Source organism: Pseudoliparis swirei, chromosome 20 (genome assembly GCF_029220125.1).
Source record: "Pseudoliparis swirei isolate HS2019 ecotype Mariana Trench chromosome 20, NWPU_hadal_v1, whole genome shotgun sequence".
Taxonomy (NCBI): Eukaryota; Metazoa; Chordata; class Actinopteri; order Perciformes; family Liparidae; genus Pseudoliparis; species Pseudoliparis swirei.
The window spans coordinates 6,317,467-6,605,824 of NC_079407.1; the positions used below are offsets into that span (position 1 = coordinate 6,317,467).

A 288,358-nucleotide genomic window follows, 5' to 3' on the forward strand; every position below is an offset into this window, starting at 1 on the left:
TGTGTTAATAAATTATTTAAAGATATTCATGTAATTTGCATGCAAAATAGGTCTACCCGAACCAGCGGACAAAAAATGTAACCCCCAGCCAATATTTCCTGAACATCAGATCTCTTTTCCTAATCTCGTGACTGCAGGTAGGTCTTAACCCAAGAAAACCATGGGATCACCGCAGTTGGAGAGTGAGCTAACCTCTTGCCTCACACTTTAAAATGGCCCCTAGGCCTATATTGTGGACGAGTTAATGGAGTGCGCCTTCATGAATTATTAACGGTGCTTTCAATCCCTTTATCCTTGCTATCCTATCGATATTTAACCCGTAGCATACCCAGGGGTATGTGGGTGAATTTTTACACAACAACATAAATTACCCTTTTCTAACATGCTAGTCCCGCTCAGGTAATGTAAGATGAGTAGACTATGTTAAATAAAACTACTGACTTGCAGAAAATAAAAATGGAATATATGTATCCTCCCCACAGTCAGTCAACAGATCCTAATTTAAGTGCTGATGATAACAGTGAATTATGACAATGCACTGCTCTCAGTCTTCTAGTTCTTTGGGTTTACACTGCAGGGACACCTTGAGGTGTACGTTATTAAAGCATACTTGGATTTATAACATCATGTTCCACGGGGAGTAATCCAAGAGGTAAAATCAATAGCCGAAAAAACAGCATCCTCAAACTATAAAACAGCTCTTCTCTTGCAAAGTGCTTGTAAACCTTTTTGGGTTATCATTGCATGACTCGCATCAGGATTGCTCAGGGGAGATTCACATTAGGCAAAGAAAAAAAGGGCAAAGCAACCTTCTTGAATTCCTTTAAGCGACATTGGGGAGCTATTATCTCCGTCTCTCGCCTGGTGTGGTGGGAACTACGACGAGATTGTTCCCAGCGCATTATATTGCATTGGCATCTAGAACCAAAGTCTAGTTATTTTCCCAAGGGTCAGTCCACTTGGTGGCTCAACTATCGATCGTATTAATATCTGTGTGGAAGAACGGGTTGTTTGTGTATTTCAAAGCTATAGAGTCTCCGAAGCAGATGGCGACTCATTTGCTCCGAGCAAAACGAGAAAGAGAGTCTTTAGGCTATTTCAAGTAAACAGTCAGCCTGTAAACCATCACGATTTGAGGCATTTCTGGAGGAGCCAAAGACACCACAGAATTGATTATGTAATTGACGGAAGAGCAATGCAAGGGGTTTTCCATCATTTGTGTCCGGGTTTTGTTTTGTCCAGTCTGAATTTAGATTTCCCCAGCTTTGCAGGGACATCCACTTTGACACAAACTGTGTAGCGAAATTAAAAAATGAAATGAATCACTACAATGTTAAGAAAATTTATTCACTGCACACTTCAAGGAACCAAAAGTAATGAGCCAAAATGGTATTCCCATATGTAATCATGAAAATGTGGTGATCATTTCAAAGGATGTCTTTTCCCCCTTAACATTGTGATTGTGGTTGCTTGTGTACAGGGTAGATAGCGTGTAATAAAACATACTAACTATCCCAACTTTAATAGCTGCTCCCAAATTATGAAAATGTATGTTTAAATTAGATGAAGCAGTTTTTCCCCCTCCTTCCTCGCAGCACTCTCATTCTCTGCTCTACCTTATTTTCTTCCTCCATTTGTTTTATTTATCTCTCCATATATTCCTCTCATCCACCCCACTTTTGCTCTTTGCTGCCAGCCAATGTTGAGACTCAGGCCCCGTTTACGATGGGAAAACGCATATATTTTCATGTGTTTTGGCCTTTCATTTACACAAAACGGAGGTTTTATCACGGAAAACGATCATTTCTAAAAACTCCGGCCAAAGTGGAGATTTCTGAAAACTCAGTTTTTGTGTTTGCGTGTGAACTAGGTCAAACGGAGTTTTAGGTTGTCAAACGTCACAGTATGCGACTAAAAATGCTTCACGTCATGTGAGCGTCCTATGTTTACAGTTAGTTTAGCCGCTCCTACCAGGGTTGCCAGGTCTGTGACAAAACCAGCCCAATATCAGAACTCAAAATATGCCCGTGCCAAACCATATACACTGCTTTTAAAGTGTGTGTATGTGGACGTGTCCAATGTCCATGTGTGTACGTGCTGATCTGGAGTCAGTTTGGTAGGATTTGTGTGTTAATAAATTATTTAAAGATATTCATGTAATTTGCATGCAAAATAGGTCTACCCGAACCAGCGGACAAAAAATTTAACCCGCGGCAACACTTCAAAAGTAGCCCAATTCCGCGGGAAAACCGCGGACCTGGCAACACTGGCTCCTACGTCCAGTGTCGACTGCCTTCATTTTCATTGTCAGGTGCGCCCGAGTTATTTCCTCCTTGACATGAGGATACTCCTCGGAGGTCTCGAGTCTTGAGAATTCTGATTGGTTTGCATGTGTTTATCCTTCTCGTTACACTGCCGACTACAGGTTTGGCATAGTTATGACGCCGGGGCGATTATGCGGGTTCATATAAACAGAAACTTTTTTGAAAACGACCTTGTGTGTACGACGTTATTTTTGAAAACGGAGGGGCAGAAATCTTCGTTTCTGTAAATACCCGGCTATGTGTAAACGTGGCCTCAATCGGCGCGAACCCCCCCCCCCGAGGGCTCGAAGCATGCAGGTCCTCAGTCTCCTTAGCCTGTGTGGTTCCCCGTCTGACTGTATGAAAATGAATTTCTATGGGTTGATAATAGACTGCCCACTCCTATACATCTCATCCCTCTCTGCCATTGAGAGGTTGATTGACCACGCTGAAAGCATTGGTCTTTGCAGTAACCTCGTTAGCGAGAGATCACCTTCTCTTCCTCTTCATATCTAACAAACCCTGACTCAAGGCACACAGGTTATTGGGAAGCCTATTGTTTCTCCAGGCTCTCGTATACACATCTCTCAACGGTTCCATCTACAGTTGGCCTTATTTACACTTCCAGGCAGCTCTTTCGATAAGGGATTCTTGTTATTATTATTATAACCGTACAATATTACTTTGCTGTAGAAGGATAGCTCGCTCCATTGGTGTAAAGTCAAAAGTCAAAAAGCCTAGAGTATTTGCACAACAATAACAGTTTGTCTGTTTTCTGTTGACGACATTTGTTATGTGTCGTCTATTTAAGCTTGGCAGTAGTCTTGAGGTATCTTGCTGTGGATTTGACCTCTAGCGTGGTTAGAGGACAGTGTTAATAAAGTGATGACAGGTCAGGAGGCTCTGGACATATGGTCTGCAGTGCTTAATCACAGGGATCTAACATTACGTCATCATGCTTTTATATATGTAATGCACACTTCATGAGCCCCTCTTTAATAACAAAAGCACAATGTTGTGTATTTTGTCCTTAAAAACAGCACCAATTTCATTCGTTACATGTTACACCGCTTTTTCCATATTTCTTCTTGGTAATCTGTAGAATATAAAGTTATATTTTGATAAATGGTAAGTGGATGACGGTCCAGTTTAACTCTTTAAAATTCATAACAGTGCAGTGGGAACAGAAAATACTCATTAAAAGTAAATGTGTGTCTTTCCCTTTCCAAAGAGAATAAGCTGAATTTCTGGGCCAAAACTATTCTTAACTCGACTCCCAACCGGGCACATTTAAGCTATTTCTGTTCTTATGCAAATTTTCCAGAAATTGTTGAAGCCACACACCAACAGAGTAATTCAAGTGTCCATATTAATATGCCCTTACATTAACGCGTTTCTATTTCCTGCGTGTCAGGACCCCTTGGCAGAGATTGTATCTTTGAAAAGAGACGCGCTCACTCATTACAGCACACAGACACAGAAATAGAACAACACATTTTCGTGCAGCCAAGAGCGAATGGCATACTGACAGTTACTTCACGGATGAAATATTGACACTCAGTGGAAAAGTGTACTGCAATGTAAACTGCTTTTGTCCAAAATACACTAAATGAAACCTGACATTCAGCATATTAATTGTTGGGCAGAGATTACATTGACTGATTATGTCAGGTTCCTGTGACGGGGTGAGGCTCATGCGCAGATAGACAGGCTGGACGCAATATGAATAAGAGAAAAAAAGCACTCTTTAATGAGGCAAAACAGTTAACAAAAAAACAAGGTCCAAAAGGGGCAGGCAGAGAATCCAGGTTCAGGGCAGACAGGGTCAACAGGCAGAACCAGGAACACAGACAGGACGACGGGAAAAGGACACGGAACTAGAGACGACAATATGACAGGAGACAAGGGAAGGACTGACACAATATATAGGGGGGGAAACACAGGTGTACGACATCAGACAGTAACGAGACAAGAGTGGCTGAGGGCAGGTGCAGGGAATTAAACAATTAAGACAGAGAAGACACAGAGGAGACACAGGAGACACGGAACACAGGAGAAACAGAACAGGGTGTTACAGATTATTACAAAAGACCCCAATTCAAACTTTTGAATTAAGAGTTGTAAATCCAAGGTCAAGCAAATTATACTTCATACAGATACCTTTGTACTAAGTGCAATTAGAAACGTTATGAGATTATAAGTCCCTTAGAGGTAATACAAACTGTTACAAAATGAGCTCTTCCTGAACCATAGCACACGTACAAGCTCAGGCACATGTTGGTATGCCGAGAGAGAAAAGGTTTTAAAAGTAACAACTTATTATAATTACTATAAGTACAGAATTTGATTAAATTTGCTTGGATCCTCTTTTTTTGTTTAAACCCTCACTGAACTTCATCAAGGTGACTTGAGCTGTCAGCTGCTCATGCCTTAGATAGCCTCTCACCAGCAATGGCCATGTGGTCATTTTCAAAGTGATATACACTCACAATGATGTATGACTCATTACTTTGATGAATGATGGGGGCAATTTGTGTGACCCAAACACCTGCACTGGCACAATATTAATGATGTCTTTGGGATGTGGAGTTACTCAGTCCTCCGCTGGGAACAAGCAAAGTCCACAAGATCGTTTTTACATTATACTCCTGACAAATTGATATGTACAAAACCATGCAGCCTGGATGTCAGTCTTTGTCGCGCCAGATAGCTGGCGGAGAGTTAACGTCACGGGCCGTGAGCATATAAACAATTAATAACCTGTCAACAGAACTCAAAAAAGTATTTGAGATAGATAGATACTCATGTAAGACAAACTCTGCCTGAACTGCCAAAAAGACCCTCTAATGTGATGAATTATTTGTATTTGACATTACATGTTTAGTAATTACATGCCTGCATAATCCGAGTAGCACCCATACATATTTTTCTCATAGGACACCTGAACAACAATCTGCATCAAGTTGTCTGATAATATTGTCTTCGGGGATGTCATGCATTGCATTTCATAGCATGTTATGATATGCACTGGAGGGATCAATGAGGAATATTTGTAGAGCTTTATGATTATTAGCTAAACATAATATTGCAAACCTGTTTTCAGAAAGCACACTCACATTTTTTTCATTTCATACCATGTTTTATCTTCAATGCTGCCTTGAATCTTTACTAAGTTTCCTAATTTTTAAATATTTAATTATGTTATGGTAAGGTAGTATTTGACTTGGAATTTAGATAAGAAATGCCAGGGTTTGCAATTTCATTTGATGATTGTGTTGCCAATATTTATGTCAATGATTTCATTCTAAAATATAGAACTTGGTTTATAATATGTACCTATACGTAACTGCACATGTAGCCCCTCAGGAACTTATGTTTAAACAGTCATGCTTTTCAATGCTCTAATTCTTTAATTGTTAATTCAAATTTCCATTGACTGAGTTAATGATAGCAAAGAGGTATTATAGAGGCATAGTTTTGAATGCAGTTTTGAAATTCTGTCCGGGATAAGTCATTTCCTGACAAAACATAAGCGATCTTTTTGCTCCCACTACACAGTGAAGGACGGTGGGTGTCTCCTGCTCACTGCTGGACATTGTAAGTCCTTGAACACGGATAAGACATAGGCACCATGACTGAAAAAACCTACACAGCGGAGAGATATTGCCCTTCAGAGTGTTTCTAAGCATCTTTTAGCTGATAGCGCCTGAGGTGAACAGTGTTAGCAATGCCCCTTCAGAAACGGTCTCAATCTGCAAAGGGCACCCGGTGTAAAAGGAACGACCTCTATCCCAACCTCACCAAATACAATAATAACTCATAAAGGATCAACTCATAAAAGGGAATGAGTTATTAATCCGTATCCCCCCCCACCGGACTAGTACCGGCAGACATTTTATTAACTTTATTTTGAGCACATTACTCTTGCATCACTACTTTGGCATACACCATATTTAGAGGTGTAACTTTATTGCCTCCATATATCTACTTTGCCACTGTAATATTGATGAGCGGGTTTTAGTGGGTCTCTTAATAGAATTTATCTCTGTGCACTGTCACTTCCGGAGATTAACAGATGTGTGTTAATACATTCATTACTTTACTGGCTAGGAACCCGTTTTGCATGAAGACAAGTCTTCGGACACCATTGACAACGTTTAACTGGGGGAAATGGATGCTGTAAGCAGAGCCACTGGTGCCAGATGGCAATACTGGAATGAAAAGCAGGTAGTTGAAGACTCAGGTTATGATTAATCAGACTGCTGAATACAGCACATTGCCGCAAATGCATGTTTCATAGTGATCAACAAATGCTAGGCAGCTCAGGAACCATCCTTTCCTTCCCAACAGGTTTCAGGATTTGGATTAATACTGAGGATTTGTAAGACTTAATGTGTATTTGATGACTGCTGTAACCCAACAGAAACTCCCGAGTACATTCTGTAAGTAAACATGCCAGTAATCTTTACCTTTTGACCAATGTGTTGATGGTGGGTAGATGCACTGCAGTTTCATCTCGCTTGGTAAAACAACACAAACGGAGCTTGCCCTGAAGCAAACTAGTCATCCACTGGGAAGATACATTTCTATCATCTTCTGAGAGAGAAAACCTATTTCAGGTCGATGATTGACTGAGCACGAATGAAAGGAGACATATTTTGAAACAAATAAAGAGATTTATTCAGCAAATATATCACGCGGGTCAACACCTCACATTCCAATTGTTGCCAAGGGAAGAGAAAATACTTAACCCTCCTGTTACCTTAGGGTCAATTTGACCCTATTCAATGTTTAATGTCGGTGTTCTTTCGGGTCAATTTGACCTCAGGCTGTTTTTCACTGTGTCAAACATATAAGAAATATCAACTTTTTTATATATTTAAAGGGCTATTTAGGTAGTCAACAGACAAACATAAAGTACCTCACACTTAAACTTGGAAAACAATATTAATTCTAATAATTTTCTGGAGGTTTTAATTGCTGGGGTCAAATTGACCCCAAGGGTAAAATATGTCAGTAAATATAAAGGTAACATGAGGGTTAAAATGAGCATGGGATGTATCCTATGACTACCAGCAACGCTGCTCTGAGTGATATGACTAGGTATGTTAATTGATACGTAAATCATAAATGATCACGATTCCTTCGACTGGGGAACAGGAGCTTCAGAATGAGTGTCGGTACCAATTTGTGTCTGTGCGTTCATATGTGTTTGCGCGTATGCGCTCAGATTCTTGGATGACTCTGGAATAGAAGGAGGAGGGGAAATCCTGCTGGTCCCCTCCCGTTCCTCAACCTCCCTGCCCACAGCAGCCCCCCGAGGAGGTGATCGGACGCGTCTGTTTCCCGGAGATAAAGGGCTGCTCACCACATCCCGAGAGCTGGGAGAATTTGGCACCGAGCGCGCTGGCAGCCTGCTCGTGTAACAGACCCCGTCACTGACACTGGGAGAAAGACAGAGAGAGGTTGAGGGGGAGGTGAAAAGGGTTGAGTTGGAGGGAAAAGGGCTGGTGATATGTTAAAAGGGTCTGCACCTAAAGCTAAACACAAAACACGTGCATTGAAATTCCATGGATTTCCCTGAAAATAATAAGTAAATATTTGACTTGAAGCAGATATGCGTCTGCATGCTCCGTACTGCAAACACATCTATTCACGTGGAGCACTGACAGCTGGTGAAAAATCAATGTGCCTTCAACATTGAAACGTCTCTAAAAGAGAGGGTTGAAGAATTGATTGCAACTTTTACAATGTGCATTTACTGTCTTTTTAGATAGTTCACAACAATGTGACAATACAGGGTGAGCTCAACAGCCAAAGGGTAAGATAATAACATATCATCTTACCTTGATGACACAGTAGATGGCTTTCTGTCACACCCAAAATAATCCATAGAAACAATTTTAAAATGGTGCATGGGGGGCATTATTTTGAACTTCCAAGAGAAGTTTGACTTTTTGAAAAATACTCGACTTTCTTGCTGAAAGTCCGATGAGGAAAGTGATACCACTCCTATGTCTGTTCGGTAAATATTCAGCGAGCGCCAACACAACGGAGCCAACTTGGCGACTTTTGTCAGGATCTGGAGTTTTTTTGTCTTGTGTCCTGTTTTATTTTGAAGTCCCCGTCTTTCGTGTCGTCTGTTTACCTGCACTTCCTGACGCTGGAATTGTCTGCCCTGTGGCTGATTGTTTCCACCTGTGTCCAATCACCTGTGCCTACCTTTGTGTGTTTAAACCCCGTTTGTCTCATTCCCCATGTTGGTTTGTACTAGTGATGGTGAGATGAAGCCTCATGAGGCATCGAACCACTTCAGCCAATTGGTTCGAGAAAGGGTTCATTTCTCGAAGCTTCATGTGCTCACGAAACCACCTACTGGCCAAGTGTATAATCACAGGCAGCTGTATCTGAACCACATCATGTGATGCATTGCATTGTTGTGTCTGTTATGGCTGTTGGGAATGCCGAATTACAAAAATGTTTTACCAAATCATTTATGTACATAAATTATCACATGTGCATAATAAAATATTTTTTGAATGTATTCTGTGTGTGTAAATGTTCCCAAAATGGTAGTATCATATGATATGGCAGGTTGTGTAATAATGTAATTATGTCACTTTAGGAAAATGGCATGGGCTTAAGTAGGCAGAGGACAGTGAAAGTGTGTGTGTGTAACTAGGAAGAGGGGACTGAATATGCTTGTGGAACTTGGACTGTGATGTACAGGACAAGGGACATTTTATTCATTTTTATTCAGAAATAAGTTTCTCAACAGTTCCATCTTATCACCTCTCCTTCTCTCCTAACTCTCCAAACTATCTCTCTCTCTAAACTCTCCAAACTCTCAATCAACAACCCACATTTTGAATGGAGCCTGAGGGGTTTATCTTGCTGTCAAACCTCCCGGCAATATCTGAACCACTTCCCGAAGCAGTCACGTGGTACAGCCGGGCAGCGAGGCTTCGGCGTCATCATTTTTGGCTCCTCCCCTAAATGAAGCAAGCCTCGATACACGGTTCGAGGAAACGCCCCCTCCATTATTCGCCACACGCTTCGAAGCGTCGGCACATCTCGTAACAACACTAGTTTGTACTGTTTAATTTGTGCGTGTTTGACCTGTTATTTTGAGTTCAGGAGATTAAAGTTTCTGCGTAACGTTGTTGGCGTTTGAGTCCTCTCTTTGGCTACAACCGCTGTGACAACTTTCTTGTAAGATTTGGAAACCTTTTCGATCCTCTTAAGCAACTTTATTTACAAAAAGGGACCCATGTAGTGCGTTTGAATGGACATCGAGTGACTTCAAGCTACTTTTTAGAGCTAGTGCTAGCTACTTTAATTGTAAAAGAGTTGGCGCCAACATCCGGTTAGCTAGCTTAGCCAAAGTCCAGAAAGATGGGGGAAAAAAACTGACTTGCTCCATTAAAAAACCAGCAGGGCAAGTATGGTTTGCTCAAACACAAACTGAAATGTAAAGACCACTAGCTGTGATCCTACTGGTGTGGGGCCGGACTATTTCTCTATTCAGCCTTTGTACAAAGTTAGGCTAAATCACTGCTAGCTCTGCTTCACATTTATACACATGAAAAAAGTATACTATTTATTTTCTTATCCATCTCTTTGCAAGAAGGTGAACAAGTGTATTTAAAAGCTAGTCCTTTTGGCAACTAGAATAAATATTTGTGGTCGAGGTCAGGGAACCGTCTATTTAATAGCATGAAAATAAACTGTTGATAGAGAAAAAGCACATTAAGCTCCTGTCTTTATGCACTTGTTTCTGATTAGTAGCCTAAAATGATCTGATAGGCAATGCAAGAAAGAAAAAAATATATGAATTAGTAAAATAAAACATATATGGCATGCAATGCAGTCTATTAGCTTGATTTCATAACATTAAATTGTAATGGCATTCATATTTCCCTATTTGAATGCTTCTAAAAACCTTTGAATCTTCTTTTTTTTTTCTTTACCTTGCAGCTATCCTTAATATATATTTTTTCTTTTAAATTAGTTAGGTTAGCAATACACATAATACAAGTGCATGCTGGGGGCACATGAATCAACATACAAATGGACACAGACATGCCCTTGTGGCATATATGCACACCCAAACCCACAGAGACCAAGCTCAATATCAGTCTGTGTACAAGCTTTCCACTGCAGCATCTCGGCTTTCATTTTCCCAAATGTAGGCTGTCCTATATGATACACCACAGGGAATATCAATAGACCAACTATAGTATTCAAAGAGATCAATACAGTACAATACTGTGTCTCTCTCCCTCTCACCACCTTTGTCTTTCTCCTCAGATTATTGAACCATTTCATAAAGTCACTGTGAAAAATTCTACATGCTGCCATTCACCAAAACACTAAAGTACAAGTTTGGTGAGGAATGGTCTGTGTGACCCAAATAATATGAATGTCCTTCTATTTGGGTTGAGACGTTTAGACTTTCAAGATGTATGATGAATGAAACCTCATGACAATTATATATTTGAGGTTTATGACTTTCAAAACCGTAATAATTCATTCCTAGCTGTTTTACTGCCATTTTTAAACATTATGGTTCTCAGTAATCGGGTCTTATTATTCTGTTCTTTGGAAAAAGACAGAGACAAAGGGTCAGTTAGTCGATACATTAATCAAAGTTAATACAAATACAATTATAGTAAGATTAATAATGTGCTTAGCGGTTATATTCTCTCGTTTTGCAGTGTTTTATAGATGGAGTGCCGTCACTATTCCAATGTGTATCGCAGTGATATGTTCATGCCACACAGGTTTTGGCCACAGACGGGTCTTTGGCCAACATCTTGTGAAGTGGTTCTTGCAGGGGGTCAGGAGACAGGGACCAGTAATGCATGCCTGCCACCTGCAATGGGAACATTGGTGCTTGAGGACTTGGTGAAGGATCCCTTTGAGCCTCATCCTCCACACTCATCTCATCCAATACAGCGTTACTGCTTGCACTGACCTCGACTAAGAGAGTGTGTTAACTAACCACTATGTCGCTGCAGCCCCGTATCTTGATGCTTCGGGTTGACAGTTTATGGGCTCATTGAGCAAATTGCTTCTTTGTTTACAAAGCATATTAAAGAACTTGTGTATTTCCATTCAAGGTTTAATGAAAGTTTGTTTGTCATACAATTGTTTTCAAAAAAGCTAATTCAGTATAAAACCATCACTGCAAAATCATTACATGCATAATTGCTGACAGGGAAGTTCACCTTAGTTGTTTACATGTGTTATTTCTTTATTTTACTATTTCAAATAAACTTATCAGTTTCTCTTTTTTACTACCACTTTAATTTGTTTTGTTTTTTAATTTGTCTGGAACTGTATGACTTGATACTACAAGTAGCCTACATTTAACCACTCTCTAGCAGTCTTTGAGACATATTAGAATCCAGTGTCCACTTTGTTCTGTAATCATCAAATCTCATTTGTGGAGTCACATGAACCAGTATGCGTCAGAATCCATATGTTCACATAATGTGCACCAGATGGAATTAGTGTATCGGATCTGGTAAATTAGATTAGGAATCATTGGACGTGATTACAATGTTATTTTAAATGAAACCATCACTGCCAGAAAACAATAACTAAATGAAAAATAAAGAAATAAAAAAACAAACCTCTAATTGGATTAGAGATTAGACCAAATATTCATGTACATGTGTTGTCTCTGGTCTTTTGTATTTAACTATATCTATATGACTAATTTGAGCGTGATCATTCAATACACAGCCAATCAATTAATCTATGTCCGGTCTCGGATGCAAGGGATTCACATCTCCGAGCTAATTATTGTTGCTGTTAATGGTTGCTTATGATAGAACACTTATGACAGGCAAAATGTTTTAATCCAATTTGTTATGGTATTTTACGAGTTTGTTTGCTCCTCTTTGTTTCCCTTGTTAAATGTGTGTTGTAATTATAGAGATAGTCTTGCTACAATTTCTATTTGAACTTGCTGCACTGGTTTGAATCAATACCCCATTAATTGAAACTCATTTTAGAAATTATTATTGTTTGATAGTATACTCATTAAAATGGTGACCTGGGTTGGAAATGTAATTGTGTGTCTTTTAAAGTAGAAGCATATCATATAATATAATACTATATAATATATACTTTTTTTGTGTCATTATTTTGTAATGCACTTAACCACTTGTCAACGATTATTTGTGTGCATTGTTGCTTCTTCTTTTCAGTACTTTGTTTAACATGACTGCACACACCTTTGGGTAACAGGTCCTACTTTATCATATTTTTTTAACATTTCCACAAATTGGAGAAAAACCAATGGTGTTTGTTTCATTTCTCAGTTTTTATTTTTGTATTTTGTTGTGTGCCCTTGTCTTTAATTAAGTGATACAAATTGGTTTCCTGACACGACAAATGCTTGCAATAAATTGGTAAAGGCATTCATGCACAATACATATCTGTTCACATGCAGTGATAATATCAGCTTTCTGTGCATGACATAAGACATATCCCCCGCCACATCCTCCAGCTCCTCTTGATCTGAGGTTCAAGGGTATTCTGGGTAGGAGCAGGGGAATGCATCTCTCTTTCAATCTGGAAAAGCAAAAGCTTTTCACTCTTAATTTGCCAGTTAAATCTACAATATCTTTTCGCCAGACTGTACCGGGACCTCAGCTATTTTCGGTTGACTACACCGATGGTGATTTAGTTTTAGTATTTTTCATTTATTTATTTATTTGTACACATCAATCAACCCAGGGGTAAATGTGTCACTATTAGCTAAGGCTAAATTTCAATCGTAGTCCCTGTGGCCAGATATTACAAGCCTTCTTTAACGGAGAAAATGGTTATCACAAAAACATCATAAAAAGCATATGTGCAATATCATAATTTAGCTACAAATGTGTGACCCATTCAGTCATCTGTATTTAGCTACAGTCACACTTGAATGGAAGCAAATAAATAGGATTTCTATCAGACCTCACCTGGATCAACTGGGGTTTATTGTTCTGCAGTGTCCGGCACGTTCACACCTCACAAGAGCAAGCTCAAAGTTCAGTTCACACAGATTAAAATTCACTTTCATGAACGTGTGGCATACTGACACATTAAATTCACCTTTCATCAAAAGTATGAGTGCATTCAAAGCTCTTTAAGAGCATTCATGAACAACATTACATGTTGGTACTGACGTCTATGAATGTATTGCTCATCTATGAAAAGTGATAATACTAATAAAGTGATTACATTGTTGACTTTAACTATTGTTCGATGTTCCAATGTGTCTGACTTGACTGTAAAGTAAAAGTATCATTGGTCCTGTCCAAACATTTTCTGACTTGCTCCATCTCCAACAAAAGCACGGTTCAAAAGAGCAACACAGGAACTATTTTGATCACTCGACACATATATTGCTATATTGGGGCGATCCAGAGAAACTGTTGCTAGCTTTATATGGAAAATATGGAAGCATGAAAGATGGGAAACATGGAAAATCATCTCTTTGATTTGGCTGGGTATATGTGCGTGCTGCCCAACTTATTGTACACATAAAGTATGTTTGATGCCAGCAGATGCTTCCTCGGAAATCTTCCTTGAACTAATCAGTTAAAATCGCACTGATTGCTCTGAACGAGAATGAATTACAGTTTCTGTCAAAGCAGCTGCCAGTTACTTAAGATCTGATCTCTTTCATTCTTTCAGTCTCATTTCTTCTCTCCCTCACATTCCGGCTCTCTTTAAGCCGTGGTTAATTAAAATGGAAAGGAAAGGATTTGCAGTCAGTAATTCAACTTATAGCGAAAGTTAATTATGGAGCCCAATGAATCATAGGAGGACCATTTTCAAGTAATGGTGAAATAAAAATAAAAAACCTTGTTAGATGGGCTTAAAATAAAGGTACAGTAGACACATGTTCAAACAACATCAAATGTGGCATTTTACACATTATCTCAATCGTTGTTGTTGATTATATGAACATATAAGTGAATTGTTTGTACCGTCAAAGATGCCCAATACAAATATCGGTATGCATCCCCAATGAAAATATTGGAATTGATTATGTTATGAAATAAATATTAATTCATATTTGTTTGGAACATTGTTGTGGCTAGCTATAGTGAGGTATTTGCATCGCTAATGTCTGGACTTTAGAAAGGTCTTTACATTTAAAGGGAAAAGGACAAAAACATCAAACATAAATATATATTTTTTATGGGAATACAAATTTGTGGAAGCATTTTTTTAAATTTAGAAACAATAATGACGAATACTAATGAATCAGAAACACAATAGCAGAAAAGCAAGCCAATATTATAAATTAAATGGTAAATATTTTCAAATTTAAGGTCATCGTGTCAACATCTGACAATCAGAGACAGTGAATGGGACAATAATAATAGAACATGTATGGAATGATAATTCAATTCAGTTTCAATTCAGTTTATTTATATAGCCCAATTTCACAAATTACAAATTTGTCTCGGAGTGCTTTACAATCTGTACACATAGACATCCCTGCCCCAAAACCTCACATCGGACCAGGAAAAACTCCCAAATAACCCTTCAGGGGGAAAAAAAGGGAAGAAACCTGGAGGAGAGCAACAGAGGAGGATCCCTCTCCAGGATGGACAGATGCAATAGATGTAATGTGTACAGAAGGACAGATTTAGAGTTAAAATACATTCAATGAATATGACAGAGTGTATGAATAGTTCATAGTAGGCATATTCCACGATGGAGACCTCCACCATCCATCAGGCAGATGGCGGTGGGGAGGAGGAGTGGGTGGAGTCTCAACAGTGGGCGGAGTCTCAACAGGACAGTGGCGTAGTCATGAGCAGGAATTCCACGACCCAGACGATCCATCAGGCAGATAGGATCTATGCCGTCTCATAGGGTCCGATGACCCCATGAGACGTGAAGTCAAAAGGACTCCGGGGAGAAAGCAGAGTTAGTAACGTGTGATTGAGAGATGAAAATTCATCCTTAAGGAGAGAAAAAAGAGGAGATAGGTACTCAGTGCATCCTAAAACGTCCTTCAACTCGAGTACCAAGGACATTCAACTTGCCCTAAGCCCAGACTTGAGTCCGATTGAATATTTTATTGAGTGATTGTACAGCCTCACAATGCTACTTGACTAAGCTTAAATAAAAAAGGTCATAAAATCTCTAACTCCTCCATAGAGAAAATATTTGACTCATGTTAAAGTGCAAATAGTGAATTATGTATTATACTATGGCACGACATAATCAGAATTACACAATCTTTACACACAAAATAATACCTCTTCATTGTGTATAAAGCGTGAGTAAGACCTTGACTCACTCAGCCAACAGCTTCCACACTCCTTGGAGGACAGTGTCCAATTCGTTAAAAATCAGGTGCCATTCGTATTACTATTCTCCAAAAACATTTTCCCTCATTTTGCGTTATGAAAAAAGTGCTGTTTAACATGTCGCTCCCTAATCTCCCACAAATTAGGTTGAGATCTGGTAGCTTTGAGGCTCTCGGCGTATGAATGATTTATTTTCCTACTCATCAAACCATTCAGTAACCCCTCATGCCCTATTTACACGGTGTACGCATCTGCAATTGTTGCGTTTCCCCTTGCAATCATCCAATAATTTTTCAATTGAGTTGTCACTTGTCTCCTTATATGTAGGACGATCTGTTCATCTAATTCACTGTGTTATTGTACTCGGGGATTTTAACAAAGGAAACCTCAGCCACGAACTTCCTAAATATAGACAGTTAATTAAATGCCCTACTAGAGAGAAGAGCATTCTGGACCACTGCTACACAACAATCAGCAGGGCCTATCACGCCGTCCCTCGAGCTGCACTGGGAAACTCTGACCACGTCATGGTTCATCGGATTCCCTCATACAGGCAGAGACTAAAGCTCTGCAAACCTGTGGTGAGGAAGTTCAAGAAGTGGACCAGTGAGGCTCTGGAGGATCTACGGGCGTGCTTGGACTGTACTGACTGGGATGTCTTCAGGACTGCTACCAACAGCCTGGATGAGTACACAGAGGCTGTAACTTCCTACATCAGCTTCTGTGAGGACAGCTGTATTCCATCCAGCTCCAGGGTGAGTTATAACAATGACAAACCCTGGTTCACAGCGGAGCTCAGGAAGCTAAGACTGCAGAAGGACCAGGCATTCAGGAGTGGGGACAAGGACCTGTACACAGAGTCAAAAACAGGTTTAGCAAGGCGGTGAGAGATGCTAAACGACTGTACTCTGAGAAACTGCAACAGCAGCTCTCAGCAAACGACTCTGCTTCTGTCTGGAGAGGCTCAGGCAGATCACCAACTACAAGCCCAAATCACCCCACTCCATGAACAATGTGCTTCTGGCAGACGAGCTCAATGAGTTCTACTGCCGCTTTGAAAGACAATGGAGCAGTCCTGAGACAATCCCCACAGCCCCATCAACAAGCCACAGACCATCAGCCCACCCTCCCCCAGCCCATCAGGGGCTCACACCTCTGGAGCACCCTCCATCAACTCAGCGACGACCCTCGCCATCCTGGAGAGAGACGTCAACAGGCTGTTTAAAAAGCAGAACCCCCGCAAAGCAGCGGGCCCGGACTCCGTCTCCCCTCCACTCTGCAGCACCCTGCTCACCAGCTGTCTCCGGTGTTCACCGACATCTTCAACACCTCCCTGGAAACATGCCACGTTCCAGCCTGCTTCAAGGCCTCCACCATCATCCCCGTCCCCAGAAAACCCAAGATCACAGGACTCAATGACTACAGGCCCGTCGCCCTGACCTCTGTGGTCATGAAGTCCTTTGAACGCTTGGTCCTGTCACACCTCAAGACCATCACCGACCCACTCCTGGACCCCCTGCAGTTCGCCTACAGAGCCAACAGGTCTGCAGACGACGCAGTTAACATGGCCCTTCACTACATCCTCCAGCATCTGGACTCCCCAGGAACCTACGCCAGGATCCTGTTTGTGGACTTCAGCTCTGCTTTCAACACCATCATCCCGTCCCTGCTGCAGGACAAGCTCTCCCAGCTGCACGTGCCCGACTCCACCTGCAGGTGGATCACAGACTTCCTGACCGACAGGAAGCAGCACGTGAGGCTGGGGAAACACGTCTCAGGCTCCCGGACCACCAGCACAGGTTCCCCCCAAGGCTGTGTTCTCCCTGTACACCAACAGCTGCACCTCCAGTCACCAGTCCGTCAAGCTCCTAAAGTTCGCGGATGACACCACCCTCATTGGGCTCATCTCTGGTGGGGACGAGACCGCCTACAGGTGGGAGACTGACCACCTGGTGACCTGGTGCAGCCAGAACAACCTGGAGCTCAACGCTCTAAAGACAGTGGAGATGGTTGTGGATTTCAGGAGGAATGCAGCCCCACCCGCCCTCTCATCCTGTGTGACTCCCCCGTCGACGCTGTGGAGTCCGTCCGCTTCCTGGGCTCCATCATCACCCAGGACCTCAAGTGGGAGCTGAACATCGGCTCCATCACCAAGAAGGCCCAGCAGAGGATGTTCTTCCTGAGGCAGCTGAGGAAATTCAACCTGCCAGGGAAAATGATGGTACAATTCTACACGGCCATCGTTGAGTCCATCATCTGCTCCTCCATCACCGTCTGGCACCCTGCAGCCACGGCCAAAGACAAGTGCAGGCTGCAGAGCATCATCCGCTCGGCCGAGAGGGTTATTGGCTGCAATCTGCCTTCCCTCCAGGTCCTGTTCACCTCCAGGTCACTGAAGCGGGCCAGCAAGATTGTCGCTGACCCCTCCCACCCTGGTCACACCCTGTTTGAGTCCCTCCCCTCTGGAAGGAGGCTGCGGTCCATCAGGACAAAGACCTCCCGCCACACCAAAATCTTTTTCCCGTCGGCAGTCGGGCTCATCAATGGAGCCCGGGTCCCCCACTGACTGACTGTCACCCCCAGGACTACCTCCTCTTCTTCCTCCTTCCTCTCTCCTCCTTCTTCCCGCTCCTTCCTCTTCCTCCTCCTCCTTCTTCTTCTTCCTCCTACTCCTCCTCCTTCTTCTTCCCTCCTGGAGGCCTCCTCCACACTCGTCACTTTAACATACACTTTAACTTGAGGCCTCCTCCACACACATGTCACTTTAACATGCACTTTAACTTAAACACACGTCACATGTAACATACACTTTTAACTAAAACACACATCACTTGAAGCACACACCTAAACACTTTAATATTTTTTGTTGTCTGAGCACTTTATCTTTATCTTACCTTTCTGATACTTAAGTTCACTGTTGCTGTCGTGTTGATTGTTGTTTGTCATGTTTGTCATGTCTAAATATTGCACCCTCCGCCAGAAAAACTTCCTCATTTGTGTAAACATTCCTGGCAATAAAACTGTTTCTGATTCTGATTAATAAGATATGTCACAAGATATGGTCACAAGAATAAGTAGGCCTACTGTAAGATCCGTTTACTTAGAAATCCACAATTGTATGATTCCTGTAGCCAAATGTCCCCATGTACCCTAACTTTCCAAAAAAGCTAGGACTTTTTCCTGTTCTATTTCATCCTTCCTGACCGCCAGAGGCGGTGCTTAGCACTGGATATCTTCCGTCTTGCGCATAGCAGGTCGAGTATTAATAACGACAAAGTCACCCGTGACCTCGGATGACCCGCCCACCGGGTATAAGTTCCGGTGTCATCCCGAGATCAGTTCTTTTTCATCTTCTCGCATACGCAGGCTAACGGAATTACTACGTTAGCATCAGCTAAAGCTGAAGTTTAACTGAAGCTCGTCGCGGGGAGCCTTGTGACCAAATGGTCGGAGTTGCGATCCGTCGGCCTCCAGAGGCTGTGACGAGCTCTCCTCCGAGGAGGAGGACGTTGCGTTCTCTACGGCGGACCGGAGAACGCACGGGTTTTTCTCGGTCTTCACCAGAGCACCTTCACCGCGAAGCTTCAATCGGGTGAAATCGAATACAATTGCTGTCTATGACGGCATATCCCACAGGAGCAGAGCTCTCGTTCCTGCTAACTGTGTGCTAACGAGAGCGCGTCCGCTCGGTGTCGCCAGGCTGCTACACCGGCGCGACCGGCTCTCTGTAGCGATTGGGATAGCGTGTGTGTTGACTTTGGTAGCATTGCCGCCGTGCATAGCTAGCAGAGTGTGTCCACTCAGGCTAACGGAGCCTACGCTAAATCCGACAGCTACTTCCTGTTGCACAGGACCTCGGCCCAAGTAGTGGAGCGCTCTCGCTCAGGCTACTGTTGGGCGATTACAGCGCTAACGAGAGCGCGTCCGCTCGTTGCGGCTGGATGCCACACTGCTACACTGCTACCGGCTTCCAGTGAGCAGAGCGTCCCGCTCAGGCTCACCGGGGGGACGCTAAGGAGGCTATAAGTCGATACTGATGCATACGTGCACATGTACCTCCATGACATCGCTGCTGTTGCAGCTAGCAGAGCGTCTCCACTCAGGCCAACTAATGCCACGCTAATGCTGACAGACCAGAGGAGTGAAGTGTGTCCTCACTCTCTCACTAGACATGCTGTTTTCTGACCCGTGTTCACGGGATCAGCGTCTACAGTAGCGCAGAGCTCTCGCTCAGGCTTACTGGGAGGCACCAGTAAGTACAGTGGTCATACTAGTGGAGAGGGTCCTCGAAGAGACCTGCCCTCTCACTACGACTGTTTTCACAGGACCTGCTCCCCCGTAGCACAGTGCTTTCGCCCAGGCTACTCGTGGGATGCTTGTAATTACAGCTACTGTACTAGTCAAGCGTGTCCTCACTTCCTCTCTCTAGAGAGGCTGTTCTCTAGACCGCTTTCTAAACTGTCTCCACGGAACCCGTTTCCACAGTAACAGAGTGCTCTCGCTTAAGTTTACTGATAGGACACCAGTAATCACAGCTACTGTATTGAAGAGGTGTCCTCGCTCTAGACGGACTGTCTCTGTCCTGCTCCACAGGACCTGGGCCACAGTAGCGGAGTGCTACTGCTGCGACCCTAGCTGCTACAGCTACCGTACTAGTGAGGCCAGTGGTGGCTGATACCCTCACTAGACGGGCTGTCTCCGTCCTGCTCCACAGGACCTGGGCCACAGTAGCGGAGTCCTACTGCTGCGACCCCCAGCAGCTACAGCTACTGTACGAGTGAGGGCAGCGTTACGCTCTCCCCTCACTAGACGGGCTGTCTCTGTCCTGCTCCACAGGACCTGCGCTGCAGTAGCGGAGTGCGCTCGCTCTAGCTCCTGCTAGGACCCCAACAGACAGGTCAGGTCAGCTCCAGGCCAGCCGACCAGTTGCAAGCGCCGGCTAGGAGCCGCAGGGGCTCCCCTAGCAGTTCAATCGGGCATGCTAGCTTATAGAGTAGGTCTGCTGACCGCAGAACTAGCTCAGATAAGTCACCACCCTAGTCTTCAGGGGCATTCCCGGCCCTGCCGCCTTTTCAGTCTCCCCTCCAGAGACTATCTGAGGGGTTACCATCTTACGACAGATCACCGAACCCCGGCGTCCATGCAGGACATGGCCAGATATGGCCTTCGTCCCATGCCATCCATTGAGCTGACTATCGCATCCATCGGTTTTTCCCCAAGGGGACTCCGAGGCCGGATGACCGGTGCCCTCGAGCCCAGTCGGTTCTCAGGTGACCATTTTACCGTGCTTACTACACGGTAACTCCCCCTCATATGTCATACCTGACTACAGCCTCAGTGATGCTTCGCTGCAGGCATTTGCACTTACATCAAGAGAACCTGGGCGCCTAATGCTCTCCAGGGTTCAGACCAGCTGTTTGGCCGGCGCAGGCACCCCTGTCGGAGGCATGTAGGAACAACCTCCCTACTGTCCCAGTGAAATCAGGGGACCTGCTCTACAGGCGCAGCAGCGCACGGTGCAAGCCGGTTAGACCAGGCAGCAGTTATCTGGTCTTCGCAGGACCGTGTCCACACCCCGCAGACTCGGGGGCGCCACGTCTTGACTTTCTCATGCTGAGCCCAGCAGACAGCCTTCGTGTGGTCTCCAGAGGAGATCGGCTCATGTCTGTCGACTTAAAGGAGGCCTTTTGTCAGGTTCCTAGAATGCTTCACAGACGGTTGCTCTGTTATGCTTTCCAAAGCCGTTATTCCCAGGCTTCTTCCATGTGGACTTCCCCAGGAGTTTCTACAAAAGGCGTTACTGCCGCCCTGCAATCACCAGGGCGTGAGGAAACTGCCATCCTGGACGATCTGGCTGATATGTGCGCCATACCCATTTAGGGCCACACAGTGCATTACTTGCACTCTCTCTCACGCCGCCCGGTTGGGCCTTCGTGAACAAACAACTATCTGAGCCATTCTCAGAGCATAACCTTTATTGGTGTAGCTCTAGATGCAGCCACTAAGCGGGCCTGGCCATCACTCAGACAGGTGGACAGCATCCTCTGCAGCCTTCCCCTCTCTGAGGGGGCAGATGGCTGTCTTTTATCCTCTCTTCTTGCCTATCGGGTAAATTGACAGCAGCATCAGCTGTCTTACACTCTTTTCTCACGCTGCCCGGTTGGGCCTTCGTGAACATAGAGTTTTCTGAGCCATTCTCGGAGCATAACCTTCATTGGTATAGCTCTAGATGCAGCCACTAAGTGGGCCTGCCCGTCACTCAAGCAGGTAGGTACTCTGAGGGGGCAGGCAGTGGTCTTTATCCTTTTTCCTTGCCTATCGGGCAAATGCTTGGGCTGCTGTCGCGCGCCCCGCATGGAGGGCCTAACAGCCTTCGCCAGGGGCCACAGGCACAAGATGGGGTCACAGTGGTGCCTCGGCTCTATCCCGTGAGGGTGAGAGCATACCCGTCAGAGGGTATCCCCAGGAAGGGTCCGCCCCACCGGCAGGTCGCCACAGCAGACTCCCGCCTCTCAAGGTGGGGCGCAGTCTGGCGGTACAGGACTTCCAGAGGACAGTCTATTCGCGACACTTGGGTCTGGAGCCACAGGCCATGCAACTAGCGCTCAAACAGTTCCTGCCATACTTGGGAGGGAATATGTACTTGTTGGGCGAGACATTCAAGATTCAAGATTCAAGATGTTTTATTTGTCACATACACACACAGGGTGTGCAGTGAAATGAAAGTGGCAGGAGCAGCAGGGGGCAACAAAGTACAACAGTACACACAATAAAACACAAAACAAACACAATATTGTGTGTGTGTGTGTGTGTGTGTGTGTGTGGTGTGTGGTGCAGGGGGGGGGGGGTGTGGGTGGGGGGGTGGTGAGGTTTGGCCTGAGGAAAGAAACCTGAGGAAAGAACTCTCTTCCTGCAGCGTGACTCTCTCTGCGCCTGCCTGCCTGCGCCTGCCTGAAAGCAACTGCAGCTTGTCTGTGGTGGTGTTGGTGGTGAGGGATCCTTCTGGGTGCTCTGCACTGCACCTCTGCACCTGGTGGTGTACAAGTCAGAAAGGGGGAGGAAGAAGCTCAGCCCTGCGCACTACTCTCTGCAGAGCCTGCCCTGCCTTGAGCGGAGCAGCTTGCCAGAGCTGCCATGTTGATGCTTCCTGTCAGGACGCCCTCCAGCAAGGAAGTAGAAAGTGATGGGGAACTTTGGATTCTTCAGCTGCCTGAGGTGTAGTGGTGGTCCTGAGGCTCCTGCTTCCCTTTGTTCCAGTTGGTGTCTGTTGTCAGATCCCATGTGGTGTCAGATCCTCGATGAGGACCCCCCTCCACTATAGTCCTGCACCCCCCCCTCCTGCAGTGGTAATCCTGTTGTTCAGTGTTTGTGGTTGTTGTGTTGCACCTCCAGTCTGTTGTCCTCTTGTTTTTCCTTGTTGTAGATGAGGAGGTTGTCCTGATCAGCAACTTCCTCCTCAGCCCTTTTCTCCCAGTGGAGTCGGAGATCATGTGTCAGGCGGCCCCACCACACACAGTCATCCGCAAACTTTGATGATGGTGTTGAGCTGGACCAGTGGCACACAAGTACAGGAGGGGGGGCTGAGGGGGCAACCCTGGGGGGGGGGGTGGGTGTGAGGATTTGAGGGATTCAGATCTGTCTGACCACCTGTGGCCACCTGTGTCTGGAAGTCCAGGATCCAAGTCCACAGGGGGTGTTCAGTTCAGTCCCCAGTCAAGCCGGCCAGTCCAAGGGGACTATGGTGTTGACTATGGTGCTGGCTGCAATGAATAGCAGTCTCATAGCCCCCTCCCCTATGCCATGAGAGAGTGTGTGGTGTGGTGTGGTAGACAGAGTGCAGATGATCTGAGGAGATTTATTCGATGGGCAAACTGCATAAGTCCATGGAGGAAGGGAGGATGGTCACCGGAGGGAGGGCGGAGATGAGTATCCTTTTTCAGCCTCTCTGAGGTTTCATGACCACCGGTGAGCATGCTGGAGAAGCATTCACGCCACAGGGGGACAGGATCTCTTGAGGACTGGACGGACTGGATGATCACTTGGTGGGTTGAATATTGTGTGAACACCAGAGCCAGGCTGGGCAGCACAGGTTCAGTATCTGGAACCAGTGGCCTCAGCCCTGCCCTTTCCTGCTGTTCACCCTCATGCACTCCCTCAGCACAGATGTGTCCACCACAGAGAGCGTCCTCAGAGTGTGTGTCTATCAGTTCACAGCTCAACAAGTGTGATGGTCGTGTTTGTTCATAGCAAGCTTCTAGCTAGTTGTTGCTAGTTGCAAACCTCAAACAGGTCGTTGTTCACCTTAGCGCCGGCTACCAAAGCTTACCATAATAGACCCCGCTCGCTGCTGTAGTAGTCTTGGTGTCTAGCCATAGGCCTCTGCGCGCCTCTCTGGTCCCTCTCTTGTCCTCCACCTGTCTCGGTCTTCATAGACCGCTCTCTCACTCCTTCCCCGCCTCGACCGGACACGCCGCTTTGTTCCGCACAACATGGGATGCCGCATTCAATACGGTAGGCAGCAGCCTCGCTTTCTTTGAGTTGATCATGTCACGGTCGGATGGCTCAACCCGCGGCTTTTACTTAAAGACCCATGAACTTACCGTGGGGACAGCTTGTTATGTCTACCGTTGCAGCGGAGTCTGCGCTTTGTCCCCCAAACCTGATGATCATATCATCCAGTCACGTCAGCCAGAGCGTCACGTACTTGCTGGCCTTGTCATTCCCAGTCTGATCCGCTTTCGCCACACCTCGTTCTCGAAACTACCGGGTCGGGTTGCGATTCTTTGGAGGGAGACGGCGGCAGCCCGTAAAGTCTTGAATGAGATGGAGCAGTCCCTGGATGGCTGGCGATCTGATTTTGCTGAATGGCCTGGTAGCACACTTTTGCTTTTTTGGTATCCGGTTGACTTTTTGGCCACCACCACAGTGCTGGGCATGACGCACCACATCCTTCGGAATGAACACATCTAACATTCCATGTTAGGGTCGCCGATAAGGTGGCCCGTAAGTGGTATGGGGGTGTGTAGATGACTGGGCCGAGACGAATGCCGGACTGGGAGGTAGAAAAATGACTGTGGGTTCCTCAGATGTTCCAGGTTCGCCGAACATGAACACCAGAGTTTGTAGAGTTGGCCAGAGGTAGATGTTTTAAACATTAGGCTCAAAGCAAACCCTCCACCCTTAGATTTACCCTTTTCTTCCGCTCCTCCGGCCACTCACTTGTAGAAGATTCAGAGGCTGACCAGCTCAACGCAGAACTGGGCAGCACTCGTTTCAGTCCCAGTGAGATGTCAGGTGTTGCGTTAGCACCGTCATCCTCAGCCCATCACATTCCCTTAATTCCAGTTGCTGGACGTTAGCAAGGCTTGGGGCCAGATCATGTGGGCCAGGAACCCTGGGCTCAATCCGACTCGGATCCTTCCCCCGTAGTTGGTTCATGTTGCGTTAGTGTCAGCCTGTGGCCCGCCGGGTTAGCCTTCCACGTGCCGCGCTTCCACGCTGGATTGTGGATGTTGTGGCAAAGGTTGTGTATCTCTGAAAAAGTTGTCTCGGCGGAGTTATTATGCGAAAAAAAAAAGCAAAAAAATGGATTGTTGGAAAAAACTATAAAAAAAAAATGTTTTTAAAAAAGTTTATGTCAAAAGTCTGCGACACAGTCTGGACGCATAAGCCTCAACCACGTGTTGGCTTGAACCTCCAGGGGTCTCTAGGGCTGCAGAGCTGCTACGAAGCTCCCGTGCCCTTCTGACTTTTCTTACTCCGGTAACCCTTCACCTGACCAATTGTCGGGCGAGGTATCGACCAGGAGAACGGAACCAGGGCGTTCCCCACATTTCCGCTGATCTTGCCAACTACTCGGGGTCTTCAACAGGGCCACCGAATTTTGCTGGTGGCCCCCTTGCGTCCAGCCAGGACTTGGTTCCCCTGGCTGCACAGACTTCGCTGTGAGATGCCACGGTGCCTCGCTGACATGCGGGACCCCGAGCACAGCTAGATGGTGGGACCTGCCATCCCGATCCCGGCCGTGCCCAACAAAGGGCTTGGCCGCAGGAGAGCAGAAGCAGCTGAACAGGATCAGTCCAAAGGACTATTCTAAACGCCAGAGTGCTATCCGTCTACAAGACATGTGCAGACCGAAGCCGCTTCCCGACCAGCGGACGGAGGGACCCAGTACGGTGCCTCGTCCTGAGGGCCTACATAGCTGCCATTTCATGCCAGCATGCTAAAGCCGACAATGATGCGGAACAGCCACAAGCTGGTGTCCCTCTTCATAAGGAGGGCCTCAGTGACTATCCCCTGAGCCCCGAGGGCTCCTCCAGGGACTCCCGTGGTACTGGACACCCTATGCTCGCCTCCCTTCGAACCCTTGGCAGAGGCAGAGCTGTGGTTGCTGTCGGCAAAGACCTTTCATCCTTGCCATAACTGCCGCAGAGCAAGTAGGCAAGCTACACGCCTTGTCGGTCAATGAGCCTTGTCTGAGGGGAACTCAGATGGCTCGGGTGTCACACTGCGGCCTAAAGCAGTGGCTTCCCCCAAAGGTGCTGGCACACTCGGGTCTCAACCAGCCTGTCCAGCCTGCACAGCTTGACCACCATAACTAGTCAGTTAGGGTGGATCTAAGAAGGGCTATGCCACTGCAGAACAGTGCCTGTTCCACTAGATAGTGGAGGCCATTGCCTGTGCATAGGTGGTGAACGTCCGTGCTCTGCCATCCAGAGCAGGGTGTTCTACCAACAGCGTTCCCACATCACGGGCGACCCTGAGAGGTATGCCCGTAGGGAATATAGGTGCATATGTATGCAACAGCCTCAGGGGCATCGTTGCGCACATTCACCAGAGACTACAGAGTGAACGGGAACACGCTCCATGCATTGCAGGTGGTTCTCCGTCCAAATCCTCTGCTTGAGTCATATGAGGTAGTTTCCTTGGGATTCCTCGTGACTCTGTTGATATAAGTCATCCAGTGCTAAGCACCACCTCTGGCGGTCAGGAAGGATGAAATAGAACGCAAGTTACGTATGTAACTATGGTTCTATGAATCCTGGATGACCGCCAGAGTTCTTAGTCACTCGGAATCTCGTGAGTTCGCGAGAAGATTCCGTAGAACTGATCTCGGGATGACACCGGAACTTATACCCGGTGGGCGGGTCATCCGAGGTCACGGGTGACTTTGTCGTTATTAATACTCGACCTGCTATGCGCAAGACGGAAGATATCCAGTGCTAAGCATCGCCTCTGGCGGTCATCCAGGATTCATAGAACCATAGTTACATACGTAACTTGCGTTTTATATTGTTCATGTTGTGTTGTTTACTTAGGTTTTGTTCTTTAAAACTATTTACTGCAATCCCTTTCGACTGTTTCTAAGTGGTTTATTTTTTTATTAAATCAGGCAAAGGCAAACAGATGGTTATCCTGACCAGCATTGGTAATTTAACTATTGTTTAGCATATCTGTGTAAATCTAAGCTATTGCATGCTTTTTTTTTACTAGACCCAGCCCATAATCCTATTGTTCGTCTCCACAAAATCCAATTTCATACATTACTGCAGTGAATTTACACCATTCTACAGAATCTACCTTGAGCGTTTTAATCAATTTAACTCTTACTGTATGCCCTTTACTTGAAGTGCTGCCGGCAGGTGTGTTTTCTTTATTTTTGGGAATGTTTAACAAACATACTGTGACATCATTACTGCTATACCATGTATTTCAGATTATAGATGACAACTGACACTAAACGTTAATATTTCCTTCGTCCACTCAACATTCACATTAATTGGTTGACTCACCAGGTTGTGACTAGGTGACAATTAACTTCTTTTACCAATTAGCAGTTCATCAGTGCATTCAATGAGAAAGCACGGAAAGAGAGAAGGAAAATATGAACACAGAAATATAATTAAGTGCCAGTCACACAGACAAAAAAATAAATAGTGTTACCACGTAATTGTCACTGCAGTGCATACAGTGGAGGAGTTGATTTTAAATAGCAGCAGCACTGACAAAAGACGACGTGTACCCCCAAAACCATTAAAAGAAGGCAAATGAGTTTCCCTATTATTCTTGCATGCCACTGTTTCAATTTGTGTGTGTTTGCATTATTGATGCTACCGAAGTTATTCACACGATTGTGTCTATGTGTAATTTCATTATTTGATTACCAAAGGAGCATTTCTGTATTATTTGTGTCAACATTCAGATAAGCAGGGCAACCAACAAGCTGTATCGCCTTTCTCTATGAACTGTTGATACTGACTCCAAATAACAACATGGAAGTCAATGCAACAAAACCAGATGTGTGCTTCTCAAAATATTGGAAATACATGTAAATTCATTCAGTCATTTGTGGATGGAGGTGACTGCATCTTTCAAAGTGATGACGCACACTTTCAGCTTTCATTGATTCATTGAAGATACTCCTCGTGGATGCAGTCAGGGTCCATTAACTGGGGTACTTTTCTCGGATGCTTGTTGTGTGGCCCATTGTTAAACCCGGTTAACAGCTGCCAAACAGCCAAACTGATTGTCTTTGTCCATGACACACTCCCACATCTCAGCACAGCAAGAGCACTAAGAGACGTTCTGCCATTGGAAGACATCTGCTTTCAAACATTTACGATGCTTCGTAGCCTCTAATGGAGTCTCCAGGCTAAAAACGTCCATTTCTGAGAAGTGTTACACACTAACTTCTCCCCATCTTGTTCGTTCTTCATTTTTTTTTCATTTCCAAGAATTGTAATACTTAAATTGCATATCAGACACACTCTTGTGCTGTTGATGGAGTTTTATGAACTTTGTCAGCAAGTCAATTTATCGAATAATCCCACACTTATTGGCTAAAGTCGCAGTCTCACTCAATTGAGAACAACAGGCCGATTATCGATCGGGCTCGGGGTGCATTGTGATGCAACAACTTTATTTTAAGCGTGATTGCTGCTTTTCTCATGTGTTGAAAAAAATCTATATCTCGACTTGTCCTACCAGCAGGAATCAAAAGGATGTGAAGATGAATAATATCATGGCGGTATTGTGTTATTAGAGCGCATGTATGGTGTTACCTTCCACATCATGACTGTCTTTATTGCAGTTCTGGCACATGCTGAATCTCACCTCAAAAACTAATAATATGGGATTTTACTCATCTTTGTGGTCACGGATCTGTAAGTAGAAAATAAAGAAAAACAGGAGCAATACAGTTATATAAGGTGGTGTTGATCAATAGTATCAAAGTATAATACGACTGACCCCCTTGAAAAATTGCATTGATTTGAAAACAAGAAGAAGAATACACAATGCGGCAAAGGTTAACCTTTAGCATTACTGTTCCTATTTATGTATCTGTTGTAGACACTTGGTGCTTGTCAGATATTATATGGCACTATAAATGCATTCAAGATTAGTTTAACAAGCCAAAGACATTGTAACAGGGTGATTATATTGCGCATAATACAATATGTGCATTCTTTGTTTCATGGCAAGTCATCTTCCCACAACACCCCTGCAAAGCCATTCCTCAGCCTCAGTAATTTCTTGATCTAACATTAATAAATTAGCTTCTTAACAAATCAAATGATGCATGTTGCAGATAGATCCACCTTGATTGATTCAGAATCCGGCCATCGTATTTATAGTGAAGACTTAAACCGTAACCGATGTGGAGTCATAGTTGTGCACTCATAAGAAGACAGATGGTGGTTTTATGATGTCTTTGACTTTTCCCTTTCAATATAACAGGAACAACTGGAAGCACATTCTACAGTAGATGGGGGAGTTCCATACCAATCAAAATCTGTGGATTTATTTTGAGACTAACCTTTAAAGTCACCCTGTTCTGCACAGTTAATTACAGAGCTGGCAAACTCCAGTAGGACCAATAATTTTCAAGATCAGGACACAGGTCATTGGCTTCATACAGTTGAGCTTGTCCACTTCATCATCACTTTATGACTGGCCTCTTCAGCTGTAGATGAATATGTTACTTCGATGAGACAGGCGTGGCAATGGGATGCTAATAATAATAATAATAATAATAATCATTTATTTTATATAGCGCTTCTCAAGGCACCCGAAGTCGCTTTACAGAGTCCAGTAGTCATACACACACACACACAGTCATCCCGGTGGTGGTAAGCTACATCAGTAGCCACAGCTGCCCTGGGGCAGACTGACGGAAGCGTGGCTGCCAATCAGCGCCTACGGCCCCTCCGACCACCACCAACATTCATTCACATCCATACAAAATAAAGACTGCTCTCTCAACAATCAAATGAACACAAACATTCGCGGTCTCCGAACGCCTCCTATATTGTACAGCTTTAATTTATTTGTCTGGAAGGATCCTCGGATGAAATGCCAGACCGGCTTGTTTACCGAGTGTAGATGCGAAACAATGCGGTGTGACTCTTTCTCTACAAATCTGGCAGTCGGTTCTAAATATCATTTCTTACATAGCTTTAATATTCCTCTCTTAATGCAAAATGACCCAGTGAGACACATCCACTGCTGGAAGATGAGCTCCACATCAACTCGGTCTCCTCTTCCTTCTTTAGCCGATGCCAGTTATGAACCTATATTATAAAGCCTTTACTTAAAACTGCGAGTTTAAATAAGAATATTATTTTGAATATCGGTGTTATTTATCTGCCTCCTATATTCTTTCGAGAACGTCAATACTCTAAGCCTATCGTAATGCTTTGTTCAACATTACTGTATCATAGTCTGTCAGTCAAACAAAATACAACCTTATCTTTTGGTTACGTGCCACATGTAATCTTTTCTAAATAGTTATAAAAAAACTAAAATAATCAAAGGTGTAAAATCCCCTGCTCCTGACAAGACCAGATACAACATTTAGACAACACATAAAACTCAGAAGGACACTGGCTCACTTTATAGTCTTCCCCTGAAAGCACCTTTGAGTGCAGTGGTGTCATAAACAATGGCCATTATTCGAACGATAAGAAAGGATGGTATGGAAAAAGCAAAGTCTCTCAGTGGCTGGTTGCACTCGGCCCATTTATAAATTTATTTCAGTATGGAAGAAAGCCCCCGTGAGAGAATGTTAAAAAAAATCCATGATCAATGAAACATTCATCTTGAATTTTATAGAGGAACAGGAAGAGTTGTCACTCTCTATTTGGGCCCATTAGGACATGAATGGAAGGAGGAGACAGGCAAAGGGAATACGGGTGGCAGATCGTGTGGCGGAAGGAGTTGATTTGAGGGTAGATGTCAAGGAATCAGAGGAGAGAGAGGGAACAGCAAATGAAAATGATGGGTGAAAGCTCTTTGGTATTCAAAAGATGTTGTGATCGCAAGAAGCCTTACAGAAGGACAGTGTAGGCTTTTATTCAATGGCCCAAGTGGGCAGTACTAGCAAAGAGAGGAGGCACTCATGATGATACTTTAACAGTAGATGATATTGGTTTAATAAAACAAAGAAGATCATGAATATCTGAAAATGCCCCGTCTTATTCTGATACCCACACAGGTGTAACAAAATTAAACACAAGGTATTACTCACAATTGTAAAACATCTCTTTTTCCTTACCCTCTTGACTCTTAACACGACCCTTTAAATCACTTGTCACCCACGCCCTGTTATTAATTCATCGTGGCATCCATGCCTTTGTGCTCCGTGTGTAATATATCCTCCCATGCGCATACAAATCACGAGGCTTATAGAACTACAATAGCACTTGTCAATATGTGTGCCATGTACGACAATCCCCTCTTGCCTATAACCTTCTGCTGAATGCTAAGTGCCAAAATCAAAGCGTAAGACAACAAAAACAGGAGACTTTTCAACAGTGATGCCTTTGAGGCCAACATTTCTATGTTGAATAGATGGGTAGGGATGGGTGGAAGGGAAGGGATACAATGAAATACACATGGCAGCTGCTTCTGTTAAGAACTTCCAGTGATTTCACAGCTCTCTGAATTTGACAGTAAGACACCATTGAGGGACTGCTGATAACAGTGGTGGTGCTTTAAGGGAACAACTCAGCAGTGTTAAAGCAGTGCATACTAATTCAGCCTGCAGACATTGTATTAGATCAGACTTACTGAGATCTGGATGTAAATTATGAACTCTTTATGACACATTTAGACTGAACTGACCTTCACTCACAAAGGTCTGGTCAATGTAAAAAGTGCATATCAATATAATGTAAACACCATGGAACATTGCTTTTCTCTTATGTTGTATTCATCCACAATAATGGAGGTTGACACTTTGGCAGGTGAGTCAGCTGACAGAATAAAGACCAACAGCATACAGTCATGAGTTGACATTTTTCCAACCAAAATACTGCAAAGAAACACAGTGCAAAGGCTAAAATGGCCAAGACATAATATGGCTTTAATGTTATGTAATTTAGTTTTACCCACTTTTGTAGCATGGTACTCCAAATAAGTCCTTTTCTGAATGTTTTCAACAGAGAAATACACATACAATGTAAATCTGAAAAATGCAAGAATTAACAAGAGAAGGACATTAGTGATTAATATATACCAAAGCACATAATTGGACTTGTTTTATATAATAGTGACGTATTTTAAAAATGTTTAGAGCAATCGTTGCACATGCACTGCTTTCACACATCTAACAACACAGGATCGCTTTGAATTGTAAATGTATGCACAACGTCACCTTGGAATAGTGTTGTTCGATATAATATTGTAATATGTAAAAGTAGATATTGCAAATGAAAATGAAATGGGGTTCTGGTTCATTCACAGCAGTGGCATCAGGTGAAGGAGAGGAAGCGCCTGGAAAGAGCGCAGATGGAACTAAAGGTGATCTAATGGTCTCGGGTTGCAATCAAGAGGTCCAGAGAGCCGAAATGGATGCAAGGGGTACATGTGCGAGAGTAGAGACTTCCCTTCTGTAATCCGGCCATCCCTTGCCCTGAGGGCCAGGGTACAGAGACATACTGAGGCCAGGAGAGTCAAGTAATTTCCTCCCTCTGCAACAATCCAGCCCTTTGGCATTGCTCACATCTGACAATGATCCCACATCTGTCAGAGGCTAAAAACCTGCCTGGTGTTTGAGGGAAAACCTTTCACACTTTGTGACCTACTCCTGACTGGAGCTCCGGCCATCTGGGCCACGCAAAGCCGAGCAACATTTAAGACATCACCGGATCAGTCTCCCTATATCGAACCACAAAAAAGAGGCAAATTATGAACTAGCGTGATTGCGAGTGCGCTCTGTAAATAGTTAATGCCATTTAGGAATACTGCAGTCTTGAAGTTAATGTAACAGAATAACAAAAAAAAATTTGGACAGGGAGACGTCAGTGTTTGATCCACGATGCATAGCAACTGAATTGTGTCAGTGTATCAAAGGCCTTCCTCATGTTTTATTAGAGGTGTTCACAGTCAGATGTATGCCCCCTGCTCATCCCACTGGCAGCCCCACCCACCCACACACACACTCTCATGTTGCTCCATTTATCAAAAGCTGAAATAATGTGGCAGGGATTTATTATCTTATTCAGGAGCCAGGCTTCATTTGCTCAACAGAGGCCACAATCCTCATCTGGCATTGATTTCTTGTGATTAATGTAGAACAAGCAGTGTTAGGAGTGCAGGTTCATTGAGCCTGGTGCCCCTCCAGTCTCCTTTGTTTACAGTGATGGTGATATGGACTATGATGGAACAAGGATGCAAATCAACTATATCTCCTCATCTTGGAATTATGTCGTTCAATATTAATTAACGGGGCAGCCTAAATAGATTTTCATGAATGAATCACAATAAAATCGAGCAAATTAGACTTTAGTTTTTCTTTCTCAAAAGTATGCTTGATGAAAGGCCGGCCGATCAAGTATGTAGGATTCATCATCATAAATGCCTAAACCCAATTTGATGAAAATCCATCAAACAATTAATAATTGAAGAGTTACATTTAAATGGTTTTAAGCTTTGGTTAGATTTTGTGAGCAGAAATAATGAGGTTACACCTACGATTATATAACATCAGTGAACTATCCAGAACACCGCGCACCATAACAGGCAATTCTGTTGCCTTTCAGGTTTGCTTTTAGGCTGTTTACATCCACAATCAATGAACCTTACAGAAAAAATGCTGCCCTCTATATACACATACTCCCCAAGGGTAAAAAAGGGCTGTGACTCTGACTCTGTTTCCCCAGAATTGATGTGAACACATGCTGAAAGTCAGCACTTTGCCCTCGTAGGCATTCTTTCACTTAAAGTCCAGGGTGGTGGAAGATAGCCAAAACAATGAAAAACACATTACTGTCCTCAAACTGCATTGCATACTTCTGAAACCCAGTAATGTCTATTGCCTAATGGCGCTCATTGGATTCAGAATATCCCATAAAATCTCTTTATCTGCCATTCAAAAGATATAAACTATGTTATGAATTATATTTTACAAACATGCTTCTGTCTAGCCAAGTGTATTACAGTATTAGCGGAAAGATTCTACGAAGCTGTCGGCATCTCTCTCTCTCTGTGTGTGTGTGTGTGTAGCAGCTTGAAAGGTTAACATGCAAAGTCAATAGTTAGAATAACTAAAGACACAATTCTGGATGTTGACCAATAGGCTTTGCTCGTTGAAGTCTGTGTCTATTTGGATGGGAATCCTCTTGGTGCGTGAGTGAGAAGTTGTTGCACATCATGTGACATGCTGGCTAATCAAAGTTTAGACTTACTCCATGTTCTCGTGGAAGGTCAAGAAGGTTCTTCTAAAGGTGCGTTCACACCAAAAGCAAAACTATTTTTCCGCGCGACCAAATCCCATGAAAAGTCAACGTACAGACGCTTGTGGCTGCGATAGACGCGATATTTTCCAGGGCGGCGCGTTTGGGGCGACGCGATGTGGCCGACGCGTTTCCAGCGGCGCAATTTTCGCCCCTAGTTGAAATATTTCAACTTTGAGGCGGTCATCTCGCAACTCGGGCCAATCGGCTCTTGTGTTCCGACGAGACACGGAGATAAGCCCCGCCCCTCGCGGAGCGTCTCGACGCTCATGGCTTGAACACGGTGAATGGTCGAGCGAGTAAACTCACGCGTTTTGGGCGACGCGGAAAATAGTTTCGCTTTTGGTATGAACGCACCTTTAGCCTATTGTCTTCCTCCCACTCTCCACCACTGGAACAGTTCTTTATACATGAGCAATGAGCTGATCATGCTTAACCTGACTTGTCAGTTGGCTTTTGACAATATGATTCAGAGTTAGAGGCTATATGCAGGTTTTGAAAGCATAGTCTATGAATAACACCGTAAGAGAGATGCGGGTATGGAGTCACACGGGATGGAGGAAGCAGAAGCAAACGGATCTTGGATCAATACTATTGAACCGTGTATTGATTTGAGCAAATACCGTTGGAGGCAAACTGTGGCCTGTGTTTTCAAAAGCGCTCTGTGTTTTTAGCCCCTGATTACAATGCTAGTAAGTGTAGGTGGTGTGGATGTATTTTAGTAAATGGTAAGATTAACGAGGTACAGCTCCTGTACAGCTTTAATGTTTTATAATTTTCATGATGAGAAAAAAATTGCCAACCTGATATTTATTAAAACTATATTTAGCATGCAATATGTAACGCTTGTTCACCACAAATGTATTTACCTTTAGGTAGTGTGTATGTGTGTGTGTGTGTGTGTGTGTGTGTGTTTGTGGTCAAGGCTTTCCCTCAAGCTGTGTCATTTCATTGTTTTAAAGAACTCAATGACAAATAAAAAACACCACAGTTCCTCTTATGGTAAGTAGTCAAAAACAGTTATGTAGTATGTAAAACCATCAATACAATCTAAATATTTAAAATCAACATCAACAATCAGTATCAGATTATTCTCATCATAGTCTTGTTTTTCATTTCACTTTACGAGAGGGGACTGGAATCTGTACCAGCATGATGTTGGCAAGAGGCAGGGAAACACTCTGGTGCACGGTTACTGTCATGTTATTGTCAAGCTAAGTGACAACCGAGAGTCTGGGACCAGGGAACAGGGTTATATTCCAGAGATCAAGTGGAGCATCTGGCCATATCTGTCATAACAATGCATCTTTCTCAACCACATATCTTTACCAGGTAATGCAGCAATGTGCAGTTATTATAAAACCAAAATATATTACCATGTTCCTTGATATGTTTAGATTTACAGTGAGCATGGTTTTAGTAAATAATCATTTTCAAATTTAAAATGCATTCATAAGTGTGTGGCTACAACATCATCACCATTTGTATTTGTTTTGAAATATTATTGCAATGTGTAGCTTTTCAGGACTCCATCTTTACACTGCCACCATCTCTAAGTCACCTGACCTATTTATTTTCACTTTTAGTGCAAGCCTGAGTTACTTTTGCTCAACAGTGGCCACTGTGGTCACCAGTGGTAATTACACCATGATGGCACATTGGGTTTCTCTGTGGTGAATTGGTGCACTACCGAAAGCATGTGCAAAGAGAATTCTCAAGACAGGCTTGTTCACGTCTTCCATCACTTTAAAACCTGTGAAATGTTAACGAGTGATGTGTGCTAAAAGGTAACTCCAACATCAGCAAACACTGGCAACTGGTTGTCAACATGTGCGACTGCTTCTTTTGCTTATTTTAACAATGTCTATTTTTACAATGAATGTCACAATCTATTGCTTAAGTTGTCATCACTAATATACATCTTAATGTGGACAGTCTTTCCCTTGCTCAATAAATAAATACTGAATGCATTTTACGATGTTAATATTAAATACGTAAGACACACTGTCAAACCCTTTTCATGTTATATGTTGATGCTATAAATGAAATTCACCAACGAGCAGGAGTCATGGTAACATAAATGTGCTAATCAATCCAAATTGAAAAAGACCTCCCTGTAATTAGCATCCACATCCATTCGCTTGTATTTAAATCACCCAGGCGCCTAAAGGCACCACGGTGAATACTACCTGAGTTTAAAGACTTGACGTTTGAACTCCTCCCCTTCACTTCTGCACACAGAACAGATAAAAGAAGGTATTCCATTCACTGTGTCTTGCAACGTGAAGGCGAGGCTAAAGGAGATTGTGAGAACTCTGTGCCACACCTCCAAATTATATTACCCCTCTCCCCTATCTTCAAAGAGGGAAGGAAGCCTTCAAGTACAGGGTTTAGGTCCCAGGAGACAGTCCAAGAATGGGATCGTCTGACTATTGCATGTACATTTTCACAATGTAACCTCTTCTGATGATTGTTAAAGGTGGATTAGGGTACATCATTATTAGAAAGATAGTGATTTTTCGATTTAAATGTAAATCAGTCTTTTTTTTCTTCTTTTTTATTATTGTGCTACATAACGTCAGGTGTTGGAGCAATAATGAATGCGTCTCAAACTTAGAAACAACCCCGACATAAATCTCTAAGATTTATTGACATTTTACTGGTTCTAGTACAATGAGATGTACTGTACTGGAATTTCATCCGACTTCTGGATACCTGAGAAAAAAGCCTTTGAAAATTGGACACCCTTGTGATATTTTTTTCGAACAAAGGTTTGATAGAACAAAAAGCTCTCATAAAATCGGAATAATGTACTGATTAATCATTACTAACTATGTATAGGTTTTTCAGAACTTGATATGTAAGACTTTTTAAAGATAAAAATGTAGTTCACTGTTCAGCAGTATATCTTTTGAGAATATTCAGATGTCTTAAAACTAACGTCATAAGTGTGTTCAATCACGATGCACCCCCCCCCCCCCCTCACCCCTGCTAAACTATCATTTTGCTCTTCAGCAAATGGCAATTTGCCCACTGATTGCCTTCCTCCATAAATGTAGTCACCGCTTCAAGAACACCATAACTGCCCATTAGGTCCCGCCCTGATTGCCAGGAAGGATCCATCTTCTTTCATAGTCTTGGCATGGACAATGTAGAGAGCTGTGTTTAGCAGCCAGCAGCTTGCCCGACCTGCAAACCGCTACCCAAGATTTGAAGGCAGCAGAAGTGGAATTACTTCTGGGGCTTCGAATGGATCCATTGCTGCGATCAAAGCGAGCCGAGTCGAGATGGTCAAAGCCCCTTCTCTGGCCGCAGAGTTCCTTTGCTGCTTACCGTCATATACAGGTCTGGTGGCTCTGACGTCCAAGACAGGATATTACCTCTTTGTTGCTGTCACAGCTGTTCGCTTGTCCACCAACGTGGTTTAGCAAGGAGTGACAACGCATGTGTATTAATGAAATAATGTGTCAAGGAGGTGAATCTATCTTCCCAGAAGATGGATAATCTCTCAGCAGTGATGCAATCTGTTAAAGAAACAGGTTTTTTTCTCTCCTCTCTGGGTTTTACTCTGTGTAATTCCTGGTTCACAAAAACGACAGGGAATTTCAAACTTGTGTTAAATCTTTGCATCCTAAACAAGTACTTTGCCTGCAAGCTCATCTGAGCATACCGAGAGTATGTAAACCATTACGGGAACTGGTTCAGTTGGGTGATTGGTTCACCAGCATCTACTTAAAGGTGCATACTTTCAGGTTGAGGTGGCTTCGTAACACAGGATATATATTTTGCATTTCAGGGGATGTGGGGCCTGCAGAGGTGATTTGCCAGCCTTTCTATGGATAGTAGGTGTCCTGAATGGCGGGGAAGGGAGTGGCCTGGGTAAAGAGGTCAGTGATGTGTTGCCCTCAAGGAGAACCAACACATCAACTGGACCAAGCTACAGGCAGTGGTTTTGTCCACCATCATTTCAGACCACTAATACAGAGGAGGCACATAATGGTAAGAACTGTATTATTGTGGCTTCTATCAAGAGTCAAGGGGGAGTTTGGTCGACTGCCCTCTGAAAGACGTTTGGATAGCTTGTGGTTGTGGCCTTCACAGCGCATTCCAGAACTGGAGAACAGGGGTATCGAGGTGGTAAAGCAGATTTGGGAAAGTGATGGTGAATCTGTTCACCGACTAACGCAACGCCCTGCTATCATTCTCAATTGCACAGAAGGATCCTCCAACCCTCGAGACGGAAAGATTTGAAACACGTGCAAGTAAGCTGGGTTATGCCTATCCAGCGCTCCGCCTCATCCTTGTCCTGCTACAAAAGGTTAGGCATGAACAATTGTCAGTCATTATGGTTCACCAGGTTTTCATTCAGCGCAGCGCATTCAGAAGTGACTCGGATAATTGCGGCCCAGCTCTGGATCATTCCCTAGATCTAGGGGGTAATCGTAACACTTTAGGAGGTATTCTCCAGTGTTCGGTGGATAGAGAGCTGTTTCATGTCACTGTAGAAGTGTATGCAGCAGAAATCTCTTGCTGCCAATTAGTTATTGTGACAGACCAGTGCTCGGCCCACCCCTCGTGAAACACTCTTTGAAGGGGTGCATCCCTTCTCCTTATGATGTAAACTGTAAATTGTTCAAGGCCTTGGGGAACCGAAAAGGAAGTATTGGCCTGTATATCTGCTGGTTATGTATCGGAACCATAGAAATGTAGCACCATATTTCTCCCCCAAGAGACATCCGTCAACACTTTTTTCTGAGAATGTGAAAGAGGCCAAAAGTAGTTTAAAAGAGTTTTGGGATTTCACAAATTTTAAAAAACGGTTTCAATATAGGATTCACCTACAAATTGAATCAGCCCTGTATGAATACGGAGCTCCCCTCTGTGAGTCAAAGAAACAAGCATGCCCCAGTTTACTCAATTGAGTTTGCACTAAAGGATTCCCTACTGTTAATTGATGGACCAGTCATTGCAGAGATGAAGCTTGAAAGGTAGGGAAGGACTATTTCCATATACATCCACATTACCCAGTGTTTTCACACACACATTTCACAGGCAGGATGCATCCTGTGAGTTCACTGTTCGCACAAAACATGCCAGCAATATTACATATTCGGTAAGGATGTAGCAAACAGTTTTCCTCTAGATGATTTAACCTGTCACTTCATCAAATCTGTCTGAGGTAAAGCATCGTCACTCACAAAGGCTGATCCCTTTATCTTCTGGTAGATATAATTTCGGTTTGAAAATAAACATTTTGAAATTTTTCTTTGATGGTTGTACCTGACAGTTATTTATCCTTGGCATCCACAGGGATCCCAGGTGATAGTCTTATATATTAATATTGCGAGAATACGGGTTGCTCCTACAATGGTGCTGCATCATGTAGACCACAAGCTCATTGTGGAGTATTTTCTTCTTCTGGTGTTGACATAAATTGTCGGGTAGTTTGCACACATCTCTGGTTCTCTGATTACACTGTTATAATGCTGTGCCTCTGTAATTTGGTCATCTGGGTCCGCAGCAGCATCACACTGAAGAGCACTGAATGGAATAGATGAGGGCCCCTGCGAGGGGGGTCTGGAAATTGAAGAACGAGCTGAACAAAATTAGAAGGCACATAAAGTGTTGCAGACACTGGTGTATCCATTTTCCTTACCAATTACAGCAAGATATATGTGCTTTCATCTGTGCCAAGAGGGGTACAGCACTATACATCTGTTGGCAAATGCAAGCAGAATCTACAGCCTACAGTACATCTTATGGGTTTTTGAGGATATCTTAACGGCTTGCCTTATATTTTACATGGCTCAAGATCTGATTATTAGTCGTGAAGGACAAGGGGCTAATTCAAGTGTCACTCAGTGCTTCAGTGTCTTTAATTTTCCCCTTTTGTGCTGAGAATGGAGCATCATCTATTTGAATAGGTCAGCAGCACTTGAAATATAGAAATGGCCATTGATTATTAGGCACACTTAAAAAATATAGAATATACCGTAAAGTGGAACAGAGGGTGAAACCATTATGCATAATAAGAGAGCAAGCAAGATGCTTGAAAAAAAATCCATTTTTATCAAACAAGTGTAGGGGACTCTGTTGGGAGCACATAATTCACAATACTAGTAGGTTGGTGTGCAGGATACGTGACTGGGTCCCTTTAAGAGCTGGGAGCGTAACCAGGGCAACGGGGTGGCGTCGAGGGGTTTAAAGGTCACGAGGTGTCAGTGTCACGGGTAAAATGTTTGGTGTGAGGAAATAAACGGCCACAGTGTGTGCAGCCAAAGAAAGTGACTTTGTCCATATCGTTCATTCCCGCGCTCCTACACAAGTATATATTTTTGGTGTATGTTATTGCGGCTTAAGATGCAGTTCAAACGTTCAACAACATCTAACATCAATAGCTGTTGCCTTTTTGAAAAGTAGAGCAACACAAATGTAATGGCTAACCTCAGGACAAGGGTATAACGAGTCACTGGTACAGTCTTTTTTTTCTTTCACAAAGGTAACATATAATTCTTGTGCAACCATCGTGTACTCCAAAGGTTTCTGCTGCTTTGTTCAGTCTGACAACATAAACACCTTCCATCTCAGGTCAGTGTGCCTCTCTGGACCATCTCTTCTCTGGCTCTCTCCGAAGGCGGTCGCATTTTTTCTCTCCCTCCCCCTTCCCATGATCTTCCCTTCCCTGCTTGGCTTCTCTCGTCATGTCTTGTTTGTCTCTATACTGGAGAGACTCTCCTTGTCGCTCTTGAACTAAAACCATGGACGTAATCAACTGGTCATTAATCTTAAGCAAATTGACACCATCTTCTCGACGAGAAGCTCGGGTTCGGGGAACCTGCCTGTCCTGCTGGGACGAATGTTGCTGGATACACGATGGACCAGGCGTGGCGGGTCTTGTGCCTAGCACCACTCTCCGTGGAGGACGTGAAGACATCTACCTATTCGAACTATGATTACAGGATTTCTGCTGTTTGGATTTGGCGCTGCCCTGGCTTATCGGAAAATTAAGGAAGCGGTGACAGCTGTAAAAGCCCCTAAGGCTGCCCGACATGATTGAGCGTTGGGTAGAGTTGTTGGCACTCAGACTGTGGCATTAAACCGCCAGAATGATAACATCGTGGAGAAGCTGACGGCTCTGCAAATGAAAGTGGATCGATTTGAAATTTTATTGGCAAACGGGAGGAAGATGGAGGAATAGTGGTTGCGCAAAAAATGCAGCTACTGGAAGACCAAACAATCCCAATCTTATCTGCTTTCGGCTCCCTCAACCAGAACGGGCCTTGGCCAAGGCCGTTACTGGAACAACAACTCCCGAAGATCACTGAAACGAGAATCTCTCATTCCTTCCCCTATCCACAGACACCTGTGGTTGTTTTCTCCCAGGACCTTTCAAGGCTATCTCCATGGCAACGACCATCTTGCGGACTGAGAACTCTGTCTGTTGTGGCCTGGGGGAGGACGACATACCAGAACACGCACACGAACTTTCAATAATACTGATTGCATTCACTACCCCTCCCCATCCCACGCCTTCGCCTGCTTTTAACCCCAGTGTGACGGACGGGCTGTGCTGGCGCTGCTGTGTTGGCGCCGGACCGGCTGGCTGCTTGTCGGTGCTGGTTACCTTCTGCCCCAATGGATGGGCTTAGATCACCCAGTTGTTGGATTACCTCCTCCCCTTCCTACTCGTTGCAAGTCATGTCTAAAATGTATGTGCTTATGTGCTAAGGTGTTTTTTTCCTGCTCCCACATAGTCGGGGGGTTGGTGTTTTTTCTCGCCTTCTTCCCTCATGTTATGCTGTAATCTTTCATCCACCCTTTCTTGTAATTTCGATGCTTTTGTACCTGTACTCTGGCAAACGACAAATAAATATATCAATCAATCAATCAATCAATCAAGACCGCAGCCAAACAGTGTTCAGAGGTTGTCAAAGAAAAACACAGTCTGACCCACATAAAGCTCCCATTCAATAAAAATAGACCCATTAACACCCCGAGGATTATGCATGAAGAAAAGTTGATAAAGACGTAATGCTGAATATATTGTAAATTTAACAGATAACAGGTAAATTAATAAACACTATGTACAACAACAACAAATTATTGTACAGACGATAATGTTAAGTGTAAATCCTAATGCCCATGTGTTTACATTAGGGCTGCAACAAACCATTTTTAAAATAATCGATAAACTTGATTATTTTTTCAATTAATCTATGAATCTGATTTTTTTAAAACATTAATTTCCCACCCTTTTTTCAAAAGCAGATTTCACTGCTTTACTCGCCTGACTATTTGTGAATAAAGCGTAGTCAGTTCTGTTTTTGAATAAAGCGTTGGAAATTAATGTTTTTTTTGCCTGAGAAGGGGGGTGGCTTTGCGCCGTGCAAACAATTTGAATTTCCTTCATCCACCACGGAATGCCAGAAAATCTGCAATGAATATCATGTTTTTTTCCCGTGATATGACTATCAAACATCAGAGCCATTAGCCAATACCTCCTTCTCCTCTGCGCTAACTTCCTCCCTTCAGTGCCGCTTAGTACATGACTAAAGACCAGCAATTTCAGAATCGCCTTTTCTCAGCTCTTGCATATTTTATAACAACGTTCAAAGCATTATATTAGTGTTTTAGCATGCTTTATTGCGACTGGTTATAAAAGTCCGCTGCAGGCTGCTCTCTGTTTTGCTTTTGTGCACTTAAGCACCCGGTTATGTTCATTCTGCGTATGAGTGCTGCTACTGCACATACTTCACTTATTCTCTGCAATTGACAATTTTCCTGTGAGAATAATTGATTTTATTAATTTCTCTTTATGTGTGTCCGCTCACATACCTTTCCATTTATGACTGTCTGCTGAGTTAAACTGGGGAATTCTGCTCTTTCTAATACTTATACAGGGGAAGCTATTCTAAAGTAAAAGGCAAGGGAAATGAATATACTCCGTAACATTGCCATTAATTCAATTTCTTCAAACAAAGTAAAAGGTTTATGGTAAGATGTAGCAGCAGATTGCCCTTTTCTCATACCTCTATTTAAATATCCTTTGCAGAAAAGCCTAATACTGGGAAGCTTGCAAACAAAAGATAAATCGACTGGAAAAAAGAGGTTACGGTGTGACATGAACAGCTTCGGTAACAGGATTGTCAACACCTGCCAAGGAAACCTTGTGCATCCTTCAAACTGGAGAGAATGCGTTGACTCTGGAAATATGATTATCACAGTCACAGCTTCAACAAAGATTAAATCCAAACAATAAGAGCATTGAAGTTTTTTTAACTGCACACTGAGTGTACGACTAGCATGAATAGATATGGGAAAAATAATAAAGCTATCTTTACATAATCAGTAAAGTTGCAAAAAGCAGGGGAGGGCGGCATTTTTTTGTTAAGAAATACTGTGAGCAGCGAAAGACTTTCAGATGGTTTTTGATAACATTTTGCATAATTTGTCTGCAGACTGATTGATCTCCTATGGCAGAAAGGAATCTTGCATTAGGGTCATAATGTAACATCCTCCCACATCATAATAAATTCATGCCTGATTCTGACCAACAGCATATGAAATATATGGAAAAAATATAAATATCAGGGACATTTTTATTATTTCCCTTTTATCGTTTATATGAGTGCTTAAAAAAAGCCCACCAGACGCCTCTTTCCTCTTGGATTGATCTCCATGGAGAACGATCTCCAGGACATCAAAGCTTCCATGAAGCCTCATTTGCACATTGTAACGTATTATTTAATATATAAAGAAATCATGACCTTGTAGTTTGAAGAGCATTTTCTTCAACGTTGAAGTCATTGTATTCTAGACCATCAACAGCTGGGCCTGGTGACTGCATTATATGGGGTCCTGTCTTCTCAATGAGGTCATCCCCTTAGCAACTCCTTCACTCTTGCACACTTATTCTTGATCAGCTAGATTAGTTGTTTCTAGGTTATATAGATTTTGCAGAACCATAATGAGTACAGGTGCAGTATTTGGAATGTGGAGTGAGTGTGTGGCCCGCTGAAACACACATTGAGAAAGAAACAAGCTGATATTGATGGTTGTTGCAGCAATGTAGCAAACTTTATCTTAGAATGGCTTTTTCAAACATCTCAGCTATTCTCTCAAACTTCTTTTCTTCAGTTTGAACATTTATTAAACTAATACAACTTGAAATGATTCAATAAATCTAACTTTAGCATTAGCGTTAGCTGCCATGTTTGGCAACACCTCAGGAAAACTCGTGGAAAACCGGTGTTGCATTTAGAAATCTTTGGATTGAAACATAGAAACCCTTCGCCCACAGATTATTTTAGATATGTTGGTGCAGTTTAATATCATGTAGCCTACTAGTTTCTGAAACCTGGATAAGGCCTATATTAGCTTTGAAAAACACAGTGTACAAGCTAGTTTTCTGTGATCAAAATCAATTTACTTGCACGTGTAAATATCTCATCTGATGTGCGCTGGTGCATTCTCAAGTCTATTAACAAAGTAGTTTGTAATAACAATATGATAATGAACACTGCTAAGCTAACACCAACATGCCCTGAAGTGACCACTGAGAACTGATTAATGTGATCCATCACATCTGTGCTAATATAGAAACATTATATTTCTCTGATGGTATGAGGCGTTATACTGTTTCCAGCTGTTCAGTGACCATGTCAGCCTTTAATTGTTGTTTTTGACTTTTAGTGCACTGGTGTTACATTAATGGCTGCATGCCTTCATTAATGGTAAACAGCTTCTTAAGAATTGTGAGTTTAGACTTGAATTATCTCGTACATAATTGATGGTTGGGAAACGTTAATTGTTTTGCTTTAGCTGTATGCCCATGAGGAATTATTGTGTGAATTTGGAATTTGATATGCTGGGCCTAACTGAGCTGCACACATCTAAAATAATCGTGTGTGAACGGTACTAATTGAGAACACAAAGAGCTTTTGACACCCCCACCAACAACTATCGGGGGTTGCAGAAGCCCCCTAGAAATTCGACTAGTATGTTGTTCAGGTACAAATGTTTTCTATTTAGCAATGTGTTGTTGTATTCAATTGACTTGGTGTACGCAATATATATGTCAGGTTCTTGTGACGGGGTGAGGCTCAGGTGCAGAGTGACAGGCTGGACGCAATATGAATAACAACAAAAAAGCACTCTTTAATGAGGCAAAACAGTTTTCAAAAAAACAAGGTCCAAACAGGGCAGGCAGGGTCAACAGGCAGAACCAGGAACACGGACAGGACGACGGGAAAAGGACACAAAACTATAGACGACAATATGACAGGAGACAAGGGAAAGACTGACAATATATAGGGGGGGAAACACAAGTGTACGACATCAGACAGTAACGAGACAAGAGTGGCTGAGGGCAGGTGCAGGGAATTAAACAATTAAGACAGAGAGGAGACATAGGAGACACGGAACACAGGAGAAACAGAACAGGGTGTTACAATATAGAATTTGCATGAAAAAAACGCAATGTATGGCGTTTAATGTACAACCATAAATACAATTCTATCTGATCTATGAAGATGAAAGTGAATATGTAAAAGTGGAAGTCAGCGTGATCTGAATTGATAATATGGCTCAGCAGTGATGGACATTGTAACTATTCAACACATTTCCACATGTTTCTTTGAGTAAAAATCCAAGTGTCATGACAAGTAAATAACAGGTCATTCAAGACAACAACACGGTAGCAATTACCACCACAGAATGCCAGAAGGCTAGTTGAATACAGAAATTTCAAATAATATTCTGTGTACTGCATGATTTTCTCATAGGTTGCCCACTTTCCTTTGAGCAATGTGTGTATGACGGTAAAGGCCTTAGCTTTGAGTATCTGGGATGCTCAGACTAAGTGGCTCATTTTGTATTTTCAGTTATACCACTGGCAAGACATTTACAGGTTAACCGAATATTAAGAATCAGCATTTTTCCCCCCACGTTTCTTTTCTGCATAACATCAGCATTTTCCTTCTATTTTGAAGAAATGGACCATTTCCGTGTTTATGCCATCCAAATTCAGCGCACCGTATCCTCCACGGGGATGATTCCCTTGGAGATTTACCCCAAAGCACTTTAAATGTCTTTCTGTAATTAAAAAGAAAAGTAGGAAAACCACTTATTTTGTAAGTTAGTGTGAGAAAAAAAAGCAATGCCCTGTTTAACTGTTCCAAAAACACAACATTCTAAGTAGATTTTAAAGGAAACATTCTAAACAGATCATAATTATGTAATTTAGTGTGAGAAATATTGAGATTACAAGCATTTCCTTTTTTTCAAATCCATTTTTTCTTATTGTGATGGCATTTCCACAGATATCTATTGACAAACATGTGATTGGAATAACATACATAAATCGGTTCTTTGGCTGACATCTTCCCTTCCGCTGATGTATTCATTTCTCTTACAGCCGGAGGGCAAATCCATAGTTCAACACACTGCTTTTATTTACCGCGCACCAGATCAGGGAGGAGAAGCAGCCGGGGCAACGCACCCAATGAAGATGTCGATGGCCGGGAGCGTCACATGTAAAACAACATGTACACATTTCCCTTTGGAGAAAAGGAATCCAGCTTGGCTTATGCAAAGCCCTCTGAGCCCCGGACAAGTATTCCTCAAGGTGCCTACTGCTGATCATTGCTCTTTACCTGTCTCCAAATGAGCACGGCAAAAAGGAATCCTGTGCCCCTGGTTTGCATGTCATGTAAAAACCTCAATTCCACGGTGCAATGAAGATGCAATTCAAATAGGGAGTCAAATGGCCCGGGCTTAACTTAGTCATAGCCGAGCTCCACGCTTCAAGGAGGCTGGATACTTTGAATGGAGACATCATTTGCTATCAACAAGATGACATGTTTGCGAAGAAATGCTGCGTTGATTTGAATTTGAAGCTGTAACATGGCGAGGTAGTGGCTCCAAATGTGATCAAAAGTCAACCTTATTGTATGCAATAATGTATTGTTGTCTGGCGAGATGGCATCAACATACCATTATACGGTGTTACTTGTTGTAATAACCAACAAACTAGAAAACATGCAACAATCAGATGGTGATGGAACCGTATTGCCACACAGAACTAGAGACTAAAATATCTAGGTGTAAGGTTGTATTCAGGAACCAGGAGGCTGATTAATAGATATGAAATATAAATACATATATTGGTATTCAGCAGCCACATTCAATTTGATGAATAGTTCATAATGAAGTCCACAGCTTTCTCAGGGGTGCTCTCACTCCTATTTTAGAGCCCTGGAGATTCCCTCTCAGGTCTTTTGCTGTGCGACTTGAATTTGACTCCATTTCAAAGCCTAATGACGCTCTTACGTTCAGAGAAGTCGTCAGAGTGCCGTCCCATGGAGGGCGGGGGTGGTCTGTGGCATGTGGGTGTCAGTGAGCACAGTGAAGCAAGCAGGTGATCCCTGAGGGCAGGTGTCAAACACAAGGCCCGCGGGCCAAATCCGGCCCGCCACATCATTTCATGTGGCCCCTGACGGCTTGAAAGACATATGATCACCTTTCCTTTAAGAGATTTAAGACAAATATCCTGTGCTTTTATTTTGAAGCTTTCGAATTCAATGGATTTATGTTATATTAGAGAAATGTTCTAATGTAACATATTTCTACACTCAAATAAACAATATTCAAATTCAAAGAGAGTTATTACCGTCGCATTGAAAATGCGGAAGGTTATGTTTTGATCGCCGTGTATTTATTTATTTATTTATTTATTTGTATGCGTGTTCCTCGCATAACAAAAAAAGTTTTAAACCGAATCGCATGAACTTTGGTGGGATGATTGGTTATTATCCGGGGACCATTTGATTAGATTTTGGGATCAATCGGGTCAAAGGTCAAGGTCATGGAAAGGTCAACATCTTCTTTTTACCACAGCACGGTCAATTTGTATCCAATTGGCATGCAACTAATGCCAAAATGTTCATAATTCAATGCCCAATCTTGTGATATGCGAAGGTATGCGTTCTACCGAGTGCCCATTCTAGTTTAACAATATGTTTGAGTAGTTTATACAGTGTTACAGTTACAACCGGCACTTTGATGGCAGCCATGATGCTGGTGTGGCCCTTGGTGAAAATGAGTGTGACCCCCCCTGGTCTTGACAATGGTGTAAAAGAACATCGTACAAACTACTTTATTTCTATATTTATTGTACCCTCAATGGCAGCATTGGCCCCACAAAGCTAAAAGGCAGGGTCGGATCTGATGAAGGAAGAAGGGCTCATTGGAAATATGAATGTTTATCTATACAATGTAGTAATTATTTGAATAGTGTTTCAAAATAACAAATACAATGACATTCGTTGTTTTTCTCAGGTTCTTGTCTTTTAAAAAAGGAAATTAAATGTGGTCACTCTACCCGCCTCCTTTCAACACCTCGCCATATTGTTTAATTTCCATTCATTTAGATCCTCTGCTCCGCCACCTCGCAGAATTGATTAGAGTGAGAATACGAGGCATCGGGGCTCGAGATGTATCATCTCTGGGGAATTATCTGACTGACAAAGATTGAGTGGATGTGCTTCCTTGAAAGACAACTGGCTGATTTGCTAATTTCAAAATACAAATTGACGCTCACACACACACACACATATACTGTAAACCCCACGTCCACACTGGGACACACACACACGTCCAAGGACTGCACTGTTTCAGACGTTTCTGTCTCAATGGCGGATGTGCAGGCCCGAGAGAAATAAACAGATATGTCACATTCCATTTAGCTCAAAAACAGAGTGCCTGTCCATCATATTAATGTGTTACTTTTGGAGTATGAGGATGAGACTTTGCTTTTCATCTGGTGAGGAAATGGAGATGGGAGGCAAAATATTTCACGGATGGCATGTCAGAAAAAAAAGGCAAGCAGTACAGCTTTGAAACTTCAAAACTATATTTTTCTCCCCATGGCAACCATATTGTTACGATATCATTTAGTAAATACGATACTTTTTTTATTTTGTATCCACGGCAAGCGTTATATTTTCCCACAAAAATGTTAACATTCAGTGTCACGAAGAATTAATCTTAGTTTGTGATTGATTCTCGATCTGTTCTTGGTCTTTTTTAAGCCTCAAAAGTTTCAACGTTCTCTTTGTTACCCGACCTGATTAATTAAATTCGTTAGGAGCCATTTAATTAATGTATCGCCATTTCTCACTATCGGAGAAACGGCTTGCTGCCCTGCCTTATAAAACAAAAAGTCCCCTTCTTACAACACTCTGCCATACAGTAAGTATTAATATTTAAATAGAGCTGTATTTCTTTGTTGCACAGTTATATTATTTGATAGCATCTGTCTCAAAAGCTTGTTAATATTACTGTGGCTCTGAGCCATGTTAAACCCAACAAAAGGCAAAGATATACACGATGGGTATCTGCGTTGGGCTGTATCTGTCCGAAGCGAGCGGCAGTGAGTCAGACCCACACATCTGCTGTTACTGCTCCAATGTTTTGCCTTTCAGTTGTTTTCAACAGTTTACAGATAAATCTGACCAAGCATGGAAATGCCTGATGGCTTTTATTACAAATTAGAGGAGGGGTCAAATACTCAGGGGTCAGATTTGTGTTTTCAGGGAAATACAAATATCGATGCAGGGTGGTGTATACAAATTTACAAGTAAAAGATAATTAAGGGGGTGCCGGGTTGTTTTTCTTTTTGTTGTTCAGTTTTTTGGGGGTATGTGTATGTATGTGTGTATGTGTATGTATATATATATTTATATATGTATGTATGCATGTGTGGGTGTGTGTGTGTGTATATGTGTGTAAGTATATTTGTATCTTTATGTCTGACATTTTTGTACTTGTTTTATGTTATATGTCTAAACGAATACAAAAATGTAAGTGAAAAAAAGTTTACAGATCAAAAAAGAGCTCATGAAACAATAAACCTCACCAATATATTTAACATGCAATAACTACTGGCTGGAGGCCGATAATAAGCTTCTGTAAGAAACAGTGATACATGCTAGTTGTTCTTATCAACTTCTTATCTCGAGGTTTGCCATCAACACCAAAGGGAAAAGTTTAAGTTGGAAGAGATACCCTTTTAGCATATTGTATCTCCCAAATGTGATATTAACATTGATATAATATATATATATATATATATCCATAATTGATCAAATATGAATGTACTTTGCTAAGTTAACACACGTGGTGATTGATTTCTAGTTAATGGAAGATCCAAGATCAGCAAAACTAATTTTACAAAACGGTTCTGGGGCGACTGTGGATCAGTGCTCGAGCTTCAATCAGCGGTACGGTGGTTCGATATCTGGCTCCGCTCGTCCATGTCGATGTGTCCATGGGCGAGACACCTAACCCCTGAGCTGCTCCCTGTGCCTGTGGGTTATGAATGGGTATGAATGGTGGCATGGCAGCCCCTGTTATCAGTGTATGAATGGGTGAATGATGACACGTGGTGTTAAAGCTCTACACAAGTACAGTATCCTAAGATAGTTATGACACCGTTGTAAATATGTGGGTGGGGGAAATCTTCCTTGTAGATTTCATGTGAGGCACACATCAACCCTGACCGACCTTGGACATTTGCAGTTGAGAGTATGAGTGATTTACAGGCAATACAATTAATATCATATCTTTGATATTGTTTAAACGTATGTTTTAACTGTGGATCACAGTTGTATCTGGTGTAAAGAGGCTTTCAAACTCTGAGGAGAGGAGTTCCCCGTCTGCCGAGTCATTTAAGATGATTCCCCCTGTGGGTGCACTGTGGGTTTATCAGATTATGAGCCCTTTTCTAGACTTCACATCTAATAATGTTCCCCTTCTGCCTGTGTACGGACATTATGCATGTTATTGATGTCTTTTTTGTTGTTGTTGTTGATGTTATATTTTTCCTTTCCTGTGTGACTAGCTGAGTGATCTTTGCGCTCGCCTTTTAGGCTGTCGACATTGTTCAATGCCGGTGTTGTTGCGGGGATCTGTTTGTGTAAATGGCTGAATGACAATCAGGATCGCTCTCCATGTTGACATTATTCTGGTTAGAGTGAACCTCTTCATCGTAGGATTTGGATCCCATTTAATATTTGATGACCACACAGACAGGATAGCTCATCGTCCTCGAATGTGTTCAAATATCTCAGATATTAAAGTAAAACATGTAATCCCGGCTGAGGGTTTATTGTACCGAGTAGAGAATTATGGGGTTTGTGGACATACACATTTGTTTTCCTGTGTACCTCGTCTACCCTCATTACTCAACCTTCAAGCACATAAGCTGCATTGTTATTCGTTGCCCCTACTCATCATGTTCTTAGGCAGCATGCAAATCTCTGATCCCCTGGTTTGGCCGCAGTGGGGTTGTTTTTGTGTGTGGCTGTTAGTTGCACTGATGAAAAGACCACCTGCCATCCTCTGGCCCTTTGATTAGATTAGGAAGTCAAAGGTACGGATTAAATTGATATGATGCAGACTTGGCCCCCATGCAGTGCTAACTGTCTTTATCAGAGCTCTCATCTGAGGCTCTTGGTTCTGTACATCTTATTCACATCTGGACTAGAGGGACATACCCTCAATTAAAATGTCAATCATCTTTTATAAGAGGTTAGTCTATTTTTGCTTCTAGATTATGGTTATGACGTCGCTGATTTCCTTGGATGTCGAGAAGGAGGAGAAAGTCAAGGGTGACCTGTGCTGTTTGCCCTTTAAGATATTGCCATTATATAAAAACAAGGCTTTAACTCATCCAGAATATTAAAAAGATTTGCCTTTAAAAAAATAATAATTAAAAAAAAGAGGACAATTCAATCAATAATATTCTGAATAACATCAGCAATGGTGATGATAATCCAACAAGAGACTCAACAGTCACACTAGCAGGTACGTGAGGCTGCAGGCACTACGCATGGCGCTTTAAGATAAATGCTAACATCAACCCTATTTAATAACAATTCCGTTATGCGGTGGCGGCTGGCATTTTTTGTTTTGTTTGGTAGGGCCATCCAATCAATTTAAGCAAACATCCCAGAATGATTCAATGCAAAAAAAAGTATCAAAAATGCATTTCTACTTCGTAGTTAAATATGAAACATTTATTCCAACACTGATATAATAAGGACATCATATTCATACAATTCAGTATATCACTATAAATATATATATGTTAATATATTTATGTATATATATATATATATTATAATATTCTGTATATTATGATATATAAATCTAATGTAAATTACAATACACATATCATAAATATATTATAATACAATATAAATATTGTATAATATAAATAACATATATATAAAATAAAATAGAACATATTTATATATTAAGGTGCCCCCATGAACCTTCTTAGGGTTACAGTGTGCCTGTTTGGGTTTTTATCCTCCTTCTCATTCTGTTTCTTCAGCTCCTGCTGTGTCCGTCCTCCAGCTGGTAGCGACGTTCACTTTGCCCAATATGGCTGCTTGAGGAGTTATCGTGTGTGTCCTGGTCTTCTCGTGTTTTCTTAATTATTTTTCGACAAGTGCTTCATGTCCCTTACTCCCTAACTGTCCATGCTGGATCCGTCCCCGTTGATCTTAGCGGGTCGGGCCATCTCGTTAAAAGAAAAAGCTCCTGACGAGAACGCTCGCAGCTTTGGACCAGACGACTTTTACCCAAAGCTGAATCTATTTTAGGATGATGATTGGCTAAATTGTACATCACTCATTTATATCTTTAATCAGTAATAGGCTAAACTGCTTCTTAGAGCCGCCTATTCGGGGCCAAAACGATTCGGCCCCAGCGCAGCTGAGACACGAGACAGGCGGAGAGGACGTGCAGGAAGTGCAGGAGAAGCATATATTTTGTGCAGATATCCTATTTTATAAATATTACTTGGTGTATTCCATATCACCAAAACACAAATATTGACAATTTTGGATAATTTACAAATATAATTAAAACAAATGTAAATGTTGTGGCTCAATGTGGGTGGACTGGCCTCTATTGGTCAGCCACCACTGCCATTATGTTGAATTTCTTTTCAAAATAAAGTTACGTCTTCACAGTTAACGGCTCAGTTTAGGCTACATAACTAGTCGGTTAGGAACATATTGGGTATAAGTGCTTGGTTAGCTTCAGGAAGAGGTTGTCGTTTTGGTTCAAATAAGTACGGAAGTACTTTTTCTGAACCACCCAAGTTATTTGACGAATAAATCATTGTTGAGTTTTATTCGGTGTCCATCACGGTGCATTATTTTTGGTAGGTATTGGAACAAATGCTGGACGACAACTGCCGACCTTAATGCATTCTGCCAGTGCACTTATTGCACATGACCGGATTCTTCAACAAGGCTATGCAGACACAATAGTTATATATTAACATGTTATATATTAACAATATATAGTATGTTGGACTCAAAGTTGTTATGATCCACCATGAGAGGTGCACGGCAAAAAGAAGAAAAACAAGGAATATGAACTCATGGTGCTGGAGAATGGGCGAGTGGTTCATCAAAGTCAGCTTCATCTTTTGATTATGAATATAAGATATAAAAAGCACTGAAATGTGAAAAGATAAATATGTCATTGGAAGAAGAAAAAAAGTATGGTACTCAAAAGTTCCTTATGAAACTACAAGTTTGCTCCGGATACAACAATAATCAAATACATCAAATATAGAGTTCACGCAGAGTGAGGCAATTAACAATTAAGAAGTTCAACCTGTCGCCATGACAACCAGAGACTTGTGCTTTAATACTATTCATACTGACATTCATCTGGAGATGACACCATTATCTTAACTTATTTGAGATAGCAAATTGAACACAACTCTTAAATGTCATGTACCAATTAATATTAACACATATGAAAATGAATTGCATTAACTATGTTGTTGTGCAAAAAGAATGCAAATTGAATGGTGACTTTTCTTGAAATCCTCCAGTTTCCCTGACATACAGCAGAGCACGGTGTTTTATAGAACAAGACATGTAGGGCGCTCTTTTATTCCTGGACTGCAACATGTGCCTCTTTTTAAATAATTAACAAGCAGAACCGGCACAACTTGTTTGTACGCATGCGATGCACTTTAGCATTTTTACGATATCTTGCATTGTGGCTCTTTGAGCAAGTGACTCTAATTCACACCGAATAACATAAATAAAATAACCCTACTATTTAATATTACAGCTATGGCTTTGAATGCTAATGGAGTCTTGTCCCTTTCTCAGGGTTGGCAGCTCACAGTTAAATGATATGCCCTCCATAGAATCCCCCCAAAAAAACAAGGAGGAGGAGGGGGGGGGGGACACTGCACTTTTTGTTTTGTGGATGCCTGTGTTATTTGTAGCTATAGAGGCCAAGTCGCTCCTTTTCTCATTCTAATTGCTCCCTCTCTGTTTCCCCCACGGCAGCTCTCGTTCCCAGAGAGGACCCGAGTCTCCCAGCCTCTCACTCAGCCGCAGCCACCCAGACAGAGAGAGAGAGGGGGGGGAGAGAGAGAGAGAGAAAGAGAGAGAGATGGGGGGTGGAGGGGGAGGAGGAGTCTAGTTCTGGAGCTCCATCCCCTGACTGTCTGCTGTGTGATGTGAGTGGTGGAGCCAGAGAGAGAGAGAGAGAGAGAGGGAGGGGGGAGGCAAGTGAGGACTGAAGAGATTGAGAATAGATGGGCAACAAGAAACCGTGTGAGAGAGCGAGATAGAGAGAGAAAGAGTGAGCGCGAGTCAGCAGCAGAGACACAGAAAGTCTACGGTCGCTCATCAACAAGGGAGCGCGCGAGGCGACGCTCACCACCGACAACTCTGAAGAGTACCACAGAAGAGGAGAAGGACACTCGTGGAGAGAGTGAGAGAAGAGGAAGAATCAGCAGCAACAGAAGAAGATAAAGAAGAAGAAAAAGAAAAAGAAGAAGAAGAATTGACGCACTGAAGACAGACTACCAGCCTGGTAAACGGAGACGCCACTGAGGGACTGTAGCCTCCGCCCCCCCCCCCGTCCCCGTACCCCCCAGCAGCACAGAGGAGCACTGTCTCATCTCGTGCATGTGTGTGTGCCTGCCAACTTCAATTTCAAACTCGCCCACTGTCTCTCGTCGTAGGTTTTGCCCTCTCCACTTCACAGTCATGATCCCTCGGGTCTTTCTGCTCCTGTGGATCTCCGGACATGGTGAGTTCTCCAGATGAAGTTGCTTATATTCATATCCCATCTCGCGTGATTTGGTGACTGCTGTGTGACGGTGTCTTTGCTGTTAATGTCTCGAGTCGCTCCTGGTTCACATGCTTGTGATATCGAGCGATTGCGCGTGTGCACTGTGTGGGGGCTGATGCCAAACGAGAAAGAGGGGAATTAGAGGGAGGGCAAGTCTCCGTGGCGCTGTCCTGGGGCTGTGAATAGTTGCGCGCTACACTCGTTCCCACCAGCCAGGCTCATTGTCAGCTCCACACCAGACAAGTTAAGCACTTCCCGTGCGGGCTTTATATTCCCCGTGCCACGCATTGACGGTGCCCTTTAACCCCACATCCATTCAGTCAAGCGTCCGCTCCGGAGTCACATTGTTTTGAAATGACAGCCGTTTCCTTGTTGAGTCCAACTACAGGGAGGAGGGCGGGGGTTCTGGGCAAAAGAAAAGTTCACGGGGTATAAGCGCAGACCCGTGCGTAAAGCTTGGCAACTCCAGCCTTTTTTGGGGACAGTAGCCTATCCGCTGTTGTTGTTGTTTCTATTCCTAGACATGTTGCTTGTGGACAGAATGAGGATGGATGAGTTGTTTCCCCGGCTTGCCACCAGGTGGTTGTCTTTGGAAGACAATAGAGGTTGAGTTAAAGTGTGCAGCAGAACTCTACCCTCCGGGGTGTCCGTGGATTTTGGATGAGACGGACACACACACACACACACACACACAGGGGAATAATTAGACGGATGATATGGGTCAGCTCCGAGCGGCATGCCGGACCCGCGACCAGCGCACCCGGCTGACGCTCCGCGGGGTTCGGGGGTCAATGACACAGCGGACACCTCTCTTTTCAAAGTGTGACCCCGTGGCGTCGGACCACATTCTAAGGAGGGCACGGCATGAATGGATGCGTGTCTGTCGGTGTTTGTGTGTGTGTGTGTGTGCGTGCGCGTGTGCTTGTTTAGCGGTGTCCCAGAGGGAGTTGTAACCTTTTTCACAGAATTACGCAGACATCTCAGAATATGAGGTCCTCAGTCTGGCATTGAACTCGGGCCGTTTCACACATGCTGATTTAACAGCCCATCACAAGTGAATATATATAAACAAAACACTCTTCATCAAATACAACATTCTGCTCTGGTGCTTTCCCCACCGGCTCATTTTTCATGTCAAATTGATAACATCAGCGGGGCCTAATTTGAAACAGATTCTCTCTCTCTCTCTCGCTTGGCGTCTCCTCCCATCCTTTTAACGGGTGTCGATCTCCTCTCCGAGATTGTTTCATCTGCATTATCCGTTTTCTTTTTTATCGACTCTGGTATATAGGCTACAACCGTTTGTCTGTGTGAGCTGCTGCTGCCCCCCCCCCCTCCCCAGAGACTGGACAGAGCACAACGGGAGCTTCCTCTCGAGGTCGTGGCCTTCGCCTCGGGGCAGTTACATAGTGCATCGGCCACCGTACCGAGGCTGCAATTACTGGTGTCGCTGCTTTGCTGTATTCTGCCCCCTCTGTGTGTCACCGTCAAGTAATTCTGTCCCATCTGTGCGTACTGTGACGCAGATATACACCGTCAGTCATTAGTCCCTTCTACATTTTGTGTGAGACATCTGTTGAGTTTCGTGGCCACGACTTATTTCTGCTGTATTGTCATTTCTCGCACGTTTTTTCCCCCCACGAATCACGTCCTCTTCATATTACACATAGAAGAAAATGCAGATGGAGTTTGATTTATCGGCATTCGCACATTGTTTCGGTGACAATTCCATTTTTATTCACACGTTATCGCAGGCTTAACTCCGGTTCCAGGAACAACTAACGCTCTATCTACAACTGGAATGAGAAGAGAATTGCGGTGTATTTCAGCAGTTAGTTATTACCATAAAATAAAAATACTTCTTTCCCCGCCAGGTAAACAGGGGATAACAACCTATAACTTATCTATGCGTATACCTCTGAGGAATAAAAAAAAAAGTGCTTCCACTGTAGCTTACTGTCGTTGAACAAATTACGGGTCTGTTTATGTGCCGAGTCGGTGTCAGCAAAAATAAAAAAAGCTGCAGAAAACAATTTCGTTTTTATGAACAGGGGGACAGAGGGGAGTTGTGGCCATGGCAGTCATATACTTAGACGCAGTTATCCTGCGAGAGTGCGAGAACAGACGGGGAGGAATGAGATAATGAGCAAGAGAGAGAGAGAGAGAGAAGAGGCGATGCATATGCACTGGGCACTTTGCTTCTCTCAACTTTGGGGCAAAACAATTCAAAAATAACAAAAAAGAGAGAGAGAGAGAGAGATCTAGAAGGAGGGGAAGTTGCTGCGAGATGCTCGCTGTGCTGTTACCTCACCCAGGGCACCTTTTTTCTATTCGCCATCACTCCTCCTGCCGGTTGACAAATGACACAGCGGTGCCAGTCCGGAGGATCAGGGAGTCTAGGGGACACATTCACCTCAGGCCAAACGTATCCAGGACCGCCTCGTCCATCTCCTCGCACCACCTCTTACCCATTTTCCTCGCATCGGATCTTTTTTTTTTTAGGGGGGGGTGGAAGGGTAATTTATGTGAGAGCACAATGTCCCGGTGGAGGAGGGGCAGTTCAAGAATATTCTTGTCCTGGATGTTCCAGGCTCTGAAGAAAACACGCTTGGGGAAAAGTCCCACGTTTTCGTTGTTAAGTGTCCGGGGCTCAGCTCGTCTCCTCCCCCCTCTGCCTTATTTCCTCTCTCATTTCCCCTCTTTTTCTTTCTCTGAATGACACCTTGGTCCACTGTCTCCTCGACCCACTAGAGGCAGTGCTGCTGCACAGGACGGAGATCCCAATCTTACTAAAAAAAATGTCCCCCTGCCCAATCGACTTCATTAAATTTCAGCGCCTTGTGTCAGAACCCCCAATTTCACCACCCAGCCAGACTAATCTGTTTCCTCGTCCTGGAAAGCTTGTTTTAGCACCCCCAAAATGTCATTTACTGCTGTCTATTAACTGCTGACTGACGACTCGAAATCTGCTTTTCATGGGCGCAAGGCTTTGATACATATTTCTCAACCAAAGTTTAATTAAATGTCTTTCCAATGTCATGTCTGGATTTTTTTTAGAGACGGAAAAAATGATCCTCAAAAGAAAGAAAAAAAGAGATACAGCCCCCATTACGTTGCACAGCACTACTCGCACATAAATACCAACGTTCAGGCTCATTATCATGGAGAGTTATCTGTGAGCAGGACACACTGCTGTCTGATGGACGGATTATGATCGTGATGACTCAGCGGTATTCAAATCGATTCATCCCCTTTCTATCGGAAATCTAACACCAATGTACATTTTCTTGCATGTTGTCATAACCATTGCAGTCATATTTATAACCCAAGTAAGATAACTTCAAACCACAGAACAAAGACTAAATATGTCTGTTGGAGCTATTTGTTTTGACATTTGTATTTAGTTTCATTGTAAAGTAATATTGATTAATCATTGCCTATTTGTTATATTTTGATATGTTAGAAGAGCTTTTTCTTATAGTTTTAGTTTAGTTCATTGTGATTGTTGTTTAAATATATTTATTTATTGGATTGGTTCACTGATTGGGTAACACTGGCCACCTGTGGTTATATGTAGGTGTGGGTAGCTTCAGGACCAGCATGCACTGGGGTGGCCTATGTTTTTTTTTGTTTCTTTAGTAAATAAATTATAAGAATAATGACATATGGAAATGGACATTACTTTCTTTTGGCTCCGTCAACTCAAAAACCCACGGTGCGTCAGAGGCAATTTGATTTATAGTTTTATAAATTGAGTTTTTTGGACAAATGGCCACTACAATGTCCATCTTCAGACGGGAGTCTGCTGCATATCTGGTAAGAAACACAAAAGTGTGCTTTCCCGTGTGTATGACTGGCCCTCCCCACACATGGCAGTTGGTATGAGGACTGCTAATCCTCTCTGGATTATGCCACACAAACACTTTGAGTGACAGATGATGCCATCAATTCCTGATGGGGCCCAGTGGCATGCAGTTTTTTTTCTTGTTTGTGCTTCATGTCCCATCAAGGCTCGCCAGCTTAAGTCACCTCAGCCGCTGTGACCCCTTGCTCATTTCTGTGCCACGATAGATTAAGCCCCCTGTAATCCCCTTGAGCCGAGTGCCCTGTTGGATATTTATGGTAATACGTAAACATATGAATAAATAATCTAAGATGCTGCTGCTGGACAGCTCAAACTCGCAAGTCCATAATGTTTGCCCAATGGTTGTCGCAACAACGAGATATGCCTTTTTTCCAAGAGAAATCTGCTTCGGCTGTTATTGCACTAGATACATAAATCAATAAACAAAGAGATGGGCTTGTGTACATGTAAGAGCGCAACCTTTTCAAATGTTTCAGTTGCCGGCAGTGCCAAGTTCAAACATTCGGGCTGCAGTACTGGAGGAAAGCCTCATTTCGAGTCTGTCAGGATTCAGGTCAGCCAGGGAAGGGAATATGATTAGTTTGGAGTGCTCTTGGAAAACCAGGCAATGATCTGCTTCCTCTCATGCAGCCAGTCAGCAAAAATCAAGCTGTTTACGGTCGGGCGTCATTATCCATCTCCAAGACTCTCTTACCAGCCCCAACAGTTTTCTTTAGTACCAACCAATCAAGCCCCAAGCGCCTCATCTCCTCTCTCCCTGAGACCCTGCTGCTGGATCTCATTCCTCCGGGATGAATTAATCCAGATTGGAGCACTCAGCAAAAGGGCATTATCCCGGATTACATGTTCGTTGGCACGGCAGTGTTAAGTATGCTGTTGTGATCACTGGGTCACCTGCAGCGGCTGGGTCAGCGGCCGCACTTCTGCTTTCTTTATTATTAACATACCGTCTGAGAAGGTTATCCTCGGATGACAGGATGAGAGAGGTAGTTGGATTTTTTTTTTTAAAGAAACTTGTCAAAGTGCCGGTTCATGCGGGATATTGTGCGGAAACCCTTTCTAGCCGCAATCGGGATTTTATTTGGTAACAGATTACGGGGTGGATTAATGGCTTCTAAATTGCAGTTTAATGCACATGAAACAACAAGCAGAGCGACTAAAGTCAGCTCCGCAGGGCTGTGTGTTAAGTTGTGGGGGTGCTGTGACTGGAGTCGTGGTGGATCATACTTATTTTTCAAAGCATCGGCACAACGGGGCTTAAAGACAAAAAATCTAATGTTGGTGTTTTTAGCTCGACTGTCTATTTTATGCAAATCCCACCTCCTACCTAGCCGAGGATTTGATGGATATGCTTTTTAACTCGCTACTGTTGAACAAGGTTGGTTCAAAACATATAACAAAACAAAGTTTGTTCCTTTCTTGTCAAAACCCTACTTTGCAAAGCTGAGGAATTAATATGATTTTTGTTCAAGATATTCATGCTGAGAACATTTTCATTTTATCTTAATTTCAGCCTCTATTTATTTGTTACTGAATAAAAGTTCTCCCCACAGGGTTGCATTGATTCAATCTTTTTAAAATATGAATTATCTGTTATCTGTTGGCAGGGGTTTCAATCTGGCCGGCGTCCTGGGGGGAATTCAGTGGTAAATAAAAATTGTACAAATACGAACTCACTAACAAACAGTATTTTTGAAATAAAAAACACTGTTTACATGTTGCACTTTATTTTGAAAATAAAAAACATACCTAAAATAAACATCTAAATATAAATAAATAAAAAATATAAATAAATACATCTTACAACTACAAAAAAATACTATGGTTTATTGTCAGGCATACCTTAATTGAACCATCTTATCAAATTCATGCCTCTTTCAATTTATGAGATCTTGCTTATGTTATAAGATCTTGCTATATATATATCAATATTTCACTCTGTTTCATTGCAGCCATTTGCTAAAATCAAAAAAGTTCATTTTATTTCTCATTAATGTACACTCAGCACCCCATCTTGTTAAAAAAACAGAAATGTAGAAATGTGTGCAAATTTCTTAAAAAAGAAAAATTGAAATATCACATCACGCATCATTTCTTCTTCTAATAATTGTCACGGTCTGGCTCCAGATTATTTTTCGCTGTTTGAAAAGCACTTCTCTTCTTGCCATTACCAACCATGTTCTCCTTTTTTTTAGCTCATCTGCTATGTAGCCTTGTTAACAAATGCAACTAACATTGCCCAACTACTAATGAAGCCCCCTGTTGCTCGGTCAGTTGCTTCTCTTTTTCAGCACACAAATATTGTTTCACCACAAACATTTCGTATTTTATTGATTATCAACTGTAACACTGTTTCTCTACACCTACATTGCAGGACCATTCGCAGTTCCGCATGTCGTCATTCCGTGCACATTTTAATGAAGTGTTATCTTTGCTTTAGAGTAAAGTTCTTAGTAATGTAATGAAGTCATGAAATCGAGTTGAAGGGACTTCAATACTGATGTATTATATCTGTGTGACCTCTATAAGTAAACGAGACCATTAGCAAGAACATTTTCTATTTCTACATAGTTATTATTAATGCTTGTTGTCGATTCCCGCAAACTGCTCCAGGTCAGGCTCCAGCAGGTCCTCCGACTCCATAGTTTGACCTTGTTCATGACTGTATATGTCACGGTGCTATTAACGTGGACCCAAAAGCACGACTCAGACAGGAGTAAGAAAGATGACTGTCTTTGGTTGAAAACAGGCTGGATCAAAGCCGGGAGATCAGTACAAGAAGCAAACAAGTCCAAAAAGGGGCGGGGCGGGGCAGAGAATCAGAGGTCAAGACAGGCAGGCAGGGTCAGAACAGGCAGGTCAGGAATATACTCTAATAACGCTGGAGAACTTGGCAGGAAAACACAAGACAATCTGGCCGAGGACAAGTGAAAGTGAGGGAGCTAAATAGTGAGGGACTAATGAGGGGATGGGCTGCAGGTGAGAAGGGCGTGAGGACCAGGTGAAGGTAATGAGGGACTAACGAGGGAGTGATCAGAGGCAGGTGAAGGGAGTTGGATTCACGAGATGGGAAGCAGGATCTGGAATGATTTCACTAATCACTTCAATATGTAATTGGAATGAATTGATTGAAATGACACCAGCTAAGGCCATCCGACCTCTGCAGCTCATCCAGAATGCTGCTGCTCGACTCGTCTTCCGCCTCCCGAAATTCACCCACACCACTCCGCTCCTCCGCTCTCTTCACTGGTTACCGGTGGCCTCCCGCATCCGATTAAAAACATTGGCTCTTGCGTACCGTGCTACGAACGGATCGGGCCGCGTCTACATCCGGGATATGGTCAAACCTCACACTCCAGCCCGTTCGCTCCGCTCGGCAACGGCCAAATCGACTTGCGCCTCCTGCACTTCGAGCTAATCACTCGACTAAATCCAGATTCTTTGCTGTCCTTGCTCCTCAGTGGTGGAATGAGCTCCCCACTGGCATCAGGACAGCAGAAAGTCTCTACATCTTCACCCGGAAACTAAAAAAACGTATTTTCCGACGATATGTGATTTAAAAAATAGATTAACACTTCATAGGCACTAAAATGGCTCTTACTTATGGTACTATTACTTATGGTACTTTTGTAGTTCGACTTTCTAAAAGAAATGCTACTTTCTGGATTCTTGTTGTTCTGAGTTTGTACTCTTGGTTGAATGCACTTATTGTAAGTCGCTCAAGATAAAAGCGTCTGCTAGATGACATGTGATGTAATGTGACACCTCATATGTAAACTTGACACGCGGGTCGGTGCAGCTCTACGTCGGAAGGTCAAGGTTTATAACTTGTGCCTGATTAGTGTCGTCGCTCTCGCCGTATGCTGAGCACATGCACGCACCCTTATTTTGAAATACGGTCATTTATGTATGTTGTTACATGCCAAGAGGCCGCCGCATGGTCGGCGGTCATGTATCCCATGCAGGGAGTTTTCGTCGCCGCTCGTTACCGGAAACCTGACGTCTGACTCATCAGTATGTGCAACACATCCACGCATACTCTGCCTTGTCCCGGTCTCTGGGAGAGCACAACGCTCTCCGTGCAGTAAATCACATGGCGGCGGCGGCGGCGCTGACCGTGCTCTGCAACGCGCTGCTGCCCGTTTCCCCCCCGCCGGGCGTCCCGCTATTCCTCCAAAACGCTTGCGAGTAAACCCACGAAGCCGATGCAGGGACGTGATTGTGAAGGGCTTTTAGGCCGGAGCGCGCGAAGATGCATGTGGTGCTTCAGCACAGGAGGCACTTGAGGAATTGGGTTGCTGATCTGATAACGACTTCCCGGTGTTTGGCGGGAAGTTTCTGGGACAGCTCAATATTACACCTGGATGAACTCGGCCATCTCGCCTCTGCCGCGTTTTTCTCCCCATCACTTCCTCTGCTCCTCACCGTCCCAACATTCTCACGCCGAAGGTTCATCACAGTGGCTCCTACCGCACAACTTCACATGCATTTGCTGTGTGTGTGTGTGTGTGTGGGGGTAGCCTATGCAGGTGAATGCGTGTACTGGCGTGACATGATCATTAGAGCTGCAAGCCCTGAATGGCACTATAAATGCAAATCAGCCTTTTAACGTGAACACGCAGAATCCGCGGAGGGCGAAGCTTCTCACGTGTGAATGAATGCGGATGTGTCTCTGTCCGCCATCACAACTTCAGCACATCTTCTGAAAGCCACAATGTCAATAGCATGTACACTACCGTTCAAAAGTTTGGAGTCACTTAGAAATGTCTTTATTTTTCAAAGAAAAGCACTGTTTTTTCAATGAAGATAACATTAAATTAATCAAAAATACACTCTATACATTGTTAATGTGGTAAATTAATATTCAAGGTGGAAGTGTCTGGTTTCTAATGAAATATCTCCATAGGTGTATAGAGGCCCATTTCCATCAACTATCACTCCAGTGTTCTAATGGTACATTGTGTTTGCTAATCGCCTAGGAAGACTAATGTCTGATTAGAAAACCTGTGCAATTATGCTAGCACAGCTGAAAACAGTTATGCTGGTGATATAAGCTATACAACTGGCCTTCCTTTGAGCTTGAAGTTTGTAGAACAAAATTAATACTTCAAATATTAATCATTATTTCTAACCTTGTCAATGTCTTGACTACATTTTATATTCATTTGATAAATAAAAGTGTGATTTTTCATGGAAGACACGAAATTGTCTGGGTGACCCCAAACTTTTGAACGGGAGTGTACATAACCCTCCCTTTGTCGAGGCTGTTGCATGGTCTCTGATATCATCAAGTCCACTCTTGGAAAGACAGGGTTCATACGGTCATGGAAAACCGGAAAAAGTCAAGGAATCTAAAAATTGCTATTTCCAGGCCTGGAGAAGTCCTCGAAAAAAAATTGAATCCCAAATGTTTTCTAAAAGTCATGGATATTTTTTTATATTCAGAATATCATTTACACAGTTTGATTAACAGAATAAACATGTATATACATATTCATTTTTTTAATCAAACGATGGTCTCTCATTCATTTGTGTCATTTTAAGGTATACTCATGTATACACCAAGATTTCACATAATGTTTGGCTATGGAAATTTAGTTTAAGGTCATGGAAATCCATTTGTCAAAGAGTTGAAAGAGTTGTAAAACATCCAGGTGTGTGTGTGTGTGTGGGACAGGAACACTTTACCGATGTGCATCCAGCACACTTCCTAAAAATGCACACACACAAAAAAAAAAAAATTAATGTGCCTCCATTTCAGTAGATGCATCTAGATTGTGCTCAGCAGTGCTAAATGCTAGCGCTCGACAGCTTCTATGTCATAAAAGGATAAGAACATAGTTCCCTCTGTGGTAGCAGACACCGATAGCGAGAGGCATGGCTCTTTTAAGGCTATTTGATCTGGCACTGAAACCAAAGAATGTTTTATTCAGGGTAGCACATCACACACACACACACAATAGCAGCACAAACTTGCTCTTGATTGAAGCCAAAACTTTTGAAATCCTCAAAGGGGGGGGGGGGGGAATGTGAAGCTTTGAAAATAAAAATAAATAAAAAACTCTGCCACCTTCCCCCAACTCTCCCACACACTATGTAGATGTGTGGATTTTCGTTTTTTCCCCTCCACCAGATGCCAAATGAAGGCTTTGAGCCACCTGCCTTTCCCCACTAAGACAATTGGGCAATCGGGGGAAGAAAGGCCCATTCACTACTAGTGAAGATCGCAATGTTAGCATAGGAGCCAGACACTGCCCTGCATGCGACCTCTCCCCCGACAAAAACACTCTTTCAACACCGCCGATCTTGGCGCCGTGCCAACCCGGCCTCCTATCTGTGTGTTTGCTGAGGGAATGTATCACCAGTGGCAGGGAAACTGTGACACGGGGGTGCTTGGTTTGCATGTTGATAGAAGATCCCCTCGATTGGACCCGAGATGAATTCAGCGTGAGCCCCGTGGCTCTGTGTCATAACAGTTGTTTACAAGGCAAATCTTCTTCTGGCACAGCCGTCCCGCAAGAAGACATGCATTGAAAGACACACAGACACACACACACACACGTTCTATACTCGCATTACCAAAGAGCAATCTGCCAGAGCACAGACAACGGATAAGAAACCCTTAAGTGTGTGAGCAGTGAGGGCTGAACACTATTGGTCTACAGCAAGATATAAATTAGGATTTGTATTGATCCTCCAACATTAATATATCCTTATATAAGAAAATAGCTTTATTGATTGCCAGCCTGTGAGTCTGATGTTTCTTTAATATGGTACTGCTGGGATTCACTCTGCCCACTTTAATGCGCAGCCTATTTTTATACGCACTAATAACGTGGTGCCACAAGCAGGATCAGCGCAAGGCAATATTTAGATAGATATTCCGATGCTCTGGGTCCCTGCAACACTGCACCTCCAGTGCCTCCTATCTTAAGTTGTTCTTGTTTCGCTGTGTCTCTGGGAACTGATGTCAGAGACCTGATCAAATAAACAAAGTGAATTAAAGTGTGCTGTGATTAATTGTTGGATGCCACTCCACTATTCACTTTGCTGATTTGGAGGTTGAAGAGCTCTTGTCGCACTGTGATTTTTATTTTATTTTATCAAGTGCAATTTAATATTGTGGAGGCTGGCCCAGGCACTGAAAAAAAAATGCTAATGCACATTGCGGAATTTAAATGATTTGCTATCCTTTCAAATCTGTTGGCAGGGGTTTCAATCTGGCCGGCGTCCTGGGGGGAATTCACAGTGGTCATTGCTCAATCCCTGGGGCACATTAGTGCAAATCACAAAGGAGCACAGAAGTCATTTCAGTTTTTTAACTTTCCTTTGGCCGCCGCCCAATGCTAAATGGCATCGCACTGGCTCGCAATACCGGGCCGGGGCAAACCTCTCGCCTCCCTCAGTTCTCTAACCTTTTAAACCCGATTTAATGAAATCAAAATACCGCCGTGCGGACCCATTTGAGACAACCTGAAGTCCAACAGTCGAGGAAGCAGAAGGCCTCGGGGTGAACCGAGGGCAAGGCCATCCATTACATCCCCGTGCAAACCGAGAGCACGGCGACAAAGAAAATGCCTGCGGAGCACGATGATGAACAGACTCCTCGTCAGAAATTGGATTAGAGTGGCGAGAGAGAGAGAGAGCCCTAAAAGCCATGCGCAGTTTATTGAAGCCTTATCGAAAGCGATAATGTTACGAGAGACGGGCCTGTGTAATGACTGATAAGTGCAAAGAACTAACATCAGGCGAGATGCGTATGGTGGAGAGGCAGATCTGCCATTGGTCAACTCATCTTCGTTTTAAGAGCAGGACGTCTAGGACCAGGGGATAGTCACAATGAAATGGACTGTCAATTCCTGGTCACCCTGCGGAGTCATCGTCACAGGTGTATCGAGCTTAGAGAGGCTCAGTGCTCCGGCTCACTGCAATCTAGGTCCCATTTCATCACTGATGCCCATAAGGGGTTTGGGGGGGGGGAATGGAAGCAGTGTTATTGCTGAGATTTGTAGTCTCTCTGAACACACTGATCTCTGCAGTTGTTGGGTTTGTGATATATGAAATCTACACCTGACCATGCACCGTCTCTATATATACAATGCTTTATCTAGGGGAATGTAAGATGGTCCCTACTGATGGAGAGACAATAGAGTGAGAAGTAAGAGGAACACAGTAAAGTACATCTGAGGGATTTCATGGTGTCTTTGGGGGAGGGGGGGGGGGCGGCAAAGCAGGTACAATTTGATAAATAAAAGGATTTCCTCTGAGCTGAAATGCAATGTTATCTTACAGTGGGCGGACGACGGCGATGGCAACACAATGCCTTCCAAGGTAAACAAATATATCCGGGCGCTCGGGGGAAAGAAAGTAAGGAGACGAAAGAACGACAAAGAAAGGAAAATAGAAATCTCTAAAGGGAGCGTATAGAACCAATTGAGCATATCCGAGCCTTGCAGCCGTAATCCTCAACGCCGGTGTGTTTGTCCCTCTCGCTATAATATTTGCGCACATGTGCAAAGAAGCACAAATGCGATTATTCCTCACTTTTGTTTGCTAATTTTATAACTTCATATTGTTTGCCTATCTGAGGCCCCGTTTACACGATGGGAAAACGCACATATTTTCATGCGTTTTGGCCTTTCATTTACACAAAAACTGAGGTTTTATCACGGAAAACGATCATTTCTAAAAACTCCGGCCAAAGTGGAGATTTCTGAACTAGGTCAACGGAGTTTCAGGTTGTCAAACGTCACAGTATGCGACTAAAAATACTTCATGTCATGTGAGCGTCCTATGTTTACAGTTAGTTTGGCCACTCCTACCAGGGTTGCCAGGTCTGTGTGTACCAGCCCAATATCAGAACTCAAAATATGCCCGTGCCAAACCATATACACTGCTTTTAAAGTGTGTGTATGTGGACGTGTCCAATGTCCATGTGTGTACGTGCTGATCTGGAGTCAGTTTGGTAGGATTTGTGTATAAATAAATTATTTCATTTAAAATATGGATTTTTATTTAAAGATATTCATGTAATTTGCATGCAAAATAGGTCTACCCGAACCAGCGGACAACAAATTCAACCCGCGGCAACACTTCATAGGTAGCCCAATTCCGCGGGAAAACCGCGGACCTGGCAACACTGGCTCCTACGTCCAGTGTCGACTGCCTTCATTTTCATTGTCAGGTGCGCCTGAGTTATTTCCTCCTTGACATGAGGATACTCCTCGGATGTCTCGAGTCTTGAGAATTCTGATTGGTTTGCATGTCTTTATCCTTCTCGTTACACTGCCGACTACAGGTTTGGCATAGTTATGACGGCGCCCGGGGGCGTATTTATGCGGGTTCATATAAACAGAAACTTTTTTGAAAACGACCTTGTGTGTACGACGTTATTTTCGAAAACGGAGGGGTATAAATCTTTGTTTCTGTAAATACCCGGCTATGTGTAAACGTGGCCTTAGTCTCAACAGATTTGGTTCACACTACTTCAGAACTGCTGTCCAAGGGAAACACTCAGAGTATTAGAATAACGAGGTAATATATGGGATGTTCGGGGGGTGTCACCGATCCCCTCTCAAAACACCCTCCAGTCCCACACCTCCTCACCCCTAAACTTTCCCATGGTTTTGAGCGTGAATTATTAACAAGGCTTTCATTAAAAAAAAGGACATTTGCTTCGACTCAGCAGAAACTCCAACGCGGAATAATTTGAAACATGGAGAAACTATCTGGTCCGTTTATGTTGGATCTCCTCTAGATGGCAGTTGGCTCTCCAGTTCATGGCTCGTCATCAATCCAGTATGTAAGACCTCATTTGACGAGTAAAAAAATATGCAATCTGTCCACAGTAATTTATAAAATTGCAAAAAATAAATGTATAAAATACATCTGTATGTAATATGTGTTCTGACCCTTTAGATTCATCAACACCAAAGACAAAAAAAATTAGCTGGCATTAGCTGAAGATACACTTCTTTGGGTTTATGGATTTGTATTGTTGTTGTTTTTTACTCCAAAGTAGACATCTTTTAGCTTCTCCCTCAGCTCTGATCCTTTTGATCAGCACCTCCATATTGGATATAAAATGGGGAATGAACAGCTCTGCAATACGAGTGACTTTAAGAGTTCTCTAACTCTTTGAAGGCTGCCAAACAAGTGTCTTTCATCTCAAAAACCAGCAGCTGCCTTGTACAAAAGAAGAGCAGGACAAAATGAGAGAGAGAGAGATGGAGAGAGAGGCAGTATCCAGGGCTGGGAAATGAAATCGTGAAGATTGTGGGATCTCTTTGTGATCACATTTTCCTCTAAAGCCTCCGGTGAGGGAAATGACATGTACTTCATACAGCATTGATAGGCGGGCATCTGTCAAGCATCCTGAACCACCCGGAGTAGGGTGAGAACAAGAAGAAGGAACAAAAACGAACATTTAGCAAGCCAAGCAGACCGTTTGCTTTCCTTCCCTCGGTAATGATATGACAAACTCCCAAAAAATGGGTTGCATGCATGGATGGGCCTCAACAGGTAATGCAGAATGAATCTCACAGACGTACTAATGCTTTTGCAATCTGCCTCTGAATTTGATTAAGTTCTTCTTTCCCCCCCCACCGAGAGCAAATACATCCCTCTTAGCGTACTCGGATATTGATTTGAGCAATACACATCCTGACCATTATGCACGTGCGGAGGGAGCAGAGCAGGGAGCGAATTAAACAGAAACAATTGGCAACAATGGAGAGAGAAAAAATACTCTCGGGATTCTGTTATCCTTGAATTAATGATGGAACGGGAGCAGTAGTGTTTCCCCCGCCGAGACATGAACTAGATTTCAACCAAGAGCTCCCTGGAGGTGAGAGCCGGCATCTCTCCGACAGGACATCTGGTCCCTGAGCATGGCCACCAGGGGGTCGATGTCGCCACCTTCATTGTAACGTCTTCCTCTTTCGCCCTGTTACAAAACTAGGGCAGCAAGCTTTCCATAAAAGGAGAAGGGCGGGCGGGAGGGGGGGGGGGCTCCATTTGCTGGGCCGTGTCGGCATGCCCCATCATTTACAGCCGACAGCTCTAATAAATTACAGCAACAGATCGCTGTGAACAAACAAAGCCGAATGGAAATAAAGTGAGCATTATCAGCCAAGATATAAAAAGGAAGAAGGAGAAAAAAATGCATTAGATTAGTGCAAAGAGGGTGGATGAAAGGATGTCACTCAGGCCCCCATAACACACACATTAAATGAGCAAATTGCCACTTTGAGAGATAGGAAATGTTTGGTACTCATTGCGGCTTCTGTGGAAAATAATGAGAGAATCCTTGAGCAGACCCATCACAAGTCCTCAGAATGCTCCCCCCCCCCCCCCTCTGAAAAGTACAGATTGTTCTGCTCCGTCGGACCCTTTCGCCATCAATTCAGCCAGGCCAGAGAATGCCTGGAAGCCTATGTCGTTAAAATGCTTGGACATGTGGAAGAGGACAAGAAGAGATGGCAGTAAGGTGAAGTGGTATGTCGGGGGAAGCGATTGTCAGGTGCAATCAGTTTGAAAGCTGTCCATTTAGAGTCCTCTGAAAGAAAGGCAGGTCAGAAAGGGTACAAATAGACCGTTCCAACGCTGTAACTTTGTCTTGGGGAGGAAAATAAACACACAAAATATGTCAAATGCAAGAAGAAGTACGACCAGCGGGTATTTAAAAATTTATAAAAAAGCCCCTTCAGAAACTTGAACTGCCAGGTCCACAGTAAGTGTTGTTGAAGCTGATTTGAAAGAATGAAAGCTCCCAGCTTGGCCAAGTGAACACACTGCCTCTCAGTCATATCCAGTTGTTAGAATACATGCAAAGCTAATTAAAGCCCTCCAAGGTGAGTTTAATAACTTGGCACCATGGGCAGTTAAGACCAATCATAGATTATCTTGTGACATTAAATACAGGCTTCCTCAATCCATTCAATTATTACTAGAATTTAAAAAAAAGATATGATTTGGAATTTATTGAATTGTACTCCTGACATTTCAATTATTATTTTTTATTTCCAAAAAAAGCCCTCTGCTTCATAAACTGTGATATCTGGTCTTTTAGAAATGTCTTTCTGCCCACGTTTTAATCGGGTCCCAAAAGAATAGACGCGGCGGTTCGGGGGGGGATTGCCATTTGGCTCTTCCGGAAGAAAAATAAATAAATATATTTTTGTAGTCGAGTGGTTGAAGATGCCGAATTAAATAGTGAAGGATCTAAGCCCTGCGGGGAGGTCCTTAACCGTGGCTGAAGTTTTCTCTAGCCCACTTTGTTAGCCTGAACATGTTGGACCTGAGCCAAGGCTGGCCCGGCACCACGGACGTAGAATCCCATTGCTTCTATAATGAGCTCTGAAAAGAAAACCAAAAGAGAGAGGTCAGACACCACGAGACTCTCATGAAAGCTAATTGAGAATGTCACTCAATAACAATAAACCAATAAGCAGAGCCGCTTCCACTTCATGCACAGGAGCCGTTTGGGTAAGCACTCACGGTGGAGCCAGGAGGCTATCTGGGGCAGGAGAGAGAGGTGTGAGGCGTAATGCGTGTACCCCGGGGGGGACACCCGTACATCTGACATTTCCATGCCCACATTTTGTGTGTATTCCTGTCTTGGCGTGTACCTGTGTGTGTGGGCGTGTGCTCCGCGGAGTGTGTGGACTTTGTGTCTTCGTGCGGATGCAATGTGTGAAGAGACCGCAGAGGGCCATCCAACAGAGGGCACTGCATTTCGAAAGGTGCCACAATGAGTTTGTCACAGAGAGCGTGAACCTGAGGAGAAAGGGACTGCGGAGAAAGAGAGAGAGACGGAGACTTTCCCCAGGCACCTAGGGACTGTCAGACTGATTAAGTCACACGGCTGCAGTAAGAGTTGGGGGGACACGGAACCAGAGCATGCTATAGGGAGAGAGTAGTGAGACAGCATCTTAAAGTTCACAGAATGCAACATGACAGGACAGCTCCAACATATGCCGGTGTGACAGCGAAGCAAATGGATGACTGACGGCAGACATGTTGTCGGGGAAAGGGAGGAAAACGCGGGAGAACTAAACACTAAATGTGCCCTTCTCTCCCTTTCCTTTCGCGCTTTACATTTCTTTTGTAGACGTGCAAAAAAAAAACAGGGGACATATTGGATGTTTTAACTTAACCCTCCTGTTACCTTTAGGGTCAATTTGACCCCATTCAATGTTTAACGTCGGTGTTCTTTGGGGTCAATTTGACCCCAAGCTGTTTTTCACTGTGTCAAACATAAGAAATATCAATTTTCCTTTATATTTAAAGGGCTATTTAGGTAGTCGACAAACAAACATAAAGTACCTCTCACTTAAACTTGGGAAACAATATTAATTCGAATAATTTTCTGGAGGTTTTAATTGCTGGGGTCAAATTGACCCCGAGGGTAAAATATGTTAGTAAATGTGAAGGTAACAGGAGGGTTTAGAGTGTATGGTTCTACACCTATATCTGGAATATAAACAATTCCAGCCCGTTCGCATGCCTGTCACTGCGGCTGTTTGTGTCAGAAATGCCAAGGACCTTGGTGCCCTGGAGAGAGAACGGCAGTCTATTACAGTACGCCACGCGGTGGAATCATCCCCCAGACTAGCTGAACTCTTGTTATTAGTTCAGTGCACCCTGCTCCGAGATGCCTTACTCGCTCTCTATCCGCCACTCTCTCTGCCACTCTAAGGGGCTCCGCAGACGCGTTGGTTTGTAGCAGAAGGGCAGCATCATTAACACAACTGAAGGCTAGCCGCATACAACACTTTTAGCAGTGGAAATGAGACAAAATATGTCGAGTTGCTTCCTCGGTAAAGCCAAGGTATGTGGTTGGTATTGCTCACATGCTGCACATGTTAATAACAACAACAAAACTAGAACGGGCACTCGGTAGAGCGCACACCTTTGCATACCACAAGATTGGGCATTGAATTATGAACATGTTGGCATTAGTTGCATGTCAATTGGATACAAATTGACCGTGCTATGGTAAAAAGAAGATTTTGACCTTTCCATGACCTTGACCTTTGACCCAATTGATCCCAAAATCTAATCAAATGGTCCCCGGATAATAACCAATCCTACCAAATGTCATGCGATTCAAGAATATTTTGACCTTTTCATGACCTTGACCTTTGACCCGATCGATCCCAAAATCTAATCAAATGGTCCCCGGATAATAACCAATCATCCCACCGAATTTCATGCGATTCGGTTTAATACTTTTTGTGTTATGCGAATAACACGCATACAAATAAATAAATAAATACACGCGATCAAAACATAACCTTCCGCATTTTCAATGCGAAGGTAAAAAGGCTGCCATCTCTACTTAGCCCTCCCACGTCTGGCCACCCCCATGCTGAAATTAGCATCACTCATCCTCTCCTCCAGTCCCACTGCTATGCCAAAGCACAATCTATAGCACGTCTAGCATCAACTGCTCGTTGCTCGGCATTCGAGGAGAGAACGGGGCTCCGTGAATTTAAGAGTCATTTAGCGAGACGCCGAGTTCACCGCGTCGGCTCCGAGTTTATTTCTCTGCTGTCTGCGTCGAGCTCCCAAAAATAAAAAAAATGTGCCGAATGACGAACCGGCCCTCTCAAACACTACGATGCAAATTTAAACCCGTGTCGTCGCGACGGCAGAACAAAACAGCGACGGTGAATAGGGTTCAAAGTACTCCGTCAGACAGGAGAGATGAAAAAAAAATCAATAAAAAATGCCTTTGTGAGCGAGCGTGGCAAAATCAATGTGTACTAAACAGAGCTTTGGTCTTTGCACAGATTTTAATTTGTCAGACAAGAACTTGATTCAGCCGCGTTGCTTTCAAAGGGAATTGAAACGGATAGATTTCTTGGTATTGAGGAGCATGGCAGGAAGTTTACACCCATCTCCCCTCACACACACACACACACACTGGTGCAAACAATGGGGGCAGTGTTCGCTTTTGATCAAGGGCATGATGTTGATGACAATGAGAAATCTGCAGGCTGTCCCAAGAGTGTTGTAACCCTACCTTCAAAGTGCACTTGTTTCCCCTCCCCAGCATCCCTCAGCTTCCCTCGCACCGTGTCGACTGGATCTCTTATTTCTCGAGATCAGTCGGCGACACCCAACAAAGCATCACGCCGCCGAAACGGCTCATTACGCATTTTAACGACATTTTCTTTTGTTCAACTCGCAACGCAAACAAGACGGTAAACAAACAAACATTAAACGAACAAACAAGCAAATGAATTCCGTATTAAGTATTCATATGTGTTGTTGAAAAAAAAAAGTTAACTGCGCATCGCTGACTAGTGCAACTCGATGACCGCGAGGCGGCCCGCCGAGTCCACATGGTGTCGTTTTGCATACGTGTCCACGCGCCGATTTGTTTTTAGTGGACATGTGATCCGTGTTAGAGGCCAATTCCTCTTTCTGGTCCATCTCCAGTTTTCTTAAGGCCATCCACCGACACTTTATTGTGCCCTCTCAGCAAGACGGGCATGTAGAGCAATGCTATATGACTGGTGTGGGTCCAACCCCAATGCTGCGGTGGGGTCAGGGTCTGGCCCAGAGACAACAGCTGGGCCCCTCTGCCACTTGCAATACATACTTGATAGCATCATACAACTGCGGACAGCTTGTGGGGGGTCATAGTGACGGACACTTTGATTATAGCACAGTTGTTCCCCGATCTCTCTCTTTCTTTCTCTCTCTCTCTCTCTCTTAATTGGAAATCACCTCTACCAATAGCCCTGTCACTCTAATTAGGCAGATAATGTGGATCGGTGTCTTACGAGTCTTGTGATTTGAACATATAGAAGCTTAAATCAGGAAGCTTTCCAATGCGCCTGCCTTAAATAATCCTTTAATTAAGACTCCCATTAGGCTCTAAGAGCTCGCTAAATAGTGGATCCTCAAATATAGAGATAACGGTTCTTGGACGTTCTCAGCCTTCGTCGTTGGGAGGCACGTGTCGACCCACTTAAGTGTTTATTGCACTACGGATTGGAAAATTGCAATAAAAAATAAAAAAAGCAACAACAAAAATGTTTTCTCGATTACCTTAATCATCTAGAATTGAGAGGCACTGATCATTGAAACCTCTAATCTGTTTACAAGAGAAAGTGAGTCTGAGCCTGTAGAGGCGATAGAGATATTCAATAAAACACACAATGCATTGGATGAATCGAACCGCCAACAGATAACAAAAGGCTTTTCCCCTTTTTGAACACGGATATGCTCGAAAACACAGTTACCGGTGGACATTTGTCCGTTCGGTTTTGCAGTCCATTATCTTGCACCGTTGAAACGAATGTGGATTGTGGATGAAAAGTCAAGGTGGACACCATAAAGCCCAATCTTTGCGAGTAGTTGTTCAGCTAAAGTGTGTTTTCTTTGGATAAACAGACAGAACAATTCAGAGCAGAATAAACACAATCCAGCGGAATAACATTACGAGTCGTTGGCTGGAAAATGAAAAGAATATGCCCACCGAGCCAGACACAGCACGACTCTTTAATCCAGGCACCCTCTTTTTTCCCTCGCTTCTCCTTGCAGAGTGCTCTGAACCTGCTGCGAAATTGAATTTTCCACCCCTGTGTGTAGGTGAACCAGCCAAGCACTGCATTGTCAGAGTACTCAATTAGCTCCCAAGGCGGAAGCCAACATGTTTTCCCAACAGCAAATGCATTCCTCACAGGTCAGGCGCTCATTAGCATAATGCTTCTGTTCCTATAGCGTCGTTAAGAGTGCCGTACCGAGGTTAAAAATCCCCAAAAAAAGCCTGAAGCTTTAATATCAGTGTCCCTCCATGCTGTATTATATATTACTTTGGGGGCAGTGTAGCCTCCAGTAGAAATGAATGTTAACCCCCTGCTTAAAATATCTCTTTAGCATTAGTAAATACCCTTCCTGGTGTAAGGACCCTCGTCCCTTCCCCTTCTTCACATCTGAATTTGCATGATACTTAAGGCGCTCCTCGGAGTCTCGTAGAAGTGGTAAATTAAAAAAAGCTGAGCGTACAGAATGATGCAGGTCCCATAATAAATCAAGACAACAAAGGAGATCTCAGGCGTTAAAAACATCAAATTCTCACTGGAAGTTGTTATATAAGTTTTCCGTAAAAAAAAAAAATGAATCGTGTCGTTTGCTGAATGTGCCGACGTCGGCTGAAGCGTTAGAACTCATAGGTCCTGGCATGCGGCTAAACGGTTCTCTGACGATGGGACTTTATGTTTCCCTACTGGCTGAAAGAAGGCAATAGGAGAGAGAAGCGGAGAGACAAAAGCGAGTCTCAACAACTGGAGACACTCGGTAGCAATGGCAACCCCCGAGTGGAAACCCACACACTCACAAAGTGGCGCTGGAGCAGAGGCGGCCGGAGAGTCGGGTTTGTAATCTGGCCTGCGAGTGCCCTGTGGATTCCCCTCACTCTCATTATCACGGTGCCACCAATTCCAAATTTAGAGCTCCGATGTTTTCCCGCGCCTTGTATATCACCCCAACACACACACACACACACACACACACACGTGGTGGGAGTCTCAAAGTCCCAAAGATGGGGCAGAAATCAAAAGTAAGACGAAGTGTCACTCTGCCAGAGTGGAAGTTGATGCAAGGCAAGGTGTTATGGGTAATAGCGTTCTGCGTGATCCCTTCCTTGTTACCTCCCCCCCCGACACCCTTTATTAATTGAACGTTATTTTTTTACTGGCAAAGATTGTGTAATTATTATTTCTTTAATCTATTTGAAGGAAATCTAGTGATGAACCTGCCAGGTCATAAATCAAGCATCTGATTTGTTTTCTTCTTTCTCCCCTGCCTGTGATCGGTGATGGAATTATCTTGTGTTTTTACCTTGACAAGTGTTAAAAACAACTGGGGCGAAAAAACCCGTTAATGAGTGAAATTGATTTTATTCATAGTCGTGTTGCTTTTCAATTTGAGGTTAAAGCAATTAGAGGTAAGAAAGTGTGAAAATGGATTGAACTGGCTGCGTTTTTTTCCTCAGTGGAAATCAGAGTTGCGAGAACGTACATTAACGCTGAACCATCGCGTGTAGGTGTGTGTGTGAGAGTGTGTGTGTGTGTGTGTGAGTGTAGGCATGTCGTCTTTCAAAGTGGGCATTTGTATCTCCTGTAAAGCTTCCGAGTTAACCTTCCAGAGGCTATTAACGGAGCACTCAGATTAGTGCGCCCTCTATAAAGCAGAGACAGCACCAGGATTAACCTTGTTTTAAATGTGCCATTTGAGGAAGATTGTTTGACCTTACTGTGACCTAGGCTTTGGACAAACCATCGCACTTGATAGAAACTGGCTGTTAATGGACTTCTCAGTGCCAAGAAACACCCGGACGACATATGCTCATGTTTGAGATTAATATTGTTTGCCTTCCAACACTCACAAGTTGCTTTTGCTTCAAATTAATTTCCTTCTTTGGCAAGTTGTTTTGGCCCCTGTCCCTTGGCAGACCTTCTGTGAAGCAGTTTTTTCTTCTTCTTCTCAGAATTACAATAATTTAATACTGTGATTTGATCTGATCCCACCTGCCTAACCAGGATCTATATCTCTTGCCGACAGTCGACACTTTCCGCACCGCTCGTGTCACGGCTTTCCTAAGAGACGTGTAGAGGTATAAACACGCCCAACGAGACAAGCACATTCAGTCAAGGGGCTTGCGTGTCAAATAATCTGATCATGTTGGCAGAAATGATGACGTTTGGACCAAAGACGGTCCAAAACAGGTCAGACAAAGAGATACATGCCTACTACCAACTATTCATACACTCTGTCACTCATTGAATGTGTTATAACTCTGTAATGATTCCTTCTGGTCACATGACATCTATTCTTCTGTCCATCCTGGAGAGGGACCCTCCTCTGTCGCTCTCCTGACCGTTTCTTCCCTTTATTTTCCCTGTGAAAGGGTTTTTGCTATTTCTTGGTATTTTTTTCTGATCCGATGTGAGGTCCTGGGACAGGGATGTCGTATCTGTACAGATTGTAAACCCCTCTGATGCAAATTTGTAATTTGTGATATTGGGCTATACAAATTAAACTGAATACAGACGCAATGCAAAAACAGGGCGAGAGGTACCTTTAATCCTCCCCATTTACAGAGTCCATTGCCTGAGATTGGGGCAGTTGGAATCTCTCCCTCCGAGATGAGCTGCACTTCCTGAGAAAATTAAACAGGATGATGGAGATCAGTGACAATACCGGCAGGATAATCATCCTCAAATCACAGCAATCTGCTTTCAATCTCCACCGCGATATACACGCACTACCGTCAATCTCTCTCCCCACCAAATCCTTAAATCCTGACAATCTGTAGCACTCAGTTTAGGACCTCTGTTAATCCACCTAGCATGCCCACAGAACTGGACCGGAAGGTAGACAACTCCCTGAACACTTTCCTCCCTCTTTAAACACAATTTGACCTTTTACTGTGGCAATTTGTAGACTCAGCATAACCGATCCATTGCCGTTTGACGGCCTCCTCCTAAAGCAAGCAGCTGTGTCATTTGTACGTGGTTCCAATGTGTCTACGCCGTCACTGATACATGAAGTGCAGGAAGAAGGGAACAAAAAACCCAGTTGACTGGAATATCAATTTAAATACCGTCAATGCATGGCGGAAATGCAAAAAAGGAGACATACTTATTATAGGGGGATGCCTTGACAGCAAGCCTGATGTGGGTGGAATATGTTAGGTTTATGAGAAGATGTGTGCTTTTGGATGGTGTGATTAAAGTACATATTGACGCCAGAGGAACAGGAGTGCACTGAATTTGCTACCTTATCATCTTTTTTCAGTATTATTTTCTATACCAGTTACAGACAAAGTACAAGCAATGATATTTCATCAAAAAGTGGATGTGTTGCTTGTGGGCTGTTGGAAACAAGGGTCACAGCCTTCAGGTTAATGGCCAATTTCAGGGTCCTGAAATACCAATTGGCTCACTGTTGAGTTTGATAGGATGAGAAATCTTGATGAATGAAATGTACCTTGACTCTTCGTGATGAATCCACTCGGCTGCAAACCTCAACCCCAGCACCAATTATGGCCTAGAATCCCACAGTGTGACCGTCAAAGAGGTCAGCCACCAATATTTTATTTTCTTGAACATTGATAAGAAGAAAGTGTTCAAATGTTAAATAATGACGTGTATGAAATGAAGCAGATTGTCCTCGACAGCCAGTTCATACACTTTTGTAAATAAAGGAGGACAGTCTGTCTTAGCACAGTATCAAACATGATTACATATTATGATTACAATATATATTTATATATAAATACAAAGAAAAACCGATTCCAGAGCAAATTAAGTTCTGTTCAAGACCATAATAGGCAAGAGTGTTTTTCCAATGCTAATGAAGTGATTAAGGACAGCAATAATCCAGCCATAGATAATGTATAACATATCTTCTTCTAACATCAAACTAATCAACATATATAATAAGGGTTATAGATGTTTATCCACCTTTAGGACCAACACGTATCTGCCTAAACACAGAGAGATCTTTCCATTTCAATTGGTTTCATTTTTTCCCATTTTATTGACATTTGTTCTTGCATCATGGAAGCAGGAAGTCGAACAACAATCAATTAATAATGTTTAAAATAAGTTTTCATAAAGTGTTTCTCCTTCCTTCCGAGGATACGGGCTAAATGTGTAGACTATTACTTTCATTATTTTGTATTAATATCTTATACATCACTCCATTATTCATTGTGATGCCGTGCATGACAACAATGAGAGGAAAGAGAGAGAGAGCGAGAGGTATCTACATACTCACCGTCTCACTCCCTCTTCCTCTCCTTGCGGGTTCTTTGACTTTTAGTTTCCACATCTGATGGACTCGATGCCCACATTGTGTCCAGGGATATTTTTAGTAGCAGTGGCACTAAGCCTTTAGCAGTGGAGCTGCGCCCGCTGTGGAATGAAGAGAGAGGAAACACTTTGTTGGTAGAATCAGGCAGCGTTCTGCACAGCTGATCCCAAATCAGCAGCCAAGAACAACTTAAACAGTTCTGAACAGCCTGAGTCTGAGACCAAGAAAAATATGAATGTAACCAGGCACGAGACCAACACCGATGCAAGGCTTCCAAATATATGTGTGGCTGTCTTATGGGTAGTAAATGTTGTATTTGGGATAGTTTAAAAAAAAGAAAGTTTAATCTGATTCGACGAACCATTGAGAAAGTGTATCACAGTTGATTTAATTACTGATTTCATGAGGATAAACATAATTCATCATCATAATTCAGTGGTCATCCACCAGAAAATAACTGCTAATCTCTAAAAAAAAAACTCCCTCTCGTAGGAAATCTGTGTTCCGAGTGAGTTTTTGATCGGCTTCTACAACACACCCCTCTCACTCCTTGGGGTTCATTAACAAGATAAACAGTTGCTTCATTTTATTGACTTGCTTATTCAACTTCATTTTCAAATACACACAACTAAGCTAAACCTATGGGAGCGAGATGAGTATTCGCCCTCGCCAAACAAAAGGACCGACCGTCTCATGGAAGGGAGCTTATGTTCTTCACGTCTTCTTTTGAGGCCGTGGACTCTCAAAGAGACTGGCATCGCCTCTGGGTTTTCCTTTCTATAAAAAAAAGTATCCAGAGAGCATTCAAATTAAGTCGGATTAGACTACAGAATAGTCACATTTGTTGATGCAAGTGTATAACACTTCAGTGGAGAAAAAAAAGTTATAAGTGACTTATCATCATAGGATTGCTTTCTTTTCAGCAGATACATAGCGGAGGGATAACTTTTCAGTATTGGCAAATATCACATTGAAATATCACAAAAACAGTGAAGACTTGGATCATTCAGCAAGGGCCCTCATCAACAAAGATATAGAAGCCATAGAATTAACACTCAGTTAAAAATGTGTGAAGCTTGGTATGTGTTAATTAATTTTAAGACATGCTGTACTGAGCATCGGTCGTGGCCGGGATGAGTCCCCATTAAATCCCCATTAACTTGAGCCGCACTAAGACAAGGCTTTGTCACAATATGTATGTACAGTCTTTGTTTTGTCAAGTTTTTTGCTTCGTTGGCAATCTGAAATGCTCCCATTTAATGAAAAAACATCCCCATCATCCTTTCTTGGGGGGGGGGGTATTTGTCCAACTCTATCTCTTTGTTTGCGTCACAGCTGTGAGTTGGGCGGCGCTAACCTGAGAAGGCAACCCGAGCTACTTGCTATCTTGTCAGTTTGTCCCCCGCATGACAACTCTGCTTTTGATCATTCAATGTGCATTTTTCATTTCGAAGTCCGTCATGAAGTGAAACCCATATTGCCATCTGCAACATGTGCTCCGTATGTAAACAGCATCTGCCAACAAATGTGGCGGATTAGCCCTCGAAATACCCTAAATGCTGCACGACACAGCGCCGCTTTTTAAGCTCGATAACTTTTTGAGAGAACGGCCGTAAGTGCCCTATCTCGTCTAACTCGGTGTAATGAATAGAGAGGACATTCATGAGCAGACATTTCCTGCAACATTACGTTATATTTACCAGCTTCAGTTATAGGTGCTTTTATATTTTATGCAGCGTCTTCGCATCTGCAGTGGATTGTCATAAGCTTGTCGAGAGGATATGGAACCGAAAAGCCTGGACTCGGAGGCCGTGTAGACACCAAATATTCACTGTGGGTTGGGAGGACTTAGTGTAAGTTGCTATGGTAATAAGCTGCGCTCAACTAACTTTGCAGATGCAGAAATCATATCTTCAAGCAAATTTGAGTCGCCCTCTATTTAGCATGAGCTGTGTTAGATTGGGGTTGAATTTCATCATTTTTACCTTCGCATTGAAAATGCGGAAGGTTATGTTTTGATCGCCGTGTATTTATTTATTTATTTGTATGCGTGTTATTTGCATAACTCAAAAAGTATTAAACCGAATCGCATGAAATTCGGTGGGATGATTGGTTATTATCCGGGGACCATTTGATTAGATTTTGGGATCAATCGGGTCAAAGGTCAAGGTCATGAAAAGGTCAAAATCTTCTTTTTACCATAGCACGGTCAATTTTTATCCAACTAATGCCAAAATGTTCATAATTCAATGCCCAATCTTGTGATATGCGAAGGTATGCGCTCTACCGAGTTCCCGTTCTAGTTATTAACTGCATTTATTCCATAACTAAGAAATGCACACCTTTACCGACGTACCGCTAAACTATAGTGACTCATATTTAACATTCACATTGATGTACAAGGATTATTTCACTATTTTAAAAAACAAACAAAAGTAATAAGCCCAGTTAAAAGGCAAGGGACTTAATGCTCCTCTGATTCTTGCTTGTCTCGACAAATTTCCCCTTGGGGATTAATAAAGTATATATCTATCTATCTATCTAACTAAGGCTAAAAGCTGCCTTTTAACTCATTTTCTTTCAAATATAATCCAGAAACATTTCATTTTCTTGTCGTGTTCGACGAACAGACATGTCAGACTATTTATAACCGACGCTCAGAGATGCAGTGTGCAAAAAGAGCCCTTGTTTAATAAATTGACTTTTATATTTACTGGGCAACACGCATTACAGAATTGTTACAAAGCCAAGGTGAGCAATCGGAGGAGGGGGACACCAACGACTGTCCTTCGGTGGAGATTATGAAGCCCCGAGAGCCATCCATTTAAGTGACTTTATCGTTACCAGGCGCAGAGTATGGATCCGCAGAGCGAAATGGAATAGCTGGGAAAACTAATGGCACTTGACAGATACTGGCATGAGATACACTGCTTATCTTTGTATTATGTGACGGCTGTAGCTCAGTGGGGTTAGGGGGTCGTCCTGCAACCCCAAGGTTGTCGGTTCGATCCCGGCTCTCCCCATTAGTTGCAAGTCGAAGTGTCCTTGAGCAAGGTACTGAACCCCCAGTTGCTTCCCGGGCGCATCACTGCAGCCCACTGCTCCTTAATAACTAAGGATGGGTTAAATGCAGAGAACTAATTTCCCCTTGGGGATTAATAAAGTATATATATCTATCTGTTGCTATACGAGGGAACTTGAAACGTACCAAAAATGTGAGTTTTTGCATTCAGAAAATGACTTTACATTTCTCAATTATTATAGATATTTTTTCTCCGCCTCTTTACTAGAAAGCAATCAAACCACCGCTGTGTCTTTGTAACACTTAAAAATGAGAAGGAAAAAACAACAACATTTAAGGTCGATTCCAGTCACAGGGACCCGAAGCTTCACGAATGGGCTTCAATCACACATCGCAGTTGATTTTACGTCTTTGTTCCTCAATCAATAATTCACTGTATGCCTCATTAAATTCACTATATTAACACTATGATTGATTCATATTCAGTCTGAGACTAGGCCTCGCCGACGAGCTCTAAAAGTGACAGCGGGGTTGTGAGCCTCCCTGGTGGTAGACATGCACTGCTCTCTACAAAGTGGGTGGTTCCACCCTCTGATTGCTCATTACAATTAGTCACGATTGAATTACACAAGGTCAGTAACTAAATCAATCTTTGACAGGGGCAGTTCTGTGTCAGGCAATTGACTGAGAGGTACCACTCGACATGCACGGAGCCATCGTTTATATATCCGCTCCGCATCTAAATCACCATTTAAAAAAAAGAAGAAAAAACGCAAACGGATGTCATGAATACAGGAAGAAGGATATCAGATATATAGATAGATAGATAGATAGGGCTTACCTCTCAACAAAACCCCGTAGGGAAGCTACTTTGTCGTGAGTGATGGACTGGTGATCGGAAGGTGGGTCGTTCTCTCGCTCTCCTTCTCTTCTTTTCTTTTTTCCGCGCCCATCTGAGACTCGAGTGAGCGGCGCAGGAGATTGCATTACCTCCCCATTGGCTGTTTACAAAGCCTAAGTGATAAGAGAAGAGAAATTACTTGGTAAATAACTAAGATGTCCCTGTAAGCTATCTTCCTGTGTGTGCGTGCATGCGTGTGTGTGTGTGTGTGTGTGTGTGTTTCTCTCTGTGTGTGTGTGTGTTTCATACACTCATCTACTAAACTGCTCTCAATTAACTGGGTGATTGTTTTCACTAGATTGGCCCCAGTGATTAGACGGTGTGTCCCGGACCCGGGTGTATTTGTGTGTGTGTGTGCGTGAGTCTGTTTGGTATGTGTGTGTGTGTGTGTGTGTGTGCCTTTTCGACAGTCTGAAGGATGCGCTGAGCAAGGTCGTGCTGAAGGAGAGCCTGATTAGGACTTGTCCAGGAATATATGTAACATATCAGTATCTCTCCCACTGATGCCGTCAGTGTTGCCTCCTGAACACTGTCATTACGGGGAAATCCGCCCGTTTTGTTTCAGTAAACAGTTTTTTCTGCGGCATACTAATCTTACTTGGGCTGATTATACACTGAAAAAGCTCATAAATCTTACAATGGTCTATGAGATGAGGTCATTTAAATGCATGGCGGCACCGACTGCTAAACATCCAGATAGAAAGAAATAAGATTTGCAGACTCTCAATGTGTGCGATGCATAATGCAATTTCCAATAACTGCATGTTATTGGTTTTCTAATTTAGAGTCACCAAGACTGGCCACGGGGGTTATGAGAAGACATTTTTCTAATTTAGCCCGATAAAATGCTTCTATTTTCTATTTACTGTAATTACTGGTCTATTGGCTATATCATTGCTTCCAACATCAGACCTTTCCATAGCCATATAGAGTTTTGTTTATACCTGAATGAGATGGGAGAAGCTCCACCCATCATTGTCCACGTCCACCGCCTCTGTGCCGCATGGTAACACCGCCCAACATCAAAGCTCATCCACTTCTCCTTGCAGCAGCAGATTAATCTGAGGCACTCGGCATGAAATTAAGAATTGATTATTGTCAGACGATTCTGCTTGGTTAACTCATCAGTGGCATTCGCTCATACAGACTAACGCGCCATCCTGTCCCCGGGCAGCGCCATTAATTCTCTTAAATCTGTGCAGGTGACCTCAGTGTTTTAAAGATTTACACCGGCGGGCGAGACACTTTTTTTTGGACCCGGCGTCCTCTCCTTGCAGCTCACGTGTGACAGCCAGAGCTCGCCGTTTGTACGGAGTCACGTACGGAGGTCAGAGGAAATCAGCCATGCGGGCTCGCGTCCCATCTCTTCTTCTATCACGGGGGGAGGGGGGGGGGGAGCTCAGATGCACCACAGTGTGTCGGACAGTCAGGTGACAGGTAGGACAGACATGTTCGGGACACAAAGCTGTTGTGTCTTTGATGACTCGTGGTTCCTCCCTCGCCGTTGTGGCCCGAGCTCAGAATGAACTCAATGATGCAGATGCCTCTGCTGTGATGGATGACTGCAATCAATGCAATGCAATGCAACCCCCCCCCACCCCCCTCAATGTCCATCTATCCGCATTCGGAACATCTCTGGCAATCCCGTCAAGGAAACGGACTACCACGTCTGTCTGTTGGACACAGATCCGAGTGTCACACCTGGCGAGTAATCCTACACAACATGTGGTCCAGACAGGAGCTAGAGTCGTGTGATAAGTCGTTGGGTTTACACACACACACACACACACACTGAGATCCATCCGGATCCCAATTTACTCAGCCGTTTTAGAGCTAATCTGAAGAAAAGCTTCCCTGGACGTGATAATCAGATTCTACTCTCTCAGAATTCAAAGCAGATGCATGCTCCTCTCTCGTTGTTGATGACTAGAACGGTATCGATATTGTTCCGAGTTGAAGTTGTTTTTTAATATTCTGATTGAACGTTAAGTTCAGAGCAAAGAGTAATATCTAGCCATATCTAGTTTTACCTGAGGGCCCCCGACGCTTGTGCACTAACTTTGCACACTTCTCACACTTTAATGCTGTCAAACTAAATCCAGCAGAAATAGTAACATTTTAGTTGAAGGCGTCTCTGCCCTCGAGGCTTTCTGTTCTCACATCGGGGATCGGTTGCACGCTCTGGGAAGAATTCAACCCACATTTTGTTCCATTGTCCCTTGAGGTTCATTTCCTCTTTTAATGGTGGGCAAGAATGGAGGGGGGGGTCTCCGAGAGGATTCCCAGATAATCAATCGACGCTACAAGTGGGTCGCTTATTGGCGCTCCGTCTGCTCCGTCTTCTTTTGTCTCTCGCGCCACATGACGAGAAGCTCTGCTGATACTCTCCTTTTTATGTCTATCCTCCCTCTGTCCAGCCTCGTGTCTGTATTATCTGTACCCCCCCACCCCCTCATTCCCCGTCTGTCTGCTCTTGTCTGGCTCCTCAGCTCAGCACTCAGGTGCCGCTTCGCCTGTGGCCGAATGACCACCCCGCTCCTGTGTGCTCCCCGATGCAATAAATCCACCCCGTGCAGCGGCCTGTTATTTGTCGGCTTAAGGGCTGCGAGGGGGCCGCGTCCGTCAGTTAGCCAGACGGCGGGCGCATACTTATTTGCCTTTCTATTTTCTGGCTTGATTGACGCGCTGGCAGCCCTGACATTATTGCAGGCGTTGTGGAGCCTGTTATTATGCATACATTAGCATTCTGATAAACACATGGTCAGCCATTGAGGAAATAATTACATGCCATCACTCTACTGTCTGGAAAGAGGGCGCTTTGTGGAGTGTGTGTGCTCGCACACACACACTAATCTGCATGTTTCATCCCATAAATATGATCTGTCCCTCCCTTTCCATTCAGGAGTTGACCAGCAGCACATCTCATTTGGGATGCACTCTGCCGCTCATCATACCACATCTTTCAGAAAGTCGGAATATTCATATATATATTTTTATTTTGTGCATGGTAAATACAACCCGCTACGATTTGCGATTGCAACAACGCAAAGCACTCGCCCCTCTTGGGTGTGATGTCCTTTTGAATCTTGAACCGAGCTGTGGAAAAACAGCACGAACGCTTGCATCTGCATTAAAGTGTATTCATAGATTGCTTCTGGAGAAAATGTGTCAAGACTTTATGGATTAAGTCTTTAAAATATGATGTAAATTATCGCCGGATTCTTTTCACGGCTTTGCTGAAACAGTTTTTTTCAAATTGAAAACCAGTGTAACCCTCGCAATGACTTGAGTACCACCAGTGAAACGCATGCTCTCTTCTTATGTATTTATATATACACGATGACACCTTTGTCTTAACTATCACTTTTCACAACCGACATACATATTAGAGTTGACGATTGACTCGCAATGTTACATCTCCCCAGCACAAAGGACCCACTGGGCTAATTATAGTATGGCAAGCAACATATTGACTAACTTCCCAGAGGCTCTCAGTCAGCACCTAAATCGAATTCTGTTCACAGCACAATGACACCGTATCAATCAAGCCGCCTGTATCTCCCGACACCTCCGATCTGATTGATGGGTCTCGGCAGTGAATGATCATCAAGTGTCACAGGGTCTGCAGAGCTCTCACATTAACTTCTCGATATGAGTATATGAACGGCTAATTGTATACAAACAACAGACACCTAATGTCAAGACTAATATTATACATTGTGGTTCATGATAGCACACACACACACACACCACCACCACCCCTTTTTTCTTCACACCTTGATCTGCAGCCCTCACAATTTGCGAAATACACGCGTGTCAGCAAATGCAGTGTATGCAGCTCCCGAAGCGCTCCTAAAATACCTTTTTTAAAACAATGAAGCAAACCATAAAAACTTTTTTTTTTAAAGGCTAAGAGTTGCAAGTTTGGCAGACGGTTTCAGATTATGCTACAGTCAGCCGAGCTAATTTAGTGGCAACTCCTGATGTTCCTCGCGTGCTCCTGCACCCGCTTCCATGCACGGGAGATTGTCTGCGCGTGAACTCCGACATATAGTCAGTCGCTTTGTGTGTCTGACGGATTTCTCTGCGGCTCGGGTTCAGTTGACCCCTTTTCTCCCGCATTTGTATTCCGGTGAAACCTGCGGCAATCATTGGATTCTTTACTCCTCTGTGCTTCTATCCAAGAGGAGAGCCCTCTGGAGGCTCCGTAGGGAGAAGAAACCCCCTTGGTAAAAAAAAGTGCAAATGGCAACATGAAATATGTCAAACTGACAAGTAGGACCCTGCAGGTCCTGAGGGAGCCTTGCTGGGTTAACTGCGGTGTACTAAGCCCCAGTACTTGGTGCAGTTTGACTCCCAACTTCCTATTATCTTACAGGGGGGGGGCGGGCATCGGTAAATCAAAGACTGCAAACACTATCTCCCCTTTTGTACCTTGAATAGAGCTCAGGCACTCATGGGAGGAACAGAACTTAGGTGAACGAATGCCTAATGCCTTTGTGCCAGTAGGGGCTGGAGCGGAAAGCGACTGGAAAAGTGAAAGCAATGCGATGTGATTGTCGGGGCTCTTTTAACACGTAGTCCTAGCGAGAATGGGGCTTTCAATTATTCAACCTTTTTTTCCTTTGCCCTTGAAGTGTACATTAGTCTTGTCTTATTCTCGGTGTGTTAACAAGCAATGTCTGGCCTGCACTGGCTGTCAACACCATTTCACTTCATTGCGTCTTTCGGGGAGGGGTGGATGAAAGGCTACCCCCCCCCCCCCGCACTGCGTTGTCGTGAGACATCAGATAAAAGCAGCTTGGTGACAAGTAAATGGAACCACTGTTTCAAAAAACATTTGTTAAGCATAGCCTTCCAAATCAAACACCCGAGGATAAAGACAATGTGTCGTGATAATGGATTTAGCAGTGTGTGTGCGCACAGATGTAAATATCCGAATACACACACGGACGTGGCAAACATTTAGAATTTGGATTTTGAATTCGTTAACAGTACTGCTTAATTTCTTCAAAAAGGCGTGACATATTCTACTGTTGTTACAAAGGTGATGCAATCACTGAGAAAAATAATGTATGTCTCTAATTGGTTTTCATGTATTAGATTGTCAAATTATTTCATGAAGTAAATTCAGTACTGGATGATGTCACAATGTCATGAATACAATTCCCTTGTATCAGAGACTATGATGATCATCTAGATGAGGAATTTATATGGCTGCTGTGCAGTCGAGTTCTAATCATACCAATACCACAAGCTACTAGAATGTTGAGCTCTCATAGCAAATTCATCAAGCCTAAACCACCATCAGATCTTTTTTAATTATTTAATAGCAATGTAAAAAAAAAAGTTGGTGACCTTTAAACGTAATGCAATGGACCTTGCCATGGAGAAATCTCAATCCATCATCCTTCCCGATAAACTGGGTCTGGGTTGCAGTCGGAAGCGGGCTTAGCAGGGCACTGCAGACGTCCCTCTACACAGCTACATTCTCCAGCTCTTCCCCCGGGACCCCGTGGCGTTGGTAATGGAAAACCCATGACCGGACAGGCCCTCTCCAGTAGTTTGGTACCAGACCCAGTGCTACGCCTGGAGGAGAGACCGACCATATCGAGTTGATACCTACAGCTACTGCACCAGCTCCGGTTTCTTCCCCCGCCAGAAGGTCTCTGGAGCCAGTCTGCGATGGCCTTTGGGGAAAAGTGCTCGGAAACCGCTTAAAACTCCAAATAAAGTTGTCTCTCCCTGACCTGAATTTCAACATTGTCTCAAGACTGGATTTTTCAAGCCTGCACAGCTTGAGTGCTTATATTTAGACAAGACTGCCGTCTGCCCCAAAACGACTCATGCTGTGGCTGCCCTGGGACCCCTGTTAGCTCACCCACAGCTCCTTTCTTCAAAAAGCCAAAGGGGCTGTGACCTTTCCCTGCCGCCCGTGGTGTTTGTCCTTTGCATGGTGCCATACCTTGACCTTTTCAATCCTTTTAGATTCCAGCAGCTAATCAATTAGCTGCTACTTAGATTAACACAGTTAAAGGTGAGTAACACCGCGGTGGTATGAAATATTGTTTTTAATGATTTCTCAGCTGTCCTCTAGTCCCTTGGGTATGCGATGTGAATTGAGGCATAAAGTGCGAGTCTGTAACTTTCTCGTTAAGTGCGGGGGAGCAGGTATGTTGTTGTGATGGGCTTCGTCCTTGAAGTCACTGGAAGGACGCGGAAAAATGCCTACGGTGGGTTTTTAGATTGTTAACACACAAACGGCGGTCTGTTTGTCTCTGCTAAGGCTTTAGGGAGTGCGGGGAAACGGGCAAAAAGGTCTCGGTAAATGCTGAACATTTCTCAATCCGTGCTATGTTAATTAATTTACTACGTTATCAGAGTCTGATGATTGGATGTGTGTTGCCTTATCCAACGAGCCCATTTTTCCACCTTGCGTAGAAATACTTTTTTTAAGCATGCAATTTATTTTGGGTTTCTCCCCTTGACAACCCCTCTCTGAATGAATATGTGGTGTGTTCAGGGTAAAGTACTTCTGCAGGATTAAAGCATGCCCAATGATTGAGGAAATGGGCCTCCCTGGTGACCACAAAGCCTGGAGCGTTGACCTTCACCCTGTAAAGAAGCCCAGTTCTCGTTGGGGACAACAAAGCATACAGTATATGCTCATGGCTGCCTCCTCTTGAGTAGGTGGGATGAGTCAAAGATGTTCCAGTTTTTATTGTCAAGTATGAACATAATTTGGCATGCATAATGGCAGATAGCTTGGAGGAGGAGGCAGCTCAGGGTGAGTCATAATGATTCAGGTTTGGCAGGAGGTAAAAAAAAAAGGCTCTGCTCGAGTCAATCGGAGATGACGGGTAGGTGGAGACTTTAAGACGGACCAGCCTGTTGCCGTCGGAAATCTTACAGATAACATGGGGAGCCTTTTCAGCTGGAGCCTGTTGAGACGTGTCACAACATCTGGGGTGATTGGTATTGACCAGGTTCATTCAGACTGGTTTTCCACAAATGGACCTTGGGGCCAAGGACACACATGTTGGTTTGAATCTTGATATTTTGAATTTAAAGGGGATAGTTTGGACTTCTTTAAGTAGGGTTGTATAAAGTACAGTAAGTGTGTTGGTACCAGTATAAAGAGGCACACAGGAATGGCACCCCGGCAACAAAACAATGTCCCGCAGCAGATAAAGGCAGCACATGTTTGAGCGACCTATCAGAAAGGATTAATTCAAACAAAAATGTGTTCCACAAGCGTCTTAGTGTGTGACATTAAATAAAAACATTTCCATCATAACTTGGAACATTGATGCTTAACAAATGTGGGTTAAGAGCCAGTCTATGCTCATCTTGCTATCTGTGCCCTTTAAATATATTCTATATTTTTTTTTATTGGTTAATGGTACCAGATGTAAAAATGACTAACAGTCGGAAATGAGCAAAGACAGTTTGCTTTCTCCCCCACCCCCAAGTCATTATCAATGATGAAAATTGATAATGTTTTGTATTTTTTGACTAAATATTTCCAACATCATCACTAATACAATCAATGTGCTGACAAGTAAAGGCCGAGTTTACACTTCGTATTGATCGGATGCTCCCTAAAAACAAAAGCTTGAGATTTAAAAAGGTGCAAGACAAATCGCATGTCGTCACCACTTGAGCCTTTTTGTGCGTCTCCGTCTGTCCACGCTTCTTTGACTCTCTTCTCTCCCTCTCCTTTCCCTCCCAAGGATTCCTTTAAGGAGTACACCCCCCCCCCCCGCTTTATCACACTGATGAATCTGGTGAGCTTCTCAAGGGGAGGCCGTCCACCCGTAATGCAAAGACAAATGCCCACTGTCCCCTCCCCCGTCTGCCTCTTCTTATGTTTAAGGTGATGCAGAGGGACAGGTTGATTAAACGAAGGTTAAGAGATGGGCTGGGGCCGTCACTCAAGTCATCATGACGGATCGGCGACAAGCGGGTCAAGGGTGTTGCCGCTCAGAGGTGGCGTTCGGAGAATGAAAGCAGTCCCTTTAGAACACTCCCTGGTTCCTCCTCGCACTCACCGTGCCACCAGAGATCTGGATTTACTATCGTACAGGTGTTCACATCAGAGACGTCTCAGCCGTCTTTTAATTAAGCCAGACATTTACTCCGGAACAGCGTCAAAGTCACCTAGAGGAGAGAATGGGACACGGAGGGCTGAAGGTGTTGACCTTTGAATAATTTGTCTTACTGAATGATTTAAATTCACTGAGCTCCATAATTCATGCTAGAAACGTGTCGTGTTTCTGCACGACCTTTATCTGTGGGTCCATGATGAAGCAAACTAATTATATAATTTATCCTAACAAATCTATTTTTGTCCATGCGAGGATGGGAATTCAGCACACGTAACCGGAATACAGTATGTAGGAGTTTAAAAATCAATATCAGCTGTATAATTGGAATCAGTTGCTTTTCTCACGTAGGTTGTTTGACTTTGCACGTAATATAACTGTGAACAATGAGGCTGGTAGGAGAGGGAGTAATCCCGCTTGCAGCCATTGCTCCATATCTGGAACAGAGATCCACGATGTCATTGCAGATGTATGTACGCTGAGAGCCTCACATCTGGACACAAACGCAGGCGTATACAGTTTGAGCCTTCGTACACATAAAAGGGCCAGCTGCGAAGATAACTAGAAACGTGGACTCAGTAGAGTGCAGATCTCCACCAGATGTGTCTGCAATGACCAACTGCTGTAATGTTTGATTGAATGAATATAAACTACAATAAATAGCCCCCCCGTCTAGACTGCGAGCTTTTCAGATGCTTGATTTTTTATTTTTTTTACACCCTTGTGTCTCCAGCAACAGATCCACTCTCCTCTTAATCAACGCAGCTGGTAACCAGACTGCAGTTCACTACGGTCATGCAGTTTTTCTCTGGCGTGTTCCGGACAACTCACAAGTCGTAAGCGTTCTCTAGGTGCACAACCCCAAATGTAAACAGAATAAATGTAACGGGAGTATTAGGTTGGACCCAATAACACGACTCAGGAGACAGAACTGCAAATAATGATCTTTACTCAGAGAATAATCAGGAACAGAACACTAAGAGATATATCAACACAATATCTAACGCACAAGGGCTTAGGCTGGAAAACACACGACAATCTGGCAGAGGACAAGAGTACGTGAGGGGACCTAAGTAGTGAGGGACTAACGAGGGAATGGGCAACAGGTGAGACGGGCATGAGGACCAGGTGAAGGGAATGAGGGACTAACGAGGTGGGAGGGATTAGAGGCAGGAGAGAGAACAGGTGAAGGGAGTTGGACTGACGAGGTGGGAAGCAGAATCTGGAATGACATGATAGTTAGTGAAACGTGCATCCACCACATTTTCCGACCGGCCTACATCAACCGAAGATTTCCAATATATTTCCGAAGGTGGGTGTGCTGAGCAACGCTGGTCCTTCACATGCAAATAAACAATAAAATTACAAAAATCTTCCAAGAAATTGGATAAAAACAGAAGCAGCTGTCGCCAATATTAAAAAGCTGTCATTTGAATATGTTTTTTTTTTTTAAAGGATCTTTGTGGATACATTAATGAATGTGCACAATAAAATATTAGACTGATGGGTCAGGCAGTATGCAAGATGATTCACATAGAGACAGTGATGTACACACACACACACACACACACACACACACACACAAGACCGAACCCGTGACCTTCTGGCGGGGATAATTCACAGCAGGATTACTGCTGAGTTTCCATATCTCAAACAGGCATAATCTGAAATACATTGGTTTGCGATTTATTTTTTAGGGCAAGTGATTAAATATGAGGTTGAAGAAAAGATAAAGACTCTGAATAATAAACAGCGTGACTATCGAACAGCATATGATAACTATTGTGCTGGCACTGCGAGACATTCTAAGGGGTCAATGTGTCATCATGGCGTTATCTAATGGCTGAGATGCCGTGGGCTGTATCTGGTGGGCTGCGAGCTCAATACAAAACACTCGAAAAAGGCTCCAGTATGCAAAACTAAACACTAAACCGAGGCTACTGTCAGCGTGTTGTTTTCCTTGCCTGAGCTAATGTTATTATTGTTTGTGATGTTCTGCAGCTGTTTCTTTCCTGTCTTCATAATGCATGAGCTCGACTGTGGGCCCGTTATTATTTTGGAAGTGTTGGCCTTGCAACATCAAACAGAGCGACTTAAGGGAGGAAGCCGGCGGCACATCCAACTAGTATAATCTCAGCAGCCATCTGTCCGTCACACGGCCTCGGGAGGGAGGAATCAAGCCAGACAAAGACGGAGTGTTACTTCTCTGGATTCCAACTCAGATCTGTTAGTTGGCACACTCATACTTGTTTTATCACCTGAGAGTTACACAGCAAACAATTCTTGACTGAGAACAATTTATCGAAGATTTCCACCACTCTTATACTATCTGCTGCTGAGATTTGACCGTCAAAAGAAAATGCCTCAAGTTAAATTCAGAGGTTCGATGCAAGTCTTTTTCCGAAGATAAATTGTGCGTGGGATTAAGAAAGCACGGGTCCCGCTCTCTCTCCGTCTGGCCTCCGACGACCACAACATCATGTGTTCCATGAGTCGGCTAACGTGGAAAAGGCGGTCCGTGGATTTCCATGTATTACTCTGGGAGAAACTCTCTCTCTCTCTTCATTTCATTCTGAAATAGGGAAAGATGAGGAGAAGATCCATCTTTCTATTCCCACCCCACACCTCCCCCTCCCTTACTTTTTTCCCAGTGGCATCTGAGGTGTGCTTATCTAAAGCACCAGATGCACAGAGCTCATGGGACCTCATCAGAAAGGCTGTGTGAAGGCATACCTGCTGCCGGTGAACCGTTGCCTCCATGCCTTCACCAGCCTTTTGAGCCCCCTAACCCTATAGCCTCCTGGGCTGAGGGACAGGAACGCCAATTACTTAAACCAGGGAAGAAGCTCATGCCAGATGGAGTGGAGTGACAAACACACACGGGGAAGGTCCCAGCTAGCATCAAATACTTCTTTTCCTCCAGAGCAAATGCATAGCAAGTGGTGCCTCGAGAGAACAGGGTCAGAATACCGGGTTAAGGGATGAGCAATGGAGAAACCGAATGCTTGTGTGGAGCACTGCTCCGGGAAGTGATGTCATACACCACCCACTTGTATACAACCCAAAGCTGCAAATTAAGAGGAGTCTAATTCAGCGCTTTAACTCAGAATAATATAGACATAGGAAGAACATAGGAAGACACCTGTTTGCATTTGGTCCTCAGCCAAAGTGCCCCTTAAACTTGTGCAGTGTATTGAAAAATTAATCCTCATGCCAGGTTTGATTAAGAACCCGCAATTATTTTTTAAATGCACGCTTTTCCATCATGTCATATTAGGCTTAAACTACCCCCATAACCCCAAGAATGGGTTAAAATGGTCTGGTAGGCATGTCGCTGCATGCTTGCCGAATTATACAGCCAGGGACGTCATGGATAAATTAGAGCGCCAATCTGCTCAGAAACATAAACTATTAGGGCATAATGGGACGTTGGAGCGTTCATCAACTGCAAGACACAACTACAGGGACGAGCTTCATTATTTCCTTCGGGCTATTTCGATGGCCTCAACATGCCATTCATAGTACGCCGTGTTTATAATAATTCAAATATATTAAGAATAACAAATGCATTGAGTAATGTGATGTTTGGACACTGCTATGGAGAAGGGATAGACATTGTGTCCATGGAGTGTGTTGTAGGGTCATTGACAGCGGAGACGAGTGTGTGTGTCTGTGTGTGTGTGTGTTGAGAGAGACAGAGACCGATTGTTTTGATGTGTGGCATTGTCTTTTAGCATGATTGTACATGTATGTGTGTCCGTAAACTAAACATGTGCTATCTACTAAAATAAATCTCCTTAGATTCCCCCACAGAAATACATCTATCTTTCTTTTTTTTTTCTTCACTTCACCTGCCCTTCAACAGTCTCATTTCCTATTCCTTTTTTTTTGGTGTTCGACTATTTAAGTCAAACACGTTTTCCAGATTGAGACTGCTCAGCCTCTGTCGTGATGGGGAAAGACAGTTGCTTCACCTCCTTACCTCCGCCATCACTCTCGGGGCTGTTTTGTTTACGATATTTCAGAAATCTCTCTTCTTTTTTCCCCAGGACACTGCAGGTGTACAGTTCATCCTGTGTGTCAGCACAGGCCAGAGTCTCTAAATGCTCAGGGGTGGAAACAATGCATTTCCTGCAATTATCCCGTGTTTCTGCAGGACCGCTCTCCTCAGCCGTCAGCTGCCATTGGCACAGCATCGTAGTGATTGTGTAAAGGCGGCTGCCCTTTCCATTACCTTGAAGAAAATGCATCTTAGAACAGAATCTGCCACATGTGAACAGAGATAAGGGATCTGGAACGCAGGAACATAAATAATCAGCTGCGGGAAAATAGCATTTTCATGATCATCACACAGAAAATGACCTATGTTGCTGATTCACCAGCACCACTGAACATAACAGCTTTGCAATATTTAATTAGCGAAGCAAAACAAATACAAAATTAAAATATATTTATATATATATTTTTTAATTTTAATCTAGCAGATACAGCCTTTATTACCTTCTTAGTGAGCATTTCATTTTCAAGAAAACCTCATTTATACCCATTAAAGACAATCTGACTCTCCAGGTCTGTATGTATGTCAGTGAGTAGCTCTACTACACCTCAGGGTTAAGTTCATTGCTCATGGGTTTCACTGTACATTAGAGTACATCTTTTTTAATAGGTGTCACTGGTTCACTTCCCCAGTGTTCCCCCTTTTTTCCACTCATGCAGTCTGAACCAGTGACATTTTAATCATACTATCATAAAACCCTCTGATTATTTCTTGTTGATGCATTTTAGCCGAGAGGGGGACTAGAAGGTGTGTGATTGCTCGCAAAGATAAGCAACAACAAAGCCATCGTATTGGTACCAGACGATGTAATAAAAACAAGGGAATGCCGCGCCTGATATCCAATCTTTAGACACTTGATTAGAATTGATCCCAGCAAGCTCTACAGTTGCAACATCTGCACCAGTGATTGTTTCCCTCCTTTGTGTGTTTGTGTTACTGTTCCCCAAAGAGCTCTTTCCATTTAGTGCAAGCAAGAATCTTAATTGCTGGAAATGTTGTGCTGCACCGCGCAGGACTTGTTAAGAAATTATGCCTCTCCGGCCGTCGCTAATTGATCACCCTTTGAATGATTTTTGACTTGACATAAACAACGAAAGGAAGACAAATATAGTTGTTGTTGGACGCACACACTTCTTTTGATTAAAATGTTACTTTTCTGGAGCTCTGCCTTCATTAAAAACACATGGTGCTAAATTACGAGCGCTAACTAACGGCATCCGATCCATTTGTTGAGCTGACGCATCAATGGTTCTTTTCTAACTCATTAATTTGACCGGCATACATTGAACCCTGTGGGAGTAAAGTCGGATAGATGCGGTAGGGCTACAGAAACTCTCTCACTCCTTACATTAAGATTCTTGCGTCAGGTGCTGAAAGTTATCAATGAGAGAAAAAGTAGACTGAATTAATTGTCATTTATGTGTCTGTCATTATTGCTAAAGGAAATTAAACCACACATACACTACCGTTCAAAAGTTTGGTGTCACCCAGACAATTTCGTGTCTTCCATGAAAACTCACACTTTTATTTATCAAATGAATTGAACATTTCATAGAACATTTCGTCAAGACATTGACAAGGTTAGAAATAATGATTAATATTTGAAGTATTAATTTTGTTCTACAAACTTCAAGCTCAAAGGAAGGCCAGTTGTATAGCTTATATCACCAGCATAACTGTTTTCAGCTGTGCTAGCATAATTGCACGGGTTTTCTAATCAGACATTAGTCTTCTAAGGTGATTAGCAAACACAATGTACCATTAGAACACTGGAGTGATAGTTGATGGAAATGGGCCTCTATACACCTATGGAGATATTTCATTAGAAACCAGACGTTTCCACCTAGAATAGTCATTTACAACATTAACAATGTATAGTGTGTATTTTTGATTAATTTAATGTTATCTTTCTTGAAAAAACAGTGCTTTTCTTTGAAAAATAAAGACATTTCTCAGTGACCCCAAACTTTTGAACGGTAGTGTACGTTGTATTCAACCATGGGTTACACAATAAAAGCATATTGGCACACAGCATGTAAAAAGGGAGAAGTTTCTCTCCAGTGATTGGACCAACCTTTCAGGTCACATGGTTCAACAACTTGTTTTCCCCCAAACTTGACATTGCCACCGTATCATCTGGTCTGGAATGCCTATTTTTTGTAAACACCCAGGCCAATAACACATCCACGTGCTTGGAAAGCCCTTGGAAGGTGGGCAGCGGTGGACTTGGTACCCACAGAAGGTGAAGCTTAATGGAAGCTGGGGAAGGGGAAGTGGGAACGCTGGACTTGAGATAGGGCCAAGGAGGAGTTGTCAGCTTTGATTTATTAAGTGCAGCTCCGACTCTGACTGCTGGTAACTTGTCAGTCCCCACATAATAGATGGGGCTCACAGCCCACTGCTCCGTGATTGGCTTTTTTTTCTTCTTTTCTTCCCCAGACCCTGTCCGTCGAGTCTCTCATCCATCGCTATCCTGCTCCCATTTCTAATTAATTTGTTATTCACAAGCTCCACTACTTTTCCTGTTTCCTCCGAGTACAAGAAGGCCCAGCGGGCCGCTCTGTTTCCCACTTTCGCTCTCACCTACACACATTCAATATTCTCACTCGTGTTTGACAAAGACTCCCTGTGGGGTCAAAGTTGGCAAATGACTACTCCCCCCCCCACCGATCCCATTCTTCTGGATCCGAGGCGGTCCGCCGCAGCACTGCTTGGCTCAGTGTTCAGTCAGCGGAGATGCTTGGAAGCTTTTGTCTCTATGCTTTACCGTGGAGTCAGTGATATCACAGGCTTAAGTCCACACGGAGTCCTCTTACCACCTCTTTCCTGTGTAGGTAAAAAAAAAAATTGTCAAGCTTCTTTAGCTCTTTACTCTGCTAAATGAGCCCAGAGTGAATTGAATCCTGAGCCATTATCCCAGGAGCTTTATAAAAAAAAATCCACGCACTTCCTGAGAAATGAAATACATATTGATCTGAAGTACAAGAGAAGCAGGGTGGCGGAAAAGGAAGAGAGAGAAGAAAAAAAGACGTGATAGGATTAAAATAGCTTGGTTCTTTTCCAATTTCTGAGCTCTGCAATTCAGACGAGGCTCGTTGGAAGCTGGAGTTTAGCCCAACGTAGGAAATGCAGCGTGCAACGAGCTAGTCCTCTTGTCAAGTCGCATAGCGGATGTTTCGCAGACGAATATACGTCTCGTGAAAAGATGAGACCACCGATGTTGGCCACTTTATTTGGAATAACATTAAAACGGTAGCGATAGCAGCGGCTGTCGAGGATGACTAATGCCGTTTGTCTTATAAACAGTCAGCCGCAGAAAATTGGCAAAATAATCTTTTATGCCTGGCGAAGCAATCGTAGCTCTGGGTGGTCTTCGGCTTTTAAAGCAAAGCTTGCAGACACCTAATGCATCCGGCCACTTACACCCAACAAAAAAGAAAAGAAGCCACATACACACACACAAGACACAGAGTTTGAGGTAAGCCCCTGTGATGTCTGTGCAATGACCTCCACGAGGCGCTCACGATGGAAGCGACACACACACACACACACAAACATCACACCCAGCGTGAGCCAGGCTGCCCTCCGGTGGGCCCATCCACTGCAATCCCTCACATCACCGTCCCCCACGATTAGCTTTGTCTTTGGCCAGATGTGGTGCAGCGGGACTGGAGGATCTAACAGTGTGTGGAGCTATTACTCCAAAACAATCAGTCACAACCCACTCTGATTTCATGTTGTTTTTTCTTTTTTTCTTCTTCTTCCTTTCAACCGCTTCACAAGATGTGAGCATAGCGGGGTCGCTTCCTTCAGACTCGCATCAGAAATATCTGGAACCCGCAGTAATCTTATCTAATATTGTCAAAATCAATTCAACTTGATTCATTGTTGTCCATAACATGTCAGAACATGTGTTTCCGAATAATGATAGAACTAAAATGCGTATTAATTGATTTGTTCATGTGTTGTTTATTAATGTAAACTAGATTCACCCTTCAGCACAAAAACACATCTGATCTACAGAATTATTAATCAAGGCAAATTAAAATAGAACGAATGAAATCACGATGATCACATAATGCGCCGTGCATGTGAAGTGAATGGAAGATTATAAAGTGACGTGGTAAACAAACTGAAGTGTCATTATTTTACAAGTTTGGACCTCGAGGGAAGGAGGTTGATTCCTTAGTTATTGATTTGATTTCTGTACCCTACGCCGAATGGGATACCACATTTGACAGATCCCTCTTACCTGTCAAGTGTGGCACAGGGGCGCACGTCCTTATTCCGTGTGATTTATGAAGAATTTCATTGAAGGGGCAGTTGGTCATTCACAAGCATCCGATCCTCGCTTCATCCATCGACCCGCCGCCACATCTTAGGTGGGAGAGCATGGGAGAATAAACGGGGAATAGGAACAGTGGGTATTTATTTATAGAGAGAAAAGTTCCAGATTTTTCGACAACGAAGAAAAAATCTGTTTCAATGCTGTCGGAGATGAAGGGCAAGGTGAAATGCAATGATTTTAAATTAATCCAGTAATGATCCAATCCACATTCCTATTTCATCACTCATAGCGCACAGACGTATTTCTCATTTAAAAAGCAAAAAAATATTTTATTTCCTACTCACGCTCTCCAATAAGATTCTTTTTTTTGTCAGCATATGTTTAACAGTCAACGACAGCTGCTACGTTTGTATAGAAACATATACAGTCGCACAACATACATTCTCCCCGTCTCTGACAAAAACACACGGACACACAAACACACACACAGTGCAAGCGGAGGACTGTGATTCTCTCCGATGAAAGCCTCTTTGACATGTGAAGGTCGATACACACATTGCAAATCATACACTGGTTCGCAGCTTTTGAGGGCGGCCAGTATAACTTCTTTGTTTTCTTTCTTGTATCTCATGCGTAAAGAAAGAAGAAGAAAAAAAGCTTCCCGTGAGCACACGCACGGGAAAAAAACACTTTCCGGCTCAGTTGTGGTAAAAGATTGTTGCGTGTGTGGGGGGGGGGGGCGGAATCACAAGAACTCTGTTTGAACCAAAATGTTCTCCTTCCGAACACAATTCATACCGCTCACCTGACCTGGTCACAGTCGGCGGGGGCCGGTTTGGTTTCTAGCATTATCCAATCAATTAGCTGGAAAACACCTGAAGACTTTGGAATTGTTTTTCTTCCTGCTTCTTGCCTCCTTCAATACAAAGCTGTAACATGTGGTTCATCTCTTTCCTGTGAAATCCAGCGAGTCTAAAGGTGCGTTCACACCAAAAGCGAAACAATTTTTTCGCGCGAGCAAATCCCATGAAAAGTCAACGTACAGACGTCTGTGGCTGCGATAGACGCGATATTTTCCCGGGCGGCGCGTTTGGGGCGACGCGATGTGGTCGACGCGTTTACAGCGGCGTGTTTTCAGCGGCACAATTTTCGCCCCGAGTTGAAATATTTCAACTTTGAGGCGGTCATCGCGCAACTCGGGCCAATCGGCTCTTGTGTTCCGCTCTCGTAACGCTGGAAGCGGAATTCTTTCAGACGTAACAGTAACTTCATCGGTGAAAGTGACCGAGCTGTGTGAAAAATGCACGTCGCATATCTTGGATACGGAAATCGTTATATCCCTGAACAAATAAGCACGTCAGCTATCATTGCATTGACGTTGTCGTTACTCGCAGTGCATTTTAACGCGACTGTGTGGAAAAGCAACATTCGTTTGCCGCCCTTGTGATCCGAACGTCTGGGACGGTGGTTCGTCTCGTGAGAAATGAGAACGGTCGCGAGGACGTCTGCGGTGGAAAGCAGTCAAAGTGAGAGGTCGTATCATCGCTGGAGTCCTTTTGAAGCTGCGGGGGTAAAAACGGCTCCTTAATTCGGTGGGAAAGCGGAGGTGCGATTCATGTCGGACGCTAGAACATGAGCTTCCGAAAAGCCTTACAGTTGATGAGGCTCTCGTCTGTGTTCGCTTTCTCCCAAAAGCTTAAAAAAAAACTAAACTCGATACGGCGAGAAAAAAAATGTGGACCTGAGTGAAATCAATCGCTGGAATACTGGCACACACACACACACACACATCACATGAAGGCGTTTCGGGAATAGATCAAATCTTGTTGACTCTTTAGCAACATGGGAACGTGATATGGTTTCTGTTCCCTTCTGCTGTACGCTTTCATTCGGCTGCGGAAGGGCTATAATACGAATCAGATACTGCCAGTCGTGCTCAAAATGATCTGGAGGCACAGTTTCGTGGCTTTGACGCGAGGACGAGTTTTCTCGTGCGCACCCACTAAAAGCACCGGTGATGTTACATCATGCCTTACATGACTTTTTCTTGTGTTTCGCACTGGAAACGCATCCATAAATGTGAACCCGTAGAGTTCCAAGTCTTCTCGCGTGGTGTTTCCTATTTACACACAGGTGCCGCGCAATGCAACACAACACCATTTCAATCAGGAGAGACGTGTATTTACAGTTTAACAATAATTTATTGCAATAGTGCAAAGTCTTTTTAGCGATTGGACTCCACCCTGAATTAGGACAAGCCCGGGGTAGAGATGCTGATATCTGCGGAGGCAAAATCCCCCGCATGGAGTCCAGACACTGGTGGTGGTGAAGAAGAAGAGTTGCTGTAAGCTGATTGGAGGAGCCTGGGGTGGAGGAGGGTCACATCGGTTTGAGCTGAAACGACAACTAACAGCAGCAGAGAGGAGATTATATTTAAAAGATTGCCAACGACGCTGTGATTGGCTTACAGAACTGCGCTGGCTCTGATTGGTTCATTCATCGAGCACGCCCCCCCAATCAGCCGATGGAGTAATCGCTGCATCACTAAGAGACTGCTTGTGAAAAAAAGAAGCTTGTAAACGAATGTCTTCCCGTCAGAACTTTCGCCGAGCTACATTTCAATCAGTTTTTTTGTTGTTCTATTTATTTTGTTTTGTTCTTCACTTCATTAATTTCTTCTGCTTTCAACCGCCGCAATTTGATAAACGCGGGCAACCACAATATTTCACAGCATATAACCATTGTTTCGTGGCTGCGAGGCAAGTCTTCTCAAGAACCATCGGCCCACGAAAAGCAGGATTTATTTCCCCGCCTTAAGTGAACTGTCCTCTGACCATCGATGTGAGACCATTCCATTTGGTGACTGGCTGAAGTATGTCCCCGTTCTGTCTCGCTCCCTTTCACATGAACGAGAGACATCCCTGAATCTGACTATACACTCTTTAAATAAATGCAAAAAATGTGCCTGTGGCGATCCAAAAGATGGGTCCTTTTAACACTTATTTTGCAATTAAGAGCCCATCGTGTAGCCATCGTTCATCTTGGGTTTTAAGATATGAAATGTGTCATGAATGAAATATCTCCCGCAGAATGAAGGACGAAAAACGGCAAAACAAAGTGCCTTTTATGGCCAAGAATGTTATCTCATCTCACAATCCAATGGCTCACTATTCAGGTCAGATTTGTGCAACCCTGTTTACAGTTCCATTAACATTGAGGATGCTGATGACACTGTATCCAGCGTGCCGTGCAGAGGACCTGGAATTAAATCAATAGGGGACAAAAGACTGTTCCTCGTGGTATCGCTTGTCCTTGCAGAGGCGCTCTGTTCTCTGTGGTTGCCTTGCGTTTCCATTAGGCCACTTTATTTATTTTTTATCACAGCTATTCAGTCACATTTTGTTCTTCCCTGCATGGTCAACAACTGTGGAAACCTTATTGGTGCACCGCAAATGTAGAGTGGGTGTGCTATTGCGTGCGGTTTAATCAATGGAAAAACAGCGTTACACATAACATTTTACAAATCTATATCTAGAAGTAAACAGAACACTTCAGAATGACACGAATATAGAAATCTTTGTGTTGATGGTGGGAGTAAATTAAATCAATATGACGGTCAATACATAATTCTCTATAAAAACTCAAAAAGTAGCAGGGATACTTCAGGAGCATTTTCTAGTTCTCCTCTCCATACTTCCTCTTAGAAGCCCTTATCGTCTCTCTCCTTCTCTTGCTCACTTATTTGCCAGCCCTCGTTTATCTCGACAATCCAATAATTTATACTTAGAAGCGGCTGGGCCAAGGGAAGCGGTGGCGGTAGAGCCAAAAGAGCCAGCGATAGTGGCTAATTACCTACAGCTGCTGATGGGACCGCTCCTCAACGGCTGCCAGAGGAGCCTTGACAAAATTGTTATCAAATGCGATCAGAAAAGATGAGACATTTTTCACCGCATTAAGATCCTGGGCAAACTGTGGATATAATGGGAGAGAAGGAGAGGATGACAAAAGGGTCTCTGTGAGAACGAAATGTGCAAAGGAAACAGGCTCATGAGATGAATCATTGGGACGGAGGGAGACACGCACACATATATGTATGTATACATTTATTTATATATATATATATATTTCATATATTTTATTTTGTATATATATATATAAAATAGAAAATATAATATTTTATATATATATCTATATATATTTCATATATTTTATTTTGTATATAATATATCTATATATATATATATAGTTTCACTGGACAGGTGACTAAATGAGGGCAGTGATTTTGTTTGTCTTTTTCTGACCATGACCCTGCATTCTAGTCACCTAAAGATTTCCGTAGCACAATAGGTAGGGGACCTGTTTGAGTCAGAGTCTTTTGTCTTTAGACCTGGCTAAAAATACATCCTGACGCTCAGACAGGGAAGTGAGATACACAGCGCAGCATCCCAGATAGCGGTACGAGCAGCATGTTGCCACGGGCCGCTGAGCCCAGGGGTTTATAACGAGGAAACGCTGCGTGTGACAAAATACTGTACATCGAGTCATTTGTGCAACCACGGGCGGGAGGAGGTGCGTCAACATTCATTTGCGGCTTTTGCCGTTTAAGTGTATGTTAAGTGCGGTCAAATGGACTCGGCTCGCTCCCGCCTCCGCGGCCAAACCTCCGCGACCTCACTCGTTCTTATGCCGAGATCACGCTCAAAAGGGTAATTGTCGCAGGGATCTGTGCGTGGTGCGGTGTCGGTTCATGGTGCGGTACATGTATGTGGACGTAAGTGCGTAGGTTTTCCGTGTGTGTGTCCGTGGTGCCTCTCCCAGGTGCTTACCCTGGCGTTAGGTCTGGGTCTGGGGAGGCCTGCGAGGGCCAGCCTGCTGCCAGCAGCTGGAGAGTGTCAGCAGATGTGAATTGTCAAGCGTTCTGTCTGGTTCATTAGCTGCTCTTCCACTTGTACCAAACACAGCTGTTGCCTGGCCCACAGAGCAAAGGGGAGTGTGTGTGTGTGTGTGTGTGTCTGTGTAGACAATGTAGATACATAGATGAACCAGGTCCAGGGCAGTGACGTTTTGATCTTTTTTTTTCGTCCCTCGTCTCAATCCCCTCAGCATGGTGTTGGATCCCGTCTTTCCTTTCTTTAGATTGCTTCAACACGTCGCCGGAAACTGTTCGGTGGTTCTTGCAGCTAACCAGACAAAGATTCTGAGTTATTCTTTTCCATCTGTCAACAACTTCTTGAACGTGTTTGCCGTGTGAGTCCTCATCTGCGCTCTGTGAACATAGAACATAGAAGACATGTGGAAAACTTTGGTTATTTGCACATTTTCTACCAACCGTAACATCGGTCAACAAGATCCCTGAGCCGTATGAACTAAAACACTCTGGAACATAAGGAAGATAACTTATATTTCTGGTCCAAAAATCTGTGCTTGTCCAACTAAACACGTACAACCGTCCCCAAATGCATCTGTGTTTAACCTTTGTGGCTTTTTGGTAATTAAAAGCACTGCAATACTGAGTCTACACACACATCTCCGTTATTAAAATGTAATGTAAATGCCTTTCTCTTTTTTTTCTGATATTGTTTACTTGCTGCATATCCAACCATTGTTCAGGCTGGCCAGGGCTTGCTTGTGTACAATATACATGCAGATGGATGCACCCTCTGAATAAATATTTATTCAGAGCCAAGGTCTGTTGTAATTAACAGAAAGGCGGCAGGAGAAATTCTATTGTCCTTCTTCCTGGAGTCACCAGCAGCTCTGCAAGTCTCAGGTTCAGCCGGTCCGGTTATGGAGATGTCTCGTTCACATACACGGCGTGTGTGTGATACGCGCTCATAAATATGTACGTAACTGCATGCATATGTATCTCTGTGTGGGTGTGTGTGTGGAAATTTAGGCCGAAACCAGATTCAGAGCAAGTCAACACATTTTCTAACTGCATGAGGCGAGCATTTGATCTGCCAGTAATCTAATTGAATGCTAAATTGTCGTTGCATTTAGTGGATAATAGATATTGAGAGATTTATAAACATGAAGATTGGCAATATTTGTATTCATATTTTAGATGAAACAGGAAAGATGGTGACGCCCACTAAATGCTACCGCCATACCCGGTGCTCATTGCACTGATGAAAGCGAGGAGCAATGCGTAATTGCAAGGCTTGTTTTGAAAGATACAACTTTTTGGCATAAATCTGACATAAAATGTAAAAAGAAAACATAATTAAAGCAAGGACGTGCCATTCTTATGTTTAAGAGCTCACAAAGGTAAGCAGAAGGCAGTGCAGAGCTCCGGGGTGGGGTCTGGTTGGCAATTTATTCAGCAGGTTCCTTTTAATATTGCTGATGCCAATGGAGTGCCCCTCACCCTCACCTATGTTTTAGGGAAATCCCTCTAGCCTAATTAGGTCCAAAAAACCCACAAGATGTTTATGAAGCATTCTAGACGGCCGAAGAGAGCCACTAAAGAGTCATTGACTGCGAAATGTGGCGACAGGGTGGGCCGACGTGCCCACGGAAGAGTACGCCACGAGGGTTTTTACCCTGAACCTGCAGAGTCTGCAAAGATGACATCTTAATAAGCCGAGCTCTATGATAAATTTTTAGCAGAGCCAGTCGGCATTCTCCGGAGGACTGTGCACCAGTGCCCGCATCTAATTGTGTGTTCCCATTCCTCTGGCGTCATTGTTGCATTGCATTGTTCTTGTGTAAAGTTATATCGCTATCCCAGAGTACTTTGCCGAGGATCGTCCACGTCTCCCTCGCTCTACTTCACACATTTTGTTTGTATTACTTTTTCGGTCAAGTTGGGATGACATCACCCATCAAGAGACCTTCACGCAACTTCCACTTAAGGTGCGTTCACACCAAAAGCTAAACTCTTTTTTGAAATATTTCAACTTTGAGGCGCTCATGATCCGCTCTCGTAGCGCTGGAAGCGGAAGTCTTTCAGGCGTAACAGTGACTTCATCGGTGAAAGTGACCGAGCTGAGTGAGCCTACGGGTGATGTCATGAATCCAAACACGAGGGCGTTAGTGTGTGAGACGTCCACGACAAGTATAAAGCAGAACTAGCGGTTAGTTATTCCGTGGTGGATGAAGGAGATGATAACGGTCTTTACGGAGACGAGACATGGAGATAAGCCCCGCCCCTCGCAGAGCGTCTCAACGCTTATGGCCTGAACACGGTGAATGGTCGAGCGAGTAAACTCACGTGTTTTGGGCGACGGGAAAAATCGCTTCGCTTTTGGTGTGAACGCACCTTTAGTCCCTCGTGCCATTGGTTCCGCCATTATGCAGTTTTTGGGAGTAAAGATATTGGCACTGTATGCACGGATGATATTGTGATGGAAGTATTTGTGATGATATTTTCAGTGCAGCAGAAAGCCATGGACCTCCAGTGATGACTGTGTGAGTAGCGCTCTGATGGCATTTGCAGCAAACAAAAATGTGGGCTGCGATTTGAAAATAGTGTCCTGCCCTCACATACCACGTAGTAGTGTGACTTTAATAATAAAAGTGTTCATAGCAATAAATGACCAGCTGGTCAGAGTGTGGGAACAGAACATTAACTGTTTCTTACTGTGCACATAATATTCAGAATGTATGTTTGACAGTCGCTTTCAACTGTAAGAAATCTTTTGAGCCTTTCTTAAAACATGAGGGGAAGTGTTTCGAGTTGGACGCTGCAGCCGATGTCTCTCACCCATGTGCTGTGAGCCGCAATGCAAAGCAACACAGCTTTGATATTTGTATTTACACCGATTTTATTTGTATGTGATCTATTTTCTTTGCTCTTCATGTCAAAAGACGTGAGTCTTGCGACAGCCTGCATCAAGCAGGGGGCAGAGGGCCAAGCAAAATATATATATATACATACATATATATGTATATATATATTGCAGCCATTTTCTAAAATCAAAAAAGTTCTTTTTATTTCTCATTAATGTTCACTCAGCACCCCACCTTGACAGAAAACAACTGTGTGACGTGATATTTCAGTTTTTCTTTTTTAATAAATTTGCACAAATTTCTACATTTCTGTTTTTTTCTGTCAAGATGGGGTGCCGAGTGTACATTAATGAGAAATAAAATGAACTTTTTTGATTTTAGAAAATGGCTACAATGAAACAAAGAGTGAACATTTTAAAGGGGTCTGAATACTTTCCGTACCCACTGTGTATTTATATATATATAAAGATCGGTCTCCTATGGGGCTAAGCAGCACAATGTTTCACTCCCAATCTTCCCACAAATTGCCCACCTTGTGAGACCTTGTGATCTCTGGAGGCCGGATGGTTTTGCTAGAGAGGGGGAACCGCGCTCAGCCTGCATGAGCTGCCAGCAAATCTGTTAATTAAGCATGCTAATGGTTGTAATTGTAGCTGGTGGTGAACCCAGCTGCTGAGGTAAATGCTAGGTTTAGCCCACTGGTTGTCAATGTTGAACTTTAGTGTGTGTGTGTATATATTACGTGCAAGCACACGTATATTTATGCATGAGCGAAGAAGGAAGCAGGCAGTGGGGCAGTGGAGCGTCGCTGCAGAGTGGGAAGGAGTTGAGAGGGCACGAAAGGCCACGGAAGAGACGACGCAAAGGAAGAGCGATGGGTTTTTAAACCTCATGGGTTTCCGTCTTCCTCTCTGCCTCGGGCATCATTTCTGAGGATGCTTCCAGAAAGGAAAAAAAAAGCTAATAGTTTGCCCTCTGCCCAGGGATTAGGTTGCCTAGGCCGAGCTAATGTCAGGCTAATGCTGATCACACCTAAGGTGGCAGCAGGAGGCAGCTTTACAGACGGGTGTAGGAGTAGTGTTCAACCTCAGGGCCATTTGTCAGATGTTTATTCCAATTATCCAGCTCTCGTGGAGTTTTCTTTTTAAATTATTCAATTTAATGGATTAATTTCACTTGGTATGCTCAAGGGGTAAGAGCAGGATGTAACTAGAAAAGGCAATTTTTGTAAGAAATTGTGGTGTGAATGCAAGACTTTAAACTAGATTGCTCGCTTTCAAAATTGAAGAATAGCAATGGTGTATAAAAGAAGAAAAATTCACATCAAACTGGATTAAATTATGTCCATAATGTGTGAAAGATGTGGAATAGTTTAATGTGGATTGTCTGTAATTAGAGGTTCCAATTGGTGCTTGAAATAATATGAACATGTCTGTTCCAAGTCCTGTACGTTTGTTGTGTGTCCGACTAACAATTAGCTCATCCCTATAATCAAAGGTTTTTTTTATGGCCATTGTCTGCAGCTCACTCTTCATATGCTAAATAGGAAGTAATGAAATCAGGCACGGGGTAACAAATGCTTTCTATTGTTGCCGAAACCTGTGCACGGACCGACGCATGCGACTGTCAAAAAAAGATGTCGCGTGTGGAGGCCCGAGGGGAATTAGACATTGATGTTATAAATAACCTCTGTCCAAGTCAATAAGCAATTTGACGTCACTCGTCTGTTAATCACAGAGGAGCGATCGAGGCCGGGCGGGGGAGCTGTGTGTTGAGCGGGGAGAGATTGGACTGTGTGTGTCTGTATGTAAAGGTAAGAGAGACAGACATAATCTAGCACACACGGATAGATAGAGAGAGAAAGCTGGAGTTCACACACACACACACACTCGGCATGTCCTTCCTCTGGCCTGTTGGACCCTCATCCTTTGTATCCGTCTGCGCTGTGTTTGAGAGACTTTGTGTTTGTTCGGGCATCGGTGCATGTATGTGTGTTTGAGTGAGGCTGTTTGCAATGGAGATGTCAGGGGGAGCCGATTAGCCGCCTGTTACCTTCTCTCCCAGGAGATGGGGTCTTGCCACGGGCACAGAGAGCGACAGATGCACACCCATATCATTACCGGGTGAGAGAGGGGGGACACTGGGTGGAATTTCTATAGTGCAAAACAAAACTCGGCGATACTCGAATTTCGTTATACATTTTGCGTGTCTATCTCCATGCATGTGTGTGCGTGGTGTGTAAACGCGTCCAGGTTCTCCAATATTCGAGGGTGGAAATCGGCGAGCGTGCAGAGCGAGACTGGCAGAGTGTCCACGTGAACTCGTGACCTTGACGGCGCTATAAACCGAATGTGGTTTATGCACCGGAGAGTCTCATAGGTACTTAGACCGCTGCACACAGCCGGAGGACACGGCAGCAGAATGAGATCAGAATCTGTTTTCTTGGCTGTGGGAGAGCTTCTGATATTGAGCTTGGAAATACTTTCATGTAATCCATTCATTCTCATCACTGATTCCTGGAGGAACCACATGCCGATGATTACTCCGGTAATCTCGTCCGAAGTTTGGTCAGCGGTGGACAGTTATGTAGTTTGGACATTTCTCAGTGGTGTCGGGGAAATAGATGATGTCAACATCTGGAAAAGCTTTGTTTTCTAATAGTGTAACCTATATTGTTTTCGAACCAGAAGTTAATACAACATTTTTTGGCAATTTGACGTGACACACAAACCAACAATGTCATTTGTTTGACCACAAAAGGTGTTGCGCTAACTCTTCCAGATGCCACAGAGCTCCGCTCGGCAACAGCCAATCGACTTGTGACTCCTGCACCTCGAGCTAATCACTCGAAATCCAGAATGTTTGCTGTCCTGGCTCCTCAGTGGTGGAATGAGCTCCCCACTGACATCAGGACAGCAGAAAGTCTCTACAGCTTTCGCCGGAAACTAAAAACAAATCCTTTCCGACTACATCTGGATTAAAACACAGATTAGCACTTCAGTGGCACTTAAATGGCTCTTATTATGGTACTTTTGTAGTTCGACTATGTTGAGGAAATGTTACTTTCTGTATTCTTGGTGTTCTTAGTTTGTACTCTAGGTTGAATGCACTTATTGTAAGTCGCTTTGGATAAAAGCGTCTGCTAAATGACATGTAATGTAATAATGTAAATGAGACACAATCAGCATCCCGCGCTTGAAGCATTGAAGCGGGACACGGATACAAATCCCAACCGGGGCCGAACCTTCGTGTCATCGATGTTGTGTTCTGCCATGGAGGGCGTGAGACCGGTACAGGAAGGAGACAGGCACAGTAAAAATGGTAACTTGCCCCCCCCCCCCCCCCCCCCTCCAGGTCAGCACACCTTGCGAAAAGCCGACCATTCCCCGGGGGTGTGTTTCGATTCAGTGGGAGGGAGGAAATGCGGTTGGGGGGGGGGGAGCTTCCCTGTTGCCGGTGCATACGTTGACATCGATCCGAGCTATTACTCTTTTGTTGACACCATGGTTCCATGTGACTAGATGGCCTACAGGCTGGACAACCAAGACAAGGAACATGGGCCACTGATACAAATAACCCCCCTCAGGCAATTGCCTTTTCACGTTTTTTTTCTTTCCTTTGTGGGGCGAGACAGGGGTGGGAGACAGAGAGAGAGATGCAACAAGGTTGCCGTGCAATGCCACACCATGTGGAGGCACTTCCAGAAGGCGGAGGTGTGAACTCTCGACCTGCTCATGATGGACGCCGGCGCAGCGAGAGGAAGGTGGTTGAACTCCGGGTTCTACCCACACAGGAAGTCGATGATTACAGGGATACATACGGGAAGAAATCCTCCGCTGGGCGTTTTTTAGCACCTCTCTTTGTGCAGCAATTCACTAATAGCATGAGCACACTCAGCCATTTCCCCCTCTGTGTTTTAAAAAGACTCAAAAAAGTCGCCTTCATACTTTTTTGACTCAGGCAACCGCGGGGAAGCAAACAGCGAAGCAACAGGTTGCGTCCGGGCCCATTAGAGGTAGAAACCTTGCCTCAGAAAGGTTTTCTTTTCTTCTTGTTGGTCTTTTAATGTTGTTTACAGTGGCATGCTAAAGTTAGGGAGAGGCATTATTGATAGGTCTCGAAAAAGGGTCTTTCATCGAGAGCTGGTTTCTCTTCCCGCCAGCCTACGGCAAAAGTCATTAGCAAGCCGCGGAGGTAAAGCAGCCGGCAGCGAGAGGCTGAGCGCAGGCCAACCTGTGCAACAAAGACAGGTGGCAGCATAAAGGGAACCAAAGTACCGGCTACAGCTGGGTTATCATCATGTCACCTCTTTCCCCAAAATAACAAACGGAAAGAAGACTTGAATGGCCGACCTGCTTTTTCTTTTCTCTTCGCCCACGAAAGGTTATTTGCAGAGAGGCGGTGCTTTTCAGACAAAACGTGCAAGGCTTTTTTTTCCTCTCTCTTCGATGGCCTTGGCGGTAGAACAGATGCTTATTGCTAGGTACATGTTTATCATGCAAATTTAGATTCTGAAGTTGCCTCGAGCCTGCCAGCTTGTATAACTAATTTAATACATCATTTGGAATCGTGTGTGTGTTTGTTTGTATCTCTGGTGTTCTTGTGCTGAAAACACTCAATCCAGCTGTACATGGCAGGGAGGGAGGATGAGGAGTCTGTGTGACTGGGAGGAAGGAGAATTAGGGTTTTGTTCTTGGCAATCCTGAATGTGAGGATTTGGCAACAGGGTAACAAATGAATAAACTAAAATGTTTTTGTTTTAGTTCAACAGAAGCCATAATTCCACTCACTGACGGTGCGTTATTGCAGATGGAATTTGATTGCGGTGAGACAGAAAGCGAGTCGTGAGACCACTCGGGAGGTTTTGTGATGACCATTGGTTGATGTGTCAATTACGCCTTCATAAGAGCACTCCGATCCCTTTTGAGGCCAACCCCCGTCTACATGTGGGAAACCTGGATGTCATTTTCTCTCACTCGTTCGCCGATTAGATGAAGCATGTGACGGGTTCTCTAATTATCTTTACGGTGGCGTCATCCATTAGGGAGGCGCCAACGACGATGATAATCACTCGTCTTTAGGTTTCGTAGCGGCGTAGACGACGTGGGTCCAACTGTCTTAAAAATGTGGGACGATAAGGAGAGACGAGGATTTGTGTGGATAGCGGAGATGAGTGATTCAGAGAAGGAGAGGAGGGGGGGGGGGGGTGCTTTTAATCCGGTATATCGCCACTTAAATACCAGTTACTTAATTGAACCTTCTTTTGTTTAATTAACCTCAGATTTAAAAGCTAATTAGGTTCAGGTATTAAAGATAGATTATTCTCTTTTATTTCTCACTCTGGCTGCTGGCAGAAGTGTGAATGTGGTCCCGATCTGACGTCAGATTGAGCCTTGAGGAAAGATGGAATCCAGTGATGATGAGTGTGTGTGTGTGTGTCAGTGGAAATGAGTGATGATGTGAGGGGATTTAAGTGTCAATTCTGTCATGCTGAATTACCGGTGTCTTTGTGTTGTGCATTCAGTAACACTTACACCTTGACAACTGTCACAATGACGACGATCACACTGCGGAACGATGCTAGGTCACAAAGAACAAAAGCTTATTTTCCATGTGCAGAAAAACTAATCAAGAACAGTAAAAAGAATCAAGGTTGTATTTTCTTTCAAAAAGAGACGCTAGAAAAAAAGAACAAAAGGCGTTCTCAGTTGAATTTGTCAAAGTGCGTCTCCTTGTACGCGACCACACAATTCATTCCTTCCGCTTTTGTCTCCAAATACAGAGGATCTGTTCATGGCCTCGAGAGCCCGATTCCATAATTGATCCTACAAATAGATGACCCCTCGCTGTGATGGAGGACCTCTGTGTTCTTTGCCGGAACAACACAAACATTGAAATGCGCTTCGGAATTATTATTTTTTGACCCGATGCTTTTAACAAGGCCCCCGGCACCGCACCGAGGGCCGATCGGCACCCTCATGTACCGCTCGGTGATGGAACAGACACAAGCAGCGAACCCCGCGTCCGCTCCAACACCAACGCTGTCACGGCGGGCCTCGTTAGCCTGACGGGGGTTCCGTAGCATGCGGCCCCCGCACTTACCTCCCGTGGTCCGCGGGTCCATGTGCTCACGGCCGGGTGCGGGAGGGAGGGCCGACACGAGCATCCATCCCATCTCCCCTGTCCGCAATACTTGGGGTTCATTATTGAGTCGGTGATTGCAAATGGCGGGGGCCACTTGTGCAAATGGAGCGTAAACAAAAAGCTAATTGGAAACAGGTATTGTAGTGCTTCCATATTAGGCCTCCCAGAGGGCTCCGTCTGATTACAACAATCACCGCATGTGTCTCTGGGCGACATCAACGAGGCACGTGGAGTGTGTTTTTAAAGCGCAGGCATGCACATCGAGCCCTCCATCCCGCGTATCCATCCATCGCTCCTGCTTGAGCCTCGACTGCCACTCATCCATATTTGAAAGGACAAAAGCCTCTCTTGCGGGCAGCTTATCGCCCATGTGATGACGAAGTTCAAATGCGAATCCATCCGCAGAGCTCAGAACGCCATTGAAATCCATTCTAAGAGGCGTCGGTGGCCACGGCAACCACCGTCAACTCACAAAGTACCTGGGGTAAAAAAAAAAGAAGAAGAGGGATTGAAATTGTGTGGCTGGAGATTGAAAATGAGTTCAACACTCGTGTAGATAAAGAGCCACATCCGTTGTGTAACGGGTGTTTTTAGAGAGGACTGACTGACCGACATGTTTATTTTTTGAGTTGCAGCAAATTCGTGGCTACACCATTTATTCAACGTGGACGGTGATAATGTACACAGGTAGTAGTTATCGGGCCAAATATGAAGCAATGCAAAGATATCCAATCACACCAAATAGTTGCAAAAGACTTTACGATGGAAATGTGAAATACTTTTCAACAATCCATTTAAAAGTGCTGGAATACAGATACATGCAATATTAGAACATATTTAGGCTACATCGATCTATACTCGGATGCTTAAACAGTCCGAATAAACTCAAGGCACTTTCACAGAATTGCCAACTCTCATTTTACGCTTTTTTTTTAATTATAGCTTCCTGCTCAAAAATACGTTTGTCTGGATCAACACTCAGAGCGGAGAGAAATGCCAAACGCCTCTAAATCATTTATAGTGTAGCTCGGCGTGGTGATTTCTTTCTTGAGAGCGGACTCTTTTCATTCCTCTGACTTTGCCTCGTTTTCCCACACATAAGGGCTCCCAGCATCCCCTCAAACCGGCAAAGAAAAGCAATTTGTGCTGATTCTCATCTTCTCGAAGATGTTTATCGAAGATGTTTATATTTTAATGTAGTTTACTTTGATGCACAGCAAATAGCAAAGTGCATCCACACACATGCACACACACACACACACACAGCCTGAACCATCAAATAAATAAATCATTGGAATTGTCAAAGGTTTGCAGTTATCTCACCGACTGAAGAATATTTAGCATGAGGTGATTCTCACTGTAAGATACCGATGTGATATTGATGTTTGTTAGCCGGGCTTTTTGAGTTGAAACCACCCAGGCAAACACACACACACCAGAAACTCAAAACGGCACAACAACAACAACAGCAACACAATGGAGGGCCTCTCATCCAGGCCTTCAGTATAATTAACTGGAGAGGCTGAGTTTAGGGATTACTCCAGGAGGGGCGGTGAATTAAAGCTCAGCTAATGAGTTGAAGTTTCTTAATTTGTTCTCCTCAGTAATTCCAGAATGGATTAGCGGTAGCTTTAGTCGCCTCTTCCCACCGATTAGCATGGCTCGCTCGGTTTAGCATTTAACGGCGAGGAGGAGAGAGGAAAGGGGAGCAGTGGGGGTGGTTACACAGCTTAGGAGTCAACTTGTTCGCCGGCGGATGCGCAGCGGCGCCTCCTCGCGAGTCAGAGACAATGAGACATTGTCCATTGTCCCAATTAAGTCAGTGTGAGGAGTAAGAGAACATTTATTTGGACTTTTCACCCCGCTTGGCTGGGTTTCAAAAAAATCCCACAGAATCTGCTCATTCACTGTGCTGAGATTCAATTTAGAAATTATTAGGGTCCGAGTGACAGACGAAGTCTGACCGAGAGGAACCTATTGTTATTGTTAGGGGAATTATTCTTCTGATTTTTATTTTTGAACATTGGGGGCATATTAGGGGTATGTATCATATCCCAAAACTCACCAAATTTGGCAAGCTTGTCAGGCTTGGTGAAAATAGCCAGATGACATGGACCTCGAAATTCGGCTTTCAAAAATTGCTCTCTAGCGCCACCTGGAAGTTTGACCGGCGACGCCCCTCACCCAGTTTGTTCAAATGACTCGTTTTTTTTTTCACAAGTCCACTTGGACCTGCTCTACAAAAAAGCCTCTCAGGACCCTAAGCTCCGCCTACTTAAATTTTCCGCCATATATTTTTTGGTGAAAAACACATCAGAGGCGTTTGCTCCGACATACGGGGTCCAATTCAAACCAAACCTATTGGAGATAATGATCATGGAAGCTATATCATCTGAGATCTATCATCTTATTTCAAATATATCATTGTGGTAAGGATCTATGGCCCAGCGAACATTTTAGGGGCGTGTCCTGTTTTGTAATGCTCATAACTTCAACACTATTGGGAACAAAAAATAACAGACTGTCAGGATATGTGCAGAAGGGAGCCTGAAACATTCACAGCAAATTTCGTGCAATTTGAACCGTAGGGGGCGCTACAATAATTCACCAAAGTTGGCCGTTTTTGGCGTTTTTGGCCGTTTTTCGCTTGATTTGGCCCTTTTCCACTTTTTCCCCATCGATTATTTCTCCCACAAAACGCCAACAGAATCGGCTAAAAATCAGTTTTATAGAATCTCAAGACTTGAATAATGAACACTGTGAAAAAAAACGGACTTTTCGTCGGTAGGAAATTTTCGTTTTTTTACTGCCAATAATTTTGTACTTTCTGTGATTTCTTTATGTTAAAAACTATTGCTTAAACTCATCCAATACTAACGCAAAAAATCAGGTGTGATGCCAGTCAAGGCCTGAACACATTCACACGAAGAAACAAGCACATTTCTTGGAGGATCACCTATTGAGAAGTAAAATAACCAAATTTTTCTGTCCAAAATAATGTGAGCTCCTACGGCTGCCTGTAAACCAGCTGGCTCATAGCTCACCATCATAAGTGTTGGTCTGGACACCTGGAGATGCGTGTTCGATTCCAAGACAAGGCAGTGTTTTTTCATCACTTTTTTTTTTTACATTGAATTTACATGACGTGATCTCTACTTCACGTAGGGACACACGACGCATGAATATGTTCATGTAGTTAAAGCGCCACCTAGTGGCTCAACTGGACTTCCTTCAGTCCGCCCCAAATTTGTTTGACTAGCCCGTTATTTAGAATGGAATAAGAACTCTCTCTCTCTTTCTCTCTCCTCTCTCTTTTCCTTCTCTTCTCTCTCTCTCTCTCTTTTCTCTCTCTCTCTCTCTCTCTCTCTCTCTCTCTCTCTCTCTCTTCTGCCCTCCTCGCTGGTCTGATGCGAATCCGTATTGCCCTCTTACGTCATTTTCAAAATGAGCTATATTGATAGATAGCCAAGAGCAGTGGTCCTCAAACTAAGGCCCGCCTCCACATTTGGCCCGGCCCTCTGAACAATACCAGAGAGGCATTATGATTTTTTTTCAGTCTGGCCACGCAAATCCTAGACAAGCCCGTTATTTAGAATGGAATAAGAACTCTCTCTCTCTTTTTCTCTCCTCTCTCTCTCGCTCCTCTCTCTCTCCTCTCTCTCTCCTCTCTCTCTCTCTTCCATGACGTGGTCTATACTTCACGTAGGGACACATGACGCATGAATATGTTCACGTAGTTAAAGCGCCACCTAGTGGCTGAACTGGACTTTGTCGAATCCGCCCCAAATTTGTCGCGCTCGTTACAAGTCACGGCCCGGGTCCTCGGCGCCGGCTCCTTGCCGCCGGCTCCCCCGACCGGCGCGGGTGAGCGAGGACCCGTTCGACGCTGCTTGCAGCTTTAATTTCAAATTGTATTGTTTATAGTCATTTATTGCAAAAAGACTGCAACATATTAGTTACGAGAGAGTTTGTACTGAAAACACTCAATCCAGCTCTACATGGGGCGGCTGTAGCTCAGTGGGGTAAGAGGGCCGTCCTGCAACCGCAAGGTTGTGGGTTCGATCCCCGCTCTCCCCATTAGTTGCAAGTCGAAGTGTCCTTGAGCAAGGCACTGAACCCCCAGTTGCTTCCCGGGCGCTTCACCGCAGCCCACTGCTCCTTAATAACTAAGGATGGGTTAAATGCAGAGAACTAATTTCCCCTTGAGGATTAATAAAAGTTTATATTTAATTTATTTAATTTTACATGGCAGGGAGGATGAGGAGTCTGTGTGACTGGGAGGAAGGAGAATTAGGGTTTTGTTCTTGGCAATCCTGAATGTGAGGATTTGGCAACAGGGTAACAAATGAATAAACTAAAATGTATTTGTTTTAGTTCAACAGAAGCCATAATTCCACTCACTAAACGCATAGTCACATGTTTGGTAAGGAACACCGGCACACCTTCCACTTCCTACCCGTCCTCCAAATGATGAGAACAAAAAGAAAAAAAATGATCCATGACCTCGGAGCTCGCTGACGGTGCGTTATTGCAGATGGAATTTGATTGCGGTGAGACAGAAAGCGAGTCGTGAGACCACTCGGGAAGTTTTGTGATGACCATTGGTTGATGTGTCAATTACGCCTTCATAAGAGCACTCTGATCCCTTTTGAGGCCAACCCCCGTCTACATGTGGGAAACCTGGACGTCATTTTCTCTCACTCGTTCACATGCGACGGGTTCTCTAATTATCTTTACGTGGCGTCATCCATTAGGGAGGCGCCAACGACGATGAGTGATTCAGAGAAGGAGAGGAGTTGGGCGGGGGGGGGGGGGGGGTTAATCCGGTATATCGCCGCTTAAATACCAGTTACTTAATTTAACCTTTTGTTTAATTAACCTCAGATTTAAAAATGGAATTTGGTCCCGATCTGGTGTCAGATTGAGCCTTGAGGAGAGATGGAATCCAGTGATGAGGAGTGTGCCTGTGGGTGTGTGTGTGTGTGTGTGTGTGTGTCAGTGGAAATTAGTGATGATGTGAGGGGATTCAAGTGTCAATTCCGTCATGCTGAATTACCGGTGTCTTTGTGTTGTGCATTCAGTAACACTTATTATAACTTGACAACTGTGTCACAATGACGACGATCACACTGCGGAACAATGCTAGGTCACAAAAAACAAAAGCTTATTTTCCGTGTGCAGAAAAACTAATCAAGAACACTAAAAATAATCAAGGCTTTTGCATTTCCTACAGAATCTGCTTATTCAGTGTGCTGAGATTCAATTTAGAAATCATGTCAACTTGGTGGTTATTGTTTATTGTGATTCATTGCAAAAAGACTACAACACGTTAGTTACGAGAGAGAGTCGCACGTTTATACATAACGCGCTCGGAGTTTCTCCGCAGGAGCTTCAGGATGGTGGACTTAAGACTCGAGTCAATTAGGGTTAAATTGCTCCGAGGGAGGTGGGGAGCAGCCGAGCACGACCGCCGGACCTGGCGCCGCACCTGCTGCCGAATAATGAAAATGACCAGTCATCGTTTTTAATTCTCCTGCTACTCAGTGGCAGCCGAAGCCACTAAACGGAACACTAAATGGAAACCCTCCTCCTCCTCCTCCTCCTCCTCCAGCACATCGGTCCGTTGCCATGTCTCCTGTTGAAGTGACATGTGATCTTCTCACATGAACGTTCCTCGGACGTTTCCGTCGACGCTCGGATCGAGGAGAGCGACAGCTCACTGCTTGAGAGAGATGTATATAGTTTTTAAGAGTGATAATGGTTTGTGTTTGTGGCACACCTGCAACGAGTATTTCATCTTCTATACATGCATCGGGCTCCCGTGACTCGTCTACTCACGTCTGCCTTTTGCCTCTTATAAACACTGCTATGAACCCACTTATAACCCCCCCCCCCATGTCATTTAAGCAGCATGTTATGTTTAGAAACAAACATTTTGAGATCCCGCATCATGTGTGCTGGATGCTTTGATATTGGAAGGTGGATGTACCCATGGAACCATGATGTGGTATAGGTGATATCATAAAGAAATGAAAAATAATGATATTCCCTCAAGGAACAGGACCCAACACATACAGATCTTGCCTGATTACGCAACTCCATTTTTGTTGCGGCTTTTTGTTTCAACATTTGAGAACAAAATGGGATTCAACAATGAAATGAAAACCTTGCGAGGGCTGCTGGCAGTATTTGGGCTCCCACACCTTCATAACATCCAATAAAGGAGGTGAGAAGGTCCTGTAGCCAATTAGGGAGCAGTAAAAGACCAAGGCTCGGGAGACTGTTTTTATTGTCAAACAGATTCACTTCAAACATCCTCCGACTTATTCTTAGCCTCTGAGCCCCCCAGAGCAGAGGCTCGTGAAAGGTGTGTGAATATGCCCTTGCCTGGGAAATGTCACACCCGCACCGCGAACGCCGAGTGTGGAATTCAGACCTCGCTTAAGGTATGAAGTCAAAACGACTCTCGGTCTGGAGCCGAACATGTGCAATCTCATTAGGATCTCTTGTGCCTGTAGTGTAAAGGGGGGGAGCGGGGGAGGGGAGTGAAATATGCATATTCCGAAGCCTACGGCTGACGAATTAGTGGGTCGATGCTCCGCCGTGAGCATGAGCCGCCTGTCTGACCGAATAGAGCGACGTCGGGGATCTCTATTGGATGGACGGCTTTCATCTGGAAACTTGAATTGCCATGGCGACGGTCGCAATATGACTCAGGACGGGAGCGGGTAGGCAGGGCTTGTGACTTTCAGCGTCCTGTTTGCGAGCACTTATATGGCTCATGGTACTTGTGCGCCGATTTTTGTTTATCGTAGCTCGCTGCCGTTTCATCACGGGATGGATACTTTGTCAGACCGAGTGGTCGTGAAGTGGACGGCGGTCATCCGGTAACACGCGAGGGGTCCTCGGGTGCCAGTGCTCGACGAATGAGTCACTATTGCCTGTTAATATAGGAGTTCTATCACATATACTGAACTCTAAAAGTTTGTTTCACAACTATGTGGGGTGGAAATGCACATGTTAGTATGTAGGTCAGAGTGAAACCCGAGACCTCCGTTCATGGCATTTAATGAGGCGACCTGTTCTTTAGCCCGAGGGTCACACTACCGCTGACCTCTGCTGTGACCACAGTCGTGTTGACAGCTGCACTTCACACACACTCCCTCAGGCGTTGATGTGTCCGGAAATGAGAACCATCCTATAGGAAGACTTATGGAGTGCAGCTGTGGGCCTGGAACAACACGGAGAGGTGTGTATCACATGAGCGGGTTAACACACCTGGAACCCGAGCAACACAAAATGGGGAAAACCCGTACGCAGTGTGGAAAAAACAACAACAGCTAACTCGCTCTGCCGAGATGTTTGTTCTTTAGATGGGAAGGGAAACAGCGCGTGCTCATTTTAGATGTGGCGCTGATTCGTGTGTTTGTTATTTTCGGCTAATAGTCAGCCGGCCATATTTGTTCGGTTGAACGCCTTAACATTTAGCGGAGTTATATGGGCATCTTCACGGCTAATTGGTAGTAAGGAGCTTAATGTGCAAACAAAGACATCCAGAGTGTCATTTTCCTCATATGTGTTGGTAAATTCCTTCATGGTATTTTAGCCTTGGGTAAACATTTTGTTGAAGTACTCCTCGTAGTCCAGAGCAAAGGATCCCTTTGACTCATTCTACGTACATCTTATTATGTAATGACTCCGGCAGTTCATTTTATGGTAATCGCGGCTCCATTTTCCCAAGGTTACTCACAGAGTTGAGTCTTTTGTTCTCTTTTTGGGCACTAAACTGAGCTGAAGTTGCTATCAGGGGATCATGGGTAATTTCCATTGTTCAGTAGAGTACAACTGCCCACAAGTCAGACGATAGCAGGGACAAAAAGCTACTTTCATTATGTTTCCAAATAGAATCGTTTAACCACGAGCCTCTATAAGACCGTCCTCCACAACTTCCATAATGAGATTTCATCATTCATAAAAAAAAAAAATGAATTTTTTAAGAGGGATCTGTCATCAGCTTCGATTTTTCATGGGCAATACGCTGCCTTGCAGTCCACCCGTTGGTTTCCAGACAGGGTGAGCTGGCGGATGAGAGATGAACTTGAGGAGCTGCATTAGGATGCCTGTCAAATCTGTCAGTTCCCCAAACAGTGTGTGCATTGAGCCTCCTGATGATGAATTAATGACTAATCAGGATTTTGAAGAAAAAAGAAAGCCTGTGAAGTGAACGACGGCAGAATAACGATAGACTTTGATCATTTTGGCATTTGGCACACGTGAATCATTTGAATTCAGCGATGGAAATCCACTGCAAGCTGCGAGAATCATGAAATGTTCCCACAACGAAATGTCCACATCAACAAACCTACCGGTGAATCGCCGATATCCGTGAAGATTTAAGTTACCCCTCTCCTGCTCCGCAGCCGTCTGGGCTCAGACATCCAATCTTCCACGTGGACGAACCATTATTACGTCTATGATTGGACTCCCTGTGTGGGAATACCCCGCGGTCCCTCTCTGACTCGTCAGCCTAATGCTGTGTGGCAGGTCCGGCACTCCACCGCCTAAACACATCTGTCATGTTTTGTCATAGCGACACAGCAACCTGCCGACTCCCACCTCTGTGACAGGGTGTATGCTATATCACTCTGTGGATCTTTGTGCAAAGGAGAGAGACAGGTGGGCATGTGGTGGAACTTTTATGTCGGGCAATATCAAGGAAATGGATGTAGAGGCAACGAAAAGCTAAATGCAGGGAAGGCTGAAAGAAGCCAAATAGCATACAGCAGCGGTTCCCAAACTCAAGAATGCCGCGGCCCAATTTGAAATCTGAAAATCTTCTGCGGCTCGCCCAAGCCTTTAATCACAACCAGCGTTGTCGACGGGGCGACGGGGGGGGGGGGGGTGCTAGTGAGAGGGTGCTCACCTGTGTGTGCGGATGTGTCGGCGCGCATCACGACAGAGCGATGCGACCCGAGAAGTGTTAACAGGGTGCTGAGCGATTAAATATACCTCTTGTTCTGCCTGTTTTGTGATATACATGCCTAAAAGGCGCCTAATATTTCTAGACTGAAATATTATCGGCATTATAACTGAGGATTTTTTTAGTTGCCTATTTTGTGGTGCCCCCTCAGGACATGGTGCCCGACGCGCAGCGCGTCGTGCGCGTTATGGGAGCGGCGGCACTGATCACAACTCTGATCAAAACATAAACAAGGGACGATTAAATGACTTTCAGAATTTAACCGATTAAAAATGTATTAACCGACAATGTATGTTTTGTATACCATTTTCTCCGGAGCTCATATATATTTACTTTAATACTACAAGAGGGCGCCCCATTTGACATTGTTTTGTTTGGCGGTCAGAAAAATAGGTCAGATAAAAGAATAACACGTAATTTAAATCAAATATTTTTATATTAATTTCAAACTTTTCAAAATTGAAATTTTTTATTTTTTATTTATTTGTGCCGATTTTGTTTTAGTGGGGTTCATCACGGGATGGATACTTTGTCAGACCGAAAGGTCGGAAGTGGACGTGGGCGTCAATCCGCAACACGCGAGGGGTCCTCGGTGCCAGTGCTCGACGAATGAGTCACTATTGCCTGTTAATATAGGAGTTCTATCACATATACTGAACTCTAAAAGTTTGTTTCACAACTATGTGGGTGGAAATGCACATGTTAGTATGTAGGTCAGAGTGAAACCGAGACCTCCGTTCATGGCATTTAATGAGGCGACCTGTTCTTTAGCCGAGGGTCACACTACGCTGACCTCTGCTGTGACCACAGTCGTGTTGACAGCTGCACTTCACACACACTCCCTCAGGCGTTGATGTGTCCGGAAATGAGAACCATCCTATAGGAAGACTTATGGAGTGCAGCTGTGGGCCTGGAACAACACGGAGAGGTGTATCCACGAGGTTAACACACCTGGAACCCGAGCAACACAAAATGGGGAAACCACGTGCAGTGTGGAAAAAAACAACAACAGCTAACTCGCTCTGCCGAGATGTTTGTTCTTTAGATGGGAAGAAACAGCGTGCTCATTTTAGATGTGGCGCTGATTCGTGTTTGTTATTTTCTAATAGTCAGCCGGCCATATTTGTTCGGTTGAACGCCTTAACATTTAGCGGAGTTATATGGGCATCTTCACGGCTAATTGGTAGTAAGGAGCTTAATGTGCAAACAAAGACATCCAGAGTGTCATTTTCCTCATATGTGTTGGTAAATTCCTTCATGGTATTTTAGCCTTGGGTAAACATTTTGTTGAAGTACTCCTCGTAGTCCAGAGCAAAGATAGATAGATAGATAGATAGATAGATAGATATATACTTTATTAATCCCCAAGGGGAAATTTGTCGAGCCAGTAGCAGCAACACACAAGAATAAAAATAAAAATAAAAACACAAATATAAGAAGGGTTAGGGTGATCTGGCAAGAGGTGAACTGTTGTAGAGCCTCATAGCCGTCGGCAGGAATGTTCTCCTGTATCTCTCCTTGTGGCAGCGGAGCGTGAGGAGACGTCTGGAGAAAGTACTCCTCTGTCCCTGTAGGAGGTGGTGGAGAGGGTGGTCCGGGTTGTCCAATATGGACACCAGTTTCTTCAACGTCCTCCTCTCCACCACCTGTTCCAGGTGCTCCAGCTGGCAGCCGATGATGGAGCCAGCCTTCCTAACCAGTTTGTTAAGGCGGCTGGTGTCACCGGCTCGATGCTGCTCCCCAGCAGACAATGGCAAGTGCAGCACACTGGCCACAACCGACTGGTAGAATAACTCCAGCATCTTGCTGCACACGTTGAAGGATCAAGCTTTCTCAGGAAAAAGAGTCGACTCATCCCCTTCTTGTACACAGCGTTGATGTTGGCCTTCCAGTTCAGTCGGCTGTCGATGGAGACGCCCAGGTATACGTACTCCTCCACCATGTCCACGTCCACTCCCAGGACACTCAGAGGTGTAGGAGCTGTCGCCTTCCTCCTGAAGTCCACCACCATCTCTCTGGTCTTGGCCACGTTCAGCCGCAGGTGGTTCTCATCGGCCCACTTTACAAAGTCACTCACCACTGCCCTGTACTCCTCCTCCCGTCCATCCCTAATACACCCGACCACTGCAGAATCATCAGAGTACTTCTGCAGATGGCATGACTCCGTGTTGTACTGGAAGTCACTGGTGTACAGGGTGAAGAGGAAGGAGACAGAACAGTTCCTGTGGGCTCAACATCACTGACCACCGTTCCAGACAGCACCGCCCATTCTGACAAACTGTGGTCTGCCTGTGAGGTAGTCAGTGATCCAGGAGATGGTGGAGCGCGTCCACACGGCCACCGCAGCTTCTCACTCAGCAGCAGTGGCTGGATGGTGTTAAATGCACTGGAGAAGTCAAAGAAAGTGACTCTCACAGAGACAGCGGTTCCATCCAGGTGCGACTGAGCTCGTTGCAGCAGGTAGATGATGGCGTCGTCCACTCCCACATGAGGCTGGTAAGCAAATTGCAGAGGGTCCAGCGACGATTTCACCTGCGGCGGAGGTGGGCCAAGACCAGCCTCTCAGCACCTTCATCACATGGGAGGTGAGGGCGACCGGTCGGTAGTCGTTGAGGCCAGATGGTGTTGACTTCTTGGGGACAGGGACCAGGCACGACGTCTTCCACAGCACCGGGACTTCCCAGCCTCAGGCTGAGGTTGAAGAGGCGCTGCAGGACACCAGACAGCTGGGTGGCGCAGGTCTTTAGGACCCTGGGGCTGATGCCATCAGGACCTTCAGCTCTGCGCTGGTGTAGTTTCTCCAGCTGTCTTCTCACCTGGTCAGTCGTCACAGAGAGAGGGGGGAGGGTGGAGGAGCCCATTGTTATTGAGGGCTCGGTGGATGTGCAGCTCAGCAGGGGGGACAGAGGGGGAGGAGGTGTTTGGATCCCTTTGACTCATTCTACGTACATCTTATTATGTAATGACTCCGGCAGTTCATTTTATGGTAATCGCGGCTCCATTTTCCCAAGGTTACTCACAGAGTTGAGTCTTTTGTTCTCTTTTTGGGCACTAAACTGAGCTGAAGTTGCTATCAGGGGATCATGGGTAATTTCCATTGTTCAGTAGAGTACAACTGCCCACAAGTCAGACGATAGCAGGGACAAAAAGCTACTTTCATTATGTTTCCAAATAGAATCGTTTAACCACGAGCCTCTATAAGACCGTCCTCCACAACTTCCATAATGAGATTTCATCATTCATAAAAAAAAAAAATGAATTTTTTAAGAGGGATCTGTCATCAGCTTCGATTTTTCATGGGCAATACGCTGCCTTGCAGTCCACCCGTTGGTTTCCAGACAGGGTGAGCTGGCGGATGAGAGATGAACTTGAGGAGCTGCATTAGGATGCCTGTCAAATCTGTCAGTTCCCCAAACAGTGTGTGCATTGAGCCTCCTGATGATGAATTAATGACTAATCAGGATTTTGAAGAAAAAAGAAAGCCTGTGAAGTGAACGACGGCAGAATAACGATAGACTTTGATCATTTTGGCATTTGGCACACGTGAATCATTTGAATTCAGCGATGGAAATCCACTGCAAGCTGCGAGAATCATGAAATGTTCCCACAACGAAATGTCCACATCAACAAACCTACCGGTGAATCGCCGATATCCGTGAAGATTTAAGTTACCCCTCTCCTGCTCCGCAGCCGTCTGGGCTCAGACATCCAATCTTCCACGTGGACGAACCATTATTACGTCTATGATTGGACTCCCTGTGTGGGAATACCCCGCGGTCCCCTCTCTGACTGCGTCAGCCTAATGCTGTGTGGCAGGTCCGGCACTCCACCGCCTAAACACATCTGTCATGTTTTGTCATAGCGACACAGCAACCTGCCGACTCCCACCTCTGTGACAGGGTGTATGCTATATCACTCTGTGGATCTTTGTGCAAAGGAGAGAGACAGGTGGGCATGTGGTGGAACTTTTATGTCGGGCAATATCAAGGAAATGGATGTAGAGGCAACGAAAAGCTAAATGCAGGGAAGGCTGAAAGAAGCCAAATAGCATACAGCAGCGGTTCCCAAACTCAAGAATGCCGCGGCCCAATTTGAAATCTGAAAATCTTCTGCGGCTCGCCCAAGCCTTTAATCACAACCAGCGTTGTCGACGGGCGCGGGGGTGCTAGTGAGAGGTGCTCACCTGTGTGTGCGGATGTGTCGGCGCATCACGACAGAGCGATGCGACCCGAGAAGTGTTAACGGGGTGCTGGCGATTAAATATATCTTTTGTTCTGCCTGTTTTGTGATATACATGCCTAAAAGGCGCCTAATATTTCTAGACTGAAATATTATCGGCATTATAACTGAGGATTTTTTTAGTTGCCTATTTTGTGGTGCCCCTCAGGACATGGTGCCCGCGAGCGCGTCGTGCAGCGTTATGGAGCGGCGGCGCTGATCACAACTCTGATCAAAACATAAACAAGGGATGATTAAATGACTTTCAGAATTTAACCGATTAAAAATGTATTAACCGACAATGTATGTTTTGTATACCATTTTCTCCGGAGCTCATATATATTTACTTTAATACTACAAGAGGGCGCCCCATTTGACATTGTTTTGTTTGGCGGTCAGAAAAATAGGTCAGATAAAAGAATAACACGTAATTTAAATCAAATATTTTTATATTAATTTCAAACTTTTCAAAATTGAAATTTTTTATTTTTTATTTATTTATTGTAAATGACCTCTCGCGGCCCACCTGCAGTACCTTCACGGCCCACCAGTGGGCCGCGGCCCACACTTTGGGAATCGCTGGCATACAGTATATACAAGCGGAAATGAAGAAATAGAAACAGCCTTGCAAACACTTGCATAAAACCCCTCCGTATTTCATCATTTACATGCTGCATATGTACACAGCATTAACGGTTCCAATAGTAGCCATCCTATTGGCCCTGTGGTCTGATTCATAGCACCTAACTTTACAGCTTCCTCAATCTGAATCAGAACAGTAAGCGTTGGCCCTTCTTCTCTGTCCTGTTATCTATTTACTGCCAAAAGGGCCGAATCCCACATGATGAAATGGCAACAGTAATATCTGAGAATCTATAGGATGAACAAAAACAACAACCCTGCAAGTACTTTCTCACCCAATCCCGAAACTGCTCTTATCTAACACCCTGTGCGTGAATATCGTCTCTGATTCGCTTTCATCTCAAGTTTCTATTGATTAGATCTCTCCCATAACATTTGACCCTCCAGCATCCAAAGTACAAGACGGACTTGAGGCATTAAGCAATAAACTAGTGTCCATATAGACGAGTACGCATATGTGTGTGTGTGTGTATTGTTTTTCGGAGATGTTGTTGAAGGCTTGTTTTTGCCGTTGCCTTAGAATGACATACATTGCATAAGACTCACATGAGAACAACATCTGAAATGGAAATGTACAATCAATAATTCAGAGTCAAGTAACTGATTCTCTCTCACTCTCACTATCTCTCTCTCACTTACTTTGGTGGGCAGACTTTTGGGTTACACAGCACGGCTCCACTTAATGGTGTATTTCTCTGGAGGCAAGAAAATGTATGTGGGGCTTTTGACATGAGCCACACACACACATGCATATGCTTTAGGACTCCAGCTGTGCTAATTAAGCCGTCAACGTTTTGGATAATGGAAATGTTAATATAGATATATAGTTTTCTGTATTATTTGATGGATTTATTTATTGGCAATGCTTTATTCTTTTGTTTTCTGACCCACAGCGAAACAATTTTGAACATATAGTCCACGTTGCTGCAAATTAACCATTTTGAAAAATATTTTATAAAATATATATACAAAATAATAAGTACAGACAACGGGACTGTATCAAACAACACTCCAGCGCCCGCGTTGCAGCGAGCAATCAATCTGCATTTTGGAGAGACTAAGCTATTGTTTGTGAAGTACACCAGCCACCAAACACACACACACATACTCTGGTCCCTGTGTTTTGATAGTGGAGTCACAATTACCCATTTTAATAAGTAGTAATTTCAGTGGCACTCTTCGAACAAATGTGTGAAATCAAATGAAACCAGCTGGCAGCCTGGACAAAGCTCTTTTGATCATTGCAACATGCATGAGGTCATTAACTTATTGCACAGTGGCGTGTGGGCTTTTAATGCACGCATCAACCACGGGGGTTTCTGAGAAATGCGCATGCGTGTGATTATTCACCGTCAATGCTATTAGCACTTACAGTGCACGAACAAGCCAAGTTGAAACACTTGTTCCCAGTGGCCAGGCCGCGGGAGTGACAGGGATGAAGGTTAAGACAGCCGCTGTCACTCAAGATCTCCTTGGCTGTCGTCAGGAATGTGGCGCTTGTCATCACATCAAGCAGATGACGGGTCACAGGTGGAGTTAAAAGTAGAAGCGGCTATGCAGAGAGTTAGCCATGACTGACAGGAGGAACAGAGCAATTACAGTAGCTGCCAAGCGGTTGGAGTTCACGGGAGGTGAGGATAATCAGAGTGTGTCTGTTCCCTTAAGTTTTTCCATTTCAATGTCTGCATGTTTTTCGAGCTATATTCACTTGCCATTCAGCGTCTCCATGGTTCTACATCGTAAAAAGCAAACAGGATTCAGTTCTGCTCAACAGTTACGAAGCAGTGACTCTCATTCTCGCCCAGGTGTCTTATGAGATGCATTATTAATTACCCCAAATTGCCCAATTCATCACCAACATGAAACCAATTCCACTGTTCATCCTATAACTACGCCCTAGAAGGAGTAGAATTTTGCTCTCCTAAGTTCCCCCTCCTTAATATAAAATAAGAAATTGAAGTACTTTGATGACAAAGTGTAATGCCTATGTTATGTGGGCTAGTTATGGTGCTGCATGTACAAATTAAATGATGAATTGCAGGTTCTTCCCCCAGCGCTCTTCGTCAAGCGTAAAGAGCGGAGGGGTCACGTGCAGCGCACCGGCATCTCCGTGGCGTGTCGGCTCTCTGAACAGCAGGAAACAAACATGGCCCCTCTCCAGGAACACAAGATGGCACAGGCAGATGGCCAGTTACATCCCATAATGCCTAATTGTAAATGATGAGGCAGGTGTCAAAGGAGGCCTACCTACAAATGCAGCGGAATTCGTAACACGGTGTCTGTGCAGAAAGTATTCTGTAATCTTTAAGAGTTGGAGAGAAGTTGCTTTTGAAACTATCAAGTATTTTTTGAGATAGTTTAATGAAAAACCTCCAGGGAAGAAAGGTGTTTTATTTCAATTAATATGTAAAATTAATAAAAATGACTACTATAGAACACTAAACAAAAATATAAGACGGGTAGTTTATGTTTAAAGAACAAAATGACTCCTTGGTTATGTTCAGGGAACAATATGTGTTGGTTCACGAACAGCAATCTCTGGGTTAAAGCCTTGCATTTTTTTTTTACCAATAAACCACCACAACATCCCCTTTTCAGACTTCCAGGGATACATTTGAAATGGATTGGTCATGGGTCAAAGGCACGACAAAATAAGTTCCCTTAAAAACATACTTCACAATGCAGTTTGTGTGATACTTTTTAGGAGTCAAGGCTGCACACTGAGTATTTCAGAATAATATTGAGTCTCTCTGTAGATGAGAAATGGGAAATAAGTTCAATAGTTAGTGACTGTGTTGGATTTTACAATAAAGTGTAAGTGAACATTTTCTTGGGCATTGTGGGACACCATGATACCTCTAAAATGTGTTAACTTACAGACTTGAATAAATGTAGTCGGGCTCTGGGTGATTTATTCATTACCTTGCTTCAGCTGAAGCAGTTACAACATGTCATGTGTCTTTGTAGAATTCATTTTGTGGTCCACATCTGTTGCTCTGGTCGATAGTAGACCAGAAACACTTTTCATGTATTCATTAGTTTCCTGAAGTTTCTTAAAGAGTCAGTCATCCATTTGACACATGAAGACAAGTTTAAATTCAAATATTCATCGTCTTGTATAATGTCTTTTTTGAAGTCTGTTTCTTGGAATCCACAAGCTAACAACCGTGTCCCTAAGGGCCTCGTCGCGATGGTATCCTCGCTACGAGCCATCTGTTCCTTGTGTAACCAAAGTGAGAGCCGTGTCCGTATGTTCGGCACCAAGTCAAACACAGTGGGTGTTGGCTTCCACCAGTTTTGTCCTTTGTCACCAATTCATCAGTCATTTCCACGGACAGAATCGCAGGGCGCAGCTGTGGGGATGGAGCGCGTACTGTTCAGAAGCCTCAGAATTGCTTCAACTCTTTACACAAGCCGTAACATACATATAGATATATATGAGCTTCAGCTTCGACAGGGGTCGAACAAAGGAGGCAAACAATAAGTACGGTGAAAAACTTAAGCAAACAAGGAATATTTATTGGCAGAGTTAAGGCTTAATGAAGGTAAACTAAAGCAGAAGCAAAAAGACGTCAGGGTCTCCAAGGCCAAGACAGTAAACCAAAACCCCCATGCTAACTAGAAAATAAAAGGTCACACTGAACTACCGTAGTAAAAGGAAAAACAATACTGAGCTCCCTGTGTAACCACAAAACAGGAACAAACAGACACAAGAAAAATGGCAGAGAACCCCGACACAGCTCCACCAAAAAAGACACAAATGGTAGCCAACACTTAGGGACCATACCACGGAAGGGTCACAGCTCGGAGGTGAAGAGAGAGTGAAACACTTGATCTTGAGGTAGATATATGTCCCGCCGACTGATTATGTGATGCCTCTCAGGTGGTGTTGCTTCAGGCGTGCCAGACCTGAAACAGATAAGTCCACCCTCTTCCTGGAAGAGGGCCGTCTAAGTCAGGGGACGTAACAGGGCAGTTTGCAGCCCATCGTGAATTGGAATGAGAGTCGTGAGACTACCTCGAAGTCTGCCAGAAAATGGTGGAATGCGTCCTCCGGGAAAACAATTCAGCAGTAAAGATGTGTTGACATCGATGAGTCACTCAAGGTTGTTGTTACAAGGCCTTCGGAGGGCACTTTGAACGTCTCGGTCCGTTAACCAAGTCTGCATTGTTGTCTCTTCGTCTCTTGTTTGCTCGCCGCTGTCCCCCTCACAGGTCACCGTGTCCCTAATCTCCTCCTCGTCCTTCCAAACCCGATTATTGGCCCTCCGTCCAGACAAAAGTCACTTCTGTTAATGAGAACAAACCTTTTAGTCGTTGAACATGCGTCTTCTCTTCTCAGACCGGCCAAGGCCGAAGCACATTTGCAGCAGGCCGTCATTAATTGGAAGTGTCTACCCTCTCCGTCTTTCCCTGACCCCTGCCACCTCTCTGTTGTGGCTGCACAGCTCCCGTCCAGAAGCGACGAGTTGCTAAATGGCCATAACCGACCATCCGGAACGACCGGGCAGTGAATATTAAAAATCCATCAAGCAGCAAATCAACAAGCCGGTACATGGCAAACACCATTATTTTCAAATGGTGTTACTGTCACCCTTGGTTCTCCATTAACACCGCGGTCTTATAAAGAAAGTGAATCAGCGCCATTATTGTCTCTGGGAACCAACAACCTATTAGGGACTTTTGACCCACTGGTTCATCACTCTGTCACGGCCGTGTGACGACAACAGTGTCGAGAAGGAGAGACCGTGTGTGTGTGTGTGTGAGGGTAGGTGGGGGTTGGGGGAATAAGAGAGGGACTCAAACTTCAGAAGGACACCCACAGCTCATGGGAAGGAAAAAACAGCTTCTGAGAGCCTTGGACAAAGAAAAGATGTTGATTGCTTGCACTGATAGCCAAAGGTTGTCCCTATAAAAGCTTGCCCTTTCCTGAGCAGCCTGGCCTCTCGCTCATATGAGCACGCTCATATGTTTTTAACGATGCTCTCTACCATCTCTGCTCTCAGCCTTCGCCCCAGGAAGACAGACCCTGTTCCAGTAACCTCGCCCCTCCCCCCTTTCTTAGAGGAACACACAAACACATTTGATGAAGCTCTACCACATGTGGAATTCTGCTGGGGGTGTATTTGTCAGGCCGGAGGTGCTGGGTGGGGGGGGGTCATACAGGTGGAGCCCTTGAAATGCAGGTTGTACAGTGCGAATGCTCAGGGAGAAAAGAATAGAACCAAGCCTCAGGCTGTTTAACGTGTTAACCCCCACCCGTTTTTTTAGGTTTCTGCTCGAAATGACATACCCAAACTAAAAAGGGTGTAGCTCTGCAACCACACAAGCTATTTGAATAATGTTGGTGTTATAATAAAGGGAACACATGTGAGCTTTTGTTCAGATGTGTAAATATTAGCATATATGTTACTGGTTAAGAGTAAATAAAGATGAATCTTCTATTTTCATAGAAGTTTCAGGTTCGATTAGAAAAAAAGCACTTTCAGGATGAATATATCCTGGATGGATGCACAGCAAAGGCCTAAAATCACCCAGATAATAATACAACTTGTGAACAGACTCTCTGCAAAGTTTGACTCAGAAAAAATAAAGCAGAACAATAGTTGGAGACTTTAGTAAAGAGAATTTAGGCGAGGTCTCTAAAATTTGCATTTGGGCCCATTGAAGCACCATCTGTGCCATTTGACTTTTCTCATGTACCAAACCATTTCTTTCACTTTCACTTTTACTTGTGGTGATCAATACATGCAAATACATCATTATGTGGCTTTAAAACAGTAAATCAATGGTGCGTGTGCGTGCTGTGCGTAAAGCCGGTTTTTGGATCTGTCACAGCGCAGCTGTTGCGCGCGCAGATATCTCCGCTGGGGAAGGGCGGATTTTAAAGAACGACACGTCATTGGAATACTTAGAGCCAATAGAATCGATTGGTACCAAGAAAGACAAGATTGACAGCACTGTGAGCCAATAGGAGACAGAAAGGCGTCGCCATATTTGAAATGTGAAATCCGATTAGCTGAAATTGAACTTCCTGACAGCTGATTATGACGCTTCCCCAAAAGTCCGCCTGGTTTTTAAAGGGACATACACACACTAAAGCCATGCCAGCTGGAATGCAGGGGAGAGAAACGTTTTTTCTTCTCAAGAACAAAAGTATGTTGAATTTGCTGAATGTAAAGCTATGAAGCGATTAATATTTCTGTGTTCTTTGGCTTATATCTCCGTGATACTTTGGTGCAGAAGGATTCTGTAAAGATATTTAGAATCTGTGTGAAGTCCTCTTGCTTTCGAACATCTCTTCTTTTATGATTGCACAAAGCTACATGTCGCTAGCTATGGAAACGTTCTGAGTGGGCCGACACCTGACAAAATTATGATCATGATATTTGTATTTTTATTTTAGTTGGTGTTTGAGTTGTGTTTAAATGGCTCACTGATACTTGTAGCCCCAGTTGTCTTCTTTAATTTGATGTTCAACATCAATATATTTGCTCATGTTTATTATAATATTATAGACAGTTTAGAACAAAACATCAAATCTGCCCCACAGGTGGGGCAATGGGGCTTAAGTGGTGACCTCTGTCAGAATGCACCGCTGGACAATGTATAGGAAGAATAGTCGAGATGTTATATATATGAACAGATATTTTGCTTCTTTCATAGGGCTGTCTGTGAAATTGTATATCGGCTGACCAAGATGGAGTTGAGGGGATTGTGACGTTAGTCGTGGAAATCCGTTTTCGAGGGGGAAGTAGCTTCTCTCCAAATGGCAGAATTGGAGATGGGGGAATGAAACGGCTAATTGTTTTGTTCATTTGAAAAAGGTAATTGGATCACTGAAATTAAAATGACACTCTATTAATTAGCAAAAATCAGAGTTGTTTATTTACAGTGCAACACTGAAGATAACTTGCGCGTAATACACTATATTTATACAGTGTTTCTTTTGTAATCTGTATTAATTGCTTTAAACTGTATGCGTTGCAGTACACTACTGATGTTTTCTTCTTATTGTTAACAGATACTGTACATTGCAGACATATGCTAGAAATAACAACATCTTTTATATGAAATTCCCGGTGTTGACATTGTCAGCTCAGTTTTAAATCGAAAAAAGTAATAACTCATTAAACCCTGAGCACGGAGAAAAAAGCAGGTGAGTCAAGTAACAGCTTTATGGAACAGAACATTTCTTTAAAGGTAGCATATACAAATTCAAAAGGTATTATTTGAACTCAGAATCTATCCAATAAACAAAGTGCTACCCTGTCAAAGGGCATGAATGGAAATGTAACTTACATCTAAAAACCGAGGTTGCTTTAAGCAACTTCGGATTCAGAAATGGGTCTCAGATGAAAAAAACATGCACCACACTTTACAATATTTGGCCAATCCCCCTGACAAAGAGGAAAATACCTCCCCCACTATTATAGCAAAATACACTGTTAGTTTATATTTGCCAGTACAAGGCAAGTATAGCATCAGCCGTAAATCACTGAATCTCAACAGGAAGCAGTTGTACCTGCCATATTCTTGCTCGGATGATCCTGATAATGTAATCAAGAATTAAACCCAGAGTCACGTGTATTTAATTTCATCTTCTCAACATGGTATCAATAATAACTGTTCTATTTGATTCCAGAATGGAGGATGAACAATGATTAAATGGCGGTTGCATGTAGCTTCAGATCAAATGAAAAATACTGCATCAAATATTTAGGTATCCTACCGTTTAATGTTCAGTGTTGTTTGGGCTTCAAAAAGCACAATCTACAGTTTATTACTGTGTTGTAAAAAACTATTAGATTGTGGCTTTTCATTTTTCAGCAATTCCTAATATTAAGTTATCGTGAGACAACCGTTTTATTCTGGCGCTGCCATCTGGGTTCCTAGTTTACCTCTAAATCGCTGATGTTCTGTGCCTCTCCAGTATTTTCCTCCATTGTTGGGTTGATATGGGCCTCTGTGAGTTGCCGCAATGCTCGCATCGCCATCATGCACACAACAAAGAGACAGACGATCCCTAGACAGCTAGCCTTTGGCAAAGGACTCTGTCCCGCTGACCCACTCCATGCGGCCAGCTGAGCGTCCCACGCCGCCTTCCCCACTCCACAGCATATGGAAGAAGTGAAGCGCTGCCAATAGAGCAAACGGTGGTTTGGATCCATCTGCGCGCAACTGTCAAAAGGTGGCGCCCCGGAGGGATGGGGGAGGGGGGGTCTTTCCATACTAAACTCTGCTCCAATCGGGTCGCGCGGGTGTGCCGAAGAGAAACGGCTGCAATATAAGCGTCCTCCTCCCTCCGGCAAACTTATTTCATCAAGTATTTCATCTCTCCCAATCTACAAAACCATTTGCACAGACACCCATAAAAATAAAAAAAAGGAAAAAAAGTGAAATGATAACACTGTATTGTGTCTAAATGCGGGTGTTATTGTTAATATATACTTTCAAGTCTCATAAGAAGGACCGAATTGAATTTTGAAAAGATTATTGTACATGTGTTTGACATGCCGTTGTTTTTTTCTTCCTTTTTCATATGCAAATAAATGAACAGCGGCCGCTGTGTCTGATGCTCCCTCTCTCCCTGCCACAGGGCAGACATTAGTGTCACGCTCTCTTCAATAGAGGCATGTCATGAAAGACGCATCAATAACCGGAGACGGCTCGATGTTCTCCATTATTATTATTATTCGTTAATGCTAGCAGAGGCATGATTTAATGCCTCTCTCATTTTTTCATCCTGCCTGCTGTGTGTGGAGTTTCATTAGCATACAAAGTCCTGTTTTAGTGGTGTGTGTGTAGGTGGGTGGGGTGGGGGGGGGGGGGGTAGATAGCAGCCAGCCAGTTAGCTCATCTTCCTAACCCCCTTTGTGTGCGTTTCCTGCTCCAAGGGCTAAGCATGACGGCTCCGTGGCATGTTTTCGAGACTCCGTCCCATTACTCCTTCCCACACACACACACACGGCGCTCTAAACCCAGCAGAGTTCCTCAGATGCGCCCCCCCCTCCCCCGTTACTATAAGAACGAGGGTCGAAGACAACCCGCATTTGGCAAAGGGAATATAGAAGTTGGGCGAAGGTAAAAAAAGAAGAAAAAAAGTAACGTGGGCATCTGTGCTTACTCAGCTGAGTTTGTATGTACGTGAGTGAGAGAGAGACGGAGAGGGAAAGAGAGAGATGCAGCAAGAATATAAACTCTGCTTAGATGGGCGGTTTTATATTTGGAAAATCATTCCACGCCTCTCATAACAGGCATCTTCTCCTATTCCATCTGGGAGATGGCGCTCGCTTTTCCTATTTTTTTTTGCCTGTCATGCGCTTGGGGGCTGCGGTGTAAACTTGCTGGCAGGCTTAAAGCCTGGAAAAGGCATCTCTATGCAGGGCGGCGCTGCTGTGTTCCCTCAGCCTTCCAAAGTATCTCCAGCATCTTCAAACCCTTCCAACTTTCCCCCCGGTACCTAAATGAGAAGCATCGACAATGTCAGGGGAAGATATCCAGTCGACAACCTCTTCAGTTCTCCCCCAGTTGTGCCTCCCTAACCGTGACGAGTTATTTCACACTAACAGAAACAAGACAACACACACACAATTATGGATATTTCAAATTCAGACTGGAGGGTCTCCAAAGTCCAAAGTAGATTTAATGTCAGATTTAATATATCCCCCACACACACACACACACCGCTTGTATCCTGGATCAGCCCTCATGCCAATTGGTCAACTCGGGCCAATAAAGCCAATACCTTTCAGGGATACTGTTTAACATAACTGCAAGTAACACTTTTCCATGCCAGACAGCTGCACCCGTGACCCGCTGTCAACGTCGGAGTGAATTGCTGTCACTTTAATTTCACAATATAGCATCTGGTGTGATATCGCCCGAAAACTTCAAATGTCAGCTTGCACCAAAGCGCTGTGACGGGCAAGAAGAAGGTAGCGTGTGTTTATGCGTGTAAAAAAAAAAAAAAAGGAGAAGGGTATTGCAGATGTTTGAGAGTGCAGTGGGAATAAAAAAATAAATGTAAAAAAAGGCCTCCATTATAATGTGTTACCTCGCTCAGAGGAAGAAGCCATACAAGGTGTATAATGGCATTCAGCGGCGGCATAGAACTGGGAATATATCTAATTACCATGGGCTAATCATCAAGGAGGCTATATGGGCTGTTTCTAAAAGGCTGCAACAGACAGCGGTCTAAGCCGGAATATTCCGACGTGTTCAATATCTGCCTACATCAACGCCGAGTGTCACCACTGCACATTTCAACACGGCACACACTCGAACACGTGTAGCGCGCACAGCTCCCCTGCGGCGGATGCAGCGGTTTCCTTTAATAACTTGCATTAGAGTAGAAGCACATCCCTGGAGGGCGGCGCTCCCAGATTGAAGTCTAGCGCTTCCACCTCCCCAGGTCGCGGCGCCCGATCCCTCACACTGGCGAGGCAAAACTTTGGACACGGAGTAAATGTCGGGCACCGTGTGCTCATGTTCAATCGCGTCACACTAAATTTCATTCAATGCTGTATAGTTGCGCGTAGCTCAGTTGGCTTAGGGCGCGAGAAGTTGCCGCATGGAGTGTGTGTGTGTGTGTGTGTGTGTGTGTGTGTGTGTTTTTCGCAGGACATCTTGACGGGCCAGGGTGCCCGCAGATTCAGAGGGGCTTCTGTTAAGGTGGCTGCATAATTAGGACAACTCTGTTGACTGCTGCTTTTTTCATCTTCCCCTTCTGCTCCCCCGTGCTTCCACTTCATGAGCTCTCCCACGTGTGGTAAAAATCCAAAATCCAACTCTTAGTATGGTGTCGATTTGCGTTTTCTCCTCTGTATCGACATCTCGGAGCAACACACACACCATGTCTTTCTTGCTTTTCACGTCATCCGTTTGGTCTTTTTGAGGCCCTCACGAGAGGAATGTATTGTGACAGTTCCACAGAGAGCACTTGTCATGCTGTAAACTACAACAACATGTCTAATTGAGCCGCACAGCTAAAAGCCATCCATTTGCCAAAACCAGCCAGGAACTGCTGGAGTGAAGTGCGAGTGGAGACCCGTGTGTGTGTGTGTGTGTGTGTGTGTGTTTGGCGGGCTGTAAGACGAGGGATCCTGGCTGTGATGGAATGCTCCGTGTTGAAGTCTGTCCTCCTGTTGTGCTCCAGGTAATAGCTGACATTTTTTCATTTGTGCACCTAATTGCTGATTTACACTGCCTCTAATGGCATGTGAAGTGGGATCCAGACTCGGTAATGGGCGAGGGAATCGAGCCAGAAGTGTCCAAACGGCTCACTCTCCTTCGGCCGTCCCTCCCTCCCTTCGCTCTGCCCCTCTTGTCTCTTCCACTCCTCCGTCGCTGGCTGACGTCTTCTTTTTGCATCCTTTATTTATGCGCTCTTTCATCAGTATGGCGTCCTCCTGGCCAAATGCCAAGTCAAATTGTCACTTAAGATCAGAGATGAGTTTATCTCTCTTTCACTCACTTTTGTCCCCCCCCCCGCCTCCTTTCTTTTTTCCTTTTTTTTCTTCTGTGGCCGTCTTCACATCTTCCCAATCCCTTCATGGGATGACTTGTGCAGTCCCTGCATACCGAGGCTAACAAACGGTTTCGAGATCAGTTGACTGGAAAGAATGGAAAGCAGGCTGGCGGAAAGCGAGTCAATGGCTCGGCTTAAACCGACACCGAGCGGAACGACACGCTGTACCCCCCTGCATTTAGCGAGGATTATGAATTTCGGGAAATGGGACGCAATATGTTTTGTTCGTGATTAGGGAAGCAAATGCAAAATGAATATATTTACCATATGAAATGCATCCCAATCAGTAACACAATACAGTGACAACATTACTGCCTGGTGCCGTCGTTCTATATTTGATGTGGTTATGAAGCGGAGACAAAGAGATGGAGGGAGGGATCAACCATTTATTGCAGCATAAGGCCCAAGTCATTTCCTGGAAATGAACACACACTGGGGTGTGATATATGGGATCCCCTCTGCCATGTAACGGCAATCTAAGTGTCCTTTATGATTTCAGTCAAAATCCCTCGTCCTTGTGCGGTGCAACTAAACACATTAAGGAGAAATGACGGATGGTCCCTGTGTGTGTGTGAGGAAAGAGGGTGGAGGATACATATTGTATCCTCCACCCGGCGGGTAGGGGATTGGAGAGTTCCTATTAATTACACTGAAAGGAATTTGCCCCGCTGCATTATGAGCGCTGCCATGCTCGCATGCATGTGCATGTGTGTGTGTGTGAGCGTGTGATGGCTCAAGTGTCCCGTAGTGGCATGTCAGTGTTGTAATAAACGAAGCTGACTTTAATGGGTGCCTTAATGAAATGCTCGGCCCTAATTAAGCCCTCTCCACATTGCTGGGGACAAGCAAGCTTCGATCTCTCTCTCTGACTGTTCCATCTCCTCCTCTTGAACATGTTGCCTTGACATCTAAGAGTTTCCTCTCATGGTTAAATTGTTCCTGGAATGTACACTACCGTTCAAAAGTTTGGGGTCATCCAGACAAATTTGTGTCTTCCATGAAAACTCACTTTTATTTAGCAAATAAATTGAAAATTGAATAGAAAATATAGTCGAGACATTGACAAGGCTAGAAATAATGATTAATATTTGAAGTATTAATTTTGTTCTTCAAACTTCAAGCTCAAAGGAAGGCCAGTTGTATAGCTTATATCACCAGCATAACTGTTTTCAGCTGTGCTAACATAATTGCACAAGGGTTTTCTAATCAGATATTAGTCTTCTAAGGCGATTAGCAGACACAATGTACCATTAGAACACTGGAGTGATAGTTGATGGAAATGGGCCTCTATACACCTATGGAGATATTTCATTAGAAACCAGACGTTTCCACCTAGAATAGTCATTTACCACATTAACAATGTAGAGTGTGTATTTTTGATTAATGTTATCTTTATTGAAAAAACAGTGCTTTTCTTTGAAAAATAAAGACATTTCTAAGTGACCCCAAACTTTTGAACGGTAGTGTATCTGTATCAATGCCAACAGATCAGCGTCAGCTTCTTTCTTCGTGCACTGAACCGCGCTTCAGATTGGTTTTCTTCATCAGGGAGCTCTCTTTCAGGTGCAATGTGCGACATTCGGGGCATTAAAATAGCAGCGTAACGATGATGTGCGACGGAACGATATGATGGAGGAACGTCCACGTTAGCGCATGTGTCGAGTGCCCCGACTGGTTAGCTCACCGCCGCTGCCTCTTACAGCGCTTTCAGCATCTTTAATTCAATTCAGTTTATTTGATAGAGCTCGATATCACAAATTTGCCTCGGAGGGCTTTGCAATCTGTACACATATGACATCCCTGTCCCAGGACCGCACATCGGATCAGGAAAAACTCCGAAGAAATAGAGAAAAAAAACTTTCACGGGGAAAAAAAGTGAAGAACCCTTCAGGAGAGCAACAGAGGAGGATCCCTCTCCAGGATGGACGGAAGAATAGATGTCATGTGACCAGAAGGAAACATTACAGAGTTACAACACAGTCAATGAGTATGACAGAGTGTATGAATAGTTGGTAGTTGGCATGGACCACGATCCAGACCTCCATGATCCATAAAAAATAAGGAGGTAAAGAGGAGGAGTGGGCGGGGCATCAGACCCAGCCAGGTCCAATGGACCCTACGAGACATAAAGTCACAAGGACTCCGGAGAGGAAGCAGAGTTAATAATGTGCGATGGAGAGATGAAAATTCATCTGTAAGTAGAGAGAGAAGAGGAGAGAGGTGCTCAGTGTCTCCTTTAATAAAGAATATTATATCGTATGGAGTAATGCACATGTTAAAATAAAACTCTGTTCTAAAACAGCAGGTTGAGGTATTTGTTTTGTTTGTTTTATGATTCGCAACATGTCCGTCTGTGACTCATGTCTTCGACCTTTTGCCGAGGTAATGACTTTCCCAGACATAACACCATGAACATGAGAAGCATGGAGGGTGAGCCGACCTCCTCCGTGTTCTTCAGCGATGTGGACACAGTGTGGTGGCATCCAGACAAAGTCACTCTTCGGTATAGTCAAGGTTTTTGGACATGCGCACACACACCAAGCAGTGATTGATGGTCCCACAGACAGTTATGTCATCTTTTCATCTTCCTCATGGACCCACAGGAAAGCAGTCAATATCCTCCATTCACACACACACACACACACAAACGACTATAATATGATGGTGTTACTAACTGCGAGAATGTTTCGTTGTTATTAATTTCTCCTCCTATTTAATTGCCAGCCATGACCTGCAGCTGTGTTTAGGTGCAAAACAAAGATTTTATATGAATAAAAAAACAAAAAATCTGCATATCTCGACGGCACCGTTTCCACTCCTCTATGCTCGCTTTTCTGGTTTTGCTCGCTTTAATCATGTCCCCTCTGCTAGCTGTCACAAGTATATATAATGAGTAGACTCAATACGCCTTCCCCGGGTCCCAGCTAGAGCTTGGCCCCGTCAAGTAAAAAAATAAATATTCCTATTTGCCAAGGGCTCATTAGGAGGCCCTGCAGCATGAAGAAAGGGTCACTTGGATAATATGGAGTCGTATTTGTATTGAAAACATCTTGATCCTGGAGATCACGAAAAATGTGCTCAACCATCATGGCAAGAAAGAGAGAGAGGGGAATGATTTCTCCCGATGACACATTATATGCTTCTGGGCTTGGAGAAAAAGAGAGGCAGAGGGTGAATACAGCGCTGCAGAGGAGACAAAGGGGGGAAGAGGACATCATCTATACCTATGTGTGTCTGCACAGCCCGCAGATGAAAAGTCACATGGCGTCACACCCGGTTTTGATGCATGCGGCCCGCAGATGAGGCAGCTGGCAGATATACTGAGGGGTAAGAAGGCTATTCCATCAACATTTCCGAAAGGGATATCAACATCAATGTTTGATAGTGTCCCGTATGGATAACAAATGCATATAAATCATTTCCATCGCCCAGAGCCAACCGTGAGCGTGAAGACAAGCAGCCATTAGGCGAGCAGAAACACAGTAGCTGTGCTTGTCCTGCAGGATAAGGTTTTGTAAACCTCGCACCTGCCCTTTTCTTTTCATATATGTTGGTACCGTTCATATATATTTGATGTTGCAGATGGATTCATATCCATTATTAAGTTTTTATTACTCTGAGCAACAGCGGGCTGTGCAGTGGTTTCCCGTCTGGCCTCCCCATGCTAATCTGATTCTCACGAGCACTCGACTCATATTACTTCTCAAACTTGGTTTCAGTCTGCCCTGGTGCAAAACAAACAACTTAAAATACAATTATGTGCGTATGTGTGTGCACATATAGCGCACGGTTCATAGGATTAATACTGATCAATGAGTACGTTCACAACGGGATTCATACTGGAAACATTTGGCGCATCATTAGGCACATCATTCCAATCGTTGTCGAGGACGCCATGCTGTGTTTTGCCCAAAACAGACACATTGAAATACAATGGGTCGCTTTTTTCTCTTCTTTCTTTTTTTCGGGCCCATTGCTGCTCATACTGTGTTTGAATTGAAGTGAAACTCAAGTGTGGTAGACTTCTTTACTATTTTCGATAATCATCTTCTCTCAGGTTAGGGTTACCTTCAGCCTCCATCCTTTTGGCACCACCCCATCCCTCTCATCTCTCCCCCTGCCCGTTCTCTGAATGCCAATTGTATTACCTCGGAGATACAGGGATACAAGCAATAAGGATCCAAAAGAATATTCACTTGCAAATTAATGGCAGGCATTATGCATACTGCTCCATCCTGGTAATGTATTTGGAGGTATTTTTAACTCATACAGGTTAGAACCCGCAACCTATTATTCATATTCAGCACCATTTCAGCCAAGGTTTACATTCAGGTATCAAAGAACAAAGTGGTCATAATGGTGCCACTACAAGGGATGTACGTTAATGGCCACTGTTCGTTTCTGTCAGAAACACCACTTATATACAGCACTCGTGAATGTTCCCGTCAAGCTCAGCCTTTGATACATTCTTTTTGTTTTTTACCGCGGCTTTGGCGGCAGCAATTCGCAGTTCATAAGTGTTTTTTTTCAACTTTAATCATATATCTGTGAACAACTATTACCGTTGCAAAAAGGGGATTGAAGTCTGTGACTAAAGGCTCAAGTCAATCACACACACAGTAACTTAAGAATTGGCTTCATCCTGAAAAAGTTTAGAGACCCGAGATTTGTGGACTAATCATCATTACATCATTTTCTGCATTATTGACGCACCTGCACCAGTGTATGGTAAAAGAATATGGTCGTGATTTTGTTCGTATAGATTATTTCTTTGTGATTGTATGATTTGTTTGAGAAACATGTCGATTTTCTCAACGGCCTCATCTTTTTCCTCTCACATTATGGCTTCGCATTTCCCTGCATTACGTTACCCGGTCGCTTGTCATGTAGTTAGCCTCTTGTTGTCCACGTCGCCGTTGCTCGGCAGCTGTGTTCTCAACACTGAAGCGCTTGAACGCCCGAGTACAGCACTTCCCGTATCGTAAACCGAGAGCTCACGAGTTCCACTCGAAGGCAGCAATCGTCCAGATTTGTTCTTTTAATTGGTACCAGCCATGACACCTGCTGTCAAATGCCACATAATTAACTGTTGCAAGCCAGTCCTCTGTGGGCCGCATATGACAGCACTGGGGGAAAAGCTGTGAAAAGGCTGGGTTACAAATAGAGAGACAGGGGAGAAAGAAATAGAAACACAGGAAGTTAAAGAGAGTCGAAGGAAGCTCGGGACTGAAGTTTCAGGTTGTGACATGTTAATTGCTCCGCTGCAGCCAGGTGCTGGAGAGAGTTGTCATCCTGTAGGGTCTAAAACCGCCTGGAAGTCATGGCTCCACTCTTCTTCATTCACAACTGAAGGGTGCTGACTCAAACAAACACACGTGTACATACACACACACACTCAAGCACTGTCTGCGGCGGCATAACAGAATCTGATGGTTATCATCCCAAAAGGCCTCGCATCACATCGCCGGTCCAACTCGCTAACTGAGATGTACTCGCCGCCTCGCCTTTCAATGCCGCTGTTTATTTATAGCCATCTTTCCAACAGCTTGTGAGGTAGTTTGTCGGGTCTCTGTGCAGGTCAGAATGTACAGCCTACATTCCTAACCTACAAAATATCACTCCTCCCATGGTTGGTACAATCTGATTCTCCCCAAAAATATCAGGAGGACTCTAGCACTGACTTTTTTTTCCTAAGCCTTGAGGCTACTAGGTACTATTTTGAATGATAGTGATTGCATCCGTTGAGTAGAAGCCTCAGGGAGGGGGGATGGGATGGGGGGGAGGTAAGCAAGACTTTTCCCTCCTGTCGCCTTGCATGGTTTTTGTGGAAGTCACACTGTGAAGACTAGCTTTCTAAAGGGCAGACAGTCAGTACGGGGCGACCACTCTAATCTCCACTGACCTGACCTTCACTAGCGCAACATTATCTCCATTAGTGTCGACAAAAGCAGAGCTCTCCGTTTATGTATGGGAGCACATCCATATTCATACGCCCGTACGTTTGTGTGTGTGCACCTTATTGTGTTTATATGCCTGTGTGTGTCTTGAGGCTGGCAGAATGTTCTGGCGTCTGGCTTTCTGCCCAGCGATGGGACAAAGGCTCCGACAGCCGAGGCAATGGCAGCCAAAGGTAATGGCCAAGGGTAACTCCATGAGTGCTGGAGTCACGAGGCATTTCAGTGACCAAAAAGCAAGCGCCGAAGACCCCGTAAGTGCCCAGTAAAAAAAAAAAAACGGCAGAGGACCACGACTGCTTCTTGTTGAGAGGGCCCTTAATTGGTTTAGAACCCGTGTCATCACCACTTAGAGTCATTTAAGATTGTGCCTCCACAACTCAGTAGCCACGCACGCTAAGTGGTGAGGGGGTGAAGAGCCACCCTGGATCAGGAGCAGGTTTAAATGGAAGATTTTTTGAAATAATGAGGTTTAGCTGGTCTCTGGAGAAAACTCTACACTGGATGGGACAGTGTTTCCGGCCGTGTTTCATGATTTGCCGTCTATCTGTAGCGGTCACTACTTCCAACGAGCTCTCCGTGAGGCAAAGGCAGTCCAGGATAAATCCCCACTGAAAAAACTCAGTCTTCAAGCTTCTTTCTTTCTCTTTCTCTAACTCTCTTGTGTATGCTGTGCCTTTATACTGCTAAAATGTGATGAGAGGAATTGGCAGTGACCTGGCTTTTCCTCTAATGTTAATGAGATACAAAGTGCGAGGGGAACTATTCAGTCACACACTTGCTCGCTGAACACTTCATAGTGCGAGCAACCTTTTGTAAAACCTTGTCGGAGTCATTAGTCAAAACCCAACTGAGTTAGAAGTGTGGAGGAGGCCAAGTTCGAGGGAAATGAGGGAGTCGTTATGTTTTTTTCCCACAAAATGTTTAAACTGCAGAATTCGCTCGAAGAAAATGTAGAAAAAATTAGAAAGACTAAAAAAAAGGTAGGAGATAGCAGTTTGGAGTTTAGAGGTAGCGTTAGGAGGAGTTTGTGTGTGCGTGTGTGTGTGTGGGGGGGGGGTTCAAAGCTCTTTCACTACCGGGAGATGAATTATGGCCCCAGGCATTGCCGGCGGCAAAAGAAAGTTCAAGAGGTGGGGAGAAAAAGAGGAGGGGAGTAGTCCTGGGGAAAAGAAGGCTTTCTTGGGGCTTCACAGTCTAGTAACCAGGATGCTGAGTTGGAAGTGGCAACGTGCCCCGGGGGTAACCGACGATGAGATGTACCCGAGCTTCAGCATCAAGCCACTCTTGTGATCCACTGAAGACTTGCTGTGTGGCTTTTGTGTTCGCTTACCGATTCCCCAACAATGGCCAACAGAAGAGATCCTCACAGTCCGGTCTGGCCGTTCTCACCGGTCGTTACTGGCACCAACGTGTGAATTTAGGTCTTTTAAGCGCTTGCTGCCTTTGAACATGTATTATATTTTGGTCTAAATGAGGTAAAATGAGGACAATTCATACCATCTGTTGAAGGCAGAACATTTCATGAAAATGTGTTTGACTAATTAAGGTGAAGGGTCCCACACTTCTCTTGAGTTTGGTGTATTCATTTCCATGCTTGATAAACAACTTTTTCATGTTCCGCTCGTGACGCCCGCCTTGACAGGGACTTTCCGGAACGATAAAGCTGGCTCCACTGAGACACACCCTGATCTGGATCCTCATCGCTGTGCCCATCCGGATCGATACCCAACCGCGGAAAGAGAGAGAGCGCGCCGACGAGATGTTATTGATGTTATTCCCAGCTTCCAGAATTCGGTCGCGAGGGTCGCGCGGAGGATTTCCAGCATGTGTTACCCGGACATCAGGACCATACTCCGAATGACATGCAACTTGGAAGAACCTTGGAAGAACCAGGCTTTCAGGAGGAGAGGGAGGGTTTCTGCCACGGAGGGGGGGTTTCAACTCAACCGTGCCAGTCAATCATCATCGTCGCGTGTCAAAAAAAAAGGTCGTCAGAGCAAGTTCAAAAGGAGGAACCTCCCAAGTTTCCCCACCTCAACACTCCTATACTCAACAGTCAGGTTAATAATGTATTTGTTAATCAGACCAGTGACCAGGACTTGTGACTAGGGCCTCCTAGGGTTAACTGAAAATATACTGGACTAAGCCCTAAAACAACCTGTGCTTGCAACTGTGCAGTTCTCATCCTGTTAGTGCCAGTGCCTTACTGGGTAATTACTATACCGAGAGCATGCATTTCATATTTTTTGAGTCGAATCAGTACCGATTATTTTGGGGTTTTTGGCTGAAGATCCACACCTCACATAGACTGGCCTTCAGGAAAGGAAGAGAATGGAGAGGATTGTAAGGGCAGGTGTAAACTGTGGCAACCAACCTGTTGCAACAGACTTATCTAGTAGATCATTCATTATCCTGACTATGATGCTCTGACTACAGAAGGTACCTTCCTGTTACCATGATTCTAAAGCCTTTTCGCCAGTCAAAGCCTTGGCTACCTCCTCCACCCGATTTTTTGACCCCAGATTTTGCGTCCGGGCCCCCCCCCCCAAGGAGGGAGATTGAGAACAGCAATGGATGAATACATCTCCTCTTCACTCAAATCAGGATTATCCGCCCTTCATCGCCAGCAGCCGGCGGATTTTTTTTGAAAAAAGAAAAGAGGGTCTCTGAGACCTTACATAACAGACAGTCCACTAAATGACGGTGACTATCCTCTGCCACCTGCCACTATCTTTTGAACTGCTTTTGACGGCCAAGAAATTTCAAGATATTCACCGTTGGATTTAAGAAACTTGTGGTTAGAATAAAGTTGAAATAAGGATGAGGATGAGACTGGATTCATGAATCAGAATGGTCAGTATGAGTACTTTTTGTACTGTGCAATGATGCACCTGTTTTTCAAGCTTTTTTGGCTTTTTTTTGGAATTTCTTGAATAATGTGCTTACCGTCGCGGAAGTTGACAACGGCAGAGCGGAATTATGACGTGGGAAACAAGGAATTGTTAGCTGTAAAAGCTGCCTCGAGGAATGGAGACACTGGCTAGAAGGTGCAGGAGCAAACCTTTTCTGACAGACAGATCACAAGATAGAATAGCTAAAGAAGGCTGTTGCCTCAACAGGCGCTGGGCCTTTTTTTAGTAGATTCAACTTCACACTCTTTTCTCGGTTCACTCTTCAAAAACGGAATCACCACCCGCTGCTGATTCTTTGTCTATCACCTCCACCAGAGGCCACCACCAGCCCAAGACCATCCTTCCGCCTTCTTTCCTGGGAGTGGAGTCAGGCGTTAAAGGGCAAACTGTCATCTGTTAAAGAGTGAATGTCTGTCATCAGCGTTGAAGCTGTGTGTCCTGCAAATCTTGTTTGTTCTCGAGGCTCTTCACCTGTTGTGCCGTACTGCAGCTGCTTCTCGAACAATGTTCAATGTTCAGGAGTAGCAAAGGATTCATGGCAATTCAAAAACGCCATCCAGGAAGAAATGTGGGCTAAAATGGTGTGAGTTGTTAGGTGTGTGTCCGTGTTAAGATGGGCTATCTCCAGCGGCCGCAGCCCACGAGCTTGCCGTCATGCCATCGCCCTGAGTTTGTGGACACATTGATCTATGAGAGGTTGATCCTTTTTCAAATGCAAGACTACGGTGGCTATGATCCCATTCGATTTTCAAAGATGGTCACCAACATCAGACCAAACCAAGCTTCCTCTGCCAAAGTCACCGCAGGAGTCATGATGAATCCACGTTCAGGATCCATGGATTCCTAATGACATTGTTTTTTCAGGGGTCCAATTCATTTTTCCTTTCTGGAAAGAGTTTGTCAACTCATCAGTGCCACTGCCAGCCTGTCAATGAACCTCAGTCAACGCTATGGACTCTGCCCGAGAACCAAGACCTAGAGACTAGAATTGCTGGAGATGAACCCGAACCAGACCACACCACCTCACCACTCACGAGGGTCTCTGTTGCTCATTCCACCCCCTTCACGGCTACAGGTCTCTTCATTCCATTTCTCCAATGCACAGGTTTCCAGCTTTTCCCCCACAACGAGGGAAGAGGTGAGGTTTGTGGAGGTGTGCATCTGATCATGCTTGTCGCAGAGGTTGGGCTGGGCTGGGCCCGCCTCTTCGTTCCAGTCTTCTCGGGCAGGGGTGAAAACCAAGGCTCTCACGGCCAAATCGCCTCCTCATCCCGGGCAAAAGTTTGCTTCTCTTCTTGTGGGTACCAACCACCCACTTCGCCCAAAGAAACCCGCCGGGATTTGTCGTTCAGTCAGTGTCCAGAGTCATCAAACCATCAACCCAAGGCCGGTGACCAGGACCTGAGCAAGCCAACGCCCACCGCCAAGACCACGCTTCAGACTGGCGTGTGAGAGAGGGGTAGCCTCTCCAGGGCCCATCACCCCCAGTTCTTGAAGGTGTGCCAAGGAGCGTCCTTACTGGAGGTCCGCTGTAGGGAGGGGAGAGGGGAAGTAGGAAGAAGAACCGAATCAGAAGCTGCTACTGATTGTTTAGTTTAGAGATTTATCGAGACATCCATTCAGAACAATCAGCGAGGGCTATCAGGCAATCGCCTCCATCAGGGGGGTACTTGATATGCACCACTGTTTCATTGTGCAATCTCCAGACATTTATGTAGGCTTTGTTCATTCATCTCTCGATTTCCCAGATTCTTCATCAATTTCATCCCTCAGCGTTCCTGTCTCCCTCCGCCTCTGATTGGTCCCCTCTGTGCCCTGATTGGTCCCACTTGTGTTGTTTTATCCAGTGTTCCTGTCAGTCTGCAGGCAATTTGTCTTCTGTCTATGGTTATGTCATGCCATGATATGCTTTGGTTATGTTATTGAAATGAATCCGTCTAGAATACTGTGCGATTCCAAAGAGAAAATTATAAAAAGTAAAAAGGAGCATTTTCAATTACTTTTTAGGCTTTTTGCCCACAGAGTTTCTGGCAAAGCTTTTTCTATCATCCCCCCCACCCCCCATTTATATGACTGCCTAAGTCCCCTGAATCTAGACTACTGCATCTCACACAGCTGTGCACTTTTATGGCATTTGCTAATGTACTGTAAATGACATAAAATATGATTGGCTTAGTTTTCTGCCAGCTCTTGCTTTATATCATTTTTACACCATTATGAATTCCCATTTATTTATTTGATGGCAGGTGTGATTTTATGTCCTCTCCGTGGCTGTAAAGTGCTACTTTGAAATGCAAATGAAGCTTTGATTGAGAGAATTTCAAGGTAAGGGTGTTGTGTGTGGGGTGCTCGTGTGAAAGCAAGTCCAAGGGGAGATGTTTTGTGGTCCCATTTGGGGCTTGGTGATGTATTACTGAAGAACCACGTCGGGCGAGCAGAGGACGCTCTAGGACACGCTGTTGAGCTCCTAACTCAAGTGCCATCCATGACGTACCGGCTTTGCAGGCTATCATCTCTTTTGTGTTCTCGTCGTAAACAACACCTCTTATAAAAGCCCAGATCCAACCGCACCACGGCTTTCCACCATTTTTCAAAACCTTAAAGACATTGCCTCCAGCTTTTTCGTAAAACAGTATCCTTTTAGGGGTGGATTTAAAATGAAATTACAGGATGGAGTGTCTGCTTATTGCCTTATATGCACTTTAAAGGTAGAGTGTAAACTTGAAAGGTAATGGCTTTCTGCAATCAAGTGTTATGGTGGCTCGCACACTGAAATGGATCTGTACTCCCGTCTTGACAGAGTCCTCTTAGTGGAGGTGTGGCATAATGTAGTTCCGACTCAGGCCTCTTATCTCGTGTCAGTGGATTCTTGCACACCTTGATAAAGCCTCCTTTCACGCCCTTGTCTTGAAACAACATTCCAATCTGTCTGACAGCGATGTAGCCAGCAGGAGTCTGCTTCTCATCTCTACACACACACACGCTTCACTTTTCCCAAAAGCTTTTTTTTCCTCCCCACTAATGTAGCAGCGATCGCTCCCAGCGATGGACATGCATTTGGTTAAATAAAAAATGTATGATACTCGTCCTCATCACCTGCCGACTCCTTACAACCCGCTAACCGGACAGCTTAATTTCCATTCATCTCTCATGGAGCAATGGGGGGGTTCCGTTTTCTGCCCAGTTATGAGGATTTTTAAAATCAGAAAATCAAACCTGGGGTGAGTTCTAACTCACACGAGCTCCACGCTCTACCTATGAGTCAACACTCTACTCCAATCATCAGCATGCATTCGGCGACTGAAGTTTTGCACGAGTTGTTGTGTGTCGGTATTTCTGACGCATCCTTTTAGATAGTTCATTTAGGCAGCGTGTGACGAACGCATGAGAGCAAAAACGAGTTGTAAAGGGTCTGAAGTGTCGGAGCACAACTTCGGCTTCACACCGACGAAGAAATGGTGTTACGCTCTCTGCTTACACTCGTCTGCAGAAAATGGCAGACAGCCTGGGAAGTTCCATTATTTAAATGGCACATTTACAAGATCAAATAAATCCACTTACACAACACTCATAAACACAAATGTGAATACGAGAAAATGTTCTCTTTCGTTTTATTTTTTACACAACATAATATTGTAATTACAGCGCACTTGACGAGAGAAAAAGGCAGGGATTCTTTTTGCAGCATGTATGAGCATTTATGCTAAAGGCAGAATGTCTGAGTTGCTTGTAAAGGCCGTGGCTGAGCCGCTGACGTCGTGATTTAACCTGGCACTTTGGCAGTGGCGATCCGCTCCTCCAAATCAAGGCTAAGTGGCGGATTCATCAGTGCCCTGTCGAGATAAAACACCCGCCCGGCGGTGACACGGAGATGAGGCCCTGATTGGGACAAATACAGAAAGAAAGACAAATGTTTTGATTAGGGGTCTCTTTCAATGTCACGGCAGCCGGTGAAGAAGAATGAGATGAGGTCGTCTCCAAGGGAAGCACGAGACGACGAGAGGGAAATGGTCGTCTCCACCGTATGGAGGGTGGCGAATGGGGATCGTGTGAGTCAGAGAAAAGCTCTGCGATAACTTCGCTTTTAATGAGACCGCGTTTCTTTCCCCCCCCCCGGAAGACCATTTCCAGTCCAATTTGACGATTGTTAAAATTACTGGATGTTATGTATGCAATCTTTTCCGAAGAGGACACTGGTGATGTCAGTTATTCTTAAAGTGGCAGAGGGTTATGGCTACAATGCTGTTCGAGGAGTGTTTCCAAGCCAACGTTTGTGAACATATCTTGTTTGGTTACCAATTAGCACTGTGATTTGCAATGATTAACACATTGCTTATCCTAACAGTGTTGTTGTCATCGCGGAATTTGTTTGCGAGTGAAGCCACACAAGTCGGTGTTGATATATTTCATCACGGATAATTATGAGACCATTAATCACTGGAAGTGGATAATTATAAATCCATCTCAACTGAAGAAATGTGAGCATTAACTGCTCCGTCTCTTGAGAAATGGTGGGAGCGGGGCTCTTATCCCTCTTTCTGTATCAGTTGTTCAACTCTAATCCGCTGAAGCCAACAGGACTTGGGAAAAATATGTTGAATTATGCCATCTCAAGAGGATTTTACCTTGAAAAATAGTGACAATATGTTCCACTTCTGTCCCTCTATATTGTCTACTTGTCTGTCACTTCACTTCCTGGGTTTACTCTTGAATTATTTGTATAAACAAATGTAGCCTAGATATAAGGTAGGTATCACCAATTTTACAAGCAATGCATTTATTAACTAGAACGGGCACTCGGTAGAGTGCATACCTTCGCATATCACAAGATTGGGCATTGAACTATGAACATTTTGGCATGCCAATTGGATAAAAATTGACCGCGCTATGGTAAAAATAAGATGTTGACCTTTTCATGACTTTGACCTTTGTCCCGATCGATCCCAAAATCTAATCAAATGGTCCCCGGATAATAACCAATCATCCCACCAAATGTCATGCGATTCGGTTTAATACTTTTTTAGTTATGCGAGTAACACGCATACAAATAAATAAATACACGGCGATCAAAACATAACCTTCCGCATTTTCAATGCGAAGGTAACTATTAGGAGAAAGAAAAGACATAAGGGGAAGTTGTTGATTATAATAATTAAGGGATATTAATTAAATATATGAAACATTGACTGAAGTTGGGGTATTACCTCAAATCTGAACAAATAAATAGCTCCTTCGATTTTCTTTTAAAGCACGTGTTAGCAACTTCTCGGACTTATTAAAACCTTTACAGGAGGTGGACACTCTTCCTAAACCCTCCCCAGCATACATCCGTTTGCCTTTATTTTCCAAGGGCTTTGATCCATCTCTTGATTTAATCTCACTCAGAGAAAGACCGCTCCGAGTCATGAAAGTCAAGGTACACTTTTATCTTATCAGCCCGACAAAATATGAGTTATAGCTGGACAAAAGGCAGCTTACTGTGACTTTCTGTGCCCGTGACATATCATAGAATGGAAAAATGGGACTCTCTTTTCCAAAATATATAAAGAAATGCCCTATGGACAAAAGGCCTTCTCCACACCGCATCCATCAAATCAGCCACCTGAGTCCGTTTCAAATGCTCATCACTCCGAAATGAACATGATCAATCCCAATGTAGGCTCAGTTTGAACACCTTTGAAGGTCCTCTCCCTGCACCGACATATTCCCTTTGCAAATCATCCGGTGTCTTCAAATCATACACTCAGTAAACACTCAAATGTTGGCGCGTCAACAGAGACACACGAGCGACGCTAGACCCTGAGCTCCGAAAGACAAACACGTTCAAACAAACACAATCTCCAGTGACAGACGGCGCAGGAGGCGATGAAGTGGTCAGAGTTGGAAAAAGAAAAGGATGTAATGATGGAGGAGAGAAACGGAAGGCAATCCTTCCTTTTCAATCAGGCCTCATTCTGAATCCCCAAACTTCTTCCCTTTTCCTTCACTCATTTGCATCTTTTCCCCGCTTCTTATTATTTAAATGTGTACGCAAAATAAATAAATAGAAAAAGTGGTCCGCTGTGCAGAGCGAGCCCGCTCAATTTCGCCACACTTTTTTTAATCAATACCAGCCGGTGGAGGAGGGTTATGTGGCGTTCAGTCACATTTATGCCAACTAGAATATTAGAACCGTTCTCTTTGAACTGTCGTTACCTTGGAAACCAGCACACAGGACGCAGTCGCTGCTTTATAACCGTAATTACAATCAGCGGTCAGACTCGGTCTTGTGTTTCCAGAAAAAAAGCTCACATACATCATGTACGTTAACAACTTTGTGTGTTTTGATTTCACACTACATGGACTTCTTAGAGGCTGACGACCTTGAAGACCTGTATATATCATAAGAGAACAGTCTATTTACCCCCTAAGTGAAAACATATTATTTTATATGAGGATAAGAATCAATTCCATGGCTCATGACGTCTTGATGACTTTTGGAGCCGACGGTATTTGAACTGCCAGAAAATATGCAGCATAGAGAGATTTAATAAACTGTTTCTGGCCCCTGATATTCCACTTTCTTATGTCCATGGAATGGCACTTCTTCTGGCCGTGTAGCTGATGAAAAAGCGAGTGCCTGCAAGGCCTTCCCGCTGTTACCATTTGTAATTTTTAAGAAGTCATTATTGAAGACCATCCGTCTTGATTATGCCTTGGCAACTGTCATGCTCCACTAATGCACAGTGTGAGAGAGGGCATAAATATAACGTATTCCAGCAGCACGGATGTTTATCTTCCCCGCTTCGTGAATTTGCATTCGCACAGACAAATATTACTAATAATGGCAGCCATCTCCCCGAACACAGATTGGCTGGCCTTATTATCAGTCCACATAGTGTTTGTTTTACAAGTGGACAGGCAGGAAAAAAGGATTTGGACAATCTGAAGAGGAAGACAGATTGATAGTGATACATGCTTCTTGTAATGAGCTTGATAGAGCTTCATGAAATATTCATTATTGGTAACTATTGTTGTTGCATTGCCAGCTGCATCTGAGGGATTACATGTTTTACAATTATGAAGTAGCATATGTAACAAAAGCATCGCTGCTCTGAGAAATAGGGAATCAAAACCTCGAGGAAAGCAAGATGGAAAAATTCAGAAGGCAAGATCTGACCAAAAAAAAGCAAAGAAAAAAGCCATTATTACACTCAATACATGTGTCAGCCAGAGGATAAAGTAAATACCGTATTCATGCAGTTCCTTCTCCATCTCTGAAGTTACACTTTTCTTTCTTGGTCACATGTAATTTCTTCTTTTGAAAACCCACTGAAAGCAATGTCCGTCAGAATGAGCCATTGCTTCTGAATTGATAACATTTTATTAAATAAGTTTGATTCCAAAACGTGGTTGATGAAAGTGTATAGGATTTAGTTAGCTCTCTTCCTGCTACGTTTCTTGTCACACGTTTGCATTAATGGCGCTTTAACATATCCGAAAATTGGGCTTGCTTGGGCCTCCTTGACGGCAACAGCTGTTTTCAGGCTGTCTGTCCAGCTGTCTGTACTTATCTCAGGAACCCCCCAGGCGGGAATTCTTTTTAATATGGCACCAAAACCCATGGATGAGGTGACAAAAAAAATCAGAGTTCAAAGGTCAAGATCACTGTGATTTCACCTCTGTACCATTCTCGTGAACCTCCAATTTCCATCTCAGGAACCTCTTGAGCAAACTCCACCTGGACTCAAGGTTAAACAGATTCCAGTGGTCAAGGTCACTGTGGCCTCACAGTACAGGCATTTGGCCATAACTCAATAATATATGCTAATGATCACACAAATGTCTAATCGGATAAAAGGATGAAGCGATGACACTTTGGATGGACATGAACTTAAACTACAACACAGCTGGTTGTATGGTAGGAACATTTCATATTTTTAGGGGCAATTTTTGCCCCCACTTACTGAAATCATGGGGCATTTAAAAAGAAATTGGGGGCACTTTTTTAACCTGTTGAAAAATAATGAATATACTTATTTAGACTTACAGTATATGAGCAATTGTCATAAAAATTGCATTAATAAGACTATTAGGCAGTAGTCTACAGACTCAAACCCCCCCCCCCCAAAAAAAATCAGACAAACATATTCATTTTTGTATTAACAATTATAACTTATTTAACTTTTTTATAATTCAAAATTATACGTATTGATTTTTGGGTGTGTGCAGTACAGGCAATATAGGACGAACAAAACCAAGAACCAAAAAAAAACGCTATTAAATTATCATAAATATATTCAAAATTATAGGGTCAGTTTTACCTTTATGTATTTCTGACGCTGGCTGGTTGGCGGAGGCATAAGTTGCAGTTTAAAATGGATCAAAATCCTGTTTCAGGAGTTTCCCAGAATGCATTTCTCACCAATCTAAAACTGACTTTCACCAACTTGGATGGGAGTCATATAACCACAGGCAAGACAGATGCTATTGTTTGGAGTTTGGAGTTTTCTTTTATGGATTGATGAATCTCACAGCTGCATGCTTCCCTGACGGTATCAAATTAATGATCATGCTGCAGATAATTGAATTGCACAAATCATGGCCAGTGGTGAGAATGAGAGAATGCATGCTGGAGTTGTGGGCTTCTGGGTAATCAGCGGCTGGTGACGGAGGACAAGAACGTTCTGGACATGGAGAGGCTGTGCATTGGACGGGCACGTTTCAGTTAAAATAGGGTGATCCATATGGCAGAAAATGTGTCTTATTGACCTACAGGATCTTTTGACAAGAGTTAAGTAATTTATAAAGCTTTGGAGAGGCAAAAGAAAAAAGAGTCGGTACATGTGCTTGAAAAAAACCTGTTCTTTCTGGTTCATTCCAAAGGAGCAGCAGGGGCCCCTGCAGGGCGAGTAGGTGGTGTTTTTCATTTGATGCATAGGTCCTGGTGTTCATAGCAATTGGATCTATAAGAATAACTTGAGGTAGTCTCTAAAAATCACACCATTCTCCAAAGCAAAGCACCAGTAGATTCAAAGAAGACAAAAATACTTCAACCCCAAATGTTTCTCACTTCAATACCTCCACTTGTAGAAAAAAGAAAAACAAATCTACCAACAGTAATAGCATGAAAAAAGAAACCGTGGTCGTTGACAACCAAACCGCAATACATAATAACCAAATCACCCACTTCTTCATATTCTGAAGCCATCCGGTGCTTCTAAATTGCTGGTATAAAATGCCCAGGCCAGAGAGGTAATAGTTTTTGGTAATGATCCTGGGCTAAGCTTTGGTGCTGTGTGGCCACACGGCGTACATACAGCATGCTGATTACTCCTCTGAAGTGGCCTGGATGTGTGTCCGCAACGGTAATTTTCAGGCCTGATTGCCATAGAGCGATGAAATTGAGGGCAGTTAGCTCTGAGGGGAAAATAGTGCTGGATTGTGTGGAAATACAGCAGCCGTCCAATGGTAAACAAATTATCTGAAGTGAAATGACAACATTAGGCAGTGCAAAATGCCGGTCCACATTATGAATATGGCTCTGTGCCTTTAACTACCAGCTCTCCCCCCCCCCCCCCCAATTGAAACAACTATGCAGTCCTCATGAAATATATCTGGCCTCACATACAAATAGTCAATATGGGTATTACATCCACAGGGGGTTCACACTTTAATGGATAAAATATAAAGATTTTTTTGAAAAAAAGACAAGAAAACACACTTATATTTTGCATCTGCGTTTGAAAGAAGTGTAGTTTATAATCACGCTTTAAGCTCTTTGTTCCGTGATGGACATGATGCTGACCTCGATTGCAAAGTGTGTTATTACATTGTCAAAATCTTCAGTGTGTCTTTAAGTAAAAGCTGTCTTTTAGATAACGGGTGGATTAGCTCCTGAAAGATTTCTGTAAAAACACAACGCTTAAATTTAGCAAATCCAAAGTGCTTAAGTGAAACATGTCTCTGTTATTGTCGCTAATCCTCCCAGACAATACATGAAAAACAAACTAGTTTGTTGTTTTATCATTTCAAGTTCTATTCAAAATACAGATTTATCTGTCGCCGAGTGAAAAAAACAAACACTGCTGTGTAGCGGCTGTCGTCTCTAGTGACACACAAAAGGTGTCTTTATCCACATTATGTGCCCACATCTTAACAGAGAGTTACCCCTGACGTTTTAGCCTATTTAATTCACAGCAAATTGACATGTCTCGAATGTTTGTCATTTAATTATTGAATTATTTGTATATTTTTTTTGACAAGCTCTTTGGTAAACCCCATTAGGTTTTCTTAATAAAGCATTATTAACATGGATCTCCAGCTCTGCGGGTACCCGAGCACAATTACCCTCCTGTGCTGGAGTTACTGTCAGTGAGGGAGTTTAAAGTGAGGTGGTTAATTCTTAAATGGGCATTTTTGTTAAGGAGGAACATTTTCCTGAATAAGTGAGCGGACATGGGGGCCGTCGTCACTCTGTTGCATGTCATGCCTGCCAGAGGATAAAGAAGAGATAGATTAGGGATGGGCACAGTTTACATTTTTTTGCCAACGCTGTGATGCCCAGTGAAGGATAAATGTGGCAGATGTGACAGATGTATGTGGTGCACACGGGACGGATGAATGAATGGCACCTTGATGTAAGCGCCAAGCTTTCTCAAACGCGTCACCTCATTTCTTTACCGCTTTGTCCCTATGGAGACTCAGCCAGGCTTTAAATTAAATGAAGGTGGTCACTTTTTAACTGCTCAAGTGGCACGCAAAAGCATGTGTCAGTTAAGGCTTTGATTCCTTTCCATCACCGGTGTATTGGAATAGCCCTTCTAGGACGTCACGCGGGAAATGGCGACAGATTTTTTTTTAGCAACAATTTGCTAAGATAAAACAGAATTCAGAGGTGGGACCCCGTCCCAATTCAAGGTGAGCCCACTTGTGTCATGCGTCTTATGGTATCATCAGGGTTCATTGTTTTTTTAGACTTTGGAAAGACTTTACCGCTTCTCGGGCCGAGTGGTACTTCCCGTCTAGAACCTCCAGGTGCAAAATCAACCAGAGCGCCTCTTTACGTCAACCAGCTCGAGTTTAAATAAAGCCACACGTAAAGGCCCACATGTACGCATTTGTGTTAAGATACGTGCGATCGGGTCGAGTTCAGTACATCCATATTTTTAAGTGTGCTGGCTGTTTGAGAAATCAAATATTTATATTTACGACACTTTCCGGGCAAAGTGTGACACAGAATTAGCACCAACTCCCACAGCAATTGACACCTCTGTGCAAAAAAAGTCGTTGAATGTATAAAAATAAAAAAAATGTTCAAGCCCACACTGATAAGGACGCGTATAGCAGCGTGACAGGATGCCCTGAAAAATAATCCGCAATCTATTTTCTTCTCAACACATTGAGGCGAGGAGTCCAGGGAAGCAGTGGGCAGCAGCAGCGAGGCTATAGGCGGCGTGCAGGCCGCTGCCAACGGAGACATCCCTCCGATGCGAAATCGATTTCAACACAGGCCCGACTGTTTGATAATATCAGCCACGACTGAGCAGATACAAGATTCCCCGGCGTTTACATTGTTTTACCGGAACACGCCAAGAGATCTGTGGAGGAGCTGTCCATACAGCCTGGTAGCGTGCCGACTCCGTGGCAGAGGGCAGCCGAGATGAGCTCCTCGCGTGGGAGCGCACAGCCGGGTCCGAACAAAGCTGTCGAGGTTTTAAAGGGCAAGACAAGTGGCGAGATGAAGTCTCACCTCATAGCGAGCATCGCGCACAACACGCACGCACGCACACTCTCCACCTCCATCTGCCTGATGGATCGTGGAGGTCTCCTTCGTGGAATATGCCTACTATGAACTATTCATACATTCTGTCATGTTCATTGAATGTATTTTAACTCTAAATCTGTCCTTCTGTACACATTACATCTATTGCACCTGTCCATCCTGGAGAGGGATCCTCCTCTGTTGCTCTCCTGAAGGTTTCTTCCCTTTTTCCCCCCTGAAGGGTTATTTGGGAGTTTTTCCTGATCCGATGTGAGGTTTTGGGGCAGGGATGTCTATGTGTACAGATTGTAAAGCACTCAGAGACAAATTTGTAATTTGTGAAATTGGGCTATACAAATAAACTGAATTGAATTAAGAGGGCCTGGTTAGCCAGAAAGAAGCTGTAGAGTCTCATGATGATGAAACGCTCCGGATATGCTTTGACGGTATGGCATTTTTTTCTTTTCTTTTTCTGATGTTGGTGAAGTCATGGATATGTATATTAAAATGAGGTATGATTGTCCGCTTCTGTCCGTGTGGAGGTATACGTGTGCGAATGAATATTAAATCTTCTGCTTGCATCTCTAACGAGCGATCCATCACAGGGAATTCAGTTGAAGGCTGAAAGCGAAATAAAGACTTGCGGGGATTCTAATGGCATTTTCCCAACTAAATTAAAATCAGTTTTCTCGTCGTGACAACAGTCTTTTTCTCTGCTGTGGTTTGAAATCGTACAACAAAGCTAATCAATTTCCTTGTCTCCAAAAGGATAGGTAATTTCCTTTTGAATATGAAACCAAGCATACAAAGAACTGCAGAAGATCACTTCGATGTGATACGGAGATGTTGCGAGATGAAAACGCGCTTTCACTCTCTCCGCACTATTGTAATCCACAACATGTTATTCTTCTATCGGCTTTTTATTTGCATATGATTAACAAAAAAAATTGTGTATGATGTACACTACCGTTCAAAAGTTTGGGGTCACCCAGACAATTTTGTGTCTTCCATGAAAAATCACTTTTATTTATCAAATGAATATAAAATGTAGTCAAGACATTGACAAGGTTAGAAATAATGATTAATATTTGAAGTATTAATTTTGTTCTACAAAATTCAAGCTCAAAGGAAGACCAGTTGTATAGCTTATATCACCAGCATAACTGTTTTCAGCTGTGCTAACATAATTGCACAAGGGTTTTCTAATCAGATATTAGTCTTCTAAGGCGATTAGCAAACACAATGTACCATTAGAACACTGGAGTGATAGTTGATGGAAATGGGCCTCTATACACCTATGGAGATATTTCATTAGAAACCAGACGTTTCCACCTAGAATAGTCATTTACCTCATTAACAATGTATAGAGTGTATTTTTGATTAATGTTATCTTTATTGAAAAAAGTGCTTTTCTTTGAAAAATAAAGACATTTCTAAGTGACCCCAAACTTTTGAACGGTAGTGTATATGTTTGCCCGCTTCAGCATAACGAGAACACGTGGTCCAGTCTGTCTGCGTGCTTGTGTTTGTGCTGCCGGTCATCAGCAAAGGAGAAAGAAAAAGTTGTTGACGGAAGAAGAAATTCTGATAAAACTTAGAAGTATGAAAAAGAAATAGCTGCACACAAAACTCTCAATAAGAGTAAAAGTGACACTTTTAAGCCCGTGCTGCAGTTTGTGCTCCCGAATAAATCGCTGAATAAATGCATGTCGCAGTGTGTGTGTGTGTGTGTGTGCGTGCACTCTTTAGTCGATAGGCAACCCGCCAGTGTTTCTAACGACACATCAGTACCACTCTGTACCCTCCAGTCTGATCCACAACGCTACGCCCTCTCCGCCACCGCAGCACCCCTCCCCATCAACACACCCCGTGCCTCTAATATAGTTCACCGCTCGCCACTTTCCGCCTGAACACGCAGTGGAGGAGTGCGACTAATAGCAGTTGCGCGCTCGGAATACGTGGGGCGGGAGCTGCAGTTAATGTACGCCACTAGAGCGGCGTTGGCAGACGCGATTGCGTCAGTCATGTGCTGGAGTGTGCAAGAGCCCGGCCCATCTGTACAGTGACATCCTTCATAAATGAACCACGCTGAGCTGCGACGGCTGTCTCTTCGGTCGCGGCGCCGCGCTGACACCTCTGATATATGTACGGCGTCTCGTCTCCGCATCGTGAATCGTGAAATAATGTGCCGCGGCTGCGAATCACCCTTTAGGGCGCTTGGAGCAGGAGTCTGACAAGAGGGTTTGAGTAATATCGGTGGAAATAGGCAGATGGCGCACGTCCCTTAATTCCCCCCTCTGTTCAACACTTGACGTGATGAAAGCAGGTGTTCTTCTTTGATCTTGAATTGCCGATGCCCCCCCCCCCCTTTCACCCGATCGTGCTGAAATGATGTCATATCGTTCCGGACCTAACCTTCTTCCCCTTTCTTCTTTTGTCACAAAGGGGCGGCGGCCATGTTTTCCCAGCAGCCACAGGACCTGGTGGTGGTGGCAGGCCAGCCCGTGACGTTGCCATGCTCCATCCCTGGTTACCATGGGGTGGTCCTATGGATCAAAGATGGCCTGGCGCTGGGAGTTGGCAGAGACCTCGCTGGTAAGTAACAGCATTCATCTCCTTGAGCGCGTCAACCCTGCATTTCCCCATCACCCTCAGTTTCCTCTATTAATTACACTCTGGGCTATAACTGTCATATTCCAATGGCCACTCTCTGTTATCTAAAGCCCCCACATGTCAGCACCCCACCCTCTGCCAAATATATCACTGCACGGACAGGAGGGCTCATAATCGGGTGTTACGACACAAGTATTACACTATACACGTGTGATGAGAAACATCAGTAATTAAATCAGTCAACATGACCAAAACAGAATTACAAAAATGGATTCCTTTCTCTGTGTTAGATGCAGACCTAAAACGATTGTTTTTTCTTTTGTTTGGCAGAGAAGGACAAAAATCGTAATGAAATGTAAAATCAATAGTGCCACTGGTCTTTTCTCTGGTGCTTCAGGCTGTTAAATGGCTTTTTGAAGAGTAGCCGGCATCCTCTAATTGCACTGCACCTCATGTATAATTGCCCTAATTGTTTAATTCGGAGTAAAAGTGACTACTGCACTGTCATTTAGTAGCCTGTTGTTCCACCAATCGAGACTTTATGTATATTCATGACCTTAATTCATTGCGACGAAGCACATCACTCTTCTAAATAAACATTTAAAACCTTTGAAGCACTGAGCTATTGAATCCAAAAATCCATACAAGCGTAATAGGAATGCATCATTTACTGAAATGATCATTAAGTTCTCCTAAGAAAGAGATCCATTTGAATGTGTACACAACACTCTATACACAGTGGGGTGCATTATTATATAAAGGCATGGTCTTCAGTTTAGACTTTTTCTAATTCACCTCACATAAAACTCCTGCGTGACCCCAACTGCTGCAGTTATTAAAACACAAAAGCCTCATGAACAGGAACGATTAAATCATTATTTCACGTGAGATTGGGATTTATTCGACCCTCCGACCTTTAATAATCGGAGGCCCTCCCAGTTGGCGAGGTGGTCTGTAATTAAACCTCAGTGGCTGACAGAGCCCCAGTAAAGCCATCCTATTCCCTCCTCAGGTTCTTATCAGGCCCAGAGGAGATTGAGAGGTTGCAGTAAACAATGGCCCTGTAGTCTCCCAGTCTCTTTTGAAGGAACTTATGATTGCTAGAGATAGAATGAGAGAAAGAGGACGGAAGAACGAGCACAGTTTTACTCGGAGTCACAGTGGAGCAGAGAGATGTAGAGGTTTTTTTTCGGTAATCTACTTAGATTTGTATTGATTGTAGGTCGCAGCAGACAAGATTTCTCTCTTTCCACTTTAACAAAATGAGACAATCGAGATGAAATCTCATTTCAGCGAGGGAAGAAAAAAAAAGACACCGGGAGGAAGAAGAACAGCGAAAACGTAAGAAAAACACAATGGGTCACGATAGCCAAGTGGACTATAATAGAGCTTAACACATCAGTGAGGAGTTTGGCAGTCGTCTTTCTCCACAACCATTTCCTTCTTCTTATTCGGGCTAAATAATCAGGGCCAAGATGTAGAGATGGAGTGATCTTTCGCTCGTTTAAAAAGATGCACTGGGTTTTGTATGAGGATGAATGGCTGCCTGCCTGGAGAAGATAGGTCGCTAAAATCAACAGTATGATACGGACACGGGGCTGAGTGCCTTCTATTAAGACCAGAGACACTTGTTCCCAATAAAGAGATCCGCAGCTGTTCTTTTTATCACTCCTGCCTACATAAACAAGAAAAGCAGGGAATAGTAAAAGAGTGATGGTACATCCACCGCAAACATATACACAATGAAAGGCAAGTGGCAGCTGTACACATAAAAAGGAAAAGTGCGACGAATCAAATGCTGCATGGCGCATTTCAATAATATAGTTCTGCTGGGCTATTCATGGGAAGAAGCTGCGTCGGCGACGGTGTACTCCGCCCGGGACCTGTTTCCATTCACAGGAAGCGGTGATAAAAACTGGAGAGAACTCTTTCACCATTCAGCGTGCGACAAAAAAGAAGAAGAAAAAAAAAATCACGGAACACAAAAAAGCCAAAGATTTCCTATCCGGCCCTGAATCTGCATTTCGTTCCGTCTGCCAGTGTCACGCGTTTGCGCTCAAAATTAAATAAGAGCAAAAGTAGCCCCCGGAAACGGTAAAGACGAAGAGGGAGGCGTTTTGTATACATTGTGACGTCGACGATGAGTTATCGACGGCGAGCACGTGCCACTCGTTGCTTCTCGTGCCGGTCGAAATTGAACACCGGTCACCTGCTCACAGCTGCAGCTAAAACCATTTCCATCCCCTGGTTGGCTCCACTGTGTGAAACATGTTCTAGGTGAATGCAATAAATCAGTAGGCCACGCCTCAAGTGTCTGTATACCCACACACACACACACACACACACACACACACACACACACACACACACACGTGCCCCATTGATCGCGCCTCAAGACAAATCCATTCCCTTCTGATGGATTCATTACTCCTTAATGGGTCTATTTTACACTGTTTGCTTTGGGTAACACATTGTGTCTTTGATATTCGCCGGGACCCAAGATCAATGGCCATTTATAGATACGCATCGCATGTGCTGAGGTGATCAGTCTTCATACGCGTGCGACGATAATCCAAGTCATGTTGACGAAAAGTGTGATCGAGGCGCTCGAAGGAGACACAAACGCACGACGATACATTTCTGTTGTTTTCCGAAGCGAGATTCTAGATGATGCTATCCGACACAAATGCAAATTGCTTTTCCTTTTGGATGCAGCTAATGCACAGAGATGAGAATGGAAGAGAGCCATATCCTCACACTGCAACATTATTCTTAGTTTGCCAGAGGCACGGATGAGGTAATTGGCCGGACAGAAATTTACATGTCGCGACAATTATAACAAGTGAATTCTGTGCGTGACGCGCAGACTTGTTCGTCGGACCGGAGTCAACTCAAGGTCACGTCATCCAGAACAATCGATAATCATCACCCCTGTGATCCACAATGCCACTATTGCTCTGAATCTCCTCAATGAACATGAAAAAGAAGCAACCTGGTTCTCTGGGTGACATTGTAAACATTCGGCTGCGTCCTCTATTTCATCTATTATCCTGTTTTTCAGCCAATGGTTATTAATGTCAATAATAGAAGTGTTTAGTTTGTAGTCTCTTTGAACCCTGCTACATGTGTTGTGGCAAAAATGAAGAGTAGAGAGACAATGATTTTATGTAGCAACCCAGCGGGACTGTATTAATGAGTATACTATGAGTATCATAGCAAGGTACATCATTATTTATGTTGGCCAACTCTAAGAAGTTCAACCAAGGTTATATGATTTTCCCCAACATATGTACCAGCAGTGTTGATGAAGCCCTGCCACGTCTCAATGGAGGACACACTGGGGCAAGTATTGGAAAAGATATTTTATTGCGTCGGTTAATAGTTTTCCAACAAAACATCCACCGGTGAAACTTTCTGTGCTCATTATTGAGTTAAATTGCATCCACTGATCATCTTCTCTCCAGCTTTAATTTGTATGTTCTTCAGTCCTTCGTCCTCCCGCTGTACAGTCCCTTAAGATTAAAGGCTACACGTGGGAGGCTGAAATGGAGAGGGGCATAATCGACTGTAACTCACCCGACCAGCATAAAATGAGGCCCACTTCACGCTCTATTACAGGCAACGAGATTCAATGAAGCCATCGTCAGTAATTGGACTTTGAGCATATGATGGGTTTTTACAGTAGACAAATTCGAGGATTTAAAAGCTGCCCAGTCCGTTCCTTTTGGGCACTAAAACGTATTACCAGCCTTTGAAACCTTTACAGTGAAAGACTGGAGTGTTTGGGGATCTCTGAAGTGAACATGAGTCATAGCCGTTACAGGGAAATCAATATCCCCCCCCCCCACCCCACACACACCCACACACATTTGTTGGCAATGACCTGACAGTTGGATGGAAAGTGACAGACTTTCTGGAAAAGAAATGACAAGTGTGTTGGGTCTAAAATGTGGAATTTATTTTACAAAGCACACAGGCTAAGTGTTGCTGTAAAAATGATCCAATATACACCAGTTTCATCATTAAATCAGTTACCGGAGGACCACAAGAGGAATAAGCAATTCTCGCCTGGAAATTGGTGATATATTACAGAGTGCATCTTCTTTTTTCCTTTTTTCCCCCCCTCTTCTTTTACTTTATGAACAGGCATTCTCCTTTTATTCCTCATGCTGTATGGCCAATAATTAGAAAGATGGATTGAGAGGAAAATAGAATCGGGATCTTCAGAGACGAGCAATTCTGAAAACATGAGAAATCACCCATAAAGCTTTCCAGTCAAACATATTCTTCTTCCTGCTTATTTGCCCCGGACTCCACAACATACCCTCAATGCGTATTTCGACGATAGTTAAGGGGATATCCTTAAAAAAAAAAAAATCTCACTTGACTCGTGTAAAATGCCCAGGTCTCTTGGATATTGTTCTGCTTTCTACCATTATTAAACTATAAATCATTTCACAGAGCAGTGCTGAAACAACTCAAACTGTAGCTGTTCCTGTTTACGGCTGCAGTAAAACATAATTTTGCAGAATGCAGCAACCTCCACAGCAGGTCATTACCATTGCCAGGAGTGCTATAAAAACATGTTTTATAGTATTCATGTATTAATCTCGGGGAAGAATGCATCGTGAGTAAATTAGAAAATGAAAAATCAAATACTATATCCACCTGTAAAGTAATCTGTAATACTCATCGTCTGTTACAATTACAGCTCGCTGAAGCCAATGTGGTGTGTTTATCTTGCCTTAGCGACTTTGCCTTGTGTCTTTCATTCGGGTTTTCTCGTCGCAATGAGTGTGCGAAGATGAACACGTGTGCGAATGAGCCCTGTTTAGATGTTGAAGGTGATTAAAATGAACAAATGCGTTTGCCCTGCAGGCTATCCTCGTTACACGGTGATCGGCGACCACAGTTCAGGGGAGCATCATTTGCGAATCCAGCGCGTCGAGCTGATGGACGACTCTGTGTTTGAGTGCCAGGCCGTCCAGGCTGCCATGAGGTCCCGTCCCGCCCGCCTCACCGTGCTGGGTGAGTCAGTTGAAAAAACACACACACACACACACACACACACAGAGAGAGTCCAAACAACACCACTGTTTTAACGCCGGCCGCCCCCGACCGCCGAGTTCCAAAGCAACGGCTTCGCTGGTGTCACTGGCTTCTCACTCTCTCATTAGTTTGTAAGTGTTTCATGTTAGTTCTAGAGTGCTTCGGAGGATTTAAGGGGCTTTAGCTCGCATGCGTCATCACATAAATACTGGGCAGCAGCACTACCAGAGCTCTAGGGGCCCGAACAAAAGTGGTGCTTCACAACAATAGAAGTATACACGACGTGTCCTTGTTCACTTCCCAATTACACACAAAGTGGGAATATAGGCACACACTCAAACGAGGGGGGGTTCACCGGCGGTCTTACTCGGAACATGATCAAATATCTGCAGTGAAGCCAAAGAACAAAAGATATATTTTGTATTAAAACCATCAGAAAGGAATTAAATCAGTGCTAATGTTTCCCATTTGGCAGACTGTGTCAATGTGACTAATCTTTACAGACCTTTACATTTCCACTTTAATTTCCTTCCTCTGCATGCAGCTTCCATTTTCTATTATTACTACACGCTTGAGAGGTCACTGGTTCTTAATTAAACTTTATTGGGTTATCATTCAGCGAGGCCATTTCTGCCCCATTGGGTGACACCGGTGGGCCCTTTTTTTCCTCGGGCCCTTCAAGCCTCTCGCCGCTTCCCGTGTCCGCCTCTCACAACATCCCTCACTGCGCCGACGACGGAGCAAAAGAGAACAAGGGGGAAGGAATGAGGAGAAGAAAAGTGTGGAGGGAGAGAGGGGCGCCTGCCATGGAGTGTCCTCGCCACAAGCGACTGATCCGCCTTATTGATCCGGCCTAATGAAAAGTGAAGCTAACGATTTGTAGGGGAGCACGCAGTGGGAGTAAAAAGAGAGAGGGGAAGACAAATTGCAGCGTAAGGTTGCGCTGGCTGCCAGGCCCCCTGCAAATGGATACGAGTGAATAATTATGGATACTTCTAGAGCTGGAAATGCAACTGCAACTACTTCCACTCCCGTCCTCGGTTCACTACTTGGTAAAAAATATTTCAAAGTTGAGCTTTTTTTCCTCACAGATACTTTGACATGTCATCATCACGACAGCAGGATTGTTTCTGTTGTTTATTTCTAGGTTTTATCGAGGTCATTGTCAATGTTTTTGATCAATTTGTTGAATTAAAGTCCAATTTAGTCCTTTTTATTTTTCCAACAACATCCTATTTAATGCCAATTTCTATGGGCTTCAAAGTAACCTTTGAGTCTTCTTACACGTATGGAACAAAATCCTTTCCACTACTTTCATGTGAAAAACAGTTGTCATCCACAGCAGATGCAAATAATGATGTTTCTTAGCTTCATGCCCCTTGCCCCTGTGCTTTGGTGATTTGGCAAAGCCCCATGCGTACAACTCACAGTAATTAAAACAAAGTAACAAATTGTTTAGAAATGCTTGACTTTGGAATGCGAGCAGCACAAACGGCAGCAGTAAGTGGCGCAGTTGGCCCTACTCTATTTAAATAACCAATCAGCATGAGAACGGGGTAAGCCTTTATTACCTATTTGTCTGATTGAGAGCGAGAGAGTTTATCGTTCCCCCGACGAGCCCAAATAGAAGGTGTTTGTTGAATCCCCCGCTGAGCTAGCTGACTCCTGGATGCACTGCAGGGTGACACACACACACACACACACACACACACACACACTCACAAGGTAATGGTGGACATATATGCAAGGCCTGTGTCACTGCAAACTCCGAGCTGTCAATTACTTGCCAGTGGTGACGGAGTGTGTCTATCGACTTGGAAGACAGCTACGGGCCCACACACCTACAAACACACACACAAACGCAAATACAGTACATAGGGATATACACAATATGCTTATACACACACATAGGCAGACTCACACACACAAATGGAAATATAGGCATATACATATTATGCTTATACACACACACACACACACACACCACCATGAACTCAAACAAAGACACAAATACATAGGCATATATACAATATGCTCATACAGACATACAAGTACACACACACACACACACTGAGCTGACAGCAGAATAAATCTAGAACTCTCCCCTCCATCTTTCATAACTCAATATCAGCCCAAACTCCTCCATGTGCCACATACCAGAGAAACCGCTCTCCTCTTGACTTTGATAGGCTCGGAAATAACATAACATAAATATTTACTAGCACATAGAGCAGCCCCTTCATCACTGCCAAAGAACACACACACACACACACACATTCCGCTTTTCCTTTCACTGATTTGCGGATTTTTTGTCCTTGAGAGCGAAGCCGTTGGGTCGAGCCAGAGATGAAGCAGCAGTGACCTCACCTGACCAGCCCCATGAACAAGATGGTGTGTAATTAAAAAGAAGGCAAAAGCCTTTGTCTTTGCTTCCATTCACTTCGACCAATACCTCATGTGCAGAAGCGATGCGCTTGAAGGGGAAAACACTCACAGCGTTGACATCTTTGAACAATAATGAAGAGAATTCATTAAAATGGGCAAAATGGATGGTGAACTTCATTCTTCCTGGCGCTTGCACTTCCCCTCAGACGCCGAGGGGGGAACCAAGGTCTTGTGAATTAGTCATGAAGGAAGGGAATGGAGGGTTTCGGGTCCAAAAAGACCCCTGAGGCTAATTATATCCCTTGTAGCTAGTTGGCACTGCTCCAGCCCCTTGCTCTAATCTTTCTACCATAGGTTGGGGACCAGTAGAACAAAAGGAAAAGACATGACCGTTGTTTGATTTAGGTCTCTGGCTTAAAACTTGAAGCGTGTTTATCTTTTTTTCCACTGAAGGAAAATGAAATGCGGTGCCATTTGTTGACGCATCAGTTTCCGTCTTAGATGTTGACGTTTAGATTCGCCGAGCCATCCGGAGTTACTTCAGAGACATACGGTTTTCTTTGAAAACTAAATTCTCCTCATTTAAAAAGATCACAGACGCTTTGTATACCCTTTAAAATTGCCCATAAGGTATTTACTTCACCAGCGGTAAACTCAAAGTGAGATAGATAAGAGAATGGACTAAGAGGACATCTCGCCATCGCACTCATTCTCAAGATATTCATTTGAGCTTAACTTTTGTCACTTCATCGTGATACCTTTAATAATGACACGCTTGCACAGGATGTGATTAAGTGTTACTTGTCAAACTGTGGTAAGGACAGGCAGGGGTGATCGGCGTTGTTTACGATGGAACGCTTTTCCATAATTACGGATCTCTCTGTTCTGCCCAGAGCAGTGACACGAAGGTCATATTGTAGACCACGCTATTGAGATAAGGTAGCGACAGGCTGGACTCCGGGTTGAGTGAAACAAAAAACACTCTACTTTGGAAAAAGGTCAAACATTAAAACTCTGGCTTGAAAGCAACAACAAAAAACGCTAGGAGTCACCATGTTGTTGAGCTGATAAGAGATTGTTCTCCTTCCAAACACAGATTCCAGTTGAAGAGAGGAGCCTGGGAATATGTAAAGCGTATCTTCCAATCCTTGGCTTTATTATCATCTGAAAGAGCCAGAGCTGATGTTGTCCAATGCGTCACACAACACTCACAGTGTTACTTCATATTGGAACAGAGTCAATATAACAAAATCAGTTTGTTTTCGTTGTACCTAAGAAAATTACATATTGTTAAGGGAAAATTGCCCAATTCATTGTGTTTGGAACAAACACAGATTGCATAACATCAAACTTGATATTTGATGTTAAGATACAAACTATCACAGATTTATTCATGCTACATTTACAGCTCACAACAATTACATTTAATAAAATATTTATTTTTTTAATTGTTTTAGATGAAGGATCATTTAGGAAATATTGTAACACCTTTATATTGTGTCTTAAGACATAACACATGTTTCTGTGTTTAATTCAAACCTAATTATCACAATAATCATAAAGTCCAGAGTACATATAGGCAGAGGAAAATATATATTTACTATAATACTGTTTTTTGATGCATGCAGTGTCATGTGATTAGGAAGTAATATATGTTCATTATTAATTGCTGTGAGATGACAGTCTTCCCAGCATCCTCTTTAGTTAGCTTTGAATTTTAATCCATATCTGGCTCATTATATTATTACAATAATCTGAGCCTAGTCCTTGCAAGGGTGGACATATGAAAGACCTTCGACAAGATCTTTCAGAATGGGAGGCATTCATGAACACATGATGCTGCTCTTAGGACAAACATCATTGATAGCATTCATGAACCATTGTGTGCAAGATATTTGTTTTCACTTTCCTGCATTGTTGACGATTTGGACCTATGCTTCAGCAACAAATTCCACGTACACAAAAGCCCAAGGGTATCTTTTGTTACCGCTGTTTCCATTTGCCAAAGCTGAATCAGCCATTTATATGGCGAAGTCTGAATTCATTAGTTCTCAAGGATCACACTGGCGTCCTTGTTAGGAATGTGTGTGGACTTCGAGGACACGGTGAACAAAACAAACAAAAAAGCTCCATTACTGAGGAATTAGAAGTGGTCGTGCTGGAAACAAGACACAGATTATGGTCCACGCGTGTGCATTTTGTGTTTCTCCGAAGCGCTGTCCGTGGTGCTAGCCTCGTTCTCCACGGAGACTGTGAGAGCTGTTGCGCTGCTAAGCCACAGTGGTACTCTTCACAGCGAGTGGGAAATGATGGATCCGTAATAAGATGCATTATTCGCAACTGCTGGCCTAACTCCATAACAATAACTGCAATTTGGCTGCCGTTGTTGTTTCTTGGGGGAGGGAGAAAAAAAAGTTTATGCAAAGAAGTGATCTCCTTCTGTCGTCTATTCACCTGCGCTATCATTATTTTTGGGGCATGCAGCATTTTATCTCAGTTGAGTCTCAGGGTAGCCTCGGTGGTGTTTGCGTTGTGACAGCTCAGCAGGGCTAGAAGTGAGTTTGAAGAGTACTGTTGTTCTCCACCTCGGTATGACTTCCAATGGCTAGTGGTGACATGTGCATGTCTTTGTCTTTTCTTTATCTCATCATTTAGGGTCATAGAAAAGTCCTATCCCAAGCTCAGTGAGTGGTGCCGTTGGCATTGTGTGTGCACTATAAGACGATCCCCCACAAAAGATCATTTCAAATAAAAGCAGCAGCCGCCGTCTAAGTAACCAATTTGACTCTTACGAAAGTTAATTTGGGTCTCGCCAAGCATCTCCGGATGAGTATAAGAGAGAGATAAGGTGTCGTAAAGGGCAGAAACCATGAGTCTTTGTACTTACTGTACATTTCGCAGATTTTCTTTTTACCATTGAGTCAGAAACACGAGATGGAATGATAACCGCCTCTATGACATCGGAGAAGCTGCGAACAGGTGCGCTATTATGGCAGACAGACTGTACGTATGATGTTTTATCCTCTCGGAATTTTCGACAGGAGGAGAAATGACACGCATCCATCTGTGCTCTGCAAAAACAACAACTGTGTACAGGTGCCGAGCTGATGTGAATTCACACTGCACAGTGATTGGGCTCGTTGCAGCCAACTGTAATTGTTGTTAGCGAACTAATGATTGGCGTTAAGAAAAATCTGGAGCCACGGGGGCTCATAATAGGCAGAACCTTGAAATAAGTGCTTTTTTTTCTTTTTTAACAGTTTTTTTTTGTAATCTCTTTTTTTTAAACCACCCACCCTCACACACACTGCCACACACAGCCGTGTAGCGCAACACAGCCGGTTGGTGAGCAGCGATGTCGGCACCCTCCCAATCTGTGGATGTGCAGCTTCCTGTGCTGCACATGGCTGCGCTGTGAACAAGGAGCAGGCTCTGCACGTTTCTCCCCTACTCCTCGGCTCGTCTTTACCCTCCCATCCCTCCATTTCATTTCATTTGGCGCGGCTTATTTGGTAGATCATGACACCAACACAAACAAAGGAGCCGAGATGATAGATACTGTATCCGTGCCGTGCTTCAATGTATTTGTGCTGTCGGCCCAGTGTGTGCTCTGCTGGAGCATACATTGTACATACTGTACATCATATGTAGCTTACACACTGCACTGATTACTTTCTTCCACTTCCTTTCCCATATTTACCCTCCCAGTTTATGATTGTAGCACACACATTCTTACCTTTTATTTCGATATACATTTGGTACAGTCTGCCGTTCTGTTTGTGACTGCCATCTGTGATCCTATTTGTTACAGTAAAGTGTTCTGTGTGTGTGTGTGTGCTCACACATGACTTAGGATCATCTGGATTTCAAAACAGATGTACAGTGACAGGATTTGAAGAGAGCCCAGTGATTTGGGCCAGTGAGCCACGTATATTTCCCTCATCCACCGCGCTGGGTATCCCTCTTCTCTCCCTTTTTGCCTTCTTTTGTCTATCAATCACAAACTCTGCAAGCTGTCGCGGCGGGGTGACAGGCGGCCCGTGCAAAGCATCCCTCTGAAATAGACAGGCAAGTCTGGGAGCTCCTTGTTGTTCCGGACACGTCTGCTGAAGCACAGCGCTGCAGCAGCTCCACATTGCCTGCCTCGCCTCACCGACACCATCCAGCCTCCTTGTGAGAAGCCCTCAGTCATTCATTCGGCCCCCAAATTGCTTTTTCTCCCGCGCTCGCGCTCCTGGAAAGCCGGGGCGCTCTCAGGATTTTATCGGCTGCCTTTGAGAAGTTCCGAAAATATTGATTTGGCTCGGAAAGCCCAGCAGGTTGACCTGAAGCCACACCTGGTGTTACCAGGCTGAAGACGACCTCGCCCTCTGGCTTTCCCGCACATAAAGTCTCATTTTATGTTTTATCCTTGAGGAATTTGGTGTCTTGGGAATTCATATGTATTAAGGGACAAAAGGCAGCTTTACGACCCCGAGGGCTTATTCAGGCCCTTTTTTGAGGTGACGTACTTAGAGCAGCACACTGTTGAGTTCATTACACAGCAATATGCCTTGTTCTTATTTATGGATATCTTTGATTATGCAGTAAAAGGAAATGATCTCACTGAAGTCCAGGCTTTCTGACGGGTGGGGTTCATAGTCAGATGTGTCTAGCATTGGTAGATTTGCAGAAAAAACACATAGTATCTCAGATTGGGTAACGGACCTCGATAAAAAGTGAATCGCCTTAAAACAAAACAATCTGAGAGACATTTTAAATGGGATCATTTAAATTGTGATGGACTATTTCGATTTATTCCTCAAACAAAGAAACAATTATATCCTGGAGCTTAAAACCAACCATTCCATTTATGATCGAACAAGGTCACCGGGTCAAAGTAACTATCAAATGATAAAAGTAATGAGCTGTCTGTTTCTTACGGCTATCGTTAAGTCTTTAGTTGAACCCGCACCCCTTAAGTTTTTGATTAATACAGACGTAGAAAGAAAAAGCACATTCACATGGATGATTGATCTGCTTTCACTCGTCTTTGATTTGTATGACACCCGTAATCACTGAAATGTCTGTGGATGTCGGTGTCTGTGCGTCTGAGTAGAGAGTCCATCTGAGCACGGAGAATGCAAATTTGGGAGAAAGTGTTATAAGAGATTACATTATTATCCCTAAGAAGAAAGTAGTGAGTGGAGCAGGGTTTGCAGTGAGTCAGCCCTGTAATTAAAGAGGAGCGATCAATCTGTACCACTGACCACACTACTTATGCCAAGTCCATCGAATGGCTGCAGTAAAGAGCTAATTTGGAACCATTAGGGACTGCCGAGTTTGCAAACAGCCCAGTAATGATGATGGCTAATTCAAGTTCAAGGCTTGGCCTTTGTATAACTGTCAGACCTGACAGTCATAAGGCCGAATCAGTTGAAGATCTCAGACCAAGAGAAAAAGCTAAATATCTATTTAAAATATTTTCTGAAAATTGAATTAAATGGATGTCTGGGTTATTGGTCAAACCCTCCCGCTTCTCCAGCAGACAGAAAGGCTTTAACCTGCAGAGAACAAGACCATAAGAGCTTCTTGTTTTACGACACTATTGTGTTATTATGTCTAACTGCCTTTTTTTGCTTTGGTGAGGCTTTTTTTTCCCCATGTTCTTTAATGATGGTGATTTCAAAAGGATGCTAATGGAGCACGAGCTGAGAGCCGTGCGCTGTCTTCCCATTGGTGCCCTCTGCATACAGTAAGACCTCAAACAGAATGGAGGACAGCGATAAAAAAGACATAAATGCTGGATGGAGGCAGCCGGGCATGTCCGTCTTCTACCTTGTATGCTCACCGTCAGTGTCTTGCTGGCGGGTAGCTCTCCAAGGGGACATGACCTGAAAGCTTAACAGTGCTCGGTTTGGTCCGCCGGTGACCTCCCTGTAATGTAGCTCCACCGCGGACGTCCTCGTAAACTCCCTTTTGCATCTTACGCTCTGACATCCCTCAATAGCAAAAGAAAGTACAGGTGAATAAAACAGTACAGACAACTGAGACTATAAAGGTCTTACAGTGACTGACTGAAACAATCTACAAGGGTATAACCTTTCATCTCCATGAGTGGGGTCACCTTCTGAGGTAGCAACTATTTATAGAAACCGGTATGTGTTATGTGTTTATGGGAGGAATGCTTACTTTGAGAGAGAGACACAAAGCCTCTGTTATCTCTGAGAGTTTTAAGCATGTGTAGTCACATTGCTGTGAGACATTGGTTTGTGGATCGCCGGTTTTAAGCCTCGAATTTGTCGTTTTGGCCATCGCCTTCTTGTCATTTCACAAGATGGTGAAAACTAAGTAGGCTGCAACCGAACACAGAATAAGACATCTTCTTCGGTGACCAAATGGTTACAATGAACTTCCATAAACGGACAACACAGTGGGATTAAAGGGTTAGAGTTGTAAGACCAAAATGTGGACAATACCCATACTGGAAGACCACCGTGGTAGCAACCTGTCAATCACAAGGTTCCCACGTTCTCTCGCTTATTTCACGCTAAATGGAACCATAATTCAAAAAATGAAAATCACACCGTATTAAAGAAGACTTGAAACTAGGCCATAAGCTGAAGTAACAAATCAAGTTCGAAGTAGCATCCTTTTTTTTTCATGGACATCCAAACAACCAGACTTCTTTCAGCATCCTGGCCTTCTGGCCATTGGAGAGAATGCACGTCTGCGTAGGTTTCGCTCTTCAGACTTGAAGGCTGCCACCTGCTTGTAAGCAATAAGAGGAAAATCACCTCAAGTCAAGCCTGAGACCTATCAGTCACAGACTGTCAGACCATGTTTTCTAATCTCCCCGACTCCATAAAAACATCCTTGTGTGGCCGCTTTATACCCATGACATTTAATTAATGCTTGTCATGTGTGCAACAGAGCACTGACGGCATGCCAGTAACACTGGATCTTTGCAATCAACTGTCACAGTGCTATCATGGAGGCTCCAATTTTCCTAATTCTCTTCCAGTCGGGCAAATGGGAGCGCTATTTGAGATTCCCGGCACATAATGCTTTCACATGCTCCCCGTCTCATTAGCATACCGTGCAGTAGCTTTAACATGAGAATAAACGAGTGTGATCTCCTCGACCTTGTTTCCGATTGCTGATACAGGACCAGAAGGTGACCACGTTCTCACAAAGCTTCCCTCTCAGTTGTCTGGATCAGCACACCATGTTGTCTGACCTACGATTCTTCAGCCTCTCCCAGCCCTCCGCATATTAATGAAGACCAGATGAAAGGGAGCCCGCCAGAATAAACACTGTTTCAAACTCAAATGCACAAGAGGAACGAGTGAAAGGGAAATGTATTGTATTGCAGATTCACTGAGTTTTATGAGTTGAGTTATTTGCAGTACAACCTTCACTTCCCCTACACTGAGTCCTGGCTCATTGTCAATGTGTTGTACTGATGGGTATGCTGTCTGATTAATTGGACAAACTAATTTCCCCCATTTTTTTATTATTATTGCAGATTCACTAGCTATTCACTTGGCTATATATTTATTCATTTTTGTCAAAAACAACAAAATGCCACCCCCATACACCAACGCACTTGAAGACTAATTTGACCTTATTACATTACATTACATGTCATTTAGCAGACGCTTTTATCCAAAGCGACTTACAATAAGTGCATTTCAACCTAGAGTATAAACTAAGAACAACAAGAATACAGGAAGTAACATTTCCTCAACATAGTCGAACTACAAAAGTACCATAATAAGAGCTATTTAAGTGCCACTGAAGTGCAAATCTGTGTTTTAATCCAGATATAGCCGGAAAAGGTGTGTTTTCAGTCTCCGGCGGAAGATGTAGAGACTTTTTGCTGTCCTGATGTCAGTGGGGAGATCATCATCACCTTATCTTTGACAAGGATCGGCAGTGTGTTGTTAGAGTGGATGACTCAATGTGCTGCTCAACTTGCGCTATATGACACTATTCATGAGACATGACGATTTGTGCAATAGACTAAAACTTAAAACTAATAGTCACACCCTTAGGATGTTAGTCCCTTGTTGATTTGGGGGCAGCAGCAGTAACTGGTACAGAAAAAGTGGTTTAATACCACAGCTAACACTCCTTGTGGACTTTAGGAGGGTACAACAACAGAGGACGTACTCACCACTGGGGATTAACGGGACTACTGTGGAGAGGGTGAGCGGGTATAAATACCTGGGAGTCCACATCACCGAGGATCTGACATGGTCAACGAACACAGACACTCTGGTGAGAAAGGCAAGGCAGCGCCTCTACCACCTCAGGCAGCTGAGGAAATTTAAAGTTTCCCAGAGGATCCTTCAGTCCTTCTACTCTGGAGCTGTAGAGAGCGTCCTGACAGGAAGCATCACAGCCTGGTTTGGCAACTGCTCCGCTCAGGACAGGAAGGCTCTGCAGAGAGTAGTGCGTTCGGCTGAACGCACTATTGGAACTACACTCCCCACCCTGCAGGACTTGTACACCAGGAGGTGCAGAACCAGAGCCGGCAGGATCATGAAGGATCCTCACCACCCCAACAACAGACTGTTTCAGCTGCTGCGGTCAGGCAGGCGCCTCCGTAGTCACGCTGCAAGAACAGAGAGACTGAGACGGAGTTTCTTTCCTCAGGCCATCAGGACTGTGAACTCCGACCTCACCAGGACCCCCACATAGACCCACACAACTGCCCCTCTTAGGCACACACACACACACACACTTACTGTAAATATTGTGTTGTTTTTTATTGTAAATAGTGTGTACTTGTTGCCCTTGCACATTCCTGCTGAGCATTGCCACTTTCATTTCACTGCACACCCTGTGTGTGTATGTGACAAATAAAACATCTTGAATCTTGAATCTTGAATCAGCTAACACTCCTTGAGCAGCCACTTGACATGGTGTCTGTTTACAGTGCGACCAGACAAACTCACATAGTTTTAATAACACATTGGTATCAATTTATTTTTAGCTGTGCTACGGAGTATAACGGAGGGGGCAGAGGAGAATATTAAAAAAAAGAGAAAATGATGGGCTTGTATATTAATAAAAGCCATGTAGATGGCTGTTTCTGAAAAATGGCAACCTTAAATAGCATCAATAACACGGTTTGATTTGATGAAAGTCTTAAGGGTTCTAACTTTAATGTAAGTGCAGTTTTCTAACTCTGAGATCAGACGTCAAGGTTTTCTTTGGCAATTTAAAAACCCATTTGGAGCTAATTAAAACTAAAACTGACGAATGCAAAGTGTTATCAAGATTTCCTGTCAGTAATTTATATGAATAGTGAGCAACATCGAAGATGTGACACTATGCTCTCATTTATATCTACCATAACAAAACCCCTTTATACTTAGTCATAAACAGTATCCCAATTACATCTTCTCCCCTTCTATCCCAGTGTGTGTTTGACAGCGTAAAAATCGAATCCATTATAACCTTCCTTCCAATCATGATGCTTTTGCAGGGGAATATGGCAGCTGCCTGCAGCCTTTGATTTCATCTCGTCCCAGATCTGCATTGTAATGAGCACTCAGGTCAATCAATAATTCACTGCAGTTTGAGTTATGAAAAATGAAGGAGAAAAAAAACAGATCAGCTCATGGGAAAAACAGGAAATTGACTTTGATCAGTAGCATTGAGCGGCACATATAGCTGTTGTAATGCCTTCTTCTCCAAGGGAAGAAATATTGGAGCAAATCCATCGAAGAGTGGTTATACATAGACTGCATTACGTCTATGCTGACATTTCTGTGTGTATTGTATGTATAGTGATGGAATCTCATCTGCGTTGAGCGATGGTGGAGTTGATTGTTATTTAGAGAGTCATGCTGTGGCTTGTGCAAAGCTTTTTCCCGCCTCAAACCGCACCATCCACTTTAGTTTCCGAGTAAATACAGAGAAATCTGCTTCTCACTGTGAAGTCATTACCTTCCCTGAATGAGGAACCCCAGATGTGGTTTTTATTTTCTGAAGAGAAAATATTTGTATAAAAACCCACATTGTTGTACATTGTTGAGCACTCCTATTAAATGGGAATTGGCTGTGTGATAAGGTTAGGTGACATGCAAGAAAATCCTTGCAGGTGCCATTTGTTCTTGTCTTCTAAGTTTCGGACATCCTGCATCACAATGTTGTGGAAAAGCAAAATGTCAGACTGATAACTGCAAGTTAAAACAAAAATAGTGACTGCGTCCTGCACTCAGCTAAATGTATGCACATTACATCTTCAATGATAACTTAAGGACATATCCACATACTATGTGAATTTGACAATCCATAGTGGGTTATTAATAACGTGCAAAGCATTCGTCATATTGTTATCATTCGGCTAATGCTCTCTCTTTCCCTGTGTCTGTGTCTTTAGTTCCCCCAGAGGACCCAGTCATCGGTGGAGGGCCGGTGGTGGGCCTAAGGGCGGGTGATCCACTCAATCTGACCTGCCATGCTGACAATGCCAAGCCGGCAGCCTCAATTATCTGGATACGCAACGGAGAGGTCCTGAATGGGGCCACATACTCCAAGGTAGGCATAGCGGTGTGTGTGTGTCATACCATTTTTGAGGTCATTGGTGAGAGTGTTATAAAAGGAGAGGGTTACATGGTGACTGTTCTTTCCTTCTCTAGACCAGTGTGTTTTTATAAAATGCATCCGAGATATACGAAATGAAAACACCTGTAACTTTAAATTGTTTGCATGTCCTCCTTTCCTGTAAATAACTGCTGCAAAAGTTCTTAAAGCCCACGAGATGCTTCCGAGTGATGCCTGAGTCATTGGTGGGCGTTTGTCTCAGCATCCAGACTGCGTTTTTGAAATGAAATCCCTTGAAAATCCAGGTTGTGTTTTGATCGCGGAATTAAAAAAAAAAAAGATGTCTGGCCTTTTTTCCCAGTAAACAAATCAACTCCGACAAGCAGATGGCGAGATCGGGGGAACTATCGGTGACTTCACGTTTCTCTCTGGTGTTTTGATCTCCTTCTTCAGTGGCGTTCGTCTCCCTTCATGTTCCCAAAACCTGTTCTGCAATCTATGATGTCACTTTGCGCGCCGGAATCCGTCCGAACGTTTTCACGCAGAAGTCTGATCGCCGCTGACGGATCGCGTTCCACACTTGCGATGCACACAGTCGCCGCCCTTCACACCAAACCTGGTGGGGTGATCTCCTGACCCCGTAGACTCTTGACTGGCATTCACCCTTAAGGCTAATCATGCAATCAACGCTGTCATGTCCCATTTCTATTGAAACAGAGGACCTAAAGAGATCAGGCACTTTAGAGCACTAACACCTCCCCCGCCTTCCCTCACTCGCTGCGCTGCCTCGTTCTATTATCGGCTTCTTTCAAAGAGCAGATAAATGTCATTGATTGGACCGGGGAACGGCACCGGGCCGATTTGAATAAAGCGTTTGCTCGTGGTGCCGCTTGCTAATGGCGGGCGGAGGACGCGTTGCCTGTCTTCACCTCCTTCCAGAGCGAAGGCAGATATGAAGACATTCTGTGCTGGTAGCCGATGGATGCTCACATGTCGGCTCAGAACTCAAGCATGTCCCTCTTTCCTCTTATCTCTATTGCCTACTATTAAAAAGGAATGGGTTTCAAACTAAAGAAGATGAGTCTTTTTTTTTCCGAGGCTCCATACAGCAGCAGGGGGACATTTTGTAAGCATAATCATCTGCTCTGATGGTCTTCTCACATCTCGCAGATCAAGAGGACTAATGACAGCAGATGTGGTGGAGAATTCACAAAAATGGCTTTTTCTGATGGTGTCATATCTAATGATAGTTCTGACCCAAAGATAATGTCCCACTGAGGCCTGCGCAAGCTCATCTCTATGACCTCTTAGGAAACTATTTACTGGACCAGTGGTTAAAGAGAGGGTATGTTAAAGCTATCGCTTAGCAAAAACGTGTGTTGGTTTTACCATTCGAGAGAATCATTTGCATTTCATAGCTTAGCATTAGCGAGGGCAGCTTTAAAAGGACGGAACTTTAGGATATTATGTAGGGTGCTCTCTGAATAAATATGTGGCAGAAGCTTTTCACTGTAGGGTGAATGGTTCAAATACGAAGACTCGCTGTGAAAATGTGGGCAGAGGAAATTAATGAATAATGTTCTCTCTGCCCTCAAACACTCATCTCCCATCTGCTCCAGTGGAGCTGCTCAGCGGCAAATAGCAAAGGACTGTTTGCGATATGCAGCCTCCGAGTCTGAGCTGTGGTTCGGAGGTGTGCACACTTGCTCTATGATACTTTTGCACTGGAATTGTGCAACAAATCATTTGAAAAAAATGATTGCTGATGCATTCCCCTACATTTAGATTTTCTTGAATGCTCTGGTGGTAGGCTGAGAGGTGAGCAGGAGAGTTATTTCAGTGTTGGGAGGTTTAAAATAAATAAATAACGACATTTTTATGAGCTGTTCTTGCCGGCAAGAGCAGAATAGTGCTTTTTTTATTGTATACCTTCTCAGCTGTGCAGTGGAATTGTGTTGCTGTTTAACATCAGATATAATTCCAAAAGTTTACATGAAGCTGCTACTGTTGATGGATTTCATTCTAGCTCTCTATTTTTCAACCCTATTGTCTTACAAGTGCTCAAAGCAGATGATTATTATATCTCTCAGATTTGTTGTTTTTCCCTCTCCCTCATCCGAGTTATTTGTGTTATTGGAGCTCTTTATTATATTTTATTTATCGCACCCATTTGAGTAATAGGATGGGGAAATTCTGACAAATAAAGTTACTCAATACAATCTGAGTTTGCATTAAACATGTTAGCTTGTATTTATTATGAGATCTGTATGTTTTAGAGGAGAATGTTTTACTTCAATCATTAATACATTCATTGTGCCAGTTTTAATAGACTAACCTTATTCAGTGAGAATTCAAAATAAAATCTCTGAGCTAAAATATAGATCACTTCAATTAATTGCTTTTTAACAACTTTTGAAATGGTCTTTTGAGGTGGGTTGAATTAAAGCAAAGAAAATCAATCAAAACACTTCACTCCTTCCAGTAAGTTATTGGCCTGGAGACATTACAGCCACCTCCAGCAAACATGCATCGAGTAGTAGAATATTCTCTCCACTCTATTATTCACAAGAGCTAATCGGATATGGTGCAAGGTTTCTAACCTGTTATTTGCTAGTGGTGACTCATAACTCACCCCATTAGTAGATGAGTGTTTTGTATTATGTATGTGAATATATTACATTGATTTGTGCACGTGGTCTTTGGATGGCTAGCAAATAAAGTGGTTTTCACATCAACATGTTAGCCTATATACAGGACTGTCTCAGAAAATTAGAATATTGTGATAAAGTTCTTTATTTTCTGTAATGCAATTAAAAAAACAAAAATGTCATGCATTCTGGATTCATTACAAATCAACTGAAATATTGCAAGCCTTTTATTCTTTTAATATTGCTGATTATGGCTTACAGCTTAAGAAAACTCTAAAATCCTATCTCATAAAATTTTAATATTTCCTCAGACCAAGTAAAAAAAAGATTTATAACAGCTGAGTGTTTGTCAAGGCTCAGGAAACCCTTGCAGGTGTTTCGAGTTAATTAGACAATTCAAGTGATTTGTTTAATACCCTACTAGTATACTTTTTCATGATATTCTAATATTTAGAGATAGGATATTTGAGTTTTCTTAAGCTGTAAGCCATAATCAGCAATATTAAAAGAATAAAAGGCTTGCAATATTTCAGTTGATTTGTAATGAATCCAGAATGCATGACATTTTTGTTTTTTTAATTGCATTACAGAAAATAAAGAACTTCATCACAATATTCTAATTTTCTGAGACAGTCCTGTAGTTGAAAGATTTTACATAGATTGACCTCTCAACTACAACCATAATACTCACAGGCAATCCACCGACATCCCTGTTCAATGCAGCCACACATAATTTGATAATCAGGAACACATTAAAAAAAGAAGAGTGGAGTTAAAATATCCTTATTGTTGAAGTCCATCTTAAAAGGTCGGCCATTTTTTATTTGGCTTTTAATCACACATTTCAGACTATATAACTTCTAAATTCCTGTTCAATCAAGCACATCTATACAATTTAGTGTTGTGGTCATTTTGGTATGTACCGTACGTAATAAGCAAAATGGTTTGTTTTACATTTAACTCATGGATTCGCAGCGCTCTACTTATAGAGTGGATTAAAGGTTAAACATGGTGCCTGTTTTAGGCTAACGGTGAATTAGCTTGGCTGGCAACACATCAAGTGTTGTTCAGTAGATAATCCATTTGGTTCAGCCGTACGTTTTAATTGGATTGGCTTTGTGAAGCCACTGTAGGGTCGTCTACCGATAGGTCACAGTCTTGAACGTTGAGCTTGCCAGTTGTAGCTTTAGGTAAAGCTAGCTTAGCGATCGTCATGTTGTGACAGTCTGTCTCAGAATAAAAGCCACAGTGACAATTAAGTATAACACCACAACATGATTCAAAAAGGTGATAGTGGCAGAGAAGTGGTGTGAATCAGCACAGCCCAGACCAAGACTAAAAGCCTGCATTAAACCAAAATACACAGTTTCTGCATATGTTCGCATTAATCAACGTGATAAACAATAGGTTGGCTTATTGATGTGGATTGGTTTTGTCTCTTTGCCCTCTTGATCAGATTTCACCTGATGCGGCTTTACACATTGAAAAAAAACCATCCATTTCAGGTCTCAGTCTTGTTAATTTTTCCATTCCTCTCACATGCGGTGATATCAAAATGTATCAATTTGTAATGCAGCATGGCGTTGAATTATATCCAGAAGCCAGCCAACCCCCTTTATAAGATTAATGACTTCAGGTAGGTCCAGAGCAACAAAGAAAACCATCCAGAATGTGTCAGAAAGGATATTACATTGACGTATCACACGTTTGACAGCTAATGCATTCTGCTTTAGAAGTGACTCACACACAACTCACTTTCAAATGCATTTCACAGGAACATGGATGGCATTTATAATATCCTTATACTTACAAATAGCGTATTAATACGTAGACAATATGTTGTTTATCCTCAATCCAATATGGTAGACTTTTTACTCTGTTAACCCTCCCGTTACCTTTACATTTACTAACATATTTTACCCTCGGGGTCAATTTGACCCCAGAAAATTATTAGAATTAATATTATTTCCCAAGTTTAAGTGTGAGGTACTCTATGTTTGTTTGTTGACTACCTAAATAGCCCTTTAAATATCTTTAATAAGTTGATATTTCTTATATGTTTGACACAGTGAAAAACAGCCTGGGGTCAAATTGACCCCAAAGAACACAGACATTAAACATTGAATGGGGTCAAATTGACCTGAAAGGTAACAGGAGGGTTGGTAGCTTTAGGTACTGAAACTATAAAGTGGTTCGATAAAAGGATTTATTTTGAAGGGTCTTGATGCCATATTAAAAAAATTCAATGACATTTTAATTGAGTGTGGTAAGAGAGGGGCACGTAGTTAGATTACAGTTTCAGCCTTGTATTAAAGTAGAGAACTGAAGGGATAATTACCACTTTTTGTACATTGGCAATGAACCTCATTTGACTCTAACGATGAATCGGAATTGATTGTGGTGCTTGAAATACATTATGCTGCTTTTCTTTTTTTAATTTTGCGAGGAGGCTTGAATATATAGTAATGTACCTTGCTGCTTTTCTGAACTTAGTTTATCTCAAACTTTTATGTTGTATTTAAACCTTGGAATAATAAAATGTTATATATATATATATATGTATGTGTGTGTTGAGGCGTGATGTGAATATTTTTCCTATATCCATGAAGCAATCCATACATTTGTGAGGCAAAGCCAAAGGTAGCAGTGCAGTAAGGCAAGTCCCATGAGCTCGCCCTGGTCAACAAAGCACTTCCGTTTCTATTTTGAGACAACGTTTCGCTATAGCAAGCGGCCTTGTTCTTCAAATGAACAAAGCAACAGTGAGGCTCCTTTAAAGAGATGGCAAGGAAAAGCATCTTGACTTTGTGGTTGACCACACTGAGCCCCGTTGCCCACGCAATTTGTTCCAGTCAGGGACTTTGTTCTGCCCCGCACTGGTTAACTTAGACTCCCGGCGCCTTCCCCAGAGCGTTGTGGGGAGAGCGAGAGCTCCTGAGAGCTAGCAACCGATTCCAGATGGCTTCTACAATGTAGGGCTCAGAGGATGAGCGCCGAAAAGAAGATTGATTTCCTTTGTGGAGTATGACAAACCATGCGCTAAGGCGCAGCTCTCCAGACTCACAAAAAGGCAAAAAAACATCTTTTTTCCACATCTATCAGCTTTGCATTAAAACTACAGGCTAGAGTGTTCTGAGGGACAACATGTGTGTATTTGTGAATCTGCTGCTGTTTTGTTGTTGTTTTTCCCACTTGTACACCCTCTCCGTCAAAGTGTATCTCGTGAACTGTCGTTTGTCTCCGTTTGGAAATTCTGTAAACACTTTCAAACTGTAATTTGCCAATTAGGATACAATCCAACACGTATTCAACTTTGCAGTAGTTGGTGTTTACCGCCCAAAATAGAAATAGTCGGAGATTCTGCCTATTGATTATGAAAAAAAACTCCAAGGTCCAAGCACAGCAATCGATAAGACCAATCAACCAACCTTATGGTAAAGATTTGGAGGTCAAAAACATGTCACCTTTTACTTACTGTTGCTTTACTCTCTGCAGACCTTGCTCCGAGATGGCAGGAGAGAAAGTACCATGAGTACTCTCTACCTATCGTCTTCCAACATCGAGACAGGTCAGCAGATCATCTGCAAGGCCTCCAACAAGGCAGTGCCCAACGGCAAGGAGACCAGTGTCACGATTGACATCCAGCGTAAGTATTCCACTTCTCCCTCTCTCCCTCTCTTTATTGCTGTCAGTGTATCTCTCTTCTCTCGTCACTCTCGCTCTTCAACTTCTTGTTACGTGATTATCTTTTGAAGTCCCTTAGCTGGCAATCAGTGCAGATCGGGAGGAGAAAAGAAAGTCTGCGTATGGCATGCATAACTCAGTATTTGAGGTATTTCTCACACGTAGAGGCGTGAAACTGTCTGCCAGGCATGAGTGACTAACACTCCGTAAACATCGAGGATTCATTTTAGGCTCTGATGGATATGTCTAATTGGTTTCCATTCTGGTTTCATACCATGTTGGTGGGTGGATGGATTGATGATGCATCCCTTTTTTATTCTTAATTTTTTTTGGTTCGCCATGATAAAATGGCAAAGGTTTTGTCCATGTAATTTGAATGGGTTTGTCTTTTTTGGTTCAACTTGCCCGCATGTGCACCATGCACGCCGTCTTCACCTCTTTTATTTCCGTGCTCTTGCCATCAATCTTTTTGACATGAGCATGCACACTTCCCCTCTGAAACAGGCAAAGTAAGCCCAGCGTGTAAAACATATTCAGCCTCAATTGTCATGAAATCTTTTTTCGATCAAGAACCTTTCACAGTAAGAGAGGGGCCTTTGAACAAGGGGATTTTGCATCACTCACAGCCAACACCATTAAGTATGACTAATAAAGCAGAAAATGCTATTTAGAGAGGCAATATGACTGACGGCTCCATTCTTTTCATTATGTGCAACACAAGAGGCAAGCGTGGCAAGAGCGGGCGCGGCACGATCAGGCCAACTCAGACGAGGGAGTAAAAATGAATAACAGTTGCTTGTGTTTGCAACCCTTGCAGTTTGTCCTCGTCATTTTCTGGTGGGTTTTGTCATGCAGTCAGAGAGGGAAGTCTGCCCACACGTAACCTGATTTGTCACCATGTGTAATGATGTGTCTGTGATAAATGCTCGCCATCATAGCATCATTCTCGCCTCGGAATTTCTGATTTAACCCTGAAAAATGAGTGCAGCAGATTCCTAATTAGCATTCCAAAATGTGCTCTTCACACAATTACGGCTCACGACAACATTTTTTTTCCCAGCGTGAGATCCAACTGAGCGACAGCAGAGACTAATTGTCGAGATTCAAGTAGTCTCCCACAAGGCTTAGCCTCGCGTTTTCCCTCTCTCCCGCCTTCTCACCCCCCCGACCCCCCTCCTTCGCCTTGTCAGGTAAAGTGTTCAGCAGAGTCTCCGGAGTTTGTACCACTTTCAAATTAAGCTCCTCCTGAAATGAAACGTGTTATAATTGAACTTTGATTCATTCGTGATGGGCATCAATTTGCTTAATTTCGACGGCGCCTTATTCCATTAAAAGGTTCTGGGCTCCACGACAGCATCCAAAAAGCTGCATGTTAATCAAACAAATACAAAGTAATATGAACTATGAATCAGATAAAGTTATCTGCACTTTGAGCACAACACTGGACTGTAGAGCGCTCTGCAAACACACACAGCGAACACGAAATACATGTCCACTTGTAGAGACATTCAATTCAATTCAGTTTATTTTGTATAGCCCGTTCTCACAAATTACAAATGTGCCTCAGAGGGCTTTATAATCTGTACACATAGATATCCCTGTCCCAGGACCTCACATCAGATCAAGAAAAACTCCCAAAAAACCTTTTCTGTTATGATTTGAATAACTAGCAGGAACAGGGACAAGAACCGGACAGGAAGAAAAACGAACATACCCCAAACAAGCAGCAAGACACAGGTTAAATACGCTGGGGAAACGAGACACAGGTGGAGACACAGGTGGAAACAATCAGGGCGTGGCTGGGAACAATCAGGACCGAAACAGACAAGCACAGGGAAGGAAGCGCAGGGAAACAGGAAACGAGACAGGGACTTCAAAACAAAACAGGAAACACTCCAAATCATAAAACTTTCACAGGGAAAAGAGGGAAGAAAGATTCAGGAGAGCAACAGAGGAGGATCCCTCTCCAGGATGGACAGAACAATAGATGTCATGTGACCAGAAGGAGTCATTACAGAGTTACAACACATTCAACTAGAATGGGCACTCGGTAGAGCACATACCTTCGCATATCACAAGATTGGGCATTGAATTATGAACATGTTGGCATTAGTTGCATGCCAATTGGATAAAAATTGACCGTGCTATGGTAAAAAGAAGATTTTGACCTTTTCATGACCTTGACCTTTGACCCGATCGATCCCAAAATCTAATCAAATGGTCCCCGGATAATAACCAATCATCCCACCAAATTGCATGCGATTCAAGAAGCTGTTGACCTTTTTCATGACCTTGACCTTTGACCCGATCAATCCCAAAATCTAATCAAATGGTCCCCGGATAATAACCAATCATCCCACCAAATTTCATGCGATTCGGGTTTACAACTTTTTTTGTTACGCGAATAACACGCATACAAATAAATAAATAAATACACGGCGATCAAAACATTACCTTCCGCATTTTCAATGCGAAGGTAATGAGTATGACAGAGTGTATGAATAGTTGGTAGTAGGCATGGACCATGATCCAGACCCGTCTTTGTTTGTGTTCAGATTTCCGCTGCAGTTTACGAGTCTTGTCAAGGTTTACAGAAATGAGTCTCCTGTGATTACTCAAATCAATATTAAGTAAGTTTACATGATAACATTGCTAGAATGGAGAGTTTTGAGGTTGGCAATCTGGAAACCACTTGTGAATGCATGGCGCATTGCAAAGACAGAGTGTAGTGCGAGGCAGTCTTTCTGTGACAATACAAACAGGTGCAGGATGAATAAATGATGCAATACCAGCAGGCAGAACAGTAGCAGATTAAACCTGACCTCCTTCTCTGGAAGGACTCGACCACCATGTTCCGGATTGGTCCAGCCAATGCAACTGCTGCTCCGCAGAGGGCACTGTTGAATGGTGCGGAACAGGGGTGGGGGGGGGGGGGGTTGGCTTGCGGAGCACCCGCATCGACTGTTTTCTTCAAAGCCCAGAATATTTTAGCTTTTTAAAATAGCTTCAATTTCCGCTCCTTCCTCCTCAGTCTCCCTGAAACATAAACATGCATGTGCACTGTACTCCAGCGTCGGATAACAACAGAAATCCACCAGTTAATGCATCTTTCTGATTTCTGTTTGATGAAAACAGTTTGAGAATAATTACATTCAAAATAGGATGCAGGCTCCACAGGATGATGTCTTCCTGTGGCAAATAACTTTATCTTTCCAATATGTTTTATAAATATTTAGGCATGTTATGATCTCAAAGGGCTGCACAATAGTGCATGCAGCTGCTGTAGAATAGGAAATAAAAACTCCTCTGGTGAGCATGGCCCAGACCCCCCGATGCTTGGGCTGAGCCCTGAATGCTCACGTCTGGCTCCGCCCCTTTGTGGTAGGATAACCAAGTGGTAAATATTACATTACATTACATTACATGTCATTTAGCCGACGCTTTTATCCAAAGCGACTTACAATAAGTGCATTTCAACCTAGAGTACAAACTAAGAACAACAAGAATACAGGAAGTAACATTTCCTCAACATAGTCGAACTACAAAAGTACCATAAGTAAGTGCTATTTAAGTGCCACTGAAGTGCAAATCTGTGTTTTAATCCAGATATAGTCAGAAAAGGTGTGTTTTCAGTCTCCGACGGAAGATGTAGAGACTTTCTGCTCTCCTGATGTCAGTGGGGAGCTCGTTCCACCACTGAGGAGCCAGGACAGCAAACAGTCTGGATTTCGAGTGATTAGCTCGAGGTGCAGGAGTCACAAGTCGATTGGATGGAAAGCTGCTGTCCTAACTCAGGGGCAGGGTCCTTCAAAGGGTGCAACCACCATAGGCGCGGCCATTAAGGATGTGGACGGTCTAGATTTTTTAATGGTTTCCAAGTGTATCCTCCAGGAAATTGTTCTTAAATGTCCTCTAAATGTGGGTTTCTTGGATCTGAAATCATTGAATCATCCCCATAGTGAGCAAGGATTATTCTGGACTCACACATACAGACTGGCAGACTCTAAAATGAGCCTGAACAAGACAACACAGCATGCAGTTGTAAGTTTATCTCAACTACTGTATGTGTATGTATCTTTCTTATATTTTATGGTTTTAATGTTTTATGCTTACTGCAGAACAAATTACCCACCAGCTTAACACATTATATATATATATCAAATAAAAAATTATATTGCCCTGATAACGCCACAGCCGAAACAATTTAAATAAAGACCACAGTGCTATTGGAAGACTTGATTTTGATATGTTCATATTCCAGTAAAAAAAAAAAACATCCAAAATACAACAATAAAACCATGACTCTGTACTATCATAGCTGATAAAAGAATATATTTCAACAAAAGCTAAATCGACAGAATCTGTGGCAACATCACCTTTGCTCACTACCTAAAAACATGATGGGTACGTCTATTGTCATGGAATATAAGAAAAGGCCAGACAGGAGAGCAGCAGCAACAGAACAACGAACCGCGATTTCTTCCTCCCGCTGTCCTTCTCTCTTACAGAGACTTTCTCAGTGAAGGTGAAACCTTCAGCCCTCAGGGCAAAAGTTTCTTCAGGTGCTTCTAACACCAGCTTGTAAAATAAATGTAACATTTGACCATGTCTTCTTTACAAATGTGCACAGTGTTCCCTCTATTTGAGAATTTCACACTGTTTGATAATGGTTGGCATGCTTCGAGAAAAATATTTAGTCAAGCCAGCCCAGATATTAAATATGTTCAGAAGTAATTGCTCCTTGTAATGTCGTATATCATCAAATAGTATTCAACGTCTCTGTGGCTCCTGTCACACTGAGGTCTGTTTGGGTGCTACTTCCTTCGCTCCTTAATTCCGTTCATGTTTGCCTGTTCATCACTCAAAGTTTATACGTTCTCGTATAACGTAATAGGTAATATTTCAAGCTTTCATCTGAGACTAATTATTTAGTTTGGCCATAATTCATGCATATTAGGAAAAGCCAGAGCGAGATGCAATGTTGCATAGCAGTTATGTTTTGTTGATGTGATTTATTGATTGTCCAAGTCTGCTCCTGTGCCTCTAAATTCTTAAAATATGCTTACATTAAAGATGAATAATTTCCATCAACATGTAAAGAGCTATGAAACTGCAGTCTACATTTAGTTTAATGTAAAGTCATTAATTTACATAGATTTGTTGGGGGGGTTGCAATTTTTAGAAGAGGACAGTTTGTCAAATTTATCCAAAAATGGATAAAACTGAAAAAGCAATAAAACAATCTCATTATATTGGACGGAGATTGTTGTCATGACCTCTATGATTAAGTTTTGCACAGATATAAAAATTGTAATTTAAAGCAAATAAAAACATCCATTTCACGTTCCTTTGCATGCTGTTCATTCAGATGTTTTAGTGGCGCTGCGATATGCACCAGTCCGGTAAGAAAGATGGAGAGATTAATGGCTCTCTGGTGAACGGCTACTCTTACAGGACCCTGTTGAGGGCCAGATACAGTAAGTTGCTGAACTCTACAACCACTCCTGTGCTTCTAACATCTCATTGAGTGGCATGAAAGACTCTTTGATCCTTGGGAAGAGCTTTTACACCATTTTTGGTCAGGAGTACGAAGTAAAAATTCTAAAGTGTGACTTAAGTACACTTCGGTCCACCTGTCTGAATTAGATTTGCCTTGCTGAATTATCTGAGCCTTCAAATGTCGTTTAATTGAACGTTTCTTAATCATAAGGAGGAAATTATGAGTAGGCAGCAAACGAAATCCAAGAATACCATGCAAATATGACATTGTGTGCGCTCGCTCCGTCTTGAAGATTTAGATTTAATGGATGCTGATGCTCTTTTCGTACTCTCTGTAAGACAGAAAATGACTTACTGTCTCCATATGATTGTATATTCCCCGAAACCGTGGATCCTGAGAATTTACACACTCTGAATAAATGCTCGTATTTCAGAATGCATGTCTCTTTTTGGTCCCAATATTCCAAATTTATAGTGTCATTTTCTTCCTGCCGAGTGTGTTTGAATTGACCGTATTAGTGAGATAATATTAATGGCATCAAAAGTAATTAAAATATTCCAGTCTCTCAACATTTCGTATTTCACCTCTAAGCCTAGGTGGCCTTTTTTTTCTTTCTCTCTGCTCTTCTCTTACCGCAATTAAAATTAAAGTATTCTCAACACAACCCAGCACATAGCGCTAAAGCTTAAACCAGCCTAAAATCCTATGCATTCCACAGCGGTATTTTCTTTTATTATCAATGTAATGCTCATGATTTACATCCACCTCAGCATTTTCCTTCCTGCAGAAGTTCATGCAGAGTTATCCGACCAAGGCGTGGACAAATTAACATGTAAATGCAGTACGTACAGGTGATGTTGAAAAATGAGAAGGATTTAGAGCAGACGGAGGGGATTCAGACTCCTGAATTCAGTTGTCCATACCAGTCCATTAGCAGACTGTAATTATTGGTTAGCTGACGGGTGGCTATACCCCCTGATGCTAATTTCTCCAGCAGCAAGACTTAACTTGCATTATGCCTTTTTTCGACTTGAAGCACTAAACTCTGCTCGCCCCTGGCACAAAACCATTGCAGTGAAATATGATTCTGATGCCACAGTTTCATTCAACCCCTCCTTAAATGTTTTCTAGTCCAGCTGCATATCTGCAGAGCCATTGCCCCACATAGAAAACGCGCTTTCAAGCGCGTACTGGGAAATGAATGCACTAGGGACGAGCATCGTCAAAAGTTCTCCATGTGTTTGCATTGCAAACTAGCTGAGCCATGTGTGGGGAAATTAATGCCATTTGTTGAGACTAATTAATAAAGAACATGCAGATGTGCAAGCGGGGAGGATTTGTTTTTTCGGTTGCAGCTACATGCTCTCCCTGCTTAATCAAGCAGATAATGGCAAATCCAATCCAAGGCAGGTAACTATAGAACTGGAAAGTGAAAGGAACAGAGTGAAGGATACAGGTGAAAGAAAAGGCTCGTACATTTCTGAATGAGAGATAGCAGAACATCTGCCTTCATTAAACTGAGTCAATGTGTCAGGCTCTCAGTCAGTCTGTTCTCCCCTGAAGTACTCCACTCAGCCAGCGACATGACCGTGAGCCCATATTGCTACCGCGACAGAAGCCACGAGTGGACGGCCCACAAACGGCTTCCCCATCCTTCACAGTCAGCCGATATTCCTGAAGTTAGGTCCTACCGGAGAACAGCCGTCTACAATCACCCAGAGAGATTGGAAACAGAGCTTTAAGAAAGGGGGAAACAACAATCTATGTTGGCACTATCTCCTGGAAACGCAGAGAAGTTGGAAGATTATTCCAAAAGACACCATCTGGTCTCCACTTTGAACTAACTGATCAAAAGCTGTCGGCCAAACTATATTGCCACCCCTCCTATTCATCGTGTTGTTTTCATTGGAGCTCCAGTCAGCCCGCTGTACCCGTGCCCCTCTCTTCATCCACCCCTCCCCGCCTCGTTGCTACATCTCTTGACGAAGTGGAGGAATTAGCAACCTTGCATTTTGGTGTACGGTTGCGTCGAATGCGCTCGCTGAGCAGCTCATGCATTTAAACATGAGGCTTGCGAATGGACTTCTTTCTGAAGTCTGTCATATCTGAAAGGTCAAAGGTTAAAGAAGAGACAGCCTTTGATTCCCTCCCAATGCCTGTGGCAGACGTTTGACAGTTGCTCCCATGGCTTTTATTGCTGTTTTTAAAAGGAGATACAACTATCCAAGACACTGTTGGTCTGAAATAGAACTGGATGTACGGTCAACATGACATTAGACCTTGTAGAGCGGGACTGATGTGTTTTTTCTGTCATTTGAAAGGAACAGTAATGAGAAGACGGATTGAAAGCGATGCTCTTGATTGTTCTTCGAAGTATCTTGGCGGGAAGACCAGAGAAAATGGTTGGCAGGATTGAAAAGTACAGTATAGGAAGACTTTTAGGGAGAAAGGCTTGTGAATTAGCCCCTTCAATTAGCTTCAACTAGCACACACACACACACACACCTTTAGGCCGACACTGTGTCTGTTAGCACAGACAGCATATCCAGATTTCCCTCGCTCTCTTCTTATATTTGCTTCTCTCTGGACTCACTCTGTACTTTCCTAGATTTTATTACCAACTCTACCACCATCACATCTGTCATTTTACCCCTGAGCTTTCCTCTGCAAACGTTCTTGTCCACGCAATTAGCCAGTCGCGGTGCTGGAAACACCTACTGTGCTCAAGGCATGGCTAGGTTTTCTGTTTTATTTTGACACCCACATGCTCTTTCATATCCACACAAACAAAAAATATATGCAAATACACAGACACAGAGAGATGGCTGCTCACAGTACCTGGAGAGACCTGCTGGTTTCACTGTTGCCTGCAGTCTTCCAGGATTCACTCTGTTGTTGTTATCTTTACTGGCCTGGGGAGAGATGGCACAGGTGGAGCTCATGGATTTGAAAGTGGTGAGGTGGTTGGTAGGGGTGGGGGGTGGGGAATAACTGTCTAGGAGGGAAATCTGTCTCCTGATGGGGAATATGGTGTATGTGTGTGTGTGAGTAGAGAGAAATATGGCACCTGGACCACCCCCCTCTCTGGGGCTTTGTGGCAGCTGAGCCGGCGCAGAGCATCTGCACAGCCACAGGGTAAAAAGCACTTTTCCGACACTTCATGCCCCCATACACACACACACACACACACACACACACAGACAATCACTCTCCATAACTACTATTTTTGGCTTCATTACAGCAGTTTTTCTTTAATTCTGTGTGGATCTCCGTGCCCATCGCTGCTATTCATCCAAATCCAAACACATTCCCCAGTCAGTACATTTGTATTATTGAAGCAGAGCAGACTCCGAACACCGTTGAAACAGATGGCTCCACCGGCATCAAACCCAGAACCAGCCATTTCCCTGTGTGATTAATCTATTACCCATGATGCCTTATTCACCCGGATAACATTGCACAAACTATTTTTTGATTGTGCTAAAAATGACATGAGACACACATATTATGTTTGTTGACAGCTATGCTATGAAGACAATTGTTTCTTATGGACAATACTCCATCCACCTGAATGATTCACATTAAAAATACACTTAAAGAACTGCTGGTCCACTACATGCCTGTCTGATCAATTATCCATCGCTCCATTGGAAGGTCTCAACACATCATCCATCCCAGCCTCCTTTTAGAACAGACTATGTGAGTCTGCGTGGTAAATAACAGTTTTGTTTCACATGGGATTTATCTGGAAATGAACAAATATCTTCAAAAACAAGCCCACCTTTGTCAATTAGGATGAATTAAGTTGTTTATTATAGTTGCATCATCTGAATGCTTGTTATTCTAAGAACTGTTTTACGTTTTAACGTACTGTATCAACAAGGTTGTTTGTCGTTTTAATTGCAGTGGCTTGCACCGTGGACTATACACCGTTTTCAAATTGCCATTTACTGAAACTCATCAAGTCAAGTTTGCCTTTGATTTTTTCCTTACAATGCTGCTAATGAATATATGAGAATAAAAATAGCATGTTCTCTCCCACACCTGTGAAATACATTAGTATTATTCCGCAGCTGGGGCCTAGACCTCCTAGGTGGGTGGAAAGCAGATAACAATAGGGCATCAAATTATTCAGGAATAATTGCCTATTATTTAGGAGAAAATGCTGCTACAAACTGATAAGTTGCCACAACTGTTCTAAATGATGGCACAGTGTGTTGTATAATGATCTGAATAAAAATAGTGTTACCTCGTGAAACATATTTACTTTATATTTTTGTGGTTAAGCTACATAAAAGACTTTCATGTCACTTTTGGGTCACATGTAGTTCCCTGACTAAAACTAATGTATTTTTGCATGTTGGTGTTCGGCTGTTTTTGTTTGAGGTTGCATTTTTATGTCTATTTTGTCTTCTCTGCTAAATGTCTTCTATATTGTTTTCTTAAATATATTTGTTCTCTCTCAGTGAGCCTTAATAAGCCACAGAAAATGTCAAAAACATGTTGTTTGTTTCTGGCGTACAGTTCACTATATGTTTGAGGAGGCTGCCAGATCTGTAATTGGTTGTCTTTGTGTCTCCATGTATTTATTTTTAGATCTCCCACTTGTCAATCTCTCAGTGGAGCCTCAGCCTGTTCTGGAGGGCAACCTTATAAAATTCCACTGCTCTGCAAAGGCCAACCCTCCCGTCACACTCTACAGGTGAGATCATAAAAATGAAGTGTTTCGACAGCGCACATATATGTTGTGAAGGCACAACACTTGATCGATCCTGTAATGTCAAAAAGGAATAAACGGTTTAAATGAGGTGTTGCTGGTGCATAATGCTTTTTCACTGCAGAGTTGGGGGGCATTAATCATGACCAAGCATCTTCTCATGATGTCATGACACCATTATAGCGGTCCACAGTTTGGGATGAAGAGCACAAAAAACAATGAAATGCTATCATGCTGAGAAAAAATGATGAAAATGCAGTACACCTCAGAAAGTCATTTGGGAAACTGTGTACACAGCTTTTTCTTTCACAGTTGCTTGCTTTGTGGTCATATCATCTCCCTTAAACATTAAATGTCCATCAAACGGAATATATACTGGAATGTTGTCGACATCTTATGAAGCTGTCAAGAGTACAGCTTTTCTGAGAGTGGGTTGTGCTCCGCAGTACACAGTCAAGAGGCAGGTTCTCCCTAGGGTCTGCTCTTGTTTGTGTGTGTGTGTGTGTGTGTGTGTGTGTGTGTGTGTGTGTGTGTGTGTGTGTGTGTGTGTGTGTGTGTTAGAGAGGTGCTTGGATATGGCTTTAAGTTTTAGTTCAAGCACATACTTTATTTTACTCAAATGCCCCAAAAAATGAGATTTCACAAGAGAAAATATTGTACATGGTGAGAAAGGATGAAAACACACATCTTTATCTTTATAAGACGGACTAATTTGATTAAAATGACCAAGATGCAGAGCTTACTCTGAGAAAAATGGAAATGTGCTAAAATTTGCTTTAATCTCATGGGGGGGAAAAACAGCGAGATTACAATAATCTTTGCCTTTTCTAAAGTTCAAAATTTAGAATCTAAAGACAACCGATTACAGTGACCACCGAGGTTTGGCCTATTTATGGGATATGCTCCACACAGAAGGCCCGTTTTTTCCCGGGAATCGAACACAGGCCCCTCTTGCTATAAGTAAATGATGTCGCTCCTGCTTCCGCGTATTCAATGGATTTGAGGGCACAAATAAGAGATTTCCCTTCATATCCTATGCGAGCCCGGTCCATTCTTTATTCCATTTTCATTACTTGTGTTTACAGCTATGAGAACATGTTTTCTCTTTGGCCATTTTGTAAAAGTTGTTGACAAAAGAAACAGATTTAATTTTTAACTCCGAATTGCAAAGGCGGAAAACCTCAAATGTCAAAGGATTCCATTATTCTTTGAAGCTATTGTAAAATTAAAACACCTTTCATTGTACAACAACATATGGCTGCCAATTTCATGCTCCAGCTAACCATATTTTTACCGTATATAAAAGTATAAAGATATCACCAGACAGAATGTTGATGACTACTATACCCAAGAAGGTCTTGCTTTCCAGCTGCTCGGCAAAAGTGAAAGTGAATTATACACAGAGCGGTTCAGACACCTGCATTGATTACCATGACAACACAATGTGTTAAGTGAAATGTGGAAGTGAAAAAAACACTTGCAGACTAATTGGTTGTATTCATTCAATCTCACATACTGCAGTTGTCGTTACAGACTCACCAGGCCGACGTCTGCACTCTACTGAGTGCACCTTTCTAGTTGTGTATATATTGTGTATGACAAAAAACATCCAACATGTCCACAAGTACTTTGAAATTGGACTAGTGTTAGAATGAATGGAAACAAATGTATTGAGGATTGGTGAATTCAAATACACAAAGCAGTCACATTTCCTGGTTCCATTATAACCCAAACCACATGTTAATGACCGAAACAACGCCCCTGAAAATACAGTTGTTGAAACTCAACCTGCCACACATCAAAACAAGTTAGTTAAAAAAAAGAGAATGGCAAGAAAATAAACACAAAAACGTCTTTTTGAAACGCTACCATCATTTCCGATTTCTCATCAAGATCAAGTATGTAAACTGTATTCCCCATTCCCTCTCTTTCCTACGCACATTCTTGGTTGTTATAGAATCAATTTAAATTCAATCTGTCATTTTCTTTTCATAAAGTCTAGTTTGTGTCTGAGTTTTTTCCCCAAAAACTGGCAAAAAAACACATAAAAGGAACAAAATCGATAGCAAAAAGAATCGGCCCGATCTGAATCTCGTAATGGTACCGGGAAATGAAATGGATGTACAACACACTCACAGGTGGCAAAACAGATATGTTGCCTTTTTTTGATGGATCTGCCCTTTTGAAAAAGAAAAGGAGGAGGGAGGGCAGAGATATTGTGGGGAAAACAAGGTCTGTATTTGATTGTGTGGGTGCACGGCATAGACAGGACGCCTATTGCACTAGGAAAAGGATTTCACCTCTATTGTTAGGAGAATGGATCAATGCTGGAAACAGACCCCCCCCCCCTCCCCCTCAGGGGTATCAAGAGCTAAGATGCAGTAGCAATTGAAATGACTTTTTCTCTTGACAAACTACAGAGTGAAAAATGGTTGTAGGTTGAAGCTGAAGGAGAGTAAAACTGCTACTTTCCCACTCTCTAATTAGTTTCTTTCTCTATCCCGTCTGGTTCTCTGTGGCATCGACACACAATCCACCGTATAGGATTATTAAATATTATCACACGCACTGATAACTTTTGATACTTCAAGGTTATACTCTCCACCAGAGTCTCCCATTTAGATTTATCTGCAATTTCCACGAGTGCATTAAGACTCCCGCGCACCACTGGAGTTCAGGGCATGGCAGCCAGGGGACTTTTGGACCTTGTAATGCCCCTACAAATTCCACCTCTATGGAGCAATATCACAGAGGAGAGTAGGAAGCTGGTCAAGCAGTGTGGGGCCATTTTTCAGTGCTAATACTCTCTGTCTACCCCAGATCAGATACGGCACAAGGACAGAGCAGTTCTTAGACGGATGGCCTCTTTTCCATCCCCGAGAGAGTCATCCATTCCCAATGTGCACTGCGCCACTTTGCCATCCTCCAATTCAATGGACACTTGAGACACAGACCCAGGATAGCGGGCGCACTATAGTCAAAGGCACGGTGCCTTCTGCTACCTGCAACCCCTTGGGATAGCTACCCTGGTTCAATAAATCTGACTTTAAAAAACGTGAATCTGGAAATAAAAGATATTTCGACAGATACCTGAACCGTTGCCAGAACGGCGCTCAAGGGAGGGAGTAAAGAGGGAGGAAGTCAGGGGATCAAGAGAGGGCTTGGCGAGGAAGAGAAGATGAAAGTGGTGCCGGAAGTGTGAAGGAAGTAAGAGGAATGGGCATGCGTTTAAGCCGGCACTCGGGGTACCAACACTCTCTGAGAGGGAAAGACGAGTGGGTCGGAACATCTTCATTACTGCTCGTAATGGAAGGAGGGCTAACTGGCATACATCACAATCACTCAACCGCCCGCGGATGAAGACACAGAGGGTTTCCTCCGATCCAAACAAGAAGCCACCAGAGAGAAGAGAGAAAGAATAACAAACAAAGCAAATCAGGTCCCTCGTCGGCTCACACCACCAGGCACAGAGCGACAAACAGAACCCCATCCTTTGCATGGCGCTGCACCAAACTGCATTCCAATGCTCCCCACACAAATATATTCTCTGTGTTGTTGTTGTTGTTGTTGTTGTTATTGCTGGATTGTTAGTTTGCTTCTGACTGACGCGACAATCACTATACCTCCCATCTTTGGCATCCACGGAGGTGCCTAATTGATACATGCTCCCGTCTTGTTTTTGGACAGGACTATCATCCGCGCCGTTATTATTGACGCCGCTGTCACAAAGACAACCAAATGGCCGCATGTTGTTGTGGCTGGTAAACATGTCATATTGTTATTCATCGCCAATGCCGCTCACTCGTCACAGTTCATGTCTCTTCTTCAGGCAGTCGGTTCATTGGTGCAACAGACGGGATTAATGTGGAATGATGTCACCAATATGAAAATGAGTGCATGATGTAATTTGGCGGCTTTTAGCAACTAATGGAGCTTGCGTTAGCTACTGTCAGCGGACAGGTTGCATTTATAGCTTCCACAGATCGTAGATCCTCTTTGGTACCTGGGGATAGCTGCCGGGGGAAATAAAAGGGCTATCCTCTTCTTGTTCTGGGTGGGCTATGGTTGACCCACATCCTTTGTCCTTTGTGTTACATCATAATGATAAGCACTTTTTTATGGTTATTCCTACTTTCCTTCCCAGGTGTTATTCATATAGGCCACATGGCACAGTCTTACATATAGTATATACATATAAGTTCATACTTATTAATTAATTAAGCGTCATTGGGTACTTAGAAAAGCGCTATAGAAATCTGAATTATTATTATACTTGCACTTACTTCAGATCCTTTTGCAAAAGATAACATAGCTCTGAAATTGATGCCCGTGTCAAACTGGCAACACGTTATAACTAAACCTGAGAAATTAAGAGTCATCACTTTCAATATGCACGTGTGGGGGGGGGGGATGGCAGGGGCACTGCGCTGTGCCGTTAACCATGCTGGGAGTAGCTGTGGGGCCTGATTTACGGTGGCTCTCGCTGCTCATGGCCCAGATACCTGCCTAATTTAATTGTTGCCGTTTTATTGCCGTAATCACGTTTGGCAAATGCAAAAACCTCCCCCTCTTCCAAGTCTCCCACGCCCTCTGCTTTCATTAACAACAGACCTGTGTTGGCTTACCGACCCATGCGCATTGGGAAACACACACCTTGTGCACACCTGTGTTTGCACACACACACAGAGAAAAAGACACTCGCAGGGTTCACACCGTTTGTCTGAATCAAATCCCTGAATAGGATCAAGCAGTGTAAAGTGACTCGGCTATTGAGTAAGCTGGCGCCGGCCCTTCTCACCTCCCAGAGGGATTGCAGGTGTTTGTGTTACCGTGGGCCGGCTATGTTTAGACACGAGTCTTGGACAAGGCCCAGCACACCAGCAGAGCTCCCGTGCTCCCTGCGGACCACAGTATTCTGTCTCCGCTCCTTCTAACAACCGTTTCGAGGGCTCCCGAAACCTGGCAGCCACAAGCTCATCTCGGGAGCAGCCGGCTGCCCGAACATCTGTCCTCACCCCGTTTGCAACTCCGAACAGTATGAGCCGGTGAAGTGTCGATGGAAACATGGGCATACTGATACATATGCATCACTATTGTCATGATTGTATTTGTCATAACATCACAACCCGTTGCAGGTTTATGACGAGGCGTGTTCCCCTCAAGGTCCCTCTCGGGGCTTTTGATCATATCACACTATCTTCAGAAATGCAGATGTTCAATTTTGTTAGTTTCTTCCCGAACACTTTTTATGAACATACTATTAGCCACACAAGTGACCCTGAGGTGAAATAGTTTTGTCAGCTGCGGTTTTCAAGAGCAAGAATTCACTTTTGAAACGTCACTTTTGAAGTCAACGTGAACCGAAAGTCCTCAAAATGCTCAGATTATTATTATTTTTTTATTGAAACATCTACAATTCTTTGAGAAGTGGGATAACTCTAGCCGATGATGACGACTTATGACTTAACTCTGTGAAACTCATTACCAGTGTAATTTGCATCGTGATCATCATCGTCACCTTCGTCGTTGTCGTCATCGGCGTCATCAACATCATCCTTCTCATCTCTCTCCCTCATCATCATTATCGTCGTTGTCATCATAATAATCACCCTTATTGTCTTCAGCAGAATGATTACCAAGACCGTCACGAGTATAATTAATGCAGTCGTCATCGTCTTCATCACCATCGTCGCAGAACATTCACAATGATATTCATATTCAGAGACGCACAACTACGAACATCAACAGTCATCATCATTAACACAACCCTTTCCTCATTATTTTAACCTTTTTGTTATGTTTCTCCCCAAAACACTTTTGGGGATATGATTGTAAGACTTTGTACATTTACATTATTATTTGTGCATATGTCAATGTTTTCCAAGAGAGATTTGAAAAGCCAAAAGTAGACTCCATCTCCCCCATTACCAGAGTGTTTAATGACAGTGGATGATGCAAAGAGGTTAACAGTCACTACTTGGTTGTGGAGGGTTGAAGGTCCTGAATGTGGACCGAGACCAGGTCTGGGATCTGATGGTCCTTTTTATATTTTTAGTCGGGTATGCATCTGTTCATGCTCGTTCACACACAGATACTTTACAACTACGACTATTAGTTATGTAAAAGGCTACCTGCCCTAATTAAAACAATACACAAAATGTAAACACAGGTGTTGCAGAGCTCTCCACTGTAGTTACACGAGAACCAAACCCTGGAAAGATCTACAGCTGGGGGAGGGGGAGGGGTGGGCAAAACAATCCCACGAAGGCCAATTAGAATTCTGCTTCACTTCGCTTACTGATTGGATGAGGTAAGCTGTTCTCATTTAAATGATAGCATTTCAGTCAAGCATGGGGACCGGCTTAGTCATGGGAAACAAATGAGCTCCCTATCCCGTGGAAACTGCTCCCAGTACTGGCAGGAATATTTTAAAAAATGGAGGGAGAGGCACCCGGTTTCCAATTGTCATTGTTTTCATTTGCCACATCAGCATGCAGCCACATCTCTATTATGGAGGTTGGCAGCCTTTGGACGCGTGATGCATCGTATCTCCCACAGCAGTGTCTAAATTTCCCAAAGAGATCGGCGCATGCCTTCGCTTCACTTTTATAAATGAGCCTTGTCTGCTGCGGCGGCGGCGGAGAGCTACCCTCGCCACGCGGAGGGCGCCGCCGCCGCCCCGTGACTTCATAAAAGTCTCACCTAAACACGCACTCGGTGTCTGCGTCGCCGAAGCTATCACTCACACAACACAGGCAGATGTTCTTTATGTGATCCCGCGTCAATTTATTAACATCAGCTGTTGTGTGTAATACAGTGCGTGTCAACCGACGTCTTCATAGGTGGGGGCGCAGCCCATTTGTCATTCTGTGATTTGTTTTTCTTCGCTGGCACTCTGTGCCGCTCTCTCTCTCTGCCTGGCGTAATGAGCAACGTGCTGTCTGCTCCGAGTCACCGGGGAGCTCGTCACAGCATGGAGGGCCGCCACAAAAAAATATGCTGAAGCCAGCATCGAAAACCTTCCCTAGAATCATGATTTATTCACACAAAAAGAGTGCTATTGACATACATAAGGAGGTGTGGAGGTGTCATATACTGCCTCCCCCCTCCCTTTCCTTAATTTATTTCCCCCCCCCCCCCAGTTTCTTACCGTCTCTCCTCTCTCCGCCTTCGTATCCTCCCACCAGGTGGGCCAAAGGAGGAAGCATCATCAGGGAGGTCTTCGGAGACACATACGAGGTCATCGTGGACCACTCCTTCTTTACGGAACCCGTTTCCTGCGAGGTTACCAACCCGCTGGGCAGCACCAACATCAGCCGCAACGTTGACGTCTACTGTGAGTGGCTCCTTCCACTAACGCCTGCGATGCGATCATGCATGGCTTTTGACCGTCTTGTGTGTTTTGAGAGTGACCTCCATGAGCCGATGCTTGATTACGGACGTATTGTAGAAAGTCAATCGTGTTTATTTCAACAGTTGGTCCTCGCATGGCTGCGGAGCCTCAGTCCTTGCAGGTGGATCTTGGATCTGATGCCGTTTTCAACTGTGCCTGGACTGGAAATCCCTCTCTTACCATCGTGTGGATGAAGAGGGGATCTGGAGTGGTGAGTATATTTACTTGCAGTCTGCTACCAAGTTTGTTTTTTTACATCCAGTCACAAACAATAGTTTTTAAAGCTGCTTTTCTATGATAAATCAACACTTTATGTTTCTAACACCTCCATGGCTTTTATGAAGTACTGTGGGTGTTTGGCATGTATTCTGAAATGCCCTTCAAACATCAAAATCTGTAGGCCATTACAGTCCCAGCTCCTTGGTGACCCGTTCTCACATGAGCTCTGTTGATTTGATCCATAAAAAGTTAGACTCATTCCACCTTTCCTTTCGTCAACATCAAAGACCAAAGCTAACCCCTTTTACTCCACCGAGCTCAGACCCTAAATTGGATTTTAATAATTGAGGAGAGGTGCCCTTTAAGGTATTAAACGGTGCCTTTCTTTCTCCCCATAACACTGCCTTGTCGCGATTCTCAAATGCAAAGGTGCCTTTGCTCGAACTGCATTCGATCATCTCGGACTTTTTCTGCCGCAGGTTCTCAGCAACGAAAACCTCCTGACACTGAAGTCCGTGAGACAGGAGGATGCTGGGAAATACGTTTGCCGCGCCGTGGTCCCGCGTGTCGGAGCAGGGGAGAAGGAGGTTTCTCTCACTGTCAATGGTAAGCTGTGTTATTGATACGTCTTTCACACAGACGGGCTCAGATGAACACCTACAAAGTTAGATGCATACACACGCCAGCGTGAATCTCGAGGTCTCGAGGTCAACTGCGACAAAAAGAAAGCGATTTGTCACAAGAGTCAGTCTCCAACCTCCTCTGTGGTTTACAAAAGCCTCCCATCTTTAAACTTCCAACAGAATATGCGGCCTTCTTTCTCTCTTTCTTTCGATTTTTTTTTTAGTTTCGAAGTTTCTTGGAGACACGGTTCTTTTTACCTGACAGACATGCTAACAAAACAAAAGTCATCACACACACACACACACACACAAACAGTGATGTGGCACAAAGCGTGCACATGCAAATACATTTACCTGACAAACAAAGCCGTTTCATCACCCGTCATCACAGTGAAGCCTCGGAGTAGAAAAAAAACAATAAATATAGACTTCGTCTTTTCAAGATCCGCTCGCGCATTTCATAAACAGGTGAGATGTACTTAAATGCTAATTATATTCTGCATGAGGCACAGGGAAGCTGCCTTTTCTGAGGCACTGACTGACTAATGAATTCCAGCCTTGGTGGGGGACCTGGCAACACTCAAACAAATGACTTCATTATAAGCGCTTGATATTCAGGGAGCATGCTTCGGTGTGGCAGAGGTTCTTAGTCGTGGGATTTACATGCATCTTATTTTCCCGGTGTCCATCCGAAAGAAACCTGGGCAAAGAAGAAAAAACGAGAGGGTTTTATGAAGCTGGAGAAATGATGTTGAGTTGATGCTGACAGCGTTATCATCGCACATTTAGAAAGCATACAAAAGAGTTTGCCTCCGAGCATCTGCGGTGCTGATTCAGAGATGAAGATACATCAAGTAGCAAACAGTGTGGGTAAAGATTTTCTTTTTTTTTCAAACAGACGTTGGCTTTGCATATCAGAGGGAATGGGATACCAGTATTCCCTCCAGCAGAAGATCAGAACCGGGACTTTCTATGAACTGCATGAGCTTCATCCTTCTTAGCCAGAAATTCGGTTGAAATCAAGGCAGAAGAGGCATGAACAATTTTTCTAAAATCATCGCTAATTCTATTGTCGCCCCATTCTGTTGAAGCTATACTGGCATCCTCTCTGCAGCCTTTATGTGTTAACAGAATACATAACATCCAATGGACTCGTTTATTTTGATGCATCTCAGTTCTGCTCATGCGACGACAGAGAATGTGTTGCTTTACAAAGCGACGCCATGGGAGAAAGAAGACGTATCGCTTTAATAAAGATTATACCGGAACACAACTCCGAGCACACTGGGAAACGTACAACAAAAGCTGAAATGGCATGTTTAGTGTGTGCCGATTTCATACAAGCGAGCTCTGGATGTCTTCCATACTTTTCTTCTTTCTTTTATTTTGCATTTGCTTATATCCCTCCTCATCTCTTTTGCGTCTTGTACCTCCCTGCCTGAATTGGTATTTGACATTCAAGAGCCTCCTTCCTTTTTTACCCTTTTGAATAATTGAAATTCATCTCTTTTTTTCCCCCTTCCTCTCCAAACCACATGAGGAATCTTGAGTCGTTCCTTACCCGATCCTTGAGGCGAATCAGATTGTTGAATTTGTGAAAGTACAAACACTGCGGTTGAAGCGGTGGCGGGTTGCAATGGGGGGGGGGGGGGGTGGAGGGGTGGAGAGGCTCTCTCCTGAGGTTCATTGATTGTCCTACGCCACTGTCTCAACGGCAGATGAATGCGAGCACTCCCTCTGCCTCTCATCAGCCTCTCAGCCCCGGCCCTCTGGCAGAACTCAATCGTCTCTCCCGGCGGTGGATGACCAACACGGCGCGGACGGGCGAGCGTTCGGGGGGCGGAACGACCAACGATACGGCGAATATCGGGCAACGCTGTGCATATTCAGAGCATTCGTGACTTTGACAGCGTCTGCTGCACATTTAAATGCGTCTCTGCTGTTTGTCCTCCCTGCAGTTATCCCCCCCCCGACTCCGTTAACGCCATCATTTAAATTACATGTGTTTGTAATTTGTCATCGCCTCTGTCTCTCTTTTTTGTGTGTCACTGGGCTCCCACTGTGGCATCCCACATAGACACGAGGATTCCTGCTTTCCCTGGGGAAGAATGTCATTTAATTGTAATCAAACAGCCAGCAGCGGAGGCAGTTTGTTTTTTAAGTTACTAATGGATACATATTGCTTACTCCAGTCAGACATTTTCAGAAGGGTAAAGATCCTCTGCATTTTGCACGTGGCCGTCCGATGGCCACCGCAAGTATGAAAGAGGGCTCTGCACATCCATGCGTGTGATTATTTATATAGCGTGCATGGATTTCACCACAGTCCTGCAGAAGTTGTAAATGAGAAAGTTATCTGACATGGTCGAATAGGCTTTAGCTTGTGTACTCTTGAGGACCGTATATATTCATGCTAAACACATTCATTAATATATCAACAAGCGAGTGTAGATGTGCAATTTGTGTTGGGCAGAGCGGCGAATATAATGACACACATACAGTACTTGGGCAGCCTAGAGAGAGATAGGCCATTACCACAGTAAAGGAGAGGGAGGGCCGGAGAATCCTTCAATATCCCACAGAGCGCCGAGTGGTTATAGATCTTTCTTTTCTTCTTTCCGGTATTCTTTCTAGACAGCCTTTATGTGCCTCGTTAATTAGCATTCCAGTCGTCTTGAAACGGACAAAATGCATATTACTGGGGGAGAAAACTGTATTTAAAATGCAGCACACTATATATGACTCAATAAAGAGTAAGTTCAAACTCCCAGATGCTCCACCCTCTACGGGACTCTTGAGTTTTCACCCAATTCCTACTAAAGGAGACAGCGGGCCAAGTAGATCACACTAGTAGCCAGCTTTGAATGAAATATGTGTGCGTGTTCTGCAAGAACTTTGCATCTATTTCCATCTTCCCCTAGTGCTTGTGCAACCAACGAAGAAAGTTGCACCCTTCAATAGTTTGAATTCCGGATAAAGCATTAATTGTGGCTGGAGAATAACATGGTTTCAGTTCCTGTGTCATCCATCCTGTGTTATTACTGTGTTATTCCTGTAAATGTATTTCTCATCGTGAAGCGATGACAGTAAGGCTCACACTGCGTGCTGAAAAGGTGATGTGGCTGTGAGCCACGGCAAGGAAATGTGAGGTTGAATGTACCCTGATTCAAGCAGTAATGATTATGTCAGTCTTATAGCTATGGTCTTATTCTGTATATATAAAACAATGTCATTTAAATATTGAGCCTTTAAAAACACACTCTCTCCCTAACCATTTGTGTGAGGGAAGAATACATAAAAGGCTCTTATTCAACAATCACCACTGGTGCAATATTCTTATTGATAGTGTGTGGCTATGAGTACTGAGTAAGATATTAACGTCTCTAGAATGAATATACTCTAAAAGCTGAAGTTGGTATATTCAATTTTATATTGTTCAAATATTTAAAATAAGAGCTCAGCCTTCAACATGAAGTCAGAATCTCCTCACTATGGATTTTCTCCCAGAGGAAAATGCAGCCACCGGGGACCAAAGCAGACATGTTGTTTGTGTTCATCTGCCCTGTAGCTGTTGTATGCTCTCTATAATCACGGGGGGAAAAGACTAGAAAAATAAAACAAGCGGCATGAGGTAGCGAGGAAATGTCACGCTTCTTTTTTTTTCTTCCAAAGCGGATGCCTCATTTTTGGGAGTAAATGTAAGCCCTGGCCTTCTGACACCCACACTGGTGTTGTGTAACCACATAGCAACGTCCACTCCACAGTTAACACATCCTCAAATCAGTGAGTGAGACATTGTGCCCAACATTTTAAATGACCTCCCCTGCTGCGAACATTGATGCTGTAGTGCCACCCACCTCCCCGCTTCCAATGTGTTTCCGCTCTGATCACATAGTGTGCGTCGCAAACAACACACTCACACACACCCACACACATGCGTACTTTTAACCCAGCCTGAGTCAGTGAGATGAAGCTATCTAATTAGATTCCTCATTTGCAGCTCTGATCCATAGAATAGATCCTTTCTCAGGCTACTGCCACAGTTGTTGCAGCCTGTAACCAATGTATCTGTGTTGATAACTGAAGCGAGCCCATACAGGCCACATCTCCCAGTCACAAGAGGATAGTTTGGGTGTTTAGAAGAGTGGTTGTAGGGGTACTCATCCATAGTCAGTGTATGTACTACAGGAGACAGAGGCTGGCTTTCCAGTTTGGAAAACGAGCAGAAATACAGACACTAGAGAAACTAGAACGGGCACTCGGTAGAGCGCATACCTTCGCATTTCACAAGATTGGGCATTGAATTATGAACATTTTGGCATTAGTTTCATGCCAATTGGATAAAAATTGACCGTGCTATGGTAAAAATAAGATTTTGACCTTTCCATGACCTTGACCTTTGACCCGATTGATCCCAAAATCTAATCAAATGGTCCCCGGATAATGACCAATCATCCCACCAAATTTCATGCGATTCGGTTTAAAACTTTTCTTGTTATGCGAATAACACGCATACAAATAAATAAATAAATAATAAATAAATACACGGCGATCAAAACATAACCTTCCGCATTTTCAATGCGAAGGTAAATATACGACTGTGCACAGGGGCAGCAGCAAAACCTATTTTAGCCACCGAAAAAGTTTAGTTTAGAATTTGTTGTCCAAACTGAATAAGTGAAACCTAGATGCTGTTGTTGTCAGCGGAGACATGTGGCTTTGAAGAGAGCTAGATAACATGTTTCACTTTCAGATCAGGTCCCTGTTGCAAAGAGCTGACAGCAATATATAATAGCTGTGAAAATATTCTAAATATAGTAATAATTTAAATGGATAAAATGCATGTAGTATGTAGTATATTGCTTTGCTCTAGTTTCTGTACACCTGCACGCAGACCCCCCATCAAATGGGTCGCACCCTATGGACAGGTACCTCCTACAACCCCATTTAAAACACCCACACTATCCCTTTAACACAGGCATGCATGTCCCTCCATGAACTACAGCACATATATAGGAACACTGTCACTCAATGTTGACAAACCAATGAAAAAAGGTCAACAGCTTTTAATATTTTTTATATCCAGCATTGTTTTTGCAGCAGTAAAATCCTTCCAGCACCCTCCAGAAGCATACCAAGACACCATCTGGCAAAGTCTCATTAAAATGCTAATTCATTTTAACAAGCGACAGGTAATAAACTGCAATTATGTATAGTCAGAGAGATGGCAGGGAGCGGGAATTTGAGGGAAGTTAGCGCACTAATCAAGAAGCCGCCTCACTTGCCACCACATTTTTTAACCTTAACCATTGCGAGAGACGTGCTTAAATGGATAGTTTGAGTGTTTTGAAGTGAGGTTGCATGAGGTACTTAACCATAGTCAAAGTATAATCGACTGTTGATAGCAATCAGCACGCCCGCGGTTTGGAGAAACGCACAAGTACGGGCAATCTGGGCGCCTCAAAGATCTGTTCACATTAAAGAGTCGATATTGGTTAAGCAAAAGGTATTTTTATAATATTTCCCCTGCTTTATCTTGCCGTAAAACAGCAGTGAAAATTAAACTAATCTATGCTTTCGTCAGAGCTACCAGACTCTATTTCAACAGTATAGATACATTTCAATTGAGAAGAAAATTCAAAATTGAAAGCATTTCGTTTGCCGCTCAACAATGACAGCTGAGCCGGTGGTTCGCAGCTAACGGTGATAACAGTGCAAACTACAGCGAATAATAACATGTACGGTAACATGCACACATCATAAGGTGAATGAACACAACAGATTGCACATATATCAAGATCAAAACAATAGATGGAACAAAAGAGGACAATTACTACTGTTTAGTTTGAATCCGCTGTCTTAATACCGATTAAGTAAGCTACTTGGTAAAGTGATGGTATATAAAATATAAAATGCTTGGATCACATCCACAATTCAATGACAGTATTCTTTGAGTCAATTACATGTTTTTATTCGTTTAGACATATTAACATAAAACAAATTTAAAAATGTAAGACATAAACATACAAATATATACACCTATATATACATGTATACATACATGTACATACACATATACATGCATATATATATATATATACACATATACATACACATGCACACACAAAACAGGACACAATGATATATATACATATATATATATATATATACACATATACATACATATATACATACATACACATGCATACATAAAAACACACAAATATACCCCAAAAACAACAAAAAGAAAACAGTAAAAGAAAAGCAACCCCGGCACCCCTTCATGATCTTTTACTTGTACATTTGTATACACCACTTTGCATCTATATATGACAGTATTCTTGAACTCTAATTGCATCTAATTTAAGATACAGTAAGTCGAACATAAATGTAATACATTGCCTCCTCCGGCCACTGCGTTTCTGGACTTTCACTTCCAGCCAGCTCTTTTTTGGGACCGAAGGGAAAAGACACTAGAAAGACAGAATTGGGTCATGTGTGAAATCATGTCTTCATATTCGAGCTGTCACCTGGTGTGAACAGCCTCCAGACCAGATGGCAAGCAGTACAGTCGTTTAAGCTGAGCTGCCCTTGTCAGGCGAGATCGTGTCGCCTGATCAAGGTTTAACAGATGCTGGCTTAAAGTCCATTGCTGCAGCTCACGCTGACTGAACTAGCCCTGTTTATGTCATTGTTCATTCCAATAACATCACTCCATTTAATCAAACTTTTTATGGGAGAAACCTGAATTTTGCCCAACTCTGTTTCGAGTGTGTAAGAGTAGTGTTTACAGGTACAGTGTGAACAGTGAATACCAAAGAACTCCCGATGTGAGAGTTCAATATGAAATAAAACATACCGCATTTCTTTCTCACAGTGTCTTTTATGGATGTTATCTTTTAAATGGATTGCGTCGAATGCTATCTCAGTTTATTTTGATGTCAACCTATTGGTTCAAGGGTTAAATCAAGTGATACAATGCGAGTGCGTTATCGCCCTCGCGATGGCATTTTCTCTCTTTCCATCTGTGTCGTGCTGATTACGCTCCAAAAGAAGTGCTGCAGCAATCTCCTGTGACGTTGTTCTCCACGGGAGAAATCAAAGCCAGTCATAAATCAACAATTTCTTGATCCAAAATGAGGTTTGGGCCCCCCCCCCCCTCACTCATGCCCTTCATTCAGGCCTGGTGTGTCCCTGGGTACATTGTACTGCGGGATGAGGCATGTTTATACTGCAATTTTTCTTCAAGTGTTTCTGCTTGGACCAGGAGAGCAATCAGGATATAATGTACCGCAAAAAACCCGATTGAGCAGAATTGTCATATGACCTGGAACTGAAAATGAAATTGAATGATGTCTGTTTCAATTTCTGTGACTTGTAACTCCTATTAAAAACTTTTTTTGTATAATTGTTTCTTATTCCCAGGCCCCCCTACTATCTCCAGTACACAGACTCAGCAGGCTTTACATGGAGAAAAGGGACAAATCAAATGTTTCATTCGAAGTACACCTCCTCCAGACCGCATCGTAAGTACACCAGACTATTTATTTAATTTTGTACTTGTTTCGACTTTGCCAGGTTTAACTGCAAGGACATGAGTGCAAATATAGTCATGGTATTATATAGATCTATGCTACACGGACAATGCAAACTAGATGCGAGAGTAATGCCCGCTGAAATGCAATGCCTGACTGAGTTATTGATATAATGCCTGACTGCACTATTGATCCGTTAACTACACATGGCCCGCACGCATGAGTCGAGATAAGTTGACGAATTTGACAGCATTAGCTCCATAATTTGTGTTCATATTAAAAGGTGGGCATTATAATACAGTTTGAACGATGTTATGCTCTGTTAGCACCGATCCCATAAAGATTTATGGGCCTTATATAAACAGCCTAGTCTCTGAGCTCACGTTGTGCTTATTATAATGGTGGGCGTGCGTGTTTGCATATGCATGTGGTTAATTGGTATACTTTATCATCCAATGTGTGCTTTTATTATATTGATGTCCAACATTAACTAGCCACATAATTAATATTAGGTTTATTAGGGAAGGGTGCCTGCAGAGGCTGGTTGGTGGGTCCTCAATGTTATTGCCAAACTATTTATTTACAGTCTTCTTTCTTTTGCCTTTTACATTACATTACATGTCATTTAGCAGACGCTTTTATCCAAAGACTTAATAATGTATCTAAGCCACCAAAGAAGTAATATGTGTTTTTTTCCAGATATAGTCGGAAAAGGTGTGTTTCAGTCTCCCGGCGAAGAGAGACTTTCTTTCTGCCTGATGTCAGTGGGGAGCTCCACCACCCACCAGAGAGGCAGGGGACAGCAAACAGCTGGATTTTATGATTAGCTCGGGCAGGTGGAGGAGTTGGCTGTCGCCGGCTGTTGCGCGAAGCGAACGGGGTGTGCGTGTGCATGTGACCATATCCGGGGGCCCGATCCGGCCCGATCCGCCCGGAGCGCACGCTGCCAGCGCCAGCGTTTGCCAGCCGCAGCGCAGCCAGGAGAGAGAGGAGAGGAGAGGAGGGTGGGTGGGTGTGTGTGAATTTCGGGGACAAGAGCTGCGCAGGGGTCGGATGGCCTTAGCAGGGTAGACAGCAGGGGGGAGTTGCAGTAGTCGGTGAAAATGAACTGACCCTGATCAGGAAACTCGCCGCCTTGAGAGTAAGGGTATTGCATGTACCTACAGGAACGCCGCGTCGTCCATGATGTTGTTAGGAGAGTTGGAGAGTTATGTGTCGAGAGTGAGTTTCCTGGCAGTCGGTACAGGGGAGAGCTGCTGTTGTTTGTAGATGTGTGGTCAGTCAGGGGGTGGGTCCTGGAAGTTTCCTGTCAGTCTTGTAGTCAGCTCTTTCAGGTGTGATCTTCACATGGGTGAGCAGAGACAGACAGGTATGTCAGTCAGAGTCAGCGAGACACGTGCACGCCACCCGTTTTCGGGACGGTTTATAAGCGTGATCAGTTGGGTGTCATCATATGACATAGCATGAGAGAAGCCATGAAGAGAGCAGAGAGAAGAGAGGAGAATAGAAACAGAGGAGAGGAGACCCAGGAGGAGCCTTGAGAACCCCCAGGTGAGAGGACAAGGATGATCTGTAGAGGACTCCAAGTTACCCGGTAGCGGTCTTTGGGTTAAGTGAGGAAGAGAGAAAAGGAGCAAAGAGAAGAGAGATCCCCAGGTCCTGAGAAGAGATGGTCAAGATCTGGAGGTTCACAGTGTCGGTTGCTGGCAGAAAGGTCGAGAAGGATAAGGACAGAGGAGAGAGGCTGCTCAGCAGACTCTGCTCTTTCAAGTGAGGGTCAGCAGGGAGTATTACTGGCCGGCCGGCCTCCTGAGACCAGGTGGTCTTAAAGTGGAGATAGGAGGTGTAGAAGGGAGATACTGGCTCAAGAGATAGCTCTCCAGGAGAAGAGAAGAAAGAAGAGAGACCGGGAGAGTTGCTGGAGAAGAGGAGACAGGGCTGGGTTTCAGGGAGTGAGGGGCTGACTCCTTGAGCCTTTTCCAGTAGAGAATTGCACGGGGAGAGGGAAAGGCGAGGTGTGGAAAGGTCAGGAGAGGGAGGTCAACGGTCGGGAGGGGTGAGGTCAGGAGAAGGGAGAGGCGTAAAGTGGAGAAGGGGTGGGTCATCGAGAAGAACTTGTGATTAAGAGACAAGGGGTGTGAGGAAGAGAGGAAGAGGGAGAGTAGTTGGTGGGTGGATGGAGGATGAGAGGGGATGAAGGGAAGCGTGTCAGGGGATCGAAAAGATAGAGAGAGTTTTTGGGTTAGAGAAGAAAGACTGAATTTTGGTAGAGTAGAGCGAGCTTTTGGGCTGAGAAGAGGAAGAGAAGGAGGGAGGGAGAGGATTGATAGAAGAGAGCCTCTTTTTTTTGATTTCGATTTCTTTTATTTTTTCCGCGCTCGGGGGTGGCTCTCATCGAGTCAGACAGTCCCGAGACCACGGGAGGAGGGAGAGAGGATCGTCTCGTGTCAAAAAGGACAAAGAGAAGAAGAAGAGGAAGAGAGAAGAGAGAGAGAGAGAGAGAGAGGAGAGAGTAGGAAGAAGCAGTCAGTTGAGAGAGAGAGAGGGAGAGGAGAGAGGAGAGAGAGGAGGGACAGAGGGTGCGAGAGTTGCGGTACAGGTGCAGAGTCTGTAGACATGGAGAGTGGGAGTGGTGTAGAGGAGAGAGGTAGAAGAGAGAAAGAGAGAAGAGAGAGGGAGTGAGAGTCAGAGAGGAGAGAGAGTGAGCAGTTAGGTTGTAGAAAATGAGGTGGTTGCCGGCTTTTGAGTAGGGAGGAGGGACTGAGAGGAGTTAAAGAAACAAGAAAAGTAGAGATCACATGACTTCTCTGTCTCTGTTAAAGTCACCAAAGGATGAGCGGGGGGCCGTGTTCGCGAAGTTCGAGGAGAGGTCGTCTACGTCTAAGCAAGAAAGAACCAAGAAAAGAAGAAGAGAACAACACAACAACAACAATGAACAATGACCGATGAGGAACGTCTCAAAAGTCAGTGAAACTCAAAGTGGGAAAGGTGGAAGGGGGTAGAAACAGAGGGGTTCGCACATGAATGAGCGTCCGTCCTATAGTAACTACGAGAGAGACGCACAGGTGAAAGAAAAAACATACATCAAAAAAAAATGGGGAAATACTCACCACCCCTCAAGACTCCAGACTGGAAGACTTGTTCTCCGAGTCTTGACTCAAACGGAAGACCTCCCTCTGTCTTTCTCGAGTCTCTTGACTCAACGGAAGACCTCTCTTGTGTCTTTGTCCTCCTCTCATCAAGACTCATGTTGTTGTCTTTGTCCTCCGAGATCCTCTCCTCACAGTCACACTGACGCTTACAGCAGGTGACAATCATCATCAACTCAGTGAAACAACAGTGTGAACACAGGACACCACAACAAAACAAACAAACAACTCCTTAAAACAACTCCTTAAAACAACTCCTTAAAACTTTTGCAATAACACATGCGAAAGCTGATATTTAACACCTGAACTAAGGCAACATTTGTGACGTTGTATTTCATACTTTTATTAAGCTACCTGTCCTTTACTCCCAGCTTGAAGTTAAATGTGTTCTATATCCTCCTCGTTCTTCATCCAGTATTATAAATGTCCTCATTTGACGGATAAAAATCCGCTAAATCGAATCGTGTAATTCTCAGCATAGTCACCCAAAACAAATGAAATCTGAATTAAAGCAGAGGCATTTGTTGAATTATCATAGCACTGCATAGATGCATTTAGTCTATGCACATATATCTGTTGTTTTACTACATTTCCCTCGCCAGTTCACATTAGTGCATCATGTCATGACCTCCTTATACCTATTATGCCCGGCTAGAGTCCCCTCAGATATGTTGTTTGGTCTATCAGAGAGATGCCATTATCAACTGCTATGAAATCATTTTGAATTCATGAATTACATGGCAGTCGTTTGAAAAAAAAAGTTTACCAGTTAGACTCAGTAAGTTATGTTCCTCGAACGAATACGATCGGGACTCGTGATAGAATATCAGTGCTTTCCAAAGAAACCAGAAAAATCCCAAATACATCCACTTTTCTTTTGTATATGACTCTAACAATACAAAATGTAATTCAATGTGCCATCGCTGTTTATTGTAAGAGTCATGTTCTGGAAGTGATTCTGCTTCTGATGGAATATAGAAGTAATGTAATCTTTACTTACTTTACGTGTTATATTTCAGCTTTTCCTTTTTGCCATCGAGATAATGCACTCTGTTAAATATAATGCACAGCGTCTCTTACCCTCTAGTTAGCAGAAAGCACTGCTCTACAAATGGTTGCTTCGTGTCTCCAAATCCAAAAAGGCCCTGGACTGCAAATCCAACACTGCGTTGAGAAGAGATCTGCCTACACTGCAAACTATTTTCAATTATCTATTAGCTCAGTCTACAGACGTTAGAGACGACTCAGTGAGTTGACATCTTGTCAAACACAAATGAACAGCAGCAAGTGGCCAGTTAATAAAAAAAACATTCCAACCATAAAACAGTTTAACCATTCACAGATTATAAAATCCCGAGCGTATTCCCACTGATTAATACTTCCTTCTTAATCACTGAACTCTTCACCAAACAAAACAATCTAATGCCCGTGCAATAACCAGTACCAACGTATGCATAATAAAACATAATCATCCCTTTATTATTGTAGGGCACCAAGTGCATCAACTCATTGCCTTGTGTGTTTCCATAGTGATCTGTACAGTTAGCAATGCAACGCTGCCTGACAGTTCAGGAATCATGCGAGAACATATTGGTCACATCGTATAATGAATGAAGACTAACGCCGTCCAATTAACACCTTTCCGATAAACCCACACACTCACTGAAAGTAGGCTTCACTGATTAACTCTGGGTGGTTGCAAAAACCACATGTGTGTGTTGGCTCGGTTGACTTCATCACCACTACAGGTCTCTCGTTCTGTCGCCGCCATAACATGTGGTTTTTTTCGGGCGATAGCTTTTAAAAAATCATGTGGAGAAATGTACAAAAAAGGACGTTTCATTGCAAAGATGTTGTTCGTATCTAATAATCATCACCAAAAGTCTTCAAGTGTACCATAGATGCCTATGAATGCCTTTCCTCACCTCACAACAAGAGAGTCTGCAGCTATTACTAACAGCTCTGTGAAGCTACAGCAGTGCTGTGAGCTAAATGCTACTATCAGAATGCTAACGGATACAATAAAGTTGTAATATTCTGGGATTCAGCCATGTGTTCTTAGTTTAGCACGCTGAAATGTGCCAACAGTCGTGAACTGAATTGGACCAATTAAAAAGTTTCACCTGCAGGTGGCGCTGGATGAAAGAAGTTACAGGGTGATTAAAATGCATACATGTCTGCACCAAATGTCATTGCATTCTATCCAATATAGTTGTGGAGATATTTCCCCTTAAAACCAGAGAAGTCAACCGTCATGGTGGCACTAGAGGAATGACAGCCGTGCTCACGGAGATACAAACAATACGGCGCCACTAATGCTCAAAAACCTCACACAATACGGACCATGTCTATACCTCTTCTCGCCTTTTTTTCCGTAGGCCTGGTCATGGAAGGAAACGGTGTTGGAGTCGGGAACGTCCGGCCGCTACACCGTGGAGACGGTCACCACGGAGGAAGGTGTGATCTCCACGCTGACCATGAGTAACATTGTGCCGGCTGACTTCCAGACCATCTACAACTGCACAGCGTGGAACAGCTTTGGCTCGGACACCGAGATCATACGCCTTAAGGAACAAGGTGGGAGCCAAGGTTCGGCAGGTTCCACCTTCCTCTTCTTCAAGTCACGTGACTGTGGTTTCGTAGATAGCGAGAGATGGTGGCCGAGCTGTCACGTTGTGTGTGTGCGTCAGTCTGTGATGATGTTGGTGCGTTTGTGTGTCAGTGTGCTTTTGCCTTCAAGTATTTATGAGGCGGGTTTACAAGATGAACAATTATCAATGTTTTCATTTTTCGGGATAATCTATGGACACTGATTTTGATATAATGACGTGGTATTTTGTTGGTACTTTCATACAACAGGTACAATAACCTTTTATCAAATTCTATCAGAATAAACTTTATTTGAAATTGAAATTCTCCCAACTTGGACCTACAAGATGACAATGTGCACTCAATGTGATGATGACATAGATAAAGTTCTGACAAATTAGTTTCCTGGGTTCACACAAAGTCCAACTCCCAGGTTATTTGAACTGCTGACCTGAAGCATACACTCTGAATATAACATCCACTGTGCCTCCTTCTTTCTTCATGTTGAAGAGAGACAGTCTCTATTGCTATTGCTTGAAAAATGAATACTTCATATCTCTAAACCTTTTCCCCTCTACCGTAGAGGCCGTGTTCTCTATCCACTTATCGCAAATGATAAATTATAAGCTGTTTATGTGAAAGTGACGTTGATCAATGAAGACATTAAACAGCCTTTAATGGTGTAGGAAGAGCACTTGGTTGTTTTGCATTTGTTTAAAAGGCTACAAGGTCATAAACGTGGGCTGGTAACTCAGCCCATTAAAGTGTGCTTTAAATGAGAACCTTTAATGTTGGAGCAGCATATAGATGCAGGTTTAATCTCTTCCCAGTCGCAGATGCACTTCAACATCCTCCTAGAAACACACAAACATGATTATCCTTCAACTAATGCACACAGTCTTGGACTCTAATCAATGAAAATAAAAGCCCTTGGTGAAAGGCTTCTATTAGCCTAAATGAGTGTAAATTAAAAGTTATTAGACAATGCAATAATGAGACAATGGGAGGAAATTGTTTACCCGCACTGATAACAGAAGGTTTGGTAATAGCTTTTTTGTTTTGTGCGGAGCAGAATTTGTTTTGTGTGTCGCTCTGTTTCTGTGTATTTTTTTCATTTCATATAGCCTTGTGCCTCAGGGATAATGTCAGAGTCACATAGAGATTGGCAATATCGCACATCTTCTTTTAGTTCCTTTTTGCAGAGACGGAAAAGCAGAACGGGTGCACGAGTGTGCCTCCACTGTGCATCATGACTCACTCTCTATCACGTACCCCCATATTGAATCCAATGTACATTTGAGATGTCCGTCGTATCTTACCATGAAAGGACATTTCCCTCTGCAGAATCTCTCCCGGTGGCGGTGATCATCGGCATTGCGGTGGGAGCGTTCGTGGCCCTCGTCGTCCTCATGGGCACCATTGGAGCGTTCTGTTGCACCCGCTCCCAGAGAAGTACGTATACCCTGTTACATCCACGGAAAAAGCATGAATACCAAAAGTACTGAAGCGCACCTGAAAAGAAATGTCCATCTAGTCAAATGTAGATGTTGTTTTCATTTATTATCTGCTTCGAGAATTCGGTTGTCAGTTGCTTCAAGAAAATTCAGAGAAAACATAAATAGCTGGAAGATGTTGTTAAGCTTGTTGAGATGGACATCTTTTTGTGGTGTAGAGATAGCCATATTGTTTTTAAGGGCTCATTTCATGCAATCTCAGCTTGGCTGCATTTGCTTTTGAGGCTATTTACATCCTTGCGCTGTGTTCACTGCCACCCACCCATGTACCAAGTGACTCAGGTTAGAGACAGTCAGCCAATGTCTCTATCCGAGAACCAATTTGTGCTACTGGTTCCCTTGAGCATGTCTATTGTCTGTATACTACAGAGGAAGCGCACCTGGTTATGCCCTCACTGCCCGTCTCCATCTGTGCTCACCAGAGAGAACTTGCAAGCAAAATTAAGACAGAAAGTAAGACCTTGTTATATGACAGTATCATCCGCATTGTCCCAAACAGAATTAGCCCCTGTGAAAAGGCTGTGTGTAGATTGCATTTGTACGCAGGAAAAGATAATCTTGTGTTGGCGGGAAACGAATGATTAATAATGCCGTGTATTGTTTTCGGGCGGGGGAGGGAGCTCTCACAAACCAAACCAGGGGATCTTTTGCTAAATTCTGCAATACTGCAAACTGCACAAAGGGAAAATTAGAACGTCAACAAATACGGATTGGTGTTTGTCCAGCTTTTTGATATATGCGCGTCATCTGTTTCTGCCAGATCTGAAAGGAGTCGTGTTGGCGAAAAATGACATCCGGGTGGAGATTGTGCACAAAGACCACAATGCAGCGCGGGAAAACGAAGAACACGCATCCATGAAACAACTGATGGTGAGTGTGAGTGTCGCAACATTCTGCTTTCCACTTCTCACTCATGTGTATATATATATATATTTATATATACACAACCGTTCAAAAGTTTGGGGTCATCCAGACAATTTCGTGTCTTCCATGAAAACTCACTTTTATTTATCAAATGAATTGAAAATTGAATAGAAAATATAGTCAAGACATTGACAAGGTTAGAAATAATGATTAATATTTGAAGTATTCATTTTGTTCTTCAAACTTCAAGCTCAAAGGAAGGCCAGTTGTATAGCTTATCACCAGCATAACTGTTTTCAGCTGTGCTAACATAATTGCACAAGGGTTTTCTAATCAGATATTAGTCTTCTAAGGCGATTAGCAAACACAATGTACCATTAGAACACTGGAGTGATAGTTGATGGAAATGGGCCTCTATTCACCTATGGAGATATTTCATTAGAAACCAGATGTTTCCACTTAGAATAGTCATTTACCACATTAACAATGTATAGTGTGTATTTTTGATTAATGTTATATTTATTGAAAAATCAGTGCTTTTCTTTGAAAAATAAAGACATTTCTAAGTGACCCCAAACTTTTGAACGGTAGTGTATATATATAAATATATGTATATTTTTTGTGATCAAATCTTTTATTGGTTTTCGAGATATGCACATGCAAAGGAAAATATGTACACATTGTACATATACAAAGATACTCAGACAAAAACATAAAAATAACAAATTGAAATAAAATTAAACAAATTATATATATATATATATATATATATAAACACGGGTAGACATGCAAAAACCTGCACACATATTGACATATATATGCACGTACCTGCATACCCTAATACATAAATACTATAAATGTAAATGTATGTATATGTGTATACATATTTTCCCTTCTTAAGATAACATTAACATAATGATTGAACATTACCATTGTCATTGCTATTTCCTGTGGAATAAATAATGATGTCAATTATATTCATTTATTTGACAAATAGAAGAAGAGAAATGCATTTGGTTGTATGCGTGATGTCAAGGCCTGTGGGCTATATTTATCAACGTGATGCCACATGTCCTATATGAGCAGAACAGACCCCAATACATTGAAACCTTGCAGATGCTGATGCATTGTGGGTAATCCTACAGTGGGTGTACTTCTGTATCTACATGCCTTCAAGACACACAAAGAACTGTCTCCTCTTTGGAACTGTACCAGTGTTTTGGGTTTATTGTGCAGCTTGCTCCAGGGCTGGGCTATTTGCGGTGTAAGGTTTTACATTTTCTTTCAAAAATACTTAATACAGTCTTTATGTTAGTGCTGGGCAAAATGAGCTTATATAGCTACCTAACACATCTGCATTCTGTTCAGATAAATAATTAATATTCACGTATGCATTAGTAATGGTCTCTGCCAGCCCTCAGTGAAGTGAAACCTGCCGACTGATATTAAAAAGAAGAATTAGTGATGAAAGTGAAATCCTTCCATCTTCACATGTCTTTTTTCTCGCTCTGAGATGGGAGGAGTTTGGTAGACGACGCAGACTCTTTGTTTAAACCTTTCTGGATTTCTCTGCAGGTTGAACGAGGAGAGTTCCAGCAGGAGTCGGTGCTGAAGCAACTGGAGGTACTACAAGAGGAAGATAAGGAGTATCAGCACATTAAGGTACGACGACAGAGAGAGAGAGAGAGAAAGCATTCATCCCTCTCTTGCTTCACAGTAAATTCCCCAGTGTAAAAAACACTGAGAAGTGTTATAAACATTTGACACTCTGACTAGTGTTAATCAAAATGAACACTTCTCAGGGTAGAATAATAACTCTTACCAGAGTTGCGTTATCTCTGAAATGTTAACACTATGTTCATTGTTACTTTAACACTCGAAAGATAAGGGACTGGCTGAGTGTTAAAATGTACTCTTTCAGTGTTTAATTGACACTCCCAATTTTACTGTGGAGGTGTGATTTTCCAATGATAAATCCACAGGCAAAATAACTTATTTATCTCTAATCAAAGATGGTTCAAGAAATCAGAGGGAGGTCTTTTAAGATATTAAGGGCCGACCTTATACCATATAGATGAGATTGGAACGTTTTAAAGGACTGGGTATTGTTGGGTATTTTTTTGGGTACTCATACATCACCCTTTTTTAGTGATGTGCTATTATTACATACTCAATTTGGAATATGCTTATCTTCTTCGACACCTTCTGTTCCCATTAGTGTGTTATCTGTCAAATCAAAACCCTTGGACCAACAGATAAACTTCTTAACTTCTCAAGTCTGTTAAGCACAGTCTCTAAATCTTGACGAAGATTGCTTCGACTTTATTAATGATTCACACAACTATTTTTGGTCTGTAACTTCAGTGGAGAATTACCGTAGGTGTTACAGGAGACGAGGCAAATACTAGATAGTTGAGGGTAAACTGATTATTTTCTAACCTGAAGGCTCATCGTGCTCGTCTAAATTACACGGTGCCGACATCAACCCGATGGGTCCTGGAGTTCATCTTAATGGTGCAGTCTTAACAACCAGCTACAGTATGCAGCTGGCACCAGCATCATGGCTGTGTGAGAATAAGAGAGTAAACAAAGTGTTGAGCCAGAGCAGGTGGCAAAAGACAACACTGCTATATTCAGAAACTTGATAGAAACAAAAGGACATCGCTTTATGTGGGCCCTGGTGGCTGTAAAGACACGTGATCACCTTTTCTTAAAGAAATTGAAGAAACGTATCCCGTGCTTTTATTTTGAAGGTTTAAGATGAAATGGATTTATGTTATAATATTAGAGACATTTTCTTATGTACAATATATCTATACTCAAATACACAATAATCAAATGCACAGAGAGTTATTTAACAATATGTTTGAGGAGTTTATAAAGTGTTTCTGGCCCTTTAAGAGGGCGGCCATGATGCTGATTTGGCCAACGAGTGTACACCCTTCGATATCTATCGCCCTTCTCCATAAGCCTTTTGGTGTCCACATGCTGACTGGTTCTTTCCATTTGTAAAAAAAAAAAAAAAAAAGATTAAAAAGGTGCAACTAAATGGGTGTTTAGTGACACCAGGATTCAATAAATAGGACACAATAGAAATGACTGTACTGCAATTTATAACCGTCTTCCCATTTGCAAGGCAATGAATGCATCAGTCTGTACCGACTGATCTCCCATTGCACATGAAAACTATACTTAATAAATGCTTAAAAGCCTCTTTGTACTCACATTATCTTTTATGTGTGCAGCAATCTACTTTTATAAAGCAAACTGTACAGGGAATTTCTTTAAAACTAAGACTCAAGGATGATCTTATTAGAACCAAAGATATACACTCTTTTCACTGAAGTTAGATTCACTACAATTCCTGCATCGTCACACTGGCATATCACATTGTGAATTTACCAAAAGCTATATTTCATTTAATCAGAAATGCACTATACGACACGATACAGCATACAGACTGTCCTAAAATCGTCTATACATTGAAACATCTTCCCCCCACATCTTGTTTGTTCGCTAGATAAATACCAATGTGGAAGATGTTGCTAACGTTATTTCCTTCGCATTGAAAATGCGGAAGGTAATGTTTTGATCGCCATTTATTTATTTATTTATTTGTATGCGTGTTACTCGCATAACTCAAAAAGTATTAAACCGAATCGCATGAAATTTGGTGGGATGATTGGTTGTTATCCGGGGACCATTTGATTAGATTTTGGGATCGATCGGGTCAAAGGTCAAGGTCAAGGTCATGAAAAGGTCCAAATCTTCTTGAATCACGTGATGATTGGTTATTATCCGGGGACCATTTGATTATATTATGGGATCAATCGGGTCAAAGGTCAAGGTCAAGGTCATGAAAAGGTCAACATCTTCTTTCTACCATAGCACGGTCAATTGTTATCCAATTGGCATACAACTAATGCCAAAATGTTCATAATTCAATGCCCAATCTTGTGATATGCGAAGGTATGCGCTCTACCGAGTGCCCATTCTAGTTCCAATATGTGGTGAAAGTGTTTACAATCCCTTAAAAGAAGTGCATTTCTAAATCAAGCACGGCGGCTCTTCTCAGTGGGTGTTTATTCCACACGCAACCTGCGGCGTTGCCTTCAGGACCGTGGATGAATTCTCACACCGAAGGCTCGTCTTGTACGTCCGAGAAAGATGAAATCCCCCATTCTGACCCCGTGTGAGGCGACATGTCCGTTCAGACTCTGCAGCACACCGGAGCTAATCAGTGCCACGGGAACACATTCTGACCTATTCATGAGTCCCTTTGTCCGTCGGCTCCCCGGAGCGTGCTTACCTGCTCCCCTCTAAGGGCCGGCTTGTTTGATCCTAGTTAATGACGGTGCGCATGGAGCGAGAGCAGAGAGGGAGGGGGGCTGAACGAGAGATGAAGGCCAGACACAAACAATATCGCCGTCTGATAACGACGAGCGTAACGACAGCGCTCTCAGGTTCTCTCGCTCTCATTTGCCCATTATGAACATTCTTCCCTTGGGATTTGCCACCATGCTCAGTATGCTTGACATTCACATACGTCCACAAGAAAACATAACACACACACACACACTCGCTCTCTCTCGCCCTAAATGGACCCTTAGCAACAGCACTGTGCCTGCAGCTTAGCAGACAAACAGCGCGGCTGTAGCCTCGGCAGCCATTTCAGCGCAAACATGAAATCATAGACACTAGAATTCGTTAAGGTCCAATTAGAGCTGGTGTGTGTGTGCGTGAACTTTGCAGTGGCATGTCAGATGCCAAACTATGAATCATCAAGGCCCGCTTAATTAACGAGAAACATGATTTTAAGGTTAGCGTACGGGGGCTGAGTAAATCCTAGCACTAAGCTTCGCCACTGGGTTTTTTTACTCCCTCTGCCTGTTTTCTCATTTATTCAGAATCCGGAGAGGTAATTACTGCCAGTGTGACCTTGGCCGCTTTGAGAAAAACAACACGTAAATGGATATAAAAAGGGGGATGGTTTTTAATTTCCCCCCTATTTGGCCTTTATTAAAGCAACACTATGTAACTTTTCACTTTTGGCGCCCCCTTCGGGTTTTTAGGTATTTAGGTATCGATTTCAGTGTCGTAAATACCCAGTGACGATAGATGCAGCCTCGCATACACTTGTATTGAGTTGGGATCATGTGTTGTCCTGTATTATAATATTATTATTATAATTATTTGTACGTGTCACGGGTTATAAAAGGTGACGAGGGGGAGGTGACGCGAGTTTTTTTTTGTTTGGAGCGCGCTGACCGACGGCGGACTCAGAACGGCAGCAATCCGGCGACTTTCTATTTTGGATTCATACCAACGGGCGGGATCACTAATAGAAGACTGCGCAGGAACACTGTGAACTGGCCCAGCACCTACCGGACTAGGGTGAAGTAGCGGGGATTGAACGCGCCTCGCCACGTCTCTGCCTGGTCGATCAGCTGTTTGCCGGCTTTTGGGGGGGTGCGCGCGTGCAGTCATTTCCTTTTGTTTTGGGGGACTGCAAATGTGGAGTACGTGTGATCGAATACAATATTGTTGACAACACCAAAAAGCTACATAAAAAAGCTACCCTTATACTGTAGCTGCGAGCGTGGAGTGGCACTATATGACATTGCGTAATCACTGCCAGAAAGCAGGTCGAGTACATCCGCCGGATATACCGGGCGGCTCCAGAACCCTACATAGCGGAGTTATTTCCCCACAGACCCCCGATGGCAATAGCGGAGACGCAAATCGTCATATTAAAAGTCATTGTAGCGGCACAATTTTTTTCAAGCTGTTATTTTAAGGTCCAAAAGTTACATAGTGTTGCTTTAATGTGCTATTAGCAATAGCCTCGAAGTCTTAAAAAAAAAAAAATTCTCATGATAATAATAATCATTCTTTCCTTTTTTCACTAGGACCCAACAAATGGCTACTACAGCGTCAATACCTTCAAGGAGCACCACACGCCTACCATGGCCGGCACTCAGTCCACCGAGGCGAGGAACCCCACCAACACAGGCACCCTGGGTAAGCAGCGGGTGCCGACGGGCATGTCCTTCACCAACATCTACTCCACTCTGGGAGCCGGCCCCAACCGACTCTATGACTACAGCCAGCGCTTCGCGCTGGGAATGGGCAGCAGCTCCATCGAGCTGTGCGAGCGGGAGTTCCAGCGCGGCTCGCTCAGCGACTCCAGCTCTTTTATCGACACGCAGTGTGACAGCAGCGTCAGCAGCTACAGCAAGCCGGAAGGCTTCGTGCAGTTCGACAAAGACAGCAAGGCGTCGGCCTCCTCCTCCTCCCACTACTCCCAGTCGTCCTCGCAGAACTCGGACCTCACCCGGCCACTCCAGAAGCGCATGCAGACCCACGTCTGACCACACCAGGGAGGGAGAGCGCTTGACACGGGTTGGGGGGTGACAAGCTGGGATGATTGTAAAATCTGAGTAGTACTTAATGTCTCCTCCTGGACACTGGGAGATGAACTGGGACTTGTTCTGACTTCTATAATGTCCCCCAAAAAAGTGGATCAGGAAGCCTTATATTTCCCTCATTCTTAACTCATCAACTTCCCCCCCCCTATTTTTTTATTTTTATTGCCCATAATCCGAATTGTGCCACAGAGAGGTTGTTTGCCAACACAGAGACAACATAAGTTTGGAAGTTGAACACTCTAATACTCGGTTATTGGAATTGCTATAAGAAGGCAAGAGAAACTATGAATTAAAAATGAAAGCCTTGTGTGACAATCAGCTCCCCTGGCAAAGACCATGTTTTGCCTTTTTCAAGATTGTCATTCAAAAAAATAACGAGATTGAAGTTGCGAGTGTTGAGGGACTCGGCACGAGCGTCACGGCGATGAGCGCGAGCCGATGTCCTGCTGCTCTCTTGTAGATCGAAGCACAACAATGAACGCGCATGTGGTTTTTTTTGTTGTTAAAGCAATAACTCGTCCCTCTCCCCACCTTCCGGTTCAAACGGCGTACGTCAGGCGTGGCTTTGTTTGAACCCATCTCCCGTGTGGGTGGTGGAAAACTTTCTCCCACAGACATCTCGAACGTTTTAAAAGAACAACTGTTTCGGGTTTCTTTCTTCTTCTTTTTTTTTTTCTCCCTCTCCGCAGCAGTATCTGGGCCACAGAGCTGGGCAGATAAAGAGGGGCTGAGATCTCATTTTAAATCCCTGAGTCATTATTTTTACTGTGACACACATAAAGAAGAAGAAAACTATATATATCCGTGTGTATATACGTGACTGTCATTTCTTTTCTAGCCTCGAATGTCCGACTGATTTCCCTCACGGAGCGGAGGACTCTTCTTGTCCACATCTCCTTTGCCTTGAGGGTCTGTTTGCTCTGTGTCAATTCAAACGTAGACTAAGCGAGACACACACACACACACAGTTGCGAGGCGTGCGGCGGGGTGAAAGCCCACAAACTGCCACGTGTGAGGTTTCTCTTGCTAACACCGCCGATCATCAGCTACAACACTCGAGAGAACCTGTTGAATGAAATGTAAACATTATGTTTTAGCTGAGCTTCTTATTCTGTGGTTATCCAATTGATATTGTCAATATATCACTGTTGACACTGGAGCTCAGTGCACCCTGACTGTGATCATCAGGGGATATGTACAGCATTTAGAAAATGTGTTTTCGATTTAACTCTGCTTTTTATTTATTTTAATTTTATTTTCTGGCTACTGTGGAGCTGATGGTGTTACACGGACTCTTTTCAAACGCTCCCTTTTTTTATTTTCTTCTATCGTATGTGACATGAATGGAAGCTGTGTCGAAGCAGGCCCTTTAACAGGTAAACATAGATGTGTTCCGGAACAGCCGCGGGGCGGTGACACAATACGCGATATCACATTTGATTTTAGCCATCAAAAGCCTCATTTGTGTTACACGGTCTGTTCCAGTCATACTTTATAGAATCAGCTTATTTGTTATTCGATCAGTTTCTTTGAGGGGTAAAAAGGAGTTCTCGGAAAATAAGAGCAGATTGCTTCTGAAAACCGTGGCTCACCAGGTCAGCGTTGCTTCTGTTTTGTCAAATCAAACTCACATGTGACAGGAAGTATACTAGGTTACAATATGTCTTATCTAATGAGGTAGGTTTTCAGTATCTCCCATAGCGGAGCAGTCAATTGTGATGAAGTAAGCCAGAAATAAAGCATCGAAGAAGAAAAGCAAGTTGTTGCTGGAAGCACTTTATGTTTGATTATATTCAGGGCATTTGAATGGAGTTTCCACTTGAGCGGCAGTGGTTTGGACTCTAATTTTACAAATGGAATGGCGCCCATTGTACAGTTTAGGACAAAAAGCTCCGTTTCAACGTTGATAATCCAGTTTGTCTCTTAGCAGACTGGATTTAAATCTCTCATGTTATCTTGTTTTCATTTTTCCTGGCATTTCTTTATCTCTCAATCAGATTTCAGTATATTCGAGCTCCGCCTATCCACACGGCATCAAAACCGTACGCCAGACAATCGTTTTCTCTTTGTTTCCCTTCCAACAACAAAAAAAAAATGTAATCAACCGTACGCGTTTTTCATAAATTCCATAAAAGGCTTGTGTGAGCAGTTTCTCTTCCCCCACGTGTCACTGGGGAGAACTCACAATCTGTACACGGAGCACACGGGAGGCTATAGGATGAGAAGCCGGGCTTAGCTGGGACGGCTTTGAAGTGAGATGCAGTAATTATACCTTCGGCCCTTCTGAGAGATGCCCAGCAATATATTGCATTTGGCACCACGATGACTGCCAAGTGTGCTTCTGCACATTTTTGTAATATATTTTTCTCAGCATTCATGAGTGCAGGATCAAATTCTTAGCTTGAACCGGACGGGAGACCGTTTTTTTAAAAACTTTGTTTTGTTCCTATTTTGCATATTTTATGCATCTACTTTCCAAGCACAGCTTATAAATTCTAACATGTTCACATTTTCTAAAAAAAAAACATTTCAGAAGGCAGAACAAAAAACAAATGTGCCATCCGCTCTGGTTTTTACTTATCCGATGCAAACTCCCCACACTGATCCGAGCATAATGCATTCTCTCCAGTCCAGAGAATCAGCAAGGTGCACAGCAAAACAGATACATATTTGATAAGCCAGCCTTCTGTCCCGCCGCCGCCCCCCCGCCCCCCACCACACAGAATGTGAGTGCCATGTCAGTCTTTTGGTAATCCCGGCTCACCTCTGGACGCCGCTCCGGCCGGCGCTGGCTGCGCCCGGTTCGCCTTGGCGACCAAGCGCCACAGCGATGCCAGGGCATAACAGATGAATAAACATAAAGACCAGAACAATTACAAGGGGCCGCTGCCCTTTCCTGATAAAAAGAAACCTTTTCAGGTTGGAGGACGCAGTCTGCGTTACTCCGAGATGCTAAAGGCGTGCCTGCAGAACGGTATGAGCAGCGTGAGGCGGAGACTCGTCGCTAGGTTTTCGTGATGGCTTCTCTGCTATATTTGTTTATGGCACCAAACCTTTTGCTTGGTCTGAATGAACTGAAGAAAGAAAAAAAAAAAAAAAAGTTGGATAAAGAAATACTGAACATTAGTAGGCTACTGCCAATATATCATCCAACGCCTGCAAAGGGTGGTTTACATGAGGCTATTTGAAGTATTGCTCATTGTGCTGTATGATAAAATGTTACTGGGGAAGTTGCCATTTGAAACATTGCATTGATCATAATAACCCTTTATTTACTGTGCAAATGCTTTCTATTACTCTGTCCCTCTCTTGCGCTCTCTCACTTTGCTTTTCTACCAATCAATACCTGCTTCGTACTTTGATAACGTACAACTGTAAGGAAAAAGGGGCCCGGACTAAATAGTATTTGTAAAATATTCTCCAGCGTTTGCTTGAAGCCTGCGGGGGCACGCCAGGAGTCTGTGTGCTTTGGTGTGCGGCGTACAGTGTACGATAAGTCACAGAAGATTGAAAGAATCACAGTCGAGCATTTGGAAGTCAAATGGGCGTGCTTCTCTCTGATTGGCCGAATTGCTCTGCACTCCAGATGAGGCAAACTAGTTTGCAAATACTACACGACCCGGGTCTGAGAAAGTACTTAACGTATAGGCGGTCATTTCCAGAGTTTGTATAAATAGTGAACCATAAGCATTATTGTAATGAAAAGACAAAATGTAAATTATACGGGGTAAACCACTATTTTCAGTCAGTGGGCCTGTGTATCTAAGAAGAAGAAAAAAAGAAAAATGGTTGTATTTTAACTGTACTGGTCTGTGAATCTATGATGCTTTTGCTCTGTATATTTGGAGAATAAAAATGATGTTTGAGTTTGTGCGGATTTTGCACTGTTGTCTGTCACTGAGAAGGAAAGAGCGGATGTGAGAGTGCACAAGGAGGACTTTTAAATGCATCAACAAAGTTATTTCCTCATACTTCTAGTCGGATATTTGTGGAGACCGAGAGGCCTCGTTCACAAACATCGCAATTAGTTGTGATCCGTGGGGCTCATTGAGACAGATACGACTGTGGAGTGCTTCAGTGTTACTCTGGTCTACTGCCCATCTTCGGTTAACAACGCCATTATCTGGGTTGAGCAGTCTTTGTGAGAAAAAAAAGAACATAGCTAAATTATCTCAAAGTTCAAATGGAAATTCTAAATAATATTACAACAAGTACAATTCAGTGGACATTTTAACATCAGTATTAGCCTTATATTCAACAACCCCTTAACCTCCGTACCCTATCCATCTGATACAATTAAACAACCTAATAACTTCCCCAAAATGAAACAGGATTTTATACTCAACCAGGAGACTTTAATGCATATGTGGTCCCCTTTGAAAGTTAATAAACTGTGACAATGAATCTATTAGAAGCAGACTAAAATGGAGAAGCAATAAAGGGAAAAATAAGATTTTGATCCTCACCTAGTATAAAACCTAAATTTCAGAGGCAATATCACCATTAAAACCAAAATCCCTTCGACAATGATTTAACTGAATGTATTTTCTATTCTTTGACTGCAACTGCAACTCAAAGTCGGATGAAAGAAACACTGAAATACAACATGTATGGTACAATCAAGATATGCTCAGGTGGTGGAGGTGTGGCCATGTTTACTGTTATATGTTGACTGTGGATTAGGTTCTACTTCAAAGGACTATGTATTTCCATAAAGCCATGTTACAAAATAACATAAATATACCCAAAACATTGAAATATCAATAATCACCACGATGAAGAAGTAGATAAATGGAGAATGCAAAGACACCACGGCAGTCGGGTTTGGCCAACATGGCGCCTTCTCCCATCCCAGACAATCGGCGTTTCTCAATATGCGTACTTGTGCGTACTTTCCTCTACTTGTGTCCTCGTGACTCGTGAAACGTCATCAGTCTCAGCCCGAGTACATGTTCCAATTCAAAGTTCGCTTCTCGCAAAGCACGGTCAAAACGCCCGGATGTGACTTGATCCTCCCACTTTCCGAAGGATGCATCAGAGGAGACTTGTGCGTACTTTGGCCAGCATATATCCCAGAATGCATTTGACCAGCAACCGGAAACAATAGCGGAGGAGAAAATAAACTACTGACAGATGACTTTTTATAAATACTACTGTTGTTGAGTCACGGAATGTCATTTTAGGATGTTTTGTTTATTTGACTGTAAAAAATAATTTACAGTGAATAATTAGAGTAAACCCAGGAGCAAGAACAGCTGATGTGGTGACGTCATCAAGTCAGCTGCTGTTCCAATCGCAGAAAGACTGTCCTCCCGTCCTCCGGAGTCTGGACTCCCAAGACCAGACTCCCAAGTCCAGACTCCAAAAGAACACAAGTATGTACTTGTGTACTTTGAATTAAGAATCGCCGAATGTGTTTGGCGTAATGGTGGAATGAAATCACTCCGGGCATTTTAGTAACTCAAATCTGACTTATTGGGCGAAAAAAACTGACAGGAACATTGTGTCAATGTGAAGTTTAACAATGAAAAGCTTCATATCCTCCATTGACAGCGGTTTCAGTGCGTAATGCGCTCTGGAACCGAAGAAAGCTCAGAACTTCTATTTTCCAGCGATACCAAAGCGGGATATTGCAGACTGAGAAAACTATCTTTTATCAGAACCCACTAACTCACTGTATATCGGGAACCACTGGCAAATTCCAATTTGAGGAAGACTTGTGCAGGTTGAGTTTTGATAGCATGAGGACTAAATGCAGCTCCTTAGGCTACTGCTTTTTATGAAGTGAACCAATTACATCGCATTCGAGAGAAAGAATTAAGGAGGAAAGTGAGAGGATGCTAAATAAAGGGTGTCGAGTTAACAACAACAACCATGTACAGCAACAGCCGGCGGGAACAGTGGCGCAACACTAGAAACTATCACGCAGTCACACGCATGACTCACCCGCCACTTCCTTTGCGGTCGGACAGTCGGGTTCTAGCATATATACCGTGACAGTATCTTCCAGAACGGGGGGCTGTTCATTCACTTCTCCCTCTGATCTCTACCGAGGTAGTCAGCAGATTCACACTAATTACATTCCCACGCAGTCCTTTAATCCATTAATAGGACCATCGCAGTCTTTCTCCAAATGAAATGAACTCGCATAAACACCTCAGCTCGGCTCCGGCGCTCGCTCCAATCCGACGCAACCGAAACTTTAAAGTGATTTGAATTCCCATCGCGCGTGGAGTCAATACAATGCATGGGCAATTACTCTGTTGCTGGACTAATCCACTTTCAGCCTGTATTGGAAGGAGAGAAGAAGAAAAAAAAGTAAGCATTACCCTTCAACACATCACACCGGCAACCAGACACACAGACACACACACACGCAGCACTCGTTGTAGGTTACCTCAAAGTGCTAAACCGGTCTGATCGTGATATTGAGACTCCATCTGCGAGCAACATGACTCCCCATGCTGAATATTAAAAAAGCGTGTGTTGTGCAAACATTATACAAACGGCACCGTTTGTGATGGATTTGACTAATCACGGGGATCCAGCTCATTACTAAGCAGATCGAGGCCAGACATTTGCTTATAGCATTGCTTTCAACACCCTCATTGGAACTAGCTATTGGAAGGCACTTGTCATTCATTCCTGCCCATCCTGACAAAGTCGAGAGCTTGCCGAGCTCCCCGTGGGCCCCACTTAGTCCGAGAGACTCAGCACTGTTGCTAAAATGATACATAACTGACTCCACATCCTTTCAAATGAGGAGTAACGGCCGGCTATACTCTGTCCGGAATTACCACCGCAGATAATTGCATTCGGAATCCAATTGAACAAAAGGCACACATTTAGAGCGAATGGCAGACTAAGCATTTGGTGCGCCGACACACTCCGGTGCAATATTATCCACAGGCAGGTATTTACATGGCAAGAGAGAGAGAGAGAGAGAGAGAAGGGGGGAGAAATGGGGAGGAGGGGCAGCGAGCATGCTGAACAACACATGTGGAGCCATTAAAATTCCTCCAAGAAAAACTAACATGATTTTTGTCAAGGTCATTACAGCGCTGTGTGTGTGTGTGTGTGTGTGTGTGTGCGTTGGCCAACATTCGACAATAACACTGGAATTGTCTCACTGTTGTGACTGTCTCATTGGACTTTCCGTCAAACTTTGTTTACGGTCTCCAGACTATAAACCATATGGTCTCATCTGGAAAGTTAGTTGAGTGACATGTTGGAAGCAAAAACTCCACACTGCTGCTTCCTTGACGCAATTGCCTATGAAATGCCTCTTTTAGAGTCATTTGTTTATTAAGGACAGCTGTTTCGGCAGAAAACTCGCTCAACCGGCATCTGTCTTTCCGAGAAACGTGGAATCGTGAGAGGATCCGGAATAATACGAATATGTAACATTTCATCCACGAGCTGCACATCAGAGGAAGAGGAGTGTGTAAAGAAGACAGTAAAAAGTTGTTGTGAGCATCGTTGTTGCATTTCTTTTGGGAGATCTAGTTCCACCCATGCACACGGCTCTTTGATCGGCGCCTTGGTAAATCTTTTAGACCGGGCGGGTTTGTAGCATTTGAGCCGACATAGCTTCCGGATGCCTGCTCTCAGCGGGACTGCATTATTTAAAGAAGAGCTGCTTCTGTCCGTGATTCAGACGTCCATGTGAAGGGCTCTGCTCACTAAATGCTAGGGATCTTCTTTTTTTTTTTTTTACATCGCAAAGTCATTTATTTGCCAAAGACATTTAATTCTAATGAACATCACAAATCACAACGTGGGGGTTATTTAATAAATACAACCCCAAAAAAAAAAAAAAGCTCCTTCAGCCAACTCCTCAGCATATGTAGTTCTCAGAAAGATCAAATGATTTACCACACGTTGTTGTCTTGCTGTGGGAATTTCAAATCAACAAAACTCAGAGTAATGCACGTTTTCACGCTGGAAACGTTCAAATACGAACTGCAAAGTAAACATACTTTATCCCTGGATTTTCCCTTTTGCTTTCCTTCCACGAAGCTCCCGTAACAGATGCTTCGTCCACCGGTGAAGTATTATTAAAGAGCCGCTCCCCGCTAGCTCCTAGGGGGTAAATAAAACAGAAGAACCCGTGGCCTTGTGAGGGCACTGAACATCGACCGGGGTGACGCAATGGGTTTTTTTCTGCCGTCGGAATGTGGATTTAAAGTTGGTTAAGATAAATAAATCTCCCCCCTTGATTACAAGGCGACTGCAGAGTCAATCCCAGGGAGCATCTTAAATGAATTATTGATCCCTTCCTTCACCCGTCCCCGTTATTGAGGCGGTGCTCTTGTTTTTCCCAGCGATGTTGACCGGATTCACATTGGGGCAATTTGAGTTGATCAAATATTAGCTTTCCTTTTTAGATTGTTAATTATTTGGGCTGTTTTTGCTCACTATTATCACAGGTGATGCATGAGATGTGGGCATGTATCATTAAACACGCCTCAGTGTGTACGCAGACATGTGTGTGTGTGTGTGTGTGTGTGTGTGTCTGAACTCTTCCTTTCTGATTTATGGATTCATGGTGAAAGGATGTTTTCAGCGACACATTTGCACAGTGTCCTTGACATTTCAGCATAAAACAAAAGTCAACATAGATTCTTTTAAAGTTCTTGCGTAACATTTGACTTAATTATTATCTCCATCATGCACTGTGTGTATCTGACAGCGCTTGTTGACAGAGATTCTTCTGAATCGGGTCCTATTGTGCCGATTTAGAGGAGAGAAATGTCAATCGGTTAATCTCCTGCCAGTTATGGTGTGATAAATGTATCTTCTATACAGAGACGCGCTTTAATTTAATCTCTGGCGTGTTGACATTTTGCAAACGTAGACAGACTGAAGTCTATAAATTGCCAGGGCCACGCTTCTTTTTATAAGAGAAGCTAGCCGGCCAAATTCATGAGCAAATTGTACATGCGCACAAAACAATCATTGTTTTCCTAATTAAAGTTGGGTCTGCTCTTCAGTGGTGAGGGCTCCTTCTCATGGTCAGAGCTCTTAAATTGCTTTTCATTTGGAGCGCTTTCAAAACAAATGGAACAGACGTGACATTTGGAGTGCGAGCGTCTCTTCTGTTGCGAGTCCATTTGTCAGACTCGTCTTTGGGAGTTGGAAGCATGCAGGAAAGTGTTCGCCAGTATGAATATTAATAACACATGAACAGTGGACACAGAGATATTTTTTCGAAGAGAATAACAGGATCAGTTGATTTCGGCAGCTTGAGGCTCGGCTTTTTTGAAAGAAAAAAACAAAGCTTATCCAGTTAATTCCTGAAAAATCACGATGAAACATTTCCATTGCATTTTGATGAAAGACAACGATGACCTTCATTTTCAGTTAATCCACTGAAATACATATAAAATATAAACTCCATCCCAAAGCTAGATTACAGAACAACACGACTTTGTTCTCGGATGTTATCGAGGGAGAGGGGCTTGAGTTGCTTCAATGATAATGAATAAAAGATTAAGTTTTCCTTTTGATCAGAGTGAGTTGAAACTGCACAAATGTTGATTCAACGCCCATATAGTGTATTTCATAGATGTTGGAGTGAGTTACTTTCTGAAGTTTCAGGGTTGACGCGCACTTCATAACGCGCACGACGCGTTCGATGGAGGATGCTCTGGCAAATAACGTCCGTTGAAAGTTTATTCAAAGCCAATTTTGCTTTGGAGGTCGACACAAACAATGCCAAGATTTTCTTTTCTGTGCGAAAAGAAAAGACATCCGACGAGACAATGCCAGAGCGCAGACAACGGCACGATGCGACCACATGTCTCAGGTTAAGAGAAAAAGGAAAATAACAGACATTTTACGGGGAAATAATAACGGAGAGGTGTCAGAAAAGTAAGAAAGCCAAAGAAGGTCAGCAGGATATCTCCGCATGGTGGCTGAGTAAAGAGCACACAAGTGTCATGCACGCTTTTGAGATGACTGGCAGCGGGCAGATGGCTTCCTTCACGTAGAGGAGAAGGGTGAAGGGAAGAGATGGAGGAGAGGTGCCGACAAACACACACACACACACACACACACGCTCACACTTTAACCCCAAACGATGCTGGCCCCTCCCCCACCCACTGGTTGGTTGAATGAGTGCCCCGCATGGCGCCCGTTGCACAGCTGCTGGCACTGACGTGACTCACGATGCCATGTTTCCATGTTTCCGTGTTTCTGCCTGCTGGATGGAAACAACGGGCGGCTGGGGGTTGGGGTATTGTGTGTCTGTGTAGAAGGGGCATATTTGAGAGTGTAAAATGGGTCAGGGATAAGAGTAGCCAAGTCCTCACAGTGGGCCGGGATGGAAATGTGGGTCGGGCCAGGCCCCTTCTGCCCCCTCGACTCACCCCGAAGCGTGAGGTCCAGCGGAGGGTGTAATAATGCCTTAATTGCGCCATAGATGGGAGTTATCGAGTTATTCACACAAGCGCAGAGGGGGGGAGGGGGGCGGGGGTTGGGCCCAGGGGTTGTGACCAAGTCTGTAGTCAAGGAGGCAATGGAGAAAGGACAGAAAACAATGAGTCATTTCTCTAATGAGCTGAGCATTCCCTCGAAGTGTCTCTTGGCCAGTCAGATGTAAACCATTCACATTACAAAACGACCTCTTTGATGACATTATGAAAGCTCATTATGAGAGCTCAAAGTTACTCATTAGGCACAGAGTGCAAAAAAAACAATAATCCGTAACGCAGTATGTCCGTCACTATAAATGCAATCCATTCATTTAATGTCAACATATTCAATATGTATTGTTCTTCCTTCCTTTGTTAGTTCTTTATATTTATTTTGTTGAAGATGACAGTGTTTATGACAAATGCAGTCGAAACAGCTCCAAAATATATCAGGCGAGTGAAAATGGCATGATTAGAGTATCAAAGACTTGCAGAATTTCGAAAGCCTGAACTCTGCTCATGAGGATGTCACTCAGAGATTATGATTCCATACTGCCCCCCTGTGTTCACAGCCTATGACAACATGTTTCTGTCAACAGACGGAGGTTTATTCCTGGAGCAGCACTTCATAGTTTGGTGTAAAAACATTTTTTTTTTTTTTTATGTGATTACTTTAACTGACATGTAAATAAATGTTTCCTCTAAAATCATATTCTACAATCGAGTTACAATACAATCCAAATCATCATCATCATCATCATCATCACCATCATCATAAATTATACTTCATATAATTAGAATATGTGGTGATTGTTTGTCCGTAAAGTCTCGGAAATGTTAGAAACCATTTTTGCATAATGAAGACATTTTGAACTCATTTGCACAGGAGTGAAATGTCAAGCCTAATCAGGGTGCGTCATGTGGTGATTGAACAACACCTCCATCTGTGACATTAATTAGAAGTGTGTGGATGGAAGAGAATCTGGAAGTCATTCGAATACCATGCAGGTGCTTTCACTACTACACAGAGCGATCTTCACCCGATAAGCCTCTTATTTAATTACCTCTCATTTAATTAACCGAGTGTCTATGGCACACATCAATCTTATTCATCGAGTCAGAAAGAAAATGTAGGATGGCATATTGCAGTGCCTTGTGCCTCATAAAGGGTGCTTTAAGATTAACATTAATTTACCCCGGAATATTAAAAGTCCTAATTAGCTCAAAATACCATGTGGCGAACGGTTGGGGTGCAACGAAGTGATGAACATTTTTGAAAGCCGAGTGGAAGAAGTGGAAGAAAAGAGAGAATATCTTGATTAAAAAGAGATGGCAAGAGACAGATAGCACATTTATCAAGTGAGCGTTCATTTAAATGTCATCATCAGACCATCAGAGGTAAACAACAGTTTGTTATTTTAATTAACTTTCAATCTGCAGTAATCAGGGTTAATGGCAAAAAGTGCCAGATTTCATGCAGAAAAATATTACAACACAAATGACAGAATATATTTAATAAATAAGCACGCAGCAAACCTAAAGCTTTACAACTGTTTTCATTCATTTTTCACAATGAAATAATTATTTTTCCTTATGCAACGACTGAATGGAATTAAATGTCATTTCAACATCACAGCGCCTACATGTAATCTATATACATATATCTATAGAATATCATTCAGATTTTATCTGGTCTGTGTTAGCTTTTCAGAGTATTCAAGAATATACTGGCGGTAGAAAATGAAATGTGCTTCCTCAGAAAAGGGCAATTCCATAAATGATCAGATCCCAATAACTTTGTATGAAAAGTTGCACAGTGTCATTGCCTGTATTGAACATTGTTGTGTCATTGAGTAGATGACCAAACTCTCTTTGGTAGATGAGCTATATAGGATATAGCAAATTAAAGTTTCAGAATAAATCAGCATAATAGAAACATTTGCAATGCGAAAACCACTAAGTACATATATTTAGCCTGAGAAAGCAGACGACAGCATTAAAACACAGTGGGGGAACACAGCGGGTCAACATGTCCTCCCATATGTGAAGAAAAAGAAAATATGAAGAAAAACTATTTCTTTTAAAGTTCTAATGTGCATCCATTAAGAAAAAAACCCACCATATTGCCAAATAAACGTTACCATAAAGATTTGTATTTCTCCTCAGTGGTCGGTAAGAAAACATGTAGTGCATCTTTTTGCAGTGAGTAAAATGTTGCGAGGTGCTTGGATGCAGTTCGAGATGCATATAGATTGCCTTCGCCTTGCTGACCTTTCAGACATGAGTTAGATCTGTATGGACGAGAAGTTCTGTCGGACTGCGAAAACGAAAGGAAGAGTTATGTCACTAGAAGCAAAGCCGCATTTCTTATTTAACCCACACACGCAAACAAGTGAAGCAAGCGCCAGTAAACTCAAAAAGCTGTTATGTTTACTGTTAGGTAAGTGCAGCAGGCAAATTGGATCATGATCAAGTACAGCATTATTGATTGGATTCCTGCGTGGGCCAAGATCCTGACTTTATTTGCACACTGACACGGTGAGCAATATCATGGCGAGCGTTCCATCACGCAAACAAACACATGCTGCCCCGAGGCAATCCGCTGTTATATCTCAGAGGTAAGATGAGGAATTTGAGGGAGAAGAAAAATCCAATAGCTTCAGTGAGACGGGACAGTGTGAGAGCCAGAGAGCGTCCACTTATTCAAACCAGAGTGCAGTGGGTGCAGTTTGAGAGCGATACCCTTCGAGTCCAGAGGTCTAAAACTCAATACCGCCAGAGGAGTCCTCGCAATCCCAAAGAAAATAATTAGAAGCTGCTGGAGAACTAAAGAAAAGGAGGCAGACAATTGGATCAGGTGGTTTCTGAACTCCAAAAAAAGTTAGCAGCACAGTACTTTGCACCGACGTAGAAATTCATTGGAGAAAGAAATGAGTTGAGAGCGACGGAGAGAGACGGAGGGGAGATGCAGTAGGTGCAGTTTTAAGTGTGTGAAAAGCACCAGCTGAGAGGAGAATTGATTCTACACTGAACAAATAATAGGCTCCAGACTTGGTATTTAGAGTGGTGCACTTTTAATTTTCCGGGGCATATCTCTAAAAAAAAAAGCATGCCCCATATTCCCTCAATTTGGTGAGCAGTACTTTTTGTTGATATCACCTCCACCAAATGAAAAATAAATAATACCCATTCCGAACCACGGAAATAGGAGTCGCCAGCAGGAAGACGCCAACTCACTCTTGACCGGCATGACATGGAAAAGGACAGCGTTGGAAGCTTGAGTGTGTGTGTTTTTGTGTGCGTGTAGTTCAGCCATGCCGGATGTCCCTTTTACAAGCAAGTAGTCAGAGAAGAAGTATGAATTTGCCTTGAGGTGTACATTTGGCAGTCAAACAAAGAAGGTAGTCTAATCGACACCATTTCTAGTTTAAACTCTGATTTATTGTATAAATCCACATCAATGGACCCTTCTGGTGGACCATTGATGACTGGGAGAGTCTAAATGTCGGCAAAAAGTCAACATGTCAGAGTAAACAGCTTTCGAGTGTATTTCTCCGGAAACATAATTTCTCAATGAATCTGTATCCTTCATTTTACAGCAAAAATAAATAAATGAATCAATGAAAAGTGAAGCCATGAATAATGATCAGACGGTGGCTTTAATTCCGAACACATCCTTATAACTGACCAGTAGATTCCTCATGACAGTTTATTTACTTGAGAGAGAGCTTGACATGTCAAACGATCCTACTGGGCCTCATCCACACTTCTACTCGTGAACTGGGGATGAGCTTGCTCGGCAACTCCCTGAGATTGTTAACGACAAGGCAGTATATTTCATTATGATGTCTAGTAAAAAACATTTCCCTTTGGCATCATTGGCCGCAGTAATAGTGTGCAATGCCATAATGGTCATGAGACTGTTTGTTTGCAGTTTGGAAGCTGGTTTAGTTCGTTGCAGCTGCTGTCACTGATGAAAAGGTCTTCTTGTGTAGACCCAGTCGCCAAGGAAAATGCAGAAAATTTATCTCTAAAAACTAATTAAAATAAAAGTTTGAAACTGGATAAGTTACATTTGAACTATGACTGAATTAATCTTCCTTCGGGTGTTTGTATTGTGCTTCAAAGGGCCATGCGCAGAAGAAGAAAATGAATATGTTTTTGCGATCTTTCAAGCTTATTTCGAATATGCATAGCTACATGTATACGTACATACACTCGCAAAGGTGAGGTGAATCACAGGAAGCCCTTGAAATAAAATGACTGCAGATTTTATTCTATACAATGACATAATCAATACATTAAACGCCATACATTGTGCATCAGCATGACATCTGAAACCGTTTCATTGTTAGCTGAATCTTTTTATGAGGCATTTGATTAACTTCTGCTTTTGGGTCAGTCAAAGGCAAATTCATATCTCAGAAGTTATTTCAGATGAAAGAGTCTGTTACGTGTTTTTGTCTCTCTCCTTGCTTTCTCTCAGGTGCCAGCGCTGATCGTCCTCAGCTGATCATCCTCTGCGAGAGGTCCCGGGTTCATATCCCGGACGAGCCCCCACTTGTTACGTTCACTCCCTTTTAGGTGTAGGGGAGGAAGGGAGTAACAAAGATTTAGCAACAACAAAGGGATAAACGAAAGGTGTTTATTATTAACTAAACATGACACAATATGAAACAATAACTACTTCCTCTAAAACCAAGGAAGCGAAGGGATACCAGTGGATCGCCAACACAGATCAACAGGTCACCACCACACGCAGCCCTCACTCTGCTCTGGCCCACAGGGCGTTTCCCTGGCTTCCCCAGCCTTTTATCCTCTCCAGCAGAATCAGCTGATTGTCCTCAGCTGTGGACGATCAGGGCTGGCACCTGAGAGAAAGCAAGGAGAGAGAGAGACAGAGACACGTAACAGTTAAGGTGCGTTCACACCAAAAGCAAAACTATTTTTTGCGTCGCCCAAAACACGTGAGTTTACTCGCTCGACCATTCACCGTGTTCTCACCATGAGCGTCGAGACGCTGCGCGAGGGGCGGGGCTTATCTCCGTGTCTCGGCTCCATAAAGACCGTTATCATCTCCTTCATCCACCAGAATAACTAACCGCTAGTTCTGCTTTATACTTGTCGTGGACATCCCACACACTAACGCCCTCGTGTTTGGGTTCATGACATCACCCGTAGGCTCACTCAGCTCGGTCACTTTCACCGATGAAGTTACTGTTACGTCTGAAAGACTTCCGCTTCCAGCGCTACGAGAGCGGAACACGAGAGCCGATTGGCCCGAGTTGCGAGATTACCGCCTCACAATTGAAATATTTAAACTCCGGGCGAAAATGGTGCCGCTGAAAACGCGCCGCTGTAAACGCGTCGCCCACATCGCGTCGCCCCAAATGCCCCAAACGCGCCGCCCGGGAAAATATCGCGTCTATCGTAGCCACAAGCGTCGGTCGCGCGGAAAAAAAATTGCGCTTTTGGTGTGAACGCACCTTCAGACAGATGTCATCGTGTATCCTCTGTTATCACTGGATGACCTAAAAGTATTCGAGGTTTGCTTCAGGATAGCAGTAATTAACAGCATCACACAAAATATGGCAATAATATGAAATTGGGCTGGATCGTAGTTGAAGCTTCCCGCAGACAGTCTGGTCAAAAGAAGCCGGAAGCATACGAGATGCAGCATCAATAGTCTGCCAGATTATTATCAATCGGTGGTGTGAAAAGTCAACCACGCTGTATAAAACTCAAAGTGAGGAGAATCTACAGAGGCATTCAGATATTGCTTGAAATATGCATAATGGCATTGGTCTCGACATAATTCCGGTATGAAGAGTGCAGCAAACTGATCTATTTGCTGCCCTCTCGGAAACCAGAAGAGGACTCTCGGAATTGAAAGTTCCAATGCCGGCTCATTTCAGGCTGCCAGACATCTACGCAAAGATAACAGAAAATACTGTCTGGGTGCACCGACCTCATTTCAAGTTTTTTTTTAAATGACACAGGGGGAGCAATCTGGCCCTCTCAGCCATGGCCTGATGGTGGTGGCGTTAGCCGAGTGGACTGAAACATGTGAAACCGATGTTATCGACGGCGGACCGGCTGAGAGAAGTGAGCACACACCCGCGGGTGCTCGTAATTAAAAGCCAGGGGAAGTCCTGGCAGATATTGTCCACCTCTATTCGCAGCTACAGCGGTGTGTTTTAAAAAAACGAGAGAGAGCTCCGAGGTTAAATTAAAAGGAGCCACCGACTCTACAAGAGGACACATAATTAAAGTGGCACCTGTTCGTTCCAATTCGTGAGCACATCACAGCCCCCGGACCGCGGGACGGAGGTCTCGGCAGCGGCAGTGGACACACAGATGTGGAGCTTCGAGCGGGCTCATTTTTTTTTTTTTTATTCCAGCAGGCGTCTGCAGGACGCGGCCATGCGATATGATGGCCGAGGAGCATTGGTATGTTCCGGTTGCACAGCATGACCCTCCTGTGCTCCCACAGAGCTGGTTTGAGCTCTTTATCTTCTTTTTTTTGGAGTGTGAATTATGGAAAGCAGAAAATTACGCTTCACGCAACACACTGAATTCACATTATTGCACAAACTTTGCCACCATATTTAGTTTTGTCTTCTGAGGACATTGCGAGTGCAACAGACTGGAAGAGACACAATGAATCAAACGCTCATTTGTCTGAGGGTGATCACACTGACACCTGACATCACAAACTGTCAGCTCTAATCTTCGGGGTGTCATCCAACAGCTGTCACTTCAGTGCGTTTTGTCAAATATAAACAGACCGTATTTTCCCTCCTGCTGCTGCCTTTAAAAGCTGTACTTCTGTGACATTAATCTCATGACCCTTTTTAAAACTCCGTAACCTTTTTGAACCTTGACACGCCTAGATTGTGCTCTGGAAGATATCTTTTTTTTTAGCACGATTTGTCAAGTTTCTGCTGAAAATAACCAGAACGATAAGACACATTTTCCCCCTCCGTGTCATTTTCCCGCATGATGGCCGTTGGCCGCTAGCAAGGGGTCGTCTGGAGCGGGTAAAGGAATGCTGGGTGCTGTGCTGTCATGTCTCACCGGTCCCCAGTGGAAGGTACTCCACTGCACTGTGTACAGATTCGGTGACCCAGCCTGACAAGGAGAAGCCCAGTGGGAGCCCGTGCCCTACTCACTTGCACAACAGGCAATTATCACCACCATCACCCAATAAGCGGTGTATTCAAAAAGGAGGAAAATTGATATGCAGATTAGGTGCTGTGCCTGTCACTACCCTATGCACACATTTGCCACATGCACAAACAAGTACATCTGAATGTACGTGCGCACACACACACACACACGACAACTCAGTGCTGGTATAATTGTCAAGTAGATGCTGCTGCTCAGAGATGAGGTAATACACGCGCGCGCATATACTCGGAATTAATTTTGACATCAGCGCATTAGGATGCAGAGGACGTCCTGCAGCGCTCTTTATTAACATATGCTATCACACCGGGAGGGGGGCGGCGTTGCTTAGCAGAGCATCGACAGCACTGCAAAAAGTATTTATCAAATCAACACTTCCTTTTTCAGGTCCCATTACTTCCTGCTCCACCGGTCAGTTCCTACTCAACACAACAGGGATGCCGATTTAACGTTAACGGGGTAAGCCTCGGCCAGACTGTCAGAATGTATCGGGCTATGCAACTGTAAGACGGCAACACTTCATCTACTCGGCTACGTTCAGATAGTTCTTCCTCTCTGTAGATGATAGAGCTAAATCAAAGCCTGACCTCACCAGAGGCGGGAGTAGTGTGATGTTGATTTTCTTATTGTGGAAAAGTCTCTTACTGGATTCCCTATACAACACAGTTGTCTTTTCCTAACTCATGAATCCTCCTTCCCATCTTTCCTTGGCTCTGTGACGTTTGCCACAGATGTCAAGGAAAAGTGGTTAGGGATAGACATTAAGGTCATTTTTTGACGATTCAACCGCCTCCGAAGTGCCCTAAGACATTCCTTCCTTCCGTCATCACCTGACTCCCCAACCCATCTACACACCAGGTTCCACTTCTCTCATTAGCGCCGCAGTTCCCGAAACCACCCCTCACCTGCATCTCATTCCCTCGTTAGGTCTGATACCTGCCAAGTTACATTCACTCCCTTCCAGGTCATTAGAGATGCGATGTGGAGTCCTTGCTGTGTGGTTTGAGTTGGATTTTTTTCAGCTTCTCTTGCTCTGCTTCTTTAACTCTGCCTGCCCGCCTGCCTACTTTCAGTAATTAGATCAATTAATTAAATCACTAAACTGACAAGGTCTACATGCCTCAACTGCATTGGACTCCTCCTCTTTACCTCCATCTGCCTGATGGATTGTGGAGGTCTGGATCTTGGAATATGCCGACTACTAGTGATGGTGAGATGAAGCCTCATGAGGCATCGAACCACTTCAGCCAATTGGTTCGAGAAAGGGTTCATTTCTCGAAGCTTCATGTGCTCACGACACCACCTACTGGCCAAGTGTATAATCACAGGCAGCTGTATCTGAACCACATAATAGAATAGAATATAGAATATACACTTTTATTAATCCCCAAGGGGAAATTAGTTCTCTGCATTTAACCCATCCTTAGTTAGCAAGTGAAGCTGAAGCGAGCGCCGAAGCAATCAGCAAGGGGTTGCTTCTGACTGCCTGGACACACTTCGACTGGGAACTAAGGGGGAGATAATCACCCTCCACAACGTTTTGCAGCCCAGACTCCCCCTCACTGAATGTGATGCATTGCATTGTTGTGTCTGTTATGGCTCTTGGGAATGACTATGAATTACAAAAATGGATGACCAAATCATTTCTGTACATAAATTATCACATATGTGCACAATAAAATATTTTGTTAATGTATTCTGTGTGTGTAAATGTTCCCAAAATGGTTGTATCATATGATATGGCAGGTTGTGTAATAATGTTATTATGTCACTTTAGGAAAATGGCATGGGCTTAAGCAGGCAGAGGACAGTGAACGTGTGTGTGTGTAACTAGGAAGAGGGGACTGAATATGCTTGTGTAACTTGGACTGTGATGTACAGGACAAGGGACATTTTATTCAGAAATAACAGTTTCTCAACAGTTCCATCTTATCACCTCTCCTTCTCTCCTCACTCTCCAAACTATTTCTCTCTCTAAACTCTCCAAACTCTCAACCAACAACCCACATGTTGAATGGAGCCTGAGGGGTTTATATTGCTGTCAAACCTCCCGACAATATCTGAACCACTTCCCGAAGCAGTCACGTGGTACAGCCGGGCAGCGAGGCTTCGGACGTCATCATTTTTGGCTCCTCCCCTAAATGAAGCAAGCCTCGATAGGCGCTTCGAGGAAACGCCCCCTCCATTACTCGACACACGCTTCGAAGCGTCGGCACATCTCGTAACAACACTACCTACTACCAACTATGCCATTGCCCTGTTAAGACTCCGCCCACTGTTGAGACTCCGCCCACTCCACCTCCATCTGCCTGATGGATCGTGGAGATCTCCATCGTGTAATATGCCTACTACGAACTATTCATACACTGTCATATTCATTGGATGTATTTGAACTCAAAATCTGTCCTATACACATATCTATTGCACCTGTCCATCTTGGAGAGGGATCTTCCTCTGTTGCTCTCCTGAAGGTTTCTTCCCTTTTTTCCCCCTGAAGGGTTATTTGGGAGTTTTTCCTGATCCGATGTGAGGTTTTGGGACAGGGATGTCTATGTGTACAGATTGTAAAGCACATTGACTCAAATTTGTAAATTGTGAAAATGGGCTATACAAATAAACTGAATTGAAATTGAATTGAATTGAGTCCCATCCCTGTTGGTTGTACTCACCATATCGTGACAACTCCTTTCACAATGGAGTTAGTAAGTAGATGCCACCATGGATGTGGCAGACACCAGATTATATTTATGGGGTTCATTTGAACCTGCATTCACAAAGGATTGTATCAATGTTGTATATCAGGAACGGTGACGAGTCTGCGTACAGACGGGAGGTTGAACGGCTGGTCCTCTGGTGTGGACAGAACCACCTGCAGCTGAACAAGCTCAAGACTGTGGAGATGACAGTGGACTTCAGGAGGAGCCCCCCAGCACTACCCCCGCTCACCATACAAAATAGCACTGTTCCTGCGGTGGAGACCTTCAAGTTTCTGGGATCCACAATCTCCCGGGACCTGAAGTGGGCCTCCAACATTAACACCATCCGCAAAAAGGCCCAGCAGAGGCTGTACTTTCTGCGCCAGCTCAGGAAGTTCAACCTGCCTCAGGAGCTGCTGATCCTTTTACTCCGCCATCATCCAGTCTGTCCTCTGCTCTAACATCACTGTGTGGTTTGGATCCGCCACCAAACAGGACAGAGTCAGACTACAGCGGATCGTCAGGTCTGCAGAAAGAACCATTGGTTCCAGCCTCCCCTCCATTCTGGACTTGTACACCGCCAGAGTCAGGAAGCGGGCAGGAAAGATCACTGCAGACCCTTCACACCCTGGACACAAGCTGTTCCAACTCCTGCCCTCTGGTAGGCGCTACAGAGCACTGTACGCCAAAACCACCAGACACAGAAATAGCTTCTTTCCACTGGCCGTCACCCTGATGAACAATTAATCAGACTCTTCCATCTGCACTTTTTGACTACTGTCTTTAATGTCTTTTTTATATTTATCCCGCTTATTGTATATTGTGTGTGTGTATAAGTACGGAAGAGCAAAGTGAAACCGGAGTCAAATTCCATGTATGTGCAAACCTACATGGCCATTAAAGCTGATTCTATTCTATTCTATTCTATTCTATTTCGTCCTGGATATGAGGATATTATACAATATTGTTTTGTGTGTAAAGCAGAGTTAAGTGCACATGCTGAAGTGATGCTTAGTGAATTTGTGGCCTGAGGCAAACGGCACAACTGCAGCTCGTTTGGAACAGCTGGCAGAGATCTAGACGATGCAGACCGGGCAGCTGCTCTCCGTTCTGAGAAGGTCTGTGTTTAAATTGTTAAATGTTTGTCTTCGTATGGTTTGAAATCACTTACCCTTCTGTTTGAGCCTTTTTGCCTTTTGGTTTTATTACATTTTGAACCTCTTACCTGGGTCTTTGAATCTTGTATTTCTTTTAGAATTTTCTCTCCAGAGGAATATTACCCTTTTGAATAAATAAAATGCAATGTATGTGTTTTTGTATATCTGAAAGTGCTTTGTCTCATAGGTCTACCCTTCATCTGTAAAACAATGTACCGAGTACCGAGAACCGCCCCCCCCCCCCCCCCCCACCATAGCAGGATTCTATTGGTCCTAGATTCGGCTTACCTCGTCCACGACCCTAGACATTAACGTTACTATTACAGATTAATGTAGATCTTTAATGTCCGTGTGGTATATTGATACAAGTCAGTTTTGTGGAAATTGGTAACAGTAAAAATGTAATCCAAAATTGTCTTTTAATTTTAAGTGTCATTTTATTTGAGTGGTAAAAGTTGACTTTTATATGGAAAATGTCTTTGTAATGTATTTATCATCAGGTTTTTCACACTGAATATATACTTTAAGGACATGACTAAGGATGTTACAGAACTCCAGGCTCCTGATGTGATCGTCAGACTATCATTGATTTAAATACTTTTTCCAGGCAGTATCTGGGTGTCTTTTCCGTTGCTGCCATGCCAATTTGTTTGTGCTTTCGGAGCAGTGTCCCTGCAAAATATGCTTAAATGAGATGCGTGCACCGTTGTCATATATGCCTACAGTAAAGCTTTTCTCAACCCATGCATCTTATAGTATGTCTGGTGCTCTGTTGTACTGTTTCTTTTTTGCAAGCTCTGAGGCCTTTAAGTCATGTAAATGTACCGAGTGTACTCGCATGACTTGCTAATTTAATTTTTAACTGTGTGGTTGGCTTATGAAACCAAAGACGTTGTCTACACGTCAACTTTATGGGTTTGTGTGAATATTTTCATGCATCCAAGGTTCAGGGAGGGTCAGGAGCCCTGCCAGAAATCCTGGACCTTCTGACAACGGCTTACTCAGGACCCTGAAACGGTAAAATATCAATAATCTTTTTCACTTCTCATGGCCCAGCTCTGGGTCCCCTGAATTATTCAGTTCTTGTTCAACGCCCCCTGGGGAGTACCCATAAAAAGTGCTGCGCTAGGGCCAGTCATAATTTTCTGCTGCTGAAGGTTGGATTGGTATGAAAACATTTTCACTGGCCATGTGAGAAGCTGACGTGAGTCTTCACCAACATTTTTTCCATCCCCTACAAATAGTTACAATTGTCCAATAGTCAGTGCGTTTACATGCAATCGAATTATTGGCTTAGTCGGACTGAAATCGAATTATCCGTTTCATGTAAACACCTTAGTCGGACTATGTGCGGTCCGACTTCGGTCCGATTAACACCCCTGGATAGCTCGGTCCGATCCAGTTGATAATTCGACTCTCGCGGCATGTAACACTGAATTCGATTCGGAACTGGACTTTGCGTCTTTGCGCATGCTCGAGATCCCGCCGCCCTCCGCCCTCCCTCCCATGTCGTGACCCGAAGTCGAAAGAGACGATAAATTAAATTCTCCGTGTACCTTCGGACGGCGTCTTCTCTCCGTTATCAACTCAGCCAATAGCGCCATTTGCATTCGCTGTACTCCTATTAACACCATGGAAGAATAGTAGAGGGATGTCGCTTCGCCTTGCTCTCTGTTCGCCATCTTTCTCTAAATGTTGTTGTTGGTGGTGGTGAAGAGGTCAAGCGGAAATGGCTGTATCACCACGAGTTGTAATGAAAACAGCGCCGCCTATCGTATCGGATATGACATGCTTTCGGCCAATGATTCGAATTACTCACTGCCATGTATATTGGGATAACAGCTGATCCCCCAAAAGATAGCATAGTCCGACTAAAGCAAGATTCGAATTATACCATCATGTAAACGCACTGAGTGATTGAGGGATTACAAAGAAGTAATCTATGACAAACCGAGCTATTTTCCAACACTAAAGACTTTTTACAGTGTTCTTCCTTCTGACTTTACCCGTTTTCTTTTCCAGACTGCGTTTCAGCCAATGTGTTCCACCACTTTCGCTTTCACACTTGTTTTCTGCATTCACCCAAAGGCTGCTTGAACGTGATTGGTAAATACAGGCTACAAAGGGGATTGGTAAATACCCAGACTACAAAAGGGATTGGTAAATACAGACTACAAAGGGGATTGGTAAATACAGGCTACAAAGGGGATTGGTAAATACAGACTACAAAGGGGATTGGTAAATACAGTCTACAAAGGGGATTGGTAAATACAGACTACAAAGGGGATTGGTAAATACAGTCTACAAAGGGTACAGACTACAAAGGGGATTGGTAAATACAGACTACAAAGGGTACAGACTACAAAGGGGATTGGTAAATACAGACTACAAAGGGGATTGGTAAATACAGTCTACAAAGGGTACAGACTACAAAGGGGATTGGTAAATACAGACTACAAAGGGGATTGGTAAATACAGTCTACAAAGGGTACAGACTACAAAGGGGATTGGTAAATACAGTCTACAAAGGGGATTGGTAAACACAGTCTACAAAGGGGATTGGTAAATACAGACTACAAAGGGGATTGGTAAATACAGACTACAAAGGGGATTGGTAAATACAGTCTACAAAGGGTACAGACTACAAAGGGGATTGGTAAATACAGACTACAAAGGGAATTGGTAAATACAGACTACAAAGGGGATTGGTAAATACAGACTACAAAGGGGATTGGTAAATACAGTCTACAAAGGGTACAGACTACAAAGGGGATTGGTAAATACAGACTACAAAGGGGATTGGTAAATACAGACTACAAAGGGGATTGGTAAATACAGTCTACAAAGGGGATTGGTAAACACAGTCTACAAAGGGGATTGGTAAATACAGACTACAAAGGGGATTGGTAAATACAGACTACAAAGGGGATTGGTAAATACAGTCTACAAAGGGTACAGACTACAAAGGGGATTGGTAAATACAGACTACAAAGGGGATTGGTAAATACAGTCTACAAAGGGTACAGACTACAAGGGGGATTGGTAAATACAGACTACAAAGGGTACAGACTACAAAGGGGATTGGTAAATACAGACTACAAAGGGGATTGGTAAATACAGTCTACAAAGGGTACAGACTACAAAGGGGATTGGTAAATACAGACTACAAAGGGTACAGACTACAAAGGGGATTGGTAAATACAGACTACAAAGGGGATTGGTAAATACAGTCTACAAAGGGTACAGACTACAAAGGGGATTGGTAAATACAGACTACAAAGGGGATTGGTAAATACCCAGACTACAAGCATATAAATGCGTAATCTATTGAAAGAGGTTACATATTTTGTCATAAAGCTCTGTATTGGGTCTAATCTTTATTTTGACCATCATAAAACACTCCTTGACTGACAACTGTGGTTATTTCAAATGTAGTAGTCTCTATAGGACAATAATTTTTATATTACTTTTCAATAACAAGGTATCTATCAACACACACGCCCACTCATGTGCAAATGTAGATCCCTTGTGGATGCAGAGCCTGTAACATTAACATATTTGTATACTGCAGATTTCTACAATTCCCATTTGCAAACCATTACAGCCAGCAGGTCCTAATGCTTTATAATGAACATAGAACTCAAGGTATCCTCGCAATTTTACACCATATATCATAAAGTTTAGTTAAAACTTGATACGTCGTTTACAATTTGTCTTGCCTTGCTCCTTTACACCGACCTCAAGTTTACTTCCAAGGATGCGTTGACTTTGATTAATGAGCCATGCCTTATTTTGCTGCCTCGAGGACATGCAGTTTAAAGCACTGCAGATGAACATTCCTGTAATGCAACGCTATATTACACATTTTGAAGTCTTGCCTGTAAACTTTATTTCATTCCTTGCCTCATAAAAAGGCCTTCATTTTCTGCCAGATTCAATCTTAATGTTATTGTTTTTTGTGTGTGCTTCTCATCATAACAGAGTATGTGAGGTTAACCTACCTCTGCCCTTTACCACCTCCAGCATCAATAAGCATTTTTTGTTCTGCTTATTAACTGCCGGTCTTTTGAAAATGTCCTAGCTGGTTTTCGTGGTCATCTCTGGGGTGGCAAGCTACAAATCCCAGGACACTGATCAGTCCACATCACAATTATGAACGAGAGGAAAAAAGGCTCTTTAGTTGGCTGTTTCATCCCGCACATCTCTTCCCACCACACACAAACTATATGCAACCCTCTGTTTTCTTGGCACAGTATATGTTTTAGATGTTGGGGTGGAAGTATCTAGAAACAGTTTATCATCCTACACATCAGACCCTGAGGATATGGCAGCAGATGGCACTATGTGTCCAGCTAATACGAGCCTAATAAGGGCTACAAAGACTTGTTAGTCAGACCCCCATGCCCTTACAGAGGGATGGTTCAGCTGAGGTCTAACGCTCATGGTCCACGCCAAAGCTTCCCAGTTTGACTTGTTTTAGTAGAGTGAATTGGTTGTCGGAGCAAATATCCTACTGGGATTTCTGATATTGTAACATTATTTCTTTATTATGATGACGGTAAGTATACACCAACTGTATAACTCGCAGTAACATGAATGCTTTACTTTTCTGTGACTGAAAATCATTCAGTATACCAGCGTTTGACCCCAGGAGAGCCCGCTTCAAAGGGACTGAAGATGTCCATAGAGACCACATTGACCATGTTCCCTCTCCTCGTCACTGGCAGGCACACAATTCAATTCAATTCAGTTTATTTGAAGAGCCCAATTACACAAATTACAAATTTGTCTCGGAGTGCTTTACAATCTGTACACAGACATCCCTGCCCCAAAACCTCACATCGGACCAGGAAAAACTCCCAAATAACCCTTCAGGGGGGAAAAAAAGGGAAGAAACCTTGAGGAGAGCAACAGAGGAGGATCCCTCTCCAGGATGGACAGATGCAATAGATGTAATGTGTACAGAAGGACAGATTTAGAGTTAAAATACATTCAATGAATATGACAGAGTGTATGAATAGTTCATAGTAGGCATATTCCACGATGGAGACCTCCACGATCCATCAGGCAGATGGCGGTGGGGAGGAGGAGTGGGCGGAGTCTAAACAGTGGGCGGAGTCTCAACAGGACAGTGGTGTAGTCAGGAGCAGGAATTCCACGACCCAGACCTCGATGATCCATCAGGCAGATATGCCGTCTCATAGGGTCCGATGACCCCATGAGACGTGAAGTCAAAAGGACTCCGGGGAGAAAGCAGAGTTAGTAACGTGTGATTGAGAGATGAAAATTCATCCTTAAGGAGAGAAAAAAGAGGAGATAGGTACTCAGTGCATCCTAAAACTTCCCCCGGCAGCTATAAGCCTATAGCAGCATATCAAGGGGCTGGACCAGGGCAAACCTGATTCAGCCCTAACTATAAGCTCTGTCAAAGAGGAACGTCTTAAGTCTACTCTTAAACGAGGTGACTGTGTCTGCCTCCCGGACTGAAATTGGAAGCTGGTTCCATAAAAGAGGAGCTTGATAACTAAAGGCTCTGGCTCCCATTCTACTTTTTAAGACTCTAGGAACTACAAGTAGTCCCGCATTTAGTGAGCGTAGCTCTCTAGTGGGGCAATATGGTACTACAAGCTCCTTAAGATATGATGGTGCATCACCAATCAAGGCTTTGTACGTTAAGAGAAGAATTTTAAAAGTGATTCTTGATTTTACTGGGAGCCAGTGCAGAGCAGCTAGTGCAGGAGTGATGTGATCTCTTTCCTTAGTTTTAGTGAGAACACGAGCTGCAGCATTCTGGATCAACTGAGGGACCTAAGAGATTTATTAGAGCAGCCTGATAATAAGGAGTTGCAGTAATCCAGTCTCAAGTAACGAACGTGAACCAATTTTTCTGCATCTTTTGAGACAAGATGTGCCTGATTTTGAAATATTACGTAGATGAAAGAATGCAGTCCTTGAGATTTGCTTTACGTGGGAGTTAAAGGACAAGTCCCGATCAAAGATAACGCCAAGATTCTTTACAGTGGTGTTGGATGCTAGGGCAATGCCGTCTACAGAAACCACATCACCAGATAATTGATCTCTGAGGTGCTCAGGGCCGATTAAAATTACTTCGGTTTTGTCTGAGTTTAACATCAAGAAGTTGCAGGTCATCCATGTTTTTATGTCTTTAAGACATGCTTGAATTTTACCGAGTTGGTTGCTCTCCTCTGGTTTTATCGATAAATATAGTTGAGTGTCATCTGCATAACAATGAAAGTTTATGGAGTGTTTCCTGATAATATTGCCCAAAGGAAGCATGTATAAGGTAAATAAAATTGGTCCAAGCACAGAACCTTGTGGAACTCCGTGATTAACGTTGGTGGTTATCGAGACGTCATTGTTTACAAATACAAATTGAGATCGATCTGATAAATAGGATTTAAACCAAATTAGTGCCGTGCCTGAAATGCCAATCGACTGCTCCAGTCTCTGTAACAGGATGTCATGGTCAATGGTGTCGAATGCAGCACTAAGGTCTAACAAGACCAGGACAGAGAGGAGTCCTTTATCTGCTGCCATTAAGAGGTCATTTGTAATTTTCACCAGTGCTGTCTCGGTGCTGTGGTGTTTTCTAAATCCTGATTGAAATTTCTCAAATAAACTATTATGATGTAGAAAGTCGCACAACTGATTTGCGACCACTTTCTCAAGGATCTTGGAGAGGAAGGTTAGAGATCGGTCTGTAGTTAGCCAACACCTCTGGATCCAGAGTGGGCTTCTTCAGGAGAGGTTTAATAACAGCCACTTTGAAGGAGTGTGGTACGTGGCCTGTTAGCAGAGACACATTGATAATATCTAATAGAGAGCCGCCAATTAAAGGCAAACGTCTTTAAGCAGCCTCGCCGGGATGGCGCGGCTGCGTCCAGACGCCGAGGTAGCTCCGGAGATTGTGCGCTTTTAGTTTTTGTGTTTATTTTAATGTTTTCCACAAACACATCGGCACTAACAGCATACGACCACAGCACACTTTTGACATAAACAAACAAGGGTTTTTGTCCACTTTTTCCATCGATCCAGCGTGGCGGCAGAGATCGAACCACATCAACAACAGTGGAGCACGGGAGACGGCGAAAACATCGAGGGAGACGGAACAGAAGTCGGAACAGACTGAGAGTTCAAGCCCACCGTCCACCTCTGCCCAGCATCCTTCTTGCTAACGCCCAGTCTCTGGAAAATAAGATGGATGATGTTAGGGCAAGGATCAGATTCCAACGGGACATGAGGGACTGTAATATCTTTTGTCTGACGGAAACATGGCTGACGGATCGAGTCATATGCCCAACCGAGTCCTTCTCTGTTTTCCGTGCAGACAGAACGGAAGAGTCTGGTAAATCTAAGGGTGGAGGGGTTTGGACTAACAACATGTGGTGCGACCCCAAGAACATTAAGACTCTTTCTCGCTCCTGAACCTGGAACATCTGACGATCTCATGCCGCCCATTCTACCTTCCCGGAGTTCAGGTCATCACCACAGCCGCTACATACCACCACAAGCGGACACCGACGTAGCACTATCGGACCTACATGATGTGTTATGTCGGCATCAGAACAAGTATCCCGACGCGGCTGTGGTGGTGGCTGGGGACTTTAATAGGGCTAACCTAAAAAGTCATGCCGAACTTTCACCAGCACATTACGTGTGCTACCAGAGGAAAGAACGTTGGACCACTGCTATACGCCATTCAAGAGAGGCTACAAGGCTGTCTCTCCTCCGCTCGAAAATCAGACCATGCCGCCATTTTTCTGCTTCCAAAGATCGCGGAAGCGGTAGTGACGAGGAACGTGAAGCGGTGGTCTGACCAATCAGAGGCTGAGCTACAGGACGCGACTGGGACATGATCCAATCCAGTTCCAGTGACGCCAGCGAGTTTGGAAGTAGCAATGAGCCTCATAGCAACGCTAGCGGACACCATCGTCCCCACGGTAAAAGTTAGGGTCTTTCCTAACCAAAAGCCGTGGGTTGATGGATCCATCCGTGAAGCTGTGAACGCCTGCATTGCTGCCTATAACTCCGGTCTTGTATCCGCAACATGGAGTACAAGGCAGCGGTCTATGGACTGAGGAGGGCGGTGAAGGAAGCCAAAAGGAGGTACCGAGACAGAGTGGAATCACAGATGGAGCAGCGCGACACCAGGCGCCTATGGCAGGCTACGGACTATCACAGACTACCAGAGCAGACCCGCGCAATGGTGAGTGCCGACGCATCCCTATCGGACGACCTGAACTCATTTTATGCACGGTTTGAGGCTAGCAACAACAGCGCTAGCTCGCAACAACACCGGTGAGTTCTACCGCTGGGACGAACACACACTCTCTGTGACCGAGCACAGTGTGAGGAGGGCTCTGTTGAGGGTGAACACCAGGAAAGCTGCAGGTCCAGATGGCATATCTAGTACTGAAGACCTGTGCTAACCAGCTAGCTCCAGTGTTCACCACAATATTCAACCTCTCCTGGCTGAGTCCGTGGTCCCCGCCTGCTTCAAGAGATCCACTATTGTCCCTGTGCCCAAGAATGCTTCTCCAGCATGTATGAATGACTACCGACCGTGGCCCTCACCTCGGTGGTCATGAAATGCTTTGAGAGGCTGATAAAGGACTACATCTGCGCCTTCCTCCTTCCTCCATGGACCCGCTGCAGTTTGCTTATCGCCCAAACAGATCCACAGATGATGCTGTCTCCCAGGTACTGCACACCACACTCTCTCATCTGGACAGCCAGAAGGGGGCTATGTGAGACTGCTGTTCATTGATTATAGTTCAGCTTTCAACACCATAGTCCCTCCAGACTGGCCGGCAAGCTGATTGAGCTGGGACTGAACACCCCTGTGTGCTTGGATCCTGGACTTCCTGACCGCCAGGCCACAGGTGGTCAGGTGGGCAGACACACCTCCAAATCCCTCACCCTGAACACAGGATCCCCCAGGGTTGCGTCCTCAGCCCCTACTGTACTCCTGTACACACATGACTGTGTGGCCAGGTTCAGCTCCAACACCATCATCAAGTTTATGGATGACACAGTGGTGGTGGGCCTGATCTCCGAAGGCCTACCTGGAGGAAGTTGCTGATCTGTCACCTGGTGACAGGACAACAGCCTCATCATGAATGTCACCAAAACTAAGGAGCTGATTGTGGACTTTAGGAGGGTACAACAACAGAGGACGTACTCACCACTGGGGATTAACGGACTACTGTGGAGAGGGTGAGCGGTATAAATACCTGGGAGTCCACATCACCGAGGATCTGACATGGTCAACAAACACAGACACTCTGGTGAGAAAGGCAAGGCAGCGCCTACCACCTCAGGCAGCTGAGGAAATTTAAAGTTTCCCAGAGGATCCTTCAGTCCTTCTACTCTGGAGCTGTAGAGAGCGTCCTGACAGGAAGCATCACAGCCTGGTTTGGCAACTGCCAGGACAGGAAGGCTCAGAGAGTAGTGCTCGGCTGAACGCACTATTGGAACTACACTCCCACCCTGCAGGACTTGTACACCAGGAGGTGCAGAACCAGAGCCGGCAGGATCATGAAGGATCCTCACCACCCCAACAACAGACTGTTTCAGCTGCTGCGGTCAGGCAGGCGCCTCCGTAGTCACGCTGCAAGAACAGAGAGACTGAGACGGAGTTTCTTTCCTCAGGCCATCAGGATTGTGAACTCCGACCTCACCAGGACCCCCACATAGACCCACACAACTGCCCCTCTTAGGCACACACACACACACACACACACACACACACTTACTGTAAATATTGTGTTGTTTTTTATTTGTAAATAGTGTGTACTTGTTGCACATTCCTGCTGAGCATTGCCACTTTCATTTCACTGCACACCCTGTGTGTGTATGTGACAAATAAAACATCTTGAATCTTGAATCTTGAATCTTGAATCCAAGAGACAGGTAGACGTGTTCGAAGTAGAAACCGGCGAAGATAATTGGTCACGGTTGATGGGAGAAAAGCCCTCCAAATATACACCAGGGCATACAGCGGTTTCCAAGGCCATTCCACTTGAGGACAGATTGGCACTGGTTATGGGCAAGAGAATATTAATCTTGTCCCTAATAGTTAAAATCTTTTCATTAAAGAAGTTCATAAAGTCATTACCACTGAGGTTTATAGGAATGCTCGGCTCCACAGAGCTGTGACTCTCTGTCAGCCTGGCTACAGTGCTGAAGAGAAACCTGGGGTTGTTCTTATTTTTTTCTATTACTGATGAGTAATAGGCTGCTCTGGCATTACGGAGGGCCTTCTTATAAATTTTAAGACAATTAATTAAAGCAGGGCTTCTCTGTGGAGGATATTCTCTTAAGTAGCTAATTTCCCCTCTGACATTTGAGAGTGTGTGTGTGTGTGTCGAACATCTTTTCATAAACAGCTACCGAGTGGGTGTTAATTTATCTCAGTCAACCAGGATCAAAGAAGCAGACACAAGATTCGTTACAAGCTTCAAGGGTCATGTCAAGTTGACCTTCACACACATGCATGCACTTGGTCTTTCCGTCCAATAATGAGATGTTCTTAGTATTTCCACATTTAAGTGGAAAATGTATTGAATCGCTTGATTTATATGAATAAACTGGAACTTTGACAGACAGAATCTTAACCAAGACCTTGCTAAATCTTGTGTCGGTGTTTTATTGTGTAGTGGATGCAAGGTATCATTTTATACATCACGGTTAATTAAGTTAAGTGACTTAAATTATATACTGTATATATTTTTTATCTTCCACTTCTGTACACATTTAAAAGCCATTTAGAGCTGCTGTGAAACCAACTGATATGTAATTTACAGCGTCAAGAAAGACAATCAAAAGATGGTTATTTTCTTTTTAACGTTGTTAAAAAAATAACAGCAGAGCAGCAAACCTATCTACCAAAAAACAAATTAAAGAAAGCTTAGCTCAAGGGTATAACAGAACTGGTCTGCAGTATCACACTAATTATCATACCAATCTTAATCTCTCAAATCAATCCATCAAATGACGTAAACACCTTTTTTTTCTTCTTCTTGATATGTGAATCACAATTACGTATTTCCATGTCTTGAATCTGGATGCGTTTGAAAACATAGAATCAACATGATTGAAATACCAATCATAATAGGATTAGTATGAATCATTATGGGAAATTACTTTCTGAATCGTCATGACAACCGTCTCTCCCGTCTGCGTCTGCAGCACAGAGGTGACGCCGATCACCTTAAGCTGTCAATATATCAGGTAAAGCCGGCCGCTCTGGTTGATGGCTCTTCCGGGCTGTGCTCTTGCCCTCCAGCGCTGTCCCCACGGGAGTTCCCATAGACTTTACAGTTCAGTGGTCAGGGCCTTGTTCATTGACTCGTGTCCTCGGCCATGCCGACACAAACTAGAGGCCCAGAAGATGTGACATGGCGCTGCATTTCAGAGGCAGTGAGTCAGGGGAGCCGAGACAGTCTGCACTGAAATAGTAAATAAATATAGCAATTTGTGGAGATGAAGGGGAGGAGAAATGGCATTGACAGGTGGATCAAAATAAACATAGCATGTACCTGCGATGGACGGATCAAGCTTCTCCAACAAATGTTTCCCTGACCACTGCTGTAACCCTTGGCAACAGCCATGACATGTAACAGACTGGCACATGGAAGAAAGTGAGCAGGTAATCCAAGAGATTCACTTTGTTGTCAGGAGTGACCAGACAAGTCAAGCCATAGCCATCACTTTATGGGGCCAGGGAATCCAGTTTAATATCTCTTTACCACATCCACCAAATCCTTTGTGAGCTGATGTGCCCAAAGTGAGACTCCTGTATATACTTAATGTGCAGTGGCCTGGGGGATTTTAAAATGGAGCTCAAGGACACATTCGTAAAATATTTAGATTATGTGCTTGTAGTATGTATGAGGTGCATATATACGACACATGCTCAATTCCAAACTCATAAAGAACTGATAACCATAAATATACATGGCTTACCTGTGAGACTTTAGTATTAAGCTATTGTAATATTAATGGTCCTCTTGTTAATGGGTCTTGTAAATATGAAGTACATTAAACATGTATTTATATTTAAAAAGAGTTCACTCCGGTATTTCAATTTGTTTTTAAGCAAACAGCTTGGCACTGTAGGTAGATATTAATAAGAGGGGAAAGACTGAAACGTTTTGGTTTGAGTTTCCTTCAAATTAAACATTTACTTGAGACCCCTGAAATGTGAGTTGTTTAAACAAAGTGATCTTTCCTTCTCAGATTGTTTGCTTGAGAGCGGAGAATATATGGAGAATAAAAATACTTGCGGTATTTGCTTTCTTTCATCACCCTGTGATCCATGAGGGGGTCACAGGGTGACGCCAGCTTTGGAATGATAGCTCTATTAAGTATTTACGCAACGCCGTGGCTCACTGATGTGTTTTTAAGAGTTACTGGCCTGAAATGAAGTTGGATGGTGCAGGAGAATGAGCAATAACTTGGCTCGACTTCTTTTTGTTGGTTCAAGTCTTTTTATTGGATTTGTTAACACAATATTGACTGAATTGAAAATAAAAGCACACACTAAATATGCCTCTGTGTTTGTATCGTCACAGTTAAAAATTGAATTTTGTAAAGGCAACAGAAGTTTTATTTTTTAAAGATTTTCTGAGTATTTTTGTTTATCCGTTTTCTAATCCGTTATTCCTGTTTTTAGAAAAAAGTATGTTTGTTTACAGAACACATGTATAAACAATGCAGGCAAAACATCTTCAACACGGTCTCGAACTAGGATGGTAGCAAGTAAGTGTCATGTTAATTTGAATGTGGGAGACAGCGAGACTATTTATTTTATTCCCCCTCCAACACAAAATCCTGCCTGCCAGATAATTTATTTTATATTAGCTAATGAGCAAATAACCTCACTGGGGAAGTTTGTGTGGAAGCTTTATAAGAAGATTCATGAATAAAGGAGGGGGATAAACAGCACTGCACTCTCATCAAGAAAAGACAGCAAATGGAAGATCGCCAGGAAGAAATCCCACATGGCCAAAAAGAACTCATTAGGAAAAACAGAATCGATAGCCAGGTTGTTAGATTGAAGCAAGAATGAGCAAAGGACAAGGCCAGTAAACAGGATTATTCTGGATCAACACTTTGAGACAGTTTTGACTACCGGCACCTTCCACCACCTTCGCACCTTCAAAGCCCTTCCTCCGCCTCCGCCCAGCCATCCGGGTGACTAACCAGAGAATTCTGTGGTTCAGGCCACGTCTCTTGATGCAGTATCTGAGCAGAGGATGGGAAAGCATCCATGTGAAGATGATATTTTTATCCACATTCGCCCGTCCCAATTTTTCATGAATAAAAAAAAATGAAACCCACTACTACACCTTCAAAAGTGAGCCACAAGACGCAAAACTGTAAAGCACAAAATAAAATGTTGCTGTCTAAAATATCATTTGCGGGTATTTTTATGTTCCTGAAAATATATTTTTTGAAGATTCAAGTTTAGTTGGAAACAGTGAGAAATGGAAGATATCTTTAGCCAGATGGATCCGATTAAAATGAAAACGGAGGTCAACACATTTCTTTTTTTTCCCCCTGTAATCTCTGACCTCTATACCTGCAGTGTCGTTATATTTACCCGTCGCCTCAGCCTCAGCCTACAAGCCGGCTCATCAGGATGAGTGGCAGCTGTTGGGAGGTGAACTTTACCACCTGAAGGGGAGACGGAGCAGAACGTGGCTTCCAACCTTTAAAAGTGAAAAGTTGTGTACCGCAGCTTTTCAGGTATCTTTCCAAAGAATTCGAAGTTGGAAACCCGGAGCGAGTTACAAAATGTTCTTTCAACCCAACGGATCGCATAAACAACCGGCTTGTTAAATGACAAACCGCACGTTAACATTGATGAGCTAGAAAACAGCTTTTACATTTTCACCTGCTGGGGATCAGATTGCTTCCAGTTTCATCATGTCTTGGCTGTTCACCTTGACTGAGTCCCCGATGAGTCCCAGCTGTGTTCTGCAGTTAATCATTTGTAGTAAGTGCAGAACCTGTCCATCATCCATGCGCCTTGCTTCAAGGGATGACTTTCTGTCCGTCTCTTTATCTTCCGTACTGGTTGCGTTAACTCTATCCGTTTAGAAAGCACCGACGGTCCTCTTGACAAAAAAGTAAGCTTCATCCGTCTATCTGGCTCAGAGGAGGGCGGGTAAGAAAAAAGGTATGGCGTGACGGAATGTAAAAAAATAGAAGATTCAAAAGAGTAGAAAGGGGTAGGACATGAGAGGGCCATACGAGTGAAAAGATGACGAAGTATGTGGACTTCAAGGTGTCTGTCGCTGCTAATGACATCGCCTCATTAGACGCACGCTTCTCATACGACGGAGTGTTGATGATGGAAGTCTAGAGTGGAACCCACTCTTGCTCTCAGTTGAGTCATGAGCAAGGCGCAGCAGCCTCCTTGACACTGTGCTATTCCTCGGTTCACGGCCAATCAGCCGGGTCCCTTCCTAGCTCCTCAGTCTGTGCACATTGCTTTAGAAGGAACTCCAGTCCATTAAACTCACCCCGCCTGTCAAGTCCAGTGCTAAAAGCTTACCTTGGTGACCCAAGCCAACCATTAAGCTGTAGACAACACTAACTCCCATGGATATTTACAACCCGAGCACAGCATTAAACTTATATGGTGCCATATACAAATGCAATGTTATGACATCCTGCCTAGCTAACGTACATTAAGGCCGCCATGTTGCTTTAGCTGGTGTTTGAGTGGCTGGAGGCTCACATTGACCTCAGTCCACAGGATATGATGTAACAAACCATTCTCAACACCGCAATGCAGAAGATAAATGCAGATGTCTATTTGCTGGTTCTCAACCTTTTCACCCCGATGTACTGATGTTTTTCAGCCAACCCTTTTTGGTTGGAAAAAAATGTGTAATACAAACCGCTGTGCCATCAGTATCCGATTTTAATAAGGAGCATATCAAATTCAGTTGATTAACTTACACTTATATTTTATTTAACATTTTTAAATAACAATTTTTCAAGGATTTTCAAAAGGATGCTAATATTTTTTTCAATTTTACGTACCCCTTGCAGTGTCTTCACGTACCCCCATTTGAGAACCACTGGACTAACCATGTTTTCAATGATGTTACCAGTGCATTATGCTACATTACAGGTTGCATTGGTGTGCTGTATTTGGGTACTTTAGATCACTTCACCACATGATGTCAAACTGACATAAGTGTACAATGACATTGTTGATCATGTGTAACCACCTACTAATTTTCTTTGACCAAAACCTACCTGCTGTGGAAATGCCCACACGCTGTGCTTTTTAAACCCTTCTCCACCTGAGTCCTACTCCAACTCTCATTTTTGAATACTTCAATTACATCAGCAATGTCCTCTGTCAACGCACGATTCAAACTGAACTGGGAGAGGGGATGAGTAATGCCAGATGACCAGTTGGGTTGCATGTGGGCAGGATAGAAAGACCGAGATTAATCGTCAACATCACCCAGCTAGTATAGATAGATAACAATCAGTTCCAGGGTAGTTTCCTCACAGAAGAAGTCCTTAGAGGAGGCAACACTTACAAATCATCACTGAGGCTGCCAGTTGAATCAATTTGAAACTCTAGGTCAGAGCCTCCTGAATTAAAGAAGCGAGTGTTGACTTTCCTTGAGTTGCTGAAGGGTAGCCTCACGGCTAATCTTAAGAAATCAATAAATCCTTGACAAGAGTTTGCAAAGTGTGGCAAAATACCACACACATCAAACTAATACAATGTAGATCAAACAACCGTGGTCTCCAAACGACATTCTTCTGACACAATCTCAACAAAAACATGAAACGTTTCATATAGGTAAGGTATTTGATGATGGCCTGTGGCTATGGATGGCATTACATTGAACACAGACTGTTCTTTTTCTTCTCAGCCTTGGCATTTTTATGACATGTCCGCAGGCTTTAAAGTCTCTCCACTCAAACCTTCTTGAAAACATGAACATGAAACGGCACTGCACACTTTCCAGTACGAAGCCACTTTTTTAACTTCCCCCCAAAAAATAGATTGGTTTTACATTCAGCTGAAAAGATGCCATGTCTGTACTGTTTATGGTTTTTCACATTAAAATGAACACTTCAAAAAGCCATTGGTCAGGGAGGAGGTAAGTAAAGCCACAATACCCATTTTGTATGTTATTCTCAGTTGATACTGTATTACTTAATCTAAAGTGCAACCAATTACATTTCTACTTACTTGACATCATACTGAGCAGGCAACGTCTTAGTTGAAATGTTACGCATCCGTGTTGTCCCGAGCTGTCCGTGTACACATTCATTTGGGAGTGTAACTGAGGTTTAACAGTCAGACCAACTGACATTTTTAGAGCTGGAAAGTCCAATTAGGGAGGTGGATGCTTCGGTCAAACAAACACAGACTTTCACTCAAGACCACTGTTCATGTCCCGTGTGAAACCAAATCAACGTTTACTTATTTGCCTTTTTTGGTGTAGTGTAATTAACTACGTTAACTTACGTAAGTAACAAACGCAACCAATATTTATTTGAACCCAAACAAGATATTTTTCTAAACCCAGCCCAAGTTGTTGTTTTTCCTCAACCTTATTATGTAATTATATAATTATGTAATTATGTTTTCCCCACTGTGGGGATAATAATGCAATATTTAATCTAATCTAATATTTAAAACGACGTAGATCTTTGTTGCAAAGTTACTTTAAAAAAAAATCTATTCCTGAAACTTCCTGCAAACTCAGGTTATTTTAAAAGGACACTTTGCATGCATGAGCAGAAAATGACACATCCACAACTGACACTAATGGGGTACTTGGTGTCTGGCTCAGGTTCCTGCTTCAAAATGAAATGCCCAGCATGAAGAGTATATCTCTGCAACTACAAATTCGATTTGCATTTCATTGTAATCATAATTAAGGCATCAAGTATAGGGATTCTTTAGAGGTGAAGGCATCCGTATATACAATACATTACTTGTTCAGAGATGTAACACAGAAGAAAATAGAAATGTAATTTCTGCCCGAACATAACCACCCTTTTCAAATGTAATTTCTCGATTTAGAATGACGCAAATGAAGATCAAAAAAGTGTAGCATATCTTATCACAAGCTCTGAACACTACCTGTGCACAGACTGATGCTAATACTGTGAAGCCGAGCAGAGGAGAGGTTTGAGTAGAAGCCTGTGAATCTTGAAATTGGGCATTTAGGCACTAGATGCGGCTTTGGAAAAATGTCTTGGGTAACTCTAAAACTGATAATATGTCAGTTTAGTCTTGAATATTGAATCAATCTGATCACTATACATGTTCATCTTTAAAAAAAAGACATAACCATTTTGTTCATATCTCATGCCTGTATTAAATGGCAGTGCCGTTTTGGAATGAGTGCAGGAGCAAGGTTCATCCACCAGATGGATAGAACGTGTTTTAACGTCAATGGAAGGTTCAAGCTGTTCCAGCATGGAGGAATGCTGACAGCAAATAATCCTCCATGTAAATAAAAACATTCAGGCGGAATCAACTAAAGAATTATCCAGATACATTGAAGCAGAGTAGCAAAAGTAAGTGCGCGATCACACCAGACGCGACTTTTGAAAGCCTGTGGAGTGGACCTGCGTGCGCAACCAACCGTTGATTTTGGGTTCACGATATTTTTAAAAAAAGAAAGGAAAGAGTACGGCGAATACCACCATCTATTCCGCGAATTGTGTCTCGATGACGAGCGCTTTCAGTTGCACTTCCGACTGAGCAGGAGTCAGTTGGAGTCATGTTTCGATTTAGAATTATAAAGCTCTTCGTAATTGAATACCGCTAATATGAGTGTCTCGTCGGGAAAACTGGAAGGAAAGCCCGCCTCCTGCTTGATCCGATTGGCTGCCTTGGCCAAGCGTGACATTGATGAGCGGTGCGCCTCCGCTCCTCGCGCTTAAAGTTGAGAATATTTTAACTTTTAAATGCGCTTGAAAAACACTGGAAAAACGCGCCGCGCAGCATTTAAAAGGCATGCCTGAAAGGCCCGTACCATAGGGAATCAATGGTTTTGCTAGCGACGCGTTTTTGAGAGTCGCATCTGGTGCGATTGTGCCCTTAGACATCATTTTGGTCAAAGAGTGATACAACCTATACTATTGGAATCTGTGAAGGGATTTCATAATGACTTGGCGTAGGTAGTGTAAAGAAGAAAAAGTACTAGCACCAATATTCATGCCTTCATTGCTTTGCTTGCTGCTGGAATTGAGTTTTGCTTCGGTAAAAGTGGTTGCCATGGGCTTTTATCCGAGCTGCTTCCTGGTTCAGAGTAAGAGTGTGTTTTTTTCAATTCCAATGACTGTCTTGGCGGCTTGCACTCAGTTTGGCCCTTTGTGTATCCTGTCCAGAAATAACCGCATTGCCATTCTTGATGAAATGTCAAGGTGTAACAGCTCGGCAGAATGGGCAAAGTAATGTTAGATGCCAAACAACCTTCATGAACCTCAGCTGTCTATGTTTCTTATTCACTGACCTACCTTTATTTTGAGTCTGCTGTCAGTTGTCATTCCAGCCTAAAATACAGACATCGCTAGTAACAACCATATGGACAAAAAGGTTTCCAAGTTTGATGGAGGATATTTATAATTACCAACTCATCAGAGCAATCCCACAGAATAGGAAGATGCATTTCCAAGACTAAACACAAAAAGGAAGTCCTTCTCAAATAGGCACATGAAATAAAGATGTAATTTTAAAGAAGCATGTGGAATACTCAGCATCTAACCCAAACTCTGACCCTAAAAATATATTTCCCTAGAGCCTGAGAAAAACCTTTTTAAAATGACAACAGTTATCGGTTAAATGCTTCATCTGAATGCTTGTCAGGACAAGTGTACGCCTCTGATTCTCCCTCACACCTCACTCAATTGCCAACACTAAAAGTGTCGTCAGATGACGCAAAGAGAACCCTCTTAAAGTGTATAATCAGGCACGTGCACAGATAGAGCCCTAGTGGTGCTCAAGCACCAGCCCTTTTGCCCTGGATGAGTAAAGTGCCCTTTTTGCTGGAGCCACTTTTTTCATTCATCAGGATTTAAGAATAAAAGTTACTCTCTCTGTCATCAACTCCCCCCAAATGTGTTTTAATATCCGACGGGGCATTTATTCGAGTTATTGTGAGAATTTCGCCCCGACATGCTCCGCGACGCTCACGAGAGAGAGAGAGAGAGAGAGAATTATTATGTTATATTTAACAGGGGCTAGTCTAGGATTTGCGTGGCCAGACTGAAGAAAAAAAAAACATAATGCCTCTCTGGTATTGTTCAGAGGGCCGGGCCAAATGTGGAGGCGGGCCGGATTCGGCCCGTGGGCCTTAGTTTGAGGACCACTGCTCTTGGCTGTTGATGTCTATCAATATCGCTCATTTTGAAAATGACGTAAGAGGGCAATACGGATCCGTGTCAGACAAGCGAGGAGGGCAATACGTGGCTGGCATGACGACCCATTAGCCAATCAGATCGCTTGTACTGTTGTTGCAATATAATAATTCATCTTTATTCATAAAGAAAATGTAAGCAAGCTGTCTAATCCTGCCCAGAGGAAATGCAGGTCGAGGACAGCTTCATCGGTGTATTGTTGCTTATGCTTCAACTCTTGTCAGAATTTTTTTTTGCCATTGGGTGCCTTTTTTGGGGGTTTGAGCACCTGCCCCCCAAAATGTCTGTGCACGTGCCTGTGTATAAGCATTAGTGAAAGTGACCGAGGAATAGAGAGCAAGCAAGGGGAGGGAGGGAAAAAAAGAGCGAGAGGAAGAGAAAGAACTCGTCATTGAGTTTATTAAGAGAAAAGAGCAATTGAGTCTGACAGAGGGCAGCGTGGCGCTGGTGCTGGCAAGAAAGAAGCCGAGGCTGAGAAGCACTTCAGAGAATGATTGGAAACTGATTCCCTTGACTTCTCCCCTTGCAAATTAGATGTAATGTAACCATTTCTGTAAGCCCCGTTGACGAGAGAGAGTCTGCGCTGCACGCTCGGAGGAGCCTTGCCTGAGAGGGCGAGCGGTTTGCCGCAAACCAAATAAATGAAGAAAAAAAAAGCCATGCCTTGTTCCCATGCACTGTGACATTTTAAGAGAATCACGTACCAGAACACAGCTCAGTTCGACAAATGCAACCGGAGCACCCGTGTGTGTGTGTGTGTGTGTGCGTATGTAAAAGCGGCATTGTTTCTCTCTTTAAGAAGCTCATCGATGGTGAACATTCTCCACCGTTGCTGCCGTTGAGCCATTTAGGCTGAAAACAATTCGACTCAGCCGTCTGATTAGTACGACCTTGGGAACCGGCTCCGGTCCACAGGGTAACCCGCTGCAGCCGAAGATTGGCGTCGAGTTTCTTCAACACTCCTCGGAGTGGGTCTAGAATATGTTAATTAACTCATTGATTGAGGTTGGCGGCTACATTTTAAAAGCAGAAGTTGAGGTCTCTGGTGGTGTGGGAAGACAAAATGAAATACCCCAACAACAAAAACACTACTGTGCATATCAATGCCTACATCAGTAGCTTTCGCTATCCATCTCCCTTCGTATCTGTTCCTCATTGGGGCCTTACATGCAAAATAGGCAAACCAAGTGTGTTTGCCTCCGATACTCGTGCATTAATTATAATAATGATATGGTTCTAGCTAGTTCATTTAAGAAAATGGGTTAAACTTGAAGCATTAGTACCATTGCTTGCTTTTGCAAACGCAAGGACAACAGCAGCTTCAGAGAGGCAGTGGGCCTTAACCCTCCTGTTACCTTCACATTTACTAACATATTTTACCCTCGGGGCCAATTTGACCCCAGCAATTAAAACCTCCAGAAAATTATTATAATTAATATTGTTTCCCAAGTTTAAGTGTGAGGTACTTTATGTTTGTTTGTTGACGATACCTAAATAGCCCTTTAAATATATTTAAAAAATTGATATTTCTTATATGTTTGACACAGTGAAAAACAGCCTGGGGTCAAATTGACCCCAAAGAACACCGACATTAAACATTGAATGGGGTCAAATTGACCCTAAAGGTAACAGGAGGGTTAATCGAGGACTTCTGAACACATTCTGAGCTGCATCACAGACAAAGGCCTCGGCGTTCACTTTGATCGCGTCAGGAATGTCATGCACGTACGGAGCGTGCCATCTCGTGTTTTGTGTCAACAGGATGCTTTTGTTTCCCGTCTCCACTGCCACTCGATGTCTCTCCGTCTCTCGGATTGACGCGCTGTGTGGGAGACGGGCCTCGACGTCGAAGCCAGAGGTAATTGAAAAGTGCCGAAAACAAATCTTTTCAATCGGATTCCGAAGGGCTTTGTCCTCGCGCTGTGCAGGCAAATGTGCCAATTGCAAAACAAAGCACATCACATTTTGCAACAGATAACAGCGCTAATGTTCAGGGAAAGACGGTCTTTGTGGGATTGTCACAAGACTCACACGCTTAGTTTGTTTCCTTCGTAAAGAAAAAAAAAAACGCTTCGCACGTGGTACACATCAAATCCAGCTTTCATACTGTAGATTCCTTCTCTTCTTGGACTTCACTCGCACTCGGTTCTTCTTTCTGTGGAGGGTGTTGACTAATAATATCATCCACTATGTGCACAGCTGTAAGGAGGGTTTGTCAGATGCATCTAATTGCTCAAGGTCACCCTCACGCTGTATGCATCCACAAACAGACACAGTTACTTCTAAGTGTTGGCTGTGATTCCGCCAGCTTTGCATAGACATGACAATGATGTTATCTGGAGCTTACCTGTATCTATTTATTCATTCGAATGTGTACAGCTGTGACACATTTGGTACGTGATAGTTTCTTTATCTATTATTGGAAAAGTAACTAAGCAGATCAAATGTTGAGTAGGCGCTGAATGCTAAAGCTCTGTGGTGACAACTGCTGTATTATTCCGTCCGGATCAATACTCAGCCCTCAGAATATGAGACGCAATCAGAATTACAATCAGATCGTATCAAAGTGTGCATGCACTGTAAATTAACTTAACTTGCACACGTGAGTGTAGTAAACGTTATATAAAGAGACAAGTCGGCTGACTGTAGCCCGAGAGAAAATGAGTCGGTGCAATTAAAAAACCAACAACATTAATGTCCCAATGAAAACAAATCATTTGAAACGGCAGCCATGTTGTAACATAATGCAAAAAGGCAAAGCTGAAAACTGCTGAATGTAATTGACCACACTCTATTCGGCAAACAGTCTTTTACACGTTTACCATCAGCATGTCTGACTATAAATGTTGTCAACTTGCACCATTTAAGATGTGCAGCTAATTGATTTTTCCAGCTTCAAACTAAATATTTGTACTATGTGTATCTCTTGTCACACTAATGAGCTCCACGCCGGCGAAAAAGGGCCGTGATCTGCTCTGATGCACACGGGTAACAGGATGGTAATGTAGATTAAAGGGACTGGGAAGGTAGCAGGCGGCAAAAGAATGCAGCCAAGCTTCTGTGTTCATTGTTGACCATGTGGGAGGAAGCTGGCTGACAGCAGCGCGCAGCAGTGCAGCACTAGCGCCATCTGTTGGAGCAGCAGGCGAACGCCTCGTTGTCCCCAGAGCAGAGTTTATTGTGATGAATGGTGGAGGAAAGGAAGTATGGTCTCCTCTAGACACGTCTTGTTTTTGGTCAGGAAGTGTCCTAACTGAGTGAAATGACCCGGAAGTATTTAGGTGGCCGCCATGATGATGAGTGCTGGTTGAATGATGTCAATGCAAAGGAAATGAGCTTCAATGATTCCATACGTAACTCATTTAGCATAGGAAGCACTGGACCTTGCTTTATGAAAGTGAAAGGAGATAATGCCCCACAATTCCTTGCGGCGGCAACATTTAAAGTGACAAACGATCACCTTGTGATTGACTGGTGTAAGCCTACCACAACTATTGCGCAATGTCCCCCCCCCCCCCCGTGACCATTAACCCTCCTGTTACCTTTCGGGTCATTCAATGTTTAATGTCGGTGTTCTTTGGGGTCAATTTGACCCCAGGCTGTTTTTCACTGTGTCAAACATATAAGAAATATCAACTTTTTTATATATTTAAAGGGCTATTTAGGTAGTCAACAAACAAACACAAAGTACCTCACACTTAAACTTGGGAAACAATATTAATTCTAATAATTTTCTGGAGGTTTTAATTGCTGGGGTCAAATATGTTAGTAGCCTAAATGTAAAGGTAACAGGAGGGTTAAGGATAAGCGATTTCAAGACACCGAGTTATTGGACAATTTAAGCCTGTAATCAATTATGCTGGTACATGCTTTTGGATCCCCTTAGTAACTAGAAATGAAATAGTTAAATTATTCTTGCAGTTATTATTAAATGTCATAGTTAATGTTCTAATTTGTATCAGTCTACATATTCCTATGTTTTATCACATATGGCCGTGTGAAGGTTCTCACCTGGCAGTGACACAACTAATTTGCTGGAGGTTAAAAGGCTTTAACATAATTTCATACTTCCTTAATATAATAATATTCCGTACCTGTCGGCTATTTGAAGAAGGTTATATCCTCGCATTACTCGCATTTGATCTCGTCTTTATCTGAGCTTCTGGGGAGATGATGAAAGTCGTTTTTTTTTATTGCACTACAGCTGCAGAGAACCCCACTCGACTGGGCACAAGAGGAGGAGGTATGAGGGTCCGCGTGCTTTCAAAAACCGCTTATTTAATCTTGAGGTTCCCATAAACCCGTCGCACGCTGGAGCTCATGTGAGCGCGCCGCTGTGTGAAAACTCTCACAACAACAACATCAGGATGTGAATAATGTGTCACACTTTGGGGATCATCAAGTCAAGCTGCTCACTGCCACTTGTATGATGTTTGCAGTGTGTAGTCTGACTGCACCGCCACGCTGACGTCCGTCCCCGAAAGCTCCTTACATCATAATATATATGAGTGTTTAAGTTTGTATATTTCCAGGCAATTGCACATTCATTTATATTTGCTCATGTTTCCCTCTTAGTCATTACTCATTGTCTTGGCAAAACGGTTTAAAATTACATTATGGAGGCATTTCTTCTGTAAGTGAGATTGGGAAGTTGGAATGTTTGAAAAGTGGAATATTGAATAAATTACTTATTTTCAGGATAACTTAATCTTTCGGCGACACTAAATATGGCTTCCAGTTCTGTATCTACGTCTCTATGGAGCTCTGATAGTTGAAATGACCACAGTGATGCTGGTGCGTGGAATCCCAGTACTTTCCACCACTTCTACTGGCCTAAAAAAACCAGAAATGTCTAAGTTAAGACACTATGCTCACATCCAGTGAAGCCCGTCTTGATCTCATTGTATTTTGCTTCGCTTTCGTCCCCCTTGGTGCTGATTTTGTTCAACAGGAAACAACTGATAGCAGATGTACTGCATCTGTTGCCAGAATGATTGTATAATTCCTTGGAGAAAGGCTGCTTTCGGGCAGTGAGCACTCACACAGGAATGCACTCGTATATGCAGGAATCTGAATCATCTTTTGCTCTTTCCTGTTCACTCACCTCAAATTGTGGATGAAAGACAGCGAGGAGTGTAACCCTGTTCTTATTCAGCCTACTGCGATGTTTATATAATGTTTCCAACAACGGTGGTGAATTTGAAATTGGTGGTGGAGGCGACTTCCTTCTCTGCTCAGGTAGACATTACTCTACATGTTCTTTGCATTGCAAATATACATGTCGGCTGCTGTATTAATGTTTAATGTTCTGAATGTCCTATTGAGAAGCTGTTGATAGTTTTCCTGTACCGGTGCAGGGAGTACACAATTAAATATAAAAACAGACATTAAACAAAATTGAGTACTAATGATTGGAGGAACTGTCTTCAGATAATTTACTCCAGTATCAGTTTATAAACTGATGGAAATAAATGAGAAATTTTGCCTTATGAAGCTGTAATACTGCTTTATAGCGGTATGGGTGATGGCTAGTCTATGAGGATTACAGCGGAGTTTTAGTGGATCACAAACACAAGTTATTTTTACATGCATACAATGTGAAATATCCCACCTCGAAATGGATACATAACAGAATTAGCTGTAGGGAGGTGTGCATTTCTAATTAAACAGTGCAAGTTTAACAACAAGGCTGCACATCTGTTTCCACAAATTAGAAGTGTCGATGGAAAACAGATCATGTTGAGTACCCAGCACTGTCTTTTTCACTAATGATTATTCCAAAGTGAAGATCTGAATGTGTTGCTATGTTCACAGGCAACGCTGCATCCAGTAATTCACAGTAATAATGTACACACAGTTGTCTAAACAACAGATTTTCCAATGTTTTTTTTGTTTGTTTCTCTACAACACCTCCAGGCAGCGATACATGCAGCCAGTGTTTAAAGATTCGATGGCAGAATATCAAAGATGAATTAAGTCTTCTTTTTTTTCTTCTTTTTTTTTTACATAGTTTGAATTCTTATGAGCAGAGTAACTATGGCTCATTTTTTAAACCCAAAAATGTCTTCCAGGACTTGTCATCTTGCCATGGCTATGTCATCATTGATTACAGAGAGCAATTTATATTAAGAATCCGTAACATTGCTTTCTTTCATTGTTAAACGCAGCCAGTGAGCATGTACATATTGTCTGCAAAATTAAACTACCCGGCAACATGTTAGTACGGTTTCAGTGAGCGTGTGTGTGTGTGAACTGCTTGAGATGGTTAAAATGTGTTAAAAAGAGGTCTTAAACTTGTTTTCTTATCAGGTCATTAACAGGCTATTTAGTTGCACATAAAGTGGCCACTGTCATCCATAAAGCTTTTTATTGAACCGCACAAAACAGTAGGCTCCAGTTACATTACCTTCTGACTTGAGGCAGACAGATATGCAACTATTCAGCCAGGCTTGTGGTTTTACAGGATTGTGCACTGAAAACCACAAAACAGCTGGTGTTTCAAAAAAAAAAATTATATTTTCTCCTTCTTAATATCTCTGAACAGCTGAGAGTAGCAAGGGACTGTTTGTTCTCTTCAATGGCCACTAGATGACAGAGCCACTTTGCGGGCCGTACGCTGCCTAATTAGTCCTTGTCGTCCTCTCCAGAAGGCTCCATTAAAGTGAAGATTAATGACTGAAAGTGGGACGCTGAAAGTCTCTAATGTGTAAGATGATGCTGGTTCTTTGGACAGGTGAATCTTGATCAGGCACAGAAATAAATAGAAACAGCTCCCCATTGGTGTAAGCTCCAATCTTTAAAAAGGAGTGAAACAATATGCCGCCAGTAGATGGCATTACTGAATCACGACTGAGTCACAGAAACGTGTTTGTCTCTCGTCATGTTGACTTCTAGTTTAGACTGGTTGTATCAGCAAACTTGTTTTATGCTTTGTTTTTTTTATGGAAAAATAATGTAATTCACAAATTTCCCACACACAAATGCCAACTTCAATAACAAAATTAAAAAAGAACAACTGAGACATGAGGCAGAGAGGCCTTTGCAGAGCTGGTGTGTAGAATGAAAACAGACATCCTGATACATTACCGAGCGTTGCTCGCTATACTTTACGTTAGCGGTGATCTGGCGAAGGGGGATACTTCCTCCTCACAGATACTGACTGTTTAACCCTTGTGTTGCCTTCGGGTCATTTTGACCCGATTCAATATTTAACCCTCCTGTCGCCTTCGGGTCAATTTGACCCGATTCAATGTTTAATGTCGGTGTTCTTTCGGGAGTCAACAAACAAACATAAAGTACCTCACACTTAAACTTGGAAAACAATATTAATTCTAATAATTTTCTGGAGATTTTAATAGCTGGGGTCATATTGACCTCAAGGGTAAAATATGTTAGTAAATATAAAGGTAACAGGAGGGTTAAACATTGAATCGGGTCATATTGACCCGAAGGCGACAGGAGGGTGAAACATTGAATTGGGTCAAATTGACCCGAAGGCAACACAAGGATTAAGAGCACTCACTTTTTAAAAAAATGACGCCTCAGTAACGTGAAAAAAGGCCAGAACATCCTTTGTGTTTCAGTAAATGAACAAATACAAATAACTTAATAAGTTCCCATATTTAATTCATAAAATAGCTGTTACTAAAGTTATCTCTCCATCCTCTGTATTGCTGTTCAACATGGCAGCCTTGAAAATATTAATTTCGTGATCAAGACAATATTACAATAAGCGGAACTAAGGGTGCCCAATTCATAAAGGTGTCTGCTTAAAGATGTTATATACCACAAAATAAATCCGACAGAGGAAAACATATCGGGTCTAGCGCGTGTTAAAAAATGAGACTAACAATTCCTACTGCTTTTTCTTTTAACTCTAACATGGGATTTCTTTTGTTCTTTTTTTTTTACACAAGTTTTACAGACAAGCAAACAAAAAATATCCAAAGTAGAATGCCGATGCAATTGGATGAAAAGCATTCTGCAATTTAATTTAATCCCAGACTCGGGACAACTGAATGGCCTGAGCGAGAGTTGGCGCGGTCGGCACCGTGTCACGGTCCCCTCAGCATTTGGCGATGCTATCACGCCCAGCCCTCCCCTCGCTGATCAGAGGAAAAGTTGCCGACGCCACTGTGTCGCATTCTGGGGATAGCTGCACATAGGGACGCTGTGATGTGCCACCTGGCCCTTGGCCCCGTTGGTCAAGAACTCTCCCTGACCTCTCCATTAAAACTCGTTTGCCATTGAGAGCCACGTCAGGCGGGGGGAGTCTCCGAGGACCACTTGCGTGCATTCTCCCCGTGATGAAGACGGACCAGAGGGAGATTGCCGAGACCTATTGGTGGAGCCTCGGCCGCCTCTTCCTCTCGACAGGCCCGTGGTCGCCGCCCCGGCCCACGAGAACTGCACAGTTGCAGATCAAAGATTGGCGGTTTGGTCGGCAGCCAACAGACCACTCTGTGCCTCCTCGCCCCATGACGAACAGCCATAAGCTCTAAAACAGCACGGTGTCTGACGGATGCAAAGCCGCAAAGATTTTGTCAAAGGAATAATTGTTAAAAACCGGATGAAGAATTACGTGAGGAAAGTTGTTGTTTTTGTTGCACGCTCGACCTACAACACATTAAAGTGTTTTGGTAGTTGAGTGAAACGGCTACAAGTTACCGGTTTGAAATCAACATGCAATATTTTGAAATTTTTAAAAAGACCAATATATGTAATTAAATGATTTAGAAGGGCAATTCAGTCACCCATGTATTTTTTGACTGACTAGACAAGACTAAATCTCTTCGCAATATGCCGTATCGGCGTCCTTCAGATGACACGCTATTCTTGGGTGACCGTCCCTCAGATGGTAGAATAAATTCTCCTCTACCTCTGAACCCCCACTTCTCCTCGGATTATTGTGTAGAGTTGTAAAACAGGTGTCTGGTTTGTTTTCCACAATCGGTCACCTAACCGAGACCCCTTCTCGTCCCAGACACAGCTTTTACACCCTCGATAACATGTGCTATAAGACCTCACATGTAGTCTACACCATGTTTGTCTGAGTGGTCCTCAACAAAATGATAATATTTGTCCAAAGAGCTGAGAGTAGATGCTCGAAAGCCCCTGACACTTGGTCCAACTGGCTGGAAAGACACTGTCTCCACCTGTTGCAGGTCAAGGGCTAATGCTTGAAGGTCAAAGGTTGTTTCCACAAGGCTGGTTTGGAACTCTTGCTTTCTCTGGCTGTAACAGTTCCCACCCTGGGTGCTGAATGTTTGAATCAACAGTTCAGACCAATCGGGGAGATAAACTGAGCTGGGGACTCAATGGGCAGCTGCATACCGTCTTAAGAATGATTATTCATGCAGCACAAATTATCGCCAAATGGTTGTATTAACTTGCATTTTTTTACGGATTATATTACGATATTTTTGCAATAATGAGTGGTTATTAATGTTGCTTTAGATTAATAAATCTGATCTGAGTTTTAATTGTAACCTTGTTAAATACGATGTGGCCACAGTTGACACCAAGCGGTTGGCCGGATTCACTCTTGAGCTTAGTCGCGGTGTCATTGGGTGAGCACGACAACATGAGTTGGCAGCACAACACACATATGGACCACATTAGAGCAAAAACAACTGTTGTGTGGATAGCGGGCTATGTTCCACAGAGCAATGTAATGAGCAGATAACGAGGCCGTCATATAACACATCCCTAAATACCATTGACTTGTAAGGCTCGTTTTAATGGTACCGGGGTTGTATGCCACTTTTAGCCACATTTAACTCGGGGATTGTTTGCCCCGGAGGATTCGGAGGTATGGCCAGAGGCTAATTAGCTTGAAAAACAATAGCTCCCTGATCACCATTCCATTGTGCTCCCCTGCATTGTGCGACGTATCGGATGACAAACTTGTGATAAACAAAGGGCTAAATTAGATGTGCAGTTGGTGCCATTGTCCCCGATTGCTGATACCCTTTGCGTCCTTTGTACGCGGCGTGTACGAGCTAAAGCGGACAAGCTTGAAAGCGACGCTGGTCCCCGATGGAGTATAAATGTATGGTAACGGACAGAGAGGGAGAGCTGATACAGTTGCTTTGGTCTCTCTGCGGTCACCTTCTACTGGCAAGGCCTAAGGTAATTAAGTCATGAATGCAGTCCAAGCCGTGGGCTGCTTAAGACAGAATATTAATGTAGCCTTGATGGATGGAGTCAGAAGTGATTTCTTGCAGCAGAGCGTGGGTTGAGAGCCAGCTGGTCCTGGGTTTAGAGAGCTGGATGGTGGGCAGATGCTTACAGGCCCTCTTAGCCTCTGCTGATGGAGCACAATTGATTAATGCCCTCCAATTAGAGAAACATTAAAAGCCACTTTTTTTCTTCTCCAAAGCACAATTCAGTGTCACACGGTGCATGTGGTTCATTTTGTGTATTCCCGGGCCAATAGAAGACGGGGCAGCTCAGTTTGCATGGAATCCACACTTGGCAAACGTCCACCACATTAACGGCCCGGTATGCGGAGTGTTGATTCTGAATGGTTCGTCTTTTTTAAAACGGCATTGCAGCGGGCGTTTAGCTTTAACGACATCTATGTTAACAACGTGGATTCATCGTCTTCTTTTTGTGATGGCACCTAAAGCAACAGCTGCTGCTACGTGTGGCTTGTGTCTGACAGTACATCCAGTTTTCTCTCCAACAATTGTAAACAATGTTTTGGATTCATTTTGGATTTCATTTTAACGACTACATGCACCTCATTTTGAAAAAAAACAACCCTGTATGATGATTTTGGCAAGTTGTAAACTAAAAACATTATCATGGTACATCTCTTTCTCTTGTCTCTGTGAATGTGAAAATATTCACAAGACCGTAGGCCTGTCAGGCCTGGGCTTGAGTCGGCCTTTTAGGAGATTTATAGCTTCTAAAACATTTCAAAATGAATACAGCCGTATTAGTCACCTTTTATTTTACGTTTCATTCCTTTTGGCGGTGTTGTGAAGCGTGCACTGGGTTGGTGAACGCCGAGCTTCGTTTCAAATACAGCTCACGGGGCCTTTAGCCCGGTGCATTTTTAGCATTTCGAAGGAGCGTGCTGCATATGACCTTCAATAAAAACAGACCTCGGCTGCGTTTTTTTCTTTTCTTCTTCTTCTTCTTTTTTCTTCTTTCAGACAACTTGTGAAACAACCGTTTTTTCTTGCTCCTGACTTTCTACCCGGCTTGCCGCCTAAATTATTGATTCCCGTACGACGCGTACGTTATCCACAGCCTCCCGCTGGAGCCAGGGAATGTGTCCTCGTTACCGAGCACCGTCTCTGAAGCCCTGAGCTGAGACATCTCCTGGCTTGGCCTGTCACAAATCTCCAGACAGGGAAAAGGCAGCGAGAGAAAAAAGGGCAGAATCAACCGGCACATGGTGAACATAACAATGCACTCACGGTGGCACTCGCATCTCCTGAGGTCACACTCTAGTCACTGACTAGTTTTTCAATAACCTCTCGTTATATATTATACACTACTTCCAACCACTTAACCCTCCTGTTACCTTCACATTTACTAACATATTTTACCCTCGGGGTCAATTTGACCCCAGCAATTAAAACCTCCAGAGAATTATTAGAATTAATATTGTTTCCCAAGTTTAAGTGTGAGGTACTTTATGTTTGTTTGTTGACTACCTAAATAGCCCTTTAAATATAAAAAAAAGTTGATATTTCTTATATGTTTGACACAGTGAAAAACAGCCTGGGGTCAAATTGACCCCAAAGAACACCGACGTTAAACATTGAATGGGGTCAAATTGACCCTTAAGGTAACAGGAGGGTTAATTACCTCACAATTCACCTGTAAAACAATTAATGCCAAAGGGACTGGGCTGGCAAGAACAAACTTCCTCCACACTATAATAATGGAAAAGCTGTTATACTATTGTAGATATTCCTACAATATAACGGGGTGTAATTGATCATGTCCCTGAGGCTCTCTCCCGTCTAAGCTCCATATGTATCCGAAGACGAGACAGGGTCAAGGCCAGGGACAACTGCAAGGCGCTTGTTAAGTGTCGGAGGCTCGTGCCGCTGGGACCCCCCGAGCCATTCCTGGCATCCCGCTCGAGCGGGCCCCTCGCAGCACGCCTGGGGGGTCCCGTCCCATGCTGTCCCTCTCATCCGTTGCCGCCGTCCTATTATGTCTAGGCCTCTCCGCGGCGATTGTATGGAAACCAAAAATAAACAAATCAACAAAACAAAAGGGGAAAGGTGGACGACGAGAGAGCCGGCTGCAGCGTGGGGACCGAAGGGGGGGGGGGGGGGGGCTTCTCCATCTGTTTGGAGCCGTCAGCCGGTGAGCTGTGAGGATTTATTCCGCTCGCCACCGCTTAGCCGCTCGCTGTGGAGAGCGACGGCGCCGTCACCTAAACTCAGACAGAGCGTGTTGTTGTCGTCTTCATCAAATAACTGAGACGGCACAGTGTGCATTCGATTCACCGACACTTCCTTCCATCACATCTCTTGATAATTGAAATACCACGCAGCGGTGAGCGTTTTTCGGCACGCCGACTATTCCAATTAAAGATAACCGCGACGTGTCATGTGACAAGATTGTTATACATGCTTTGATGTTATCATGAGACGTTGGACTGTAGCGATGGAAATGTCGCAAAATCTTACAGTAATCTTAAAGAGAGGGCTCCATTTGGATGCCGTTTAAATCATTATGCAGATTATTTAAACTCAATATTTCATAATTGCTGGAGAAAGAGACGTCGCTGGTCAAAGGGTTTATTTGCAATGCACCCCGGGGGGGTCAAGAGGTGGTCAGAATTAACAGGCACCCTTTACTGTGGTTCAAAGCATACGGCATTCACAGCATACAATGGGCCTCTTTAATCTCGCGATGATGGATGACTTGACATTCAGTATTCCATAAAAAAAAAAAAAAATTTTAAACCCGGTTGCAAACAAGTCGGCTCTCGGTGCCAGTGGAGGAGGAAGCGCGCCTGCCAATTGAGCATTCGTAAATGGCGTGATTCCGAAGTTTGTGAATGAAGCGATGGTGAAATCTATTTTTCATACACTGTCATCAAACCTCACCGTGTAATTAGCGATGTGTTCTCTCCAGCCTGTTTATTTGAAGAGACGGTGATTTACTGCCTGCCGTCAAGTCAACGCTTTAGAGACTGTCAGTTTTTTTTTCCCGAGACAGCCCGACCATCTGTAGGGCGATATAAAGCCCCTATAAAATCCAACGCGTTATTGTGAGGATTGATTACTATGTAGAGATAGTTTCAGGTCAAACTCTTGCTTCAGCTGGATGGCGTACAGAGGGTGGAATCTTTAATGAAGGGTTATCATGCCCCGTGTTTGTTACCCACACGGCACACCTGGTAAAGACCCCTCCCACTTATTCCGCAGGCCTGCCATTATTGGACACCTGCTGTTGTTCTTGCTTTTTTGCAGTGACTCAAGAGCAATGCGTCATTATAGGGCATGAGGAATTAATGAGAAAAGGAAAGGAGGGCAGTCTGGCTGTGGGCACATTAACATCTAGACGTGAAATTGTCGAATTACTGAAGCATGACAGCATTGTGCATTGTGCTCCTGATGATTGTTATCAGTGCGGGTTACTCGTGTATTAGCGGATGTTTTTTGTTTTTTTACAATGTTGTTGACAATCTATATTCTCAATAGATCCAGCTGTTCTGGCCTTATTGCGTTATGAGGTGACCGACCTGTCTATTAATCTACATGCTTTTGAGATGAGAGTAATGCTAATAAAGTATTGCACCTAGGAATTCCTCCTTCGTCACACCATGTCTAACGAGCTAATAACACACACACACACACACACACACACACCGCCAACCAGGGCAGCAGGGAGAGCCAGGAGCACAGGTTCAAATGTTCGGTGTCCTCATGTGTGCTGTGAACAAAACTCTAGGATGGAAAAAAACCTAAATATGGAGGGACAACAATATACATGTCTGATTTGTTGTATGTTTATGTACTCCTGATGTTCCTTTTAATTAAAATAGTATTGGAAATAAAAGAATTAATCATGCAATTTTGAAAAAATGGTGTAAACCTTTTTAATACAGCAAAAAAATAAAAATGTTAATGAACCAACACGTTTGTATATATATAAAATACATGAACTAAGAACTGAGATGAATATATTGGACCCATTGTCACCGATGCCACATTCAGATTTTGGAGTGTTGGTCTGATATCGATATCTGTGCATTCCTATTAGAAATCTACAAAAAAAATCATTTAAAAACAAATACCTAAAGAACAATTTTATTTTCATGAATTTATAAAATAAATTGACTATCAGGAATTGTTGTTTAAGATAAGAGATATATACTTGTATTAATCCCCAAGGGGAAATTAGAATATGAGACTATCTTTAAAGGACAGTGATTTATGTGAAATAAATCCCATGCAGTGGAATAAGCTGTGACTTTAAATTTCCTTTTATACTCCGTTTTATAAGCAGGAGGCCGGCAGCGTCGTAACGTGGCCCCCGAAGCGTCACTTGCATCGTGCAGGTGCCCGGCAGCATGAAGAGGTCCAACAAAAAGGGGGCCTTGTTGAAACCACTAATGCCTCGACTGGGCCATCACAACGGCATGAAACAATGCCTCCACCACATCCCTTTCAGTCCACTCAACTGATGGGTAACTGGAGTCGCCTTGAGAGGAGCCCCGTGCAGCGTTATCAGGGGTGGGAAGGGGGTGTGAACAGCGGCAGAGATGCCTCCGAGGTCAAGCCTTTAATAATGATTACAAACTGGAGCTGGCTGCTGGAGCGACAGGCTGCAGCTGTGGGCCGGCCGGCCTTTGAAGTGCCCCCCGCCTGTTGCAGGGTCCCAGGCCCCCTCGCATGAGGAGACGCTGGAACTATGTGGCTGCCTGTGGGAAAGAATGTCGTGCGACGCCAGGGTGACGGAGCGCAGGATGGCTAAAGGGTGGACGGCTCGGCTGGTGCTGCCGCCGGGGCTTGTGGGCCGATCGTCGGGGACCACTGGGGATGGCATGGCGGGATGAGGGAGCGAGAGAGAGAGAAAAAGAGAGAGAGAGAGAACAAGGCTGTGTGCATGTGCTGCTGTAGCCAAAGTCTGTGTTCTTTGGTTACACCCTGACACACAGGGTGGGGGGTTCCATAAAGCTGGTGCCAAAAAAGCCCACAGACTGTGACTGTGGCGCACCGTAGCTGCATTATAAGTAGTATATTCTTTCTTAGTTTTAAATTGAATATTAAATGCACAAATAACTCAAACAAATGCTTTCATGGAGAGTACATCAGCCCTGTGTTTTATCACGGCAAGTTGGAGACTTTATTATTATCTTTAGTTAAAACATAAGCGTCACCATTTGATGCTCTTTATCAAATTGTAGCTACAGCTAATGTGCATCTTCAGTGCATTGACAGACCATAATAAACATAAATCAATAACAAACAGTACAGGATAAGACACACTACAACATTATATGTGGTAAGAAGAACATAAAATACACACAATGTAAAGCTACAGTACAGCACATTAAAAGTAAGTAATACATATTATTAAAAGTAATTCATAAAAAACATTAAAAGTAAGTAATCCGAGCCATAATAATATTGCTAAATGATGACCCGTGAGGGGTTTCAATTTCAATTTGTTAATTGAATATTTTTCAAGAAACCCTCTCTAATAATGCCATTTTAATGTTTCAGTGGTAACATGTATATTGTGTTAATACTGTTGTATTACGACTGTCAAATGTTTATTTGATGCCAAAAATGACTAACAACTGACAAAAAAATGTTCGAAAAGCAAAAAGAAACTTACTTAAAATGTGTACATGAAGTTAAAACTCACACTTTCTCATGTTCTTTGTTCAAAAGTGCATAATGAATGTCTGTATATTCCATCCGGCATCCAAGCGTTATGCATCACATACTTCTCTGCTGTAATTTATAGCTTTCGACGGGGGAAAGAAAGCAGAAACCTTTTAACCTTTTGTTGCGAGCTGCTTCTAACATGAAGTTCACGGGAATGATTTATGACTGATCTTCCTAAATTACTACCTGCCCAATGATGCTACGGGTGAATTATTATGTTTATAACCATATCAGGGCCACATATCAAATTATTACTTAGCTTGCAAAATGAGCACTGACAAGAAGACTACCATGATTTGCTATAGTTATGATGCTAGAGGGGAAGTATGTAATTAATTTATCGTTTTTATTCACCGGTGTGGTGTCTTTAAAAGCAGGAGTGCGCTAGTGCCTGCTTCGGGCGGCGTTCACGTTGTAATAACTTAAAGTGGCAATAGACAAGTTTTTGCTTTAACTTATCAGTTGGGATATTATTCGAGAGCAATTACATTGTGCAGGCAACACATACTGCACGAGGTCCATAGCATGGACAGTGCTTCTTTACTTTGTAAACATTAGCTTGAGAAAGGTAGTTAAATGTATATCATCAAATGTTGATTATTGATCATATTATATAAACATATAAATATGATTTTTGAAATTTCCCCACTGTGGGACGAATAAAGGTATATATCATATATAAATGCTTTTGTGAGCAGTACATCAGCTGTAATTTCATAACAATATCTATTTTATTTATAGTCGTTTCTCATGAATTTTGGTATCAAACTTGGTAAAACGATGAGAATTAATTATTCCAAGTCACAACAAATGGTAATGAGTCCTTTACAATTTTCCATTATCCACATTACAACATGTGATTATAATATACATATGTGAACACCGTGCACTCCTCAAATGCAATTTGAGAATATTTATTTACATATTCCTTCAACATATCAAACCAAGTGACGCATTTGAATGCGTTTTTCTGTCTTTTTTTTTTTATTACATGTCTTCAACAGAACAGATTTGCGTTACACGCTTGAACGAATAACAGACGTGACATCACCAATGATACACACAGATATCATAATAATAATTGTTCTCTTTAAAAAAGAATGGAGAAAACGAAAAGGAGCGCAGCACGGCCGTGACATCACCCATTCCATAATAACAATGATCCATTGTGTTGTATCGGCTGCGGCTCTCTGGCAATGGCTCTCCATAAGTTTTATTTGGCATTTTATAGCCGTTAGATCACAGCAGCCCAGTGTCATGCTCTGGGGTGGCCACTCGCCGAGAGTCCACGGAGAGGGCTGCAAGAGAGAGCCAGGAGATGGAGGGGGCGGGGGCGGGAGGGGGGGGGGGGGATCCACTTCTGGCAAACATTGTTGAGGGAAAGTGAGAGTGTGAGAGGGAGGGATGAGAAGAAAAGAGACCACCACGGCTAAAGCAAGTCCCTCTGATGCAGAGCCGGGCCTTTCATCTCCTTCACAAGGATTTCCTTCCCATTTCCCCTCTCCACACACACGTCATTTCTAAATGACAGTGAAGCAAACTGGTTTAATACGCTCCAAATACCTCTCTTTCTTTGCGAAGGAAAGAAGAAGAAGAAGAAACAGAGGACAGCAGAGGCCTATTGCTGCCTCTCATGTTAGGCCCATTTGAAATAGAGCGTGGGCTTTCCGAGAGGATGTCCAGCAGGTTTTGAGGTCACTGAGGAAAATATTGTGTGTAATGTGTATTGTCACAGTTTTAAACCACTTGTAACGACCAGTAAAACGGTGCCTGAATATTGAGTGTTAATACCTGGGTTTTTTTTCTTATTGAGGAAGGAATCAGTAACAGTAAACAAGTTTTAAGTGAGTTGTGTCTTGAAAAACGGACTTTCTTTTATTCAACATAATGGTGGTGGCTTAGGTTTTGAGATCATAAACTATACTTTTAACTTGAAGTTAATTTCTGTCCAACTGAAATCGGAGGTGGATATTGGAGAGAAAATGTACGTAAATGTGACCAATCGGGCCCATTGAAGGTTGTAAAGCCTCATCATCACCAGGAAATATCTATTCTCTGAATATGACAGCCAAGCAAGCGGTTCTAATGTCAAAAGAAATATGATGGACTGTCTTCTGACCTGTTAGTCCCTTTTATTAAATGATCTTTCTTCCTTTCTGTCCACTTTTCTTTCCACTTTTTTCTATTTTTTTCAGGTCCACGTTCAAGCTGTCAGAGGTCTATTCAATATAATATTCAGAAATAATCCAACATCCAGCCCTGTGTATTTTAAATGCCCAGCTGTGATCTCATGAACCTCATTACTTCAACATAATTGGAAAGTAAACATACTTCAATGCAGATTAAAGGGCTAATTTTATGCTATTACAGCAATGACATGTCCCCCTGTTGGGATATTTTTAAGTGCCCTGCCGCCTCTCCCCCCCCCACCCCAAAACCCAACTTTTTATGACCTGCTTCATAAATGAAACCATTCTCCGCAAATGTGCCGATGTCCTCTCCAGTGGCCAATAATAGCCCTCGGTCCGATTGAGTGTGCCATAATGTCATTTGGATATTAGACTGGGTTAGCTTCATATGTATTGGCAGACCTCTCTGGTCTCACCACGCAATTCAACCACAGGACTTTAGGATAATGTTTCCCTCCACCACCGTTAATATCAGTGGCTTTAAATACTGCCCAGACTCAGACCAACAAGTACTATTGGGCTACCTGGCACCTCCGCCTGTTGACATTAAATCCTATTTCTTATTCAATCTAGTATGCCGTCATTTTGAAACGTTCCCTAGTAACATTGACTGTTTGGTAACACACTGACGAGTTTCCCAGAGCAGTCACTCCCTCGAGAGCCGTGAGGGATTCAACACAACACGAGCAGCAGGATGAAAATAAAAAAAGTCATTGATTGTCATATTAATATTCACATTTGTGTTTTTACAAGTAATTGTAGAAGCCCAAACATCATGATTATGATGGAATATGCCTACTACCAACTATTCGTATTCTGTCAAATTCATTGATTGTGTTGTTACTGTGTTTTGATTTGTGTATAATGATTCATTCTGTACACATGACATCTATTACACCTGTCCATCCTGGAGAGGGATCCTCCTCTGTTGCTCTCCTGAAGGTTTCTTCCCTTCCCCCCCCCCTGAAGGGTTGTTTGGGAGTTTTTCCTGATCCGATGTGAGGTTTTGGGACAGGGATGTCTATGTGTACAGATTGTAAAGCACTGAGACACATTTTTTATTTGTGAAAATGAGCTATACAAATAAACTGAATTGAAAACTGAATTTAATGACAAAACAATGATTCTAACTTTTCTGAATACACAAAGATGCTTAAATTGAAGTATGGTAGCTAAATATCATATTAAACTGATTAGAGGCTGTCAAAATTCAACCTCTACCGCTAATAGAAAAGAAAATTAAAGCAAATAGTCAAACGACTCGAGTCCACAGCGTGACTCATGCCTTCTATGTACAGATTTATCAATAAGCACTGAATCAGGCGGGGTTTTTTTTTATGACCATACGAAGAGCGAAGTGATTCAAGGTCCCACGTTTGTGATTGTTTATCTTCACTTTTACAAAGATGTGAAAGAATAGACTCACGAGTCTCCCGGCGGGTTTGAAGCCTGCAATCAGATGCCGTGTTCTCGG

At 43.4% G+C, this 288,358-nt stretch overlaps 1 protein-coding gene across 4 annotated transcripts; it reads left to right on the plus strand.

Annotated features, from left to right (window-relative positions):
* Nucleotides 1-55,379: 55,379 nt before the first annotated feature.
* kirrel3b (kirre like nephrin family adhesion molecule 3b) lies at nucleotides 55,380-227,888 on the plus strand. 4 transcript variants are annotated; one of them, XM_056441963.1, is made up of 16 exons: nucleotides 55,380-55,503; nucleotides 162,921-163,070; nucleotides 167,967-168,116; nucleotides 180,898-181,055; nucleotides 187,205-187,355; nucleotides 197,490-197,595; nucleotides 204,798-204,946; nucleotides 205,087-205,214; nucleotides 205,702-205,828; nucleotides 213,271-213,371; nucleotides 218,908-219,106; nucleotides 220,463-220,570; nucleotides 221,002-221,085; nucleotides 221,393-221,508; nucleotides 223,072-223,158; nucleotides 227,406-227,888. In XM_056441963.1, the coding sequence occupies exons 1-16, from the start codon at nucleotides 55,380-55,382 to the stop codon at nucleotides 227,865-227,867; spliced, it is 2,400 nt and encodes a 799-aa protein (XP_056297938.1). In that variant the 3' UTR covers nucleotides 227,868-227,888. The 4 variants fall into 4 exon arrangements, with proteins under 4 accessions (XP_056297938.1, XP_056297940.1, XP_056297941.1 ...); XM_056441965.1 differs by having other exon boundaries at nucleotides 221,393-221,502; XM_056441966.1 differs by lacking the exon at nucleotides 221,002-221,085.
* Nucleotides 227,889-288,358: the final 60,470 nt, after the last annotated feature.

Bases quoted from the DNA above. Each gene is read 5' to 3' on its own strand.
- kirrel3b (XM_056441963.1), top strand. From the start codon at position 55,380: ATGTGTGTGTGCCTGCCAACTTCAATTTCAAACTCGCCCACTGTCTCT. The intron at 204,947-205,086 runs GTGAGTGGCTCC...TTATTTCAACAG, and splicing joins CCGCAACGTTGACGTCTACT to TTGGTCCTCGCATGGCTGCG. The intron at 223,159-227,405 runs GTACGACGACAG...TTTTTTCACTAG, and splicing joins AGGAGTATCAGCACATTAAG to GACCCAACAAATGGCTACTA.